Here is a 285284-nt window from a genome sequence, read left to right as displayed (position 1 = left end):
ATGGAAATTCCCTTCTCTTCTCCCTCCCCCCTAGTCCTTCCTAATGAAATGTTTGGTGTCACCGACGCAGGAAAGCGCATTTCTTTTCTCTAGCTGTCCGTGGATTCTGGTATTTAGTTTGGTCTACCTGAACTGTTGTAGTTTGCCAGCCACGAGAAGCTCACAGCCACAGCTCTTGTTTGGCATTAGGGTCTGCAGTACTGTCTAACCCTTGTGAACCACTCCCTGCAAAACTGGGGGGGGAAATCAGCTTTGGAAAGCAAGGGGAAAGACATTTCCATTCTGATCCAGGTAGAGGAGCTCTTTTGGGGCTTTTGGGTTGTTTGCTTATTTTCCTGATTTTTAAGGAGGTGTTTACATCGCATACAAGGGATTTAAGAACGGAAACAGACCCTACCCTGCTTCCTGATGCCAGCTTGGCAAGAAAAATGAGAATTCTCATGAGATTCATGACAATAGGAATCAGCAGGCAAGTGGCATGGGACAGTCCTTTCTTCCCAGGAGAAGCTTCTGGATGGGAAGCTTCAGCTTGAAAATAGCTGAAATAGCACCAGCTTGAAATAGCTGAAAACCCATTCTTCATCACATTTTGAGATGTTTCACAGATGCCTGAAGCCTGTTCATGTTGCCCCAAACCCTTTGGAACTCCCATCCTGATGCCCTGCCGGGGAAGTTCTGAGGCACTTCTGGAAACTTGTCGGGGCAGCTCTGGGAGTGAATTGGTGTTTCAGGATGTGTCACAAACCCTGTTGAAATGGGACTGTGGGACCTGGCTTGGAACACCAAGCACGGTGGGGCCAGCCCTCCAAAGATGTTATTTTAGGCAGAGCTGGAACTAGTTTGTCCTGAGGGCTGTTCTCCCAAGTTGATGTCTGCCCTGCTCAGATTCTGGTGGCTGTTTTTATTTAGTCATTATGGGTTTCTAACAATAATTTGACTTTTGAGTAATAGAGGGTTTTTTCTTTTAATGAAAGGACAACAGTTAGTTATGTCCATGTTGTTAGGATCACTTGCATCTCCCTCAAAGCCCAGAAGCAGAGTTGAAACCCTCCCTTTTTCCACAGCAGTTTTAAAAGTACTAAAGCGAAGTGAAATAATGGTGATATCACCACCAGCAGCATGAGGTGAACTTGGCCACAAACTCTGGTGTTTGAGTGCAATTCCTTTTATTCTCTCCCAGTGAATATGGCAAACCACATTGAGTTGTGTTTGATTTTAGGCAGGCCTGGTTTAAATCCAGAAATAAATGTTGGTGCTGGGTTGAGCTTGGCTTGCTGTGAGGAAGTTGAATACACTGAGCAAGCAAACAGCCATTTATTATGATTATTATGGTGGACTGTGTAATGGGTTGAAATTGAGAGTCACAAAGGGCTGAGCTAAGCCAGGAGCATCCAGAAGGAAAATATTTTGGCTCCAAGCTGCAGTTTGTCCTGTTTCCTTCTTACCCCTTCCACCCAGCATTATATGGAGCCAAGGACTGTGGACAGTTCTTTTCTGCTAATCTGGAAGGATTTGCTTTTTGTTTTTTTTTCTTTCTTCTTCTTTTACAGTTAGTAACCTGATTTTTTGGCTGCACTCTCAGAGATGAGAGAATCTCTCACTTTCACTTGTTTTTCAGCCCTGCCCAGAAGTTCCCATTGGCCTCCTGTTTTACTTTCCAGCTTCTGGGGAAGAACTTGAGTCTTCTCCCTGTCTGTGTTCTCACTTTCTTCTTCCTTCCCTTCCACCCTCTGGGTAGCCCAGCTCTCCTGGCCAGCAAGATGTTCCTTGGTTTCTGATGTATTTATTTTAACTTGGCTGTTTCTATGGCCCAGCAATAGTGTCACTTCTCCTGTGGGACTTTCACAACTCTTTCTCTTCTATGAGTGGGAATCCAGCCCAGAGAGAGGCCCAGAATAAGGCAGAAGGGCTGTTTCTCACTTATTCAAACCCCTTGTGGAAGATGAGTTCTAGCAAGAAGTTTTAGAAGAGCAGGCTGGAGTTACATTCTGTGTCAATCTGTCAGCTCATATTTAGTCTGAAGTCAGGGCTCCTTAAAGGTGTGATCCTTGTAGGTGGAGCTTTGCCAAGGGAGAGTTTTGGTTCTATATAGGCATAGGTTTTGTTAAGATTTTTCAGCTCCCAAGTCACTTCCATTGAAAATCCCCAACTAGAGTCAGGCTGAGAAATGGAACTACCTTGGTCCTATGTCTCATTTCTTAACTGTTTTTGGTGTGGCTACGTTACATCCTAGTTGTGCTTTGATTAATTTTCAGTTGAAAGCTGAACCTCATGGCAAAGGACTTCTTATATTGATTCAGAGAACTTCTGCTCTGCCATTAATCCCTTGAATTAATTCCTTACTTTCAACTGTTGATTACAGTGGGTTAGACTTTTTTTTTTCCTGGCACTCAAAACTGATAATAGTCTGTATATATTTTTTGATTTTGTTCTGTGTTCTGGTTTTGGGGTTTCTTTGCATCTTGGGCTGGCTTGGAGTTCGTATTTTCAGTCAGTCCATGAAATCTAACAGATTTGGAGCTGATGTTTTTCCAACAGCCATCATGTACTTCATTTACTTTTCTGACAACATTTATGGAGTTTGCAGTGTCCTCGTTCTTGAGATGACGAATTATTCTAGTAAAAGTAACTATACGTGGTTTTCACTGACCATTTCACATAACTCCTTCTGCCATCTCTCCTGACACAGCCACACCAGAGGAGTTTCTCGTGCAAATGGATGTTTTATCACTGATAGGATTTAGCCATGACGTCTGTATGGTTGGCTGAGCTGGAGATGCTGCAACAGGTTTTCCACTGGGACATCACAAGTGAAAACAAGTCAGTTTGCTCAAATCGAGGAGCCGTGCTCATATTCCAGGAATCCATTTCACTACTTCCAAGCGTTTACACACTGATTTAAAGCTTCAAAGTGTTTTGCAGGAAAGCTGGTGATTCAGACACATCTCTTCTCGTGCAGAACTCTCCTCTCAAGGCCAGCCAGCACCTTTGACTGCTGGTCAAAGGGTAGTTTAATCTACCCTTGCTTGGCTATACCTCTCCTTTAATGACACAGGAGCAGTGGCCAGGCAGGCACTTAGGAATGTAATGGATGGAAAGCTAAATCCCTTACCTTACAATAAGGTGATTGCAGTCCAGCCTGTTGAACTGAACAATAAAATTCACATTTTTCTTAAATGGAGCAGGATTTAGGCCTGTTAGCAGGTTGATCTAAGGTAATGATTAGCATTTCCATAGACATGGAAACAGAGGGGGAAAAAAGCCTCTTTCAAAGGAAAAAAAAAAGCCTAAATAGTTTGACACAATCTGGAGAGGAAAGTTTCTCATTATGTTTTCCAGGATAGCTTCTGGTAACACCAAAAAAGCTGAGCATCATTTTTAAGTGAAGTAGGAAGTTTTTCAAAGCTGCGTCATATCTTGTGGTCATATGCTAAAAACAAATATCCCAAAGCTCTTGATGATGCATCTGGTGTTTGTACTGATTGAATATGTCCCAAGCCAGCTCTATTTATTGGAGGCACATTTTTACTTAGCCGGGTCATGCAGAGATTGAAGTAAACATTACCTAAATATGTCTCATCAAATCAGGGCATTAATCTGGCTACACTAGTACAAACCCACTTTCTGTCCATTACACATCTGAAAGATTTATAGGTGAAGGTAGAAGCTTCAGAGTCTGGAGATATACGTTGCTTCTGCATTTGATTATACTCTCCAGATTTATACACAATGCTGGAAGAGATCACAACTAACTTTCCAGGAACAGCATTCACATTTTCCATAGAGTGCATTAATGTAAAGTGAAGATTACATGCACGTAAAATGAAGGGAAAGTTTTTGACAGTAGGTTGCTTCAATAACCTTATAATCAGAAATTTCATATGTAATATTGAAAATAAGTGTTACACATGGCATTTATCTCCTGACAGACAGTTCCTTCTCCCTGTTTTCCAGCTCTATTTCAGTGGTGCACAGGGACATGGAAATGGAAGGCTGCAAAGGGCCTGTATAAATCTCATGTCTTTAGGGAATATTTGCCTGAAATATAACTTTTAAAAATTATTCTTTTTCCCCTCTATCAAATAAAGTAGCCTGACACATTTCTCATATGGAAAATAAATGGGGAAGAGAGAGACATATCTTTGATAGGCCTTTTTTATAGAAGATAGATAATCTGTGCATGGGAAAGAAATATTTAAGACAAGAGAATTCTAAGGGTCCCAGGAAAATCAGTACTATTTTCCCAATGTTGTAAGATGGCTCTGTAGTCAAGCTTTGGGCTCTAGAGCATCAGTGTTTAAGCCCCTCTGAAGTGCCTGGCGCTCAGACTGGCCTAAGAACATCTACCTCCCTGCGTTTGAGACCTAAGATTGTTTGACAGGCCAGGTCCAAGAGACGTGAGAGCCTGAGCCTTGTTGAAAGACAGCACAATTTAAGTTTCTTAGTGCCTGAGTCCATATGGCCGTGTCATTCAGGCCCCTGACTCCTGCAGGAACACAGAAACATTGGCAAGGAGATAGATCAGCTGGGGGAAGCAGTGCTAGGCAGGAGGCCACTCAGTGTCCTGAATTCCCTGCTGCTGTTGGCTCCTGGGAGGTTTTGCAGCTGAAAGGCTCAGATGCTGACCCTGCAAAGCCTAATTGAAGTGTGCAGCTTTACCTGCCGCAGTAATTCTGCTGTTTGATTTCCCTTGGCTGCCATCCCAACAAAGGTGGGCGTGTGCTCGGTCCCTCCACTGTGAGCAGCTTTTAGATACCTCGGTATCCTCAGCATCCACACCGGGAAAGTGTGGAGGAATAAGCTGCATGACAGGGCCATAAATTACATGGAGAGGAGAGGAAATCTTGGCAGTAGATCATAGCTGCTGGAGAGATGAGAGCTATGGCAGACACATGAGGAGAAAAGGAAAGGAAGACTAATATTTGAGAGGAAGGCAGAAATTTTACTACTAGACTTTGTTCCGCTGAAATGAGACCATTTCTGACCTTGGTTTCTTTGGGAGCAGGCTCGGTCTCCTAATTTCTGTGTAATTTTTTTCTCTTTTGTCTACCCTCTCGGGGAAGGATCGATACTTTAAGACCATTAGAAACCTGCCTCCTTTACAGAAAAGCCAAAATCCATAAAGTGCAACTGATTTTTAAGCAGGCTGGAGCAATCCCACAAGAGCATTCCTATTGTGTGTGCCTATCTCCAAATCCACGGACTGCAGCTATATCCTTAAATTTGTGTGTCAGCCTTCACAGCATATGAGCCTAAATATTCTTTCCACACCTAGTGTCCATCACAAAGCTTACATTTGCTGTGTAAAATGCATTTTTTTTCCTTTGAAGTTTCATAACCCTTTAACATCCTTATAAATGTGTTTAAAAACTGTGTGACTTTAAGACATGCTTGGAAAACCTTCAAACAATTGCAAATATGCACACCAAAAAATCTGTGCCTGGATGAGGTAATCCACAAGAGGGTTTCCAGTTGGCCTTTTGAAAACCAACTATTTTATATATAAATGTCAATGTTAATTAAAAATCAACACAGAACAGGAAACAAAAACCCATAATGCTTATTGGTTATGATCTGAATACACTGATTAGGTATTTCTAAGAGTTTATTCCTGCTCTTGGAAGCAGTCAAGTTTTTTAAAAGAAGCAAACAGATACACCCCCACTGGAGGATGCAGCCCATCAGATGATTTCATACCGAAACCAACACGTGGAGAACAATTTTCAAAGACATTGTGGGTCCTTAATAACGAAAATGGAGCATCCTAATCCTTCTGGCATCTGTAAAAATCCCTCCCATGATTTCAGCATATTGGCCAGAGCCCCCTCCCTGGAGAGCTGCTGTTGTCTGCGTAGGTTTATACCATGAATCAGTGAAACCTCGGGAGTTAATATTTGTGTGCTCATGCTCTTAGTTGGCTTTTATGAGTGGTACTAAATGGCTTTTTAGATCCAATTCTCAGATACACAAATTGTGCCTTCCAACACTGCTGATAAAATCCAAGCTGCAGGAGGGAACAGGAAATGGCCCGAGCTTAATCCATCCTCAGGACAATCTTAAACTGATTAATTTGTGGTTGTCCTCGAGTGCCACCCAGCAGGTTTCAGTGCTGTTCCAGAAATCTGTTTATTTATTGCTGCTACATAAATGACTGTATTTTTTTAGGGATGGAAGAATATGCCAGAGCATCCCAGGCATACTTTACTACCTTTGCCGTGAAAAAGTTACCAAATCATAACACTTTAAATTAGGGATCATATACAGATCAAATCAATTTTAAAACCATGCCCCATGGTGTGTCCAGTGCTATACACACCATTTCTTTTTATGAATGCACAGGGCCACTCCGAACATGTCACTGCTTACCTCTTTAAGTCCTTTTAGGTCAAACTCTCTCCTAAATGGTAACACATAAATGAAATGGTGAACGCTGCTCACCTCCAGGGAAGGTAACACATTAGATATCACTCCCTGATTTGTTTTGCCTTATTGAAAGATGAGACTTCCTTTGCAAAACTGCTTTTTGATGTTGATTTTAAATCCAAGCACAGCTTTGGGGTGTTTTCATCTGGGACTTCAAAATTTAGATTCATATTCAAATTTGCATTCGTGTGTCTACTAAATATATATTCAGTATAAATGAACAAATTACATAATGTTTATTAGGTGAGAACCAGAAGACATGACCTTGTTAAGCTGGTGGCAGAAGAACCAGCAGCAAGGACACCATCGAAAACATCACCTGTGAGTGATGGTTTCCCAAAAGTAAAGGGTTTTTTGTAGGGAAAAGGCTCAGCAAATGCCCATCACTGCCTGGAAATGCCTAGAAATCAGTCTTCAGTCTTTTCTGCTGCAAAGGAATCTGAATGAGGCTGCAAGCAACTGCTGAATCCTGCAAAGGAGAAAGGAAACTTTTCACCTGTCACCATTTACAAGTCACCAGAGGCACTGAAAGTATAAATACAATAACTCCCTGCAGTAGCTATAGCTTTGCAGTGAACTGAACTGGCACCCCAAACCCCTGGGTTAGATTATATGCTGTGCATGATGAATGCTTCTGGTTTAAAATATTCCAGAGAGGACATTTTTTATCTCTCCCCTCTTCCTGACTTTTACCAACATCTAATGAAATCCAGATGCTTCTTGAAATAAAATTGTTGCTACACTGGACCACAGAATTTCTTTTAAAATTAAGGTTGTGGCATTTTTAGCAAATGCTCCCTTTCACTGCAGTGGATTCAAGAGCAGGAGGCAGTAGATTTTATGACAGTGAAACACAGACAGAAGGTGTTTATTTGATCTGCTAACTGTGGTATTATTGCTCCATGGTGCTCTGGTGGACAGTTTCTAATATGGCTTGGATCCAATATTCATAGACAGGTAGATCTTGGAAAAACTTCCCTGAGAACCAGTCGGATTTCTCCCAACCTGGTGTACAGTTACCTGTATGCAGTGACGTGGCCTGAGGAACTAAAACAACAGCATGCACATGGAAATTTGGAGGCATACTTTCCAAGGAAGACATTTTGGATGCTGTCTCAGGGAACGCTACGAGGCATCGTTGTGATGGTTTGTGACAAATTTCTGGCAGACAGCCAAGCCAGACAAAAAGTGAATTTATTATGACTATTATGACTACAGTAATAACCATCTTTTATGCTGGTAGGACAGCCTGTTTTCATTTGGTTTAAAAGAGCAAAGGCTTTTTTGTGCAAACCTTGGCTTGCATATCTCTGTCTTAATCATCTCCCCTACCACTATAGTAAAATACCTTGACTCCCTGTGTATTTTGTATTGTCAGCCATCCCTGGGCACAAATCCCTCTTCCAGGAATCCTCCCTTAACCACACCTCCATTATGTGCATATTGTCCCTTACCCAACTGGCAGTATTAAGAAATGGGTTTCCTTTTTTTAAAGAACTGAAATACTCAGATTGCAAGAACTGTTCTCCCTATGTCCAACAGGAATTCATGTGTGGCCCAGCTGCTTCTGAAAGCCTGTTGCCCTTTCTGAAGCAAATGCATCTCAGATAATCACAGACTGCTTTTCCTGGGGTCAGATGCTACACAGAACAACATGATGATAACTACGTGCTTTTCAAGTTCTGAAATTCTTTTCAAATTCAGTTTCGAATTCTTTTCAAGTCAGAAAAATCTGGGAGCCCTCCCCTTTGAAAACCTGAAAGTTAACAGGGAGAAAATCAGTTTTCAAGGTCATCTTTGTAATTTGAGCAAACTAAATATATCATTTATGCAAAGGAAAAAAGTTAAATAAATGTTTCAACTTCAATGTCATGGCAAATTCTAATAATAAATGGAAAAATAAACCAGCTTGATATCCATTAAAATTTCTAGATATCCTGATACTGACTTGAAAAACAATACTGAGGGAACTCAGGGAGGAAAGATGTTACTGCAAGGATTGTTTCCTGAAAAGTATACTAAGAGGCCATAAAACCAGCTATTTGGGGATGTCGTACTGGAAATGACATAAAGTACAATAACTGAAAGAAAAGATGGAGATCCTGATGTCAACCACTTAGGCTGCAGATGGGTCTGTGTGTATGAAACACATTAGTTTGTTTTGAAGGTATTGCTGTGCAGAAGATAAGGAACATTCAGTGTCTCTAGTGTATTTAGACTGATAAAAATCTTACCCTGAGAACAAATACAGAAGACAACTTGAGTCAACAAAATAGTCCACTGCATTAAAAAACCCAACTATTTTTGAGGATCTGTCATTTCTGTCTCCAGTTTAACGTGTGCCTGGCCTCACTGGTAAAAGGCAGGTGTGCACAGGTGGGTGGGTCACAGCTTGGATTTCAGACCAGCCATGCATGTGGCAAACTGAATCTGAGAAGTGCAGGATGGACGTGAGTCCTTTGCAAGGCTGCAACAGAGAAAAGCCCTCAAAATTCACTGTTTGTTGACAATCACCTTCCCAGTAAACATGTTGGGACTCAAAGTCTGACATCTAGGCAACTTTCAAACCCATGGCAGAACTCCAGCAGCTCTAAGAAGTTCAAGACTTCAGCTATTAATCATCTTGCCTGCAGAGAGGAATTGGATGTAGACTTGGTTACTGCAGGTGCTTGTACTCATTGCAAAATAAGGGTACAGGACTCCAAAAATCACCTGCTCCAATCCTGGGCTTGGATATGCCAGAGGTGTAGAGCATTTCAGAAGGCATTGGTCTGACCTTGGCTTGGGCCCCTCCTGTGAAGGAGATTGCTTCAATAACCCTTCTCAGGAATGCACTTTCCTAGTGCAGAAAGGTTTTCCTAAACCACCAGAGCTAAAAACTGTGCTAAATTATTCTCCTTGTTGATGTTCCCCAGCAGCCTCCAAGAGTGACTGACTTCCTTCCTTCCTCCCTTCCTCCCTTTTTCTCTCTCTTTCTTCCTCCCTTTCTCTCTCTCTCTCCCTTTTTTTCTCTCTCTCCCTTTTTCTCTCTCTCTCCCTTCCTTCCTCCCTTTCTCCCTTTCTTTTTCTTTCTTTCTTTCTTTCTTTCCCTTTCTTTCTCTTTCCTTCTTTCTTTTCCTTTCCTTCTTTCTTTTCCTTTCCTTCTTTCCTTCCTCTTTTCCCCGAAGAAGGCTCCCTTCATGTCTGACCACCTTTTACAGCTTTCCTATGGCTCCCTCCTAGACTCTTTACAATTTGTCCCTAAACAACGTGTTGAAAGGCTTCCGAATAACAGGATTGGCATCACAGCTGATCAGGCAGAGGATGGGAATCATCCTCTGAGTCTTGCCTATACTATTCAACTGTTTTTCTCCCTTCCTACGGCCCGAAATGAGAATTATAACTTTTGGCAACAGCATCTCACTGATTTTTTTACAGTCTTAGGTTTTTCTTATCCCTTAATTCTTTGCCTGACTTCTGCTGCTGAACCACATAAGCTCCCTTTATCACTGAGCAATCTGCATTTGTCTCTATCAGATGGCAAGTTATTGATTTCAGACGTGATGTCAAGGTCATTTTGGATTCCGACATTTTCACTGAATTTTTTTAAGTTTTAGTGGCTTTTGGCCCCACACAAATGCCCTAGTTATGTTCTATTTCCTGTACCAGGGAACCATGTTTTAATTGGAATAATTTGAATTTTTAGCTTAGCGTCAGTCCCTGAAAAAAGAACATTCAGGACTGAAAAATTCTAAACATTATCATATTTAATGCAATCCTTATCCTACCTTATCTCTTCTTTCTTTTGATTTTTGAGAGAGATCAAAGAAGTGATTTATTGATAGTCTTTATAAGTGAGTGCCAGCAGTTGAGTTCAATGTGCTAATAATGTGCAGCAGCAAAGGAGGATGGAGACTGGGTTATGTGCAAGTGTCTCTCTTTTTTTCCCATGCATTCTGATTACTTGCTGTGGACGTAGCATCCCAAGAAATATAAGAAGTTTACATGCAGAGTGACAGACAGAGCAAGTTTCAACAAGAATTCCTTTCTTTCTGGCTGAACTGCACAAACCCAGCAACTCAGCTCCCAGCGCTGCAGTTTACGTGCCTCCTGTACACGTGTTTGTGTACGTGGGCCTTCTGAAAACAAACTGGGCTGAATCACACTGGGAGAGCTTCACAGGCTCGTGGTGGTGGCCCAGCCTGGAATGGCAGACTCCCAGAAATCCATCGCCGGCAGGCAGGTAGGGGTGGGAATTGTTTTCTCACTTGCATGAGTCAGGAGTGTTTTTTCCCTTCACTTTGTATTCCCATATGGTGGTGCTTTTTCTGATGAGCGCGTTCAGCCTCTAGAAACGCCACGGCATCTTCATGGAAACTGCCTGCAGGGGCGCAGCCTCCGTCCTCTGACCTGCCCCAGCCGCCTGCGAGCACGAGACCCTGCTCACTGCTCTTCCCTTCTGGAGCCACACTCATCCTGCCTGTCCTGTCACCCCACACTTCCTCCCGATTTTGTGTCCTGACTTTCAATCCTGGTGGATGTGCCGGAGTTTATGCTGAGCTCTGAGAGACAGGGGACGTCCGTCTCACTCCTCCAGTTGGCTGAAGGATTTGCCAAAGCTTAAGCTGACTGGCAGCCCTTTGAGCTGCACAGAGGTGTCAGTGGAGGGATTACAGAGTGTAAAACGATGCACAATTAAACACCCATGGTATTTATTCGATCTAATCTTACAGCAGATGATTGTCCTCTACATTTTTTTCTTTTTTTTTTACTAAACCATTAGGTGCTGGCCTAAACCCAATCTCTGGAGGAGCAGATTAGCAGGACTATTATGCCATCTTGCCTAATACCCCTCAAGATTTATTCCCTCTGGGAGCTATAAAATATCTTGTGTAATCTCCTCCAGGTTACAGACACATTGGCAGTCACACCTCCCTGATATCAGGATTGCCAGTGACTTCAGGGCTGATGGATGATACTGTCAGAACAGAGATAAACTTGGCCCTTGGTGCATCATGAGTCCGATTTCAAAAGCAGCAATTTTTTTGCATAGAGATTCAATGTATAAGCTTGCAGTTTTAGGAGACATTTGTTCAGGGATTCCATGCTCTGGCTGTCTTGAGCATGTGAAACCCCTCAAGAGAGGCTGCACAGCCAGACTGCTGCTGCCCTAATTAATCCTCTTGCACATTGGCATTTACAAGCAATAATTTGACTCTCTCTGTTTTATTAAAACACATATTGTAAAGTGCTCAGCTGAGGAGGAAATTAAAATTTCCTTTCACACCCAAGACTTTCCTGGTAATGCAAATACCTTGACATTACAACAGCCAGCATGTTGTGTGGACAAAGCAGGGCAAAGCAGTGCAAGATGTACCTCCTAGAGGGCCTGATCAAGGGTGTTTGTGGAGGCATGAAACTCCTCTTGCTGCAGAGCTGGGGAGAGAGAGGGGAATGAGAATAACCCAAGTAGATCTTTAGCTGGTGCAGTTGGGAGTAATCTAATTGATTCCAGAGGAGCCACCCTCCCTGACACAATGTGGGTGGAAACCCTCAGAAAGGCTCGTGTTGAGGACCTCAATATTCATAAGTGTCTCTTAGAGAGCTTTGTTCTTACCACAGGCAGCTCTGAAAGAGCCTGGAGATGAAAGGGTCAGGAGAGAGGCCAAGGGTACAGCTATTCCAGCTGTTCCGCAGTTGGGATGGGAGATGTGCTCCACAGCTCCATCCTGTAAGATCCTGAAATGCTTTTACTTATTCACTAAGAATAATTATTCAGTGGAAACACTTAGTCAAGGGAAATAACTACTCAGGAGAAAGTAGCCACGATCAGGAGGAATGCACAGCAGCATTTACAGGAACAAGAGGGGAACAGCAACTTTTTCTGGTTGAAACCACAAGTGAAATTGTGGCGAAACCCCAGCTGAAAGTGAGCCAGGGCTGTGGGCTTTCACTCCTACGCTCGTGACAAGTGCGACGGGGTTTTTAACAACGAGATACAGTCAATGATGCAGAGCGATGCCTCCTGTGAGGAGCAGGAGGATCCCCTTCCACTGACATCTCCTACTTCCTCAGTGGGCTTTGTCCTGTAGCCTTGCCATTAGGTGGCATCAAAAGGGCTGGGCGACGTCTTGGATGCCCCTTAGGAAGCCGTATCTTTGTTTTCTGTTTAATTTAATAGCTATTACTTCTAATTCATACCCGACCCAAGTGCACCTGGGTGTTGAGTGTACTCCTGGGGGAGAATCTGTGGGACTCAAATGCCCCCATGGAACATTGTTCTGGTGGAAGGTACTGTATCCTCAAAGTCAGAACTTTGGAATTGTAAGCAAAATGTCTACGAGATTCATAGACAATCAGATCCAGCATTTTAGTAATATCAAATCCCCCCAAAACTGCAGAAAAAATCTGGTAATTTCAAAATGTAAAGAAAATTTTCTTTAAAAACCTGGTATGAAAGTCAGATTGCTTCTGTTTTGATCAGAATCTTGAAAAGGAATATTCCTGTTTAATTTGGAATGAAAATAAATGTTGAAAACGCAGGGCTTTTGACATGCCTTGGACGCAAGTCTGCTCTGATGAGAAAGTCAGATTGCTGGTTTATTACCTCGAACACAGCTCTGTGCTAAACCTCAGTGACACACAAGAAATTCTGATGAGTTAGGGCTCACTTCACCTTTCTGCACAGGTATGTCCCCGAATCTCTTAAATGCTGCTTCTGTGTTACAGTCTTGGGAAGGCCATCAAATAAGAACAACGGTCTCTATTTTTTCAGTATCTTTAGAGTGGCAGAAACATGAGCCTCTCCAGCATTTTTTGCCCTGCTGTATTAATTAGGAGTGGTAACGTGTGGGATGGAGCTGCTTCCCTTGAAACCCCTACCTGTGTGGGGTTCATCAGCTCCTGATGCATTTCCTGCGTGGTTGGACTTCTGTCCCACTCGCAGAACCCGCTGTATTCCCTGCTTAGGGAAGCAGCTGGCAGTTCAGGAGTGGGCTGACTTGAAAAATAAGGATGGAATGTGCTCTGAGCTGGGGTGGTGGGAATAGTGGTTTGGATCGAAGGGAGAGCAACTTTACCTTCTTAATCATCCCATGTTTGCTTAATTATCCCAAAGTATGTTTTTCATTCCCCTATCCCGTCAGAGAATGTGAGCAGGGCTTGTTGTGAGCATCAGGAAGTATGAAAGGTGAGTTTCCCTGTAATCTCACGTATTTCCGAGTTGCCCACTCTCCCCTCAGAACAGCTGCTTTGACTGCTGCTTTTTGTTTGCTTTTCTTCCAGCAGTCCTGCCTTTCTTTGGCCTATTTTTCCATCTTCTCCTCCTCCTCTTCTGAGTCATATGTTGACACAGTTCAGTGTTGGCCCTGCTTGTTAGAGGGGGGCATTGTTGCTGCATGTAGGTACAAAGAGGGGTTATTTTCCTGCTTGTCATGTGAGTATCAAAATTCCTGCAATTTCTATTTCTGCAAAGTCAGGTGTTCAGTGTCCAGATGTTCAGCTGATGCCAGTTCCTTGTCACAAATCTGTTCTGGTGGGCACCAGCTGGAGCTGATGAAGACCAAAAGACTTTTTTCCAAAATGTCCTCTCTCTCTTCCACAGCCCTGTTTCCAAGTGTTTCCAGCAACATGCAGGTATGGAAAGCTCTGCCCCGTTGTCAGGTTGTAACTGGTGATGAAAGACAGCTGAGAGCTGTGACTGTGTTGTGGCATGACCAAGGCGTGACACTGATTCCCATCTTAGGATATCCCAGCTGGCAATCTTGTCCTGATCCATGGACCTGCTCATTTTGGAGACCTTATTACCTGTGGACCCAGGAATACAGCTTTATCAGGCCACTCCTGTACCTTGGGATAGCCTCTCCTCACTTCTTCCCTGATGCCTTTCTTACTGTCCTTATTGATACAAAGGCATCACTGGTGGGAGACTGGACTGAAGTGCTGTTACAAAACAGCACTTCAGATTTTGAATTAAGAATAGTTTTTAATTAAAACCACTTATTAAATGACAGACATCCACTCTTCTTGTGGGAAAATAATAGACTAGGGAGTTGTTGCCCTGAACATTTAACTGGTGTCAGGGAAATCAGTGCTGTTCGTGTTCCCTCTGCTACAATTCTTCAGGGCCTGGATTTTCTTTGCCTCTTGCCTTCCACACTGAAGCAGTGAATGCTTCAAGGAAGGAGTGCCTCAGTTTGTTTTACAAAACATCTGCATTAACGTTCTCACTCATCATTTTAGGCCTCGTGGTGCTAACTTAAGATAAGAGGGGACGTTGCTGTCTCAGATAGTACAGAATGTATGTTTAATAGAAATTTTTTCTCCTCTAATGGTGTGCTTTGTTTTCAGAAGGATTTCTGGTCTTTCTATTCTAGTGTTATTCTTTTCTCTGTACTCTCCCTTCTCTAGGTGATGGCTCGTTGCTCTTCACCCTGCTCAGAAGACGGTACAGCGAACATGGGTTGTGCTCACTGACATAAAGACAGATCGATCTGTATTTATTTTGTAAGAGAAACTGGGAGCCATTTCTCCAGCTTAAAACAGGCTGATTTTGCTTTGATGGGCTGTGTGACCCCTTCCCTTTGTTTTCTGCAAACGTCTCCCCGACCATTTTTATTTACAACAGTATATTCATAGAAAAGAGCATGCCTCAAATATGGAAAGGAAAAAGTGTGACACCCTCTGAAAGCATTTGCTCAGCTGTTTTGGAAGTTCTCTGTGGGTGTTGGAGTGTTTTAATCATTCAGTAAAAACAATGCCATGTAATTTAGCAGTTCAGAGGCCATTTAAACAGCCTACTCAGTATTCTAGGGTTGGAATACATTCAGCTGCTCTTGACCACCAGAGATCTACTTAATGCCTCAAAAACTGACTTTATGAAGTTGGGTGGTTTCGTTAACATGATTTCTAAATGGAGCCCTTGCTGACAAGCAACTTGCACTCAGAAACACTGTCATACAACAGCTTTTCCCCTTTGGGTCTTTTAAAGAGAATGTTGTAAAATGCTTTACCATCAGTTCTTATACAGCCCAATTTAAAAATAGAGTTTATTGTAGAGGAAGTGATTCAATAACAGGAGAAAGAATCCTGAAGAGATGGACCCACACAAATGAAACAACAATCCTCCACTGGGGTGAATTAGGCAGAGCAGAAAGACAAATGAAAGTAATAAGATGAGTCTCTGGTGGACCAAGATAAGATGAGATCAGAGCAGTAGGATGAGGGAGATCTTCAAAATCCAGGGAGTGATTCTTAATTATATTAAATGCTGGATAAATGGTTAGAGGTATAAAGCCAGCCAATCCCCCCAGAAAATGGGGGATATTTACTCCATTTCTTGCAACAAGAGATTGTTCTGTTCAGGGATTTGGGAGCCTTACAAGTTTCTGAGAACAAGGATTTGGGAATCTGTCTTTTACATTGCAAAAATAATTGCAAAAGGTGGGGTCAAGATAAGGACAAAAGTTAAATACTTTCCACAGAGGAAGGGAATAAAACCAGGCAATAATATCTTGCTTTCCAACCACAGGACATTAAAGACAGTGCTTAATTAGATAGCTAGTGATTAATAGAAGCAAATAGGGTTTTATTGGAAAGAGAGTAAAGTGATCAGAGAAAAGACTGGTTTTCTCATTCTTTGTAGAGAAACATCATTCAGACACGAAGGGCAGAATTGGTAGCAGAGACAAAAAGGGGGAGAGATCTGTAGGGAATTTTGTTGAGACAAATGGGTGGTGAGCCCAACACTCAAACAAGTATTGTTTAAAACATGACACACCAGCTAGAATTAGATGGCTGCTTGTGAAACGCTACTTCCTTGGAAACCTCATCACAAGTGTCTCTTGAGCAACAGGAAACCAGTATATAAATCATTGCAATATTTATTTTTTAATTCAGTAATACATGGGGTGATCTGCTTTTAAAGCATGCCTGTATTTAATGTGTTAAATCAGTGGTTGATGTTTTCCATCCCTTTCACTCCCTAGGATAAAACATTACACTATCTGTCTATACACCTATACAATAATGCTGAAACATAACACATTTCACATTTGAGCCTCCTTGTGATAAATTCTGCTCTCGGCTTCAGCCTTGCTTTGAGTCTTTCCACGTTGCAAGCACAGGCATGTGAAGAGGGAGTCACATCCCTAGAAAAGACCAGGTTGGATTACAAACTGTGAGGTGGTTTTAGCTGCACTGCCTACGCTTTGTTTCCTTACAGGAGCACCCTCCTCTCCCCTCCCTTCTGAACCCGCTGACTGATGTCAACCAACTTCACCAGAAGGGCAGAAATGTCAAAGATAATTTTGTCGCTGTAAGTGTCGGCAATAAATTGTTGAGTAGGAGAGAGAGAGAGATCTTGTGACTGAAAGGAAGGATTGAAGTGTGAGCTCAGGCATGAGTAGGGCTGAATGTGCCCAGGAGAGATGTTATGAAAGCTCCACTAATGGGGAGATGATTGAGAATCCACATATCCGATGTGGCTCGGTAGCAAACCAGCTTTCACTGCATGTTGAACCAGGGAAATTAATTGGGGGAGCTTTTGACTTGTGGCCTTTGAATTTCTAAGGTTCTCTGTTCTGCTTTCCTCTACAATCTAGCAGGGATATTTTTCCTATGAAAGTCAACATTGTTCTACAGCTCTATGTCTTTAGGAGCTGAGCTGTTAAGAAAATGCCAAATAAATTGAGATTAACGGTAAAATTAAAGGTGTTGACAGCATAGCAGGTCTTTGGAGAATCTTGGATTATAGCAGTATGGAGATCCAGAGGTGATGTGCCACAGGAACTCAATGAATCCATAAACCCTCTGGAAACAATTTCATGGTCATTATTCTGGAGAGAGTTGATAGGAAAAAATATACTTCTTATATACAATTCAATCCGTTTCCCTATACTTTTCCATTAACTCTGCTGCCTCCCTGGATTAACTCTGAGATGTCTTTGTGCTTCCTGAAATAGCTGAAGTGGCTTTAGAGATATTAAACCTTCCCTAGGCAAGGCCTTGAAGTGTCTGATCAGAGCAGTCCCTCCTCTGAAGAGAAGCCATGTTGCACCAGATGATTCCCAGAAGTCCCCTCTGATCCATATCAACCTGTGAGTCTGATAATACTCTTGTGACATTGCTGGCTCAGGAAATCCTACGTCTTTAAAGATGTCAGATTAGACTCAAACTTTATTATGTATCTTAACAACAGGAACAGGAATTTAACAACAGGGCCAGTATTTTACCATGTTATGCAGAAGCTGGGCTGTTTAGGAAAGTAACCAAATGTTGAAAGACCCATTAAAATAGCAAGAAACGGTAACTTTTTTTGATAGGCATTTCATTCTGTGTTTTATGGGCAAGGATGTCTGTGAGAAATGTGACAAATTGGGTTCCAGAGTGTCTCTTTGCCTGACCAGGGCCCCTGAGGTTTTGATTATAATTGAGAGGAAATGCCTGTTTCCAAGATAAACTTTCCCTCTCTTCCATGGGGTGGTGGGGAGTGTTACTAAAGTCATATACCCTCCAACCAAGCTGAGGGGGACAGGGCAATGAGGACGTACACCAAGGTCTTTGTGAGGAAAAATGGTGATGGGCAAAACTTGTCTGTGCAACTTCATTAGACACGAAGCACCAACTTCTGCAAATCAGCACAACTGAATTGACAGTGAAGTGGTGGGCGAGGCCATGCCCTGTCAGCGGTGGGACTCGATGATCTTAAAGCTCCTTTGCAGCCCAAATGGTCTGTGACTGTGAAGCTGTCATTTTGCCTTGCACCAGATGAGTCACTGGCCTCAGCCCTCCCTCTGGTGAGCATTTCCTACGTTCTTCTGGCAACAATCATCACTGCAGGAGACGTTTTTCTCCCAAAGCGCTTTTCCTCGTGCAGGCGCGGGATGGGCCCTGTGTGCGACCTTCCTTTGGCCATTCTTGGACCACATTTGGTAGAGCATTATTTTTGCCTGCAGAGTAATAACAAAAATCCCTCTCTATAGCTTCCATGATCTATTGACCCTGGTAAGTTTGCAGCTACTTAGGCTGCACACTTTCTTACCTGAAAAAAGATGATGCTATAGCTGCTGATGGAGGAGAGAGTGGTCCTTGGAGTTCTTGAGCTCAGAGGGTCTGCTGCCATCCCCTGCCCTGCCTGGGAGCTGTCTCCCTGTAGAATGTGCCTGCCTTGGAGCAGGAGGCTGCCACCCCCACATCTGGACACATCTGTGTAGCAGATGATGTGGGATGCTCCTGGACCAGTAACCTGGAAATATCATCTGTGGTTCCCTTCCCTTCTGTGAGATCAACCGCTGCTCCACTGAAATATGGGCAATTCTGCCCTTCACCTCCCTGGAAGTGGGACATGCTGCTTAAAGAGTGATGGTTCCAAGCGTGCAGGAGAACTAATAAAACTCTTTGTCATACATTTGGATTTGTTGGATTTCTCCTTTCCAGGTTTTTTTAGTGGGGGGATAGTGAAAAAGCTGTCTGTACAGCTGCTTTGCTTTGTAAATGAGGGTTGTCAGTTCACAAATTACAATTTAATTTGGCCACGCCCTTCCTGTACATGAGTGATAATTAAAATCAAATAGACTGTAAATAGTAATAAGAGGAACTGATAGTTCTAAAGGGTGGGTTTAGAAATAAATGGATAAATAGAATTAAAAATAAATAGGATGGTTTGGTAAATGTAATTTTTGAATTGGATGGGGAGTGGGATTTGAAGCTGAAAGCTCTTTCTTGTTACAGTTGTTTGCCACTAATATTTTCAGGGTAAAGGAAAACTGCTTGGAAATTTCTGGTCAAATCAGAGTTTTCATGGAAAATGTTGATTTTTCTCAAGCCCACATGGATGATTTAGGTGGACAAACAGCAGTGAGGAAGGGCTCTTTGCATGGCAGGGGGCTTAGAGAGTGCAGTCAAAGGGAGTGCAGTGCAAGAGGGACTGAATCCTTTCTTCTGAAATACTTAATTTTAGCACGTACTGAATAAAATTTGAACCAAATTAAGCTTTTAATTTACTGGGTCTTTTCAGTTGTTCGAAAAGGAAGGGAGAAATAACACAGCCTCAGCTCCTGTCAGCCGGGCGTTGGTGACCAGCTGCAAGAGAAAGCTGATGCTCGTTAGCTCATTAGCAACTCATTACCGGGACAGAAATTGGACGGGAGGGAAGACTCCAGGTGGATTCCAGATATGCAGCACGTGATTGGTGTTTGAACCCTTTCAATGGAGCAGAAGGTCTATGAGTGGTACTTTAAAAGGAGGAGTCTCTCCTACCTGTTGTTCCTGCAGGTGCAAAGCTTGTTAGGGGTGCTGGCTTGGAGAAGGTATTCCTGGGTTATGCTGTGTTGTCCCTTCTTGGTTTTCTATTGCTTGACCTAACTTTGCATGAGACTTCCTTCAAACTCAAAAATGTAAAGATTTGTTATGTTGTGCTTATTTTTTTCCTGAAAAAGTAATCTTCTATGGGAAGAATCTGCTGTGTCTGTGTGTGCAGGGGGGCTTTTAGGTGCTGACTGTTTTGCTCCATTCTAATTATGCCCCACTATCCATAAAAACTAAAAAGTTTTACAGAGAGCTGAACTGACTTCAAAATCTCTCTCGTGCCCAGGAGGATGTTTCAAACGAGGAATATTCAACCTCTTGCTGCTTGTGCTTTCTGCTCCTACTAATCATTGGTGACTGGAATAAACCTTTGTGTTCCCTTTGCTCCCCCTTGCTTTGAGTAGCTCTGAAGTGTGAGACTGGCTAGAAAAACCCATGAAAGTCCAGACACGAAGGTGACTGACTTAGAGTGAGTTTTTTTGTGTTCTCTCTTTCAGCTTTATTCTCCCCAGTTCAAAAAAAAGCTTACATTTGATATCAGCAAGTGGTTGGCTCCAGCCTCAGTGTCTTCAGCAGGTAATGCCTTTCATTCATCCAGTTTTGGGTATTCTTTGTGGGTTTTGTTTTTCAGCATGGTTCAGTTTTACAGATAAGACAACTATTCTTGGTGCTGCTGTGCAAATGAGTGAAAAAGTTGTATAAATACAGGTATTCAGAAAAAAAAAAATATACATAGTCCATGTTGCCATGTGGAGAAATTGGGGCCATTCATGGCACAGAAGCCTGAAGACTGTGTGTCCTCCTGTGTGGGAAATGAGCAAATGGATGGGGAATGATTTGACCATGGAGATTCTGAGTCACCAGAGACATTGCCCATGATGTTCTTGAGAAACAGCATCACAAATACTGTTTTTTCTTGCTTTTTTCCCTGGTAAAGGCAATGGAGTCACTCTGTAGACTTCAGGCAGTGTTTGAAAACTTCCTATTAGCAAAAGGAAGAAAAGTAAGATTTATTTTTTGTGCTAAAAAGACAGATTTTTTTTTCTTCGTTTTGTGGCCTTTATGACAAAGAAATGAATTTATTTGCAAAAAACGTGTAGAGTGTAAATAGGAGCTGTTTTGTCAATTATCCCAATTCTAGTGGTTTTTTTTTAATTGTAAAACCACTTCTTTGTTCCCATATGCAAATAGTAAAAGTCTTGTTTTCTTATTTGGGGAAGTGTTAATATTTCTGCAGCAAGCATTGAAAGTGCTTTTGTAAGGAGGTCTAGACAGAGTGATATTTCCCTTTTTGAGCAAAGCACAGAAAACCAGCCCCAGACAAAGGCTGGCTTGTTTATGGCTGTGGCACAGATAGCAGCTGCAAGCAGTTAAGGGTTGGAGGAATCCTTTCGTGGCCTCTGTCTTCCCCACACGGACCCACCCACTTCTCTTGCTCCTGGTCCTGGGGGAACAGGTCCTAATGCAAACAACTGTTTCTTCTTATTCTTGTTGTTAACTATTTTGGGAACTGTGTATGGTAAAATTAAATAGATAATGGTTTGGGATGGGCAGTACTTGTGAGTGCTCCTAAATTCCCCCCAAACCCTTAAGTTCCTATCCTTGTTTGGGTAGTTTAACAACCAAGGTAAGTAGGAAGGTTTTCTGGTGCTCTTGTTCCTTGCAAAATGCATTTTCTTCTGTGTGCCCATTATTAAAAGCCAGGTACTACTTTGGTCTTGAGTGCTTGGATTTCTGTCAGCTAAATTGTTGATGCCTTTGAAACAAATGCTGATTGGCCAAATGTCAGAAACAGCCATTCTCCTTTACAAAGAAAGGCAATGTATCAATGTATTCTTATGCATCTGGTGCTTCCACCTCTTGTTCTGGTGAAAGAGCAGCATTGCTCCTCCAAGGTCTGTTGTCAGCCTACAAGGCATGTTTTGAGTGAGGGATGAACTGGGTAATCTCCATCTGGACTAGGGTGAACAAGGAGCTGTGGTGTGAAGTCTTGTCCAACTCAGTGACTGTTTTCTGGTGCTACATTAGCCTGTGCTTGTGGTCATACAAGCTGATGGGAAGTTTTGTCCCAGAATTGATGGATTTTGGGCAAGTGCTAAACTAAATCACCAACTCTGGTACCTCCTGTTTATCACAAAGGTGTAGGATCCCTCCTGGAGACTTGTGGCCTCCCCCTGTTTTGCTCCTGACTTGTACAGCTCTGGCAAGGCTGTTGAGGGCTCAGACTGAAATGTCCTCTTGGTACTTTGATCACAGCACAGCCAATTCCAAACTCTGGCTGTGCAGCTGGCTTCACCCTGCAGTTCTCCCCTGGGGTAAAATGAATCTTCCCTGCTGCCTAGGGTGTTGCTGTGAGTTATCAGCTCTATGCTATTGAAAGCTGTGTTTAGCTCCCAGGTTGGGGAGGTTACAAGTTTGATAGAAGTAATTATTAGTCCTTTTTTTTAACTAGCTGAAAGCGCAGTATGTGCTGAGAGTCAGTTTGGGGTACGAGGAGTGCGGACAGTAGTTGACTAAAATAACCCAACTGGAGCTTGTGCTATTTCTGCAGTGATGGCAAACTGTAAAACCCCCCTGCTGGTAGGTAATTAGGAGATTGGGCCATAGTCATCCACCACATTATCCCTGCTCCCTACTGCTGCCTCCGGCAGTGGATTTCTCGTTTTCCAGACAGCGGCCGAAATGCTTTGTCCTCACACCACATCAACAGCGCAAGCAGAAAAGGCTGGAGTCTGTGGCCCAATATTCCTCATTTTCCTTCCACTTTTTGAGTCATCCCAATCTTAATATTGCTGCCCCTAAATCTGTGTATTTCTTTTCTCTTGCCAAGTCCTTTAGTTTTTTGCTTTCTTCTTTCTGGCTTATTTGCTGATTATGCAAGTAGAATGTCAAGACTACTTTTTCTGCACTGGATTGCTCCTTTGGAACCAACATAAATTGCACTCACTGGAAATTTATCAGTGCAATTAATTCCTTTTCATGTGTTTGAGATTTACCTCTTGGAAGAATTTAATGATAAATATAAGATTAAAACACAGGTATCTGCCGTCACTTCTTTGAACACAGTTATGTGAATGACTGTCCCAGGGGGTGGGTTTTGTTCCTGCTCCCTGGCAAATATATTTTACCACAGATTCCCTGGTTCTGCATGGAACAGCATCAGTTACAGGAGCTGTTACTATCCATGAGCATAGTGCCAACAGTTTGCTGAGTGGGAACTGCTTATGTGAGTGAACCTTTAGCTGGTTCTAGTCCTAACAAACAAATCCAAAACTCTTATGGTAAAATGCTGGCATTGGTGTAGCTCTGTCATATAAGCATGAAGGAAGATGAAGGATTTCCTTTCAGAATATTTCACTGGAAATGTGTTGAGTTTACAGTATTATCAAGCTTCAAAACATTGTTTGAGCAAGTCTTCTCGATTTTATTGAAGTAGGATGATTTTTTGACTCCAGCAGGCATTCTCCTGAGATGGTAACTTAATTGTTGAAACAGGAAACTTCTCTAATTTGGAAAACTAACTTGGAGGTTTCCAGTAAAATCGAGATCTCTAACTGGGAGTTCTACCTATGTTTAACATATGGAAGGAAACTTTGAATGGTGGAGTAGGGGAAATGCCAAAGCTTGTTTGGAATATGTGCTTCCAAGAATATGACTTCCATGAATTAATTCCTGTGATCCATGACTATATACTGTGATGCTGGGAGTAGTTCACAGAATCTCATTAGAAGCTGGTGGTGGTGGAGGAGCAATGGGAGTCTGCTCCTTTTGGAGAGCCTCAGGTCCACACCTGATACAGTGATGTACTGATTAGAGTCTTTAAAGCTTGTTCTAACTTATTTAGCTGACTTCAGGCTATGCTTCCAAACTGCAGTGGAGCACTCCTGTTAGGAATGCCACTAGCTGAAGCTGTTACTACTTCCTTCTCCAGCTGTAGGGTGAAAGTACAGGCAATTTCCTCATCCCAGAGCAGCTGACTCTGACTCTGCTCTGGAGTGGGGACAGCAAAGCAGAAACATCTCAACTGTGTTGACTAAAAAAACAGATTGCTGTCTCATCACCAAAGCATGGAAGGAGGGATGGGAGCCCTCTAAGTATTGCCAGTCAGCACTAAGGAGTTAATTCCCTTGCATACCACAGAATATTTTAAGTATCTTTCTCCTTGGCCACCTGTCTGCCTGGTCTCTGCTTGCCTGGAGTGAAAGTCTTCTTCCCCTTTGGACAGCTTTCTCCAAGGGGTCAGCCATAGGGTTTCATAGTTAGGGGAACGAGGGCCTTTGCTGTTGCCCAGATCATGACTATTTGCTTTGAGGGAATCAAGCCTATTTAGATAGGATGCTTTTTGCAGCCTGGATCTTAGAACTACCCCAGACAAGGAACAGTTGCTTAAGAGTAGTGACAGAAAAATGTGAACAGATTGGAAAAAGTAAAGGCAGAAGAGATTTTGGTTGGTTGGTTGGTTGGTTTTTATTGTTGAATAAAAGTGTCTCTGCCCTCTGGGTTATGATGTCCTTAAGTCAGACTGATCACAGAAGAGGGGGTAGCAGATGAGGCAGTTCAGTTTCTAGAATGAATCAAAGGAGTTCTGGGGCTGTTCTTGCTCTTCACAATAGTCCCCAGAAAGCCAAGTGAATATCAGAGCTCTGTGATGCACGGGGAATGGCACATATTGAGGGAAGTATTCATTACCTGGGGAGTTATCACCTAGAGCAGGAGGTGGGTATCGCTTTCCTAATGATGTTGGGCTTTGCAGACAAATCTGGAAAGCAACACTAATACATCTCACTGATGTTGGTCACAGTGTGGGAGGAACCCCAGACCTCTGGGTCATATGAATAAACCATGAGCTGGATCCTTCCTTCCCTGTCCTCGGCCTCTCTGAAGGAGCTTGAAATGGATAAGAAATCTTTTGAGGCAGAGGGAGAACAGATAATTTGACCTGGATCATAGGGTAGGTGATGGACCAGGAACAGACCTCAGGTCTTGCTTTGCAAGTCAGTGTCCTGCCTGTATGTTATAGAGCTTTGTGCTGGGTTTGGGCTGAGAAAACAAGGTCTGGGTGCACTCCCAGTGACATGTGCCTGTAAACAGTTTACTACCTCCTTTTGCCCTGGCTATGCCCTGTACTCTGAGCAAAGAGGGTGGAGTAGGTGCTGATGCCAGGCCTGCAATAAAACGTTTCCCTACATCCAGAGTAATGACACTTGGCTGGCTCTGGGTGTTTAGGTCACCAAAACAAACCAGTGCTGCTGGGACCACTCTTGCAGGGCTAGATGGAAATGTTCGAGTGTCAGTAAACAGCCAAGTTTGTTAGTGTTTGGATCAGGCCTTAAATGGTCACATCAGCCACAATCCACTTCATGCCAGGATCATAAAAACATGCTAAATCTCTGTCTGCCAGCTCTTGATAAAAGAGCAAAACTGTCATGAAAATTCCCTCCAATAAAGCTGTGTTTAAGCACTTCCACTCTATAATTTAATGCCTTTTTTTAAACTGCTCAAAAATGATGACTGTGCAACGGGCAACTTCAGTAGATAAATATTATTTTAAAGTGGTGTAATGGTGGTTTGTTATGGTAATGTTCAGACAAGTCATACTGGTTCAATAGCTAAAACAGTAGAAAGTAATTTCTTCCAAATTTCTTTCAACTCTGAAGCTTTCAGGTTTGTATTTTCAAGCATGTGTGGAGCTGGTTACTGAGAACGTACAATAACTCATTGTGCAAAAAACAACTGCACAATGATTGAGGATGGACCTTTTCAGAAAATTTGGAGTTTGTTCCTGCTTTGAGGAGAGCTAATACTCATCCTGGTTTTCACAGCCTCTACAGACTATTGCTGTAACCTTCTGGAAACAAATATTCCTTGAGTGAAGGTGCTTTTTGCTTCTGTCCTCTCTTAGAAAAGTGTCAAGTAGGAACTTTCTCACACTCCCCAAGCCAAAAGTAATCTTGCCTATTCCAAACAGGCAAATGGGGAAAACATTCCAATTCAGTGCTGTTTGAATCTCCAAATGGTTTGGCTCATGTTCTACTCTAGACGTGGCTAATATTTGAGGTGAGGAGTTATCTGAGGACTGTCACAGGAGTGTGGCTCCTTGTCACTGCAGTAATTGTATTGAGTTGTCTTCTCTGAATCATTTCTGGAGGGAAAAATACCTGTTGCTATTGTACTTGTAAATGTAAGGACTTGTAAATTCTTACCTCTGAGTCTAGAGCAGTTAATTCTGGGTTTGAACATGCAGTGAGCCACAAGACCTGGCTCATGCTTGACAGTGGAAATGTAGGTATAATCCTAGGCAGAAATGTGAAAAAGGGGTTAAAGAGCACTAGGGAGTGTCTGATGGGATGAATGGAAAAAGCTTCAATGGCATTCCAGGAGGATCTCGGAGAACAGATGTCACATCAAGCATAAATTTTTTAATGCAAAATAAAGAGTAATCCAAAGGAGCTGGATGATTTAGTTGATATAGAACTGGTGTGTTTTGCATCAGACTCTAAAAGCAGCTGATCCTGTATGGTTTTGATGTGAGTTTCTCACAAACCCCACAGGATTAAAATCACTTGAAGTCTGATGTTGACTTTTGAAGCTTTGTTTTCAGTTTGGAGTTCTTAATGGCTTTTAAGTTGCTGTAATTAGCTCAAGTCTGAGTTTTCCTGTGTAGCCTACACCAAGATATGTCACACAGGAAATCCAACATAAACCCAGAGTACTGATTTTATTTTTCTTGTGAGGACACTGCTTGGAATAAGGTGCCTCACTGTGTAGTACTGGGGTTTTGTCCAATAGCCATCAGACTGGGGCTTCTGAGGCTGGATCTGAAATTCAGGCTTGAAAACACACTAAAATGTGTGATCAGAAGTGGAGGGAGAGACTGGAGAGACTTCCTCTTAGGGTGGAGTGTTTGCTTTGCTCTGTGAAGTGTTTTTACAGTGTTCTTTGTTTCTTCAAAGCTCTCTATGCAATCATTTCAGAAACCAAAATGTTGTCAGCCTTGTTAACGGCAACTCCTGGAAGTGTTTTTCAAACCACCTCACTGATCCATCCTGCCAGTTCTCTTTCAGATATCTAATATATATGTAAACAGTTTATTTTTCAAGTTCCATGTTTCATGCTCAAAAGGCTGCTCCTGCACGTACTTACAGCTTCCATTTCTGTGATGGAGAGGTTTAATCAGCAGCTGTAGGGTTACACTGGTGCTCTGTCAGTCTGTCCAAGCATAATACTTTCTGCTCAGGACTTTTCCTTGAACTGCTTTTGGATTTACCATGTGAGGAGCTGAGACTGTAACTAATTTAAGGACTAACTCAGCTATATTCTTGTTGACTCTGTACATACAGTCCTGCTGCAGGCAAAGCTTGCAATGGCAGGAGCCCGAGCACCCATGGGGCAGTCTTGTATCACTCTCCATTGTATCAGGTGATGATGCTTTCATAGGGCATTCAGGATTTCCATCACATTCCCTCTGTTCCGTAGGTCGCAAAACTGACCCCAAAGAGATTGTGGCTGAAGTTACAGACCCTGTTCTCATGCTGCCACCTCTTTGCCTCTGACTTGAATTCTTCCTTGATGGGATCATTTCCAGGCTGCATTAGAGGGGAGGAGATAGATGTGGTTTCCAGAAGCACTATAACCAGCTGCTCCAAGTGTGTGCCACAGGCAGCAGGACAGAACAGGGATCGAGTTATTTTATATAAACAATAAAGGTGCAGTCAGGTTGTTGATCAAAAACTCTCCAGTAAATGGTTTGAACTGGATTGGCTGATCCTGTCTGCTGATGTCCCCTCGACCTTCACAGGTACCACTGACTCCTTTGGGCTTGCCCAAGCAGTGTGAGTGTAGTTTAGGTCACAGGAGCTGGTGAGACTTGGTTTCAAGCTCCTCTGGATGTGGCAGGGCTGCAGGGAGCATAGTTATTCCCCAAGCTTGGAGCCATGCCAGTCATTCAGAGCCTGCCACTTCCAATAAGTGTGTACAGCTCAAATCTACATACAGTTTGTGTTAAAATGAAAATCCAGAATGAAAGCAGCTAATTCCACTCTGAAATTGGACAAGAAACATTGAGTGTGCTAAAAGGAAACACCTTGCTATGGTAATCACTCCACCAAGAGTGCTGGTGTAGTTCAGAACTGCTTGAACAAAGCTGCCATGTGCTGTGGGAGGAAGTTAGTGTTCCACAAATCCCATGAAAAGGTGCCTTTTTGAGAAGATGCTGCCCAGGAGCAGTGTTTGCATCTTTGTGCACCCCAAGTTCACTTTTGCGGTGGCTCTGATGGGAATGCCAAGTGGTGAGCCATAACTGTGCCTTCAGAGAGTGTGCAGTGGGTTTGTGGGGAGTCCTGGGGAAGACTTATGGGGTGTCAGATGCAGTTGTAGCTTGCTGAGTATCAAAAGCTGCAGGGTTATTAGCTTGAGCTTAGCACTAAGCTCCCAGAGGCTCTGGGATCAGCCCAGACAAGCGGTTGTCAGGTGAGCAGGACTTGGTGTGCACAGTTAGTTAACCACAAGGCTACCAATCCTGGGACAGCACAGATGCACCTGCTGCTCTCTGCCTTTCCGGCTCTACAAACTGCCCCTGCAGGTTTCCTTTCAAATGCTGGAGGACTTGCCTTGGGCAGTTTAATGGCAGGTGTGCAGAACTTGCAGCCTGAAGTGTTGATCAGTCAAGGTATTTAAGAGCAACCCAATCCTGGTGATACTGCAAGGCTCTAAGAACCTGCTGAAGTTTGGTGCTGCCCACTCTGCCTGGTGGTGTAGAGAAAAAGGGGGAGGGATGGCACCATCCCTGCTGTCACCTCAATCACTCAATGATTAATCCTGCTAAAGCCATTCTGACCCTCCAAACCACTGCAGCAAAACCCACCTGCTTCCCCCATCTTGTTTCAAGATCATAATCTTTTCCCCTTTTGTTCTCCTCACTGCAGGGGGGGCTTGGCTTTTACCTGTGGGTGATATTCAGGCTTAGATTAGCATGGAGATGGAGGAAAGGAAACCTGAGGGAGGCTTAAGCAATGCCCAGCTCTTGTTCTGACTCTTGATTTCCCCCACCTGATAAGAGCTTCCTCCTCCCCCAGAAAGCTCACAAACAGCAGCTGGTTACACAGTAATGGAGATTAAGAAAAAGGAATTTGCTGAAGACCTCAATGCTCTGGGAATTCTCTTGTTTAAACCCTGCTTTGCACTTTGCTATCATATTTTACTTGAGTTATTCCAAACCCAAGGAAGGAGAAGGTGTGCTGCCAGCTCCTGGGTCATTAATTTCCAAACCATGCTGAAAGATGGAAAGCTGTGTATGTTTTTCTTAGTGGTTTACTGACAACAAATATTTGTTTGGAATATTTTTGTGTAGAGCAGAGACCAGGACTGGCTTGGAGCTGCTCATCACACCAGTCTGTGGTGAGGTATTTGAGAGACCTTAAGCTGTGTGAGACATGCCTAACAGGCCATGGCAGTCATTCCTAGCCTGAGATCCACAGGATGATAACAGGTTCTGAGGGTTGTTTTGGGTTTTTTTTGTCAGCTGTATGCTAATGCTTTTCCTTTAGTAAAACTTACCCTGCCAGTTACTAGGAAATTCTGCAGCCCCCAGGCTGTAGAACTTGGAGCATGTTCCCCTCCAAGCTTTGCAATATCTCATCTCTTGCAGGTGATGCTCATGGCAGCAAATTGGTGGCTCTCTCCTCTGGGGTTTGCTAAATTAAGATAAACCATCTCTGTCACAGGCTAGATTTTTTCAGGAGACGCAGAGGCAAAGTTTTGACTCGTGAATATATTGCTAAATACCTTGTGGTGTGCTTTTTGTTTAGAGAAATAATGCAGAGTCTAATCCTGATAAAGTTTTAACTTAGCCTCGTCTGTTCTGCATTTGTCTCTTCCCTGAACCTGATGGCTTTATTTCTTGCTGCCATCTGTGGTGCAGTGCTGATGAACAGCTTTGTCTTGCTGCAGAGGTGTCTGTATTTCAGTGGTATAGAAGAAATCTTTCATGCAGACTCAATTCTGCAAATATATAAACTGATGACTAATTTTAAACAAATGAATAATCTCACTGAGTTGGGGATGAATAAAAGTCCTCAGGGGTTTTCTGGGATTTGAATGGATTCCACATGTAAAGTTCCTTGGGAAGAAGGTTTTTGTATAAAAGACAATTCTAAATATTTGTATTTACACAACTGCATTCCTTCAAAGATAAAAGAATACCTTCAATTTGTAACTTAAACAGTGTGTTATAGGTAGTTTCAAATCCTATTTTCTATGTCAATTTTTATAGTCTTACAATTACAGTTTCTTACAGTTAAAAGGCTGTTTTTCTCCCTGTTGCTAAGAGAAAAACACACAAACAGCAAAGCAAACTAAATACAGTCAGTTTAACTATTCATAAGAAAGCGACATTAAGACCAAATAAAACCCTTTCTCTTGACTTTTCCATTTGCAATACACACATTTCACAAAGCAAGAGTAACATTCTTTGGACAGAGCATAATTAAGACTATGCACTTTATGGCAGTGATAAATTGGGTTTGTAGAGCTTTAATACATGCCTCAGAAAATAGCGTGGCTGTGGAGCTGGGTGGCTTTAAATCAACTCTGTGTGTTCAAAACCATAAATTCCATAGATTTATTATTTGATCTTGGATGCTGTTTTAGCTACGACAGTGCAGTATTTATACACATCCCCAATGCTGGTCTGATCAATGTCATTATAAATAAACATAAGCAAAAGTTTTTTTTATTGTGCATTTCAGATTTAAAATAAATGTCACCCATCCCAATGGCTTTGGTTACATTACTGGCTGCAGTTTTTCAACCCTACATTTGTAAGGCCTTGGGGGGAATGTGGTGTTATCCGTGGTTTTTCCTTGGTTCTGTGTGCTTCAGTGTTGGATGCTGGTAGTCAACAGTGAGGGCTTTTCATGTGGAAATACCTGCTGCTTTGAAATTCCTACACTTCTTAAAACCAAAAGCGTGGAAAAGATGAAACCCCGAAAACTGAAGAAAATATACAAAGGATAAAAGGAAAAATGTCAGTTTAACGGAGTGCAGATGAGAGCAATGCATGTGCTGCTCCCACGTGCGTGCCCGAAAGTGGGAACAACTTTTGAGGTGTGCTCACAGGAAGGGTGGCTGTGCATCTCTGTGTGCACGGGGGACCTGGCTGAGTCTGGCAGCGTGAGCTTTCAGCTCTGGAATGTACAGGTATCCTCAGGAGCCAGAGGAGGCTCCCTGGGGAGGCAGAGGAGCATGTGTGTTGAATTTTACTAGTAAGGTGCTTGAATTTAGAGAGTGAGAATCTTCTTCTCCACCTCTCCCCATCCACACCAAGAGGCACAGAGTTAATGCTGGGGTACTGCTGCATCCAAAATGCAGGCCGTGTTTTAAGGCACGTTATCTGTGTAACTTAGTTTACCAAGGGGCATTAAACAGATGCAACTGTGATGGATGGTGACATGTTATGATGGAGAATGTATGGAGTGTCTAAGTGTAGCTAACAAATGAAACAGTAGTATATTTTTTCCCCCAAATGTGCTGTGATGGACACTGTGGATTTATGCCAATGTGTTCCAAATCAGGAATTTTAGTTCACCTGAATTTTGTTCGGATCATGTAGGATACAGTTTCGTAACTAAAATAAAGTATTTCTTCAGCTTCTTACCTCTGAAACTCCATCTGAAAAATCATCAGTTTCCTGCCAGGAAAGAACTCTTTGGAAAAGCAGAAATCCAAAATAACTGTTGTGACTTGCAGCACAATGTGTTCCAAGACACAGCAAACATAACCAGCCAGGTCAGAGCCATTCTTGCTACTTCTATGTGTGTCAGATATTCATAATTTCCTACTTTCAACTGATGATTTAAAACAGAAAAGGCGGCATCTCTATTTGTGTGACCTGGAAGATAATCTGATTGCTTGGATTAGATGATTTCTGCTGTCCACAGAAATATTTTTTAGCTCCTGGGTGACCATCATTGTGGAGACTATTTTTTTCAGTATGATAATCTGTATTATTGGAGCAAAGCCTCCCCAGCACAGAACTTCACTATAAACATCCCTATTTTGAAAAGTTTATCCCAAACCACCTGAGCTAAGGTTGTGCTTTAGAAGCTCGTAACATCTGTATCAGCACTGACCATCCTGCAGGTGAGTCCAGCCTGTTGGGCACAGCAAAGCAGAGCAGGGATGTGAGTGAAGAGTTCAAGTATCCCTGGATGCTTTATCCACTAAACTAAAGCAAACAAAAATGCTTATTATTGTCTTTTTGGCAAAACAGTCCTTAGGTCCTTGCTGCTTCTTTCTGCCAAAACTTCTCATCTGGGTTTAGTCACCACTTATGACTGTAAGACTAACAAATGTTTATCTAAACACTTATGTCAAGGCTTTCACTATTGCTTTGGTATAAAGAAAAGTACATAAATTCTGTCTCTTTCTAACAAAATGTGATCCTCATAAAGGACTAGAGACACTTAATAGGAGAAACCCAACGTTTATATTTTTCCCCTGCAGCTGTGAGAAAGTTGCTGATGTCATGCAAGCCCCCTCACCCCCTGTAACCTCTCCTAGACCTGCCTTTTCAAATCCAGCCAGCTCCTGCCACCTTCCTGTGCTTCCAGGCTTACACCTCGACCTGGCCACCTCTCCTGAGATCTTCCCTTTTATCCTGTTTTATGAGCCTTTGAGTGACCTTGTGTGAGTCCTTGTGCTGTTGCTGCATTTCACATGGATGCTGCTCTGCATTTTGCGTGTCAGGGTGTTCATTCCATAACTTGTCATTGAACATGATTCCAGCTGTTTCAGACATTTCTGTGGCTCCAAACACTTGTGGAATAGTCTGTTTTCAATGAGTAGTCCAGAAAAACAGTGGGTCCAGTCTTTCTAATGTTATTGCATAAGGAGCAACATAGAAAAACATCAAGAATGGACTTGTCTTGCTTTTTAGACCATGTTCCTGAGGATTTTGATTTCCAGCCAGCTATGGTCAAGTAATCCCTTGTTCTTACAGATGAGCAGTGAATTTCCAGTAGGGAGTCTCCACTCTTAGGACACTGGTAAATCCACATGTAGTTTCATCTCTTCCAGGCATTTCTCCTTGCTTCCTGCCAGCCAGTTTCTCTTGAACACTTTGATTTTATGTAGAAAGCCCTCCTTGTCTCATTTCTAAGCTTCTTGTTTTTCTTCCCCGCTTTGCACATGTTTCTCTTTAGACATTTTACACTGTCTCCTTTATCAGGTGCTTAAATCATAAAAGAAATAAGTTCTAAAACGCTCTGTAAAATTGTCCAGTAATCAAGTTGCTGATATCTGATCACTCTTACTTTAAATCTGAGTTTTGAATATTACTCAACATACGTAGAGCAACTTAACTATGAACTGTAACCTCCTACTCAGAGGATACTTCGGACTTCCCCACTGAGGAGAGCTTTTGGTAAATGGTCCAAGCTGAGGAAAAGTTGCAGTTGAAGCTGAAGATTAGATTTTTAGATTTATAAGGTGTTCAGGTGTGAGAAGGCTTCTGTGCACACCTGGGGGCAGTTGAAGTTGTTCATGCTCAGTGCCAGTCTGCCTTCAATATTTCTGAATGCTCGTGGAAACACTTGGTTTACTCTTCTAAATATGAGGCTCAATTCCATACTGTGGTCACTAGTATGGGTATGTCCAAATGAGCATCCACCTAATACAGAAGTAACCAGGGAGGGACAGATCAGACTTCAGAAGGATGGTTGGATGGTTCTATACCCCTGGAGTGCCTACTGGGTTATTTCCCTGTGCTAAAAGCAGGTGCTGCTGCACTCCTAGTGCCACTGGTAGCTGTGCTGCCTCCTCAGTCATCCTCTTCTGCACTTCTCATATTAATCTTTGTGTTGTATTTAACCAATATATTACAGGTAGGCCTCCTTTTTCTGTAGCACTTATGGTAGACAAATGATGCCATATTTGAAGGCTGTAGCCTTTATTTGTGGCAGTTCTACACCAATAAATCCGCTTGATGCTTAACTCTGGATTAAGAAGGCAATCAGCATTCCTCTTCAGTAAATGCTGTCAGAGTGACTGCTGAGCTGTACTTCATGCAGGGAAAGCTGTGGCAGGGGGTGGGTGGGCTGAACAGCTCAGTCCTGCTCCACTGCCTGGGACAGGGAAAAGGAGCAGTGCTGGTTTTGTCCCCTCCCACACCATCCTGGCACAGGCAGCTGAGGGTTTGAAAGCAAGTTGAATTAGAGCTTTGAAACGGGGATAAGGATGGCAGAAACTTGGTACCATCCTGACAGCTCTGCCTTGGGTGTCTGTAAATGCACTGACAGTCAGAGCTTTCTTTTTGGTTTTGGATTAAGCTGTTCTTAAATGTTTGGATTTGCAGGGATACCATCCAGCCGTTACATACCCCCTTGTCTTGTCTTTCCTCACCATGTCCTTTTTCAACAAGATATCAGTGGTCTGAGTGCAAGCAAAGAGGAGATGTTCCAGATTCCTGCAATTCTTGGAACTGTTGGGATAGATTCTGAATGCACCCCATGTTATGTAAGTGTCCTATGTATAGGGTATTGTCTGAATCTGGGAGGGTGAGACCTCACACATGATACAGGATGATCTCATCTGGCTGTCAGGAACATGTTTCTCTCTGGACCATCTGCTTGCAAAATCCTCAGATAAGAATTATCAAAAAATACCAAACCCCAGAGTGCCCAGGATGTGATCCTGCTTCATGTCTGAGAGACAAAGCCATCAATAGGAAACAATATTTTGGAGTGCCAGTGCTAGAGTCCCTGAAGCCACATCAACTTTCTTGGGACAAATTTCCAGACTGGCATCAGCTCTCAATAGTTGATTTGAGTTGAGATCAGATGTGGCCAAGAGGTCAGAGTTCAGCTTGGCAGTTCTTAGGAGTGTCAAATGCCACATCCACTGACTGCAGTACCAGCCTGAAGATGAAGCTTGGGGGGTTTCAGTTGTTGAGGTGAATTCTTCTTCTAGGGAAAAAGTGTATGAACAGCTAAAACCTGCAGACTTCTGCCCGTACTTCACACAGAAGGTTGTTCCTCGGGAGTAAAAGATGCTGTAGCAGATGAAAGTGGTTTTCTCGTGTGGTAGAGGAAACAGGGAATATTTTGACTCTGAACAAATACATGATAGTTTCATCAAAAGGGCTTAACTCTGAATCAAGGAATTAATCCCATCCTGCTTAGCCTCTGTACTGAGTACTCCCAATTTTGCAATGGAAAAAGAAGCTCTTGTGTTGTACTGGATACATTGCAGAGGTGGGTCTTGTGGGGCAAGAGGCTTCCTCAAGAAATCCAGAGGTGGAGCAAAACCAGATTTGGGGGTGGGGTCTTAGTTTGAATTCTTCCTCTTTTTTGGCTTCTATTGCTGGAAATTTACTGTTTGCTAGAAGAGGCAAGTTGTTTTCCACAAATGGGATGAGAGCAAACATACTTAGCAGTAAAAATCTTAACCCATTAGAATATTTTGGTTTATTTTAATACCTCTTTCCTCCATCTAAGGTACAAATCAAGCCACTCTTGCTTCATAATTCCAGCAGAACAGATTGCCCTACTTGCCCTTCTCAAGTATGTCTTGATGGAAAAACAAGAAACTAGGAATAATTTTCAAGAGAAAGTATATGAACTGCTTGCATGGTTAATATTTGACAAATTAATCAAATCTCTAATTCTAATTACCTCTAAGGTTTATAATGAAACCTCACATAACACTTAACAAATGCAAGGACTGACAAGTGGATATTTTTCCATGTTAAACTTCCTTCCTGCCTCACAGGATCTGCTGAATAAAGTGAGGGACAGCCCATGTGTCTCAGTATGAGCTGCCTGAGTTACAAATGCTCATTAAATCAGAAGGTGGAGGATAATACAATGAGAAGTGGGTGTTGGGAACTGTCTGAATCATCATTTATACATAAACTTGATAACCACTGTAGACTGTTCTGATTATTTCCTATGGCAGCAATTCTGTGCAAAAAGGGAGGAAAGGGAGATCTGTCCCAGCAAATACAGAGGAGGAAGCAAGAGTTGCTTTGTGGTGCTTGGAGCCACAGAAAGGCAAATGTCCCTCTCTTTTGCAGTGCTGAGATACCACCATAGCTGATGAAACCCACATTTTCTGGAGGTCTACCTTCTTTTCAGCAACCACTTTACAGTTTCTCAAAGGAAGGGGGATTTTTAGAGCTCTAGTATCTCAACTGGAACTGAATTTAGATACTGAAACAAACTGCTAGTAAAAAAAACCCCTTCAGTACCAAGAACTTAGGTCAGTATTGCAAAAGCTTTGAAAGGCACCAAAGGATTCAGAACTGAGATTGAAATTAGCTCAAATCTTTTGGCTGGGGTAATCCCAGCCTACATCTCTTCCCTGGGATGATGTTCTGTTTCCAGTTCCATCTGTGTCTGGAGCTCTTTCCTTTGAAAGAGGTCACTCATTTGAAGAATGAGGTGTCACAATCCACGGATCTTCCAGCAAAACCTGGAGGCTGCAGCCAGAAGCCTGTGCAGCTTGGAAACTGAGATACCTCAGCACACCTAAAGCTTCAGATAAAATAGAGATACCTGTTAAATGTCTCCCAAAGTGTGGGGGTGATGCTGTTTAAGTGGGAGCAATGCACAGTTTGAGCCCATCTGGTGGATTGCACCATGGGAGAGAATATTCTGGATGCTGGTGAGACAGCAAACATAAGAATTAACAGCCCCAGTGTATCTCAGACTTACTAAAACATCTTAATTCTTGCTGCTATTGGCATCTCTCAGCAGTGTGCCAAAGGCAAGGTATAACTTCTTTAATGTTGTCAGTGTTGGATGTTTTGTGGACACAGGTTTGGGAGTGGACAAGCCCCATGTGGACATAGAAGGGAGATGGTGCTGGAATACTTCCTGTTCTCATCCCTACGTTTTCATTAGGGAAGTGGCAGGTTGGCTTCTACTAAATGCTGTGAACATCTGCTCCAGTTGACTTTTATGGTATGTGAGTAGTTCACAGGTCTTGAAAATTTGACCTCACTGACTATTATGTGCTTTCTCCTTGGAGGTAAATCGTGACTTAATTACAGAAGTGTAGTTTAGCTGCAGAATTGGTGCTATCAGTCACTTGAGCCATGAGCCAACTACTGGAAATGCTTATGGTGGTGCCAGGAATGTCCTGCTTCCCTGCCTGGGAATGACACCACCTTCTCTGCTAGAGCAGGGGGGATGAATTGATGCCTCTCTTTTTGATGGTATCAGAAATGATTAGCAGGACTTGATGGGATTATTTGCTGCACTTTGACTGAAAGATTGTGGTGCTCTAATTGGCAGCACTACTTTAAACTACTTTAAATTTTGTGTCTTGAAGTCCAGTCATGCCAATTTGAGGGTGTTCAGCAATTCTTTTAATGGAACTTTATTGCTTTTAATTTTTTTTTTTTTTTTAAATCTGGTGTATTTGCCTAAGCTGAATGAAGCAATAATCACTTTAGTCTTCTAAATATTAGCTTTGAAGAAAACAATAAATTGTTTTCCCCTTAACAGCACCTCCCTTTGATTTCTGTTTGTTTTAATTTCCTAGTTCCTCTGAAGTCCAGAGGTTTTGTAGTGTCAAATGACGGTTGTTTGGGAAACTCTTGATATATATAAAGAGATAGGAGTTGAACTTTTCTATCTCTGATTAAAGAAATTTCTCTAATTTCTCCTTAATGAGAATATTTCTTGTTTGTTTTTTTTGTTCCCATCTGGGGAGATTTTTGAGCGGTGACGCTCTAAGAATGTATGGCTGAATTATCTGCTGCTGCTTTGATTTCAGTGGAGCTGGGCCAATGAAGACTTTGGCCCACTGTTTGTCCACGTTTCTCAGAAATGCTTTTCTGAGCAGATTTGCATTGTTTCCCAGAGGAGAGCTAACTCCATGTATTAATCCAGGCAAGTTTGTAGAGGCCAAGTGTATATATGGGACTGAAGGCTGCCTTGTCCAATTCCCTTAACAAGTTTTACAGTGTATGAAAGTCAGTAGTAACCTTCAATCTTCATAGAATCCACATATAAGAATCATAAGTCGTTTGTCACCTGAATGTCTCTTCTCCCCCTGCAACCTTTGAGCGTATAAACCAACTTTGTACAGATCCCAGGACGAAATCAAGCAGCTGGAGGTTTCCCATTTAGGTTTAGTGAGGTTAAACCTGGTCTGGGAGCTGAAGAAACAAGTGGGTGCTTGTTGTGGAATAGCTTTAGCTCAGCTATGATATACTTATATAATAAAGATCCCATCGTGGAACGAGTAGGGTGAAGTCTGATGCCTACTGCCCTGTGGTTTTTTCCTACTGGTATAAGTGATTTCAGGAGACTGATGCATCTTGTTGGAAATCTGTCAATCTGCTATGGACAATTTGGAGGGATCTTTGTCTAAATCTTCCCCAAAAAAGGTCAGCTGGAGGGGGCTTGCATGATGTCTTGCTGCTGTTGGACACTTGCAAAGCAGAGAAGCTCTGCCATGCTTGCAGCTTCAACCCCCAGTGCTGGGATGTCTGTGGGATATAAACATTTGTGGTCCTTCACTGTAGCTCACCAAGCTCTGAGCACTCAGCTGTGTGAGATCAGCCAAACTGTGGTGCCAGGCCCATCTTACTGCGCTTTCCTTGGGCTCAAAATTTGGATGTTGAGATCAACCAAAAATATGTTGCAATGGAAAAGTGGGGACAGAGTCCTTCATTAGTGCAGCTTGCAGACTTTGTTGCAAGTACCAGGCCGGCTGAGCGCGTGTCTTCCTGAGAACAGGGGGAGTTGCTGGCCTGTTCTAGTGTCCCTTTTTGCACAGCTGGCAGCGTGTCTCTGCTTGCTTATTGGATGTGGAGCAGTTGTGGCATCTCTCCCCGCTTTGGACAGAGGCACAACATGGATTTGTATCCCTGTACAAAAGGCCACAGCCTTACTGACTGTGCGCCATCATATGAGTCACTTCAGAATAATAATATTCCAAACAGTCTGAGGAACTGTGAGAAAGATCCTGGTAGGAACAGTTTTCTGAGTGTTAACCCAACACTGCATCCATCCCTTCCTGCTGTTTCTCAGTGTCTGCTGTTGCAGGCAGATTTAGGAGCAGCTGACTGAAGAGCTAAAGGGATCTTTCTTAAGCACTCCTAAAAGAGAGACCACCCAAAATTCCTGCCCAAAGATAGGAATAGTAATTAGGGATGAGAAGGAAGATTATGGCCTACTGCTGCTTAGAATAACCTTATTTCTCTTTTTTTTTTTTTTTTTTTTAGAAACTTTTCATGGTTATGTTGGAGAGGGTACTTGTGTTGGAGACTAGAATATGTAACCAAATACTGGAGCAGATGTGTCTGCAAGTTGTTCTTCCAAAAGGGGAGCTGGATATTTTGTGACTGAGCAGCTCAGAAGTTCTGGAAGGTGTGGGGGTGAACTCACCACCCCAATATCTCTTTAGGAGTTTTCAGTAAGAGATGTGACTCTCCATTCCCCAAAGATGGGGACAGTGTTATGCTCTGGTGTATCTGAGCACTAAAGGTCTATTCTCAAGCAGACTGGATGGAAAAATCCCTTCTCCTTCCACAGGGCCTGAGCAGACAAGGTACGAGCTATTCCTCTTTCACCTGTACTAGCTCAAGAACAGGAGTAAGTCTGGTCTGCCAGGTCTGTTTGTCCCCAGGACACCGTAACCGTTTACCATAAAACACCAGCCAGTGAAGCTTCCCTGAAATGCACTCTGGATAAATATTTTTTTCTCCTTCGTCTATTTCTGTAAAAAGGGTCTTTTGATGAAAACATCATGAGTATGTTTGAAAAAACCATCCCCTGAGTAGTTATTTACCGAGTCCTTAAATACACAGGCTGAATAGTTGATCCTGTGGAAGCGCTGCCGCTGCAGACGAGGCAGAAATGCCCCATTCTCAGCCCAGAGGCTCCAGGCATTTCCTCCCTGTGCTGCAGACAGGGATGTGGCTCTTCGTGTGGAGGTCCAAGGAGGGAACCTCTGCCACCACTCCCTGGCTAACCTGGTGTGTAGGGGACAGTTGGGGTCTCAGCCTTGAAGGACCGGGGACACTGAAATCTGCAGAAGATGTCAAGGGGCCTTGGGAGTTTTCAAGACATTATTTTTCTGATGAGGTGTAGGGCTGGAGTCAGTGTTGTCCTTCGGTATTGTCTAACTAGAGCTTTAGTAGAATTTAAGGAGTCTCAGCGCTGGTTTTGTACCTTTCATGTCTCTGCCCAGACATTCTAAAAGCCTCAGGCAGTGAAGCACAAGGGTCACCATCTACAATCAGGATGAGTGTCCCCTCACTGAGAGCCTGTTTGAAGCAAACAGTAGTATGAGAACTGCAGCTTGGGTGGAATTCTGTGTAATGATTGACTTGGCAAAAACTGCTTCAGAATGCACCTTTTACTAAGCATGACCTATTTTTGCTGCAAGCCAAACATACAGACATATGTAATATATATAAAAATAGTTGTGGAGGTGAGAGGCTGATGAAAGGTTAACCCATAAGCAGTTGATAAATCCTTGACCTGTTTCACATCTCACTGAGCTTTTTATGGACTAAGGAGTGTAAAATATCTGGGAATCCTGATGACCAGCAACACTGGAGATGAATAACCGGCTCATACTGAAGAATGAAATAGGAGCCAGTAAATGAAAATGGTCTTGGTTTTCTTTGGCTTTTACACATGTTATTTCCACTCATGGTCTGTATCTGCTATAACACTCTAGGAGTGCTGGGGGGTATTGGTTGTGACCAGCTGAAAGGTCTCATTAGCCAGCAGTTGATCATTTTTTGTGATCTCGTGTTAGTCCTGATTTAGAAGAGGAGGCAACACCATACTTATTCTAAGTTTTTAGCTACAATTACGCCTCTTGTTCCCTGAAGCTTAAATTAGGTCAAATGGGGAATTCAAAAATCATATTTGGAGGAAAGCAGGAAATGCTAATGAGCTGAATCAGCTAAACTAAGTGTTCTGTTCTTTATGCATGTAAGACCCAGACTAAAATACATTGAAGGTACTATGAATCACTCAATCAACTAAGTCACTTGAAGAAAAATAAAAAAGTTGCCTTTTCTTAATCAGTGTCAGCCTAGATCTTGAAGTGCCTGGAGCAGCTCCTAGCTTGGTCCTGTGCCACAGGACCTTTAAGGTGTTTAGGGGTCTGCCACTGACTTTTAGTGTGTAAAAAAGTGAGACTTAGGGCCCAAAATCAAACGATGCTTTCTCAAATAAAACCTTTTAGCCAGATGCTGTAGTAGAAATCATAGCTGTCCAACTGCTTACCTCCAGAAGTTTATTATTTTTTTGTCAAGGATAAATAACTGATTCATTTGGAAGCAGATCAGTTTTGTAGTTGATTTGATTGCCTGTCTAATCATTCACTTGTGATTGCTTTTTCTGTTAATTACAGTATTTTTTAATTATTCAGCAAGGCTTGGTATTTTTTATTATAATCTTGGCAAAGAATTTAGTAGTGTGTTTTGGCTGTTTTCTCCACTAATGAAGAGGTGCTATGTTCACACTTCTGCAGTGCCAGAGCAGCACAAAGGCACTAGAACCTACCAGTGAGCCTTGCTCTGCCTATCCAAACACAGTATAGATAAAAATATTGGCTATGGCTGTGCTGTTGGAAAGGTGGGGGGAATATTTTGTAATCTGTAGTCACTTCTACGGTGTATTTTTGTGGGGCATTGAAATCCTTGGTGAAAGTGTGAATTTATCAATATATTACTCTCATGCACATGTTGAAACCAAGAACCTTTTGAGGTTTAATGATGTGTTAAGTCTTTCTGTATGACTTTGGGAAAGATTACTGAACAGTTATCCCTTTTATGCTACCAGTGCCCTGCAAAGTGCTGTTAGTCTAAGATGACATTCAGTTCTTCACCTTTAGCTTGGCAAGGGAGTGGTTCAACCAAACCTCTTTGTATAAATAGTATCTTGCTTCCCCAACAGCCTCACAATCCACTTAGATACGCACCCTAAGTTAAGAGTGGACTGAATGAAAGCCTCCAACTTCCCCTGTCCCAAATCACTGAACTCAGAGGTAGATTTGTGTGGGTAGGAACTGCCTATTTTAAACAAGTATTTTGAAATGTGCAGTTTAAGGGCTGGAAATTGTACATCTCTTCTAGGCATTCTTTTATTTTCCGCAGTTCTCATGCTAGTCTCAATAAAATAACGTTAATCGTGCTTATACCCAGTGTTAAGGGGAGGATGGTTTTCTGTTCTCCCCTGCCCAGCTTATCTACAGGCCACAGTGGTGGACCAGCAATGGCAGCACAGTAATATTGATCTCTAATGCTGGTTTTGAACACTTCAGTGCCCTGTTTTAAAATATCTCACATTCATCCATGCTGTCATGCAGACAGCACTTAGTCACTTACTTATTTGTGTGACAACCTGTTCTGTTGCTGTTCCCATGGGAAAAGCAGATGCTTGTTTCTGCTACTTAAAAAAACCTCGGTGTGCTCAACAGCCCAGAAGAGCTCTGTGTCCCATTCCCAGTGTGGGCCCTTTTAACTCTTTTAAGTTAGCTTGAAAATGTCTCTTTTGTACTCTTATAGCTCTTGTCCCAAAGTAACAAAGCTCAAAGTCACAGGAGAGAACACGTAAGGTGTTTAAAGCAGCAAAACCATCTCTATGTGTTTCTGAGGGTGGAATATCAGTCATCCCTCAATGTCAGTGTCACATGAATATGTTGCTAAATTAAGTTTAGTAGTTTAGCAACTAAACTACTGCTTGGGAATCCACTGGAACTGCCAAAAATCAAACCAGAGACTACCTGCTATGATGTTTACTGAGTAAACCTACTACTCTGGGTAAGGAATAAACTGCTTTTCGTATTGCCAACTGCTTTTTGAAGAGGATCTCCCAAAAGGAGGCTGCATGAGAATGTGTATATTGGGGACAATAAGAAGAAACAGTGTTAGATGTAGCAGTGCTTCTTGAGAAAATGCAACCATTTGAGCATCATACTCAATGGTCAAAATGACTTAATCTGGGAAGACAACAGGAGGGGCCTAAGGGCCCCTCATCACTCCATTAGCCTTGGGAGCTGCTGGCTGTGATGGGAATGCCAGCTGAGTGTTGATGCCACTGTCTAGCCAGCATGAGTATGGTATGGCTTAGGATCCTTGTCATGGTTTGAGAGCCCCAAAATCCAATTCCCTAGTCCAAACCCCCTCCCACATCTCAACCCAGTGAGAGATGGTTTTTTCCAGACATCACATGAGACTCAAAATGGGGGAAAGGGAATATACATTACAATGACTGTACAAAATAAATACTACAATACATTATATACAATCTTAGCTATCTCTGCCATGACATAAAAGTATTTACAATGGATCAAATCTCTTCTCCCCTCCAAATAAAAGTCCAGGAGGGAAGAAGGAAAAAGATCCCTTTCCACTCTCAGAGCAGCAGTTTCTCTAGGGCAGCAATCTCTGTTTCGCTCTTCTCATGCAGCAACTGTAGCTGGATCTCTGCCAGTACACACAAGGGGGTCTTCTTTCACCCCTCCCGTCCTTCGACTCCAAGCGAAGGTCTCACCCGTGGTCTGCCAGCAGGGACAAAACTCACTTCACCACGGGCATATCACGAAGTGCAGGGGCATCTTTGTGAAAGTCCCTTTCTCAGGGGATTTACCTCTGAGTCAGAACGTCTTGGGCAGCTTTCAGTTGAAAGTCTTTGCCTCAAGAGTTCTACCAGAGCTCCTGTGCTCTGTCTCAAGCAGCGGGGGGGGCAAGGTCATCCTCTCTGCATTCCTTTGGCTGTCCTGGTCCAGCTTTCCAGGACGCTTTGAGCTTCTCAGCTCTTCTCTGCAGTGTATGTTGCACTCTACGACTCCTCTCAAGCCAGAGTCCATCTCCCTCCTCCTAAGAGGGGTCTCAAAGGGGTGTGGGGTTTTATTTCAGTTCTTACCCCAACTTCCTCTCTCTCTGCTGCTGCATGTTGCATTTTAGGACTTCCATCCAGTAGGAGTCCACCACTCCAACTTAAGAGGGGTCTCAAAAGGGTTTTGGGGGGTCTGGTTCAGTTCTTACCCCCAAAACTCTGTGTAGAGCTTAGTCCTGCTCTCTCTCTCTCTTCATTAGACATCTCTGTGTCTTCTTGCCTGGCTGCAAGCTGCCTCTGCTGCTTTCTTATCTTTTGGCTTTCAGCCACAGTCTCTCTGGTCAGTGCTGGTCTGCCGCTGCTTTCAGTATCTCTTGCTGCGGCTCACAGTGGAGAAACATCCCTCAGCTCATAGCTACAGATACATAGTCCAGCTTAACACTGTTCCAAATCTCTGCAGCCCCCCTGCCAGGGGCTGGGCCCAGCCCCCAGTGGGGGCTCCTGCTGTTTCTCCTGGTGGCTTCACAACATGGCTACTTCTTCTACAACAACTACAACCAACCTTCTCTTCCGTTCTGCTTGTGATATGTTTATATTTTGCAGAAGCGCTCATTGGGTAAAACCTCAAAACTTCAAGGGTCACCACCCCCTGGGGTTTTACCATTTTATAACTGCAGGGGGAAAACTGTTTCCCTCCACCACAATCCTTCACATCTAACTTTCTCCTTGCACTGGCACAGGTTGCCCAGAGAAGTTCCTGCCCCATCCCTGGGGCCAGGTTGGACAGGGCTTGGAGCAACCTGGTCTAGAGGAAGGTGTCTCTGCCTGTGGCAGGGTTGGAATGAGATGAGCTTTAAGGTCCCTTCCAACCCAAACCATTCTGTGATTCGAATTGGTGTATAAATGTACATTTTGAGCTGTCACTTATCAGTGTAGACAAAACTAAGCTGGGCTGAATATTATATTTAAAGCAGAGAAGATAGTAGTACTAGGGAAACACATGACAAATCCAAGCCAATTATTTTTCCAGATTTTGTGCCAGAGTTGAGTTTGCATAGGTGGCAGTATTGGAAACTCTCCAGAGAAAGCTTTTTGTCTGACCACTCATTTCTACTTGCTCTTCTTGTCTTGAATCCCACTTTGGCTGAGCCTAAACCTACCATAGCTGACACAGCTGACCCCTCTACTATCCAAAAACTCCCCAGTTTCAAACCTGCCACAGATCAAGACAAGTGAGTCTCAGAGACTGAGCTGGGCTTTTCCATTTCCTCTGCTCATCAGAGCCCAAAGCCCTCTTGTAATGAGCTGAACTCATCCAAAGGAGCTAAAAGGAGAATGGGGATTATTGGCTGATTGCTTTCTGCACAAATGTGTAGTTTTTCACCACTGACATGGGCAAGTAAAGTATCCCATGGTGTGTTGAAACTCACCCACAGGTGAGTTGGGAAATGTGTGTTTGCTTGGGGGCTGTTCTTGCTTCTCTCCAGGTAGTGTGGAGGTGAGAGGGGGAGGGAGCTGTAACTCCTTCCCTCTACTATCAGGAGCTGTGTCTGCACTCTGGCTGAGTGACTGACACCTCTGAGTCGAGCACTGAGCACTTAGGAAGGAGCCCTGGGACAAGTTCTCAGACATTCTGTTGTTGAGAAACATTGGGAAATTGGGCTGTTGTCCAATATCTGAAGATACACAATAGTCAGGTTCCACAAATAATAAAAGTTCTGAAACTCTTATGTAGGTACTCTTCTAAACTACACAAATACTCATATGGAAAAAAAAAGCCCCAGTGGTCTTACTCTTTGAGCAGTTCTACCAAGAGGCCACCCACCCTGGTCCCTTTCTGGAAACCAAAGCTCTTGGAAGCTGAATCCTTTTCACCTGGGAAGCTCTTTTAGCAGTCCTAGAAACATGGCAACCTCCTTTCAGAGCAGTGAGTCCTGTCTGTGCCTGCAGGGAGCCAACATGGATGGGGCACAAGTGGGGTCACCTCTGAAACTCAGGGGTATGAATGGGGTGATCGATGGGTGAATCCACAAGCAATGCCCCACAGGTTGAAACCTCTTGTACATTGTGTGCCTTGAGAGCAGAGGTTAAGGCTAAGCTCTCCTAAAATTCCTGAAGCCTGAAAGCTTGAACAGCCTCTGTAAACCTTTGCTGATTGATCTCTTATATTGGAAAGCAAAGAAAGAATCAAAATCTTATGGCTGTGATAATATACTGAGCTCAAGCCTTTCGAAGGCTGAGGTTCTTCTCTCCTCCAGAGAATATTAATTTTGTGCTGAGATTTGAAAAATCAGACAATTTACATCCAAAAAGAAGAGCAACTAATAGTACTGGGTGAACTGGCTGATCTCAGGTGTGCAGAATCTGTTCCTATGGGATTCCCACTGGAGAGGGTTCCTGACTGCAGCAGTAAACAGTCGGAGGCATTTGTTGACTATCTAAAACTCTGGTTTTCTTTACGAATTAAAACCCATCACATCTCTTACATTCGTTTGGCTCCTGGCACTGGCTCAGTTGTCACTCTGTTATACTTTAATGGTTGCAGTAGTCACACTGAAAGCCCCAAAGAATTTGAAGCGGTGGAGCAGGAACAGCCCAGCTGTTGTACAGTCCTGATACAGTGCGGCCGCCTCTGACAGAATTCACTCTCTTGCCTTGTCTTTTGAAATCTGGCTTTTACATTAGAACATAGTGAAGGTACTAAAATAGTGTGTGACAGAAGTCAGTGGATTTTTTTTTTTTTTTTAATTGGGAAGACCTGAGTTCAGTTGACAATACTCACTCAGCTGGGACCTTTGATCACCACTTATTCAAAGCAGCTGAATTTGACTCTTAAGACCAGTCTCATCAGTTTACTCATCTTGTGAGCTCACCAGTGACTTCTACCACCAGAGCTCCCTGCCACTGATCTTTTCACTTATAGATGGGAGCTAAAGGGTAACTATTTGTAAGTGTCCTTCCTAGTTCCATCTTAGACTTGCAGTTAAAGCCTTTAAATGCACACTTGGGTTTATGCCCTGTTGGTTTTGCTGAGATGACTCGTGTGTTGGGCATATGGTCGGGTAACTCACCAGAGTGGATTTTAACTATGTAAAAAAAGTTTTCTCTGTTCTCTGGTCAAGGAGAAACAGGAGCTGTGCAAAGCTGGAAGGCATTGCCAGCTGGAAGCAAAGGGACCCCTCTTATTAGAGGCCTCATGAGCCTGGGGTTAGAAAATTAAGCTGAAGCATAATAGGAGTATCAGCATAAGGTAGAACTTGCCAGTGAGAAATGAAATGCTGACTGAAACAAATATCCTTCCAAACCCGTGCAGCTGGATTGATTGGCAGGCTTGATTACTCATCCTTTCCTGTCTAGACAGAGCTAGTTTTGAGATTTCATATAAAAAAGTTAATACTTATCATGTTTGATTGCTGTCTTGGTGCTGGGGTGAGGTTTCATGAATTATGGTCAATTTGATTGGAAATGGAGGTTGAGAAAGTATTAGTAAAATGGCCTTAACCTTTTGCTGTATCTTAGTGGAAGAAACATGTTCTTTTCCATGGGGGCAGATAAGAGGGAACCTTTTCTGCCCTCTTTTCAGAGTTCGATTACATCAAATGCACTTGGCCTATTCTGAGCTGGCATATTTGGGGAAATCACGGTCAATTTGTCTATAAATAAGAAATATTGCACCATATGAGGTCTTCATATAAACCTGAACAAAAGCAAAGCTGTCAAAGGTATCAGATGTATGGAGAAGGGAAGCAGATTAATTTGTACCTGGAAGACTTTTGTATCTTGGGGATAACATGGCTTGTTTAGAAGTATAAAGGGATGAGGAACCCCAGGGCTGGCTGTGTGCTGGGCAGTCTTTAAAGGGGGCTGTTTGTCTGTCCAGATAGTTGTAGGTGGAGCATCAGAGCTGGAGACCCTGATTTGAACAAGTCCAATGTGTTTTGGTAGACTCCAATAGATCCAAGGCAAAAAACAGGAGAAATGGATTTCACCTTGTCAAGAAATGGAATTTTGTTGGAGAAAGGGGGTTCACTCAAGCTTTAACAGGTATTTGAGCCATTCTTTCATCTTTTATGAAGAGCATTACACTAAGTGCTCGCTGGCTGCTGTTCCAGGAAGCTGGCACAGGCAAAATGGTGAGGAGCTCATTTAAATAGAGCTGGCCTCATTAGCATTCCAGATGCTGAAAATGTGCACAGCTGGATCACTGCCCAAGAGCAGGCCTCCTCAGCTGTGGCTTTCTGCTGGCCTAAAAATAAAGTTCAAACTGACTTTATTAAAAATCTCTCTATATATACCTATATAAACACACATCATGGCCAAGCTGATGTTTGCCTGTTGCCTGCCTAAAGGATGAAGTGCTGCTCTGTCCTTTGCTGGTGGATGGTGTCACATTGTGAGACCTACATCCACACCCAGGTGTTGAGGTGACGTGTTAGGTTTGCCTCACAGTGGTGCTGGGATGTTCTGCTGGTTCCTGAGCTCAGAGAGCTGTCACTGCAGAGTACCATATCACCCTGATTAATGTGGCTGTACCCCCTCTGTGACCAGGCTGGAATTCCATCATCCATGTGCAACTCTAACTTCTGGTGAGTAGGGATGTTTTGAAACCCAGCTCTTTCAGCAAAAGCTGTAATAGGTGATTGTATGAAAATAGCAACTCAGATAAGGTGAAAAGCAGATCAAATGATGTTAAGAACTACCAGGACAGGAAAAAGAATAAACCAGACTTGTGGCAACATAGGGGTCCTCAGCACATCCTTCCTGTAAGGACCACTTGTGGTATTTGATACTCAAAAATAATAGAATAAAGTATACAGAGAAGGGCAAAAATAGATGAATGGTGCAGAATGGCTTTTGTACAAGAGGTGACTGAAAGTGTTATTTGTTTTAGCGTGGAACAGATGAACAAGACAGAACTCTCTTTTATCTGCATGACCTGCAGGGAGAAGGTCAGTGGGGAAGGTGTAGTCACTCATGGTTTAAAAATCAGAGGCATCAAATTCAATTGCTATCTAGATTCCTCAAAATGAACGAGAAGAGATACTTTGTCACAGGACACATGGATCAGGTGTGCAAGTTGTTGCCAAGTGGCTACTGAATTTAAAAAAAAAACCAAACTTTGGAGAAATCACCATGAGGAAGATTTATTGGGGATTACTAAACACAAAGGTCTGTTTAAGCATGTGGACTCTGGCTCAAGAAGCCTGATTTGCACGTGGCCAGAAGGAGAGAACGGTGGGAGGTGTTGCTAAAGGCCTGTCCTCACATGCTTCCCCCAGAGCTGCCTGCAGCTCTTCAAATGGGCTTGGGCAGCCCCATGGGCTGATCCGAGCCCTCCCAGACAGGTAAAAACTTCTGGGTTCAGTAGGCTGAAGTTGAAAGGCTGGCTGCAGCAGGGTTGCAGAACTCACTGAAGAGATATATCTCATGAGCCACCATTTGAATTGCTTTCCTTGGAGGAACTGGTGTTCTGGGCTGGACTTCTCAAAAGGTGATGGGGGCTGGGTTGCTCAAGATGCTTGTTTGCATTTTACTCCTATTGTTTTAAGGAGAAATATGTGTCCTTATGGATATTTCCAAAAACCACTCACATATATTAGATAGCCCTGTGTGTCTAGTTCTTTATGCTCTGTGTTGTTGGCAGGAAGGAGCAGCTTTCTCCAGCTACTTGGTGAAGGTCTCTTTCTTCACTGCACTCTGCCCATTCCTGGGTTTCTAGACATGAGGGTTTCTACTTGGGATCTTAAAAATGTCTAGTCTATCTATCCAAGCAAGTCACTCAGTGACACAAAGCAAATGAGAAGCTTCATAAATCACAAATGTGAACAGGCTTGCTTTTAGGGGAAAGGGAAGAATGAGAAAAAGCTTACAAATGTAATGCAGACAGAGGCTGTGGGAGAACAGCATCAGTGAGTGTTGCCCCAGGCAGAGGAGTGATGGCTGCAGAGGGTCAGCAGTGTGCTGTCAAATCACAGCTGTGCTCAGACAGGAGTTAGGCTCCCTTCTGAAGGGTGATTCCAGTTTCCTGCAGTAATGCTGCACCTTCCAAGGGTGTCTGAGATGGGAAATATCTGTCTACCGTTTGTTTACCTATACATGGTGGCTCAGGGAGTGTGTTTGCAAATTATCCCTGTTCCCAGTAAGATGGTGGTATAACCACTATTTTCCAGTCAAAGCCCAGTTCAAAGTTGGTCTTGTGGGTTTATGGTTGTCTAGTTCCCTCTCAATTCTGGTACATGGGCTCACTTTTAATTAAACATCCATCATTTGAGGAACTAAAAACAGTCCAAAAAAGTTTTGTTGACCAAAGTCTGAAAATATGAAATGTTCTTTGGGGGGTTTTGGGTGTGGATTATGAGGCACATTTTAATAATATTTAGTATGTCATCTTCAAGCAATGTTTTTAAACCTCAAAACTCCAGGGAAGTTCTGTAGGCTTTAGCAAACAGATGTTAGCAGTCAGGAAAGAATTATGATTCCTGCCCAAAAATATTCCCTCCTGCCTATCAAGACATCCTGACATGTAACACTTTTGAGATATGCCTCCTATGGAAGGGACATAATGTTTCTGCAGGTCTGTGAATCAACCCGTGAAAAAAGAGGTTTTAAGTCCCTCCTTATCCATCATCAAGACAATGTATCATTTGGGATGTCCTGATTAACAGAGCATGTGTGCACTGATAGATACACTTTGTCTCTACTAGTAGCTGCCTAAAGTTGTTTGACTGCTGCTGCTTGTAGTTAACAGTCTTGTAACTTAAATATGTGCACCAAGATCCTGTATCCCGAGTTCTGCAATCTGCTTCAGGAACGAGTAGGAATTATTAACTGTGAATCCAGACCCCTGCTGCTGTGAAAACTGAGGAAGGTTTGGCCCTAGAGGGCTTGATGAGGGGAAAAGACAATATCTGTTTGACAGGAATGGTTTAGCTTCACCTCTAAGGATTTACATCAGCTTTCTGCCCTTTTTTTATTTAAAGCTCAGAGGTAAAGGTATACAGAGGTTCCTGAGACAGCAGGAAACTGTGGCTCACTGATCCAAAAGGACTGGGAGCTCCTGCTGTTTAACCAACGGTATTGAAAATATCTTCATGAAACTACCAAGCAACATGGGATAGTTGAGTAGATGCCTGCAAATGAGTTGATGTTGTGCTGACAGAGTGAGAAACCAAGGAGTGTCTCTGCCCTCCCATGCAGAGGCACCACATGATGGCACAGCTTCACTGGCTTGGGTTGGTGCAGCTCCAGCTGCATCCTTCCCATGGGACAGCACCAAGGATCTGACCCCTCCCTCTTCAGAGCTGGAATGCCTTCAGATTTGATGGAGGCATCTGAAACCCTGCCATTGCTTTCTCTACAGCAGCCCCCCAGAGTGAGCAGTATGAAAACCTGGAGACAACTTGCCTTTGAATCCAGGTGGCTTCCCAGTTTTGCTGTGTTTCCACCCTTTCCTGGGCTATAAGGAAAGGGAGGGATGATGGCTCTGTGAAGGGAATCGTTACCTTTGTTGGCTGTGGTGTACCCTGCTAGCTCAGATGTTACCTTCAGCTGTTCTACTGCCAGTACAAGTGTATGTTTTGCCATATCTTTGTTTCCACGCTGCGTTCCTCTTCCAGAAAGTTACCTTTCAGTGTGAGTTCCAGCCTGACAACTTCTTTCAACTGCCTTTTGAGCGTTCAGCTTCTGCTCTTTAGGTCTAGAGACAAAGGCAGGCAGGCAATTCCAAAGGTTTTAGGTTTTCTTTTATTTTTTTGTCAGTGGGAAGCACAGAATGCTCCTTGGTGTCTCCTTTTCTGTTGCTCGCAAAACATATGGACTGATTTTTTTTATTTTTTTTAATTTCTCTGGTAACCCAGTGTCCACTCTTAGTCTGAATTGATGTATCATTTTGCTTCTTCTATCTAACCAGTGGATCCAGTTGTATCTCCCCTTTTATCCATCTGCCTGCTTACACTTGCATGATTGTTCTTTCAGCGAACGTGAGAGCCCCAACTTCAGTGTGTTTGAAGTGCTGATTTTTGAACTTACGGTAGGATTTATTAATAATTTAAAATTGAGAAAAATCCCTCATTGAAATAGCTCCACTTAATGTAAATGCTAAATTTAGGAAGATGTTCCACCAATATTTACTTTGATAGTCATGGCCACTCTTCACATGAAGTTTGCCAGGCTTTTGTGTGACAGTAAGGTGAAATTGGCTGCCTGTGAAAAGTAAATATATCTGACTGATACACACTAATTTTATCTGTGTGGTATTTTATATGACCTCTCCATTCATCTTCAAAAAAATCTTCCTGTGTCTGTACGATATTGTACGATATTGTCTCGTTTTACAAATGATTCATCCTCTGTGGTGGTGGGGAAAGGACGTAGGGAATTCCTAGGAAAAGGTTGCATTAACCTAACCATAGCTTCAGTTTATTTTTCTCCTGTGGAAATACATAATATTGTGGATCATCTCTTTGGAGACCAGCCCAAACTCACTTGGGTGCTTGAAACGAAGTTCCCCTTGATTTGGGATCTGTGGGGGAACTATTACCTTGAGAGGTGTTAATTAAGGTGAGGAGGATTGTGATGTCTTAATTATGTCCATGCAATCCCCAGTAGTTTAGAAGGAAGCTGTCAGAGAGGCAGTGATGAACTTCAATTAGAGAACTGTCAGTGGCATAGGCCAAATAAATGTTCCTCTGGGACTGATGAGAAGGAAAAGAGATGTTCCAAAGCAATGTTAGTGGTAGTATTTTTGCCTAACTCAATCCATAAAGCCTTTGGAAAGGTTCCTTTTAATACCTGACCTGGCTTAGGACATGTTCCCAGGGTCCACAGAAATACATCGGCATGGTTCTTTGAACATGAAGCCAGCCATGTGCTGGCAGATTTGCTGTTTTAAGGTGAAATTCCTTAAAAATGGCTCTGTCAACCTCACAAAAATCAGAACTGCAACATCTCAGTTCAGAGTACTGCAGCATAATGGTGGTTATAACCTCCTGCTGTCTGAGCCACTTAAAAATGAATGACATGCTGAAGAAAGGTAGAATTTGCAGATTTATTTATTTATTGCCTTCACTTCTTTAGCAGCTGGATGTAAAGATACGTTAAAGAATTGCAAATCCAAGAAAGGCGCTCCCTGGAATGTTTTTGAAAGCTTCCAGAAATAGACTCTGACGAGCTTGGATTGAAAAGTGCAAAATTCCAAGCACAGGAGCTCACAGGTTTTGTTAGAGGCAAAGAAAGCTCATGTTTATAGCTGGTTTAGGCCTGATCCAACTCTTGCTGGTGTCAAAGGAAAGGCCTTTGCTTGAGTTCATCAGCAAAGTTCCCAGCCCTGAGAGAAGCAGGATTTATGGAGAAAGCTGTAAATGGGCAGTTTACACCTTTCTCCCCGTTTAGCAGGAGGAGCTGCAGAAGATGAATATGCAGCAGTTTCATTGCTGGAGGCATTTGAAGCATGAGAAGAAGCAACGGTGCTGGAAATGAGTGCTCAGATGCTGCCCTTGCACTTCCAAGGTTTGAAGAGAGTAAGCAGTGACTGCCCAAGTGGTGGACTTGGAAAACAGTGTCTGGCTTGGTATGTTAGGAAAAGCATCAAGTGTTCCTTTTTTTCCAGAAGACAGGATAAAGTGTGACAGCAGCACCATTGGAGCACTGGAGACAGGCCAGACATACATATTTGGCTAGAGAGGAAAAACAACCATCTCTCTAGAAAAGGATGTAAACATTAAGTTGTAGCTTTCTGTCTTATCCACTCCTGTGACAGAAAGGAAGCCCTGTCTGAACTATTCTGCTACTCTGCTAAAAGCTACTGTAATGCAGACTGTGTTGAAAAGGAGCAATTTAAGACAGAATTTTTCTTTTACTGTATTTTTCCGAAGGATGACTTTTTCACATAGGTCCCTTCTGACTCAAGAAGGGAGAAATCATTTAGAAGGAAATAAATCTCTACTGATGGCTACTCAGAAAAGCAGCCAGTGACCATGGGTGATCTAATATTAATAAATGCCAAGGATGATGCACTGAGTAACTTCGCAGTTGTTTTTGTTACGCCATTAAGAAGTTCAACTTCAGGCTTCCAAGAACCACAGGCACACTTATTTTTTGGGGTGTGTGCATTGCAGTGGAAGTTAGTCTGAAGTATCAGTACAAGGAGGGAAGAAGACTCCAGCAGCATGTTGTAATTATGGTACCCTCAGTTTGTAATAGGTGAGCTGTAAGGCTGGGAACCTATGGAATGCAGAGGACCTTGCACCCCTTCAGCAGTGCAGGATTTGGCCTTGGAGTGGCTGCTGGCCAGGGGTCTGCTGGCTTTGGAAGTCAGGGGGACTCCTGTTCAAAGAGTGACTGACCTGCTGTCTAAAATGATTTACTGCTGCACAGTCATGTCAGACCAGAATGGACTTGGTCCATTCCTTTTGTGAAGTCTTCGTGGCTCATCATCCTCAGCCTGGTAGCTGAGGGCAGTGGATCTGTTCCAGTTTGAACTGGGTGCAAGCAATTTTCACACACTCAGGACCCCTTTGTGCTGTGACTGATCCCCCACCTTGTGCCTTCTATTTCTACCTCCAATCCAGCATCTTCACCTCAGGCCCTTTTCTCGTATCTTGTTAAAGCTGTTGAATACAAAACTGTTTCTGTTCAATCCTCAACTGCAGTCAGCAGTTGGAAGGCCAATCTAAATCTTAAATCACAAGTTTCCAAACAGTGTTGCCAGAAGACTTTTATTATGGACTTTTAAATTGTCACTATTTCATTCTGTTGTATATACAAGGTATGTAAATATCAATTAGCCATAATTGATATTATAAATCTGATTAAACAATTAGTAGAGGAAAAGTGCTTCCCAATATAACATTGCAGCTTTGAGTTAAAGAAAAGACAAATAATGAAACTATCTCATTCTCGCTGTTGGACTTGAGTCTGCAGGGACTGAAGAACACTGGATGTGATTTTGTGAGTTATTCTGTGCTATGAAACAGAATGAACATGGAAAAATACAGGAGAGGTTTGACTTCTGATCATCAAACTAAACTGTGAGGAGATGGCAGAGAGGGAATTGGGGAATGTGTCCCAGGCTGCTTATGCAGTGCTGGGATATCGGTAGGGAAATGTGTGCTGGGAATATAAACACTCCAGGTCCAGATCCAAGGCTACCAAAGGCAATGAACAGGCTCCCACTGCCTCTGTGCCTTGGTGTTAGACCAGACTGCTTCCTCCACCCTCCGAGCCCGGGGCTGGAGTGCGTTTGTCCGGTTGAGTCATCCGGCCTCTCGGAATAGGAGCCTCACGTTAACGCATCTGGAACAGCGAGAGCCTGGCCAAGGGCCTGTTCTGGTTTGGTGAAATATTCTTGGCAGCCACCAAGCATTTTTAAACCAGTCCTTCATTACATACAGTTTTATGTGCCAAAGTATGCCAGCTTCACTTTATGTGCAAACTGTCTGAAGGGGAGTTCTGTGCAGATTGATATCTGTGATAACAGCAGGAGCTGCTCTGCCAGGCAGGCTGGGATAGCGGTCCCAGGGGATGGGAAGGGCCATTTGCTGTGTCAGGCAATGTCATTTCTGTCACCTTTCATCCACCCCATTTATGTAAGCCCAGATCAGGGCACAACATCTCAGTCAGGTGGGCTCCCACTGACTTCTGTGGGGGTCTTCTGGCACAGAGGGGCTTCTCCAAAATGAGTTCCATGCCCTGAGGCCTTGCAAGGCACTGGCTGCTCTGTTCCGTGTGTGTCCCAGCTGGTGGCTCCTGCAGAGTTGTAGAGCAAGTGATGGTGATGCTGTTGGTGGCTTTTTCTGCCTTTAGGGGAGGGGATAAATGCCAGTTTTAGAAAGCTAATTTTAATGAGTCAAAATCGCTTACCAGATCATTACGATGCTGGTGGCCAAGACAGAAGTAGCAAGTTTTGCTTTCCAGATGTGTTTGGCAATACCGTATGATCGGGACCACCGCCCCCTTTGGCATAGCACTGTTGGACTTGCTGAATTTGGCCTTCTAGGGTCTAATATTTTGCTGTTTAGCATTTGCATGGCTTGTTTGTGCCTTTCTCTTTCCACGAACGTCAGGGAATCGATAGAAGTCTCTTTTGCAAACCCTTCCTGGGAAGGAGAGGAGGAGCCAAATGCAACTCCAGTCAAGAACCAACTTTGCAGCTTTTGCCTGCAGTGAGGAGTCAGTGTGTGAATGGAGCAGTTTTAGTAGCCCAAGAGCAGTCCTAGATGAGAGGAGGGTGATAGGTATGTTCCTTTGCACCCCCTCATCCCAGCTCTTTGTTCTGGAAGAAAAGGGCAGGAGCCACTGACAGCAGCAGCTGTTGGTTTCCCAAGGGAAAGTAAGTTTACCTGCAGCCAGGAACTTCCTTGGCCCTGGAGCAGCTTCTACATATGCTGACTCCTCCCAGTGAGTGAAAGAGCTGCAATTCCCCCGTGCCCTCAGCTGGGGTGGGGGAATCGGCATGTGTCTGCTATAGTGGAAATGTGGAAGTAGCTGTGGTTCTTACAGGTGGGAATAAAATGTGTTTGAGCAGTTTTCACACCCTCATGTCAATGCATAAATATATTGCCTTTCTGAAAAGAGATCCCTAGCTCTGTTTGCCTGTGCCCTCCCCCAAAAGGGGATATGTACTCCAGTTCCAGGAGTGACTTCTTCCAGGACCATTGCTTTTATATGGATGTCTTATCCTCCGTGTAAATGTGGCACCTGAGCAAAGCAGGCACTTTCTTATGCCTGCCTGCCTTGTCCATGCTGTGATAGTCCCTTTGTGCCTTCTGGAGGGGGCTGTGTATTTGCAGTGTTCATTTGCAAGCCCCTGAAATGAAGCTCTTTCATTTCGGTTGCATATATTTCTGTAGTGTGCAGAGGGAAGTGTCACTGCCTGAAAATTCACTTTTAAGATAATATTTTATCTTCTGCCTTCTGGAAATGCAGTGTTTCGTTTGACCCCAGATGGGGGACAGATCACCTCTATTTCTTGATGCACTCAGAATTTTTAAATCATTTTGGATGGATCTGTAACAGAACGTGTTTTCAAGTTCAGCCAGGGAACCAAAGTGTAATTATTTGCACAGCTGTAATCACAGTTCAAAGGAGATATGACTCCTCTTGGAGCCCCAGGTGCAGAGCCCTCATGAACTCTGCATCCATGGAAATGCAGGACTGACCATGGCCCTACTATTTTGTTGAGGGCTGCAGCATCCTGACTGACAGGTTGCATTTTACATTAAGAAACTCAAGGTATGGCTACACTATTTTGGCAGCCAATACAGGTCCTCCTTTGCTGTGCTGGATTAGTGTGGCACTGACCTCCCTATAATTCCATCAAGGGAATCTTCTTCCCTGTTAAAAATCTGACTGGCATCAGGATGCAGTTGGACAAGGCTGTATAGAGCTAAGGCAAGAGAGAGGCTGCACTTACATGTGTGCACCTGCACGGGCCCCAAAACTTCTGCCTCCAAATTCCTGTTTATAAATAAATAGGAGCAGCTTTCATCCCGTTAGCAGCAGTCCAAAAAACTGTGAAAATCAATGGGCTTTTTAAAAACAAAATTTTCCACAGGAAGGTTGTGGAAAAGTATGAAAGTATTTTTTATTACAACATTTTTTTAAATGTTATTAAACTTCCAGCAAAATTGTTTTTCAAAACATTTTTCATTTCTGGTAGTCAGAATGTACTCTTGATATTTGCATTAAAGATTTGAGGAACCTTCTTAAAAACCTTGGTAAGGTTTGAAAAAACAATGTCTGCTTTAAGTGCTTTCAGAACAAAAATGTTTTACAAATCTGTTTATTTTGATACTAGCTAAATAAGTTTATGTAATTTAACCAGCTTGTCCCCTTGGCTTCCTCATGCCTCCAGTTGGAGCCAGTGTTCCAAGGAATGTGGGCAGGAAGCAGCCTCAGGAGAACACTGCCCATGTTGCAGGGTGGAAGTTTCTTCTGCTCTATCTGGACCCGATCATCTTTATTTAAAAACAGAATTCTCAAGTGCAGGCTGTATTTTAGTTCTTATGTGTAGAGATGTGCTTGATATGAGTGCAGAAACATGGGGGTTTTTTAGGCATTTTTCTTGTTTGCAGTCTGTCACGTTGTGCTCTGCCCAAGTGCTGGGATGGATGGCACCTGTTTTATCCAGGCTGTGTGTAAGGACTGTTTTGTGTTCCTTTCAGATGAAAATGTGACAGGAGAGTGCTGGGAAACGATGTGAAAAGGGGACCGAGATTGAAGGTCCAGATAATTTGGCAAAAAGCCACATGATTTTATATCATTGGAGAGTTTGACGTGTCCAGTTTTTCTGCAACTGGGTTTTAGTGGAGATGGGGGAATTTCTGAAAGGATTGCAGAGAGCACAGCACAGCCAGGCAGCTCTGTGGGGCCTGGGAACGTGAAAGAGAAAGTTTACCAAATTAAACCTGTTGCCTTTGCTTTTTTCTTTAATACTGAGTTCTATATCTGGTTTCAATGGGTGTTTATTCCCAGCTTGCTTTATAGAGTGGTTATTAGAAAAACAGCCTCTTAAAAAATTATTAAAAATGATGTTTCCATTGGCAGGGGAACATTTTCCCAAACAGGGTATGTAATTACTTTTTTAACTAGCGAGGGACCTGCCATTTCCTTCAGTCACTGACAGTGTTGCCTCTTTTTAATGACTGGGTGCAGAGATTTTGTTATTAAAGCTGTTGGGAGACTCTAGCTTTAGCTTGGAGACTTCCTTCTGGGGCATGCACTTCTGCAGCAAGGCTGTTTGAACAACCCCACGGTCTGGGCAGATGTCCAGCTGGATGTATTGATAGTTTGCTGGAAGGATCCAGGAAAGTCTTGTTGCTAAGTTGTATCTTGACTGGTGAATCCTGCTCAGCGGTGGTTTGAAATATGCCCAGCCTGAGATTTTAGCATTGCTTGGGATCATCTGTCCCACTTAATTCTGGGGCAAGGACGGACAGGTGCTCTTGTGTTGCAGCCTAATTGCTACCTTTTTTCTCTCTCTATGATTGATGACCCTCAAATTCACAAATTACACAAAGAGAGACCCTCAGATCCTGGGAGAAATCCAATGCTTCCCTGCCCCATGGGAGTTTGGGGGAGTTGAACAACCAACTTGCTGCGTCCTGGCTACCTGTGTCTATTGTTCCACTTCAGTTCCCAAAGAGACAGAGGCGAATCTCCAACAAAGGGCTGAGGCTCCAGTTTGTGAGAATTAAGTATCTGTAGGTTTTCCTTCAAGGAAACAAGTTATAATTTCAAAGGAAATGTTTAAAAGTTATGTTTATTGTCAGATAATCTTCTCTGCTCAAATCCATTTGTTCTGGTGTGCCCATGTTTGTGATGCTGCACTCCCAAGCATGACAGCAAATACCAAACCTCATAGAGGCTTCTGACAGGAAGACCAGGGAGGACATGTGCCAGATAAATCCCTGTCAGGCTGTCTGGGGCTGGTTAGACGAGCAGGAAGCCGGGACATCTGCTCTGCTGTCGAACACCGCTCACTCCAGCCTCCTGCTGCCACCCACAGCCTCATACGTGTGTCCCGTCCACCTGCCCTGTCCTGACATGTGCTCTGTATGTCTAGACAGGAGTCTGTGCCTCTGCCTGACAGCTCAATCAAAGTCATCCTCCTGGGTTGTCTGGATGCCCTGGAAATGCTTGCTCTGAGACACAAACATTTGTGGCTTACCTAGAGCTGTGTTGTAGCATTAAACCACAAATATTGCGTGTCCTGGCATTAACCTTGCATTTACAAGCGTGTTGGCTAAAACAGCCACGGGGACCTAACCCAGAGCCCTCTGTGCTACCCCAGCTACAGGGATGAGAGATCCCCTTTTCTGACACTTCTACCCAGATGGTGTTTCTACACTGCTTGCTCCTGCAGTACGTGCAATTCCCATCTCTGATGGCTGTTAATTAAATGGCAGGCTCAGTGCCCTCAAGCACTGGATTGTGAGACAAGGAGGTAACAGGCTCTGTGTTTGTGGCCCTTAGCAACATGTGTTCTGTTTCAAGCAACTCATCAACAGCATGATACTGGCAAATTAGTGGGATTTTAGGGAAAAGCGCATCTAGAAGACTGGCAGAGTGGCATTGTCACAGGGAAGATTTAAATGTTAATTGTGAGTAACTTAACTGAACAACACTAAAGAGTGTCTGTCTGCTGATGATTCCTTAGTTCAAAATGCCAGGATTGCCCCAGAAGAGACTGAGAGCAACTGAGTCCGGGAAGGGATCCCCATATCCTCAGCAGCTGCTGCCCAATCCCACAGGGAGACCCACTGCCCCTTCTTTCCTCAGGAGCAATAGTGGCCTTAAGTGTCTCTGTGTCCCCTCTCTTTACCTGCTTGTTTCTGACCCAGGGCCTAACACACGTTTGGTAAACCAGTGTGGTAAATTGGACCAGTGAACTGCTCCAGGTTATAAAATAATCCTTGATGCAAAGTCTAACCTGCTCTGTTCACTAGTGCTGTGTGCTGGGAAGCCCTGAGATCAACTGGGCTGGCAAAGCAGAGGGGATGATTGATGGAGGACAGGCAAAGGTGGGAGCTGTTTAAGCTGGCACAGCTGCTGAGACTAACCTGGGCTGCCTTCGCCAACCACCCCAAATCTTGCTCACGATGCTGCATGCCTGTGGTCTGGACAGCCAGGCATTGCAGTCCTTGCTTAATCCTTTGTCCATAAACTCCCTGTACTCTGGTCTGCCTTAGCCACAGGGTTCAAACCAGTATACCTTCCCAGAGCTCAAAGAGCATAGCTTAGGGCAGCATTTGCCCCTGCCCAAGAAATCATGGTTATAGCACGCCCAGAGGGTGAGCTGTGCTGGCCAGGTCTCCTCAGGGTGAGTCAAACCCAACACATCTTTTTTTCCAGGCTAGTAGGTAAAATGTTGATGGTGGGGTGGATGGTCCTACTTACAAGTGTCTAATTCTTTGCAAACTCAGGGTCCTGCACTCAAACCCTCTCTGTTTCCAAGCTGCTGCCCAAAATACTAAGCAACAGAGTGGTGCTTATTCTCAGCTCACTTGTCCTTGCCTAATGGCTATGGTATGGTGGAAAGAGAGGGAATGAGAGCACTGCCCTCCCAAAAACCTGGGTGCTGGGGTCACTCCTGCAGAGCAGGATCCGCAGGTTTAAGTTCCTACAGACATGAGTTGAATACCTTTGTGATTACCACAAAGCACTGAACTGCCAGATGAAGAAGGGGAACATACAATTGCTCCTTTCTTTTCCAAAAATAAAGCTTTGGGGCTTGGAATCACAAGTGGAAGGAACTGCTCTCAGGTTATGGTTGTGAGAAGATTGGATTCAGGGACTACTCTGGTGCAGTTCCCAATGCAGAGCAATTCCTGTTCAGTGGCAGTAAATCTGCCCAAACACTTCACAGTCCATCTAAGTTGGCTGTTTGAGCTTCAGTAGGTGAAACTGCTCTCCAACTCTTCATTCTGGGTTAGTGAGGGGTGATTATATCCTCAAATATATGCCATTAATTACAGGAAATACCAGCCTTCAGCTATGCTCAGCATTGTTGACCTGTCATTGATCCTTCTTGCTCCAGAAAGGTCTCTTTGACACTGCACCATTTTTACACCTTCTTGAAATTTGCTGTGGAAAACCACTTTGTGTGAATCATACCTGGCTTGTAGCAAACAGTGGTGGCCTTACCTATGGCCTGGGAGGAAAAATGAGAGGGAACCCAAGGGCTTTCTCATGAAAGGCATTTAAAGGATTCTAATGACTTCATATATTCAGAATCAATCCTTAACTCCAGCGGCGAACAGGAGCAGCCAATGAGAAAGGCTAAAAGCTGGATTTTACTCATACTGGCACCTCTGCAGCCAGTCCCAGCAGGGACAACTCTGAACTGTCTTTTTGTTTTAGTCATGATATCTGTTATTGTTATATCCAGCATTCAAAACACCCCAGCCATCAGACCAGGCTTTTTCAATGTTGGTTTTATGTCAAACAAAACACAAAAATGCTGGTTTGCTTTGCAGTTCTGTAAACAGGCAAGTGGATTGGATAGAGTAGCTTTGTTTGGGGCCTGTGGACTCTGAGGCTCTTTGAAGATGCCTTAAATAAACATCACTTGCTGGTAGCTCGTTATCTAGTCAAACAAGGAGATTTTATGGTTTGAGGCTGTAGAAAGGAAGGAATCAGCAAATGTAAATAACAGTGAATGGTTGAAGGAAGAAGTAATGATTTTTATATTCGTGCTTGTCAGAAAATGAAGTTGGGAATTGCAGAGTATCTGTAAAATCTTTAGCACAGGCATAAGTGTAGCCTGTGGAGCAGTGGATCTACCCCTTTACTGAGAAGTTAAATTCTGTTTAAGTGTTTCACTGGAAAAGGACCAGGGTATGAGTTTCTTGAAACCCTAATGGCCTTACTTCATAAATATTTAATAACAGCATCACTATCTTAGGCCTACTTATGCATCCAGAATACCTTAAAGTGAGGGCTGGAATAAGACTTAAAGAAACCCAATAAATGGACAAAAGGAGCACTCAGAGCCAAGTTCCTGCTTGGCAAAGTTCCTCCAGTGTTGGAGCATTTGGCGGACAATATTTAATAAAGCACTTGCATCCACACTTAAAGCCTTACACCATTAATGTTCCTGCCTCTCTCATCCCTATTGTTTTCCCTCAGATGCTGTTGGAATTACAGAGATGACCATTGTAGCTCTCAAGGTACTTGTGTCAGTAGAAAGCAGAGGTGTTGGGTAGTGTTTGTATCTGCTGTTGTTTTGGATGGGCTGGTTCTTTGCTGTGCAAAGATGAACTCTGAAGAACAGCAAAGGATGGAGTTAAGACAGGGAATCTTTTCTCCTTTTCACCTAGGGATTAAAAAAAAAAATCAGCATTTGCTTTTTCTTATTCACAGAAACTAAGAGATTATGACTACACATAATTTTTTGAGGTAATGTTTTTCACAGGATAAAAAGGATTTTTTTTTTTTCTTTTGAACTTTGGAGTTAGAGGGGGGATGCTGAGGATTGTGAGGGGAGTCAGTGGGGTGTATAGGAGATAACTTGTGCTAATTTTTTGCCCCATCTTCTGTTGCAGAGTGTAGCCAGAGCTATTGCCTGTGCTGCTGCATGGCCTGGTGTCCCCAGGCGAACAGCACTGAGTAACCCCCTCCTTGCTCATTCAGGACCTGTGTTCTGAGGGGAAATCCCTTCAGCCAAGAGCAGAGCACTCATAACTCTGCTTTACATGTTGAGAAATTTAACTGCTATCTGTAGAGTGCTTTGAATGCACATTAAATGTTGTTTCTAGCTCTGCTGAGAGCCTGAGCAACTGGAAGATGGCAGGGAAATGGTTAGCCAGCCGTTGGGAAGCCTCCCCAGCTCCACTCAAATGATGGCAACAGGCCACTTCCCCTGTCCTCAAAACTGAAACACTTCACAGATGTCCATAAAGGAATTGATTCAGGCTGCTTTATCCTGTGTAGCTAAACAGGGTTAGGAAGCTGTGCTTTCTTATTAGGAATTGTTTTGCCAGGGGGTAGTTTGTGGACAAAACAATTACTGTAGTGTAACATAGGAGGTTGTTTCCAGGTTTAAGGTGACTTTCTCACTCCTGATGTAGGAACAGCCAAGGCCAGGGAGTGGTGAAGCACAGGTCCTATGTGGGAAAGTCAGCCAGGCTGTGAGGCTGATCCATGATAACTGTGGGGGTCAGAGTGATGTTTTCCTTGGAGAGAAAAGTGCCTGCACTGAGCTGGCTTAGGAATGGGAGGATGTGCTGAATAACAGGACCCTGTGTGGCTGCCCAGCTGATGTACAAAATTGGTAGTGACACCAACATTTCAAGAGATGTCTTAAAACACAAAAAACTTGAGGATGCAAGCTCCCAAGCTCCTATCCTTCACCTGGATTTGAACACTATTTTTACAATTAGCCACACATGGATGTGAATCCCTTTGTTATTTTAATGCAGCCCTTAGCAATTCACTCCTGCTCATCAGGCTTGGAAAAAGGACACATTGACCAGAGAGTACCTGAGGCAGGTATTTTCCTGGACAAATGGTTTCCAGTTACATGGGGCTGGAAAACTCATAGACTTTCTGTAGTCTGTTGGTGCATGTTCTTCCCTCTAGGCTTGTTTTAAGCTCTGCAATATTCAGGAGCTCTACCCTGATGTAGACCTGTACTGTGCCTAGCACACCAGGTTTGATTTTGGTAAGGGATGAATCAGAAGAAAAAAGAAGGAAGGCAAGAAATAACAAAGTAGAGCTCAAAAATAATTGGGTTTAAAGCATTATGGTTGCTCAGAGCCGAGGAATTCAATTTATCCCATTGAAAGAAATTGGATGTTGTACTACTCTTTCCAAGTATCTCATCCTCTTTTCCATCCCTCACTGTTATTCATTTGCACTTTATTCCTCTTGTTCCCTCATATCTGGGTGATAGGGAAGTTTTCTTTTTTATTTTTCAGATGGGAGGAATATAAGGCATCTAAAGACTTGCACAGGGTCAGATCAAGGGCTCTGTCTGAACCACACTTTACTGTGTTATTTGTCAAAACAGGTCCTGCACTTGTGCCCATATTTCATATTTTATTTTTTTTTTAATCCAGTGGTTGCATCTGGCTTTTTTTGAACTCAGAGTCATCTGTGGGTGATAAAAATGCCTCCCTGTGTCTTTAGTTTGAAATTAAAGGTAGCAAAAATTCATCTTTCTGTACGTAACTTCTCCCTCTCCTTCTTCCCCAGACTGCAAAGTCCCTTCCCTGGCTGCTCAGCCTAATGAGGCTGGAAAGGCCACTCTGGCTTGGTGCCTCACTCCTCACCTGCCTGGGTGTTTTTTCCCCTCCTGGACATGCTGTAGCCTGTGTCCAGCACCAGAACTGGCCTCTGGAGACAGAAGCACTCTAAGACTGCTCATCTTCCCTCTGCAGCCGCCCTGGTAGCGACGGCAGTAACTGCGGTTCCTGACCACAGCAAGCTGTCCAAAACAAACAGCTTTTGTGTGAAATCCCCAACAGAAATTCAAGTTGGGATGCTGGCTGCATGGTGAGGGGTGAGAATCGAGGACATGGTTCTCCAGGGGGCTCACCAGGCTGCAGAGCAGGTGTTTGATTTCTCTTCATTCCCAGCAAACTGACCCTGTTTAGCCCAGCCACCCTCTCCCCTTCCCTCCTGGGCTGAGCACTCAGTTGCCCTCGAGTGCTGCTCTGTGATGGGTGTGGATTTATTGGAAATCCAGCAAGTCAAACCTTTGAGATGTTTTTCCAGGAGCTGTGCCCTACCTGCTCCACCCTGCAAGCATCTCGTGGCAGGCTCAGTGCCCCAGGGCAGAGCTGCCAAGGGAAGATGGGAACAAAGGGGGGGAACACTGAGGGGCCTGGGGTCTGACAGCCTCGACAGCAAAGGACATGCCTGAGGCTGTGCAGCCCCTTTTTCTTTATAATCTGCAAGGGGAGGTAGCAATGGGAGTTGTTTTTCTGATTTCTTTTAAAAAGAACTAGGAGCAGTTTGACTGAAGACATTTTGTTTGGATTTCTCCTGATAATCTGGAAAGGGAGGACTGGTGGAGGTTTTGTCAACAGAGGAACCATGTAGATAAAGCTGCTGAGTCAAGGGAGAAGAAGGTTTTCACCCAAACAATTTGTGCTGTGGGCAGACCCACGCTGCCTTAGGAAGGCTGTGATATGAATCCCACCTGGGAGGTCTCCAGCACCAGGAAAGGGGAATCACTTGAGCTGAGGAGACTGTTTCCTCCTCCTTGCACTGCTCTCAGTTGGAGACAGAACAGGACCTGGTTAAGTGGGTCTCTTGCTGGTTCTTTAGCAGAGAGGCTGGGGCAGAGAGAATGCATTTGCAGTCGTAGGTTGACCCTGCTAAGGGCACAGAGCCCTCACAGAGATGCTCATGTCTCACTGGGAGCCCTCCAGCATTGCCTGCTGTGACATACATGGTCACACTGGTAGGTACAAGTGCTTGCTGACAGCAAACCTTGCCATGGAGGGGTGCTTTTAGGAGAGGGAAAGCAAAACACCAGGTTTGCTGGATGAAACAGGAGTAAGAAAGCCAAGCAGCCAAAGCTTTTTGCTGCCCTCCAGCCAAAATGTCTGTGCCTCGTCCCATGTTCTTCCTTTGAGGACTGTTTTTGTGTTCCTTTGCTCAAGGGCAAATCTTGGGGCTCTACCAGAGATATTCCTTTTCCCCATTCCTCTTGGCCCTTGATTCCCCCTTCCCTGGGAGGGGATGGAAGTGGAGGGCTCTGCATGGCACATCTCCCTGCCAGAAGTTTTGCTTCCTTGGCAGAATCCTCTGTTAAAGACAGGAAGTGTTCTCCAGGCTGGAGGTGGCTCTAGGTCTGCTTGCCTCAGGCTTTCTAGTGACTCATCTGTCTGCAGCTGATACGATGTGGTCTGATGGATTTTTTTGAAGTGCAGACAGTGTTATGTGTTGAGATATTGAAAGGCTGATTTCTGTTTTGACTGTTGTCATGTTGGCTTGCGCAGCACAAGGTACGTGTCACTTTTTGGGCTTAACCATTCTCATTCAGTGATTTTATTAATAGCTTCTACACTCATGAATGAAAAAAAAAAAAAGGGGGGGCAACTTGTTGAAATTGGAAGGAGTAGGAGGGAACTTCTCATTTTTTCCGGTCTGCTGTGAATTTCAAAGGCTTTCCCCAGAAAGAGAGACTCGAGGAGGCTGAGTTTCCTTCTTCCTGAGTGGAGCCTGGGCTAATTGCAGCAGATCTGAGTGGCTGTGTTATGCTACAGCACATTTTGAGACTTATGAATGAAACCTGTTACACATTAACATGTTAAATATACACCCACGATGTCTGGAGCTGTGTGGTAATAGCAGCTTCAAGGCTTAGAATTTAGAATAAAAAAAAAATAGGCCAGTAGGTTGCCTTTAAGCTCATAAAAGAGATAAAGGTAACATACAAATTAAAGCACAAAAGAAATCAGTTTAAAAGGATTGTCTGAGACAATCTGAAAGCATTTCTCCTGCCACTGATGATTAACCCCAGAAGTAAATGATAACAAACATGCCATTTCTTTTAGAGGCATCTGCTTCTTTTGCTTTAAACTGTAGTTACGTGCCTTGACCCTTCTGTGATTCCTCAGTTTTCTGAATAAAATGAACCTGTTAAATAGCTTGGGTGGCATTTACAAAAAGCCCCCCAGGTTCAGGAACTGTGCAGTTTGCAGATGAATGTTTTATCATGCCTTTCAAGGGCAGCCACATCTCATGTCCTTTACTGCTGATTTTCCACCAAGCAGAGCATCTCTTCAGAAATTATGAGCTTGGGAGGGAGAGGATTTGATCAGGACTATCTTTTGTTGCCTGAGTAACCCCAAAGCTACAGCTGAAGGGAACATGTACTAACGGTGAAGAGGCTGGGAGGAGGATTAAAGCTTCAGCTCTGTTCACAGTTCCTGGTCCTGATCCCACCCAGTGTGAGCATCCAATCCAGTGGGCTGCAAATGACACCTGTAATCCCTGGTCCCCAAGTGCCTCACCAGGATATTAATAATTCTCTATGTCAGAGGGACAGAGGAGATGAATTGATTGAGGTGCTCAGATTGCTCATTAACAGAGCTGCAGGAACAGGTGGACAGGACTGCCCGAGCCACTCACTTAACAACAGATACTGGAGGGTAAACAAAGCATGGGAAAACTGGGAAACAGCTGAAATGTTGGAGGAACCCCCTGGAGATCCTCACAGTTCCAGTGAGATGGTGTTGCATTCCTTCCTCAAAACAGCAGCCCCTGAGACTAAAGTAACAGGAGAAAGCAGAGTCTTGCTCTGGAAGAATTAGGCAAAAAGGTGGAGGGGCCGGGTTATCCCTCTGGAATTTTTATCGTCTCCAGCTGCTTTCCTCCAGGCTGATTCACCTCTGTCTCTAAGGAAACACGGGGAAGGGATGACATTTCAAGCAATCTGGAGGGACTCACAATGTGCCTCCAGGGCTCTGGGTGTATAAGGAGAAGAATGTGAGATCAATTACCTGTGCAGTTTAGGTTGGCTTTTCCCTCCCCTTCCTTTGCTGACCTGCAACAGAACTTGTATTAGGTGATTCATCCCCCAAATTCTCTTGGTTACCATGGAAGACTTTGCAAACAGTGTTCACATGTGGCATAACCAAGTCACGTGTACGTGCACTGAGAATGTTATCAAGGAGTTGGTCGTGGGCCTCTATGAGGGTTTCTTGATTGTGTTTTCATTCATACTGGTGAATTTGCAGTAATTGAGAGGATAAACATTGACAAGTTACAGAAAGTGTATTCTGTGCAGTGATTCATGATGGCATTGAGGAATCAATCATAGAAGGGTTTGGGTTGGAAGGGACCTTGAGAGGTCATCTAGTCCAACCACCCTGCCATGAGCAGGGAAGCATGAAGGAGATAAACCCATACAATCAAAGCTGCTGAATATAGAGATTAGAAAAGAGTTTTTCTCCATGGGACTTTTAAAATACATCTCAGTCAGGTGCTATTAACAGATACAATGAAAGCACATGGTCTCTTCACAGATACCACTTCTAACAATATATGTTTTAACATTAATATTAAAGACTAGAAATTCTGATGAATCAGTGTTGCTCTGTTCATGTCAACAGAGATTTTGGTTTAAACAAGCTGTGTTTTTCTGGACCAAAAGAAGTGGCCAAAAATGAGAACGCAGGGGTGGTGTTATGGGGTGTTAAGTAACACTCCTGAACAAAGCTGGACCTGGGCAAAAGGAAGGTCCAAGAGAGCACTGAGAAGGCTTTGCAGGCACACAGAGCCCTGGAACTGCACTCACTGCTGGGGTTTGCCCCTGTGCAGGGTTTGGAGGAGTGGGTGGGAAGAGGAGTTGTTTGTCTGTACACTGAGCTCCTGTTAATGGTTATCTGAAAGCAAACTTATGCCTGCTCAGTGGGACATTGTCCTGTCATCCATTCGGAGGGGAGAGCAGGTGACCTTTCATGCATGGGCACTGGAGGCAACTGCTCTACTGATAAATGCAGGTGCAAACCCCCTTGGAATTTCTCAGCTCCTACTGTGTTGACTGGATCCTCTAGGAGGCCCTAAGGCTAAGGGAATTTCCATCCCATAAAACTGATTTTCCACACTTACAGAAGTCCCTGTCCTTGCAGAGTATGTGGATGCACTTGCAAGGTTAGTGGGGGGGAGCAGGTGGGCAGGGAGAGGTGAATAAGGACCCTGCTGCTCCTCACTTGTGCCCACACCACAGGCTGCTGCTTTGCAAACCACAGCTCAGGTCGTGGCCCACAGTCTGGACATCGTTGGCCGCCAGCTCTAGGGAGCTAAACTTAGTCTCTGCCTGTCCCAGCACTTCTGTCAGAGCAGGGCTGCACAGTCTTATGCTATGCCATGCCATGCTGGCTTTCCATGAGTTATGTTTTCTTACATTAGAAACATTATCTGTAAAAGCAGAAGAAAAACCCCATCCAGAAAATAGCCCCACTTAAACAAACATGTCAATTTATGGTAAGGCCTATGGACTACTGAGAAATGTCTACTAAGGCCCATAAATGTACTGGCTTTCAGTCTTAATTACCCCGTGTGCTGCTTTGCTGTGTGCCTCCAACATGTGCAAAGAAAGTGCATCAGAGCTTGATTTAACTGCTCATGTGCTGCTAAAATTCACACTTTGGAAATATAGATCTCTTTGATGACTGTGAACAATCTGGCCTGCGTTGACAGCTGGCTTTCATTTCTTTGGTAGGATCCTGTAAATCTTTCAGATCAAATCTGAGACCAAGCAAAGTGTGAGCACTTCTGGAGATGTGAATTTGTGAGGAAGACTGCAACGCCACTAATTTCTGATTAATCCTGACTCCTGCTTAAATGCAAGCTCTTTATTGCAGGGTAGGAAGTAAAACTCGTTCACCATAAGCCTCAAAGGAAATCTGAAAGCTTAATAATTTTTTAGGAAAGTGTGTACTTTAAAGTCTGGAGTTTAATTTCCTTTCCTTTTATTTCTTTTTTTTTTCCCCCCTTTGATTCTTATCTTTGGGAAATATCTACTTTTCTGTTTTTATTGCACTTTCTCATAACTATCCCTCTGGAGATTTAAGAATTTGAGACATTTATAAGCTCAAATACTCTGATCTTGTTGGTCCTCCAAGGGCTCCATGTATGGCTCAACCTTGCAGCCAGCTGATGTTCTTCTCCATGGTTTAAACAAGGCTGTTAAAGAAACAAAACCTCTGAGGACAAAATCCCCCAAAGGTCATTTATCAGACTCTTGGCAGACTAAGTAGCAGCTCTGATAATGCTTCTGATGGGCTGAATGAAAGATCTATAATCCTTTTCTATAGTAAATGCAGGCAAATCTGGATCTATTCGTCCTAGCAACCAATAATTAGACATAAATTACACAGCAACTGCTTAGCAGTGCTTGGAGAGTGGTGTTGGGTTTTTTTCTTTGCCCTCAAGATGAACTTCATTTTCAGCAGGGCTGCCAAATCCATTTCATTGTAAAGAAATTTGCTTTCTAAACTGGATACCCCCAGGGATGGAGATTGTGTGGAAACTAAGCCAAATCCAATTGCTTGGCTATCTGTACGTTAGCAAACAGTATCGTTCTTTGCATCTTACATTTGCTAAGCCCTTTATTTACTGGCTCCAGGCTGCATTCCTGGAAGCCTGTCAAGCTGTTAAAACACGTGGAGAGCTGTGGGGGGGCTCCCACCTCCCACCTTAACACGGCTGAGGAGCAGACGTGGTTTTTTGCAGGGACCTGTCCCTTAACCCCTTGGGAATTTCTCTTTGCAGGCTGGTGCAGGGAGATTTCCATCTGCTGTTGCTCCTCCCAGCTGTTCTGGGTGGGCCCTTGAGCCCTCACGTGCCTCTTGTGATCTGGTCCTAAGGCTTTGTTGGCTGACAGGGTGACTTGCAATTGTTTTTGCTCTTGCTCACGTGCCAGTTCAGATATCTGATGGAAATCACAGCCTATCCCTAAGGAGATCTCAGAGCAACAGGAAAATGTGTCAAAGCTGTAGCACTAGACAACATTGACCTTCCTTGTAGAGATATTGTTATGGACTAAAGCTTCCTATTTTCACAACAGCAATTAAAGATGCTGTTTCACTTGCAGGGGAGGAGGATGGGTTTGCTGCTGGCTTTGAACCCATGGGATCCAAACTCCAAGGAGTCTGTAGGTGCCACTCTAGTATAAATAAGCCCTTTGCTCTATTGAGTGCTGCTTGTCACCACACTTTGGCTTTAGGTCGCAGCAGCAGGGGGTGTGATGATCTTTCTGCCTTTGAAAATCCTCCCTCTCCAGCCTCTCTGCTATCGCTATCAACTTCCAGTCTAACCACACAAGAAAGGGTAAGTATAGGGCTCAAAATCCCCCAAAAATACAGTCCAAAAGGGGAAAAATATGTTCTTTCAGCCAATCAGAGCATGGACTAAAGCATGAGTCATGTCTGATGTATTTAAAAATATATGGCCTATTCCTGTAACGTAAAACATGGCTCCGGCTCACTGTTCTAACACAGTGGGAATTCCATATTTGTTTCCCATGAAGCCTGTCTGTTATGTTATCCCATTGAGTTACTTAGGAACAGCAGTCGCTCCAGTGTTTTAACAGGGGACTGTAACCAAACTTTCCTTTGTGAGTTCAGTGTAGGCTTGTCTTGACAATCCACGAGGATGATGTAACCAGCAAACAGCCTATTAATCTCATCCGAAGGCTTGAATTCCAAGGTGCAATAAATCACGTTTAAATGAGTTTCCACTGAACAAAAGTAAAGGGGCTTTATGAAAAAACTTATACTTTCAGTGAGGATTTCTTTCACTACATATTATTATATAATTCTTCAAGCAGCAGCCAGTTATGCTAAAGGGGGAGCCTTCTAAGATATTTTGTTTGAGATGCAGAAAATGCTGAAACATAAAAAACGGGGGGAGGGCTGAATTCAGTGTCATACTCTTACGGGAAAATAGGCAGAATTTATTTCTTTATGGCCTATGTACAAGGCTGATTCTATGTTGAAGCAATGCAGAATTACCAGAATCAGCTGGAGATGTCTGAATGCTCAGTTGGGTAGGAGTCTGTCAGCTCATTTTCACATTCTGGCACCTCTAAAGCACTAGAAACACAGAATTAGTTGAGTTTGGAGGCTCTGTTTTTTGAAGCAATCTCCAGCACTGAGTCTTGCCCTTGTCATTTAGCACATGAAATTTGCTGGTGATGTGAGTACCTGAAAGGATATAGAGGTGTGTGAAAATGTAGCTTTGTTGGACATAGATGTTGGAGAATGTCATATGTACAAATACATGAGCCTATGTCTGGCTGTGTACAGACACAGTTACACTGAGCAAGCACTTGCAGTTAAGGCTGGCTCTCATTTGGTGACTCTACAGAAGTTTTTGGCTGTGTCTGTGTTCCCCAAACTGCCTTCTTGTTCTCCCAGCTCCCCCAGCTCGTGCCACGGGTGGCTCTGCAGAGACAGCTGTGAGCTGGAAGAGGAGGGAAGGGCTGAGAAGCTGGGGCTCTGCAGAAAAACAGTGCTCTGGCTTTTAGCAAAGCTTCCTTACAACGGCTCCGTACCTGCCAGCTCCTGCCTGCTGTAGGATGTGGAGGCTCTAGGATTACTAATGCCTGCTCCAGACCTGTCAGGCTCTGCAAAGCCTCCAGTCAAAGTCACATCAGCCACTTGAGGCTTTGCAAAAGAAACAGGAGGCCCTGTGAGGGGAAGCAAAGAGGGGAGAAAAAAGTGCTTTTATGTCCTTATTGTGCTGTCTTTGAGTTTGTTTTTTGTTTTTTTTTTAGTGGAACATTTGTAAGCACAAATGGTGTGGAAGCAGGGCTTGGCTGCTTGACCCAGCACTTCCCAAGGATGACTGGAGCAGGTCTCTAGGCTTCAGTGGGCCCTGAATTCTTAAGACAATTTTAAGAAACCCCCCAAACTGTGTTCAGAAGCCAGAACCACATTCGAGTGTTTCAGTTCCTTTTTCTCGTGAAGTCCATTCTCAGAATGATGGCTGGGGCAGGGTGGGGAAGAGAAGAATTCAGTAAAGTCAAGCCAGGGTCATTTTGTCTGGAGCTGTTGGGAAATAACACAGTTCTCCTGCTGGTGTGCCCTTGGATGGGTGGCAAAGGGCTGGAGCCTTTCCCCCCAGGTCAGCTCCAGCTGGAGCAGCACGCTCCCAGTGAGAGAGGAAGGAAGATCTGCGTAAGTGGTTTGTCTGGGATGCACAAAGCTACTTGGTGACCTTTCAGGGACTGTGCAAAGTGCAGACAATGGTGTTTTCTCACCTTGCAGAGCTGAGGAGAATAAATCAACAGTTTGAGAGCTGCCCAGACACTATTACCACCCAGGGAAGTGCTTTTGGAACCGCTGCCCAGCCCAGGAGTCCTGTTATGGGACATGGCTCTGGTATATGTGGCACAGGGATGCTACTGGCCCCAGGGAGACCCTGGTTTAGCCAGGAACACACAAGGATTAAGGGAAGCTGCCTTTGTTATTTGGGCACGTTTCCCTTCTACAACAGTGAGGATCTGTGGGTACAGCTGTGAGCGTCTGAGGGCTCCCCTTACCTGTGTCACTGATTTCCAGCAGTGATTTTGTATTTCCATGAGTAACTTTATACCTACTTGGCTTCCACGTATTTGTGTTTTACGCAAAGGAATAAAAAGTAGGAGAATCTGTTTATTTTCCTTTTGAATATATAATGCCTGGAAGCATAGCAGGCATGAGATTATAGGGAGAGCTCTTTATGTGTGACAGGGAGGGAAGAGCTCCTGTGCTATGGAGGCCACTGGATGCCTCCCTATCCCTCCAGCTCTCCCAGAAGGTTTAGCTCCAAGGGCCTGGGGAGCTGCAGAAGCTGTGTGCTCTGCTGGCAGCAGTGGAGCTGCCAAGGCCCCTTCCTCAAGAACAGAGCTCTGCTTCCTACCTTCAGGTGGCTGTTCTTGTTTAGGAGGATCCACCCCAGTGCTCACCAAGGCCTGCGGCAGCTGGGCTCTCCTCTCCTTCCCACTCTCCAGGATTTCTGTGGAGCCTGGTCAAGTAACAGGACCGTTTTCAGGAGTTTATGACCAAGGAAAACCAAACAAGCACCTAAGTCTAATAAGTGTCTTGGGTCGCTTTCCACTGGGTGCAGCAAACAGAGGGCATTTTCCTTTCTGTCAGGTTGCTGTAGCTGAGCAGGCACTGAGTGTAAGGGAAAACCCATAAACCAGCCAAGCTGATACTGGGATACGGAAGTCTTCCTCTGCAGAAAATCCAGGTGAAATCAGTGGAGTTTGTTACCAGTTTAGCAGGAATCTGAGTCTGAATGCTATGTAAATTTTGCAGAGTGACAACAGGGAAGAGGAATCATGTTAGCACATTTTTTCTGCACTCATGAGGTTAAATACACATTTGAAGGAGACATTGGAGTCTCCTTCCCTGGCGATATGCAAAAGCTGTTTGGACTCAATTTGAGTGTTGTGTTCCAGGGAACCCTACTTGAGCAGGGAGGGTGGACTAGATGACCTCCCTTACAATGTTGCCCATTCTGTGAAGTACCAGTTTGTTGGAAATTATGGCATCATGAAATTCCTTTGCTCTTAATACTGTGAGACAGAGCAGAAGGGCTGTGGAAGTACTTAAGTCCTCCCTAAGTTCAAGAAGGAGTTCTTGAAAAATACTTCCCAAGTCAGTCACAAGCTATTGAGCCTGTTGGTGGTGCCTTAGGTAGAAAGGAAAGGTATTTCCCACCCACAGAGAAGTTCCAACAGAGGCTCACTGTCCTGGAGATGGAAGAGGTGAAGTCGTACGAGCAAATGGCTCCTTTCTGGCCTTTGGAAGTTATTTGAATTCACAAATTTCCTTTGGCTTAAGCACAGCTCTTGCTGAGCTGAGGGAGAGCTGAAGCACAAAAGCTGGCTGCTGTACATTTTGCAATAAGTAGATGCAGTAAGAAATAGCATGAAAGGGAAATGGTTTCCTGATTAAACATGGCCCAGGCTTGGAGAGCTCTCCAGCACGGGAACAGTTCAGCTGGCCAGATCAGGTTTGCTGTCTACCTTGCCAGGTGATCTCTTTAATTAAAGCCACATCAGTGAACTTCTACTCCCTTCCAAAATGTATTTTTAGACAGCTTGAGAAACAATAGTTTTGCTCTAGTGTGGGTTTTCTTAAGCTGACTAAAGTCATATGCAAAAGCACACCTTTCTTAACAAAATCTATAGTGACAGCAGAGAAATCCTCTCAGGAAGTCTAGAATTCCACAGGTCTAGAATTCCTTTTTCGAGCTTTAGGACAATTGTCCTTTGTCATTCCTTTGTCACTGCTGGCACTGTTGCTTTTCCCTTAACTGCTATAGTGTTTTCCAAAAGCAAGCACCTAGGATAGGTCAACAGATTCAAAACCATTGTGTTTGCTTTTCTTTTGAGTCCTTCTCAAGCCGGGAACTCTTCTATTAAGATGCTTTCATATTCAATTTTCGTTTTCCTTCTCCTGAATCCTTCCCTGCTTTATTCCTTATTACTCATGTGTGAGTATTCCACACTGCCCACTTTGTAGTGCTGACTGCCAGTTCATGTTCTCTGTTGGGCACTGTGCAGATCAGACACAACTTCTGATCTTGATCCCTTTATGCTTCATTCCTGAATTTAGAACTCCTAGGAACTGCTTCTTCTGTATTTCTCTGAAAGCCAGGCCTTCCCTAGCTATGTGCAGATGAGGACATCTCCCTCCATCCCCACTCTTGCAGCCAGAAGAGGATAAACAGGAAATTTTATTAAACTGTAGTGGAAAGAACCTTCCCCAGAGAAAGCACAGATCTGTGTCTGAGCTCCCTACAAGGCTCTAGGTGGAGGAGGTCTTGCTTTTGGTCTTGTGCAGTGCTCCAGGCAAGGTGGCAGGTTGGATGCAGAGCTCTTGCTGTACCAGAACCAGCTGGTGAATGTTGCTGGGACAGGCAAAGGCTCTGAGGGAAATCAGAAATAGTAGAAAGGGTGGTTTTGTTACTCTCCCTCTGCATTTTCTCTGTTTTCCTTCTTCCTCTCAGTAACCTTGGAGAAGCTCTAGAGGTCAGCCAGGGGGGCCAGTCTCCCACGTGAGACTCCTGGTGAGTGTGCCCACTTTGGCAGGGCTCAGCAGAGCTGCTGCAAAGCCCCAGCTCCTTGAAGGGGAGGTTGGTGGTGGGATGTGAGGCCTTTGGCGTGTCATAATCCAGGTAAACTGACTGGGGCACTGTCTGTCTTGCTCCAGTGAGAAAAATCCACGGATGTCTGGTATAGTGGAAAATTACAGAGGGTAAACAAAAATGTCAAGAGGGACAGAGACCTCTTCTGATGTATGGCCAGGAAACCTCAAGGTTTGCAGGAAGCTGTGCTGGTGATTCAGGGTGTGGTATTCTTCCCTTTGAGTCAGTCCTGAATCCACGCCTGGCTATGACCACATCTGAAATACTGCTCCTCTACAGCAGTGCCCACGGACACTGTGCTGGAGGCCTGGCTTGTTGCTGGATTTTTCTTGGAAAACTCCCATCCAGGAGGAGTTCAGCCTTGACCAATGTAGCCGATTAAAGCTGGCAGAGTCACAGCACAGGCTTTGTAGCTTTGCTTGAGCAAGCAGAGGAATTCAGAGGTATTAGATCAGATCCTCTGTTAGTAAAACTCAGGGTGACACTGGCTGAATTGCAACTGCAAACATTTGGTTGGATACCACCACTGGCACAGCTCTGCCCATGGAATGGGAGGAGAGGGGCAGACCTGCTTACCTGCAGTAACTACACGAAGGTTGCTGTTAGTTCTATAACCAGGTAAAAGCACTGTGAACAGCAAGGGGAAGGGGAGCAGAGCACTGATAACAGTCACTGCTCGAGCACGTTCCAGCCCTGTGTCCTGCCAAGGCTCAAACACTTTGCTTCATGCAAAGGGAAGTTCATTGGCTGTGGATCACCATTCCTGCTGGAGCCAGTGATCCTACAACAGCCTGTTCAGACATCTGTGCAAAGTAGGCTGGTTTGCTGCAATGCTGTGGACAGGATTTAGGAAGGCAAATCACTTCATTTGGCACAATGCGCTCCCTGGCTGGAAGGAGCACACAGGAATGACTGGCTTGGAGGCTGGAATACCCTCATACCCAGATCTAGATGCAGTCTTGATGACTGGAATGTGTACAGAGCTCTGTGCTGCTGCTCCTCTGCAGCAGTAGCTGCTCTGCTGGGGTATTTCTGTCTGTGGACCAGTGCACCGTGTTGTAGGGAGCACAGGATCCATTAGCTGCAGAACTTCCATGCTCGGGAAGAACAAATGACTGAGACCTTTCGTGCAGTGAGGCTTTAATTTTTCCTTACGAAAGAAGAACCCTCTAAAAAAGGCAGCTGATCTGAGAATGTGTGAGAGTGATAACACCTAAGGAAACACATTTAATAACATTCCTTCACTTGATACTGGAATGGTAAAATGGCAAACAGCTGAGAAGTTATTTTCCATAAAAGTGAATACACCAAAAATATTGGAGCTTTCTACTGATTAATGCTTTATAAAGTGGTGTGTTGATACAGATGTAGTCCAATGGATGTCAGTGGTGTGGAAGATAAATTTTGTTTAAGTGTTTTGATTAAGTTGAGACTGTAGAACCCATAAGAAATTCTGGAGCCGTAATAGCACTTAAACCTGTCTTATTCCATGTTAGCTAGAGATTTGTTAGGCTCTGCAATTGTCAGGACAGCTGTGGCTCCAGTAATACCCTTGAACTCAGTAACATTACCTTTGGGTGACACTTGACTTTGGTCAGATACTCATGTATGTGTGGATTTGCATAGAAATGAGGAAAAGGAAGGAGAAGGGGAGATAGGGGAATTAGCACCACCCCTGGATTATAATTTTTCTGTTGTTCTGTCTCTCTTGTAGAGAAATCTGAGGTTTCTCTTTCCAGAGACATTACAATATGTGTCTGCCCCATGCTCTGGGATTTGGGGAGCTCCCTGAACAGGGAGGGGACTCTCTCCTGCACAGCTAAAGCCCCTTGGCCACACCTGAGCAGAGCCTACAGCCTACAATGTTAGTTTGCACTGGGCCACTCTGGAAACCCCTCACAGAGCTGGTGATCCTTGGCTGAGGAGCGCGTGCATCTTCTGTGCAGTCCCACTGGGAATCCAGAGGGGATGTTCCACCGCTGAAGGGCACTGAAGCAGCTTCACAGATTCATTCAGCCACTTAATTTCCAAAGCCAGAGTGACAGATGTGCTGCTGCTCAGAGCGGGTTCAGCCATACAAGTGTTGGGACAGGCTGAAGTGGAGCCTTTCTCTGCTGACAGCTTTTGACAGAAACCATTTCTCTGATTCCCAGATCCACCCGTGAATGTTATGAGCTCAGAAACAAGGCCTGCAGCCAAACCATTCTCAGTATTGGTTTTGCTAAAGCAAACAAGAAGCAAGGGATGAGGTCTGTCCGTCTGTTTTTAACCCGTTTCTAATTATGTCTGTTTTCTCAATACAATCAGTTCCTCCTGTTGCCCTGGTGGGATCACTTAGGTGGTCATCAGGAGCTCATAGTTCTGGCTGAGCCAAAATCCAAGGAACCTGCATTTCTCAATACATTCCAAAGCAGTGTTTGCAGGGCAGGATGGTTTCCAGCTGCCCTCTGTACAGTAGCAGAGGGATCAGGTGCTAAAACTCCTTCCTTAGTCCCCATTGCTGTGTTGGTACCTTTGCTAACCTGGGAAGAATCACGGAATGGTTTCGGCTGGAAGGGACTTCAAAGCCCATCTGGTTCTAACCCTTCTGCCATGGGCAGGGACACCTTCCACTAGACCAGGTTGCTCCAAGCCCCATCCAACCTGGTCTTAAACACTTCTAGGGATGGGAAATCCAGAACTTCTCTGAGCAACCTGTGCCAGGGCCTCACCACCCTCATAGGGAAGAATTTCTTCCCAATATCCCATCTAACCCTACACTTTTTCTGTTTGAAGCCATTCCCCCTTGTCCTCTCACTCGATGCTCTTGTAAATAATCCCTCTCCATCTTCCTTGTCATCTCCCTTCAGGTGCCTTAGGGAAGTACCTTGAGATGCTTTAGGAAAGGGACTCAGTACTGCAGGGGAGGGAGAAGGAGCCTTGCTAGAGGACTGGATGGAGGAATAAGGGCACTCCCAAGCACAAGGAGAGCAGTGGGACAAGGCAGCTCACCTGGCAGGTACAGCATGTTGGGGTCATTGTGCTGCACCAGCATTGTGTCATGTGCAGCAGTGGGAATGTTATGGACAGATGGAAAGTACTGTCTGCAAGCTACTGTCCACAGCTTCCCTGTGAGTCAGCGCAGAGGCAGCTGGATAATCCGAGTTAGGGTATTTTGGGAAGCTGGGCTAATTATGGTGGGAATACTTTAAGTGTAGGACGGGAAAATGCAGTTGAGCAGAGAAAATGAAAGTTTTAAAGAGCTTGCTGATGGTGATTTTTGTTAATAATTATCTACAGTTCCATATATTTTTATTAAATCTAGTCAAAACATCAGAAAAAGGAAAAAAAATATTTCAAATAGTTTCATGGATTGTATGAAGCCTTTTTGGCTAAAAGTTTTAGATTTCCTAGTATTGACTGAAAGTTAAAAGCAAGCTTGAGCTCAAGCATCCCTTTGAGTTTTCCTTTAATGTCACACAAAGGAAAAAGACACTGTGGGAACAATCTTTGGCCATGTCTATTCTCACGCCAGTGCCCTCTGCAGAGGCCAGCAGCTCTTTCTGTTCTCACCCTTAAGGTAAAATCAAAATTTTGGGCAGGATCCTGCCCTCGTGGACATAGACAACATGATCCCTGTAACTTGTTTGAGCAGAACAGCCAATTCCACCATAAATAATTTGCAGAAGTGTGTGTAGCTTGTTTGGGTTCTGTGGAGTATTTTTGTGTTCGGGTTGTATTTTTTTTGCTGAAAACATCCTTTTTTTTCCCCTTGGTAATTATGTTATAAGCATTTAACTGGGTAAGCAGTGCCAATGAAAACCCTTCTAAAATATCACTTTTCATGGTCATCCTGCCGGCAGGACTTAAACTTAATGACTCATGTGAATCTCTGCTCCTCTCTCCCAGCGGGAGCTCATAAATCCTCACGGAGTAGCTGCCACTTTATAGCTCTAGGAAGGATGGAGGAAATGAGCTCCCTTGGGACTCTTGGTGGATGGAGAACACAAAAGTCAGAAGGCTGAAGGAAGCTCCCTTCCAGTAACTTATTTCAGTGTTTGAGGGGTTTGGTCTTTCCTGCCAAAGATCCACCTAAAGGTCGTGGCGAGTGCAGGGTGGATGTGCTATGGATTTTAACTGGGCTAAACACCTCTGGTGTGCTTCTCTGGGATTTGTGGGGAGTGATCTCAGTGCCCCAGCCAGTCTCTCATCCAGTGGAGATAAGTGACATCCATATCCCATTCCCAAAGCACTGTCAGGGAGTGATTTATTGAGTGCAGCTTCTCTCACGAATGATGACATTTGCACAAAGTATCAGCGAGAAGCTGAAACGGGAGATTGGGGTCCCAGTTTTGCGGAGCGTAGGAATTCTTTGTGCAAGGAGATGGCTTATGTTGTCAGTGTGTTACAGGGGGTAGCAGATGAACCCAGCCAGACACAGAAGCCCAAATAACAGTGGGAGCATGACTAACGTGTCTGCGATCAGCAGGCCATCATTTATCCCTGTCCCAGCTGAGGCAGCTGCACAGATGAAGGAGTTATGTCATCCCTCACATCCTTATCCCACTGGGGAGCTGGGAAGGATCCCCGGTGAGGCAGAGGTCCTCACAGCATCCAAGTGCTCAGGTCACTTTTAGTTATAAGACAGCCAAAGGAGCTTATGAAAGTTATTTTCATAAAATGTTTTCAGGTTCTGTGGTGATCAGCTTTGCTGTTCAGGGTTATCTTCTTTTCTATCAATGACATGCCTGGCCTCTGCCCACCATTTATCCACTGTGTGTCAATTTAACTCTCATTTCAAAAAGAGCGAACTCTTTCTCCCTTCCTTCCCCAAATATGTCCCCAAAGAGAAGTTAAGTGACTCTTCCTTTAATGTCAGACATCTGGTCTCTGAGGTCTACAGCAAAATCAAAGAAAGCATGAAAAACTTTGGGTGAAAAAACATCCCAGCTTTTATTATCATGTCCCACAGAAATGCCTCCCACAGAGCTGCATGAGAAAAGTGAGACTAGAGCTGGTAAACAGCCCACAGACCAGCAATTCATTCCCTTCACTTCCCTTTGCCTTACAGTATTCCTTGCACCTCCCCAAACCATCCTTTTCTTAGCTGAGGTGGATCCTCAGTTTTCGTCCCCTGCTAAGGATCCTTCAGTGGTAACTCAGATAACTTTGTACCTTGTGGAGTTGGCCAGAAATGCTCTGGCCTATCAGCTTTTTTTTTTTTGCGAAGGAATCAGACTTTTAAAAAAAAGTCTGAACTATGTGAACTATTGAAAAACAGCCATGGAAAACTTTTACCTTTAAGATGAGCACTCAAGAAATCTGGAAGTGCTTCTGATTTGCAACCCAAACCACTTATTTTTTTTTGATCTGGAAAGGATGCCGTGCTAATCTTGTGGGAGCTCTAGCACACATGGCCTCTAGCACCAAGCTGGGCCACAATTCCCAGGATGCCTTCCCGTCACATCTTTTCTTGTGGTAGGGCACTGATGTGCCATGGGAGGCACTTGGCTCCCAGAACATAACGGGAAATGATGGTCACTCTCCAAACCAGAGGGTCTGCGCTGCAGCAGCTTCCCTGAGTGCAATGATTTTAGTTTTGGCTGAAGCAGCCTGGTTCACAGATTTCTACTCCAGGTTTTAGATTGTCCCCAGGCCTGTTGCCGAAGCTGCAGGTGAGCAAGGAGGCATGTCATGAGATGTTTTCACTTTCTGCTGGCTTCCTGTGGCAGTCATTCCATAGCCTGTATCTGCAGCAGTGCACTCATCATTAGAAGAATAATGGAGAGAATTTGACTCTCAGTCACTATTTGAATGTCTGCATCGTGAGTTGGCTTGGCATTCATCCTGACTCTTCCCATAAATTAGAGCAGCCTGAGCCTTGGTTTAAATTTGTACCAAAGATGACCAGGGGCTGACTCCAGGACTTAAACCAGATTCAAATCAGGTGTGATGCCACAAGTGTTACAAAAACTTTTTCCTGTTCTAGCAGAGAAATGCACCCAACCTTCCTAGGTGGGAATTACTGTCCCTGAAACCAAGCCTGGCTTCAGCTGGGTGTCAAAGTACAGGGTGCTGAGTTTGTTTTGGAAAGGCTGTTTCATATCTCAGTGTTTGAAAGGGTGTGAGCTGGTCCACTGACCTCGCTGTGAGAGGTGGATGGTTGAAAATTCTCATCTTGGGCTCCTTCTGGAAACTCTGAGGGTTAAATAAGATCTGAAGTTAAATATAGTAGAGTCAAGTCTGAGTAGAGGTCTGAGCTTCAGGACCCAGTAAATGAGGATGAGAACAGATCTGCATGGCTTAGATCACTGATGGGTAGGAAAGGAATAACACAGGAATGCCTCCTTTATTAATTTTAGGAGGTAGAGGATGGATATTCAAGCATGAGATGAGCAAAAATAGGAGCATTTCTGGTGCAGGGATCCTCTGCTGGACTCTGTGGATGATGATAAGCCTCTGAGGGCCAGCACTTGCTGGAGCAGCCTGGCAATCTGAGCAGTCAGAGCACTGGCAGCACAGCAGTGAAACACAATTGAATGTCAGGGTGAGAGACAAGTTATTACCAGAATCAGAAGCTGTGGAAGGGTTGTTTTTGTGCCATATTATTATAATTTCTAACATGCCTTGCAAAAAGCAGTGGTTATGATCCGGACCTCTAGCTCTTTCCAGGAGTTACCATGGCTCAGAGGCTGAGCTAGGCTGTGGAGAAAGGAAGGATAACCCTACTGAGTTTTTGGGTGGAGTCATGTGGGTTTGTGACACTGTTATTAATACTTTCCACGTGCACAGTGGTTCCAAATATTCTTTGAAGCTTGCTGGCTGTCTGCTCGGCCATGTAGAGTGACTTTCAAGACACCATCCTTCCCCTGCACATGTTAAAAAGTGATCCATGTTCATACAGGGAGGGGCTCCTTCCTCAGAAACGTTTGGGATCCACTCAGCAGTACCACAGGCAAAGAGCAGACACCAAGGGGGATACGCTTGCCCTCAGTTTAGGATGCAGGACTGGGAAGGGTGGTGAGGAATGTTGTAGAAACTCAGGGGTAGTCCTGTTCACTCGGGGCTCACTCATTTCTGGACAATCACTCTGAATTTCAGACTTCTCACAGAGTCGGGATATCTGACATGTGGATCAGAAGTAACTTGGGGCCATTGGTGGATCTTCATCAGCTATAATGCAATTCTTGGTCTTGAATACCAGAAGGGAGAGAACTTTGCTCATTTAGGGCCAAACCCTGAAACTAAAACCCTTGCCAGCCTGCAGGGATGCCACGCTTCACTGTGCATCCGGGAGAGGGCAGAGACAAGCATGGAAGCTTCCAGAGCTCCTTTGGCCATGGCTGTCACCACCTGCAAGCTGGTGCTTCTTCCCTGCTGGTTGGTGCAGACCCGTGGCTTCCATCAGGTGGGACTGGGGCTCTCAGAACCTCCTGTGCAGGGCAGGCCTGTGGATCACTCCTTCATACTGGGGAGGTGTTCTTTGGGGTTCAGAAGTGAAAAGGGACTGTGATTCACTGTAGCTTGAAGTCCTGAGGGACTTTCCACTGATTTCAGCACCCAAAGCAGGAGGCAGGGCACACCCTGCTCGAGGAGGTCCTGCAGGGCACACACAGGGCAGTGTGGCCACTCACTCCCTCTCCACGTTGCTCTGGAAGTATAATCTTTGCACCCTCTTAGAAATCTCTTGAGCAGCTGCTTTTGTGTGATGAGAATTCCTCTCCTAAGCCAACTGCCCGACCCCATAGGATAGCAAAGATTGGAGGAAACAATGGGGGTTTTCCCCTGTGGAGTTTTTGGAAAGTTTTTATTTTTTCTCCCACACTTCCAGTACAGATATTAGTGTGGACCTGAGCCAAACTTCCTTTTCTCCTGCCTTTTAACCACCGCCTTCCCAGGAACTGCCATAGGCAGGAACCTCTCAGACATCAGTGACTCATCTTATGGGTCCTACTCTGATTACAAATGTTATTTGCAGTTATGCCTGGATTGCTGCAATGGAAAGATTTGGACGTGACCAGTGCAGTGCTCTTCATACAAGAGCATGTAATATTTCCACACACTAGTTGGTGTCTTTTCACTTAAATGGGAAAGACAGAAAGAAGGGGGACCAGGATTGTGGCAACAAGGAAATGCCCAAAGCAAAAGGTTTCTGGTAAGTCTGACTCACAAGAGTCAAAATACTTCTTCTTAACCACTGGCCAGCTGGGCAAGAAGAGGAAAAGAAGATAAACAGGACAGGACAACACAACAGCATCTCTGCAAAGTTTCCAGTCCTTCTGCCCAGTCTCTGAACACTAGTTTCCAAATGTCTTTCCCTCTTTTACAGCTTATTGGCAAGGACAGCAGGTGCTTCAATAGGATCCTTTCATATTATATTTTCCAAGAAGGTATATTTTATTGGATTCTTCAGGATTAAAGTAAAATCCAAATAAAACTGAGAATAGTAACAGCTTAACTTGACTATGACTCTGGTAATGATATCCTGATTGCCTGTAAGTCTTCAGAAGCATCTGTCCTTCGTTTTCTCTCCTAAACTACACACACACACACACATGTAAATGCACCTGAAACTTTTAATAACCAGGGTTTGCAAGCCCAGATTAGACCGACAGTTCACGGAGCTGGTTTCTTGTTTACCAGAGTGTGTTGTTGTTGTTGCTCAGAGCATCAGAGGAATGTGTAGAAAGCCCTTTATGAACCACTTCTCAAGACATCCTGCTTCAGAAAAATATTTCAGCCTGCAGTAAAGGTCAGCTTCAACCTGAATTATGTATTATAACTTTTCCAAGTGCCTCTGATTGATTTAGATAACTCTGGATATAGTTGTCATCCATAATTTCTTCATGTCCCTGCTAAGCTGTCAGGTTCCTGTTCTCCGGTGGCAGGGACGAGCCGTGCCCTGCATGGAAAAAATGAGGTGAGGGCAGTTTCTTCCCATCAGTGGCGATTAGCTGCTGGAAATGAGTCTGGAGTATCTTCTGTGCTTGCAGGCAAGCTGTGAGCAGTTCACTGATGCTGGCAGGGGGAGGTTCTTGGTGCAGAGATGCCTGCACAGGAAGATGAAGCTCATCCTACCTGTAGCTGTATCAGGATGCTTTGTGGAAAGCTTCCTTCGAGGCCAGAGAAAGCAGTCAGTGCTATGGTGGAGCAAAACACTATCTCTGCCCCTCCCTACAACAGAGAACTGTATTTGCTCTGAAAAAATGCAGCCAAATATTTTTCTACCATCAGAAAAATTTATTTTCTTTTTGGTCTCCAGTACTGGCACTATAGAAACAGTCTTCTTCTTTTCTTTTTTTTCCTGGGGTAGCTTATGACATCTTAGAAATGTGGGCGCCAAAAATGTAAAGCTTTTTGAACTGTTTCTTGACACAGGGAAGTTTCCACTGCACTTTTAGCCTGAGTTTGAACCCTGACTTCAGCCTCCCCGAGCAGCAAAGCCTCCCTGGGGGTGGTTTGAGCCAAAGTGAATTCAGCAGGGGGTAGAGATAAGGAAAGGATGTTTCACTCGAGTTCAAATCACCCACTCACAAGTACCAGTTGTTCTCTGCTTCCTTCCCACACATGGTTCTCCATGAGTGTGTTACACATTTGGAAGTTCACCTATACCAGGGTAAAAGGCATAAAAATAGTTATTTTATTTTTATTTTCCTTTATAGTTAAGAAAATCAGAACACAAGGAAACAGGATATAGGGCAGAAAGTGTTTTTACTCAAAGTTCAAGTCAAATGGCAAATCATACTGACAGATGAATCATAGTGGTGATCCTACTGAGAGATGTCATCATACTCATGACATTTACTGGTGTCTAAAATTCAATGTAGAAATTAAAACTATAACTGGATAGAAGTTAGGAAAAAAATTATAATTTTGGTTGTGGATTACCTTGATACTTCTTTTAGTTGGGAAACTTGGAACTTGGTTTTTAAGAAGAAAGAGTTATCTTGTAGGGATCTGCCTGATCGTAAGTGAATTTGGAAAGTTCATAATCCGATATTAATTCCTACATCGTGCTTGCAAGGAAAAGCGATGCTGAACAAATGCAGTGCCAGAGTAGGTCTCATTCTCTTGTTGCAGCTTGGAGCAGAGACAGATGCAGCCCAGCACAACACTAGGAATTGGAAGGTACTCTCTTCTGTAGTGCTTCTGAGGGGCCCTGCAGACACACAACGAGGGAGCAGAAATGTTGGCGGTGCTCATTTTCATGGCTTTTCATCACAAAGCAGCAGCCCATGTCCTGTACCTGATAGCACAGGAACAATTAATTAATTAGTTAGCATAGCCTGAGATTTTCTAAGCTCTCTGATGTTAAGCTCCAAAACTCTGTCAGTCTCCTGCTGCTGCTACCCCAGGAAACTTCTTTATCTTATTCCTCTTCCTACCACATAGGATCAAGTGAATTCTGCTGCAAGCCAGGTCTCCCTGAATACAGACTGGGAATAGATTAATGCAGCAGGATGCCTGAAGCATGGCCAGGGAAAATCAGTGCAGGTGGGTCTGACGCCTGACATCATAGTCTGCGGATTTGAAGTGAGTCGAGTTCGGGTGGGATTTAGTCGTTGTCAGCTCACTGTAACAGGGCACTGCAGTGCCCAGCTGCACCGTGCCTGAAATTAATCCCAGCTTGGATTGGGGCCTATAAAAAAAAAAAGGCATATGAATAATGATTCAGCTCTAGAAGCTGAATCTAGAAGCTAATAGGGGCCAGAGTTCTCTCTGTGGTTCTCGCCTTGGACATAAGCAGGATGGTTTTGCCTCTTTATAGTTTCCCCCCACCTCCATGAAATTCTAGTCACGTGGTACACTGCTAGTAAAACTTGTAAATAAACAGTAATTCTTCCTGGAAACGTTTATAATGCTCAGTGCATTCAAGGAATCATGAAAGGATACATGAAAATAAACATTTTCTTTGTAGCTAGTGGAACTTAAGCTATCACTGTATTGACAATATCTCAGCCATAATTTCCTTCTGAAGGAATATTTTTACACATCCCATGGAGTGCAATGAGTTTCAAATATTTCAATATCTTTGAGGAACTGCAAAGATTAAAATACACAGTTGTTGCTCATTGCCTTGTGGCGATAGGAAAGGTTTAAAATCATGGCAAAAGCAAAATGTGCTAAATTAATCCTGAACACCACAGCCCTGAAAATGTTGAAACCACCCTTTGCTGCAGCCTGTGATGCTGTGGTTTGATCCACCAGAAAGCAGTTGTTTGCAACCTCAGCAGTTTATATTTTATATTTCTCTTTCACAAAAGCAAGAAATTGTGTTGTCTCATCCCTGCCTCTCATCTGCTGCTCTGAACTTGCATTGCTCAAACTCCAGGCCTGTTTGCTTCAGCCGTGAAAGTTGCACAGAGGAAGCAATAGCAGGAACAATGCAACTCAGTGACAGCTAAAAAAAATAAATTGGGAGATAAAAAAAAGGCAAAGTGAGGGGAAAGAGACTTGGGAGAGGGCTCAGATCAACTCTGTGGCACTGAAAGTAAGAAAGCAGAAATTATAATGTTCCCCGTGGAGAAATGAAATTTATAAAGAAAATTCTTTCTGCGGTTCAAGAAGATTATAGGAGACTCCAGCAGTGTCTGTAGGAGATAGCTCTGGTATCATCAGGGGATTTACAGGACTTAATTGCATTTAAGCAAGTTACTGGTCATGGAAGTTACAGGGATCATCACTCGTTCTTGGAAGACTTTCCCACCATAAGTCTTGAGTATGCTTAGTATGCATTTCTCTGCTGATAGTCAGGTGTTTCTAGGTGGACTAAGCCTAGATTAAGCCTCTGCTGCAATCCTAGTGCTTCAGCACTAAGGTTTAAAAGGGACTGGCTTTAAACTCTGAGCTGAAGAATTGATATGTCCCCACCAGTGCAGCGCTGAGCTCCTGTCCTGGACAAAAACAGACTCGAGGGCAGATGTACTTTAGAAATGAATCTGCTGTAGTTCAGAATTTCAATGGGAAGCTGATGTCTTATGACAAAATGGCATTTTCCAAGTGGTTAGAAGTAGGAGCAGGCACATTATAGTCTCTCTGAGGTTTGTTTTCTCCTTTGAAGCTGGAAATTCAGCCTGACATGCGTCTGAGCTCATGGTCTTTGAGGTGACGTGAATGAATCTGTGGCACCTGCAGGCAAAGAGAAATGTCCCAGTCAAAAATTTAGCTTGGGGAGAAAATTGATAAGTTCTGGAACAGTAGTCAGAAAGGTGAGCTCAGTACAGCTGCCATTTAGGATGTCGTGAGTGTCCATACTGGGCACCATAGGGAAAGTCAGAAGCTTTTGTGCACTGAAATGCATCAAGCAGACAGGCTGCTGGAAACATCTGGAATCCAGGTGGAGAAAACACTGGGCAGTTCAGTTACAAATGTAACCCTGGGCATGGAATGTGACTGTGTAGAGCCACAGGGGGCTGCTTGACGTGAGCCAAGAGTGTGCAGCCTGGAGACTGGTCACACCAAAACCTTTCCGTATATCTTCCTAGTAATCTGACCTTGGAGTCAGGATGTGCTGAGTAGTGTTAAAAGATGGTGACAGGGGTTGCTTTAGATTTTGCCCTTATCACATGCAGAGCAGGAAGCAGAGCTTGGCTGCCCAGGAGTTGACAACTTACGGAGCAGGTCAGTAATCTGACTCTTCCCAAGCTGCTTCTGTGTCTCTGACATCATGTTTTCCATGTTGAAAAGGCAGCACTCTTGCTGCTAGCAGAGATGCATAAACTGCTTTCTCCCTACTGTGCAGTCTCCTTGATGTAAAAAGGAATAACAAGGACTAGGATCAGGTTTTCTTGCCATGCAGAGCAGAGAGAGAGAGCTTACATCCCACTGTACAGTTAGCAGCAAAACTGGGCTTTGGGGGCTTTTTTCCCTTTCAGGAACTGCTGATTTGGTGGACAGTCCAGTGTGTCTGATAACATGAAACAGCATGTAACCCCATCTCTAGCCTTGGCCAGGAAAAAAAAATACTCAGTGAACTGTGGTACCCTGACTTTGTCCCAGCTCTTGCTGTTGGTACAGAACACCAATTTGCTGCCCTTAAAAAAAAGCCTGTCTTGCAAAAAGGAGACACCAAGTGTTTCAGTTGCATCTGAATGATGAAGTGTTAGAATGCTTTCCCAAAGCAAGGCTTCAAAGGCTTTAGCTGATCAGATAAACATTTCACAAACATTTCTGCTGGGGCTGCAAAATCCTTCCTCTCCAGCAAGTCTCAACCCAGGAGAACGAATAAGGAGAGCAGATGATGCTGAAGAGATGTCTGCTGCATTTCCTGGTTGTGGCAGACAAAACACACACAAGGGTTCCCCCCTTTCTTCTTTTGAAATTAATGCTGATCTGACACTCCTTCCCCCATTCCCTGCTATGGCCTCCTGAAATACAGCCCAAAGTTGGAGTAGTCTATAAAAGCAGGATCTTTACGGTTCTCCAGCCTCCATCATCTACCAGTGACTGTGGCTCTGTACACAGGGTAGTCAAAGCTTCCTTTGAGAGAAAATTTAGGATAAAAAGAAGAAAAATAATAACAAAAAAGTCTTTTATGTTTAAGAAAAAAAAAAAAGGAGGTAAATAACAATATTTTTCACTTGTAAAATCACTGCCATCACAGCAATAGTCCAAGAAAAAGAGCCTGTTGCCTTTTGTAACAGCATGTTCACAGCTATGTATCTAGCAGAAGTCTTGCCCTGAAGTTCCTTCAGAAGCTGGCACATCACAGTAGGAGGGCATCACGTGGTGGGACAGTATAGCTGCTCCCTGCAGAAATGTGATACGTAGTAAGTGATGCTAGTAGTAAGTGGTTGAAGGGCCAAACCTTGTAGACATGCTGTGTTCAGATGGAATCATGAGAAAACACCTTTAAGATCACCAAGTCCAACCATTAACTCAGCCTCCAGCCTTCCTACCCTCCAGCAGATCAACACTCCTGCCCAACTTGGTGCCATCTGCAGCTTCCTGAGGATACACTCAATTGCCTTGTCCAGCTTGTCAGCAAAGGTATTAAACAGAACTGGCCCTGGGGATACCACTGGTGAGTGGTCACCAACTGGGTGTAACTCCATCCACCACCACTCCCTGCCTTGGCCATCCAGCCAGTTTTGACTCAGAGAACAGTGTGCCCATCCAAACCAGGAGTAGTCATCCCACAGGGAAAGAGCCCCTTTGGATATGAGCGTGATTTATAAGCAAGTTGGTTCTCCAGGGGCCTGTTCTGATCCCTGTCATGTCTGCAGAGCTGCCTGGGAAACATCAGCAAATGGTGTGTACAGCAGATCTCCTTGTAAACACGTGAAGCTGACTTTGTAGCTCCCAAACTCTGGTTGCTGCCCCAGGAAAAAAACAGGAATCCCTTCAGTTCTCCATTCTCTTGATGGGTTTGTCAGTATTGCACTGTGAGTCTGGGAAGTGCCTGCTAAAATTCCCTCTAATCTAAAGAGATTAGATTCTGGCATGAAGCTGTGTGTGCTGGTCATTGTGTTGATCTGTGTGCTGAGGTTTAAGCCAAACTGAAAGTCCAGGCTGCCATTTTCCAAGCTAAAAGCTAAGGAACCATAGCTTTTACTTGGCACAAAGAGTGTTGCTGGGAGTACTTGCTGGAGGGGGAAAAGGAGGGTTCATATCCTGAGGTTCAGAGATTTGGTTCCTATTCCACATTTGGGCAGCAGCAACTCTGTTGGTGAGCTCAGGAGCTCAAAGAATGAGCAGGAGAGAGAGGAGCTGTAGCAGAGAGCAGGTTGATGCAACATGGAGCCCATGAGCAGTGGAGATATTTTGCATCTGGTGCATCAGCAAGGAGAAAGGAGCGGGCCAAGTAACGAGCATGAAGGTAATGAGACGGGTATTTAATTTTCTCTAGAAACAAAAGGCCCGTGCAGCAGTTTGGTTTTCTCTCTCCTTTTTCCTTAAGCAGCCAGTTTTTCCTTAGGCATCCAAGGTTTTACCATGGATGAACTTTAGAGCTGGCCAAGTCTGCAAATTCTCATCCTGCGAAGTGCCGGTGTTTTTGCGTCTCTGCATGTTTTCAGCTTCCAACGCTGTTTGCAAAACATCCCCATCCTAGACCAGCCTGGGATTTCAGTTGTGCAGTAGATACCAATTGCTCTGACAAGTAAAGCTGCTTGGGATAGGCTGTGGGATAAGACCTTGGCACTGTAAGCATCTTGAAACACAGACTTTTCCCTTGGAATTTCGGTAATGCCCCAGGATTGACACTCATAAACAACATGATATCTGGGATAGACGTTGGTCTCTAGATTATGGTCCTACATCTGCAAATATTTGCACCAGTGTTTATCCCTGAGCACATGGCTGGGCCCATCAGTCTCAAGCTGTTTAACTTGCAAAGGCAGAGGGAGAGGAGTGGTCAAAGGGGTGCGTTTCCTTCAGCCTCACTGCCATCGTGGCAGGAGAGAGAGCTCCAGGCTGCATCAAAGCATCAGCTGAAGGGGATAGAAAGCCTAAACTGTGGGCTGGCCAGGCCTTGTCCCAGAGCATCTGACAGGCCTGAGTAGCTGTGCTGCACAGAACCTGTCTGTGTCTAACCCTGCTGGGAGCAGCTCCTGCCTCAGCGTGCACTGTGTTCCAAAGTGTGCCCTTTCCTGAGGGTGTTGCTGGAATCCTGCCATTTCGGCTGATTCCCTCGGTCAAGGGAACCTCCCAAGGGTATGAGAGCTTATGAACCAGACACTGAACTGATTTTCAGCAGCTTTATAAGTTACCGCTCATCAGCCAAGGTGCAGATACTGGCAGGGTGTGCTTACAGCCTTCCCACCTGGGAGGGCAAGGAACTGGGCCAAAATCTCCAGGAATGGGACTGTAAATTGCTGTGGCTCAGTAGACAACCCTCGTGACGTGTTACACTGGCACACACAACCCCAAGTCTCATCCCAAAGCCTGCAAAGGCACAATGGTGTATGTGAAGGGGGTTCAAGTTCCATTTCACTTCTAGATAGATGAAAGATGATGCTCACGAGGGATTTCTGCAGGAATGTGGGATGTAGCCTGTAGCCAAGTCACCAGGGCCTTCTAACCACTAATTTCTTTTGGCCAGGGTTTTACCCACTGGCCTCACTTCAGGGAAGCAGTGAAGCCAACTCTTACTTGGCCCACAGGTTCTCATGACAAACAAGGACAATATTAATAATAACTTATTAAGGAGTACTTATTACAAGTTTAAATAATTGCTGCATGTCTTTTCTGTCTGTGTGTCATTACAATTACTTATTTCTGTTAAATATATCAGAATATCCCAGATACCTATTTAATTTTAATAGCAGTAATAGAAATAGGGAATGATGCAAACCTCTCCAAATAACAGGAATGTTATTTCTCCTCAATTTGGCTATTCTGTGTATTCAGCAGTCAGTACAATGCAAAGAAGCACATACTACTTGTAAATAAAACTGCTTGCCTCTGAATCTCGGAGGAGGATGCCTGTTGGAAATGTGTGATTGCAATAGAAGCAACAGGAAACAGATGTACCCTGTATCACAACCCTCTGTGGTTTGGAATGGGGAGGTGGGAAGGGTATGATAGCTCAGGTCAGGGATACACTGCAAGGGAAAGGACAATTAACTCAAGATTAGTAAGTGACACTTGTCGCTCGCTGCCATGCTTTTCTCTGGGGGCCTCAGTGTGCTTTGCAGGCAGCAGCTCATAGCCATTGATCCCTCTGCCTCCAGTTTGTGATGGGGATATGAAAACTGATTTGGGATACGGTAAATCCAGCTCTCACGTTCCATCATGGTAAAATGTGATGCAAAACAAGATGATCCTGTGTAAAGTCATTTTTCTACCTCAAAAATGTTCTAAAAAAAAAAAAATGCAGCTGGGTGAACTCCACACTGGCAAATGTTCCGCTGTGATAGGAAGTGTCTGGTTTCTGACATACCTAAAAGCATGAAGTCAGGCTAAATTCCATCTCGTGCACTCTGGGTAATTCAACAGCAATGCGATTGTGTGAGCTGCTGTGAGGAGGGTTACGTCCACCATGCAACAACAAAGATCTGGTTCCAGTTACCACGGAACAGAGGTCTGCAGGACCTGGACCTGGAAAATAGAGGTGATGATGTGCAGTCCCTGCTCCCTACAACTGGGCTCATAAAAGTAGTTTTCAGCCACCCAAGGACAGCTGCTGGGCTGCTCTTGCTTCAAAATTGCTTCTGGGTGGCCTTGGGCTCGGCTTTCTCTGTGTTTTTAGGGTTAGCTGATCTAATTGCACTTGCAGGGCCTCCTGCTGCGGACAAAACTTACCCTGGCAAAAGATCTGCAGCTGAAATCCATGCTCAGGTGCACTGCTCAGTCCAGCAGAGCTGCAGGGCTTAGCAGATCCGTGGCAGCTGCCCTTGCTGCTCCAAGCCCCACCAGATTGCAAAGGGACACAGTGTTGTTTCACCTATAATGAAAAGGGATGAAATGAAGGCGTTTTGCCTCAAACTGGAGCTGACTACAGCTATACCTACCTGGCTGCTGGGCTCCTGGATCACAGCTTCCTTGGAATTCAGAGCACAGCAGGGGCTCTGAGAGCTGGCCATTCTCCCAAGATGCTGTGTCTGCAGCATCGGGGGTCTCCCAGCTCCCTCTGAGGTGATCCAGGAACCCAGGCTCATCTTCAGGGCCAGATACATTGCTGAGCTGTGTCTTGCAGCTGCAAGAGGCAGGGGCACCTAAATCCATGCCCTTTTTGACAATGGTGGTATAACTATGTGAACAGCAGAATCAGAAGTGGGGGAAGCGATGCCATTCCATACTGGTCCTCCAGGAACACAACCCTCTGCTTCTCACAGTGTGGCCACCATTTCTGCTGTCAGCTCTGTTCCCACTTATATCCCAGCTCCATGGGAAAGCAGGGATGCAAGTGGATATGAAACTTAGTTCAGGCTAAATTTCTGACAGACTGGCACCTTTCTTTTCCCAGCAGCTCACTGTACTTTTTTTAAATTCCCTGATTTTTTTCAAATTATTGAGTCTGCTCTGGAGAGTAAAGCCATGATCCCAAAACCTGGGGACTGGCATGTGTGAGATGATGGGAAGAGTAAACAGAGCTCTGCGGGGAAGAGATTTTACCTGGGCTTTGGTCTCTTTTCTGTGTCCAACAAGAAAGGACATAAGAACTTGACCCGACTTTGACTTCTCCATCATCCGGCTCAGAGGGCGCGTTGGGAAAGCGAGGTCAGGCAGAGCTGAGTGGGCAGAGGTGGGCAGCACCGGGGCACAGACAGGGAAATTGGCACATCAAGTTTATTTGCGTCTGTTGTGCCAAGCGAGAGAAACTGGGGAGTAGGTCGTTGCAATGTAGGCAAGCGGAAACAGATGCACTCTCTGCTCTGCCACGACCAGCCGTGCCGTCGGCCACGGCTTGGGAAGGGAGGGAGCTGGGAGATGCCCGAGCACCAGAGCAGGGCAGCTGAGGTCACCGGGGTGGATTTCAGAGCGAGGGCTGGCTTGTGTTGAAACACTATGTGGTGTTGCTGTGAGAATATGAAATAAAGCCATAGTTGGAGCATTTGTTGGGCTGTTGCTAGGCAAATGTTTCAAAAACAATCGTATTTTGCAAACTGATTCCTTCTTGTCTTTTTCTTCTTTTTTCTTTTTTTTTTTCTCCTTTTCTGAGGCCCTTGATATATTCTCCAGGGCAGACCATGATTTTTATCATCATATCTATTCTTTGCCGTTGCTGTGACTGAGCACTTATCAAGTTCTCAACTTCTTGAATCACCCATGAGTTAATTTTCAAAATGTTCATCCAGGTATTTGATGCACTACAATTCAATATATGGCCAAGCTGGTTCCTAAGGCATAGGAATTGTTTTTTCTGCATGAGAACAGGCTCAAGGAAATCACCTTTCACAGCTGTATTGCTGTTATGAACTTTTCTCTTTGTGGGGATTGGAAACCCTTATTTCTTAGATATTATTAAAGAAAGTGCATCTTGTTCCTCACTTAGTTTTAGGCATCTACCTGACACGTTTCTCAGTTGCCCTGAACTACTTCTCCAGTGTTACAGCCATGAAACAGTCTCTGGAGCTGCAAACCCTGCACACTGACACACGAGCGGTGACGCACTGTGCTGTACCCAGGAGCCTCGTGGCATGTCACCAGCCCTCTCTGTCCAGTTTGTCCATCCCAGGAAAGATCAGAAGCACCTAAGCCTGGTTTCCTATGAGCTAGAGGTGAGATCGTCCCTGGCACCAGCACAGAGCAGAGATCATAGAATCACAGAATAGTTTGGATTGGAAGGGACCTTTAAAGGTCATCCAGTTCGAATCCTTTGCCATGGGCAGGGACATTTTCAACTAGATCAGGTTGCTCAGAGCCTCATCCAGCCTGTCCTTGAACACTTCCAGAGCTGGGGCATCTGCTGCCTCTCTGGGTAACCTGAGCCTCACCACCCTCATTGTTAAAAACTTCTTCCTTACATCTAATCTAAATTTACCCTTTTTTAGCTCAAAACCATCACCCCTTGTCCTCTACAACAGGTCCTGCTAAAATGTCTGTCCCCAATTTTCTTGTAGGTCCCCTTTAAGTGCTGAAAGGCTGCAGCGAGGTCCCCCTGGAGCCTTCTCCTTTCCAGGCTGAACAATCCCAGTTCCCTCAGCCTTTTCTCATAGGAGAGTTGCTCCAGCCCTCTGTTCATCTTCATGGTCTCCTCTGGACTCGCTCCAACAGGTCCATGTCTTTCCTGTGCTGGGGACCCCGGATCTGTGCTCCTGGAGGGGTCTCACAAGAGATCTCCTGCCTTTCTCTAACCATGTACAAGGCAAAGGATGCCCATCGCTTCCTGGGCTTCCCTGTGTAGCACTGGCCATCCCTGCCAGAGCAGCCTCGAGGGCAGCCGTGCTGGTTACCCACAAAGATTAGCAGCCCTTCCTCAGCATTGAGCACAGCTGTGGGTTTCATTTGATCAGTATCAGCAGAGGATTTCAGCTCAGATTTACATCTGTCATTCATTATTCCCATTCTGTGTCTAGCATCTTGTCTCCCACCATGCCAAGATGACAATCAGCTTATCCCCAAAGAGGACACAGGGTATACTTGATAGCACTTCACTTTGCTCTCCTTACAGAGCACAGATTGCTTCCTCTGTCCAAGCGTTTGCTCCCAGTTTTCCCACAGCCCTTTGGGTGCATTTTATCTCCTCAGGGGCCAGAGAGGAATCCACACTGTCACACACACGCGCACACACAAGTGGTCTTGAATGAATTAGTCTTTGTATCTCAGCTGGAAAATTATAATTTGAACCATTCCACTGAAGCAGTGAAATAATATATGCAAAGTGCCTGAGAGGAGCCCAGCTTGGAGACTTCTAGTGGAAAAAGAAAGTTCAGATAGAAAAAAAAAAACCTGGCATGAAGGAGAATGTCATGAGATCAGCTCATAGAATATGCTGAGGGAGACAGAAAATGACTGAACAAATCTAAGTAATTTGGGTAGCAGTTTGCATTTATTAAGTTCTGGCTCATCAGATGTACCAAATTAGGCAAGTGCACAAGTGCCGTGTTTATCATACCCGGCTCCTAACGAGCATCCTCTGTCTTAAGGAGCTGCATTTAAACAAACAGAGGCAGCCAGGGGGTGACTGGGAGGTAATGAGGTGGTGAGAGGAATGTGTGTTGAATTCAGCACTTCCCTGGCTGACTATCAAGCCATTAGTCCCACCAGAAATTCCCAAACATCGTGCACAGAAGATAGGCTCTCCTACACCATGTTGTCCAAGTGGCCTCAACTACATGCTGTCTGCTGCCAGGAGAGCCCAGACACAAGCCCAGCTCCTGCTTCCATGAGAAGCTTGGAGAAATCCATGATTCATGGGGGTGCGGGATTTGCTGGTGATGGGAACCAGGCCTGTCTTTGCCTTCTTCCACACAGACTTGCTTCCTGCATTAGACTTCTGTTCTTCAAATGCTTTGACTGGTCTAATCAGGCTGCTCGACTGAAGGGGAGTGCTCTCATATTTAGCCGGAAAATCCCAAATGGCATTTTTATCAGTTCCTTCTCATTGCACGCTCCGACTGGAACCTACAGCCGTGAGCAGCGAACTCATTTGAAATCACCCCAGGAAAGAAAAAGATAAACAAGGTGGGAGTAGCTCTCATATGCAGACATATGAAATTTCTCCTTAAATCCGGCTTCTCTCCATATCCCACAAATAGTAAATTCACAGATGCCCTCTTAAAACCTAGGGAATAGGTAAACAGGCGCATATCCTGACTAGAGACATTTTAGATACCAGAGGGCGGATACTTGTCTTCAGTACTTTGATGAGTGTGTCTCTGCACTGTGGTTGTTGCCATTTCCCAGAAGGGTTAGTTGACTTGTCCCACATTCTAAGTCTTGTACCAGGTTTGTGAAATTCTGAGCTTTCGATTTTATTTTTTTTTTATGTTATTCTGAACAAACACGTAGTTCCTAGTAGGAGCTTGCAAATGCTTTTAGAGTAGTGGTATCACGACTCTCAAAGGGTAATTTTGTGTTCTCTTAAGAGTTTTCTGAATTTAACTATTTCAATGTGTCTTAAAACCATATGCGCTCATCTCTTAATCATTTCTATTTTTCTTGCCTGAGTTTTTTTCTGTTTTCCATTTCAGTTTGGCATCACCAGTAATTTCCCTGTAATCTCAGTAGTGATCCCTTTGCCAGGGATGCTCCCTCTCTAATGCACACAGCAGTTATGTGCACTTTATTATAGCCATCTTGCCGTACTGTTTTATAAATCCATGTCTCAGAGGAAAACCTTCACCCTGATCTCTACTTTCAAATTGTTTTCCTTCCACTGAATATCTGCATTTTGGATCACTCTCCCTCCCTGGCATTCCCTATCCTAAACTGAGTCTTGTTTCACTGTTTCCTCCTCATATGTCTAAGTGCTCGGTGCAACACGGATGTTGGCTGCATGTCTCAAAGTCATTTCAGATGTGAATGTACTCACTCCTTTTTATTCTCAGGGAATTAATGAGTTTGTTAAATAAAACCAGACACCAGCTTTAATCTTTTTACCACTCCCCTCTCTATCTCTGCTGCTCATAATGAAACAGCTACTACTTCTCCTTGTTCCGTGGATCTCCCATCAGTGTGCTCCCTGGATGAAGGGTTTCCCGTCCTCCCCACTCTAAATGTCTCTTGAGGGATCGTGCTAAAAGTTTGATTCCTGTCTCTGTCACATCACCCTCCATTCATCCAGGACTATTTGTCCATGTCTAAACCAGGGCTGTGGTTTATTTGGTGTAATGAGTTCTCTTCCTGTGTACGTGTGAATATGCAAAGGAGGCTAAAAATGACCATACAGTCTTAGCACCCCTGCTGTTTCTTGCTCCTAGTACTGTTTGTCTCCTGAACTATAATTTGCCCTCAAGGATACAGCTAATGTGGGTTCCTCCTTCCCACATAATCTCCTCTCTGTTTACGGATACAGCAGGAGACAGGGGCTGACCTGTTGGGTTGTGTCGCTCATCCATGGAGAACAGGGAAGGTTGATCTTGGCAGTGTTTTCCAGGACTTTGCTCAGACCACCTTGCAATGACTCAAGCTCAGACTGTTCCCTTCAAGAGCTGATGCCACCATCTAGCAGATTTTGCTGCCAGCATTCATTTCTGGCCCCTGGCTGCTCCTTTGTTCATTTCATCCCCTTCATCCAGTTGCCACATCCTATTTCCTCACCTTTCAGTTTGACTGATGCCTCCAGCACCTCTGGGACAAGCTGTCTGCGGTTACAAGCTTCACAATTCCTCAGAAAATACCTATATTTAAAAAATACCGTGCACTCGGCATCTTCTCTAAGGGCCAGTGAAAGCTGCTGAGTGCTTGGCACGTGTGAATCATGGTCCCGTCTGGAAACTTAGACACGGACTTTAAGCCCTGACCTCTAGTTCTGAAAGTTTAGGCTGAAATGTAGGACTGCAAAAGGATTCACTAAAGGAGCTGTCATTGTGCACACAGAGAATCATGGAACCATGAAATGGTTTGGGTGGGAAGGGACCTTAAAGCTCATCTCATTGCACCCCTCTGCCATGGGCAGGGACACCTTCCACTAGACCAGGTTTCTCTAAGCCTTATCCATCCCTTGAACACTTCCAGGGATGGGGCAGCCACAGCCTCTCTGGGCAACCTCTGCCAGGGCCTCCCTGCCCTCACAGGGAATAATTTCTTCCTAATATCCAATCTAAACCTGCTCCCTGCCAGTTTGATCATCTGTTTGTAATTTATGTATCATCCCTAGTTCGACCCAAAGCAGCATCTTCTCTTTATCTCCACTTTCTGTGGCAGGTTTGAACACACACCTATTTCCCCTGCATGTTCATTTCTTCTGCAGGCAGCAAAGTCAGAACAGCTTTGGAGGATACATTTATTCTGCAGTTGTTAAAGCCCAGGCGCTTTTTTATGTAGAGCAATATTGCACTGGCACTTTGCAGGTGGCATCTCTGCCTTTGACTCAGTAACCAAAGTGCTGGTGACACTACCTGGGTTGTTTTGCTGCCCCAGTCGATGTTTCTGAGATCTCTTAATAAGAAGGGCTGTGGTATCTGTGGGCTGTGGCCGTGAAAATGTATCACATCATAGAGTGATTTCTTTTAAATGCGAATGGACGCTACCTAATTCTCACAACATTTTAAAATGCAGCATAATTCTGTTTGAATGGAAGTTCTTTGGGGTCAAAATCCTATTTCCATGAAAGCAAATGGGAATTTTTCTTCTGGCTTTCATGGAATCCAGATCTGACAAGCCATGAATGCAGATCTGTCACATTTCCTTCTCTTTCTTCATTAGGTTACAGCGATTTTTTTTTCCTGGGAATCAGATTAGTGAATTCTCATTTGACCAAATACCTCTCCGAGGTACCTCAGCGAGGCTGGAACATTTCCTGTGGCTATCGTATCCGCTTCAATATCCTTCAAAGTGAGCGTCACAGCCCTTAACCATTGAAACAGGCTTTTCTTTCACAGCAGCAGAACAGCAAACCAGCCTGGATAAGATGAGAGGGACACCATAAATATTACATAGGGTCTGAGGCATTTGCTGTAAATTCAGCAGGAACTATTCCAGCTTCCCACTGGGAGAGATTTCTTGGGAATAGAAAGCTCTCTGGAGTTTGTAATAACTTCTTGAGAGATATTGAGATTTTTAACATTCCATATTACACAACAGGAAGCAGAATCTTAATGGAAACACTGCACACAGTTGCCTTTAATAGGAAACAGTCTACACAGCAGTGGAGGAGTATTTAAAATAATATTTCCCTTTCTTTTCTTTTTTAATTTCTTTTTAAATTACCACTTATTTTAGATAATTTTTAATTTGCTGAACTCTTTATACTGCTTGAAAAAACCATGCAATGTGAGGCATGACAGTCACTCTGCATGACAGTGTACTCTGCAGGCTGACTGGGTCCTCACTCCAGTTCTCTCGAGCTGCTGGGAGAACGGGCTGTCTCACGAGTGCCATCAGGCTTCAGCTTTGGGTTTGCAGGTGTTGTTTATAGACAGGACTTCGAGCTGGATCTAGATCCAGGTGTTTTCCAGTGGCAGCAGGACCTGCTAACCTTTAGGTTGAAGCAAGCTGAGCTTCCTGGTGAGTCCCTTGCAGAACTGGGGAGTTTGAAGCTTCAAACTTCCAAGTTGGCAATGTCTGCTTTTGTTTCTCTAGAATATGAATGTAGGATGCAACAGCCTGGCTGGGAATTGCAAGCACACGTGAAGGGAATGGGGTGTAATTCACTGAGGCCTGACTTGGCCTTGTGCTGCTGCAGAGGGGTTGTGTGGTTGTCTGAGGCTGAGCACGTGGCTGGGGTGGTTTGCTCTCCATACAGACAACAACCAACAGTGAGGGAGGGTTCCCCTGCTCCTCACCCCAGAGAACTGTCTTTGTGCTCTGGCTTTCAAGAAATACCCAGTCCATTCAACAACCAGAAATGTTTTTCCTGACTTTCAGCTGAGAGAAATTCCTTCCAACTGATGCTGGTTTTTCATACAAACCACAGGGTACATGATCTTGAATCAAACCCAACCCTTTCACTTGAAGGTGATTTGTGGCTGTTTCTTGGGCCTGAGCAAAGAATGGGGCTTGAACTTCTCCTTCCCCACTGGCAAGTGGCTGGTGAGTAACCCTTGTGAGTAAGCCTGGTCAGATGTCTGTGCTAAGGAATCTTTCCCCCACCCAGTCTGAAACACAGACAAAGCAATCCAAAGAAAGTAGGGCTCTCCCATGAGAGCCGGCAGGCAGGAGGGCTCGAGCAAGCCTTGGCATCAGAGCTCACCTCCGGCTGCAGGGAAGCTCTGACCGGAATCTGGACTCCTTGCCTCACCCTTGTTCCACTTCCAAATTTAAATGTGGGATAATGTTTATAGTAAATACAGGTCACCTCCATGTCTGGGAAGGAATTTCATCTCCATGCACTTCTGTGCTTTCAAGAGAGTTGAGTTTTATAGCAAGTCTTTTTTTCCCAAGCGGCTGGAAAGGGGGTTGTGTTTTAATAAACGAGTAATCAATGGGTAGCACCCACAGCTTGCTGTTAGTAGCATATAATTTTCCTACCTGTAACGTGCTCAAGGAGCTCTATTGACCATTTATGAACTCTGTGCATCACTGAGGAATCCGACTGTGCTGTGAAGTGCACCCGACTGCTGCAGAGACTGCAGGGAAGGCAAATGTACGAGGCCACGAATTAAAGGAAATCTCATGCCTGGGATTTGCACCAGGTCCTGGTTTTTTTGGGATCACACTGTTGGACCACAGTGAGAAAAGGGCTCCTGTGCTGTTTCAGCCTCTCCCAGAAGAAGCAGGACAGACAGCAATTTCATCATGGAAGTTTGCTTACATGGTCATCCCCACAGTGTGGTACTTTTCGATTGTGTTTGTAGAAATTTCCAGGCAGTGCTGTTGTGAATAATAACCAAACTGGGACAGAGATCTGGTTGTGAGCTACTGAAGAAAGCTTTTTCCTTCTGTGACAGAGGTTTTTATGCCCAGTTCAGATACAGAGTCCTCTGGACCAAATTTGGAAGGACAGAGCTATAGCAGGGGAAGGGTGTTCCCAGCTAACACCTTGATTAGAAAAATGATGCGATGATGGGAATCAGCTCTGGCTGATGTAGTGGTTGCTGGGAATGGGGCCATGCAGCTCCTTATGCGCTATTTTCCCTTTAAAGTGAAACTGCCTCCGTGCCTGGAGGTGCAGGAGTCTTTCTTCACCTGCTGCCCCCTGCACCTGAGCTCTGGAGCAATGGCCAGCACAGCTGGGCCATTGGCTCTGCAGGCTGATGAAAGAGGACAACAGCCCAGCCACGACTGGGAGTGGTGGGAAGGACTGGGAAACTCTCCTATCATCTGCTTTTTGCTGCTCAGTGCTGGGGAGCGGGAGGGAAAGCCGATGACAGGTCAGGCCTTTTACCTCGCTCCAGCTCCCGCTCCTTCCTGCAGACCATGTGTAACCTCAGCTTCTGCTTTTGTGTGCCCTTGGGAGAGGCACATTTCCTTCTCAGGCTCTCCTGGCTGCTGTGACTGTAAGAAGTCATTCCACAGCTGCCCACCTCGGTTTCCCCCATACAGAGAATTCTGCAGGATTAGTTAGCTCGTGCTTATCTCTCACCCCTCCCTAAAGGATGCTGAGCCTGAGGTCTATCCAGGGACTTCATTACCTGTAAAAGAGATCAAAAAAGGGCCTGGTTACAAAATTAGATTCCTGGTTAGTGGCTTCTGGTCTTTCCCATTTCTGGGACTGCAGTTTATTTCTGTTTGTGATTTCGAGCAAGTCTGGAGAATTTTGGCAGGTTTGGTGTCAGGAATTTCTAGTCTGAAGTCGTCTGCAAGAAAAGAGGATCTGAGTGTATTTTTGCCTTTTCATGACTGAAAGCTGCTGTAAGTCCCAGAAAGGTTTTTCCAACATTAAATAACATTTTGTGGCTTCTATTCTGAGGCATACTTAAAAGGCTTGGTTTTCCTAAGGTGCATAATAAGGTGAAAATTGTCTCCTATTACGATTTCTCAAGTTTAGCCTTCCTCCCAGTTAGTACCAGAACTGTCCCCCCTGCTCCTGAGCATTAAATTCAACTGCTTAGACTTATTAAAAACTCCAGGTTTAGCTTCCTCCTTCAACTGTAATTTTAGATCCTTGGTGGGTATAAACAGACACAAATACACAATGCAATTCTGCTGCCTGCCATTCCCTGGGAATAAGGCCCAAACATTTATTCCTTCTCTTCACCTCTGGAGCCTGCATTTCAGGTGCAGACACACACACTTGTGCAGACAAGGCACTGGGAGGGTTTTTGGAACTGCAAAACCTATAGCTTTCCTTCTACTGAGAAAATTGATCTGTAGTTCTATTGGTTAAATCTAGATATGAAATAAAATGCCCTTAACAGGAACTTTGCACAGACCTTGGATGGCATTTTTACGTGACAATTTGCAAGAATACAAAAGTCTGCAAATTAATGTCGTGACCCACCAGAAATGCTGGAAGTTTATCATTCCTTCTCCATGACTTTATGTATACAATGTTTGGAGGAGGAGGCTTTTTCTGAGTGGGTTGGGTTGTTTTTCTGTTTGTTTGGATTTTTTTTTTCTTATTTAAGAGAAGAATAATTATAACACCAAATGCTTCTGGAGTTAAAGGGGAAATCATCTCTGATAAGCCTGTCTAGAATGACTCAGCTCTGTGCTGGGGATTTGTGGTGCAAAAACATGGATATAAATGCGGTTTTCAGCCATTTCTCTAGGGATAGCTGCTTCCCACATGGCCCTGCAGGTCCTTACTCACAGCTGGCATCCCTCCACCCTGGCTGAGGGCCATGCTCAGCCCTCGGGGATGGGTGGGAGAAGCAGGAGGCTGTAGGAGCTGTGGACATGCTCACGTGTCAGTGCACATGGACGGACCCGCTTCAGCACAGCAGGTCTGTTTCTCTCACACAGCAAGCGAAGGATGTAGGATCTGGGATCAGCCATCACAGAATCAGCAAGGCACAGTGGCCCCATGTTCATGGGGCACCACCCCAAAAGCTGATTCCCCAGCTTGGCTCCTGCAGCTGGAGTTGCTGGCCACAAGAAGGCTGCAGTCAGTGGGCACTGCCCACCTCACATTACCATGGAATCATGGAATCACAGAACAGTTTGGGTTGGAAGGGACCTTAAAGCTCATTGCATTCCACCCCCCTGCCATGGGCAGGGACACCTTCCACTAGCCCAGGTTGCTCTAAGCCCCGTCCAACCTGACCCTGAACACTTCTAGGGATGGGGCAGCGACAGCTTCTCTGGGCAACCTGGGCCAGAGCCTCACAACCCTGACAGGGAAAAATTTCTTCCCAATATCCAGTCTAATCTACTCTCTGTCAGTTTTAAGTCATTCCCCCTTGTCCTGTGACTCGATGCTCTTGTAAATTGTCTCTCTCCATCTTTCTTTTAGCTCCCTCTGTACTGAGGGCTGCGATTAGCTTCTCTCCTCCAGGCTGAACAATCCAAATTCTCTCAGTCTTTCCTCACAGCAGAGCTGCTGCATCCCTCTGATCATCTTGGTGACCTCCTCTGGACTCACTCCAACAGGGTCATGTCCTTCCTGTGCTGGGGACCCCCAAGCTTTACCTTCTTCCCCTTGAGCTCTTGTTTAGCAGCTCTGCAGCCCCCAGTCCTTGCAGCCATACATGCACAAAGCAGCTGCTCAGAAATGTTTGGTCAAGGCTTTCTTTTCTCCTCCAGCATGAAAACTGGCTTTTAAACAAACTACTTCCCATGGAGAAATTTCCTTTTGCATGGATGTTCCCGGAGGAGGAGGGGATGCCCAAAAAGCTGAATTGCCTCTGGAGGATGGAAACATCTGATGATGTTTAAACAGAGGAAAATGACCCCAAACACATCCATTTTCACTGGATTTGAGTGCTTGAGTGTGTTTTCTCATGGCAATACTGTATGATTAATCTTAAGTGGTTTCCATGATTGGTAAGTCCTTTTCTTAAGGCCTCCTCCACACTGATTGCTCAGGGTGTGAATTCCCAATGTTATCATCCCTGCCCCTTCCCAACCCTTAAATCCCTCTTGGACAGGAGTCTGGGGGGATTGTCCACATCAGGCTGAATTTATAGGAAGCAGGCAAGAAAGGAGGGGGAATATTTTCACATTCCTTTGAAACGTACGTTTGGAAACTTTCCCTAGGAAGAAAAGTGCTTACGCAGCTTTAGTTGCTGTACATGTGCTTTGGATTGTGTGAAACCCTATCTGCTTTTCCTCAGCAGAGTCCAGATCCCCACAGGGGAGAGGCAGCCAGACCGGCAGACCTGGCATGGTGACTTGCTGCAGAACTCCTTCCACATTCCATAGGCAAGGAATGCCCCCACCGGCTGCATTTGTACGCCCAGGTGGGTGGGAGGAAGAGGAGGAGATGTTCCTTCTTGGGCTCAGGCCCAAAGAACCTGTGAAAACAAAATATTCAGGATATAAAGGCTTTGCTAGGAGAGGTGGAGGTAGATTCAAAATGCCTCAGACTTTTTGTCAGGAGATGATTCTTAAGGGTTAGAAGGTTCTGGATGCTGCTGGTGCAGCTGGATAGTCCCTGCCTGTGGCAGAGCATGCTTGGGATGAAAAACCCAGGGCAAAGCCCGCAGCAGCTCACAGGTACAGGAGGGCAGCACAGGACTGATCAAACACTCAGAGCTTGGTCTGATTCATCTCAGGTCTCCAGTTCAGCTCTGTCTATGTGTCGAAGGTCTCACCTCCTGTCCAGAAGTTTTTGGGGCTAAGTGCTCAGACAGCTTCCCTTGCTTTTCTTGGAATTGAGGGGATTCCCTCTTCTTCTGTGCACGTGTGTCTCCAAAGATTGCAGGCATGTGTGTGGCAGCCACACTGCCACTGTAGACACACTGTAGCAAAAAGGACACTTTTTTGTTGCTCCTGACAGGATCCCAGGGTGAAGCACCCTGGGTGAGAGGACAAAAAACCACTCCTGCTGGAATGGAAGTGTGGTGCTGGAGAGAGCAAGAGGCACAGCTTCCAGAAGATGACTGGGATAACACTATGGTTTCCACTGCTGCTGCCCGTGGAAATGTGTGTCCCCACAGGGGCTCGGCATGTGAGGAGGAGGAGACAGCTCCCTGAGAGGGGCTAAAGCAGGGGAAGCATTGAGAATGTGAACACCACAAAAACAAATCTGTTAATAATTACAGCCCAGCAGAGCTGCTGGCAGCCACTGCTTTTCAGGCTGGACCCTCACCCTAAACAGATATCCTGGGCACCTCTGGATTAGGGGTGAAAACTAGGCAGGGTCTGGTAAAACAGCAACTTGGGGGCAGCTTCCAGTCTCCTGAATCAGCATTTTGAACGCCAGACATGCTGAGTTACCCGCCTTCCTATCCCCCCCAGGCATGTGTGCGTATAGACAGCTATAAATACACATATAGCTCTGTGTTAGTACACACACTCCTGCCTCTGTGAAATGTCAGCCAAAAAATTATTCAAAGGTTGCTCAGCCTGGTTCAAATGCTGTTAGGCTTCAGAAATTACACCCCCCTCCAGGAATGGGCAAGAGCTGACACAAAGCAGCAATAACCAAAAATTTCCCAGCTGTTGTGTCTGGCCTTTTGAAAACAGGAATTTCTTGGTATGGAGCCCGAAACCTTACTCTTTCCATTCGGCATTGCCTGAGGGTGCTGGCATTAAAAGGATGTATGAGAAAGGATTTATTGTCAGCAAGGTGCTTGTAACAACAACATGGGTTTTTTTTTAAAGACCTGAGTATGGATGGACATCAGGAGGATAAGGGGGGTAACCATTGCTGGGTCTGTTTTTCCTCCCAAGGCTGTCTGCACAGAGATCCTCTTGCAAGGAAGCAATGCTCCAGAGCCCAATGGCCCTACAATACGAGGAGAGACAGCTCATAGCTCTTCGTGGTTTAGTCAAGTTGGCTGCAGTCAGGGATAGAGAAACAGATGCAGAACAGGATGATCTCAGGAGATCCCCAGGGAATGACAAGGTCTGATGTTCTGCTTGGCCTGTTTTACCTGAGTTTTCTCTGGGGACATTGATTCTCAAAGGCTGCTGGAACAAACCCTGGAGATGAATGCAGGAATAGTCTGCGATTCCCGTAGCTGCTGTCACAGTATGTGTAGATTATTCCTAGAAACTCATGACTGGCATGGGAATCAGGTTCACCAAGACCTGAATCTAGAGTGGAAGCTGTTCTCTTTCAGCTTCCTGGTGCGCAGGACCTGAGGAATTGCCATGAAAGTATCCCTGGCCAGGGCCACAGGAGCTGTCTGGAGCAGGGTGTTGGGACTAGATGCCCTTTAAGGTCACTTCCAACTCAAACCATTCTGGGTTTCTGTGAAGGAGCTTAAAATGCTCCACCGAGCCCCGGTCTGCCTTCCATAGGTCTTTGGTACATGACTTGATGAACTGAAGCTTCAAGTAAAACACTCAAAAGCCCAGGATGCTCCTGCAGGGGTTGATTCCATGGTATATCTCACCTTCAAAACACAGGGGCCCACAGCTTTCAAACCAACATGTTTCCTCCAGCTTATAACATTCCTGCAGCTATTCCTGGGGCAGTCGTAACCTTTTGACCTGGAAATGTTCTGTCCATGGCCTGTGACATTGTCCCTAGCTCCAAAGCTTGTGGGCAGTGTGTCTTCAGTGGCATGCTGCACAGATTTATGCTAAACCTCATGCTTGCTCTGAGAAAAGCAAATCTGTGGGAGCTCAGAGCTTTCCTCCTGTCAGCGTCCCCCAGACCATCCACATCTTCCCTCCATCTGACAACACAAACTACTTCAGTGCAGGCTTCTATTGTTCACAGAGCGCTTTGATGGTAGAAACCAAACTTTGTACTTGGAGTGCTAATTGGGTGCTATGCAAACTCTGATTTATAGCCATATTCTACTTTTTATTAATGCTGTGTGCGTAATCACGCCACTACAGTCAGATCCTTTCAGTTAGAACTCCACACATCAGGCTGAATGTTGGGATCTGTGCATTGTGATAACATTTTGAATAATCGGAATCTCAAACAGTCACACTGTCATTTCTTCTACCAAGTGTTACTTTGAAAGGTTTCTTTCAATATATATATGCACAAAGAAAGATCTGGTGCAAAACGCTTAGACTTGGTGAACATGTTAGTATAAGTGTGAAAAATGGCCCGGATGGAAATTTGGAAAAGACAAGCCATGAATTGCCTCATGGCTTTAACAAGGATCAGTTTGATTTTTTGGTAACAAATGCTGCAAACACTAAATCCTGGAAAAGACAGTTAAGAAGTGCCCAGTGCTTATTTTGGCTCTAAGAAACATGGGTGTTTTGAGGTGCAGAGCACCTGCAGCTCCTGTTGATCTCAGAAGGACACTACCTCCAGGATTTGGACAACAGACGATGGAAACAGTTAAACACGAATCATTCATCACATAAGCCAGCACTAAGCAAATGATCTCATATTTATTTATGTCCCCAGCCAAATTTGTACTCATTTCCTCTGTGAAAGGCAATAAATTGCCTCAGCAAGAGTCTTCAGCATCCAGTTTTGAGCAACACGACACCCACAGTCCCCAGGGCATTCCTTGTAGTCTGGAGAGGTCATAACTCCTGCAGCACAGTGGGCAGGGGGGGCTAACGTGGTGGCCTCTGCATCCCACCTTTTCCATTCCACCTTTTCCAAAGAACTAGTGGAGGCTCAGAACCACCAGCCTCTGCCTCCTTACGTGTCTCGAGACCATATTTGCCCGTGCCAAGTCTCTCAGATATCAAAGCCTGCGATATCTCCCTGGCCAGCCCTTTAACTTTGCTCTTACAGTAGGGGACCTGAAGGCCTGGGGTCATCGTTACCTCAGTGAAGTTGATCCATAAGTGAAATATAAAGATCTAATTCATAAATAGCAGTAAAAATTTTATCATTTGGCACAAGGTGTTAGCAAATCCGCTGAATGAATATAGAGCCTGTAATCAAGGCTTAAAATCATCTCCATCTCACCACAGTTCTGTTTCTGACCATTAGTAATTTGTACCTATGGCATGTGTGCAGTGCCCAATACTCACTTCTTTTTTAGCCATCCAAGAATTCATCTTGGACCTGGAAAGATTCACTAGTATATCCAATTCTAAGAGCAGTTGTTTTGTATTTTCAAGTTGATCAGTATTTCCTGTAACTGGTAGGGCTGTGTAAGAGGAGACACGCTTGGTAACATGATAATTATAGTTATATTCCATGATGTTTTATTTAAATTAACTTTTTTCCTTCTCCAGTCTAAGCAACATTACTGTGTAATTTTTATGATGTAGTCCTGTGGTTTCTAAATGAAGGGCCACAAAACCCTGCAGGCTGACTGTCCCAGGGCTGGTCCATGGGTTGCATCAGGCTGCTGATTCAAAGACAGCTCCCCACGAGCTGATATGAAGCCTTACATCCCACTGCCACAGGGCTTTACACAGTAGATGTGTACCCTGGGATGTGATGGGCCCTGTTGCTGTTTAATAGTTCCACACACACAAAAATTAAAGCAGATTTGGCAACAGTTTACCCACTACATTTTGTCCTCAAAGGGATACGGCTTTGTCAGTGTTTTGCAAGGAATTAACCCTAAGGCATGGCCCTGGAGAAAGAAGTACTTAATTGGTTCAGAAAGAGCTAAAACCTGCTCCCATAGCAATCAAAGGAGGTTTTGCCATTGTTTTATGAAGCTGGAAGGGATTCAGAGCATCCCGTGATGGCTGCTTTGGGTTATGGGACTTATGATTATGGTTTCTATTGCTGTTCTTTGAGTCGTGGTTTGTTCCAGGTGCTTAACATTCAGAATGTTGTGGGTTTGGTGTATGAAATAGAGACAAGCTGGGAAAATGGAGGGAAATGGGATGGGATGGGGACTCCAGGTGCACTTTCAGCCCGTGGGGTGCAAGGGATGTGTGGTACCTTTTATTTCCCCCGCTATGGAGCTAATCTGAAATTCTGAAGAGATCTTCCCTCTATAAAATGGCTTGTACTTAATACAGAAAGACTTTATAGTGGTACCAGGGATGGTTATGCTGGTGTCAACCCAACAGAGAGCCCTGAGACAAACATTCTTCCCTCTGGAGCTGCAGGTGTGGCAGAAGAGCATATGGTAACAACAGTCCTTTCTTGTAGGCAAGGAGTTGTCACAGTGCTTTCAGGAGCAGAGCCTGTCCATGCTTATCTCAGGAAAGCTACAGCACCCATCTGTGCAAATCCCTTTTGTACACCTTTTAGACAGGTGTCCACACATTTCACTAGAAATGTTCAGGTAACACTTTCCAACAACATGAGAGTCCAAAGGATGTTGTTAAAAACCACCCTGGCTGGAACTGGCTGATCTGGGAAATCTGGCACTGTGAAATTTGTGAGATTATTCCCACTGCCTACACATGTTAGAGTTGTCTGTATGTAAAGTGAATATTAATGTGCAAAACCCCCCATGTACTCACAATTTAAGGAGTCCAGGGGAGAATCATTGTCATTAACCAATTCATGAAACAAAGGACAGCAGGAACAATCTGCAGCAATTTGCCCCATCCCTGGAAGTGCTCAAGACCATGTTGGATGGAGCTCTAAGCGACCTGGTCTAGTGGAAGGTGGAACTGCCCATGGCAGGGAATTGGAATGAGATGAGCTTTAAGGTCCTTTCCAACCCAGACCATTCTCTGATTCTGTGGTGAATGAAAAGCAGGAATTCTCCCTAAATCTGCAGCACTGTCAAAACCTGCCTGTGAGGTTCAGTGTGGAAACAGCAGGAGAAGGTATCTTATCTCCAGATGTGTGGGGAGCTTATTGTAAGAACTGGACCTGGGTCTCCCAAGCTCCAGGCTCTGACTCAAATCACCACACAACTCCTGCCCTCTTCCTCCACTGCCATTGATCCGGAAAAAAGCTGTGGCCATAATCTGGTACTAAATCTCCTCAGATCAAATAGCTTTGCTCTCAACAAAATAATCCCATAGAATGACTTGGCTCTCAGCTGGGAGCAGGAGGAAGATCTGGGCACTGTATTACAGTCAGGGCACGGCACCAGGAAATTAAGCTTTATTGTGTGTGCTCTGGCAGCGGAAAGGATGTTTATGGCATGTGCCCCACCATCCCGCCTCTTAATTCCTAATCTTTTGCCCATCACAGTATGGCTGGGGAGCTTTATCTAATTTCTAGTCTTACTGTTGAGGGGAAAAAAAAAATTCTGGCTGTGAAATGTTCCTCCTTTCTGTTTTCAGGCTACCAGACGAGCTCTGCCCTGGAGTGAACGTGTCGGGTGGGGCACAAGCCAGAGGTACCAAAGGTAGGTTCATCACCAAAAGGGCTCCATCCTGAAACCCACTTTCCCCTGCTGCTGACAGTCACGAGGCCAAGACCACCACCATACCTCCTGTTTGGATCTCAGGGCAGGTTTGTGCATCACTGCTGCTGCCCAAACCCACACAGTAAGGGACAACAGAGTCGCCTTGAGACCAGCTTGTTTGCCACAGGCATGTTAATAAGACTATGGATTAGCAATGTGACCTTTAAAAGATGCATTATTGTATTTTTTTCCCTCGTAGTGGTAATGGAAGTCTGAAGCTGTGGCTTTGGTTCCTTTCAAATTTAAAGATTAGATACCAGATGAGAAGTCAAGAGATTTGGTGGCTGGTCTTTAACTGTACTGTAAATCTTTTTCCATTTCCTTTGGCCAAATCTGGGAGAAAAAAGCTGGAGTCGTGACCCAAAGCAAAATTCCCAACCACTGTCGAGTTGCTGACATACTTCTTTGCATCCGGGAAATCCTATTGCAGCGGTGAATTCCCAGATTTTATTTTAGGGTATTGTAATCCTGATAGGACCTGTCCTTAAGGACCTGTTCCCCAGAAATATTTGTGATTTTCAGATGTCAACAGTAGTGCTTACAGAACCTTCTGTTTTATTGCATCTGTGTTTGGGATGTATTTTGCTGAGCACGGCCTAAAGGAGGTGCAAAAATGTCAGACTGGTAATTTACAGCAAAAAATTATTCCTGAGAGGCTGTTCAGGAGAAAATGAGGAAAGGCTTTGAATATGTGAAGGTCCCAGCCAGCTAGAGACATCCACATTTTGGACACAGTGCAGATATCTAATAAAGCAAAATACAAGTCTCCATAACTCTAGAGCTTCAAGTGACACATTTTAATCGGAGCCCCAGGAACGAGGAGTTTGTGGTTCATTCCCACTCATTTAACACTTCTCAGCCTCTGTGTGAGCTTGAACTTGCAGTTCATTCAACATATTAACACTAAACATTGTTGAAGCCACCAGGTCTCTCTCCAATGTATTTCCTATCAAAACTATTTATTTTACAGGATCTCTCTGTTCCCAAACACATAGTTGTTTAAAATTTCCGGAAAACATTTGGTTGGGCGTGTTCAGAACTGGACCTTTGCTCACTGACAAGGTTCATGAACCTTCACAACTCTCTAGGTGAACTCAGCCTGACTTTCCCATGTATAACCAAATCCCAGTCCGGGTCAGTCTCTTTTGGTTTCATGTTTCACTACCGATGTTTTTTTACAGCTCAGGTTTTAAAGACCCAAGCCTGGGACGGATGCAGGGCTCCCATAAACACACAGAACAGCCATGGTTATAGTTGTGCATCTCATTTGTCGTGTCTGATGCTGGAATGTATTTTCCTGTAGCAAAATCCTGAAGTAACTGTGATGTGAATTAGTAGCAAAGCAGGAATAGAAGGGGAGTGTTTACTGTTCATATGTTAAAATAATTCCACCAAAGTTTGATTTATTCCAAACCTCTGTTTGGTTTAAGGCATTGAAAGTTTGCAAAAATACAAAATGGTGAGGGAGGCAGCTTGGTTTGTTCTGGAATGACCACAAAAGGGCAAAGACATTGTCTAGAAATATACACTATAATGCACAGTATGTCAAGCCTGCCAAAAAGTCTGAATTAGAGAATTCTCTCATGCTGTTTCCTTGGAAGAGCCCAAAGAGGCGGTGCTTTCTGTCACCGAGCGTGAGTCAACCCTCAGAGGAGGATGCTCAGATGGAAAACAGATCGAAGGAGAGCTCTGCGGGCTGTGCTGCTGCAGGTCCTGTCCCTTGAAGTGAAAAGCAGAGGAAGGGAGGAAAAGTGAGATTGGTAACAGATGATGTGATGGCAGTGTCAATCACGGTGGAATTCCATCCTGGCCCTGTGTTACAGCAGAGATGAGAGCGCTGCTCCACCGAAGGCTGCGTCAGCACTTTGTTTAGCTTATACACAGGTTCATTATCAGCCCTTTGGGCTGGGGCTGACTCTTCTAGGAGTTACCATGGCAGCAGTTCTTTCAGCTTGTGTATAGTTCAAGAGTTGTTTAACCTCTCACCCCTGCAGCCTCAGTCCCAGCTTATCCCGTCACAGTACAGTTTTCTTGGGGGGACTGGGGTTGTAAGTCTGAAATCCAGGCTCTACAGTAAAGACAGGGGGTTGTGAAGAGCTCCCCCATCCTTGGAAAACACCTGTGCCCTGAGTTGGTCCTTAGGCTGAAAGTCCCTTGGTGGCTGAGAGAGTTGGGACTGTTCAGCTTGGAGAAGAGAAGCTCTGGGGTGACCTTAAGGGTGCCAGTGCCTAAAGGGCCTTCAAGAGAGATGGAGACAGACTTTGGACAAGGGCATGGAGTGGCAGGACAAGGGGGAATGGTTTCCCACTGCCAGAGGACAGGGTTGGATTGAATATTGGAAAGAAATTCCTCCCTGTGAGGGTGGGGAGGCCCTGGCACAGGTTGCCCAGAGAAGCTGTGGCTGCCCCACCCCTGGAAGTGTTCAAGGCCAGGTTGGACGGGGCTTGGAGCAACCTGGGCTAGTGGAAGGTGTCCCTGCCCGTGACAAGGGAGTAGAACGAGGTGGGCTTTAAAGTTCCTTTGAACTCAACCATTCTGTGATTCCCTAATATTTTGGGACAGTTCCCAGCTAGTTGGAATATGAACACCCCGTGTACCAAGGACAGTGATTTACAATTGTAAGCAGAGGAATTGTCCTACCTAATCAGTTACTGCCTGTCAGAAAAGCTGGAATAAATATGTCTTCTTATCCAATTCTGCTGTGAAGTAAAATGCAATGGCTTAAACCCCCCTATCTTTGTCACAGGGCGTGGCTGCAGCCACCTTACCTGAAGGGTGATGGCACATTAACCCTTGATAACTCCATCAGACCAAGCTGAGAGAACGAGCAGCAATAACTTGTCAGAATGAGCTGCTGTTCTCCCAGAAGCTCTGGTGTTCCTTAGGTAGGAAAGTTCAGCACCACCGGCTGTGGTGTGAAGCCTCTTGCTTAAATCAGTCTGTATTCCTGGAGTTTGGATAGTGGTAAATATGTGACCAGTTCCTAAAACGTCTCCTGGGACTCATATACCAGGAAGCCTGACTTCTCTGTCAGACAGACTGGCAGAAATGTTAGAATTAGTAGGCACTTGGATGAAACTGATAGACTGGGGAGGAGTTACTCTGGCATTTGTAGGGAGAAATCACGCCTCTCAAATCTATTACAACTATTTGAAGTGTCACACAACCCTTTACTAAGGCTGACAGTGAGAAGGCTTTTAACAAGACCCCTCCCCAGGAGGGAAAGACTCTTCATCAATTACAAACTTGTAATAATAGCAAACAAAGGACACGAGGAAATACTTGGATTTTACAGAAGAGTGTTTTATGAACACTCAGGGAAAGTGATCATGTTTGCTAATAATACTTAATTATTTAGAGCTAAAGCTGACTGCAGAGAGATGTAGAAGGATCTCCTGGTGCCGGGGGGATAGTGAGGAAAATGGCAGATGAGATTGGATTTAGCCAAATGTAAGGTAAAGCACACAGGAGAAAGGGACCCCAGCCACAAGCACATCCAGTTATCACAGCTGCACAGAGTTTACTATGGATCAGCCTCTACAAACATCAGCTTAGTGTTCACTAGAGACCAAAAGGTAGGACTTATCACAGACAAATAACAAACAGCACAGAAAACACTCTCTGTGATTATATAAATCCCTGGGGTAGGGATTCTGTGTGCAGTCCTATTCATCTTTCTCATGAAGGACATAGGGGAAAGCTGTGGAGGAGGAAAACAAGCAAAGGAATAACTGCCCTGAAGGGATATGAGAGAGGGCTTTCAATCACGCAAGGCATGGAGAATACAACATCAAAAGTCCTTGTCAGGGACTGAAAGAGGAAGAGGATTCAAGTTGGCCAAAGGGACATTGTGCATGGAATCAGCAAACAACCTCTGCTAAAAGGCAGGTGGTGAAAAGCTAAGGGCACTGCTGCCTTTTTGTGCACAGCTGCAGGATGGAAGAGACTGCCCAGGAGCAGGTGTGTGAACCTGGGCTGGTTTATAAATCTATCCACATCTTGGTGGGAATCTGCCATTCTGGTAAAGGAGCTTTGGGTTTCAGTACTTACTTTTGATTTACAAAACAAAAACCAGGTAAGGTTATCTACCCTTGTTCTCAGTGCAACAGTTTAAACTCTCAGCTGAGATCCTAGTGGGAAACTTGTCCTGAGAAGTCCTAAAATCTGGTGATGCCACAAACTGAGAAGGGTTGTTCATAGAATAGTAAGTGAAACATCTCTAGTGACCAGTCTCACTATGAAAGTCCAACAAGGCAAGCAGTAGATCTTGGAAGGAGATCTGGCCAGATAGAAGAGTACTTGATGATAAGGGAGAGGCTTTGGGATGTAGTGGGGTGGAAGTACTAATGAAACACAGAACCAGAGGAAAGGGCTGTCTTTCTGCTAGGATTTGAGCTATTTTTGTGCTGCGTCACCCACACCAATGTTCACAGCAGCTCAGCTGTGTCCTTGTACATCTCCAAAGTCTGTCACATAGGTACTGTTTTACAGAGATTTTCTAGATTAATGGAGGAGTTTAGCTTTTCCAAAGAAAAACGTACACAATTTCACCACAAATGTCCAAAGCCCTGAAATCTAAGGTTGAATGACCAGGAGTGAGGGGCTTTGTTTCCAGTGAGCAGGTGCTGCAAAGGAAAGACACCCAAATGATGAGCTAAGCTGGAGCACTGGAACTGCAGCAGGAAGGTGTCCAGTGATTGTTGGAGAACGGCTTGTCTTGGTCACTGCCCAGGATGATTGCATGTTAAAGCTATTGCTCTTACCAGATATCCAGCACGCACTGCGAGTCCGTGGCCAAAATCAATTAGGAGCGATCACATCACACCACAGAAGGCAAAGACACTGTCAGTCTTTCATTGAGCAACAGAACTGCTCATGAGCTCACTGAGGATGTAACAGGAACAGCAACGGGTGAAGAGTTCAGGGCAGATTATTTGTGCGTCGGGTTTCCTCCCGTTCAGTCTGTTTGCAAATGGACCTTGACTTTCCCCAATACATCCATAACTCACAACTGCTTGGGAACTAATTTTGGTGGCACACCTCATTTGAGAAGGCTCCGTTTCAGCCTTCTGATACCTGAAAAATGGGCTGGTTTTTAATGACTCTTAACTGAGGGGGTTCCAAGGGGGCCTGTATTGTGATGGAGATGTTTTGTGTAATCAGTGTGGTGGGATGCAGAGGGACCCATCAGCCAAGTGCCATGAGCAGGACCTCTCCACTGCTTTCTTTTAAGCTCAGTGCTTTTGCCCCTGACTTTGGCCCCCACAACCACGTGCAAAGCCCGATGCCACTCCCAGAGTGCCTTGTCATTGACTCCTGTAGGTTTTTGTTAGTGCCAGACCTCCTCACTCCTGTCTGTGATATCACAGCTGGCTTTCATATAAATGGATACTGAGGTCACATGTTCAGGCCCCAGGTCTGAAAGCACTGAGGTCAAAACCTGTTTCAGTCAGGAGAAATAGAGCAGAAAGTAATTTGGCCCTACTCAGAGACAAGGGAGAGGAGGGGATGAGCTGGGCAAGAGCCCACATGTGCTTGAGCAGAGAGCTCTGATGTTTCACAGACGTGGGGAGGAATGCTCCGGGAGATGGAAGGCGCAGCCCAGGCTGCAGGAGCTGTTACAGTTCTCACTTCAGAATAAAAGCTCACCACATGCTCATGCAGAAGCCCTTTCTCCCAAAGCCTGCCCCAGTTATCCCACAGGATAGCACTCTCCTTGGCCCATGTAGCTGGGACCCACAATGCTGAGAGGTAACACCTGGGACAAACAAAGCCAGAGGCTCCTGGCACAGGCAGTGCTGGCAGCTTCTGCTGGTGCTCCAGGGAAATTACAGAGTAGTCACAGCCACCTTTGCACTTTCCAGTGTGTCACAGCTTGGGGTCATTTTTGGTGATAGTCTGGTTACATTTGAAGAGGTCTAATTATCCCTTCCTGTGATGTGAAGGACCAGCAGACTGTGGGCAGGCTATAGAGAGTTCAGGGTCACCCTGACCCAAGGCCTGAGTCAGACTGCCCAGAAAGTGTCCATCTCCGTGGGCAATGGGTTTGTGATTGCCCTGGCCCAGCCCTGGAGGCAAGTAGGGCCTGGAGAGGCAGATGGCCAAACACAACACACCTGAGACACTTTTTGAGGCAGCCTGGAAGAGCAGGAATGTGTCTGAGGACACCTGCCCTGGCTGCTAACTGGGGAGTTGATTGAGCTGTGTCAGGTCCAGTTCTCCCCAACATCTCTGCTCCACCATCCACTTAGGCAGCTCTTGTTAAAGGGTGAGAGCTGCACTCTGATCCTTGGATCTGGCCTGTCCCCAGGAGCAGAGGGAAGAAATAGCTGTCCCCAGTGACACAGCCATGAGCAACAGTACAGGTGTTACTGGGATGTTCTAGGAAGCTGCAAAATATAGCAGGTATTTATTGTTTGACAGTGCTGGTTTTCCTTCTGTTGATATACAGGTATTGCAGCTTTTCTGCCATCCTGCTTGCAGGGGTCTGCCAGCCAGGGTCTTTAGTCTGACACAGAATTGTTGGTAACCAAGGGACAGATGTCCTAGTTGGGCACTGGGGTGGTATAATGAGGTGTAACAAAGGACTGGAAATCATAATTTTACTGTGAGTAAAAAAAAAAAAAGCTATTTTGGTAGGTTGCACAAGAGCTCAGAGGTGTTTGGTAGACTAAGATGTCTTGGAGCAGCTGAACCTGACCCCAAAGAAAGTTTGAATGGTGAGACTGAAGCATGCAGACAGGTATGGCTGCTTTAGGGGGTCTGTCTGTGCCTCTTTTAGCCTGTACAGTGAGACAAAGTTGGTGTGTGACTGTGCATGGTGCAGCTTTCCCATGTCCTCTGTGCAGAGGTGCAGAGTTGGCCCAATGTAGGTGAGGTATAAGTGCCAAGGAAGTGGAGTAAACACCAGTGAAAAGGTCTGGCTGCTGTGGCAGATGTTAATGACTGCCAGCCACTGGGAGATGGGAATGTTTTCTGAAAGGGAAAGTCCTCAGCGAGATTTAATAGCAAATAAAAGGAGCCCTTGAGAACTCCCAAATCCTGCAGAGCTGTAAGGTCAGGGTGAGAGAAAAGCAAGTTCTTGTATATTGGGGTGACAAATCAGATATAAGGATGTGGAAGAAGTTGCTCATACTGGCAAACCCTTCAAGGGCATGTAGATTGCTCAAGCTCTCTTTAAAAAAAATAAGTTCTGGGGGTTTTGTGTGGATTTTTTTTTTTTAAAGCATCCCAGCTGTTTTTGCAGGGAGTTTCTCTGTCAGGAAGTAATGAGATCTTGCTGCCTGATTGATAAAACATGCACAGTCAGGAGGTTTCATCTGTTGTGGTCTTCAGAACATCACTGTGCTCTGTAATATATATATTTTTTTAAAAATTACTCTGCTGACTCATGCTCTGCTCTCTGGAAGCTGCAGCCTTCTTGGCAACCCCCTTCCTTCCCACCTTCCACCCCTGGCATTTTTTTTTTCTTGACAGTTATTTTTCAAGTTTTTGGGTTTTTTTTTAAAATCAAAATACATCCAAAAGAGTAGAGGTTGCTGAAGGCAGTGTTTTGTCTCCTCTAATCCTATTGGGAACAGATGGGAGACTACAGAAAATCATGCCAGCATGCCTGGAAAAAATGCTCCAATATCTATAGCTGCCCGTGTTCTGTTGTACTGCACACACATCTAACCATGTGCAAGGCAGACCTGAAGGTTATTTTCCCAAATTACTCTTGTAAAGTGGCTTGAAAAGAGTTAGGGTGAGAGTTGTGAACGTTTCAAAACTACGTTTATTTCAAAGCTTTCTGGAAAACAATAAAACTTAAAACATTTAATTGCTGTTTTTCCTAAACAATAGTATTTCGGAGTGGTTTTACCTATCGGACTGATGTTTTTACTTGGGATGTATTTAAAAAGATGTAGGCTAATCTGTTTTAATAGTTGCTAAATCAAGACTTCTGATATTTTTTTGCTTTGAAAGGGGTTTTTTCCCTCTTTCTTGTGGTCTCAGTGCGAGCTAATGTGGAAAGTGCTTTGAGCATCCATGGAACGTGGTTTGCTCAGAGGAGAGAAGAGTTTCAGAACCGAGTTGTGTTTCCAGTGTCCTCATATCCATCATCTCTTTTCAGCCTGGTCTTCCCTATCTGTTCTAGTCATTGACTGCTGTTTCCAAACCAGCAAATTCCTTGGTGGTCAGGAATTCCTGGTCTGACTTAGTGGCTTTGGGCCTCTCAGCTGAGAAGCAGCAGGGTGGGTAAGGGGCAGGGGACCACACGTGACTCTTAATCCACCAAACATTAATAATGTGACATGTTCATTTTTAAAAAGCATCTAAAATCCTGAGAAAACCACAGTAATACCTAACTTACCCTTGTAAGAAGTGTGGCCAGCAGGGCAGGTTGAGGGAGGGGATTCTCCCCCTCTGCTGCACTCAGGTGAGACCCCACCTACAGTGCTGCCTCAGGCTCTGGGGCTCCCAACATAACAGGGACGTGGAGCTGCTGGAGTGAGTCCAGAGGAGGCCAGGGAGATGCTCCAGGTGCTGGAGCCCCTCTGCTCTGGAAACAGGCTGGGAGAGCTGGGGGTGTTCACCTGGAGAAAAGAAGGCTCCAGGGAGACTTTGGACCCCCTTCTAGGGCCTAAAGGGGCTCCAAGAGAGCTGGAGAGGGACTTTGGGCAAGGGCCTGGAGTGACAGGACAAGGGGGAATGGCTTCCCACTGCCAGAGGGCAGGGTTGGATTGGATATTGGAAAGGAGTTCTTGGCTGTGGGAGTGGTGAGGCCCTGGCACAGGTTGCCCAGAGAAGTTCTTGCCCCATCCCTGGAAGTGTTCAAGGCCAGGTTGGATGGGGCTTGGAGCAACCTGGGCTAGTGGAAGGTGTCCCTGCCCATGGCAGGGGGGGAAAACTGGATGATCTTTAAGGTCTCTTCCAACCAAAACCAGTCTATGATTCCATGATTTTACCAGGATTACTTTACCCTTTTTGGGATTTTTCTTATGCTCCTCACCTAGTTGCTCCTTAGTATCCAATACTTGATGACAGTTTCAAGCTGATCTCCCCACCTTTACAATTCCTTTTTCAGTTCATTGCTGTTGTCACTGTGATTATTGTTGTTATAACAGCAATTGTTATTTTCATAATCAGAATGACAAACCATCTGGGTATATTTTGGCTTTTGTGACTGTAGTTCAGAAGGCTGAGTTAAAAGCATAACATGTATTGGGAATTGGAGGAGGATGATGATATAATCCTATGTTTTTCCCAGGAGTAGCAAGTCAAATGTGAGTAAGTGTTGGCTGCTCTCCTACTGTTACTAAGCTTTTCTGTATCTGTTGCATACCTGGCCATACTTTTAAGTTTCCCCTTCTCTTTGCCATCTCAGTAATGGAACTAGTTGAGATTGAGGAGCTTTTCTTTTAACAGGAAAGTTTGTCCTCAGTGTTGCAGGGAAAGCCATTAAAAATACAAATGCAAATTAGTCATACTTATTTGTGTGATTAGACTGACTAATCAATGTCTATAAAGCCTGGCGTTGCCAATAAAAGTCCTTCAGACTTTTTTCCTTCTAATAATGGCTGGAGACTCTGTTAATCCAGTAAAATCTGTTCAACTCAAACTTCTTCTTGCTCACTTGACTCTTGTGGGTTTGTTCTGTTACAAGTGTGAGGAGCCCACGAATTTGGCTGGAAAGAAGAAAGTGATGCTCTCCACAGCATTTTGGGGAGTCAAGTACCAGCCTGTCTATTGATGAGCCTGTTGCAGGTGTTCACACCTGCTCTTTGGTGCTGTAATTTGCCTCTGTTCAGTTCTTGAAATTCTCCCTTACTTAGGACCTGAGAATTACAGGATATGGAGGGAGTGGTTGTATTTCTTGTAGGATGCTCAGTGTAGATCAATTTGTCTCTTAGTGCAACTAAAGTAATGAGGGCAGGGTGAGTTTAGAGGGTTTTTGGGGGAAGCTTCTTGGAAGTGTTTTGTATTTTTTTATTCTTTTTCTGTAGTAGTTGAGATTTGTGGTGTTATATAGACCTATTTGGCTGTTGTCCCCACCTCCTTCTGCTTGGGTTGTTGACAAAATTCCCATCCTAACAGAAAGAAGGAGAATTGACAAGAAGTGACTGACTGAAGCTGTATCTCCTGCCTTGTCTCAGGGGGGCTTCTTGTGAGAAACTGGGAAGCAAAAGAAAGTGAGCCAGAACTGCAGTTTACCACCTGATCATCTGTAAACTAATCAGCTGTATTTTTCCAGTTAAAAAAGGGTTGGATAGCTGAGATTCTGGCCCTGGATCTCTCGTGTCTAGAGCAGCAACAACCAACCCCCTCCAGCACTGGCTTGCCCGGGAAATGGCACACTTGTTTAGTTTCAGGCTTTTCCAGCCAAGGAGCAGCCATGAGCTTGGGCTCTCTCTGTACCAAACAGGTGGCTGCTTACACCATTTGTAAGGAACTGGATTTGTGGGACACTGAAATGCACCGAGAGAGAGCAGAAACACCTCTAAACGTCTGTCCTCCCTTCAGAGACTGTGCCTTTTCAGGTCTTTACTGGAGACAGAAGCACAGGAGGACTGCAAGATCTCTGTCCATTTCCCCAAAATTCAGGTGCACCAAGCCCACGTGTTGGGACTCTGATGCTCTGCAGTCACAGCCTCTCGGGAAAGTCCCCACTTTTCCAGGACCTGGAGCACTTGCCTTGTGCCTGCTTGCTGGGACGTGAGTGTTTGAGGGCAGACACCATATTGTTTTGTTCTGCTTCGTACAATACTTGGCAAAGAGGAAAGAGAAGGGCGTCTTGGCTCTCTACCAGGTCTCCAAAGTGCTAAAATATTACTAACCTGGTAATAAATCTCAAATTTTTGTTATTGTCTGACACTCCACAGCTTATTTTGGCTCTGGGAATCTGCAAATTTGGACCAAAAAAGTGTAAAAACTTGTCAAAGTGGAGCAAATGAGAGCACCCAGCTCCAGCCTGTTTAGCAAGACACAACTATGAATCACTGCTCCTTGGTGAGAAGAACACAGGATTTCCTGGAACCAAATTCAAGCCCTGATGGAGCTGTTTGATCTTCAATTGATGTTTTGTTTTTGTTTTCTACACAGTAATAACATCATTTTAAGCTATAAATGGACCCTTTTCCCTTGCCCTTGAAGTGACATTAACATTAATTAGTTAATAACATGAATTAATTAGTGCCTACGCATAATTAAAGGGGCCATAATTGTTTTATTTGCTGTGCTCTTTCTAGTCCTATGTTCGTGTTAATAGTCTCTCAATATCCAGTTCTCCTTGTTTCCCCTCAGGATCAGCTCTCCTTAAAGCCTGGTACAACACCTGTGCCTGGGATGGAATGAAATACAACCCTGGAGCTCACCTGGGATGAGATATGCAAAATAATTACTCTTGGATGACAAAGAGGAGCCCTGAGGGCTGTGTTCACAAAAGGATGCCTTGTTTCTCTTGAAGATTGGATCCCTGCCTGCCCTGCTCCCCACTGTTATCCTGGGCTGGGAATTTCAGAGCTGAGTTTATGGCCTGAAACTTGTGACAATTGCTTTGTCAGATTTGGTGGCCAAATAAATGGTTTGTCCAATTAATTACTGAGATCGCGCTGATGGGGCTGTGGACAGTTCGTGGTGAAAAGTTTATGTGCACATTTTGAGCTGCTAAAAGAGGACATTTCAGATGTCCTCAAATAAAAAAGAACGTATTCTTTGAGGGAGAGTCTCCTGGTAGACAAGCAGGGAAGAAACAAAAGCCAAGCTTGCCCAGGAGTGCCTGTCCTCTTTCTGGGAAGACAGTTTAATGCTTAGCGTGGGATCCTTGTGCCTGGCTCTTGCCTCTTCCCTCTGTGGCCTGTGGCCTGTTGACACATGTCTCAAGTCAGATGCCATTGTTTGTCCTTTGAACTGAGTTTCAGTACCTGGGAGTAGCAATGAATGAGATGTGCTGCACAAACAAGTGAAGTAACAGCCAGGAGTATCTCCCTCTGCCACATCCCTTTACCAGACTTGTAATAGAGAAGAGCAGTGCTGAAGCAGAGTGAATATAAAAACCTACTCCATGTGTTACAGCATCTCTTAGTACCTTACCCAACACGTAAAATTCTTCCCCCCAGACTGAATAGAAACCTGACAAATTCAAGGGAGGAAAAATAATCTGTTGGTTTCCTTTATTGAGATGGTAAAAGTGCCTTGGTGGTTCCATATTGCTCTGTGTGTTCTGGGGACAAAGGCTTGTCATTCCTGTGACACTCTTGGCCAGTCTGGGCCACTCCTGGCATGTATCACGTGTGCAGTCTGACCAGGGTGACTGGGCAGCCTAGGAATGTTCAGATATATTTTTAAAAATGTGACTCCATCAGGTTTTCATCAGATCCCTGTTCTTTCTTCACTGTGTGCTTGCCCCCTTAATGTGGGCCTGATTTAATTTCCACCAAAGCCTTCCAAAGTTCCTTCCAGCAGGTGGTCCAGGTCAGGATCCTGGCTGTGTCCAGGTAGCATGGGAAAACACTGACTAGGACTGATAAACTGCACATAGATGAGGCTGATTCCAAAAACCTCCATCTGGCTCCTCCTTTGAAGCAAAAGATCTGTAACCTGTTCAAATGCTGTGTAAGACTGCTGGGTGCCCTCACTTAATAGCAGCATGTGGCTGAGATCTCGTGAGTGCCTGACTGCAGGTGATTCTGAAAAGGATTTCTGGTATTCAAGGGTGATGTGTTGGGTCTTGTTTGTGGTTTTGTTTGTGTCAGCCCTTGTCAACTTCTTCGTATAACACAAGAAGAACTATTTACCTTAAATAAGTCCAGGCTGAAAAATATAAATTAAAATTTTCATTTCCTTTCTCTGAATTACCATCTCTTCTTTCTTTCTCCTGCTGTCCCTGCAGTGGAACTACTTGAGGTTCTTTCCTGGCTGTAGCCTCTATTTTCAGACTTACAGAAAAATGTGGATGGTTTTGCTTTGTGATGTGCATTTGGGGTGTATATTTTGGGATCGTTCTCCTTTTCTGTGTTCAAGTGTGATCTGATTCTAGTGCTGTGAGTGATGGGCTAAACCAGAGCTCCCTTCTCCCTTGCTGCCAGTCTCCAAAGGATTTGTTACACCCAAGTGAACTGCATGTCAGACCAATCCGAGCAGTGCAAACAGGAACAACTCCTTCCTTCCCATTTCTAGTATGTCTCCCCTGGTCCTTTATAATCCCAGATCTTTGGAAGCTTTGTTAAATGCAGTGCACACCCCCCACCGGCAGCTGGCCGAGACAAACATCTGGACTGAGCTTGCACAGCTGTCCACTGGGTCTTTTTTGTTGTTGCTTTCTTGGAGTAGGTTGTGGTTTTTTTGTATATGCTCTAAGAATTGACAGGCTGAAAGAAGTGAAACGTGGCTGGCTGTCACCGTGGGTGATTTGTGTGGTCCTTGGTGGGACTGCAGGGAGCCCAAGGAGTGAAGTCCTTCCTCCCACTGAAAGATCCAGCCACTGCTCCAGGGCATGCAGCCCTCCAGGGCTGTTTGGGTGGGATTGGTGAGGGGGCTGCACTGGGACAGCGCCCGGCGGGGCTGTGCGGGGGAGCACTGAGAGGTTCCTGGGACCAGAGGAAGTCTGGGATAGCGAGGAGGCAGCAGGGCAGCAGTCCAAGCAGCTTTGAGACTCTGCCAACTCCTAGCAATGGAAGTCTTGCTGATAGGTGGCTATCAGCCCATCCTGCCCGGGGTCAGCTTCCCGTAGGCAGGAGTCCTCCTTCCTGCTCATGGCCTCAAGCACACCCTGCTCCCAGGAGAGCTGATTGCAGCTTGGCCCTTGAGTAGAGATTACTCCAACATCAGCTGGAGTCATGATCTCATTCCCAAATACTTTTCCACAACCTTGAGATGCTTTTAGCAGGTAAGGGAGAGCTGGCAACTGTCATGATTTGCAAAACAAAAAGACTCCTCTGTCCTGTTTAGCTACTTCCAGTTTGTTTGACTTGGAGCTCCCTGTGGGCTTCACAAACCATGTCAGCATCTCTGAGTCTTCATCCTGGCTTTGAACCCACCCTGTGAAATGCTGATGCTGGCTTTGCTACCTGAGTGTGGGATCAGGACAACCAGAAGGGTCAATGCACTGAAGGCGTTCTGGACAGCTTCCACAGCCCCAGAGGTCCAAAGGCCACTGACTCACCTCTGTGTGTGGGATGGAAGAGCCTTGGAGGGGATTGAAGAGCTGTCTGTTTGGGGTGGATTTTCTGCTCCTGTCTCACAGATCTGTCGGAAGATGTACTGAGTCTCTTGAGCAGGGGTTGTGACCTCTGTCCTCTGTAAAAGGTGTCTGTGTTGCCAGGAGTCAATGTGGACTTGACCTCTGATTGTGAGCCCTTGAATGCAGAAGTCCTGGGAGCTGCACAGCAGATACCAATACCTGTTCTTAGCTGCTGTTCTTCCTCCTCCCCCTCACGCCCTCTCTGCTCTAGAGAAACCAGCCTGAGGCCATGAGCCAGCTGTGAATATTAACAGAAGCCCATCAGCAGGAGGTGCATTCCCTGCTGTGCACAAGGCTGGATGACCGGAGTGGTTTGGTCCCAGCCACAGGCTCTGCAGTGGTCTATGCATGATGCTTTGTATCAGGTGAGACAGTGCTACTGTTTGGCCTGGTGAGAGCAGATCCCCTATTCCTCAGCCAAGAGGGCATGGAAAATCACATCCTCACCTATCCCCTGGTGTCTAATGAAAGCTTCCCAGTAGCTCACGTGGGCTGTGAGGAGTTTTACAGGAGCCCCAGGTGACGCTCAGTGCTTCGTGTGTGTCCCTGGTGGGCAGCGCTGACCCAGCCAGCTGTGACCCCTCCACTGTGTGTGAGGGGTGTCTGCTACAGGGACCTGGGGGGGCTGTTCCAGCCTCTGGCTGGGAAGAACCTCTCCTGTTCATCACTGCGGAAAATATGAGCTTTGCTTCCTGAAAGCAATATTTTGCTGCTCTCTGGGGAGAGCTGAACGTGAAGGGCTGCTGACAAGTATGAGTGGTGATATTACCGCCCTCCTCCTCCTGTGGCTGTGGACAGGGCTCGAGTTTGGACAAAAGAAAGGAGGATGGGCCTTATCCTCACGTTTTCTGAACTGGCCCACTGTGAGGCTGGGGAGATGTGGCTGCTCCCCCTTTGTCCAACCCAGTTGTCAAATATTATTACCTCAGGTCGCCTTCAAAAGCAGCACATCATTCCTGTGGAGCTCACTGGCCTTAGCCAAGCACAGCTGAAAGTGCCTGAGCTACCACTGGGCTGAGGGTGCATCTGTTCCTAACAATGTTGTCTTAGAGAGCCCCCTTCCAAGTGACTCTGGACCAAGCTAAAGGTACAACCATCTCTGCTGCCTTCCCTGGAGGCACTTGTAACCACAGAGGCACTGGAGACAAGGGACTTCCATTTCCATCCACAGCCACTATTAGGTGAGACCTTGTGCAAGAGCACATGAAGAAATAGCTCATGAAATCCTTCTTACACTCTTGTTTTAATGTGGACCCGGCCTCATGTGGTATTTGTAGGCTTTACCCGTGGTTTAGGAACAGCAGGAAATGGGGAGATTGCCCTGAATTTTTCTACTTTACAACAGATTTCCTTGGTAAACCTGCTCAATTTTGCTTCCCCTGTAGAATATGAGGAAGGATAAATGCTTTCTATTCCTGTAGAGACTGTAAGGGTCCACACCAGTAGATGCTACTGGCAATGAGAGGCTGTGACAATCAGCTGCTTCATGTGGTGACAGGTCCCTAATTAAAGCAGCTTGTTCCACCCTGACCCGAGTGGAAGCAGGAATGACATTGACCTGGGAAGCAGGGCATGACTGGCTGCCACACTTGAGGGCCTTTGGACTTGGTGTGAGGTGCATCTGACAAAATTCACACAAGGAATGGGCTTGACAGCTCCTAGAAAGCTCTTAAAATGAGGAGGTAAAACAGGGACAAACAACCTTTGTGGGTGAGGGAGGTTAGATTAAAACCAACCACTTAGTTCAACCACTGGTTCAACATGAGTCTGACACAGGGCTCTTTGAGCATCTTGTATCTTATAAAGTCCAGGTACTTTCTTCTTCCCCACCTTTGGTTCTTAGTTCTGATGAGGGAGTCACCAAGAACTCCAGTGTGAATCAATAAGCTGTTAACATCCATTTCATAGTGACTTGTTGGGCTTCATGGAGATTGGACATGCACATGGAAGTGCCATGAGAATCACAAATCCGAGGCTGAAAATGCTCTGTCACAGAACAGTGTTTCTATTGTGAGTGCAACCACAACACAACAAGAAACTCATCTCCTGATGATTAGCTGTGTGGGTGTTCTTGTTTTTAAACAGATTTCCATATGCAAGAGATGTGGGCAGTTCCCACTTCATTTATCTTTGCTATTGAGTTCATGTACAAACAATGCAAATTCCAGATATGTTATTTCATGGTGATAAAGTGAATGGGATCCCAAAGTACAGAGCTCCTTAAAGCAAGGTTAAATGACCCTAAAGCTTTGAGGGGCACGTTCTGAACTGATGCAAACTGAAGTTAATGTGACTGTTCCTGACTCTGGCTGTCTGTATGTTGATTTAACCATGGCAATTTCAACAGAGCGCTGCCTGTTTCTAGAGTATCTTGTTGTTCCCTCTTTTTCATTCAGATTCCTTAAAGAAAGTAAATCTCCTGTATATCTAGAGGAGAACAATGAAGAATACCTCTGGTTTCTGGAGAGAGAACATGTTATGACATCATTTAATGTATCAGGTGGCGGGTGGAATACACAACAAAAAGCAAAAGAGATGGAGGACAGGCTGTGAATTATGATCTTTGTGTCTAATGATCTCATTCAGTCTTGTGAGATGTTCCAGGGCATGTCTGGGTGAGGGAAGTTGGAAGAAGTGATGTAGCAACTCCTGCCTTGCCAACACACCTTGAGATAGTGGTGGCTGATAGTGTTTGCTCTATTTTTGCCTTTTGGGAACCAAGCTGACAACAGTAGGTTACCCTATCAAGGATGCTGGAAGCTTTCCACAGGGCACATGGACCTACAGTCAGGATTTTCACTGCTCTTTGCAAAACTAAGGGATTTTATAGGAGGGAAACCATATAAGGTCTCCTTTTCTGCCATGCTTTCCAAACACTTGGGTAAGACATCTGAAGGGAAAAGTTTTATCATGAATTACTGTTCTTGGCTGATTCTTATGTTCTGTTTCCAGCATGTAACTCTTGCTTTGTGTGTTTTCTCCTGTATCTGTGCTATGCAGCTGACATTATCTGAGATTAAATGAGAGAATAAAAGGAAAAACTTAGTCGGCTGAGAAGGAAATCGTGTGTCTCCCCCTCAGTGCCAGGCAGGTCCTAGAGAGCTTTTGGATCAAGTTATTTCATGATCCTCAAGGCTGAAACTGGCTTCCAGCAATACCCACTCTTACTGTTACTCCAGTGATGACTAATTTAGGGATGGATGTAGTGGGGAAAATTGGCTGAAGAGCTGCTCCAGAACACCTCAGGTGTTCACCCTGTGGGTATAGGAGTTGCCAGCGTGGCCCAAAGGCAAAAAGCATCTCTCCAGCTATGTATTCTCTTCCCTGGCAGCTTTCTCTGAAACAGGAGAACCCTGAATTAGATCACTGATTTAAAGGCGTCTCTTCCAAAGCAATGTGGAAAGGCAGAGGGGTATGTGGGGGAGGAAAGGAAGGTCCTGGTTGTGCTGAACCTGAAGGGGAAACCCAAAGCTTCAGGGTGCCAAATTTCATGTCACAAAAGGCTGCTGGCAGGAGGTCTGCTTTCCCCAGAGGAGATTCCCTGCCCTTCTCTGAATATGGAGGCTGCTCCTCTGGCTCTTTCTGCCAACTTCTCCATCCCATCTAATTTTATACATCAGCCTTCTGCATATCCACCCCTGGCTCTGATGACTCTGCTGCTCATATCACTCCTGGAAAGGATTAATTCTTACTGTCTTCATTCTTTTTACAGCATTGGTGCCCAAGGCAGGACAATTTCAAATAGGCTGAGAGGGAGCAGAGCTTGCAACTAGGCCTGCCCTGAACTGAAGAGTTCAGGTGTCCAGCTGCCCTGCCAGGTAGTTCAGCTGAACAGTGAATAGGGTTAAAAGGGCAGCAAGGAGACCTGTGAAGTAGTTCCCTGCCATTTTAGAGCCAGACATAATAATAATGGCCAGTCTTCGCGAGCGAAGATTTGGGAAAGGTCATTAACCCTTCCAGCCTGCGCAGTGGATTTTTAGGTGAGACACAGCGTGCGCTGAACTGAGCCCACCCTTTAGTCCTGAGGTTCATCTGCGGGGGCCGAGCAAAGCTTGGACAGTGGCAGTGAGGTCCCCAGGATGTAGGTTTGTTTAGAGTGACCTTCTCTTAGGTGGATTGCCTTCCACGGCTGACGAGTGGTCTAGTGGTTAGAGTGTCTGACTCTCACCGCTGCGACCCGGGTTCGATTCCCGGCCCCCTGGGCAGAGCCAGACATAGTACAGAGTGAAAGGACTGGTTCTCAAGGCCTTTGGAGTAATAAGGGGGACCTCCACTGACTGGATGCAGCTCTCCTTGCATTCAGGCAACAGCCACAAGTCATGGGCAGAACGGATCTTTCCTCCCTAGCAAAGGCTTAAGAGAAACAAAATGCAAGAGTGAGAGACTTAAGGCTCTTTTCCTTCTTTCAAAACTAAAACTAAGCCAAGTGATGCATATTTTCCACTGTATTTTTTTAAATGGATCTTTTTCTCATAGCTCCGTTTCCTGAAATTATTCCATTCTTGAAGGTCATCCTCAGGCTGCAGATCCTCGTGGTATCACTCTTCCAGCAGCCTCCCTGGCCCTGTGGGCCTGCATCTGAAATTTGTGAGGGGAACTAAGCAGCAGTGATAGCTTGTCCCTGTGCCAAGCTGTGCTTTCCTTGTTGCTGCCAGTATCTCCAGATATCCCCTTCTGTGCTTTGGGGCTTGCAGGCCAGCATGTTGCTTCTGATTGTCAACTGAAGATGGAAATTTGCCCTCATGTTTCAGGGTTCAGAAGTTCATCCTGAGAGACCATAACTGTATTTGATACCTCAGGCTCTGTGGAGCACCTGGCATTCTTGCCCTGACTGGAGACTCGGGTAACTTTAGCCACTGTGTAGTTTCTGTCACTTATTTAAGAGGCTTGAGGTGCCCTTTGCAAGTGCCAACCTCCACTCAGAGCACCAGAAATTGGTGTGACAGCCTTAGAGAACTGTAGGCTAAATTAGTCCTTCACTGTACAGAGGAGCTGAATGGTTCCTTTGTGCTCAGATGACTGGTTAACTCTATTCTAGGTTCACTTTTATTTCTTACTGACCCTCTTCTCCCCATTATTCTCCCTTGTTCTCCAAATGAGTCCAAACCAAAGGCTAACACCAGGAACTGCAGCAGGGGTGAGAGCTGAGAGCCTGGGTCTGCCTGTCGTGGGAGAAATCAATTGGCCTTTGTACTCAGGAGATAAATAGCACGGGGGGATAAGGCTTTGTAGCTGAAGATTGTAAGTTCACAAATGTTATCTGCTTTGAGAAAAGCAAATATTTGATCAATCACACTGGATGGAAACTTGGGGGGGTATGTACACAGTCTTGAATTTGTGCTGTCATTGTTCAGATGTGGTCAAGGCTGTCTCTGGCTTGAACGGGTGTGTGAAGGGCCCAGTGCGCAGGATGTGAACCTCCTCTGATAGAGAAGGGGTAAGAAGTTCAGCATCAAAAAAGGCAAACAATCCCCACTTTCCCCAAAGGAGGAGTCTTTAGCTTCTACTTCCTCAGAGAACTTCTGGAGGTAGTTAGATATCAGTGTGTATGTGTATCAGGGAGAGGTAGGGAAGTTCACAGGGTAAATCCTGCTTGCTGCAACACTTCCATGGGCTGGGAAGCACTCGTGGTCAATCCCAAGGACAGCTTGCAGTGGGAGAAGGATTTTGAAAGATGCATAGAATTGCAAAGCAAGGGAATTTTTTGTTTTGTTTTTGTTCCATGTTTTTGCTGCCAGAAAACAAGATGAGGCTCCTCCTTGCACTTTATTTCCTAAAGTCATTTCTGTAATGCTTACTTTATTAGAAAGGAAACATGAAAATTTTCAGGAAGGGAATAAAAGCTCAGCCTAATCATCATTGTTTACCAAATGTGGGGACATCTCCAAGTGGCTCAGAGCAAAGAGTCATTTTTCCCAGCATCCTTTCTCCACAAGTGACCATTGTTGGGTGCAGTGGGGAAGCATCCAAGGACTTACCCACCCAACATCAGCCAGCTCAGCCTGGGAATCCCCAAAGCCCAAAGGCTGTGTCTACATTTTTGGTCCAGTCTACTCTCTTGTGTGTTCTGAGATGACTACCAGGCTCCAAATTTTAGTGTGTTCCTTTTCTACTTAACAGCATTTTACGTTCCAAAAATTCTTTCAGTGGCCTCCTTTTATGAGGCTAAACATACTTAGACATTAATGACACTGAAATGAGTTCATTGTCAGTTTATTTTCTCTGCAAGTTACTAGCAAGAAATGCACACTTTTGTTATTGCACTAGATCTTAGAGGGCAGATCACTCGTGGTTTTCAATCAGGGTGTTTCCATTCAGAATGATGAATTGTACCTTGCTTTTGTCAGCAAACCAGCCGAGAACTGGCTCATACAAATAACCAACAAACCCACACATGTGGGTGTAAACCCAGACAGAATAAAAATAGCCTCTTGCACCTCTTGGTGTGTGATTTCCCTGCCCTCCTTCAGCCCCTGGTGAGAACCAAAATTTGACCAAATACTGCCTTACCTACCACAAAGAGATGCCCTCTGAGCCACAGTAATTCTGGAGTCTGCAAATATGTCAGAGAAACAGCGAGAAGAACAAAGTTAGGGTAGGGTTGGTAAGACCTCCAGTGTCCACAGAGGGTCTTAAATTCAAGGTGCATTCTGCAGAGGGGTGGAAGCAGTGACAGGGAATCACAGTCATCTTCCTTCTGTGAAGCTGAAAGGGGAGTCCAGGAAGCCTCTCTGAAGTGTGGAGATAAACCACATCCAGGGAATACTGCAGCAAGGGAATATTGCAACACATGTCTGGGGCATAGGCCTGCACTGCTTGAGGTGGATGCGAGAAACTCCTCTGTCTCTCATTCTTGCAGTAGGGTGAAAGTGGCTCCTGAGCTGATTCCAACCGGGCAAACAGACGTGCTTTGGACTCCATTGCTTCTTCAGGACTGTGCATATGTGTCCCCAAGACATGTAGATGTATTTGAGGTGGTTTTCTACCAGGTGTTTTCCTTGACACGTTCTCCATGCCAGGTCTCTTCAGTGCCAGATCTCACCCTGGCTGGTTGGCCCAGGTTATCCCAAATCCAGTGAGAACCTAGGCCATATGCTGTGGCTCCCTGCTATCACTCCCTATGGAAACACACCGCTCCAGGCAGCAGCTTCACATTTCAGACTCTGCCCCACAGCACATGAACTGCTGTCCCCAGGAGAGCTTGATGTACCAGATATCTGCTCATGGATAATGGCAGGCAAGGTTTCTTCTCCAACACCTGCAATAAGCCTGATTTCAAAGGTGTTTGCCTGCCAAATGGGAACTCTCTCCTACTGAAAAGCAGTGCCAGATCAAATCTCTCCAGTCTGAGGTCTAAGAAAAAAAAAAAAAGTTTTTGTCTTTTAGCTCACACATCAGACTGATGTATTTCATAGTGCCTGCTATAGGACACCAAAGGGTTAAACTGTTGATTTGGCTAAAACCTCTCCAGGAAAAATGCAATAAATTTAATTCTGCTGTCTCTGGACTCTGTGATGGGTCCAATGGCAGGAGGTATCAGGCTGTGCAGCCATTCTGTGTTCAGCCAGACTGATGGCTGCCTTACTTTGTGAATTATTTGAAGTAAGTACAAACATGTGCAGTGCATTTTCTTACATCTTATTCTAACATTTGTATGATTTTTTTTTAATAGGCTTCCCCCTTTTCTTCCCCCTCCTGCCATCCTAGGAATCTGGTGCTCTTCTCTTTCTGGCACAGCTATGCTTTTTAGAACTGCAAAGCTCTTCCTCTGTATCATCAAGGTCTTCTGCAGCCCCCCAGGTCTGCTCCTGCTTCATCTCATACCCTGCAGCAGGCAGAGGCAAGAGTTTTCTCATAAAACGAGTGGGATTCAGACTGGAAGATGCTCCATTTCTTTGAATTCCTGTCCCTTTGCAATTCCCAGAGCAGAGGCCAGCAGGATGAGAAGTTTGCTCTCTGACAGTGTCACCAGCTCATGCAACTTGTCGCGCTTGAGGACCTGGAGATAAACTGCAGAGGGGAAAAAAGTTAATCCCCTAGCTACCATAACTGTGGATTTAAATCCTAAAAGTCTCACTCTACTGCCTGACAAACTGAGATCAAAAGACTCCAAGTGTTACTTTTTGGTAAGACATCTGCCTCCTCTCCCAGGTTTCGCTTCAGGATTACTTGAAGTGCTTTTGCAGCTGCCAAAGGAGAGGAGAGGGAAGCAGCAAGTCCTGGTGTTGTGCTTCAGGTGTGTGACCATCTCCTGAGCCAAGCTGTGAACCTGGGGGACAGAGAGGGCTGTTCTCTAAATGGAAAGAGTTTGTGTTAGTGAGTGGCTGAGGAGAGATTTCCTCCTTAACTCTAAGTGTGGATTGTCCACCAAGATTGTCAGTTAAGATACTTGTTCATCTGTTTCTCTGCTCTCTTGTACCCCAAAAATCTTACGGTGGTGAACATAAGATGAAGGGGCCAGTACTGTTGGAGATGGAGGTGCCTGTTCAGAGCATAAAACCCACTTGAGCAGAGCAGGGGAGGCTTGGAGAAGAGCTTACTGGGAGGGTGGTGAGGTCCTGGCACAGGTTGCCCAGAGAAGCTGTGGATGACCCATCCCTGGAAGTGTTCAAGGCCAGGTTGGACGGGGCTCGGAGCAACTTGGGCTAGTGGAAGGTGTGGCGGGGGGGTTGGAACGAGATGGTCTTTAAGGTCCCTTCTAACCCAAACCATCCTGTGATTCCATGATTCTATGATCCAGGCAAGCATGTACCAGCATCCGTGTGTGGATAGGGACAGGGACTACTGCTTGCCTTTGTTTTATTTATTTTTTTTATTTGAATTTTTAATTCAAATAAACATTGTAGTCCTAGTCTTTGATGGGCTGAAGGACACGGGAGCCTCTTTTTCCCAGACACTTTTTCTGGGAATCTACGCTCTCTACCCAGAGCACAGAATAAACAAACTAGAAATTTTGGGTTTTAAAATCAAAATAAATAACTATTGTTCTGCCCTCCCAACTGCCTCCTTCCCTTCCCACCATCTCCCCAGCTGCCTTTCTTCAAAGAGAGCATCCCCTGGGAATTCCTCTGTCCCAGATGTGCTGGCAGTCCTGAGATAACTCATCTCCTGCTGAGGTGGGAGGGCAGTGCTTGCTGTGTCCTTTCCTCCATGTCCAGGGCTTTAGAAACCAGTCCCAAATCAGCGAAATGCTGGTTTATGGCTTCCAGGGCCTCTGCAGCCCACAAATAACCACTGTGGTGGTCTGAGATGGGACTGCAGCCTGGTTTAGATCTGCTGGCTTCTAGTGCAGGTGGATGATTCTCCTCTTGAGTCTCAGGAGAGTTTGTGGACTTTAAAACCCCAATGTTAGAAGGAATACAGTCACCAGCGCTGGGATCTGGGTTGAAGCAACTCACAGAGGTTACAAGGTCACTTACAGAGTTGATGCTTTGAGCTGGTCCATTCCTGAGTGTTACCAGCACCTGAGCCAAAGAGAGGGAGTTGATCCTAACTTAGGGATCAGATGCCATCAGGATAATGGGTTTAGCTGTTGGTGTGCTGTATGGAGGCAAACAAGCTCTTTGGGTGCCACTGGGGAATACTGGATGTTGAACTCCTCTATTTTACACTTAAATAGGATCCTATGAGCTTACCCTGCAAAAGCTTTGTCTTTTCAGAGTATCACATCAGTAGCTATTTTTATAGTGCCTGGTATAGCAGATCTCTTTCCAGACCTGGGAGACTTGGGCAGGATTTGTATTCTTGAACTGTTGTGACCAGTGCTTAAAATGGGAGGAGCAGCAAATGTGGGTGTCTGGAGTGGCAGGGAGGGGGAGAAATCCATTTGTCAGAAGAAAAAACTGTCCCAAAACCGCTCCACCTCACCTTCTTGGAGAGGAGGAAGAGGTGACAGGGTCCTTAGAGTCCCAGGAAATGCTAGTATGGGGTGTCGATGTGATCGTAAATTGATATGTAAGGGGGGTGACAGCTTTTTACCAAACATTTCAATTATAAAAAAGACCTCCCATAGGGCCCTTAGCTGACCATAATCACTTGAGGCAATTTTGGAGGTGTTGCTTGGTGTGGGTCTTCCCTAATTCATTGTAGTGCAGCTCAGATCCCCTTGGCTCTTGCTGGGTACCAAAGGCATCCATCGGACTTTGGTGGCTGATTAAACACGTCGGCAAAGCGAAGGCACGGGGCAGCAACTGGAACAATTTGCTGGAAGCGTGTGCCAATGGCAGTCTAATTACAGCTGCTAACGAGCTTCATCCCACAAGCTGCCTGAGAGGTGGAGACAGGGCATCCTCACTGAGACCCTTCTATCCAGAATAAAACAATCAGTGGAGCATGTCCCAGCCTGTGGGCTGTGGCCACGGGCTGTGGGAGAGGAACCAGCAACTGGGAAATAGGTGCTTGTCTCCCTAATTGCCACAACACCACAGGTCCCCAAGGCTGTGGGCATGAGTGGCTGGAAGGAGCCATTAGTTTCTCCCCCGCTTCCCATCCCGCAGGTGTCCCCAGGCACAGTGAGCAATGCCAGCAAGCATGGCTCTGAATCCCTGCATGGCTCTGGGAATTTGCAGTGAGTAAATGGGATGATGCTCCTGCCTCATCCTGGAAAGACTGAACTGCTGCCAGCAACTGTTGGTAGTTTGGCTTTTCTTGAAAGTGTAAAGAGCTGTGAGAGGCTTCAAGGACAAGGAGGGCAACGGGATGATGAAGGCAGATGATCCCAAAATAAAGTAGAAAAATGCTGGGAATACCCAAGTAAAAGTACCACTGTTTGGATCCCTCCTGAAGCTCTGCAGGAGCCCAGGGAGATGTTCACGTTCCCGTAGTGTGAGGAATGGTGCTTGAGCCCTTATCTCAGCTGCGGCTTTGTGCTGTGTCTCTGGAAGAGGCACCACAGCATCTCCTCTGAGGCATCTGGGAATCTGGGGCTTTTTGTCTTTTCATAAAACCCTCTTTTTTTGCCCCAAGATAATAATGAGTTCTGATCCCTGAACTCCTTTCCACATGGAGACTCTTTCCATAACCACAAGCAGATTGGTGAGATTTGCATGGGTTTATTAAAAACAAAACAAAAACGTAAAAAGGAGAGACTCAGGCTCCTGCAAGGTGGAAATCAACCAATAAATTAATCTTGTGCTTAAAAGTCCAGGGAGGAAAACTCCATAGGCAAGCTTGGAGAGCGAGCGTAGGAAAATATGAAAGTATTTGTTAATATGTAACCAAAGTCATCCTTGATGCAACTTAAGCTTGTTACTACTTCTACTATCCACAACAACCGCTGGGAAAAGATGTATCCGCTCCTCTGTCCTGAATGTATTTGAAGGTCATAATCATCCATCTTCTAGACTAAACAACCTTCATTCTTTCACTCTTTCCTCATAAATCGTGTCTTCTCACTCTTCTCGCTGTTCCCTTTTGGGCTCTCTCCAGTTAATTCCCATCTCGGTGCCTGGGACGGGTCAGCACGTTCCCGGCTTCCTCTTTGATGTGAAGTGGCAGCCTGTGGAGCTGCGGGTGAAAGTGAAGCTCTGGGGTTACCCGAGGCGAGTGTGGGGACAGCGGGATGTAAATCTGCCTCTTGGAAAATGAAAGTATCGGGGAAGGGCGCGCGAGCCATTGCTCCCACATTATTCCTGTGCTGACCAGCGCTGGGTCTGGGTGTGCTGGTTGCTGATGCAGAGAGCAGAGCTCCCAGGAAGGAGGTGCTATCTGAATGCCAGCCTGGGAGAAGTGTGTCCCATAGCAATACAAACTGGCCTTTGGTCACATAATATGTGCTGACATTCCTCTTACCAACACACCATTCCTGCCTCGTAACACCTTGCACCCACCACGTGTATTCTTTTGAGATCAACCTGGTTTATTGCACGACTAATAAAATCATAGCACTGTTTTGTCCAGCTCCTGGTATTTAGTGGCATGTTCCTTTTTCCTTCCCCCTCCTTATTTGTCCATTTTTATCTGGGAGGTAGGTATGTGTTAAAGAAAGACTTGTTGTTTCACTGGTTCATGGTTCTAAACCCTGGATCACACAGGCGCTTGAACGTGGGCTCAATTGCTGCACTTGCACATAGAGACCAGGCTTGCCTGTGCATGAGAAAACAGCATGATCCAGAGATGCTGGGGGATACCAGGCACTGAGACATTTGCCTGATGCTGATCTGCATCTGTATTAACTGTGCCAGGAGCTGAGCAGTGGTGGAAAACGCCACCGTGGGCAGTTGTCCCACTGTCTTTGCCCTGGGAGCAGCTGCCCTGGGGCAGCTCTGTGACACCAACAGCTCTTGCCTCTTGCAGCATAAGGTGTGCTTTAAGGAAAAAAGTACCAAGATAAAGAGTAAGCCCTTTTCCCCATTGCTGGGTTAATAGTTTAGGTTACTCTTCTAGAAACATCAATTTTTAAATGTTCTCTTGTTTCTGCTTATGATGAGAAGGATGAAGAATAGAAGGGGGGGGGTGGTTTTGGTGACCTTTTGTTTTTTATTTTTGCACTTAGTGCTGGTTCAGCGGAGACTGAAAAAACACCATTTTAGATCAGGGAACACCTCCCTGCCTTTGGGAGTTGGGTATAACAGCCCCCCTCAGCACTGTCAACCCCATTAAAAGATGAGACAGTGGCCAGATTTGTGTTTCCCAAACATAGACAGTCATACTCACACACATGCTCACACATTCAGGGCTTGGTTCATTTGTCCACCCACTTTCTGGGCAGGGCAGTGGCCAAGCAGCTGCTCCCGAGGACAGCCCTGTACCCCAGGGGAGCACTCAGGGTGGGTGTCAGGGTCCTGCCCCCATTCACCAGCCCCACACAGCACCTCAGTTTGGCAGAGTACCAGCAAACAGCACCCTCGGCCCATGGGACACACAGCATTTTATCCCAGGCTTTTCCCACTGCAGCATCCTCCACGTGTGGCCAAAGCCCAGCTTTTGTGCCCAGGGTGGCCAGGCCCTGTTTATAATTGACTCTCCTTGTCAATAATCAAGGAAAAGTGCCAACAGGACTTGTTTATTCTCTGTGGATATCCCTACCTGGCTGTTATGCAAAGTCCCCAAGAGAAAACAGAGGAGAAATAGGCTGTATTTGGGACTGCTGGAATAAAAGCAGGATGGCCACAAAGTGTGTGGAGCCAAATGCTTTGCATAGTTGTGCTGTCAGCAAACACAGGGAGCCAGAGCAGGGAACCAGACGCTAGCACAGCTTCTTTCTTAGCTCCCATTTGCCTTTGCATTTGTTATCTTGGACATAAAGAGGTCTGCAAGCCAGGGATTTGGGCAGTTAACCTCAAATAAACCCTAAAAGACCTACTTCAGTGAACTGTAACAGAGTCTGTTGAACTTAATGGAGCTGGGCTTGCTCTCACCGAGCTGAGAACTCTGAAAGCTTACTGTTTCCTGGAAGCCAATGGCATTTGGGGGCATCTTTTGCTTTGTGTGCAATTTTGATTACTGCTATTTCACCCTGGCTTTATGTCTGGCCCCTCTGAGTGACCAGGTGTGTGTATGTGTGTGTGAGAGAACCGCCAGCAGTTAAAGGATGCACCACTGTAAAGATGTTTGGTTTCACTGGGAAATATCCTTTACACTCAGACAGAGAGCAAATATTTGACACTGAGCTAGAAAATCAGGGATGCTGTTTGACAGAGCAGATCGCTGCAGAGAGGGGTGTTGTGACTCACCAGCAGATCATTTTATGGCCTCATCCAGCCCCATTGCTTAAAAATACTGTTTGGGATCCAAGTATCATGCAGGCAGTTGGGTTTGTTTCTTTAAACGAAACCAAATCATGCTTTATAAGGTCATCTAGCTCCCAGAGAGCAACTTGGTGAGATGAAATGAAACTGTTTGGAGAAGCCACCAGCAGCTGCCACTGTCCACAGGGAGAGCTGGTGCAGGAGCTCTGCTCTCACAGGTTGGGAATTCACTGGTGGGTAAAAGAGGCTCATAGGGATCAGAAGTGCTGGTCTCACTCTTGGCAGACAGGGTGGCAGAGATCATTTCCAGCTCTAATGCTGATTTCTTGAGGACTTTTGGATGTTAAGGTATAGGCTGGAAAATGGACTGTTGGAAAGGGAGATAGGAATTGAGTTTAAATATAGGCTTTGACCAACCAAAAGTTGTCCAAATGGATCTGTTCTCCTGCTCTATGTAATCACCAGCAATTGAGAGATCATTGAAATAAAACACAAATCCAGCAATTTGAAAGCTCTGGAAGATAAAAGGCTGACTGCATCTGCTGCATCTCCTGAAAGCACCAAGCTGTTTGATACAGCTTCCAGGACTTGTGATGTGACCTGACCGAGAGCAGCAAAGCAGAAACAAAGCATCCCCTACTTTGAGTTGCCTCTGGACAAAGATCGAAGTGGTCCCATCTCCTATTGGAAAAGATTTGCCAGAGGCAGACAGAAATAGAAAGAATTAAACTCCTTTTGAAACCCTGTTTTTAGTAGGATCAAGTCCCCCCGTTTGGGAATTCAGAAGCCCATGTCCCATTCTCCGGTTGTCCTTGATGTCAAGCAGGATTTCTTACTATTTTTCCTTATAAAGATGAAACTCTGTATGTTTACAGCTCTCCTGGTGACTTCAATAAACCTGACTGACATCTCTGTAGGATCACAGTGGAATCTGGCATATCTCAGCTCTAGTCTGGGGTGTTGTTCTGCTTTGCACTCCTCAACACACGTAATCTATTCTGAGCCCTGCTGGCTTTGTGCTAACCCCGACTTGTTATTGCTTGGTGCACAGGGAAGGAAGAGGTGCTGGTGGCTGTTCTTATTGGGGAAGTCTGAGAGCTCTGATTTAACCAGGACAGAGCACACAGGGCAGAGTGGTTTCTCCTTCCCTCCCTGCCAGGGAGAGGGCAGGATGTTTATGTGCTCCTCAGCTAAAGGCATCCACAGCCTGCAAGTCTCTTACTCAGTTTTGCCTGGTAGTTGGGATTTCTCATTGGCATGTCCGGTATCAGTGGATCCAGCTGAAACCTGATGTCCCTAAACAAACCCTTCCTTCAAAGCCCAACTTGCAACATCCTCTGAGAGGTTTTTGGCTTGGCAGAAAGAGCTTCTTTCAAACACTCCCTTGTCAGCCGGGGAACGGGGAACATCACTTGGGTGCACGTTCACAGCCCCCAGTGCTGCCCGGGGGCCAAGCAGAGAGGGGATTTATGAGATGTAGAGAGCAGAGCCCAGAGGAAAATATTGGTAATCGGAGAAGTGGCCTCGAGGAGCCAGTTGAGCTGTTTATCTCCCCCTCAGCCTCCCCTGGGAAGGCAGCTGTACCATGTCACCTCTGACGCACAAATCCCTGCCCAGCCTCATTCATAAAATCCCACAAGAGCCTGTGTTTGTGAAGGGAGCCCTGCCCAGGTCAGACTGGGATTCAGCAGGCTGGCTTATCGGGGAGGCTGCACCCAGAGCGGGAGCATAGGGAGCTCCTTCATCCCTCCGTGCCGGATTCGGGCAGCTCAGCCGGGTTGCCTTTGCCTCCTCTCAGTGTGTGTGGGATTTGGCAGCAGCAGGGTCAGACCTGCCATAAATGCTGCCTGCAGGAGGCGAGCACCGGTGGGTGGGACAGAATTCCCCACTCCCCACATCTTGAGGAAGGAAGGAGCAAGGAAATAGTGTTGGAAGCTGCCTGCTCTGCACCAGCTCTCTGTGAGATGGAGGAGGGAGAGCCGAGAAGATATTTCTTTGGTGTGGTGCTTTTGGAATGCCATCACACAGGGGTCTGGGGGTCGTTCCTGCCCTGCAGGAGCAGCACAGCTGCAGGTCAGACCCTGTGTAAATCGGTGTGTCCCACTGTGTGGGTGCTCGGTTCAGACTGGAAGTGTGGTCACCACCTGCGTGCTGTGTTACCTGGATTAGCCATTTACAGCCAGTCGCTCTTTTATGGATTCTGTGTCTGGTTTTCCAACATAATTCTTCCTTTCCCTGTCCCAGACTCTGTTGAGTCTGGCCCCTCGCTCTCTGTAATTGAAATATAAGCATTGCTGTGCATCAGACAGACCCGGGCTTTCTTTCTGGGTTTCTTCCTTCTTTTTTTTTTTTTTTTGTTCTATTTCTTTCATGGTAACCCATGGGATTATGGCTGTAACTTTAAATACCTTCCAGCACCACCAGCTGAAATGAGGTTGGGGAACAGGGAGAATTAAAATATGCTTCAAAGGAGTACACAGGAGGAATACAAATAGGAACAGATAGCTTGAATTTAATCTTTTATAGGTTATTTCATAGAGAATAATGTCAGCTCAGGTGGGGCTAGTGCCTGTAAGGGTAGAAGGGTCTGCTACCTCCTCTTCTTCCCGAAATCTTTTATGGATAGGCTGCTGTGCTCCAGGGTGGGCAAATAGGGGTTTTTTTCAGCTCTCCCATCAAACTGTGTTGCCTGAACACCCACTTCTGTCTGGCAAGGAATCCTTCTTTCCTCTCAGTGCAGGCTTGTGGTCCTAAAGAAGACTAAAACTAAATAAAAGCCTCAGCTGAAATTATTATACCCAGTGATGTTCTCCAGCTGAGCAAGGGGCTGACCTGTGCAATGCAAAGCAAGCAAAAAGTACATGCAGCCTGTGAAAACATCACATCTGCCTTTTCCTGGGGTGGAAAATCATTCAAAAAAAGCTCTAATGAGTGCTGTAAGTTCAAACGGGAAAGCTAATAGTGAGGAAAATGTGTATTTGCTTCTGTCCCCTTGTTTACTGGAGACTTATACCCGAGAGTGGGAGCAAATGCCCTTCGCTCCTCACTGTCATAGATCAGGGACCAACCCAGGCAACAGGTCACCGGCTCTTGGAGGGAGCCACTGCCCTGCCTCGGGATGGAATCAGTTCTGCACCTTCAAAAGACACAAATCATCCCAAGACAGTCGGAGACGGAAGAAATTCTACAAACACAGTGTTTGGGGCCAGGTCTGAGACACCTGGACTCGGCAGAGCTGCAGTGATTTATGTGAGGAACCCCAGGGCACGGACCCTTCCACTTGTGCATCGGCAGGAGAGTTGATCTCACCCAGGAGGGCTTGACAAAGCCATTGAGCCACGTCCGTCTTCACTGCAGGATAGGAAGGAATGGGATGGGGTGGGATGGCTCTCTGGGAACCCTGTCACTTGAAGGTTTGGGTATCCTCACACCCTGCTGCTGCTCACCAACCTTTGGAGCTACAAGAGCACCTCGAGGGTGTGCCTGCCATGAGTGACTGTGCTCTGTTGGCCTGGGGGATGCAGGCTGACATCCCACTGAACCAGGAAGGTGTCGGAGAAAGGAATCCAAGTGAAAAATAGTGTTTGGTGCACTTTGAGCAAGAAGATAAACTGCTTCAATCAGATGTGTTTACAACTTAGACATCCATGCTGACCTCTTCCTTACCCACAACTATCTGCTCCCCGCATGTAAAACCCCCTTTCCGTGCAAGATGGAAAGATTAAATGGATGTATTATGTCCCTTTTGTGTATTTGGAGCGGATTGCCCTGCAGGACTTGTTCTCAGAGTTGTAGCTTAACAAGGGAAAACCCAATGTTGAAATGTTCAGGGCATCAGGATTGCGGCCATCCCTCTCCAGCTTGCTCATCTTCATTTTCCCTTCCTTGAAGGCTACCTTTTTATCCAGTGCAATTAATCTCCAATGTAAAAGAAATGGAAAAAATGAAGAATAGCATCTCAAAAAAAGAAGCTGCAAACACAGGAATGAAAAGCTGGGTGGAGTGGACCACTCACCCCCTCTGGATGATCCTTCCTCAGTGTTGAGAAATGTGTTTATTTTTACCTAGAAACTACCAGCCTTCCTAGATTTAAGCCTCAAGCTCTCTCCTCTGAAGTCAATGGCTGTACTTGCGTGAATCACTAAAAAAGGGAAGAGTTTTGCTGTCTCTAGCAAGTCTTTCTGCTTAGTGTGATGGGTGGGAGACTCGGTCGCAGGCTGGTGGTTACGTCTGTGCCACATATTTCACAGTATAGCTGCAGGTTTTCTGACTGTCAGCTCACATGGTTTCATGGTTACATCTTACCCTAAATATAGGAAAAGCCTGGTAATCACTGACGTCGTGCAGTCCTGTTCCCAGTCAGCCCCTACCACCTCATGAGCCTTTAAAACCTGCAGGTTTGCAAAATTATAGACTAGAAAATAGGGAGGTGGGAGGGGGAAGGCTCAAAGGTAGGAAACATGTGAAGACAAGCATAACATGAAATAAGAATAATAAAAGGTAAGGAAAGACTCCAAAGAAAGGTGATGGGTTGAAAAACGAGAAAACCAGCAATGTAGTTGTCACTGTTAAGACCTGACTTCAGCTTCAGCAGCATCTGATGTGCCCATCAGCAGGTATCTCGAAGTATCTCAGCGTGGTGGTGTGGCCATCCAGTGTGGCCCCTTGGGTATTTAGGCACCTGTTGGGCTTTCTGAACCCTCCACCAGCATTCTCAGCACATCTGCATGTAATCCAGGGAAGCTCCTTCTCATCTGCAAAGCGGAATTCTAGCATAAGCCACTTTGTGCATCCTGTAATTCCCCTCTTTTGCTACAGACTTTGGAGAAGTGACATAAACTGCAAACTACATGATTACCCAAACTTGGGTAATTTCTGTGCTGCATCTTGTCCAAGGAGTAGGAAGGAAAACTGAAAATATCCATGCAGTTGGGCAAGTTGAAGCCAAACACCACCGTACGAATGTGTCTGATTAGTTCAGGACCAGTTGCTGTGTGTGAGCTGCCTCCCTGTTAGCAGATCTGCCAGTTCATAAATGTCCATGGAAGTAAAAGGCTGCATCTGCCTTTAATTGGGACAGATAAACTGCAGGCAAGCCAAATTCCGAGGCATGCCTGCACATGCCTTTGCAGAGCTATAGTCTCTCTTAGTGATCTCATTTAAACAAAGTCAAAATGATGAAAAGATGCCCTTCCCTTTTGTTTTGAAATGTGATTTTTCTCTTGAAAAATAATTGGGATGCTACTGACAGCCATGCAGCACACTGTGTTAGTGTATCCCCAAGCAGATCACAAAAAGAGTTAATTATTAGGCAGGGGTAGGACTTAAAGCTAAACTAACTGATTTTCTGCCTGGAAATGCTGATTTATCAGAATTGAAACTATTTGGTGGAATAGGTATTCCCCTGAATTTAGAAAGAACCCAACTGGTTTAGCACTGCTATGATCTAAATTTGAAACTTCATTTTCTGGATAGAAACAATGCTTTATTTGGCTTATACTGAAAAGCTGGAGAGCATTATAAGAAAAAAAAAAGTCAAAAATCGAAGCAAAACATCTTGAAATTGTTATAGCAGAGTCTTTTGGATAATAGCATTGTGAACATTTTAGAGATACAGAGTTTTGCTTGAAGACATATGCAGAAAGATCAAGACCTTGACAATACCTCTAGCACATGAAGACCATTTTGCCACCAGTTCTAGTAGGCATGACCTCCCAGTCCTGTTGCTGGATGACCTGAAGGGCAGAGGGAGATGGCGCAGGTCTGGGAATGGAAGCTGAGTTTCCAAATCGTAGGCCAAGTCCCTATCACCAACCATCCCTTCCCTTCCTCCCGCTCCATCCCCAAACAGCTCAAGGAGAACTGCTGACTCCTCAGGTGCCACTGGATCCCTGACAACCAGATCACCCCACAGGGCATGTCCCAGGCCCGGTGGATGGCTACAGGTTCCCAATCACTCCTCTCTCCAGCTCCTTCACCTAAAAGGAGAATGGAAGTGACAGTTTAAACCTAGCACTGATCACACGAGTTAGGAATATTTCATGAAGGGATTAATTTATTCCAAACCTGCCCTCCAGATGAGTTTTGCTAATCTTCTAATTCAATTTTTAAAATTAAAACAAAAGAGAAATTTATTTCCTTTGTACCAACCAGCACTACTTTGGCTGTGTATGCCAGCAATGTTTTCCATACAAGTTGCTCATGCCATTTTCAGAAGGGGAGAGATTATTTCAAGCAAGAAGGAGGTTGGCTGAGAGGACCTCATGAGCTCTCCTCCAAACTGGATTTTCCTTGTGATCCCTTGGCCATGAGAAATGGTTTGGGGGTTTATTTTCTTCTTTCAGACAAGTACAGGTAGATCCTCTCATCGTTTGTAAAAAGTCTTCTCAGGAACCACTGCTGTTATTTTTGAGACTTTGGTGCACAAGAGGAGTAGATGGGCAGCTGGCAGAAGGTTTGTTTATGACTCCAGTGGTGTCTGGACTTGCTCTGGTGTTTGTGTCTCCAAAGTCTGACTCAAACCCAGTTCAAGCCAGTGGAAAGAATCCCAGCAGCTTAGCAGATATAAAGCTGCCACTCTTGGAAGGATAAACTTCTGGTAACACATGGTTTCATAAATCTCTTCTTTCTGATCCGCTGGTGGCTGTCATCAGGCAGAGATTTTAGCGATGGTTACTCGGGCATGTACGAGCACATTTCATCCTGCTGGTGTTGCCCACATGACACACCATCATGATGGGGTTTGGCACAATGCTGCACCCCTTGTACACAACCTTCTCCGCACCCCAAGCACTCTTTCCTGCCCTTAGGCAGTGGCTGGGCCTATCTGCCTCCGTTTGCTGCCCTCTTGTCTTTGCTTTGATATCATAGAATGGTTTAGGGTGGAAGAGACCTCGAAGACCATCCAGTTCCACCCCCCTGCCACGGGCAGGGGCACCTTCCACCAGACCGGGTGTCTCCATCTAGCCATTTGGCTCTTTGCTTGACTGCTTCAATCTGTTTATTTTAATGCTGCAGAGATCCTGCAAATGATGCCCACCATCTCCACGGTGTCTCCCTTTCCTAACCCAAGTAAGACAAAGTAGTCACCTAAATGTATTATCCCTTTGAAAAATGACCGTTCTCTGTAAGAGCAAAGATAAGGTTTATGGGGAGAGGTGGCATTAGACCAAACAAGATGGACAAAAACAGACAAGCTTTTGGCCATGCAAGTCCTGTCGTAGTGCCTTTTTTAAAAAAGATTTCTCCATGGCCTCCCTTGTGCAAGGACGGCTTCTCTATGGATGTGTCCTCAAGGTCTGTGATTTGTAAGGCAAAGAAATGTTTTTGATAATCCATAACTTGCTTAACAAGAACTCCCCATACAAAAATGGCTGCTTGTCTTCAAAGGAAGGCTTTTGGAGAGCAATTTTGTGGAAAGTCACTCAACATTACTGATCCTCATTAGATTAGAAAAGTACATGCTTTCCCTCCAGGAAGAGTATGTAAGTGTTGGAATTTCTGACATTAGAAATGATTGAAACTGAGCAGTTTGAAATGGTAATTTTTCCTATAGCTGAAATTTAAAAGATGACAGTTTTCTTTCCCATGTCCATTCTCATTATTTATCAGAACTTAAGGTGTGATTTACATCCATAACAAGTAAAATGGATGAGCCGGGCTCCTTCCAGGCCACTGCATCCCATCTCCTTTGCCTGCTGCTGCTCCAGCCTTTACCAAACACCTGCACTGCCACCTTCTGCCTGTCTTACAGCTCACAGCTGAATTTCCACCACGATTCTTTTCTTTTTTTCTTCATCCTGCCAAATTCATGATGTATGTCCTAGGAAAACTTGTAATACAAAGGAGAATCTATGTGTGCACATGCACAGTCAAGACAGCCTGTAAATTGATTCTTTTTCTAGCTGGTCTCTATTACTGATGGTGACTGTACTATACATAATTTCTAGCTGTAATTTAGAGGAAGGGAACTCTCCAGTGTTGCTCACCAGGACCCAAAAGACTTAAATACTTTGCTCAGGCACTGTTAAGATGATATACTGGCCAACTATTAAGCACAAGTGTCTTTCCAGGTTTGCTCAACAGCAAAATAACCAAATGGGTGCTGGTGGAAGATAAAGCTTAGACCATGGGTTGGTATAAATCAGGATTTCTCACTGTAAACAAGCTCCCCTGATTCATACCAGGGGTTTTCTGTTTCAGGTTATCCCGTGAATTGTGCTAATTATGTCCGCTTTGCCTATGGCTTAAGGAAAACTGAAACACGTCTGGTTTAGATTGGATATTGGGAAGAAATTCTTCCCTTTGAGGGTGGGGAGGCCCTGGCACAGGTTGCCCAGAGAAGCTGTGGCTGCCCCATCCCTGGAAGTGTTCAAGGCCAGGCTGGATGGGGCCTGGAGCAACCTGTGCTAGTGGAAGGTGTCCCTGCCCGTGGCAGGGAGTGGAGCAAGATGATCTTTAAGGTCCCTTCCCACCCAAACCATTCTGTGATTCTCTGAAAGGAAACCGAGTGGAGCACATCTGTGGCTTATGGATGGAAAAAAAAGTTCCTTTCTTCTTTCTTTTGCAATTAAATATTAGTTAAATACAATGTCAAGGTGAGGGGAAAAAAGGTATCTGAAAGCCAAGTGAACCGAAATGTACTTTAAACCATCTCACATTGCTCATTTTAAAGAATCCTTGGTATTATTCCCTTTCTGGCAACGGAAGGGATGCCAAAGTCACCCTCTACTTAGAAAAATAAATGTTCTTGGTGAACATGCTAATTCCTGCAGCAGCCAGCCTCAGGCCAAGTGGCACTTCCAAGCAAGAGCAGAGGCCCTGGCCCCAGCCCTGTGGACCTTTGAAAGAGAGACGGGCTCACCACTACCTTCTGGAAAGCGGCAGAGTAATTATTTAATGTCTAAACCCCAACCTTTAACAGAAAGCCAGTTCTTGCAGGCTTGAGAGACTCGATGCATGCAGGAAAAGGTTGGGAAAATTTCCCCTGCATTGTACCTCAGCACTCTGGAGCACGGCTGAGGGAACAGTGGCATCTGGTGTTCGCTGGGCTCTCCTACAGCCGCCGCTTCCCAGGCGCTGCTGGCACGTTCCCTGGGCGTGAGCAGCATTTGCCTCCCCACATGCAGGTGTGCAGTGGCACCTGGGACCTGTAGGATGCCCCAGACGCCTCTACAAGTGTCCAGGCGTGACAGAGGTCATGTGGGAAGCTCAAGAGGCCTCGGGGGTGCCCAGAAACCCAAACTTACCTTGAAAAAGATAATTACTGTGTTGGGAAATGAATCCCAGGACCCAGGACCGTGGCGGTGATGCAGCATTACCAGGGAGCCTCTGACGGGCAGCCCAGTACCAGTGGGCAACTGGGTAGTGCCTGAACCTTATGGTGAGCATGTGCTGTCCCTGGGTGGAGGGTCCTCTCCTGCTGGTCCTCGAGACAGAGCCAAATCTGAGCAAAACGAAAGTTTAAGTCGTGCATCTCCCTAGTAATTTCTATGTAGTTTAGAAAAGGCAAATTACTCTCTGCACTTTGCTAACTGAAATATGGTTTATTGGTCTCCTACACCAAGTGCACGAAATACAAGGCATTTCTTCTAAGATGGACAGAATGACAAACTTGAGCTGGAACCTATATGGAACAATTTCTGCTGGTTTCTGGAGTTTTTCAAGTTGCAGATTTTCAGTAGCTCTGCATCCTTCTATTTAACCAAAGGCTGGTTTGCAGTGGTTTCAGGATACCCTACGCCAGTTTTATCTGAGTGCTGGGACTGACAGACCTTTTCTGTTCCTGTTGTGATCAGTACACAAACCGGTGCACAAGTTCCTGAGCCTGGTTACTCCACCCTGAGAGCGGCTCCGCTCCGATCCGATGTTGCTGCGAATTCCTACTCCTCCCTGTGGCCGCGCTCAGAAACTCTTATTTCGGTAGCTAAACTCATTCAGAGATACTGATTATTGTCCCTTTGGGGCAGTTTGTCCTATTAAGCTTCAACAAAATGAATTTTGTTGACATCAGAACCGGTCTTACGGCTACAAGTGACAGCGAGGGGTGGCTCTGCAAAGGCGCTGTGTGGTGTCGACCTCCGTCACCAAAACAAGCAGCTCAGTAACAGGATCTCTCTTCTTCCCCTGAGATTTTGGAACTCATCAGGTGGTTTTAAATAACACACAGTACTGTAAAGTGATAACATGCCAAGGGCTGACTTTTGGGTGGCATCACATCCTTTGGCTCAGTGTTCCTTAGACTGCTCAGTTCTGCAACAATTTGTTTCAAGTCAAACCCTGGATTTGTTGTGCACCGGAGTTTATTTTCTATAAAAACATGGGAGGTTTTCCAAAGCGCAGCTGAACTTCTGTTAGAAGAAAAAGAAATCAGTAGGAAATGCCAAATCCCACTGAAATTAAATTTGATCCCCATCATCTCCTACAAAGACTTTGGTCTTAGGCTGGCAAACAACCCAATTCTTATAAGTCAACAGGCAATTTAAATTGTGTGGAGAACAGGTTGCAGAGGCTCTGCAAATACCCCAACCCTTTTGCTATCAGCAGTCAAGATAAATTTGTTACCTGTATAGGGTTACAGAGAGAGTAAGAAAGGCTGGTTTTGTAATGTTTTGTTTATTAAAATCAGTTTTCACTGGCGTTCTGAGTTGACAAAAATGTTCCCCAGGAAGACTGACAAACAGAAACAATTAATAAATATATATTTATATCTTTTGAACACTGTAGGTATAAACAAATAAAAGCTCTGGTTTGCTGCTTTGGGAGGTCCTGTGTAACCAGCATTTTCAACTGATCAATTAGCAGCATGTGTGTTAATCAACGAAGGACTTGTTTTTAAATTACCACTTGTTTTTAAATTACCAAATCCAATGTTTTAAAATTATTGCTTGTTATCAGATAAAGCCCCAAGATATAAAGGATGTTCATTATATCATCCCTGCTGATAATGAGGATTTTTATACTGACAATACATGCAGCTTTGTGGTGGGACTTTTTCAGGCAATTAAGACCAAAACTTTCAGAAATTAATTGAGATGCTGGACAGCTAACCTGAGGATATTACAGGAGCCAAATTCTCAGCAGCTCTGACCTTGGCACCTTCCTAAACTCTACCTTCTTTTAAGATGTCAGGCTGAGCACCCTGACACAAAGGCCCCCAAAGCACTAATGGCTGGGGATAGCACCCAACTGTGACATTGCTCCAAGGCTTTGCTGCCTGGCATTTACTCCTCTCTCGGCTACGCACTGCTCCTGCCTCTTTCCCAAATCCTCTGGGACCTGCCTGGGGAGACTGCCATGGGCTGGGGATGAGGAAGAGGACAGAGTTGCAGATGACTGAGGAATTTTTCCTCTCTCCCTGGTCCTCCTGGCTAGAAGGGTAGAGGGAGGGGCAGCGGCAGGTCCCAGTGGAAGGTGGAAAAGCGGATCTCCTTGCAGCGCTTGGAACTAGAGGCATCCCAACTTTTGCAGTTATAGTAGCAAGGCCATGTGTGGCAGATTCCCCCCATGCCTATCACATACACTACTTGGCTACTCTCCCACTGGGGCTACTCTACAGCAGTTCATGTTCCCATCTGCTTGGGAGGACCTTGGGGCCAGCACCCGCCTTTCCGTGCCCTCCCGGTGGGGCACAGCTCGCTGCCCTCCGTGCTCGGCTCCAGCCGCCCCGCTTGCTTCTGCGCAGGAGAACAAGGAGCGGCACTGCTCGTGCTGACCCCTCGGCAGAGGGGCCCGGTCCCGCTGTCCATCTCACGCCGGTGAGGCACGTCCCTCAGGGCACCACCACAGAGATGCACTGCGGGGCCTTCTGGCTCTCGTCCGCCCTGTCCCCGCCAGGTCTCTTGGGATACACCGTGCTGGCCATCTTGAAGAACTCATCTGCAGCATCCAGAGCTATGAGCCGGTCCTGCCAAAGGAAAGGGGGGTTATGGTCACTATGGGCTGTTTCAGGCAGCTCCCTGATCGGGGTCACAGGATATGCTGAGCTAGAGGGGACCCACAAGGATCATTGAGTCCAACCCTTAGCCCTGCACAGGACCATCCCCAAGAGTCATATCATGTCCCTGAGAGTATCATCCAAATGCTTCTTGAGCTCTGTCAGGTTCGGTGCTGTGACCACTGCCCTGGGGAGCCTGTTCCAGTGCACAACCACCTTCTGGAGAAAGAACCTTTTTCTAATATCCAACCTAAACCTGCCCTGACATAACTTCAGGCCCTTCCCTCACGTCCTGTCCCTGGTCCCCACAGAGAAGAGATCAGTGCCTGCCCTTCCTCTTCCCCTCCTGAGGAAGTTGTAGAGTGTGATGAGGTCTTCCCTCAGTCTCCTCTTCTCCAGGCTGAACAGATGAAGTGCCCTCAGCTGCTCCTCATACGGCTTCCCCTCAAGGCCCTCCACCATCTCCGTTGACCTCCTTTGGACCCTCTCTAATGGCTTAGCATCTCCTCTCTCCACAGCCACTCTCAGGTTAAGCAAGGCATTAGGTCTAATCTTTTCCCACCTTGTTAACAGGATGCAAGAGCATCCAGTTGCACAGGATTAAAGGAACTTACAGGCAGGTGTGAAATTCATGGTGCTACAACACTGACATTTCCAAGGAAGCTGAACCACGAAGCTACAAGTGCCTCGTCAGCCAGGATCACCCCAGATGCCACCACGTATCTGAGCATCCTCTGGTGCATTTCACCTACTTGCTTCCCTTCATGTGAGCTCACTGGCAGAGCTGGGGATGATGGGGAGGAAAGGCATCCTCACAGTACTCACCACCACGAAGAGGTAGCGCTCGGAAAGCTCCCAGCTGGTCGGGAAGATGTTTGTCTCTTCTGAGAGCTTTAACAAGATGTCCCGGGCTTTGCTCATGTTCTGAGAGTCGCTGATGATGCTGAGTTTGGTCACTGACAAGAGGGAGTCCGCTTCCTTCTGGAAACCTGGAGAGAGATGTGTTACAGAAACAAGTCAAACATGCGAGCAGGGTCATCCCAGAGCCCCCCAGGCTCTTGCAAGGTTCCTTATTCCCCCTCTATCTTGGATGGCTGTATTCCCTACTTCCTGAAACAAACTAGTGTTTCTCCCTGGCAGGCTCTGTGTCTGCACTTGGGGCAGATATGTACTTGCTAGTGGGGAGTTAAAAATCACAAAAGCATTCAGAGAGAGAGTTCGCTACTAGTTTTCCAAGAAAAAGTGTACAGACATGCACACCAAGGGTGTTGATTCAGCTCTTCCACGTTCCTGATGCTGCCAGAGCTTTCAGGGCTGGTGGGGCTTCCTGAGCATCCCAGTGACTGCACCTATATGTAGTTGGGTAACAGTGATAAAACCTGTGGCAGTAATGAATGCACAGCTAATTGTTCCTGTAGCAGTCAGCATCGATTATAGGAAGGGTATCCAGGAAAGGAAAGGGGAGGAGAATGAATACAGGGATTTTTAAATGTAATGGCTGCCACCAACTCCTTGTTCACCTCCAGGGGGCTGGTGGTGATGCATCTCACATGAAAACACATATGGGGTCATTGCGATGTCTTATGATTAAAGCAGAGGTCTAGATAACAAAAGATAGCAGGTTTCACATCTGGTTACATGTTTGGCTTTGCTATGCCCAAATGATCCCTGGCCTTGAGCTTCCTCACCCTTTGCAAAACAGCTCCAGAGCCTTGGCAGACGTCAGGGAGATGTGGGAGAGCCTTTGTCAATGTGCAGTGACAGATGGAAGGATGTCAAGTGATCCCTCCCATGTCTGGCCTGTACAGGCCATGTGAGCACCGGGGTGAGGATGAACCCTGATGCCTAGTTATGGATTTATAATGTTCCTCCCACCCAGATGCCAGAATGGCAGGTAGTGCGGGAGCAGCCAAGATACCCATCTCTGGCTCCCAGGGATGATGTCCTTGAACAGAGTCACACATCCTCCTCTCATCAGCCACCAACCACCTCCACAGCATGATGCAAGTCACCAGCTGCTGTGCCTGCATGGCACATCCCAGGTGTCACATGTGTGCCAGGCACTTGGGAAAATCCCAGTGTCACAACCACCACTGCCTTCTCCACAGGACCACTGGAGGAAGCTCACTGTGAGCTTGGATACAGCAGGAGTAGGAGGGCCTCTGTGGAGCTATTCCATTTGCTGAAAGAATATTTCAAATTCACTTGGGAGCAAACAAAGTGAGTGGTTTAGCTCTGATCAGCTGCCACAGGCTAAGGAAGCAAAATAGATGTATCTGTGTTCCTATCTGAAAGGAATATTCATTCCTTCCTGCCTATCTTGTTTAGAAAAACCCAGGGTGAACTCCCACTGCAAAGTTTCCACAAGGAAGCATGAAATGGATGACTGTGCATCTACTATGGGCTTGGAAGGTGATCGTGGTTCATGGGCTCTTTGACGTGCCTGCAGACACGGTGTTCCCATCTCCTCCCAGCCCTGCCTGAGCCCTGGGGAGCCTCCCACAGGCTCATAGATGTCATGTGGGATATCTGATGGCATTGCACACCAACCTCCTTTTATTTTCCTCCATTTCTCCTCTACCAGCCTCATTTTGTGGAGCTGTTCCCATCCTCAACCACGGTGGGACCCCTCGTTTGGTACCACAGAAATTACATCCTTTTGTCCCATAGCTTACCTAAATCCTCCAAAATGTGTTTCCACCTGCTCCTCACTTCTTTTCGGGTCTGCCGTAAGGTATAAATATCATAGTTGAGCTTTTGCCATTCCTGCAAAGCAAAGGGATAAGAGACACTCAGTTGTTTCAGTCTGATGCTTTTCAAGGAATTTGAGCTTTTAGGAATGGAGCCAGAATTGCACTGTTAATGTAGGCACTGAGGTATGAAAGTCAACAACCAGGCTCTTGTTGCCCCTGGAAAAAATTACACTGACCAGCACAGAATATTTAGCTTGATATTTGGCACCACATCTCTGTTCAACGCAGCTTCCAGTCACCCTGAAATGACAGAATTTAGCTTAGGTGTTGCTGGCAATCAAAGTGGTCTCCTCAGTCAGACATGGAGAATGCAATTCTAGCTCTGTGCTGGAAATTGGAATGCTCTCCTAGTCTGGGGAACAACATGAATTTCCAAATGGGAGACTTGAGTCTCTGGTCCAAAGCCCTTTACCCTAAACTTTGACACCCCAGCTAATATCAAAACCTGAGCCTGTGAAAATACCTTATTTGGCCTTTACTGCTTGAGAAGGCACAATCAGGTGTTAATAAAAACTTTCCATAAACCATTGAAACACCTTATTTTCATATTCTTGCAGTTAAACTGGCACAACACATTTTCTTACAGCCATGGGAAAGAGAAGTTTGGAAAAAAGTTACTTCTCTCGGTATGGTCACCCATACAGGGGCTTCTGCAAACTGCTCAGCCCTCTGCTTGGCATTGAACTGCGTAGGCAGGTGTTTGAAAGTACTAGAGAACAAGAAAATAGAGTTTTTTAAAATATTGGGATACCTTTTTTTAAAGAGAACAGAGGTGCACGCGGATGGTTGAGGGCTGAACTAGAGTCATCTGACATAATAAGCCTTAGTGGCTGCCAGTTGCTGCAGTTAATACCTCACTTCACTGTACAGCTGAAATCCTTGCACTGGCCCTCCAGCTTAATGGGACACTGCCCAAGAGGGAGGAGTTTGAGGTTATTTATTAAAGTCACACCAGCACATTTAAACACATCTGCACAAGGTTAGTGGTGGGCTTTGCAGTGCTGGGTTAATGGTTGGAATTGATGATCTTAGATGGCTTTTCCAACCTAAATGATTCCATGGTTCCATGATTCTATCAGCAAGCATTCCTTTGGAAATGCATGCATTCTGCAAGAAAACCAGGAGCACTTTTCATAGCTGAGTTTAATCAGTGCACATTCTGCAAAGGGTGCATTTTTAGAAGCAGTCCCACAATGGGTCACAGCATCATCCTGGTAATTTCCTTGCACTAACAACCTTAATTAATCTCATTTCTCAGCAACAGATTACCTAGACAGACTCTTGTAGAATAAACAGGTGTTAATCTGTGCCATCACCCTGAGATTTTCCTACACAACACTCTGGGTTCAGAGTGGATAAACAATTTCCACAGAGGTCAGCTGTGGGTTAGAAATCCCACTGTTTTCTGATACCTGGTGCCTCAAAGAATTGACTTGATTCCATAAAGAGTTGAAAATTCCCTAGTGTTTTTTTCCTGACACACCACAACTGCAGCGAATTAAAAACAAAGCTTGTTTTCCTGATGATCAGCCATAGCTGCAGGAAGCCCTTGGAGATTACACTTTGGAAAAAGCAGCCAGCAGGGTTAACACACTGGTGACTTCAGGTCAGGAGAGCAGGGGAAACCAGCTCTGCCTGCAGCCACTCACTCCCAGAGAGCAAAATCCCCTTCAGCTTTAGCTTTGTGCTGCTGCTCCCCATGAGCCAGAGGCACATTTCCCTCTGGGCTGCAGTGGCACTTGAAAAAAGCTTTCCTGTTTGCACAGGAGGGCACCTGGCTGCCAGCACAAGGCACCAGGATGGCTCCTCAGCCCTTCACCAGAGACATGAGGCAGGGGCAAGACTCTCCTCTCCCAGCTCGTAGCTAGGAACTGAGCTCCTCTCAGTGGGAAAGAAAAGAGGGGGTTTATTGTGTTAAAGCTTTGTGGGAAGTTTATTGAAAACTCGCAAGATTTTAGAAAGGGACTAAAAAGCTGCATGATGCCTTGGTCCCCGCTGGCAGGGATTCCTTGGAAACGTCTCAGCCCTCCATGACCCCTCGGTACCAGCAGAAAGGAGAGCGAGCCAGTCTGGGCATGCTGGTGGGGAAATAAGCTGCGTGTCTCTGCCCTCCCACGGAGATAAACAAGTGCTTTAATGCAGACAATCGATCCAGACAGCCACTGTGATCCCAGTCGTGCTCACACTGTGGAATTAGTGAGCTGGGGGGAGCTGGGAAGGATGCTCCTCTCCCCAGAACGCAGCCTGCTGGCAGCAGCTCTCAGGGCTGCAGGGATTTACCCCCACGGTAGCGAGCCAGACTCCTCACCAAGCACAGCAGCAGTGCTTAGCATGCAGGGAAGCTGCTCCTGATTTTCTCTGGATTAACTGCAGTGTGTTTTCCCTTGTCTATTTTTGTTTTAAGGGAATCTAGGTTATGGCTTTCTTGTACGCCGCAGTCACTGCGTTGTGTTATGGAAGTGAATACAATGCATATTCAGTCGCAGGGGAGCTCTAACAGTGTCCTGTTGATGAAGAATTTGGGAAGTGTGCAAAGGAACAGCTTCAGTACAGAAAATGATGCTTAATGGTGGTGCCTGGGAGGGACCCCTTGTTCCAGTGGGATTTCTTTTGCCTGAGTATGGAGCTGAATGTATTTGTATTTCTACAGAGAAAGCTGGGAGGAGGATGCTGGCTTTTCCCAGGCAATTCCTTGTAGCAGAGACACCCTGACTGCTGTGGACTGTCCTTTGTGTGGCTTTAATGAGGAAATAAACTTAAGACCATCATTCCCTTCCTGAAATTATCCTAAAAAGCATCTCCCTTGAACTACACAGAGGAAGAGCAGAGCTCGTCCATCCATGCATAGGCATGGGCAACATCAGAGGCTTTGTGGAGGGTGTTCCCCACACACATCCCGTGAGTCACCAGGATGTGATTGTGGAGGGAGCATTTTGGAGGGGCCAGGCGGCATCACGAGGCTGAGGCTGCTCAGCACCACAGGGCAGGCTGGGGCTCCACACCAAACTCCTCTCCCACAGCTCCTTGGAAAGGTTAGTGTAATTTCTGGAGTGGTGAGGAGGCTTCTCACACACAGGACTGGGAGAGCAGAGCAGGAGACTGGTCTGCACCAAACCTCCTGGGGTTTCTACAGGTCTGGGCCAGCCCAGCGATGCATTCAAAAGCAGCCCTTTAAGAAAATCACCCTTTTGCCAAAATCTGAATTAACCACAGGAGACCAACGCAGATTGCAGTTTCCAGCCCTGGTTTTTGCAACCAGTTTTGCCCTTTTAAACCCACAGAGCTGGGCACAACATATACAAGTGGGGGCTTGAGAAAACCCTGTGTGCATGAGTCAAGAATATCCCAGGAGCAGCAGGGAAACCCCACTGCCTCTCTTCCCTAAGTGCTCAGCCCTTCAAATGTTTACCTGGAAAATTTCCCCAGACTCTCTAGTGTGAAACACTAAATCTGCAAATGCCAAATGGCATGAAATGAGCCAGGCTGGTACATAACTCAGAGCTCTGGAAAAAAATGTGCCAAGAGAACAGGCAGGACTGTCCAACTTTTCATCCCTGATCACATGAAAATTTACTAATTAGGAGGGAGCTTTCTTCACGTTGCCAAAGCAATCCTCTACTGAAGCCGTTCCCTTTATTCCCTTAAAAGCAATTGGGGTTCTGTTCAAGAGTTATTTTGGAAATGAGGTCAAAACAGAGTTATCAGGGGAAGACTGCAAAATACCAGTCCAGGCAGGTAGCACACCACATCCAGGGATGCTCCTGCTCTGGTTCCACTGGAAATAGCTGAGCAAATACAAACTGCAGATCCATCGACCAACATCTCAGATTAGCATAAGGTTAAATTGGATTCATTTTAAGAGAGGCATGCAGGCATTAAGGGGGTCGGTTCTGGGCTCCCCAGCCAGCATCCCCAGCCCTGGATAAATCCCATCACCTCTCTATGCCCCAGCTACAGCTTGTCACAATACTGACCTTCTCTGCAACCTGTTTAAAAAAGAATAATCCTGTCAGAGAGCAGGAGGAAGAAGAAAAATAGGCCTTGTCAGCTCATTAATGGGCTTTTCAGGAGGATCATGCCAGTGTCGCTCTGCTAGCCAGGCCCCTGGCAGGGCTACAGGCTGAGGAATTGCCTTTGCTGGTGGGGTTTATGATCCCACCTTCCTCGAGGGAATAAGCCAAAAGAAGAGAGAAACACTGCATTTATAGCAAGCTGTAAGAACAGGGGTTTTTTCTCAGTCATAATGCCAGATCCCACATTTAGCTTCTGCTCATAGACCTGTGGCACAGCTGTTCTGACCGTGGCTCCTTCTCTGAAGCCTCTCTGCCCAGGTAACTCCACATACTCCACCAGAGGACATGGAGGCACCAGGGCCACCACAAACTGGCCCTCAGTGGGAGGGCTATTTGCCCCATCACACACATAAGCCCATCAATGACCCCAGTGCAGCTCTTGCTGCTCATTTCACCTCCAGATTTAGGATTTACTTTATACCACAACAGGTTCAACAATGCTGCAGAGCAGGAAGAGGAAAAAAATCCCATTTTTCCTGTATTTGAAACACTGACCCCAGCCTTCAAAAGCTTTGATGACAGCTCTGGTCTCCAAAGTCACACTGTGTTTGGGCTGGAGCTGCCAAAATTTCCCGGAGCAGGACTGTCAAAAGGGACAGGGGGAAGAAACAGCTCTGCACAGATGGGGTGTGGGTCCATCCTGAAGGAGGACACCAGTGCTGCCAGGGTGGTGCCATGCAGATAAAGCACACACAATGTAGGGCGACCTGCTCTTTGGGATCCTTCCAAAGTCCTGTGCTAGGAAATCCCTGAGATAAAGGTGGGGAATGGCAAAGCATACAGTGAGTGCACTGCACACCAAAACTTCTCTGCTAAATGAAAAAGCAGAAATACAGGGAGTAGTTCTCCTTTCAGTCAATTATAACCACAGGAAAAAAGGACCTATGGTTTCGTAACACTTGTGCACTGCACAAAGAAACGGTTCCTCCGTCCTCTGTCCTGCAGCATCCACGTACTCCCCCTGGGGACTTTGGGAACAGAGTAGCCCCCAAAGCAGATTATGGCTTTTGCAGCCCAGAGCTGTTCTGCAATTAGACTTTTTTTCTCTCTCAGGGCTGAAGTCTCATTAGGAGGGGAGGGCACTGCAATCTGGCCTAGTTTTAAAATGCTTGCTGGAGTAAGGAGAGATTTTGGCACCCAGGGCTGAACACAGGAATGTTGGCTTTGCCAGCCAAGTCCCTCCCTGTCCTGCCACCCAGAAAGAACTGCAGCTGGAATCTGCAACAGCTTGCTGGGCTTCTGTGTGGTGCCTCAGTTTCCCCAGCTGTAAAAGGAAGCAGCAGACCAGCAACAACCCTGAGCTGCAAAGGACACGGTGCCATAACTCAAATCAAGCATATTGTGAGTTGGCTTTCCTCAAAGGTGACCTGATGTTGCACTCCTCAGGCTTTTTATTCATTGCACTGCATAAAAATACAGGGTATGTGATTCTACGTTTGTTGTGGAGAGGAAGCCCCGTGTGTTTTGGGCTTTCTTTTTTCACTGGATGCTCAGAGCCACTGAAAACCCTATGGGTACACTGAAGACGGGGAGAAAGGGTTGGATTTAGGATAGGCAGGCACATTGGGTTTAGCACAGGCAAGCACAATGGGTTTAGGACAGGCAGGCACAGGAACAATCTCCTGCTCACCCATAACTGATGCTCTCCTCTGCAACCAGAACAAGGCTGACACACATGCCCAAGGAGACAGCTTTTTAGCAGTCTGGCCACTTATGGTACTCTTTTATAGATAATAGTTTTTAGGAGGCCTGCCTCATCATGAGCCCTAAACCAAGCTGAAAAGCTGTTTGAATGGGGATTCTGGCCAACTGTATACAAAGATTGCATTATCTCATTTAACTTTTCAAAATTGTAATTTTGATCTCTCTGGAGTCTAAAGCTTCCTGTGAAAGCTGAACTAGCTTTTGGTTCAAGGGGACTATCACAGGAGGAAGAGTTACACCCTTGCAGACTCTTGGATTAAGTGGGATCATGCTGAAATTAAATGTGAAGCCTCCAGGCTTTCCTGCAAACATTCTGGAGTCAGAGCAGAGAGGGGAAAAATGTGTCACTGTTCACCACAGCCTGCTCCTAATCAGGCCACTGAAATCTCCTTTGAGCTGAAGGGCCTTAGCGAAGGAAATCAGGGCTGCAAAACAGCCTTTATGTAACAGCGATGATTTCTCCCTTCCACAGTAAGAGCTGTGCCAGTTCCCTGCTTCCCGATAATTGCCATACAACCCACTGGAGAAGGATTGAACTTGACACGCTGCCGGAGCGACAGCTCAGCTACGGGCGCTGCCACTGCTGGGCAAATGCCACTGCAGGCAGGGGTAATGCCAGCCTGGCCATGGAAAGGACAAACCGAGGGGATATCGGACAAAACAAGCAGCCTGGGAAACTGGGAAATTGGGCTGGGGGTCCCAGCGCTTCCAGAACACTTTTGGTGGTGGGGGGAGTTTGAGGTCCTTGCAGAGCATCATTCCCGTGCATGTGCATGTTCTAGCAACAACGAATGCCTGGGAAACCTCCCTGATCTCCCTGCTTTCTGAGACATGTGCAACAAATGATTCCTGTCCACTGTAAAACATCTTCCTCATGTTCTTCCCACTCCCTCCCACTATCTTTTCCTTTTTGTCTCTTCTATTCCTCCTCCCAGTTTCCTTCCCCAAGAAGTCCCTTTGTCCTTGATCTTCATCTCAAGCCTACCTTGTGTCCTTTCCCACATCCCTGGATGTAGCCAGCCCACCACTGGCTTTAAGACTTCCTTGGTTTTCAAGTGTCAACTGCTGTGTTTCCTTACTCCTTCATGGAAGGCATATAATCCTTGGTTTTGGTTGGTCAAAGATGTACAGAAATAGATATCTAGTGAAGGGGATCTGGAGTGGGGGGACAAAAGATTCTGGAGGCAATATACGCTCAATGGGATAATGCCCTGGGAGAGCACTGAAAGTAGCCGAGACAAGGAGAACACAGAGATTCTCAAAACAGAGGGAGATGAACCTCGGGGTTCCATGGAGGTGAGAAGAGCATCACAGCTCAAGGTGGCTCTTCCTGGCTCAGCTGCCAGAGACACGCCCAAGCTTCCCAGGGATGAGATGGCCACAGATCCATCCACACCAGGACAAAATCTAGAGGGTGCATCCTCTAGATGCGAGGACCTGATACCTACATGACCCACACTAGGGGACTTTGGGGTCTTTACAGCAGCTTAATTGAAGGAAGGACATTGACCTGTTGGAACGAGTCCAGAGGAGGCCATCAAGTTGATCAGAGGGATGGAGCACCTCTGCTAGGAGGAAAGGCTGAGAGAATTGGGATTGTTCAGCCTGGAGGAGAGAAGGCTCTGAGGCGACCTAATTGTGGTCTCCCAGTACCTGAAAGGAGCCCACAGGAAAGATGGAGAGAGACTATGTACAACAGCCTGGAGTGACAGGACAAGGGGGAATGGATTCAAGCTAAAGCAAGTAGGTTTAGATTAGATATTAGCAAGAAATTCTTCCTGGTGAGGGTGGTGAGGCCCTGGCACAGGTTGCCCAGAGAAGCTGTGGCTGCCCCATTCCTGGAAGTGTCAAGGCCAGGTTGGACAGAGCTTGGAGCAGCCTGGTCCAGTGGAAGGTGTCACTGCCCATGGCAGGGGGTGGAACGAGATGGGCTTTAAGGTCCCTTCCAACCCAAACCATTCTATGATTCTGTGATTAGTGGGTGCTTAAACAGAGGCACTGCTAAAGGGTGTGGTGGAAGCACCGAGCCCAAAGGGTGATGGAAGCTCCGAGGCCGGTCCACAGTGAGACTGGGCGCTCAGACCGGCGCTGCCTCACCTCCGAGTCCTTGTCCAGCTGGTTCCTGACCACGATCATGTTGTACAGCACCCGGTCGTCGTCCGCCTCCGTGTGGGTCACGTCGTGGGGGGTGCTCCACAGGTTCTGCTCCTCATCCCGTGCCAGCGTGGCTCCAAAGGATGCGTAGGGGTTGTTGTTGCTGCAGAGAGGGGCAGAGGCCAGGCAGCATTAGCACCATGCTGCCTCCTTGTACCCTCCCAGGGAAAAGTGCCCAGAGTCCTGCCTGGGAGACGGGAGGAGGAAGAGCAGTGGGGAATGGGAAGACAGGCAGAGTTTTTTACCTTAGCAAACATCCTGACCACACAAGCCACAGTTTATACCAGGCAGTGCTGCCGTGAGAGACATGAGACACATGAATTTGCTAAAGACACTGGATATTATTTGAGCAGTTAGGCTGGAAGAACTGGGAGCATCCATCTGCTAGGATGAAAGGTGGCATCTTCCCGTTGCTCCCATAGCCTCCTGCCTTCCCACCTTGTGGGTGGCATCCCTGCCCACGGCAGAGGGTTGGAACTGGATGATCTTTAAGGTCCCCCCAACCCAAATCACTCTGTGATGATGAACCTGCTCCAGCTGACCCTGTTTGAGCAGGGATGGGACTGAATTCTCTCCAGAGGTCCCACATCCACGACCACATTTCTGTGGGACCCTGCAGCTCTACTTTCTCCCCAGCAGCACAAACCCTACCAAACCAAGCAGGCAATCCCTGCAGGTGGCCCCCACCCCAGCAGCTCCTGCCTCAGAGGTACAGTGACATGCTGAGCTGCACAAGGGCAGCCAAGGCACAGAAAGGGCATTTAGCTCCATCTTTATTTGAGGATGGAAACATCCTCAGCCTGTTTGTGTGTGAGCCTAATTTGCTTAGCAGTCAGCAAAGCAGTGTTATCTTCTGGGAAGGTTGTTCCTTGGGAAGGCAGGGAGCTTTTCTCTGCACGGAGGGCAGTTCTGTGTTTTATAGATTAATGTTGCTACTGGGATGTGCATTTTTTTAACAGGGATACTAACTTCTGCCAGGAGAACTTTTAGCAGGAGATTTCCATAAAGTGTCTAATCAGGACATCCAGGCACTTGAGCGGGACAATATAAGTGGAGAACTATTTTTGGCCTTACCCAACAGTCTCCTCAGCCACCCTGTGGCAATCTCTGCTCACTTCTTGTTAGAACAACCCACTGTTTATTTTGTTTGCTACCCAAATCCCATTCCTTTCGCAAGGAACCCATCCAATGAAACCTCAGATAACTCTGTGAGCGCTGTGGCACCAAGCCATAGAAAGATGCTAAAAGGAGCTCCAGCACATAGATGAAATAGAAAAAAATAATTCCCATCAGCATTCCTGAAGCAGGAAGGTTAATTAGACTTTCAACAAACCAAAAACCTGAGCAACAGGTAATAAGGGTAAAGATAATCTCTTATAATCTCTCATTAAAGACAAGCAAACAAAGGTAACTTGGAGGGTGGGGGTGGCACAACTCAGCCGTTCCTACACCGGAGCCAGCACGGCTTCGCTCAAACCGCTTCTCAGTTGTGGAGCAGGCAGGATCCCAGCCTGGAAGGGATCACTCAGGAGCCAGCTGTGCCATGAGCATGAGTTCAGCCCCATCTTGCCTTCAACAGGCTTCTTCCCACTCAGGGATTTACCAGTACTTTTAACATATGAATTACTTAAAGCACCAGTATTTGGAAATAACACTCCCACACCTGAGCTTCTCTGAGCCACTCCCTCCCTCAGTGCATCTTGATTTCCAAATCACAGCATGGAGCATCCAACAGTCTGTAAGGAATGCAGGCAGTGCCCAGGAGTCAGCAAGTCCATACAGGCATGGAGAGCTCTGCCAACAGTTCTTCCAAACCACATTGAAAAGGAAGAAATGGGAGGAGAAAAAAGGAACACATGAACAGCAGCTGCTTTGCAGGTTACAGGAATTTCTGTGGGACCACAAGGGACTGAGACCATTTCACAGTCTGGATTTTATCCAGAAAATGGTGAGCACTAATGCTTCATCAGATTCTTCTGATTTCCTCTCCAATTTCTTCTCCAAGGGACTTTCAGTCCACATTCGATTTGTTTTGGGATTCAGAGCCCAAATATTTAGTTTATTTTCATCCTGAGTACACCATCCAAGCCAGACCCCACCTTTGCACATTGAGAGACAGCCAAGCAGCCTGGATGCTTTGCAACACCCACGACACCAGGTCCCAAAACCTAAAACTCAGCTAAAAGATCTGAAATCTCAAGCAAGTCATTCATTTTAAACAAAGTTGAAGTAAAAATAAAAATAGAGCCAGGAAGCTATTGCAAGATGCCTGCTATGAAATAAAACCCAAAAGCCTCCCAAGGAAGGACAAGCCAGTGATTAGGCTGTTAGATTAATTATGCCAGCACACTTGTACAGGTGCAGGTGCCTTTAGAATTCCCAGAATTTATAGAGGCTTTCCTACTTATAGCCAGCATTAATTGGATCGCCAGTGGAAGGTGTGTTACTAAAGAAAGGAGCCAGGTGAGGGACAGCCACTGTGGCCCCAGGAAGGAGCTTCTCCACACGTGTGCTCAGCTCCCGGTAGCTTAATGCCAATTTCCTGGGCTGGAGACCTCATGCTCGGGATTATCTGGTTATTATTTAGGTAACTGCTTTAACAGCGCGAAATCAGGACGTTTCAAGCCCTGTCACCAGCTCTGCTGTTACCTGATACCTTATGTAGGGCACACCGGGAGCATCCCACGCTCCCCTTGAAGTGCTTCTGTCGCACCGATGACGCAGGGAGGGCACGGTCCCTGCCCCCTCCCGGGGCTGGGATACCCACTGGTGGTGCTGAGACCACGGCTGGACGCTGGGCAGGGAGGGAGAGGTGCCACAAACCTACTGCATGGGTTTTTTTGCAACATGCAGACTCTCCTCACATTCTTCCTCAGCTCACGGCTCTTCTCCACGACTCGGGGCTTTATCTTTTCACACAACCCCCCAACGTCGCGTCTCTGTGCACAAAGCAGATGCGACTGACAGCGGGAGAGAAAGATCTGCTCCCTGGAGATCAGCACGGGCAGCTCTCACATACAGCCGGCTCCGGCTCTGCATCCTCATCTCCTCTCCAGCATCCCTGGATGGAGACAGGCTGAGAGCTGGGCTTGTTCAACCTGGAGAAGAAAAAGCTCCAGGGAGACTTTGGAGCCCCTTCCACTTCTTAAAGGGGCTTGTAAAAAAGAGGGAGAGCGACAGTTTACACGGGCAGATAGTGATAGGACAAGGGGGAACGGTTTTAAAGTAAAAGAGGAGAGATTTAGCTCAGATGCTTGGAAGAAACTCCTCCCTGTGAGGGTGGTGAGGCCCTGGCACAGGTTGCCCAGAAAAGCTGTGGCTGCCCTGTCCCTGGAAGTGTCCAAGGCCAGGCTGAACAGGGCTTGGAGCAACCTGAGATAGTGGGGGGTGGCACAGGGATGGAACAAGATCATCTTCTAGGTCCCTTCGAACTTAAATCATTCTGTGATTCTAAGATCCCGACCCGGGAACTGAGCTCTGCAAAGCACAGAGCTGCCTAACGATGAGACCTGATCCCTTTTTGTTCAGTGTCTCATCCTCCTCTATTGAAATCCCACCATGGAAAGACAAGCGCTGGACCGTCCCTGTGGACGGGCATCACGGGGAATACCGAAGAGATGCCGCTCTCGATTCACTCCCTAAACCTTTCCCGTAGAACACCTCTCGCCAGGTGCCTCAGCATCCCGGGGGGCATCGCGCCGTGGGCTGGGAGGAGGAACTCAGCCCCTGCGGCAGCCAACCCAGGCGGAAAGGGCACGGGAAGCTGCTCGTTCCCGCCGGGGGAAGATCCCTCCGGCGCCCTGAGCGTTCCGGCAGGGGATGTCCAGCCCCACTGACAGCGCTGGAAGCGGGGCTGGGCACAGCGGGGCTCACGCCAGGCTGGGGAGCGGGGGACCGGGGTGGGCGCATCCCCCGCCGCGGGGCCGGGCCGGGGTCTCACCTTAGCAGGGGCTCCTTCTCGGGCGGCGCCGCCTCCCCGCCGCAGCAGCCGCAGCAGCCGCCGAGCGATCGCAGCCAGGCCCGCAGCCCCATCGGCGCCGCCGGAGAGCCGGGCAGGGCGGGCCGGCCCGGGCGGGCCCTCCCCCGCAGCGGGGCCGGGCCGGGCTCCGCACCGCCCCCGCCGCCCTGCCCGCACGGCCCGGCCCCCGCCGGCGGCTCAGGGACGGGCTGCTGCGCCCTCCTGCATCCTTCTGGAGCCGCCCTCCTGCATCTTTGTCCTGCATCCTGCTGCACCCTCCTGCACCTTCCTCCTGCATCTTCTCGCACCCCTCTGCAAACCCCTGCACCATCCTGCATCTTCCTGCACCCTTCACATCCTCTTTGAACCATCCACCTTCACCTTCCTCCTGCATCTTCCTCCTGCGTGTTCCTGCACCCTCCTGTATCCTACTGCACATTTCTCCTATATTCTCCTGCACGCCCCTGCATTCTCCCCTGCAGCACCCTTCTGCATCCTGAAGCACCTTCCTGTACCTTTCTGTTCTCTGCTGCATCTTCCTGTACCCTCTTACATCCCCACGTGCCCTCCTCCATCCCACTTCATCCTCATGCACACCCTGCACCTCCCCACATCCTCTCACACCCTCCAAGAGGGTCCTCATGCACCCTGTTGCATCCTCCCACACCCTTCTCCATGCTCCCTCACCTTCCTGCATCCTCACACATCCTCACACACCCTGCTGCACCTTCTTGCACCCTTCTGTGCCCTCCTGCACCCTCCCTGATGCCACATTGCACAGCATTTGCAGCCTCCAGCCCTCACACTACCACTGACACAGACCATCCCTGGCCAGCACGGCATGGCCAGAATCAAAAATTCCCCCTTTCCAACCCCCTGAACCACTACACTTCCAGGTTTGTTCCCACTTGGCTTTTGGGACACAGGGCTGTGATCCTGGGAACTGCAATGGGAAATGTGCAGGGGATGATGGACCCAGCTGTCTCTTGGTGCAGGGACTTTTGGAGGAAGAAGAGAAGAGCCTAAAATATTGCTCTCTTCCCCTTTATTTCTCCCTGTCTTACAATGAATGTTCCTATCACATGCTTACCTGGGATCCCAAGAAGAAAAAGCTTAAACTCTGAATTAAGATGGTCCTGGATCTCATTTAATCGCCACAGATTTGTTTGCATTTCAGAACAGCCCATCAGGCATCAGCCGGACCCAAGTCTGGTTTGACCACATACATCCCCAAGAGTTATTTAATTTTACTACAGCAGTTTCCCGACACCACTGGATTTTTTTCCCTTATGTCAGCAGATATAATAATATCATCTACTATATCATCATATATTCTCCAGTCTGTGCACACAAGGAAAGGTGAAATAAGATCAATCTGTGCTCACGTTTCTCTTCCTCTTTTTAATTCCAGAAATTTCAATCGATCAGCAGGGGATCATGTTCTCTTGGACACCCAGGAGCGCTGGATAATGAAGTGCTGGGCTAAAGGAGGCACAACCTTTCTGTCACAGCACTGCAAAATGCCCCGCAAACATCACCCACAAACCCAGGTAGCATCAGTGGTGGTTTCCTTCCATGGACTCACCTTCCCTCTCTGACTCTGTACCCACCAGAGGAGACAGGAGGTAGGAGACTCCTGAGAACCCGAAATGCAGGGGCTGAAGCTGAAGGTTGAAGTGTGTGGAGGTGCTCAGCTATTGCAGGATGGTCTGAGGTGTTTGACCTCAGTCTGCACATCTGATGCTCTCCAAAAAGCACTGAAGACTGAGCCCTCTGTCCCTCTCGGAGACCTTCTTTGCTCTCAAGTGCCCAAAAATACACATTTCTGGTAAGGAGAAAAGAAACACCCCTGGCCCTCTCTCCAAGTTGCTCCATTGGGATGGTGACAGATTTCAACAGTAAAAGCCAAGAGCAGAGCAAATCTGACAGGACTAGCAGCATCCCATCGGGAACCAGCTGTGCCCAAAACACCAAAATCATCATCTCATGCTTTTGTACAGGCATCTGGGGAACCCCCTCGGACAAGAGGCGGCAGTGCTGTGTGGTGCCACCAGGGCAAGTTGAGGTGTTCAGGCTGTTTAAGGCCATCAGGCAATGAGAGATCAATGGCTGTGCAGTTACAGATGGACAGGAGACAGTGATATGCTGGTGGTGTTGCTTTGTCAGCAAGTAAAGAGGGAAGATGAGCCAGGAAGCAATGGAGGAGCCTCTGGACGCTGCATGGGGAATGGGAGATCTCAGGGTCCTCTGCCACGGATTCTCAGGTGACTTCTAAATTTCAATTAATTCATCGACCCCAAAATCCATCTTCCTAAGTTAAAAGGTGACATTATGTGAGAAGGACTTGTTTTTATTGTTTCTGGAAGATCCCAGTGCTGGGGCTTTACTCTCAGCCTGGGCTCCCAGCTCCCACACGCACTGCACATCAGTCATTCCATCAGGAAGGATTTATGGCCGGATGAGCTAAGGGGCGAGGCAGGATTTCAAAGTCAAGGGCGCTCTCCTCTGCAGGCTTCCTCCCCTGCCCTTGAGCATGCCCCTGCCTGCCCTTATTTCTCCCCCAGCCTTTTGTGTGCTTGAGCATGACAATAACCAGCCAACATGCCGGCTACAATTGCAAGGATCCGGCAATTGCACGGGCGCGGACGCAGTTACCCGAAAATAGTCACAGCTGCAGAGATTTCCATCTCCCTCTCTGGTTGATCCTCTGGGGGTCTCATTCATCTGGGCTCTTTTTTCACATAAGCACTGATTTTTCCAGAGCTGCCAGGGAGCAGGTACGGATAGCCCCAGCCCCAGCCCCAGCCAAGACCTTGAGGCACAGCTCTAACACACAGCTGTGCAATCAGCTGAGACATCCTTAATTTGTGGCTAACCCCCTTCCCTACAAGGAGATTTTATCTATGCCTTGCTGCTTGTAAGCCAAGAGAATTATGTTCTTCATTAATGTAAGGTCTGGGTTCTCTAGGTTTAAAAAAGATCCTCATAGAAATACCAAATATTTTCCTATTCCTTTATTCCTCATTGTGATAATAAATCTTGTTCCTTTTCCATAAGAGAACAAATAAACAGGGGAAAATCTCCCAAGAGCTGAAGCCTTATTAGGATCTTGAAAGCAAATCAAGTTTTTCACAAGGTAAGAGAAGTACTACCGGCTTCTTCTCAGGATCCTGGGGATGGGGAGGTTGACCCCAGCCTGTCCAGCCCTTTGGGTATCCTCCCTCCAGTGTGGCCTGGCATGGAGCTGCCGAGTGAATCAAAGCTGAAATTAAATTTAAAACAATTAAATTTGTGAATTTAATGGAGGAGGGTAATAAACAATAATACAGGACAATTTGCCTGCTCTTCCTTTAGCTCCACGCTGCACACAATGCATCGGCAGGGTTTGGTGCCACAAGGCCAGTGAGGCACAGGAGGGGGCTCAGCACCTCCCACAGGTCCTGCTGGGGAGTCAGAGCAGAGTTGGGTGAAATAAGGCCCCAGACATCACCAGGGCTCCCATCGGGGTGGGCACAGCACATTCCTTCCTGCACACACTGGGTCTGGATTTCTTTCCCCAGGATAATGTCCTGCAGCTCACCACATGCAGCCATGGTGGTTCCAGTGTGTGTGTGCTGGAACCCTGCTTATCCCAGATGTTGCCTGGCGTTCAGATTGTCTAAAAACAGGGATACATATTTCATGGCACAGCACTGCTCTGCCCAGACATGAAGGTCATCGTGTCCCCTCCTTCACCCTCCTCCCACAGGCAGGGGCAGGACACAGGGCAGGGGCCGAGTCACAAGCCCTCAGCCGCGGGCTACAGAATTGCTGCCACTTTAAGGTCTATGTTTAAAGGCCTGGCCAAAGGGGCAGCTCTGATGCAGTTGGTCAGAGCTGAGGGTTTTTCTGAAATTCCTCCAGACAGGTGTGGGAAGGTGAGACCTGGAGTGTTTTCCAGGTAGGGGATTATCCACAGAGAAGGGGGAGAATTGAACCCACTGAGCAAGACTTTGTATAATTGTTTTAGTTCTCAGATCCTCTAAAATTGGGAGACCCTCTTAGAAATGCAGCGTGGTGTGTCTGGCAGTGTTTGAGCCAGGAAATAAATGAGAATTAGTATTCCATTTGAGCAATAGACATAATTAATTAGAAGCTGTTTATGAGGCTTGTGACGTGTTTTGTAGCTGCAGGAAAAGAAGCCAGCTAAGTGTTGTCCAGGTGAAATTAGGGAAGATGTTTCTGCCAGAAACTTATTGCTGGGGACAGCATGAACACAATTACAGAGCCAGGCTTGGGCTGAGAGGGACATCTGTACTCTGGATAAAACAGAGCAGCTCTTCCTCACAAGGTAGGAGGGGAAAGGGAATCTTCAGCAATATCAAAGCATCTGGCTGAGGGGATGTCAGCTGTTTTGTTTTCAGGAGGCAGCGCTCTTTCCCTAGGATGAAAAGAATTCAATATAATATTAGTGATGTGTGGTGAAACGAACCACGGGAATACAAACAAAGTGGCTTTATCCATATCAAGATGTGACATTTCAGTGCTGTGGAAACCATGGTGCTGTTGGTGAAAAATATCAACAAGTGACACAGGCAAACTGACAGGAGTCTCCTTTGAGCTTTTTTCCCTAAAATAGATTGGGTTTTTTGTTTGTTTTTGTTTTTTTTTTTAATAAATTTCAGAGTGAGATGCATTGCCAGTGAAAAAAACCCAAACATCTCCCTGGAAATTGTCCCAGAGGCTGCAGTGAAACCCCAGTGGCTGAGTGAGGAGGATGGCCACGCACCTGGAGTGCTGAGCAAGGTGAGGATGCGGCATGGGCAGGGAATGCTGGCAGCGGAGGAGCACAGGGAGGCATCAGAAGCACTCAAGTGCTATATCCCAAGAACAGGAATTGCCTCCTGGCCATTGATAAGGTTAGGGCTTGGCTTGGTGATCCTGTTTGGAAAAGCAAAGCTCTGGGAGCTGTTTTGCCACTGCATTCTGCAGAGGCACAAAGGTGGGGAGGGGGTAGAGCCAATAGGCACAAGACTTCAGGAGAGCAGGTGTGGAGGGATGAAGGATCTTAAATGCTCCTTTTCTGCATTAAGGTCAGAGTTTGGAGTTAACCCAGGACCCTGCTATATAATTCAAATCCACATGGCCTGTAGGTTTGGGGAACAAGTTGGGAAGACCCCAGGGCACTTTGACATTCCTAAAGTCTGTGAATTTAACAAGTGGGCTGGTAGGGACGATGGACAGTGTCTGATTCTCTGTGCCTGGTGTTTAAACTCATGTTTGGACTAAGGCTCAGCAACCCAAAGGTCGAGAAGACCACCAATTTATTTCTGTATGGTGCAGGGCCATTGGAGATTCACTGTCACTTGGGGAATACAAGAGAGTTGGGATAGGGAGTCAAAGGCAGCTGAATCCAGTGTGCCAAAGGTTGGGAGAGCTAGCAAAGCACTGATGCCATTTGCAGCCTCTGCACTGCAGGTGTTTGGTCTCAGTAGCTAGAGGATAATCAGTTAAATACCACCTGTGTATTGCCCAGGAGAGCAGCCCATGCTATGGGGACCTCCGAGCTCAGAAGAGGGCAGGTGACTGAAGCCCAGGACATCAGCCCTTCCTGTCTGCAGTCATTCTCTCAGCAAATACAGGCAAACTTAGGGTATCTAAACCCTCAAAATGCTGGGTTATAAAACCACAGGGACCTTTGGTGCTTGTGTGGTATTTTCTCTCGGTCCAGGTACCACCCCTGGCAGGATTAAGCAGCAGGTGACCCAAATAAAGCACTCCGGACGCAAACCCAGTAACTCCAACCCATGCTTTGATTCAGCAAACTGCTTCAAGGTGGTGCCTAGGTAAGTTCCTCTGATTTCTCTTAAAGTTAGGAGGGGCTTTAAGGCTGTGCTAATTAGCATAGACCCACGACTGCTGTGCAGAGTACAAACTGAGTGCTTCCCGTGAACCATGACTCGCTAGCTTCAGCTGCATGGAATTAGTATTACTCTTAGCAAAGGGGTAAAATCCTGCCCCAAATCAGGGCAGATTGCCTACTCCTGAGATACCATGCTCTGTGCTCTTCAAGATGATGCAGGGGACTCTGTTTCTACATGTTCTCTTTCCGCTGGACGACAGGAGAAGCTTTCAGTGCAGACAGAGCGCTGTAGGTATGGCTTTGGCTGCCCGCAGCTTTGCATCCTGTTCTCCTGCTACCCTGTGAGCATCTTCTGGGCTCTGAATCCGCTTCCCGAGATGTGAGGGCTGCTGAGGGACCCCCGGGATCCGTGGGCATTTTGAAAGCTCTCTGTAATTAGTAACTACGGAGCTGTGTAAAGCCTAAGGCTCTGGGGTTCCAGCATCTCGGCGGGATGAGCCTCTGGAAGCTGCCCTATGGATTTTACCCCCTGGCTCCGCTCCGGCCGGGCAGGGAGGAGCTGCGGGGAGGGCGGTAGGTACCGGGGGCGGCGCCGGGCATCGCCCGCTTTTCTTCCTCTTTGTCCTGCCCGGAGCTCCGCACGGGGAGGCAGCGGGAGCTGCGGGAGCTGCCGGCGGTAAGGGCGGGGGGGGGCGCGGGGGGCTGGGGGAAGGAGGCTCCTCTGAGCGCTTAGAAAGCAGCTGGAGGATCCCTCCAGAAAGGGCTTTGGAAGCGCTGCTGCTCCCTGCTGGGAGCTCCAGCCCTGCGCTGGTTGAGCATCTCTTCCTGCACCCAAGGCAGAATAACCCTTGATTGTCCGATGTGTTTGTGCGTCTCTGGATAAACTCGCAGCTCTCGCGTCGCTCTGCCCACCCCGCTCGCTGTGGGCACAGGGAGGGTGTTGGGCCCGTCAGACGGCGCAGGGAGCCCTTCTGGCAGGTTCTCGGGGTCTGTCCCCAGCCCAGGGAGCTGTCGCTGTCCCGCACGGCGCCTGCTCGGGCACCGAGACAAACAGGATACGGCCGAGAGCCTTCCGGTGCGGCGGGACGGGCTCGGGCAGCGCGCTTGGCTGCCGGGACCGCCCGGGGCGTGCGGGGACTGGGGCGGCCGGAGCATCACAGGGGGGACACAGGGGTGGGCGAGCCAGGGAACGCCCTGGGCCGTGTCCGTGAGACGCAAAAAAATACCAGGTGGTTGAGAAAGCGCAGAGTCGAGTTGTCGTGATTGTGTTGTCAATTCTAAAACATGGGTTTACTTAAAACAAAACAAAACAAAAAAAACTCCAAAGAAACCTCCCACAAAAAACAAGTGTTCTACTGTAGTGGTGATTTATTTCAGAAAACACCCGGGGAGGGAGGGAAAGCAAAGGAGTAAGGAGTGCTTAAAAACCTGGAAAGCTTTTCCACATCCGACGCTGCTGGTTTCCTCCTGGGATTAGCTCACAGCCGTGGGAGGGATTCTCAGAGAGCAGGTTCACACTCCCCTGCCCGGAGCCTCATGGGCAAAGTCCTCCCGGGGCCCCCGCCAGGAACTGGAGGCTTTAGTGCCTGTGGTCACAGACTAAGTAGGCAGCAAGAATTTGATCCCATGGTGACAAACTCGGCTTCCTGCCTCTTCCCAGGTGCCAGGTTATCCAAGGATGACCACCCAGATGTTCGAGGGCAGAGGCCATGCGGCCGTCTACCAGAAATACAGGTTTGCACCGGGCAAAGAGCTGCAGCAAACCATCCTTGCCTACCTGCAGGAAAAGGTGAGTGGGGTATGGCCAGGTTGGAGGATGTCTTTATTTGTGGGTGGTTCACCTTGCTGGGAGTGTTACCTTGATTGGTACCACGGGGAATGATAAATCAGCAGGGCTTAAGGCAAGATGGGGGCACAGGAGAGGCCTTCCACAGGTTCTGCCATGCCAAGGCTGTTCCTGAGTGGATGCTGTGGGAAGCAATGGGGTAAAAGCACAGAAACTGGGTGGCTGCCCACTGAGACACATCCCCTCCTCCCCACAGAAGGCAATCCCTGCTGAGCTGGTAGTGGATGTTGGCTGTGGGTCCGGACAAGGCACCCGCTTCCTTGCGGAGCACTTCAAGAAGGTGGTGGGGACGGACATCAGTGAAGCACAGATCCAGGAGGCCAAGGACACCTCCTCCATTCCCAATGTCTCCTACCTGTGAGTGTCAGGGAAGTGAGCTCAGCCAAAGGCAAAATTGGGGTCCTTACATGGAAGCGGTGTTTTGTGAGTATGGTTATCTTAAGACCCAGCTGGCACCAAAGAAAGTCCTATTTGATGGAATTCCTGAGGTGAACGGGCATTATCCTACACTTCCAGTAGCCATGGTCTTCCCACACTGTCCTCATGGCCTCCAGAAAATACCCACTGGCTTCGTGTCCTACCCTCTGATTCCCGTATCACAGATGTCTTTTTTTCCTTCCCGCTCCCAGCGTGTGCCCTGCAGAGGAGCTGCCGTTCCAGGACGCCTCTGTGGACGTCCTGGCCTCGTTCACGGCCGCGCACTGGTTTGACATCGAGAAGTTCATGAGGGAAGCGCAGCGGGTGGTGAGGCCGGGCGGCTGCGTGGCCATCAGCACCTACACTGTGGACATGAGCCTGCGCTACGGAGATTGCTCCGAAAAGCTCACCAAAATCTTCAGGGAGGTGAGGAGATGGAACCCAAACCTCAGGGCTTCCCCTCCTGCTCTAGGCGCAGGAAAATGTGTATTACTTGGATACAGAGAGGAATCCTAGTGCAGGATGGGGCAGAAGAGGGATGGTTACGTGCAGGGACAAGGCTGAGATGGGATTTAGAGGCTCCAAAGCAGTGCTAAATCTGGCTGGATGAGGAGAAAAGGGATGCTAGCATTGATGGGGCAGGCTCTGGTAGGGTGAGAAGGGTGCCAGAGCATATCTGGGGGCTGGTATTGTCAAAGATACTTCTCCTGCTGTTGATCACAGAGAAAAGAATGGGGAGTATAAACTGTTTGGGAAAAGTCCTTTTTTAGTAATCTTTCTTGACAAAGGGTGTTTTCATAACTGGATAAAAGGAGCCTTTCCACAATCAGTAAAAGCAGTGTAGGGAGAAAGACAGAACCCTTATCTCTATGCTAAAATGTCATCCTTAAATTCTGGGCACTAAGCAAGATTTTTGGTGTATTTTAATGCAATTTTGGTGTATTGAAAAAAAAAAAAAAAAAACAAAACACGTGTGAATGCATCAGGTTTGGGCCTGAACCTGAGGTAAGTGGAAATTGAGAACTTCAAGTGGTTTTGTGCTTTTTTTTTTTTTTTTTTAATACACTGTCTTTACAGTGCTGGGACCAGATTTTAAAATACGCACATAATAGACTAAAATTCGTCTTGGAAAACTACAAAGAGATCTTCGAGGCCTTGCCGTTCCCAGACAAGAAAAGGTGAGCAGAACCCCCTCAGTGCAGCGCCAGGAGTGGATAAAGGGGGTGTCTCCTCCTCTGGGGGGCTGCTCTGCCTCCAGCCCAGCGAGGACACAAGGGAGCGGGGTTTGCCAGAAGCTCAGCCCAGCTGCTGGGGTTCAGCAAACCCCTGTGCATCAAGGCAGAGCTGTGTGGCTGCATTCCCGCTGTTCCTGGCTTTTATGTGGCTCTGCACTGAGCCATCAAGTGTGGTCTGAGGGCTGTGAGGACCCTTCCTGCTCAAGGCAGCCTTGGGTTGGATTTTCAGTTGATGGTCTAGCACAATTGGAGGTTTCTGGGCAGGTCACTTCATGGGTGAAAGGAAAAATAGAGTGAGGCAGAAACATGCCCCAGACCTCTGGGGAGCCAGTGCCTGCCTTCCCACTGAGGCACGGGGCAGGGGCTGACTCTGTAGGCAAAAAGGATGTGGTGGTAGTGGTGGTGTGAAGGTGTTGGTGTCCTGGATGCTGGAGGGGATGGGGGTCTGCAGATAAGCCTGTACCAAAAGGGCTGATCAAGTCACAGACTGTATGAGATGGTCCCTGGAACCATCTTTGCACATCAGTCAGAGCTCTTGAGCCACCACATGCCACAATTGGATGTTGTTTCCATCTGCTGGACCTTTGGTGTCAGATACTTTATTCACCACCATGCCAATCTGTTATCTGTGTTCCCCTGCCTTTGAAATTTAACTTGTCAATACTCCTTTCTTCCCCATCTCTCTTGTAGAATCACTGATATCTATGACAAAATTCCCATGACTGTCGAGGGTGTGGTTGGTTACCTGGAGTCTGCCTCTCCATATCAAACCTTTATGAAGAACGACCCTGAAGCTGCAAAATCCCTCCTCCAAGAGACTGAAAAGAGGTGAGAAAACTGCTTGGGAAAACAAGCAGGACGTGGAGGACTTGTTTTCTACAGCACACAAAGAGTGAGGTTGTAGAGACCCCTCTGAAGCTAGAAGTGAGCTGTGCAGGGGTGCACTCCCTCCTTCCCCCAGGTGTGGGTGGGTGTCTGTCAAGGGTTAAACAGCAGATCCTTAAATGTTAAGTCCATGAAGCTCTATGGTGTGCTTGCACTGATATATCCATGGAAGTCTTGTGTCAGAGGTATCTTGAGTTTCTTTGTCTCATTCTTGATTAGCAGAGGGCACGAAAAATATTGGTGGTTGCATCTTCACCAACCTGTTTTGGCCTCTAGCAAGGGCCTTCTGGGAAGGAGAGACATCCCTGTGCCTGCTAATTTATTCACTGACCAGAACAACCCTTGTGCAGCAGCTGGAAGCATCTGCCATCCAGGCCTTTGTGCTATGGGTGGAAGAGATGTGTCTCTGGTTGTGGGTGTTGGGTTGGGAGCTGGCTGGACAGGGGTGAGACCTTTCCTCTGCTTCTCGTTGCAGGATGCTGGAGACGATGGGAGTTTCTTCCCCTGAAACCCCAGTGGAGTTCTGGGTGAGGCACGTCTGTGTGCTGGGGTGCAAGGGACGGTGAAAGAGGAAACCCTCCTGATCTGGTGCTAAAAGAGAAGGAAAACGTGGGTTGTCTCCTAATACCCCACTTACAGCTGCTCTTATTCTTTGGGAAGATTGATGCTGATTTCGGTGATTAAAATTTTGGTCTTCTGTGGAAAGCAGAGGGGGTTTTATGCCTCTGGGGTTCCTGCCCACCTTGGTCCTGCAGTGTGCCCAGTGCTGCCCCCTCAGCACTGGAAGGGTCCCGTTTTGGGCTGGTGGTGGTTGGATTACACATGGGGAAGAGAATCACAGTAATAGCTGAGAAACTTGCTGCATTTCTTACACAATTAATAATAATTAAAAAAAAAAGTTGATAAAAAGTTGCCAGTGGTTCCTCTTTTTAAGAGAGGCTGTGAAGCACCTGCTGGGTGGGAATAACTGTGCTACATAGACATTGTATGTCCTGAGTGGCCTTCTGCTCTGTGGGGGAGATGAGTTTTGGATAGGAAGGGCCATTTGCCCCTTTCCCTGCCCAGGCTGAGGAGGTGTGTGCTATCTTTGAAGGCTGGCTTGCAAAGGGGCTGTTCTCAGCCAGAAGGTGCCCCCATCCCTGGTGCTTAGCTGGCTGGTGCAGGTGTAACAGCAGCTTACCTGGCCAGGAGTGCTTTGGCTCAAGTGAGTCCCTTGCCCTCAGCACAGCTCGGGAGCCTTTCTGGGATCGCAGCCACAGGGGAGCAGGTTTCTGCCCATTATTACCCACCCACACTGCAAAGGGAAGATTAGAGGCTGCATTTTGGGGAGGGGCAGGTGGAGACGTGAGGGCTCAGAGCCGGGCACAGCCCAGCACAGGTCCCCTCCTGTTTGCTTTCTGCATATTTCAAGTTAAGGCACAGCCTCTGTGAGGACTGTTCCCTTTCCTGTAATTTCTGCCCATGGCAAGAAGGCCGCCCTGGCACTATGGGGAGGGCAGTGCCCTCACTCTGTTCTGCCTTTCTTAACAATGCACCAAAGTAAAAGTGGCACATCTGCTCCCTGCCCCAGAGAGCACACCTGGAGAGGGGCTTAGAGGGCCTGGAGGTGCTTCCACTGTGGTCTTGCGCTCTCAAGTGTGGTCCTGACTGAGCACCCTCAACTTGGCAGAGGTGCTGGACCCTGGGCATGTTTCCCCTGGGGTCACTGAGCCCTGGCTCAGCTTGCCCAGGGTGGGGAGCAGAAGTTTGGCCCCCAGGAGGGTGGTGGGGCCCTGGGAGGCCAGCTATGGGGTGGGAAGCCCATCATGGATATGAGGTTGGTCTCTGTGTCCATGGCCATGTGCTGCATGGATCCAGCCCTGCTGCTGTCACCAGGGGAGAGGCTGCACAGGTGCAGGATGGGTTTGGGTGAGCAGCAGCCATCAGGCCTCCCTTGCCAGGTGAGGACGGGGGCTGGTGGCTTGTCATCTCCTGAGGGTGCACAAGAGGTCTCTCTTCCCAGGGTGACACTGCTACTGGGGTGCCAGTGGCCTGACTGGCTGCCTGGGCCAGGGCAGCCCCAGCTCTGCTGGCAGGGCTTGTTCTGGAGAGGGGCATCCCCACAGCCAAGGCAGGGAGGGAAGCCCCAGGAGGGAACACCCTGCGTCCCTACAGTGCTGGAGCAAAGGTTCTGGTGAAAAAGTGTTTGGGCTTTTTCCTCATTTTAAATTTAAAACAAGTTCGTATTAAGTCTGCTCAATAATTAACTCAGTAATTCCCAGCCCTTCCCTCTGTGCATCCCCAGGGTCATGCAGCAGGTGCCAGGCTGTGCTGTGACACCAGGGGTTGCATCACCACCGTGTTCGGGCGTGGTGTCGGCACCGGAGCGGCGCAAACCATCACGGCGGTGACAGCTCGTGTGCGGAGAGGTGCTGAAGGGTTCTGGGGCATGCAGCTGGGCAAGGGGCACTTTGGTGGCACCGACACCCTGGGCTGGCAGGGACAGGTCGGGCAACGGCTGCCAAGTGGAGCCCACCTGATGTCCCCTGTCCCAGCACCATCAGGCCCTGGGCAGGTGTCCCACACATTTATTTTTAAAGCTGGCTTTTTTGGGGCACACTTTTTGTCCCTTCTACCTTCTTTTCCCAGACCAGTGACTTTAGCAGGAGCCAATTCCTCCCAGACAAGCCTGCTGGCTACAAAAGGGGTCAGGAAGGAGCCTTACTGGGCTCATCCTTACCCACTCCAGTGACATTGCCTGTGGCCAAGACTTTCCCATGTTGTGCCACGTAGCGGCTGATGAGTCACCATGGAGCAATCACCTCACCTATGCTGACGCCAGCCCTGTCCTCAGCCATGTTTCACTTTCCTTCTTGCACATGGAACTTCCGAACTTCCCACCCACCTGGGATTTCTTGCTCCAAGCAAGTTCGAGTGGCTCCAGCCTGCTGGGCCATGTGAATCCAAGGGGGTTCCACCATCACCCTCTGTGCCGCTCTCCTGGCACAGCGCTGTCTGCAGCCGGGGCTGGAGCGATGGCTGTGGTGGGTCCCCAGTGTCCTGCAGACCCTGCTAGGCACTGTGTGGTGTCCCCAGCCCATGCTGGCCTTGGAGGACCCTCCTCTGCCATGGCAGGAGCTGCCAGTGGCATGGTTTGGAGGAGCTGTGGTGAATTCAGCCAGGCCTTGCTGGCTGGACTGTGATATGGTGGAGCATGGCATCACCATCACCATGTGAGACGCATGCCAAGGCCCAGGATGGAAAAATCCCTTGATTCTGTTCAGCCAGGCACCTGGGGGTTTGGCTATGGCTGCAGGTGAGCGTGGCACAACTACCTGAGCAAGGCACCCAGGGGGGATCCTCACCCCACCCTGAGGGCCAAGGGCCATGCTCACGGCCTGGCTTCAGCCTCCAGCTTTCACTTTTCTTCGGTGCCTCTGAATTTCCTTTTGCGTGTGTGAGGACACGAGGTTTCGCTTTACTTCTCCAAACAGAAATGACACCTGGGACATAAAAGCCACAGTGATGGGAAACAGGAGCCAAAGCTGGGTCCCACGGGGCTGTGATGCTGCTGTGACCAGATGGGTGACCCAAGAGTGTCTCGGCAGGGATCTGTGGTGGGGGACAGTGGTTCATGGTAGATCACCCCTCTTTCATTGGGGGACACTTTTCTTTTTCACAACTGCTGGGATTTTCTGCTGAGGTGCTACCTATTCCAGCTGAGCTGTGCCTCGCTTGAGCAACATACATGGCATTATTTATGCTGCTTTGGGCTTTTATTTCAAAGCTGTATCAATCATGGACTTTGTTGCATTGAATAAAAATTATTCTTCTAAGTCTGTGGTTTTCTTTAATGGGAGAGAAAGGAAACAGAGCTGTTGTCCTGTTTAGTGAGAGGGCAGGCAAAGGAGCCAAGCCCAGGGCTCAGGCTTTTAATTACTGACCTTACCCACCCTGCTACCGGGGGGAGGCTGGCACGGGAGCCTGGTCCTGTGGCCATATCTGTGGCTGGAAAACCTGTGCCCACCACGCTTTTACCAGTCTTTTGCTGTCCTGGCTCTTCTCCAAGCTGTATCTGCATCCAGCTTGGTCAAGGTGGAAATAGTCGCTGTCCCATCCATGCTGCCCTCTCCTCCTCCTTATTTCCATCATGGTTTTCCAGGAAAGACCTGAGTAATCTGAGATACTGCTGGAGCAGAAGAAGGGCTCAAGAAGGGCTGGATGGATCTGGTGAGTCAACAGCTGGTCCTGCTCTGCCTCTTCAGAAATTATCTGGACAATGAGGCAGAGGGTACTCTGGGGGTACCAAGTTTTGTGGTAACACCAAACTGGGAGAAGTGGATGACACAGCAGGGACTCACGCTGCTGTCCACAGGGACCTTGACAAGCTGGAGAAATGGGCTGATGGAACCTCCTGAAGTTCAACCAGGGAAAGGGCTAAGCCCTGCACCTGAGGAGGAACAGCCCCAGGCAGCAGGACGTGCTGGGGGCTGCCCAGATAGAAACCAGCGTGGCAGAAAAGGACCTGGGGTCCTGGTGGGCATCAGGTTGAACATGAGCCAGAAACATGTCCTTGTGGCAAAGAACTGAATGGTATCTGGGACTGCACTGGGAGCAGTGTTTCCAGCAGGGTGAGGGATGTGATCCTTCTCTTCTACTCAGCACTAGTGAGGCCACCCCTGGAGTGCTGGGTCCAGGTTTGGGCTCCCCAGGGGGAGAGAGTCATGGTACACACTGGATAGAGTCAAATCAATGTCATGAAGATGATGGACAGGAACATCTCTCCTATAAGGAAAGGCTGAGAAAGGAGGCTTAGGGACTCTTGGTGGTGCCTACTGACAGCATAGCAGAGAAAAGCTACAATCTGAAACATGAAAATGCATCTGAACACAAAAGAACACTCACAGAGAGACTGTGGAGTTGCCACTCCATCCTTTGAGATATTTAAAACTGGACACAGTCCTGGGGAACCCATGCTGGCTGACCCTGCCAGAGCAAGGATTGCACTGGATGATGTCTAGAGATCCCAGTCCACCTCCATGACCACGTCCATGCCACTCTGCCCACTCATAGGTGTATCTTTCCATGGGCTTGCTCAAGAACTTTTTTTTTCTCTTCGCCTCTTTGAAATCACCAGTTTATTTCCAAATGCAAACACTAAAAGTCAAGTCCTTCTGGAGCAGTGTTTTCCTGTGTATGGCCACCATGGGAGACACTGCATTTATGCCTGTTGCTGCCTTACTGTCTTGGCTTTTTAGATCCAGGTATTGCCCTAATTTTCTGTATTTAATGCTTGATGAACACATGAAACTAAAAGCCCAGCAGCAATTGCAGGAGGTTACCTCGAGAGAAGGACAATTGGCTGAACGGGGGCACCATTCCCGCTGTCACTGGAGGGATGTCAACACACCACATTTGTGTTTCCAGGCTGAACAGGGAGGGAAACCCAGCTAATCCCAGCGGCCTGTAGGGTGGTAGCCCTGCTCATTTCCGGCAGCCTCCCTTCACAGCTCTGTGTCCCACCTGGAAAACGTTAGGTGGAAGTGCTTCTGCTTTCACCCTTTTCCCTGCTTTGGTGGCGAGCCTGGTCCCCCAGGATAACACAGACATAGAGCTCATGCCTGCTGCCTGTGCCGTGCAGTGCCTGCTCCCTGCTGCTGCTTTCCCCCCCTCCCTGCCATGGCCCTTTCTATAGGGACACCGAGGCACGGACTCCTGCTGCCACTCGGGAGGCACTGTAACCCTCCCGGCCACCCCGAGTCTGCTGTCCCCGTGGGGCTGCGTGCCTGGGCTCTCCCGCAGCTCTCAGCGTGGGGCGGGGCTGGGTCGTGCCCGGTGTCCCCGCACTTGCCAGCACTCGGCGTGGCAGCGGCGTCCCCCCACTCAGCCCCCTCGGGGGCGTGTGCTGGAGGCAGCCCGAGCATCCCTCATCGCCGGTGCGCTCGCCCTGTCGAGGCGGAGCAGGCGGCAGGGCTGGAGGCAGCAGCGCAAGTAACGGAGGCGGAATTCCCGCCGCAGCTTTCGCTTTCCTGTTTCCAGAGCTGTCAGGTCGTGGATTTCCCTGCCAACGTGAAAGCAGTCACACCGGGCAGGTGGAATAAAAAGCCGGAGAGATGGGGCAGCAAGGCATCCACAGCCAGCAGAGCAGAGCAAGGAAAGAAGCTCCTCAGGACAGCCCAGCATCTCCACAGCTGAGAGAGCCACCTGTGGCACCTGTCAGGCACCTCTGCATCAGGAGTTTAGCAAGTCCTGCCCGGAGTCCTCTGATTCATCCTCTTTGGCATCTTGCACCGCAGCCTCCTTACCCCATCGTAACCCACTGCTCACCATCGAGCTTTCATCAACAAAATGCTGTGTCTCCACCTCACCTCACTGCTTGTGCTGGTGCTGGGGGTCAGCCTGGGGGCTGCCTTTCCCCACAACACCCTGAGGAAGGGCTGCAGCCTGTTCAAGTACAAGCAAGTCACGTTCGATGAGAAGAAGGCTGTGAAGAAGATGCAGAAGGAGTTTGTGAGTATCGCTGGCAATGGGGGCTGTGGGCTGGGGAGGGGGGGCAAGGCAGAGGAGATGCTGAATTTGAGACCTGAGTGACAAACTGGATGTTTTCTGCAGCAGTCTGGGGAGGAGGAAGATGTTTTTCATGGGAGTTTGGGGACATGAAGGATGCTGGGCCAAATTTTGTCCTGGTTTGAAACCACATGGCTGGCAGGGTTGCACAACATCGCCAGAAGTCACAATGACAGTTGTTCAGTCTCTCTCTTGGTTTGTGCCTGCAGCGCAGCATCAGGCAGCCGGGCCGCAACTGCGACACCGGGCTCTTGGATCGGAAGTGGATGTCGGCACACCTGTCGGTAAGAGCAAGGTGATGCTGTGACAAGGGGGCACAGCTCTCCTCTCAGCCAGTCCCACCCTCACCTGCACCCCAGGCAGGTCTTTGAGACTGCCCTCCTCCAGCCCTGGCTCTTTGGGTCCCTAACCACACACTCCTGCCGCAGGTGCCCGACCGAGTGGTGCTGGTGGAAGCCGAGCTGAACTTCACCATCACGATGCTGCAGCTCTCCACCCACCCCGGCTTCACCAAGATGCGCCAGCGGCCCCTGGCCTTCCTCGCCCAAGCCCGTGAGGATCTGCGGGGCTGTGTGAGTGCCCCCCGAGCCCCCCACCCCGTGCCAGCTCCGTGGCCCTGGCATTGTCGGCAGCACTGCGGGGCATCGCTGGTCCTTACCCTGCCATTTCCCTTGCAGGTGGCCCCCTCGCATCAGCCCTCTGGGGAACTGAGCCGGTGGCTGCAGAACCTGCAGGTGGCCATGAATATGGTAAGTTGGGTCAGCGGGGCCAGGGGGTCTCGGGGTGTCAGTGACCGCACGGCTGCACCCTGACCCCGTTGCTAACGCAGGCGCTGTCCCCGCCGCACGAGAACACCGGCTGCCTGCAGGACTACGCCGTCCGCCACGTCTTTGAAGTGCTGGAGGACCTGAACTGCGCTGCCCTCCAGGAGCAATGCTCTTAGCCCCCGCCACCGGCCCCAAAGGACACCCGAGGACCGGGAAAAACAACTGCTATTGCATTGCTGTACTGTACTTAAGCCTTTTTCTTACTCATGTGAGCTCAGGGAACAATTTTTTTTCACAGTCTTTTAAATTATTGGGGTTTATTGTGTGCTTATAAATGGCTCAGGAGGAGCTGAAGAAATGCCCCTCCTGAAAGAATGGCAATGCACGTATTTATTGGATATCTTTATTTTGCTAGTTTTCAAAATGTTTTTAAGGAAATGTATTTTTTCACCTGCTATTTATTACAGAGTATATTTTGCATATTTTCCTGTATAAATTATTTTCTTGTATGCCATTTAATAAAATAGATACCATAAGCAGACAAGCTGCCATCACATTTTTTACTATGCTTTGCTGTAATACAACAGCAGAGGTATCACACACACATCCTTGCAAGGACATTGTCCAAATGAAACCTCATTCCATTTAATTTGGGGACAGGGAGGGAGAAAGGCCTGGATGTTGGGCTCTTTGGGGAGCTTTAGTAGATTTTATCTCCTGGCCATGCCCCATCTGCTGCCACCTGATGACAGGAGCAGCACCTGAGGCAATGAAAACCCATCAGGAGGGAAATGCCCTTGGGCCAACACTACAGACAGGCAGGGAAAGCCCCAGAGGTGTGTCTGGAATTGCACATGGACTCCTGGATTTGGTTACAGCGAGGCACAGCTAATCTCTCAAAAACAGCTGCACCAATGCTTTGCCTGTGTGGCCACAGATTCCCAGGAACAGGCAGATGCCATCAGTGCCTGTTTGGGATCCAATCCCCTGACCCTGCTCGCTATTTGACCCCTCGGTTTTGAAGTCTTGCAAGAAATCCCTTTCTCTGGAGCCTATGTATAGTCAACATCTGGCAGGGGAGGTTGTTTCTAGAACATTTCTGGACTAAAGTGCTGTGCTGTGATAGCCAAACAATACATGCATCTGGAGAGAAAAGCCTAAGGAGGCAAGATGGTGTTTATTCATCCTCCAAAACAGATGTATTTAGGTTGTCCTGCTCTCACTGAGGTATCTATCAAGGCATTGTTCCTTCTGCCAGGCAAAGGCTGTAGGCTGTAGTGATGGGGCAGCCAGGCTCCTCAGGAGCTGGGAGCAGGAGTGGTGAGGACAGCTGGGAAGTGCAGCTGGCCAGCGTTAGCCTAATGCCCCTGCCAGCTTTTTGTAGCTCAGGGTAAGTCCTCTGTTTTTCCTGGAGGGTGACTGGAGGTGGGCAAGAAGCACTTTAGCTTTCCCTGCACACTCACAGAAGGAGTGCCAGGAGGGAAATACTGGGGAGTCAGAGCCTAAGCCAATTTAAGGCCTCTGAGTACGGGTTCTGTGCTGGTTTAACTAGATTTCAGTCAGCAAAATTCCAATTTCTTTTTTGGGAGGAGGTGGTGGTATCATTCCAGTGAAGGTTTAGGACACAGTGAGTATTTCAGCAGCTGTCAGCCAAACGTTCCTTGTGTTCGGTCTCCAGCTTTGCCTTATCACACTTTCTAACCTGGATGCTGCTTTCATGCCTGGTTCCCTTATTTAATGGAAGCCACCAAATGGAAGAATTTAACTTTATGCACCTATTTTACAGGTGGAGGGGGCTGATCTAACACAATTGTTTAAGTTTCTAAAGATTTTGGTCGGTCTATTTATGATACCCAGGTAATTCACTCTCAATTACTAAATACGCTCTTATGATCCTTTTTTTACAGAGATTTCATCTGATTCAGTGTTGCTCCCATTTGATTCACTATTGCCTCCACTAATCTGCTGCTGGAATGCACAAATAGTCTATTAATTTAAGCGGGCACTAAGGCAATGGTTGCAGCAAGCCTGGTTATGTTCCACTTGTGAAACCACCCTGACAATTGTTGTTTTTTTCCCTTCTTGCTGTGTTGCTATTTGCCACAGACTCAGTGTAATTTATATTGTAACTGAATCACCCCCTTTTCCACAGCTCTATGAGGGGACTGTAAAATAATGGAATGTATTGGAATGGGCTGCCCAGGGAGGTGGCGGAGTCACCATTCCCTGGAGGTTTTTAAGGAAAGACTGGACGTCTAGGTGACACGGTGGTGTTGGGTCCTAGGTTGGACTCGATCATCTCACAGGTTTGGGTTTTTTTTTTCCAACCTATTTGATTCTGTGATCCCAAATCCCAAATCTTCATTCGCGAAGCCTAGCCATGATGATGATGATTCTGTGATTCTGCCTACAAAAGGTGAGAAAATTGAGCCTGGGGCCACATAACTCAGCCGGAAGACCTCAACTCCCCTCGGGCACTGGGAGACACCGCTCCCGCTGCCACTGAGGGGGCGACCCAACATGGCGCCGCCCTCCCGGCGGCCAGCGGCCGCCCCTCGCCGCCGCCACCGCCGCCAAATCTCGCGAGAATCCCGCGGGCGCACTGCCCGGCCCTACCCTCGCTCTCGCGAGATCTCCGCTGGAGGAGGGAGGGAGGAGGAGGAGGAGGGGAGGGAGAAGAAGGAGAGAAGGAGGAGGAGGAAGAGGAAGAAAGAGTCCGAAGGAGCTGCCGCTCCTGCCCGGGCCGGCGCCGGGGATGGTGTTGGCCGCGGCAGCCGGGCCCTGACGCCGCGCTCAGGTACGTGCGAGCCGTCCCCCTTCCCTCAGCCCTCCCTACCCGGGCCTGGCCCCTCCCGGCGCCCCCACAACTCCCGGGGCGGTCCCGGCCCGCCGGGCCTCGGGGCACACTTGTGTCCCCCGGCCCTCGGAATCCAGCGATCCCCCTGCCTCTGCGGAGGGGCTCCCGGGCCGCCGCTGCCTCCGCTCCCGGCGGAGCTGGGGAACTCCCGGGGCCCTTGCGCCCTTCCCTATAAATAAGCACAGTCTCCCCTCCCTGGCCTGTTTCTCCGGGGTCTGCAGCGGGGAAGCTTTGCTTGAACTGTTGGGGGCTTCCTTGCCGTGCTCCGCTGGAATTTGGGGTATAGTTGAAGCGAATGATTTCTTTTTCACAGTGATCACGCTTCTCTTGGGTTTCCCGGTTTTCCGGGACAAGCTATAAAGATATTTGGACATTTAATGCCTATCAGAATTGATTTAATTTGGAATTGACACCTAAACGATGGGGGGTTTTTGGAGTGGAGGGGTTGCCTGCAATTTACAGATTTATTTCTTTTCATGTAGAACACCGTTCAGTACTTCCCAGACTCCCCTACTTCCCCCCCCCCCTTTTTTTTTTTTTAAGCAGCTGTTGGTTTTCCCTCCTCCAAAGAAAAAAAGATCTGTGTTCTCTGCTTATTCTTCCTTTCTCTGGGGTAGCAGGATGAAAAAACTTACTGTATGTTTCAGTTGAGCCAGCTGGATTTTACATTTACACCCTAACGTTACTTTTGTTTTTAAATATATTTTGTAGCTGACACACACATTTGTCAGCTCCAGAGAACCTGACCTCCTTGTAGATCTCACCAGAGTTTCATACTGTTAGGGACTATTGTGAAATATATGTTTCCCTTTTTTTAAGGCTTTTTGCTCAGTTATCTATAATGTCTTTCTCAACCCCCAGGTAAGGATTATACCGTGACTTTTTGCAATTTTTCCCCTTTATTTGGTTGAATTAATTAATATGATTTAAAGGATAAACGTTTCTCCTACCATTTTAGTGGTGGTGGGGCCTGAAGGGTTTTGATCTTGTCAGCATTATGTTGGTTTTGCCAAACTTAAGAAGAATGAGTTGCCTTCAACTAAGAATAGTTACAAAATGTATTAAGCCATGACAGACTGGATGCTTTGGTTTAATGACTTTGGCATTCTGTCCACCTTTTATTGTAATTATTTATCAGTGCAGTTATCTTCTGGAGTGGCTGGGTAACACAGCAAAACTCTATCTTCATTTCAGTTATTGAGTCTCACACCTTTTTGCACTGTGGAGAGTTCCTGTTGTGCAGCTGCGTGGATCATTGCACTGTTTGCAGCTTAAGTCTTTTTTCTGTGTCCTGGGAGCTGCCTCAGAGCTCACTTCCCAGGGTTAGAGAACAGTTCCAGTGATCCCTCCCCTTTCTCTTTGTTATTTCTTATATTTTGGCCAGCTGAAAAGCAGCTCTGAACACTGTCCTGGGAGGTGTGGATGAGGAGGCTGTAGCAGACTGTCTGGCAGGGGTATTCCCACAGCAGTTCTTAGGAAGGAGCAGTGTCAAGCAGTGAAATTGCATTGTAAACACTGATGTAAGCCTGACCTTTCTCCTGCAAAACTGACCTTCCCCTTGGCCTAACAAACTGTAGCTCTTTCAGTATTCACAGCCCAAACAAAATCTTTCTCTGAGCCATCCTCATCTTTAATCACAGTTGTGTGAGCTGTGTGCAGCGTATTCTGTGTTTGGCTGCTGAGAGTGTGATGGAAGTTCGTTCCTTATTCAACAGCTGTGAGTTGTTTTCATACTGCGCCTCCAGTGCTTCGTTTCTGGTGATGGGCTTTGCTCTCCCTCTGTGTTCCAGGTGGAAGCAGCAGGAATGCTAACACTGGCAAGCAAGCTGAAGCGGGATGATGGTGTCAGAGGACCCCGTGCGTCCAACCCGGCGTCGGACTCTACTCGGAGGGTGTCTGTGCGAGATAAATTACTTGTTAAAGGTGAAAGGGACTTGTATGGAAATATTTTGGGGGTTACGGTTTGCGGGTGTGGTGCCAGTAAACAACACTAAATTGCATAGGAATTTCCAGAGGTGTTTTTGAAATGGCTTGTGACTTACCTCAGGATTGCTGCTGTAGGGTGTACACTGACATACATCTCATCTCCAGCAGCTCTTTGCCTGTAGGACACTTGTTTTCATTGAATAGTGAAAACCAGAACAAGTGTCCTCCTTACTCTGCTGAAAAATTAACCCATTATAAGGAACTCTGTCATTAATTAAATCATGATAAAAATTGCCACATGAGTATCTAAACATATAGGAGGAGAATATCAACAATAGTATATTTGTCTTGATAGGAAGGTGTTTTTTTGAGCAAAAACATAACTGCCTGTGACAGGAAAAAACATCCTAAGGGTAACAACAGTGTTCCAGAGGTCTTTAATGGTACAGGTCATAGGCAGCAAAGTTTAAAAAGATTAAAGAAAGCAAGGCAGGGAGATATTTTTGTAGGCCTGGAGTCTCTAGAAGTTGAGGATGAAGCTGTGAGTTAAAAAACCCAGTGCTCGTTTTTGTATTGCAAAAGGGTTTGTTCTAGGAGGGCTGCTGTAGGTTGTTACTGGTGGGGAAAAAAGCCCCTGACTTTCACTTTGTGGCAGTTCTGGATAAATGGGGTAGTTTGTGCAGCAATAATTAAAGTGTTTTATAGTGAAATCAGGGGCAGCTCTTTTTTGTACCTAATTTTTTTTTCCTGTAACGTAGATAATATTAAAAATCCGTAGGTGCTGACACTTTGCAGTTACTGTGGGCTTAAACTCAGATTTACTCCCTCTGGTAATAGTTGAGTGTTTTAATGCTCGAGCCGTGCAATGCTCTAGTGGCAAGGAGTATATTGTTTAGGTGGATGTTTCTGCTAAAAATGATCAATAGCAAATATACTGCTGTTGATGTGTAAGCTGCCACTGTTAGGGTTTGTGCCAGTCAGAGGAAACTCACATTTCCTGGTCTTGTGTTAGAATTATTTGAGACTGACAAGGGTGTATTTGCCTGACTGGTATTACCTAACTAGCATTGCCTATGGTTTTTTTTCAAATCAGGGTAAATTCTGTCATGTAACTTTGCTGGAGCAAGGTGTCACTGCAAATGCTGCTGCCTCAGCGCCCTGGGAAGTGCCACAGGTAGACTATAGCAATGGTATATTCACAATTTTCTCTCTATACAGTTCTAAGGACAGAGACTTTTAATAACTCTGATGTGATCATTCTTGAAAAGAACTTGCTTTAGACTTCCAGTTTGGAAATCCTTAGTTAACTCCAGTTCTGAGGGAGGAAGATTCAGGTAGGAGAAATAAGCTCTTTAACCAGGCTAAGCTACAAAGCCAAATGACTAAATAATCTGAGATTTTTGCTAAACCTACAGGTATAGACTCGAGAGGAAGAGAGCAGTGCAATATAAATGCACTTCCACTGCAATGATTGGTATAGTGTGAGGTACCATAAGACATTTTACTGTACCCTCAGAGCAGTCATGTTTTTCATTTTTAGGGCTAAAACCTTACCAAAGTCTGCAGGGAGGAAGAGAACATGAGCTATAGAAAATTAGTATTGACACTGTAATTGCTATGGCTGCATTAGCAAACCAGCACAGACTTGAGTATTGAACGAGCTGAGTCCCAAACTGACAAATGGTGAAAGCAGGTCACTGCTCATGTGCCTCTGACAAGTGCTGGGTGCTGGATCCTCATCTGATTGTGCATGGAAGTTGTATCCCTGCTGTGGAATGTGTGGTTTATACCACTTAAAGAGTCACCGTCAAAGGTACAGTGAAAACGTCCTTAAATATAAATTTGCAGAAGAAGTTTGGGAAGGTTTCTGCTGCTTCTTACTGCTTGGATAATGCATATAAAGGGAAATCAAGTTAGAATCAATTAAGAGTTATTTCTACAGAGGCTGGAATGGAAAGAGTGAAGGGGGCAAGGAGACCCTTAGTTGAGTCAGTTGAGTCATGAGATTCAGAGCGAACCCCCTTTCAGTCTGGACTCCTTTTCAGGGATGAGTCTCAGTGTGGCTGGGTCCAGTATTAGGGTTGGACTCAGTCAACAGTTTGTCTAAATAATTTAGCAGCACTTAATCATAAAAGCACTTAAATATTGGACTAATCACTAACCAGCTGTAAACATAACAATATTCTAGATTCAAGATAACAACATGTATACTATGTTATGGGGTGTTCAAGTCAATACACAGATACACAAAGATATATAGAGAGGGACAAATGTGTAAAGGTAACACACACACATATGGATATGTGTGCCTACAAGTATATTCCTACTGAAAAATTCCCCTCCAGAATCAGTGAAATACTCATGTTTAATGCCTTTTTGGGAACTACTGGAATTGTCTGTCGTTCGAGTGAGGATGATACCATTTCACTTGGACTATAATTCAGATAAGGAATGTTCCGAAGCTGGGGATGACTGATTACTCCTCCTCTCATCTCCCACCTTGTTGAGGCAGCAGGAGTTCCTGGTATGGTCAATGCTGCTGAAGAGTTAAGGAATGCTTCACCACTGAGCTCTTGTGCAAAGGCCAAGGCCTGACAAGAGTTACTGAAACTGTAGAGCAGGCCAGAGGTAGGGCGGGGAGGGGAGGGTCTCCCAATCCTGATACTCTCCCAGAAGAATTGTAGGAGCAACTGTCAGTGTGTTAGAATGGTTTCTGGACTCAAATGGGAACTGACAGTAGAAGCAGATCATCTTAGTACAACTCCACTGAAAGTGAGAGGGAAATTCAGTAGCTAGTGTGAAAGATTTATTGGGGATATTCTCTTTTAAGCTGCTTTTTAAGCTAAACGTAGACCATTTGTCTACAAAGTTTCTAGAATTTGCTCCAGCACTTTAAGATAGACCAACTGCAGCAGCATCTACGATGTTGAGAGGCTGAGGGAAGGTGAACTTGTGATGTTGACAGTGTTTTTAGGCCACATAAAGATCTGCAGGAATGAGTTTGGTAGGGAGGGCAGAGCTGTCTGCTCAAGGTGTGCATACAGCAGTGATGCTCTGCATCTAGACTAGCACCAGTGCCTTTTATTGCCTGATTGTCTGGAACTATAGTAGCCCAGCTGAACTTCAGGCTGCTGTTTTGCATCAACAAAGTTGTAGGAGCCTGGAAGAGTAGCTGTAAGTACAAGTTGTTACTGGTGGGTGTTTAGACTGGAGTTACCAAACAAACAGATGACAGTTGCAGAATGGGTGAAAGTCTCAATCAGTCTCCTGGCAATGGTGAATTAAAAAATAATCTGTTCTACATAAAAGAAGAGAAATCTTGGCTATCAGCAAGGGAAGAGGAGGAGATGAGAAGAGGCCCAAAGTGTTCTGTCAGCAGTGAAGCACCACTGTCCTATTCTTGATCCACAGTAAACTGGTGATAGTCTCATAAATTCTGCAGGCAGATGCCTGCCAGCTTTGCTCAGGGTATTGTCCAGACACAGACAGTGACTGGTTTTTCTCTGGAGTTAAGTTAAAGACAACCTTGTTTGTGTTGATAGAGTCCAGTCCAGGAGGGCAGTCTGGGATCTCTTTGGAGGATGTGCTGTCACGCTGACAACCTTGCAGTGCTCAAATGTGTTGTCTGCAGAGACTGGTAAATAGATCAATGCCATTTGATGAAGGGTAGATGGCCATGACCCAGCCCCTGTTAGTGTTGATGATGCTTGCAAACCTTCAAAAATCTGGCACAGACCAACTCACAGACCAACTTATTCTTCTGCCTTAAGGTAGGAAGAATAAGTAATAATTTAGGTATGATGTTGGCTGTTTGTACCATATGGATGTGAAGAAAATCTCAGTCAGCATGTGAAATAGTGTTGCCCGGTGCTGTCCTTGACTTTAGTGACGGCCTCAAGTTAAACAGGCTTTTTTACACTTCTGTGAAAAAGCTACTCTTAAAATACTGGTGCCCTTTGTTAGTTTTTCTAAGCCAGTCCTTTGATTTTTGTCCAGTGTTGTGTTATATTCAATTATCAATCACGGCTCAGGGCATTTGCTTTGCTGAGTTATTTAATGGACATACTATGAATGGAAATATCTCTATTCTTAAAATTTTGTTTAGGGAAGTAATTCTGAGGCAGCTGATTATTCTCTTCCAGCTGTTTTTCCTCTGGAGTGTTAAAATCGGGGCTGCTAAACAGGATTTGGCAGCAGCCTGTCCCCTGCAGGCTAACAGAGCACGTTTGGGAGTAGAGCAGGGCACACATGTCTGTAGTGTGGAGTGTGCTGCTGGTTCTGATCTGAAACCTTGGGAAGGCACAGGAAAACATCCGCCAGTTGGGAATCACTGAGGGCACAGGTTTCTGAGGGCGTGGGGGGGCAAGGACTGCTAATTCAAGCTGCCAGGTCATGGAGAGAGGCTTTGTGGCCCAGGGTGGAGGGATCTGGAGAGAGACCAAGCAGTGGCTAACATGTTTCAAGACAAGTCCAGTGGAGGACATGCAAACAACTGCAGAAGACGGAAAGCAAATGCTGATGAGAGGAAGAGGAGCAGACAGAAATGGTGCTTGAAGGGGCTCTGCTGCCTCTCTCACCTGGGAGAGAGGCTCTAACAAGGCACACCTTTGTTAAAAGTTCAGCGTGACTTATCTGTACGTCTCTTTTCACTGGGTTTTCCATATGGGCTCTGTGGGAGAGTAAGGCCTTAATTCTATAGACCTAGTGCCCAAGTGAAAAGAGAGCAAGCAGTACACTTGCTTTAGCACCTTTCATTTTGTTCTGTGCTGCAGAGACAATTTTTGATGTTCTATTCATCTCTAAGGGGCACTTCATTAAGTTGAGAACAGGGGCCACATGACTGCTCCTCCAGGATGCTGAGAATGCAGTGCTGAACTTGAAAGGCAGATCCTTTCTGGAAATTTGAAAGAGACTGAGGACAAGCCAAAGTGGTATTTAAAATTAATATTGTGTAATGAAGGTGACTACGAAATTGAATTCAAGATAGAGAGTGTGCCAGGGTGGCAGGAGTAGTAATGCATGTGTGCTTATGGATCACAAAGGTTGTCCCTTAAACTGTGGTTTTTGTAGTGCACCTGAACATCATCATTCAGTTTTAAATTATCAGTACTGTTTTGATTGTGACAGTTGGAAATAACTTAATATATAAGAAAATGAGTTAACGTGTTTTACTCCTCAATTGTTTTCAACATCTGTGGCTTTTCCAGCAGATTTCTGTAATTGGAAAATGTTTTGGGTGTGCCTTCATATATAAGCCTGAGAGAATGGAAGTGGGAAGCTGATTATGAAAGCGAGTTTCATGTGCATTGAAACTAAAAATGAGGAGAATCCATGTATTTGCTTTCTTCAAGCTATGAAAATTGAAACTAATTTGAGAAGTTATTACTGAGACATTTTTCCAGGGCTTTGCTGACAAAGGGAGGTGCAAGGCATTGCTTCACTTATGCCTCAGATTTTCAGCACACCTGAAATATGAAGTGATATATTGCAGACTTGGAGATTTCCAACCACAGTGGCTTTTGGTAGTTTTTGATGTCAGGATAATAAACTTTGTTATAGCGTATAGAAGCTGAAGGTGTGATTTGATAGTGTCTTGTTTAAAATAAACATTTGGAAGCAGAAGGAGAATATACATCTTTTGCTCTATTGAAAAACTGGTGATATTAGTTGGCTTGTTTGACTTCTAATACTGGTCTGTGCAGTTCAGAGGAGCTAAGTAAGGAAAGCTATAAAGAGAGATGAGAATTAGGAGGCATAGACCTGTATACAGGGCAGGAGTGTGTCCTATTTCTGTCTTGAGAACTGTCAGGGGTAGGGAGAGTTATTGTTTGTAAAGTCATTTATAAATAGCTCTGGTTGCTTGTGTTAGGCTTAGCTTTTCTCTCTTCTGTAAAGTTCCTAGGCTGCTTCTGAGGCATAATCAGTTTGCATTCAACTCTTCCAAAGTTTGTGGTAGGTTTAACTTTAAGCCTTGCTTCTTTATCCTTTTTATGGTTTAAAATAGCATTTGGAACTGTTCAAGCAAGGGCATAGTGGGGCAAGAGCAGGACTCTGCAAGGATACCTGCCACTGAGGTGTGCTTCTGCACCAGATCACAGGAGGTTTTAAGAACACCAGACTGGCTGTTTGGGAGCTAATGGTATTTCCTGAGACTCGGATTTTCTGGTTGGTTGTCTCATCTTAATGGTGTGAATTGAGACACAGATACTGATTCTCCACAAAATGACTGTGAAACGTAGTCAAGTTGAATTTTCTTTTCTATTTATCTGTAGTGACAGTCATTTTTTGAAAGAGGAGGTCAGAAAAATTGTGATCTTAAGTTTATTCTTTAATTTAGTGAGGCTTTTTGAGCTCTTGGAAGTTCAGTGCATTGGCGCTCTAATTGTCACTTCCATACTTTGCTTATTTACAGATCTGTTTAATAACTTGGCAGCCTGCACAGGGGGAGATTTCTTACAGAGAATGCTCTTGCCAAGGGTGTTGCTTTATGTAGAAAATGCATGACTTAAAACATCAGAATCTTAATGGGGCTTGAATGATGTGGCCAAAATATTTGCTTTTTGAGCAGTGACATACAAAAACGGTTTCAATGTCATGACTGTCACTATCAAAGAGTCATAGAATTTGGAAAACTCACAAACACTGTAGCTTTGGCCCATTAAATGTGCATCTTAATTGGTTAATTACCAATGCTTATGTATATTTATATGGCACAGTTAATAGTAACATCTGTTGCCTTACTTGATACTACTCTAAACATTCAGGTTATTGAAGCAGGTCTTTACCTGCATTTCTATCTTTATAAAGTTGTTGCATTCTTAGTTTGTGGTTTGTTGCAGAGGGGGTTAGAAACCTTGATTTTGGAGGACTTGCTTTTGTGTGGATTAATTAGCATAGCATTCCCACCTGTTTACACTCCTGCAAAGAAAGAGGGAGCTGTTCCCTTCTCCCGGGTGTAAGCATTTTGTTTTCATGTTTCCAGAAGAAAACCCAGTCATTCTTGTACCAGGACAGAGGGAAACACAGAAGTGTGAACACATTACAGGAAACTTCCACACTTCAAAGGAACTATGGTGACAGTAAACTCTCTGAACCTCGCAGGAGGCAGAAGTGAGGCCTTGGCTCAGCAGAGCTGCTGCAGCTCAGCCACTGCTGGGACTCAATCTGCTCTGTCCTTGGGTGTCTCCCTTTTTTCACCATCGAAGCAAAGGGCAGGCAGGATTCATTAAGCTGAACAACACACAAGCAGAGAAAGCAATAGGGAAAGCAGTCAACACCTTCAAATAAGAGCCAGGTCCTAACCTTTAGCCTGTAGTGAAGATTGGTAGTGCCTCTCACTATGACAGGCTGGTGAATTTAAAGAGAAAGAAAGGTTTGTATAACTGCAGCCTTCAGTTGTTGGTTGTCATGTCTTCTTTTATCAGCCAGGAAGGAAAAGTAAAGATAAAGCCCTTGATTATAGCTGAAATTAGATTTACTTTTTTTTTATATTGTGAAGACAGTACTCTTTCAAAACTTTTATCAAAAGTATGGCCCCAGCACTGTGTGTCTTTCGGTGCACAGCTTTGTTAAATCAGCTCTGGCTGCTCCAGTGTGGGATTTTAAAGAGCACAGTTGTGAACTTTTTAGGTAAGTGTGAAACACAGTGCTTCTCTTTTGGTGGTTTTTTTCTCTTGGTGTTGTATGCTGCAGGGACACCAGGGCTGTGCCAGGCAAAAGAGAGGTGGAAGTCAAATAACTATCATGCCCACTGCAAAGACCAGCCAGGTTCGGTAAGCATGGATGCAGAAAAAGTTCTGGAGAGTTATTGTCATGAGCAGTTTGGATTCAGTGCCAAAAAATCTGAATTACAGTTTTCTTTACATGTATGTTTTTGAGAGTTAGTACTGAAATCCCTTACACGTTGTTAGCCCAAATAAATGGTCTGTCTCTCTGCAGGCCAGAAAGCAAAGTTAGAAGTGGAAAAAAAAGACTACAGGAAGTGCAAAAAATAGATTTGATGAGATTTTCTAGAACTCTAGAAGTGAAAGGGGGAGGTATCTTCATGCATCTCATTCATACTTCTGTGAAATACAGGTAGTTGAGATTAAGACTTCAATAAAATACACAAAAGAGAGACAAAGCAGGGGCTCTTCCAGAGAAGGTAACTTGACAGGGAAAGGTCTTAGGGGCTATGCAACTGAATCAGGTTGCTTCCTTTCTTTTAATAATTACTTTTAAGCTTTATGCTTGGGAAATAAATAAAAAGAAATTTTAATTGAGCAGGAGTGTGTATGTATAGCAGACTGTGCTTTGGAAATGCCAGTGCTCTGTGTGTGAGCAGCCCTGGCAGAGCTGAAGTCCCCATCACAGTAGGGTGTGTTTGCAGCATCTGTGGGGCAGGTTTCTAGTAACGAATTGAGTGGCTTAAAGAGAAATTTCAAGGTAAACTTCCACTGCAGCTTAATTGTATTTTTAGGTAAAATTGGATTTACAGGGCGGTTTCAATTAGATCTGCCAATCTGGACTTCAAGAATGGCTTTATGCTTCTATAAATAATGTGTTGTTGTGTTTGTTTTTTTTTCTTTCAACAGAGGTTGCAGAGCTTGAAGCTAATTTACCTTGTAAGTATAGTATTTAATGGTATGCATTTTAAGGGGAAAAGGACCGTTGAACTGAATGTTTTTACTGAAGTATGAATGCTAATGATATTTGTTAACTTTAGGGAAACCTGTGCAAAACTCCACCATTTGACCTTGAACAGGTTTTCTTTGTTGCTCCCTCTTAAGGGGTTGTAGAGAGGTGGACCCTCCTTATTGTCCTTTGGAAGGAGAATTGATAATTCGCCTCCAGAATTTGATTGTTGGGGAGTGGAAGCTTAACTTCCATAAAACACCCAAAAGGTTTGTGGGACTGAAGGGTGCATTTGTTGCCTCACACCTGTTTTTCCTCCATTCTCTCCTTTCCAAAACAGGAGTTTCTGATTTAGGGGCAAAGAAAAATAGCTCAGTTCTCAGGAAACATATTAAGTTAACCTGCTGTTTCTCTGCATCACATGCAAGATGTAACCTGATATGTTTGTTAATAGTGAACATACTAAAGAAAATTAGTTTTGCAAAAGTGATCCATATTCCTTAAAACAAAAAAGGCAAATTAATGTGGTTTTAGCTCTGGAGTCTTACTTATGATATAAGCAATAAACAGCTGAAAATATTAATGGCTACTTTAAAATAGGCTTTAAGTGGGTAAGTGGCTTGTGGCTTCTAAAGCTTAGAAAGCCTAGTTCTGCGAAGGGCAGCAAAACACAAAGCACTTTTACAAGAGGAGTAGAGTTCCTACTGCTCTGTATTTGTTGCTCAGGGTGGGTGTTGGCAGCAAAGCCAAGTTGTCGCTGAGCTCTTTGCTTCAGGCATTGGCCAGAACAGCATCATTCTGCCATGAGCTCTTAGAACACAGGCAAGCACAGCACGTTACTGCCTGGTGAGCTCAGAGGGACGTTCAGAGCTCATCACTGGCCCTGCATAGCTTCCTGTGGTGCACATTCCTCTCTGTCATCTCAGACGTTTTGCTGCAGGGAAAGAGGTGTGAGTTGTGTGCAGTGGGCTGAGAGTGTATGTGCAGGTGGTTCCTGTGCATCCATACTGACTTGTCCATATGCTTATCCTGCAAAGAAAGGCAGTGAATGTTCTCTAGGATTATGTTTGAAGCTTTGACTATATTTTTTCTCTCCAGGTTAAATTTCTGAGTGCTGGTTGTGATGAGCATCTTCTATTTGCTGATGATTCTAAATCCAGATAAATGCTCAGATTTAAAAAGTCAGGCTTTTCAGTATACAGACTGCTTGATGGGAGAGAAAAAATGCAGAACAGAAACAGGAAAAAGGGAGGACAGGAAGAGGCATTATTTTAACTCTTCCTTTCTGTATGCTCTTCTTTCTTAAAGGTGATTACAGAGAATTTACACAGTAATTTTTATTTTGGGTAAACTTTTTTCTGTAGATTCTTCTATAGGATGACAAGCACATGAGAAATGTGTATTTTTAGTTACTACAATGTGAGTGCATTACTAGGGTTTGTGTACAGTTCTAGTTGATTTTTTTTCAGGCAAATAAGGTTTATGTCTCTGATACTGTTTAGCTCCTTGCCTACAGGAAAAGAACAACCAGCTTGATGGGTTAAGAAGCCAAGGACTACACAGGGTGGATAGCAACATATCTGTGGATATACATATCTTCTCGTGCCAGGTTGACAGCTTGTCTCTGCCACAGTCATGAAAGGCCAGTTTTGTGCATGGGAAAGCAACTTGGTCTCATAGAATCAGCTGGGTTGGAAGGGACCTCTGAGATCATCAAATCCAACCCTTGATCCACTACTGCCGTGGTTACTTGTTTGTGTCATCAAATGCAAACAAAGGGCTGTTATGCTGTGAACTGAAACTATTTTTCCCCACACTTGTTCTTCATTCTCACTATTCTCATTAAATTCATCTCTTCTGAGAATAAACCCATCGTGTTTGGTTTATGCTGCCCCATAACCTTTGCTGTTAAAGCACATAGTTGGTTATGCAGCAGGAACTTGTACAATGTGGCAGCTGAACAGAGACTTGCTGGCATTTGGATGAGGCTTTCAGGAAAGCTTGTATCTCATTGTACCTTAAAGGTGTTAATAATCCCCTGTCACCACGTCTCCCTGTGGTGACTTCATGCAGGTCACAGTGTGTGATCAAATGTTAATACACAGATTATTATTAATCATGTTACAGAAGCTTGGAAGGCAGAGATGCTCCTCTGTATGCTGTCACCTTCACATGTAGCTACTATGCAGGAGAGCAAATCCTTTGGATTTTTAAGGCCTTTGAGACAGTATGGTTTGCTGAAAGGGAATGACCTTCTTCCTTACAGCTGAAAGAAGTAGAATTTCCAGGTGACTCATAACTGTATAGAGTGGAGATGCTCAAAGTGTAGGAGGAAATCACTTGACTGAAAGGTAGGGATTAATGAGGGAGGGAATTTGAAGAGTATAAAGGATGATACACTTGCTTTCCCAGGAGTGGAGAACTAATTGTCTGATGTAAATTATTCTTTTGCTTCACAGGTACATGTAAAGTGAATTTTCCTGACCCAAACAAGCTTCATTACTTTCAGCTGACTGTAACCCCAGGTAATTTTTTAAAGCACATTATTTTTCTTTCTGCGTGTTGGTGTTTAGGAAACTAATTCCAAGAGTTTGCTTGGACGCCAGTAAAGTTTCTACTCAAAGATTGGCTATAATACAGTGATTATTTTGTTAGTGGGATGGAGAAACTGGGCTGGATTTTGACAATCAGATTCCAATAAAAAGGCCATTAAAATTGAGAATGTTTAGGAAATATTCAAATCTTGTTTGCTTACTTTGATTGAAAGCTTTTTTTTTTCTCTCAGCCAGTTTCAAACCATCTTGTTTTATTTGCTGAGAAAAATCTTGGTCTGTGCCTGGACCAGCCCTGTATTACAGCCCTGTTATGTGCATGTGTAGTGTGTTCTACTAATTGCTTGATTCTGCAGAGGTGAAGAGATAGGTGACACATCACCGGTGGAAATGTTCAAATCTGTGCATGAGTGAAGATGCTTAATGAGTAGGGGTTAGTCTTTGAATATTCAAGTATGAGAAAGATCTTTTACTATTAGTACAGTTATGCTGTGAAGCTCCTGCTGGCACGCTGGTCGATAGAAACGTTTTCAGAATTTATAATTTCCACCGAAGTTTCTTAATAGCCACCTGACATTACAGAGTTTGCTCAGGTAGCTGTCCATTTTAGAATAAAAAGTTGTGTTTTATGGATGAATTTGCATTTGGAAGATTATTTAAATTTCACGTGCACTTCTTGGTTATGTTTGAGACTGTGCAAGTGCTTAACTGAGGACATTGCCACGTGCAGTACACTGAGCTGTTTGAGTTAGATGTGCTGGGATTGGTGTCTCCCTGCCAGCTGATCCTCCTAGATGCACGTTTTCTGTAGATGCTTATTGACAACAGCACTTGGGTGAGCTGTCAGTCATGCAGATGTATTACCTGGAGAAACAGTGGTTTGCACTGAACAGTGTGGTAGGAGCGACTCTGCTAATCCCGGATTTTGAAGTCAGGGAGGCACTAGATGTCACTGTTGCTGCTTATTAGCCAAAATCGACTGGCCCTTCCTTGAACTAGAAAATCTTGGGTGGTCCTTGTTAACATGTCCATTCATGTGACTCCTTTTTGTGATGGAAAAGTGAGTGTAATTAAAAATAAATGCAAGTGCTATTCTAGAACTTTTAACCTCTCATTCTGTGAAGATGTGCTCATGTTTACTCAGTGGGTGTTAGTCTGCTTGCACCAAATGTCCTTCAGTTTATATGATACTGCTTTATTATGTTTTGGAAATGAGTTGACTTTACAAGAGCATCATTGTGTGAGTTAGGAATGTCTTGAATGTGAAGCAGTGGTAGCTTCTTCGTACTGATTCCAAGATGTCTAAATCACAGTACTGTTTTTGTCTGTTCCCTGCTGTGCAGCAAGGTGCTGCGGGCAGAGCGTGGTTTTTGTGCTGGCTTCGTTGCTGAAATGATCTTGAAAATGAGATGATCTTAATTAACATTTTGTTACTCTAAATATAGCTGCACAGCTGAAGTTTCTGCAGTTGCAGTCTGACCCCAAGTAAACATCTATTTTCAGCTGTGCATAATTCAGGTATAGAATCTTGTGATCAGCTGCAGCTCAGCACAGCTCTCTAAAGGCAGAACATAACACAGACCAAGAAAATCTTTGTAGTTTTCTGATTCCCTTCAAGACTGAGGTTTTCTTTACGGTGTGCTAAATCTTAGTTTCCTCTGGGATAGCAAAGAGGCAGCTAAGTGGTTGTCAGAGAATTTTTATGGCTCAAGTGGGCTCGAGCCAACTATTCTTGTAGTGTCTAAACATTATTGAGTGAAACTTGACTGGAGGAAGAACCAGTTTTCCTTCTCCTGCCTAGAACTGTCTCTTGCATTTGGAGCTGAGTTACTTCTAGAAATCCTGCTTGTGCTTTTGGCTTTGCAAATCTCCCTGCAGCTTTTTTTGTGGAGCAAGGGCTGGGCTCAGCCAGGAAATATCCAGCACTGCCTTGCGGTTCGCCCTGTTAGGACTGATGAGGTGCATAAACAGGAGTGGGAGCCTGCACAGCAAAGGGCTTCATGGGCTCACTTCTTAAGGCTCTCAGTTTAAGTTCTCTTATTTTCTAACATTAGAGCTTTAAATTCTGCAGTGCACCATCAGTGGATATATAGTAGTGCCTGCTAGAAAATGGGTAAGCCTTAGATTTTACTGCCGCAGTGGACAAAACTCTGTGTTCCCAAGGCACACACTGCTGGCTTTCTGTGCTGTCTGAAGCTTCTTTTTCCTTTTGTCATCTGAAACAATTGTTCTGTCATTGAAAAATGCCCTTGTGCCACACTTGTCTCTGTTATTTTTCACCAGTACCACATTGGATTAAAATCTAGGGAAAATAAGGAGATATATGCTTGTAACACAGGCAGAGTCCTGCCTGCTGCACTGATATTTGGAGCACAAAATTGGAAGCTGAGAGTAAAACATGGTAATGACCTGGAAAAAAGTAAAGGAGGTGAGTTTAGGTGGCTTACACATGAAGAACACTAGAAGAGTGTGTGTGGTTAATGCAATTTTCCTGCAGTTCCCAGGCAGCTGGAGCAGTCTAGGGTTAGTGTAGTTATTTTAGAGTCCCATTCTGGGGGGATTAATAAAGAGCCTGTTTTCTGGTTTGCATGCCGTAGAATGAGAAATGTCTGTGAGCATGGCTGAGCATTTCAATGCTGCTGGTTCAAGGAGCAGCTATCCCAAGTGCATTCTTTGTGGCCTGTCCTAATTATCTTGCATTTTCTTTTAATGTGGTGAAATAATTTGGTTTAGTATCTTCCACAGCACTTTCAGGCATCAAAACACCTTACAAACTAAGATTAGAGTCCGGTTGTTGGTAATGAACATTGAGACTGAAGTGTGTGGGATGCTTGCTCCGCTAATGCAGCTTGAAGACAAAAATTTAAGCAGTAGGAGGAAGACTGCAACTCAGATATATTCCCTTTTAGCAAAAGACTCTCAGTGGCTAACTTCCTAAGTTATGTGCTAAAGCTGTTTTAGTTGATGGTTTTATTTATAGCGCTTTCCTCATCGGTAACTCTGCCAGAACTTCGGTTTTTCCCACCACTTCTCTCTGCCTAAGAAAGCTGAGGGTCTTTGTCCCAGTCTGAGAATTTATTTCCTTGCTTGAGATGCCATAAGATGACTTTATCATGAAAGCTTATCCTGTTAATGCAGTGCAAGATTTCTGGCTGAGTACTGAGGCCCTCCAAGGTATGAATTGTTGATACACATTTGAGTGATTGGTAGTGAGTAGCTTTATTGGTGCTTTAGTGAAAAGATCACTAACATAAAGGGAGAATTGTAAAAGGAGGGAGGAGAGATACTTTACTCTCCCAATTGGGTAGATATGTCCTTGCTTATTTTACAACAAGACCAGTAATGTGACCGGTATAATTTTTGGTTAGTGCTAGCATGGATTGATGTCCAGGTAAAACCAAAACAGAAAATGAGTTGTAAGGCAAGGCACTGATGAGTATTGTATGGTCTTTGAGGGAGACTTGATCTGAAAGGATGTAGAAGTGGCCTGCAGCGTGAGGCACACACAACATGTAAGGTGCTCCAGCTCTTCCAGAGATTTCTCAGCCTTACAGAGAACACAGGCAAACAAATACAAGAAAGCTGAGTTAATAGATGAGGTATCTCTTAGAGCCTGTGGAGGTGTAAATATACAGTTTTTAAAGTGCTTGACCTCACCTAAAATATGTTTTTAAGGAAAACAGGTGTTCTTTCACCATCTGGTCCTGCTGCTTCTATTCTGCTGACACCAGTTACATCCTGCACATGGACACGGGGAGTTTCTCCTGTGACTGGGTGGTATTGGAGCTATCCTGAGCTAGGTCTGCGTGGTGGAGAAGGGCAGAGAAAATGAAAACCAACTGTTCAGCTTTTTTCCCCACCCCATGTGTCTCTTGAACAGTGTCAGGCTGATCTTGTTGTCTGTGCTCGGAGCCAAGGATGTACCTTGCTGTTCCTGCACTCTGCAGTGGCTGTGGGCCTGGTGTCTCCAGTGTGCAGACCCACGTGGAGCGTGGCTTTGCTTTTGCTGCTTGACTGGCAGGAATCTGACAGTCTTTTGGCCAGCTCTCCTCCCTTGGAGCTGTTCTTGGATGTTTCTTTTGGACAGCTGAGGATTCATTAAACCGGAGTATTTACTTTGACATAAGGCACATGTCGATACATCCCTCAGCAGGCATCTATTCCATTTTAGCAGGGATGCAATGTGAAGACCTGCAGCACACTTTGCTCCAGGCCCACAAGATCAAGGAACTAGTAAAATTAAGCCAAGGAAAATAACTTTTGTACTAGGAAATAGTTAGAATTCCTGACAGTTGGTTAAAATGCTATTATAGTGCTGTTATAATGTGCTAGACAGTGGATAAAGTGCAGTTAGCTGTGTTCTGTGGGATAAATGGTGGTGTTTGAGCTCCTAGGGGATATTAACTCACCTTTCACTTCTCATTCTTCTGTAATGGCTTTCTTTACTGATTTTTATCTCAGTATATATGAAAACAAAAGATACATAAAATCACAGAATCAGCCGAGTTGGAAAAGACCTCTGAGATCATCAAGTCCAACCCTTGATCCACTACCACCACATACTTTTATCTTGTTTTTTTTCCTGTAAAAATCAGTGCATGTCCATTGATTTTTCTGGTAAAGCATAACGTGCCTGAGAAGGCTGATCAATAAATCCACCACACTTCAAAATTGAATTGGAGTGGAAATGCAGAATGGATTTGAAAAGTGTGTGTTCTGGACAGGTTATTCCAGGGAGATTTGCAGAGGCTGAGGGCTGCAGCTCTGCTGTGCAGCTCAGCGTGGAGGCAGCTGCCAGCAGTGCTGGGTGGGGTGGGGAAACCAACCATCTTCTTTTTCCATACTCTGAACCTGTCCCAGAGGCTCCGGGGAGAAGCTGGGCCGTGATGGACTTCCCAGCTTCAGGCACAGTCTTTTGGAGGGGCACACTGGACATAGTGTGCAAGTTGGGGTGATCTCTGGCAGCATCAGCTTTTACTGGCTCGCCCCTCTCCAGCTGAGGGTTTGCCTTATTGAACAGGCTGATGTCCTCTCCTTCTCTGTTGGTCAGCTGCTAAAAAATGGCAAAGAGCAGGAGGGTAGGACCTGACTGTTCTCCTGTGATTATTGCAGTGTGGAGGCTACAGGCTGAAACCAGAGCATGTGGTTGTGGTGCATGGGTTGGGAGGAGAAGACAGAAGATCTGTGTAGGAATGGGGGAGGCAGCAAGTCCAGGAGACAGCATCTGGAAAGAAGATTTTGACCTACAGTAGAGAAGCTAATTTTTTGTAGTTTGGAACAAGCTAGATAGATTAAAAAGCGTTCCCTTAATTTCTGGAAACTATGGGTTGCTTCACAGAACATTCCTTTGCAATGTTGGTTTAAAAAATATAATTCATACAATGCTAACCAGCCCTCCTGACCTTCAGGCCTGCACTGTGGCTGGACCATGTGGTAGAGAGAGCGAGAGTACTCAAAGTGGTTTGAGCCTGAGCATTCCTGACATGTCCCAGACCCCCAGAGCTGGATGTGGGCTAGGTACCTGTTTCCCTTTTTTTAATGAAAAGTAGTGGCAATGCCAGGCAGACATTTCAGATCACTTTGCAAGCATTTCAGCTTCGAAGCACAGCTGTCTCAAGAGTTGCAGACTGACTGTTACCCGATTATATTATTTCTGGTTCAATGTAACTAGATATTTTAAGATGTCATATTATAAAATGTAGCCATTTTAATAATTCAGTATTGAGTCTGAGATTGACAGGGAGGCAGACATATTTTCCTAGCTGATGTATCATCCTAAGATAATTACAATAAAAGAACCTGCTTGCTCCTTTATTGTAGTGCACTGAAACATGCTCTTGCACACATTATTCATACAGCTCACGATACATGATTGCTAGCATAAGTTTGGGAAGATGTGCAAAGTCCTGGAGCAGGATTTAGCATGCACTAGCAAGTGAAGTATTTCTCCAGCTCATTCCAAGGGTTGGTAAGGTGGTGCTGTGTGCCACATGGCAGGATTTTCTTCATACAGATATGAGAAGCTCAATCCAAGGTTCCTCTAACTTGGTATCGCCTGTTACTCTGCTCAGGATGGTGGATTTTTATGGGACTGTAGACACAGACTTCAAATTTCTGCTGTAAAAATGTTGGGAGTGGAGGAAAACACTGCTCACATGCTGTTTAGATTAGGTGGCAGCTGGTGGTGTGGTGTAACTAGGTTAAGTGTTTGATAACCCTGCGCCATTATTTTAATCTTTGTAGTTTTTTCTTATTTAACTATTTTCCTTGTTTTTCCTTTTCTAGATGAGGGCTATTACCAAGGTGGAAAGTTTCAGTTTGAAACTGAAGTTCCTGATGCCTACAATATGGTGGTGAGTATTTGTCATTAGTCTAATGGTTGTCAGTTTAGATTTTCTTTCCAGGTGATGGGACTTCAGAGAGAACTTGGCACTGAGACTGAGAAAGGATCTTGTGTCTGTTACTAAAGTACCATGGGTTTATAGAAAAATCTTTGTTGGCTGGAGGTCATCTGAACTCCTGCTCAAATTTGGGCTAGTGTTTAAAGTTGGGTTTGGTGGCTCAAGGCCTGGGCCAGTTGGCATTTCAAAATCTCCTAGGATGGAGATCTCACTGCTTCTCTGGGCCTCTGTTCCAGTGCTTAATTACCTTTGTTGTGATTTTTTCTTTTTTCCTATGTCAGGTCAGAATTTTCCTTTTTGTCTGTGGGCCTCTTTTATCACTGTGCACCTCTAAGAAGAGCCTGACTCAGTCTCCTCTTGACCCTCCCATCAGGTAGCTGCAGACAGCAGTAGGGTCCCTTCAGCCTTCTCTTCTCCAGGCTGAACAAATCCCTGTCCTTGACTCCTTGCCCTGTGTGTGTTAATCCCTCTGGGACCATACAGTGAGGATGTGGAATGCACAGATACAGTGACAAGTGGCAACTCCAACAGTTTTACTCTCCCAGGCTGTTAAGTATCTTTAAAAAATAACAATTTCAATGGTTATTAAGCAAACAGCTTTTCGGGGGACCAGGAAATAATTGCGATATCTTCTTGTAGGTAGATGGAAAGCTCCAGACAGCTTGGCCTTTTCAAGTCTGAGACTCGATATTTCCTGATTGTACTTTACTGAAATTGCAGAACCTTGCAAGGGAGGAGAGATGCAATTACAATAAAAATAACTTCAGTCATTGTTTTCAGAGTTTAGCTATCAAAAGAACAAGATTGTCCCCAAAAATGGAAAACAATTAAGGCACATCTTCGATTCTCAGGAATTACAGCTGCTGTTATGTATTCTGATAGCTTGATACATAAGGAAACTAGACTCATTTGAGCAACTGAGTTGCAATATTTGCAAGTTAGGTATATGAATTTCAGGAGGAAGGAAGTGTCGTTTTCTTTTAGTGTGAATGCTTTTGATAATTTTGTAATTTTTTTCCCCCATCCTTCTGCTTTGTTTCCTTACTTTTGGTGTTGATAGTTCAGACCCCTTTTGCTTTCAGAGAGGCTGAAGAATGTATAGGCGAGGATCCTAGGGAAATGTTTTTGGGAAGACCTTTGGCTCATGTTCAGCTGCACCAGGCCTAAATTCAGCGTTATGTACGTGTAAGAGTTGCAGCCACAGCATTGTTTGTGTAAAAGTATGAAGGAGGTGTGGTGGTCTGGAAGGTAGTAGCTTGAGTTCCCAGACTGAGCTTGGAGAACAGTGCATTAACACTGCTAGTAGAGTAGAAAGGTTATGTTTCTGAAAGCATGGTTGGCATTCCAGAAGATGCCTTCAAGTTCCTGATATTCCTTTATAATCTATGGATAAATGGGATGTATACTGTATCTTATGTGAAGTTCATGCTTGCAGAGGACTATAGCATTTCTGAAACAGCTTTGAATTGTTCCTTTCATTATTTTGATAGCTTTTCTCTCCTTTTGTAATAGTATTGGTCAAGAATTATCTGCTCAAGCTGTTTTGTTTTCAAAGTGTTTAGGATCGTGTCTGTATTGATACACTTCTGCTAGCATGTGTAGGTGCTTTAGGTAGTGTTTGCAGTGGGATGGTTTTGGTTGTGGGATGTTTTAAGTCCCCCTTACCCTCACCAAAGACTTTCAGACTATGATACAGGCCACCCTTAGTAGCTTGTGTGTGGTTATGCTCATATAATAAACACAAAGGTGGTCATTTAAGGTTCACTGCATCCTTGTTCTAACTTGAATAAATAGTGTCATGGCCAACATGGCCTTCAAATAAAGGGGGAAACCTCCTCAGGTTCTCTGCTGTCTAATTTTTTAGTCATCTTCAATAATAACAGTTTAACCCCCTGTGGTAATTTTAGGCACAGGGGAACACACACAATATATACTAGTTTTATTTTCTTAAATTACTGTATTTCGGTTGTTCACCTGAAAAACACTGCTTTAGAAAAGTATTTGCTATATGTAACTGGAGAGCCAAATCTTAATTCTGGTCTGACTATTTTGATTCTTAAATTCCAGAATTAAAAAGTCTCTGGTTTGTGATGGTTTCCTGCTCAATACTGGCAGAAAAATCTACAGCAACTGTTAATTAGATATTTTACAATTCTAGCACCTCTCATCCAGTACAAAAGAATGCTTTGGGACTAGCTGGTGTTTAGAGAAAATATTCCAAATAACATAGATTCCAAATTTCTCTTAGGAACCACATCCTTTCTCTAGGGAAAAGATTGTGAATTGAAGAACTGGAGTTACAGGACAGATACCTCTAAGTACACGTGTCCTTTTTAGAGTGCCAAATTATCAGGATCTGAAACTGCTAATTAAGTTCATTCATTGATTAGCAGTTTATAATCAGTCTGTCATCTGGGGAGAACAGTGGAAGGGAGAGATTATTTATTACTTTCATTTTTCAAGAAATGAGACAAACTTAAACTGAAGCTTGCTCTGCAAAGCTTCCACCAAAACTGAAGTTGGAATATGCAGAATTCTCAAACACTTGCAGAGCTTTCTTGTACCTTCAGCATGTGTTCATGGGTATGTTGAAGTGGCCCAAGGATGGATGGGAAAGGCAGACAGTTTCCACTGCCAAAACTAAAGAGAGATCCCAAAACATTGGGCTGCTTGGAAATGGAGGAGGGAACAGATGCAGTCACTGCTGTGCCCCCCATTTGAGATTGGATCTACCTGTGCACTTCTGGTGTCTGAGGTGAAGGAAGAGTTTGAGCAGTGAAATAAATGGATTTTGTGAGTTTTGTTGTGCAAAGTGTCACATGTATGACCTGGAGATGGTTGGAGGTGTTGAAGTGAAACATCATCTTGAGGAAATCTTTGTTGGGCTAAGGAGACTTGGAACAAGCTCAAAGGAGAAGTTTTGTCTGAAGATGTATTTTATGACAGTGCTCCACATTGTCCTGTCTGTCTAACAGGGGAAAAAGGAGAAGGGAGAGAGAAAACCTTTGTCTTACTGTCAAAAGTGGGTTTTTCTAATTTTCAGCAATGAAAAACGCTTTGAAAGGATAAAGGAATTCTTTTGTTTTTATGATACAAAAAAATGAGACACCAGTTAATTCACTCTGACTGTGAGGATTTGGGGATTTCATTTTTTTTTTTTAAAGAGTTTCTGTAAAGCTTTTTTCCTACTCATCAACACACTCCCTGTTTGAAGGTACATATGGTAGAAATTTACTCTTTTATCTTGATCTACTGGCATGGGATAAATACTGCTGCTTTCCTTTGCTTGAGAACTAGGCATAATCTTTCAAAACAATGTGAAGGTGTAGCTAATATAAAACTATGCTGTTAGAAAACTTCTAAAACCAGCATTTGTTTTGAAAGGAAAGAGTTTGAGGCTGTTTTCAGTCAAAATCTGTTACAACTTGCAGATGAGTTGTGGTGATGGGTGTTTCTTCTTTTAGAAGATATTTTTTGGATGTATTTTTGGTGTCTCAGTGCCATGTGTATTTTCTTACCTCTTTTTCCAAGGAGTCTTAATTAAAAAAATATTTAATTAAAAAGATAATTGGAAAATTGAGAACAAAATGGTGACACAAAACACATCATGCTGCAAATATAACTGTTTGGCTGTTTTGTCTCTTGACTGAAGACTTTATGGGGCACAGTGGAGGAAAATAGCTCCACATCTATAATATGTGATTTAATTGAAATTATGCAAGGTGCTGGTCTGTGCTGATGTACTCCAGTGCACTTCCTATAAGGAATAATCTGCCTGATGGAAAGCTGCAAATCCTAATGGGGAGAGCATGGATGGAGCAACGTGCTGTTGCTAAGCTACTGAAATTTTTATGACCCACTCTTTATTTACTTCACAAAACTAGAGCAAATGAGACTGTATTTTAAGAATCTGTGTTTCAAAACCCACTATGTAATTCACAAATTTGGTGATCTTGCCTGAAAATAAGTTTGGTAGCTTTTTCTTTTAGTGTCTTAAATTCGAATATGACCAACTGTGAACAGGAAGGTCTCTGTTCAGAAGAAGTTGTTCTTTTCATGTAGTTATCATCATTGCATTCTCTGCTGGTTTAACAAACCCCTGACCTGGATATGCCATCCAGGAAAACACTTTATAGTTTCTTGGTTTAAATTTTTGTCTTACTGGTTGAGTGTTAAGAATGTTGAGTGTTAAGAATGACTTAGAATGTTTTCTTTCCACTGACGGAGTTAGGAGAAGAGAGTAAATTTTCTTGGCTTTCTTTAAAGTTATGTTTTTCTGAGGAAAAGCCTAATAATGCCAGCCTAGCTTTTGTAAAGAGTTGAGAGAAGCTGAAAGGGGAGAGAAATCTAGTTTGACTCCTGTAGGTTATGTATCAGTGCCTTTAACATCCAAACTTTGGCTGTGAGTATCAAATATATTTGCCTTTCTCAGTTGTGTGAGTTGTAACAGTGATACGGTTTTATTTCAAGGGATAACATGGTCATTTGTTTTCTCTCCTGGCAGCCTCCAAAGGTAAAGTGTTTGACAAGGATCTGGCATCCCAACATTACAGAGACGGGAGAAATCTGCCTAAGGTAGCACCAGCATTCTGGTTTGGGTTTTTTTAACCTTGGAGGTTTATCTGCTTGATAAAATATTGTATGGAATTGTCATGATGGTATTGTTTTCCACAGATTCTGCAAATCAGTGGCATGTATAGGAATGTAGCAATCTGCTGAAGGGATCATTCTTGCTGTGCATTAGAGGCCTTGTAGAGCCAGGTTCAGACTTAATGCTTTGTTTTACTTGGGGTAAAAGTGTAAACTACAATCTAAACAAAATTTTGTTTTGTTTTTTTTTTCTCCCTTATAACTGAATATCCTCAGGCCCTCATGGGACTCGAGGCTTTACTGTTTAATGCCCGAGTGTGTAAAGTGCTTGGAAAGCCTTCATATTTCACAAATGTTCCTTAAACTTTGACAGTAGCTCTTCTATACTTGTCATTTGATTATTTTAACATTTAATGTCCACTAAGACGACACATGTACCAGTTATAACAAAGAAGATTTGGGGTCAAGATAAGTCTGAAAGCTTTACTTTACCAAAATGAGAGGCTTCTGTTGCTGGGTAGTTTTCCTTGATAGTAGATGTTTCCTCTCAAAAATCAGTTTCTGAAACTTTGATTTCAGTGTTTCATCACCAGTACCTGATGGTGAAAGTGGCCAGGAGCCAACCATAAACAGAAGTGAGAAACATAACTGTCATTTTTCAAGTTAGTGGCTCGTAAAGGAAAATGTAGATGAAGCAGATGCAATGACAATGTGAGATTGAAAGCTGTTCTGAAGATCCAGAATGGTTGTTGACATGTGTAGCAAATTAGCACTTAAAAAAAAAAAAAGCTGTATTTTTCCTGTAGATTTAAAATCATTTTAGTGCTGTGTTCAAGATCCTGGTGAAAGTGAAGTTTTCAGAGGGCAATCTCTCACACTTTTTAGGCAGGTCAGGCTCGTCAGCCTTAAGAGAACTTAGATTCTTTGAGTCAGGTAGTGCAAGTAAGGGAACAAACAAGTGAGCTTTGTGGAACTAGAAATACTAGACACTAAGCAATAGCTAAAGTTGAAGTTCCGCTACAAAATCTTCCGATTAAATAAAGTATCACATCCACATAATCCCAGAATGGTTTGGGTTGGAAAGGACCTTAAAGCCCATCTCGTTCCAACCCCCTGCCATGTGTAGGGACACCTTCCACTATCCCAGGTTGCTCCAAGCCCTGTCCAGCCTGGCCTTGGGCACTTCAGGGATGAGGCAGCCACAGCTTCTCTGAACACACTCTTCTGGATATTTCACTGTTTCCTGCCTTTAAATGGTTCTAATTATGAGAGATGAATGTAGTGTTGGAACACTGTAGTTCTAATGAAGTGAAACAGTTTTTTCAGCATCTGCACTGAAACATCATCTGTATTTGATTGTTAGGTACCTTAACATATCAAACCATTTAGATGGAAAAACTAAAATAACTTAGATTGATTTATGCCTGTTATAATGGAGAATGCATTCTATATATAGTACCTGCAATCAGCTTACACTGGAGTCTTTACATTAAAATAGCTTCAGTTATTTTTAAAAGCAGGAAAAAAATCTTCATCAGTGTTTTTCCCAACTGCCTTTTGCTAAACATACATCATGTGTTGCTTTGATAATCATCCCTGGATTAAAACATACCAAATGGTTAAGATTGGGGTCAAGTGTAATAGTTTTGGGTAGGAAAAGTGTTGCTTCTCTGTGCTTTATGGAATGCAGCTACTCTGGACCATATTATTAATAGATCATATTAATTAGGTCTGGACCACACTTGTGGATATTGCATCCACTGCACATGTGGATAGAAAAAGTCAAGGTTTCTCCAGGACTGATCTCCTCCCCATTGCAGGAATTTTTAGTCACTTAAGCTGTAAGTCAAGTCATGTCAGCTGGAGTTTCAGAAGGTTTTAAACTTACTGGAATATTGCAGTTCCCAGGTCAGTAGATGTTTTTGCAAGATCTCTTTAGGGTGCTCTGTATTTAACATGAAAAAATTCTTTAAAGCCTTCTTGCATGCAGGAATTACAAAATGAGAAATACTTGATGGGGTGAAAGCTGAGCAGCTGACTGGTCATATCAGTGATGATTTTTGCTACCGTAGCTTCAAAATGGTGATTTTGCAATCTTCCCACAGGAACCCAAATATAAGGATTTGAAATTGTGTTCTGGGAGGTCTCTGTAGATACAAACCCCACGTGGTGAGGCGTGGTTATCAGTGCCAGTCCCCCGTGACTGAGGTCACACTGGTCTTTTCTTAGCTCCTTCTGCAGCTGAAGACAAAGCAAACTAGATGATCTTTAAGGTCCCTTCCAACCCAAACTATTCTGATTCAAATGGAAGTGCTGTTTTATTGTTCTTCCCTGTTCCTGGTGAAGTCCCCCCCTGACAAACTCACCCTCCTGTCAGCCCAGCTCCCCTGTGGCAGCAGGATCCATGGATGGCAGGTCTTTGAACAGGAGCTACATGCAGATGCTTGTTCATTCAGCAGACTAATTCGTGGGTTTTGTGTGTTTCTGCTCATTTAGGTGTTCATTCTGTGTGTGTGATGCTGAGAGAGCCTCTCACTATTCAGACCTGCTTGGCTGGCTCTTATATCTGGGTCATCCCTGTGGAGAGCATGGGATGCAGCTTCTCTAGTCACAAGGTTGTGGGAAAAGGTTCTGATTAGGGGCTTAATGAGCATTGCCAATCTGTAGGAAGAAAGAGGATACTGCTCTATAAATTATTTATATCAGCAAATGAGGAATGAATATTAAGCCGAGGGACACTGACCTGTCTTCACTGCTTTCCTGCCAGAGCTCTAGGAGTGGTATGAGTGTCTCCTCAAGTCCTGGCTGCAGGTGTCCCCCACTGGAGAGAGAGCTCTGAGGGCTTGGCAAGCTGCAGAGCTGTTAATGAGGCTTAACTGTTATGCTCAGGCACTCTGAGCTCTGTCAGTGAATATTTTTATGATTTTTTTGTGTGTGTTAGCCTACTCCTCGCTTTTGAGTTCCCAGTGAGTTATATGAAGAGATAAAGGGGAGTAACAGTCTTCTTCACTTTCACTTTTGTTATATGAACAAAAATTTCAGCCACAAGATGTTGTTTTTAGTGTTCTTGAAATGAGTTTTGAGCTGCGCTGGTGGCAATGGCATATTTTACCTTTTTAAAAGCACAGAAATGAGATTAGCAGCACGGTGAAGATGGAATGGTCTTGTCCGGTGTGATCATCCTGTTCCTAGCCTCTCTAGGAGGACAAGGAGTCAGTGGACAAGGAGTATATTTCCTTGGATTAAAAACTCTATGCATTCAATAAAAACTACCTGGATAGCCTGTATGGTCTAGTGGTCTGCTGTGATTTTTAAATTACTTAATACATGTCACCCTGAAAATTGGTAAAACCTAATGGTTTAGGACTAGTGGGTTTCACTTTAATCCTATCATTTCAGTAGCAGAAGCTGCTGCTGGTGGTGAATTTTTGTGCTTTGTCACTTTGCTGTGTTGAGATTTCAGTTTTATATTGCTTCTTACAAAGGAAGGTATGGTTGTGGAATCCAGACTTTCTCATTCATATTATTACTTTTGTGAGCAAGACTTCAACTTATTTCTCCACTATTCCCTGGTCTCCAGTAGTTTTCCTTCTCATAACTGCTGAGGTTTGGACTGGAAAGGTCCAGAAATACCTGAAGAGCTGAACACACCTCTATGATTTCAACTTGTAAATAGGTCAGCAGCTTCACTGACTTAATATGCAGCATAATATGCTGGTCATATAAATTTCCATGCTGGATATCTGCGTATAGGGAAGTCTGTATCTTATTTTTTGTATTCATGTGTGTTTATACTAGAATTCAAGAGCATGTATTACAGTTAATAAGGAATTTTTTCCTCCTGAGCAGACAGACTAAAACTATTTCACTTTCCTATCCCTGCCTCTAGGAAGCTAAAGTCTTCTCAGAGAAGAGAGGATGATAATCCTCTTTTTGCTAATTAGATATCCCTCCCAAAATACCCTTTTCTGGATTGGATTGTGCTAGTTTTGGTGAGAGATGCATTGTTCTGCAAGTTTGTCTCTCCACCAAAGATTACCATGTTCTAAAATGTATCTGTGTGCTCAGTGGATAAAAAAATGTTCAACGTAGAGACTGTCACAAGGATTTCTGTCACACTTACTCTGCTTGAGGAAAATTTATTCAGGTGTTTTGACAAAGGTTTTGCTCAGGTCGGGAGTTCTGTTATGACAGTGTATGGAATGTAATTTTAGGAAGACATGCCAGCTCCTGTGGTTTAAAATTCCACTATATATAGTGAAAGAAGTAGATCTTCTTTTGCAATTACTTCCTAAGTTCCTAATGTTTTCTGAGAAGATTTCTGACAAAGTTTAACTAGAAGTTGCACTGTATAATATGTGTGTCTTTTTTTTTCCCCAGTTTATTGAGAGAGCATTCAATCGATGGCACTGGCTGGGCTCCAACTAGAACATTAAAGGTATTGTTTCATTTTAGATGCGTCCATCGAACTAGATATAGTTTAGAAATCCTTTTATGGACTTGGAAAGAGACAGATAATGTGGTTTGCTCTGGAAACAACTGAGATTTTTGTCTTTTAACAAGTGCTGGTGGCAATACTAGAACAAGTACAGTACTGACTGATCAAAGAAACATTTGCCAGTTTTAGTGTAGCTGCACAAATCCTGCTGTGACTGCTAAAAGGGTTTGTAGCTTGGTGGGACTGCAGATGACCCTGAGACCCCATGGTTGGTAAGGGGGTCTGTTGTTTTTTTACCCAGGCAGCAGTTGCCAAGAGCAAGAGCATGATGTGAGCAAGACCAGCAGTAATGTCTGCTAATTTCCATTGATATTCCTGACAAATCAGTGCAGAGCACTGAGCTCTTCCTGTTGCTGGAATTGTGCTGTTTATGGACAGTATGACCACACAGTCCAGTTACTTGTCAGTGCATTAAAGATTGTGGTGGGTGTGAGTTCACTACAAGCACAGAATTACATGGAATGGGGAGTGACCGACAGCAAACGAGAGCCATGAACTGGGACCCAGGTTACTTTTGTCTCTTTGTACCAGTTGCCCCCACTAATCCAACCTTCCTGAATCCTTTGTTTCCAACACCCTGGATGGGGCTTTGAGCAGGAGCCTGGTTTAGTGGAAGGTGTTTCTTCCCATGGCAGCAGGGTGGGACTAGATGAGCTTTAAGGTCCCATTGAACCCAGACCTCTATGAACATTTGGAAACCGTGGCTTGGAGCACCTGCTCATCTCCATAATACTGTGTGAGTTTGCACAGTAGCACTGTGCATGGCATCCATTCTTGGCCAGTGATGGACTTGCAAATTAGTATTTCGTATTCCTCTCATCAGTAATATGAAGGCAGACTGGTTTTCTGGAGGAATAGTACCCAAATTTGTCCGATAAACACTCTGAACCACTGCTAAGATATTGAATTTGAGAATGGGCATGTACTGTACTTCTGCAACAAAAATTCCCAGGAATTACTAATGCAGCCATTTCCATGGTTAGTAAAACCATTCCAATTAGATAACACACATCAAAAGCCACATGCACAAACCAGCTCTGCTTTATGCTGCTGCGTGCATGGAGCTTGTGTGCTTAAACCTTTAGAAGGCTGAAGTTTCAGATTGTGTCTCATCCTCTGAATCCTTGTGGTGGCAGCAGAGCTCTTACATGAAAAATCCTTCAAAATAAACTGCTGTGACCTTTTTGGTAATTGGTTTCAGTATCAAATGGGTAGAAACTTGAAGAAGCTTTTTGAAATAAAAGCAAAACTCTGTTAAATAATCTGTAGAAATTATCTGATAAAATGTATTTTAACAGTGTAGAGAATTCTTAATTGTTACCTGGTTATGAGTTAGCAACAGGAGCTTATTTACCTTTCAGTCTCCATTCTGTTATGTCCTGCATCATTTTATTGTATACTTTCCTCTCTAAAACAGATAATTCTTATGAATTAAAGCTGAAGACTGCTGCGTTATTTTGAGCCTCTGCTCAGAGTGTCTGAACTTGCTTTTCTCCTGCTTTTAGGTGTGATGATCAAAATGGAAGTTTTCCAGACAGAAAGCAAATAATGGCTTTAATTCCATTCTGTTCTCAGATTTTATGTCACTGGAAATACCAGCTTTTAAATAGCTCATATGAATTAACACAGTTGCTGTTACACTGATACCCTGCTTCTTCCCCTTCCGTAATCCCAATTTCACACTCAAAAGTGCTTTAGTAGCTTCTGTTATTCCTCAACATTCACTTCTTTGTATCCTGTTTGCCATGACTATGACCTGCCTAGTTAAGATACTCCTTGGTATTCTCCAGCTTTCTCCTAAATGCTCCTTTTCACTTTGCCGTAAAAATATCTGGAGTGATTGATTTTAAAAACGGAAGAAGTGGATCTGTGTATTGTGATTGCAGAATTGGTTCTAAAAGTTAAGCTGTTCCTTCTGCAATGACCTCTAACCAACTACAGCTGGAAATAGGTCCATAAATAAGTGACTGTTGCTGCTGTCAGGAGACACCGGAGCAGGAATGGGAAGTGTCAAGGTGGTCTTAGACTACAGATCTGCAGACAGCTTTTCATACCCACCTGTAGGAAAGCGCTGTTTTTTTCAGGAATTTGTCTCCCATAACTTCAGATACAAGGTTAATAAGTATCTTTCTGTGCTATTAGATTATCTAATCTAAAAGGAATTAACTCATTTTCAATAAACTATTGCTGTTTGGAGTTTATCCTTAAGAGGCTTGCTTATTTAATTAGTGTTTAATACTAAATGGGAAAATTTTGCCCTCTTTGTTGCAGTAGTTCTGCTGTTGTCTTCAGGCAGTAAAATTACTTTATTTGAAATCATGCAAATGCCAAACTAATCTCTTGGAGAAATAAATCAGAGGGTTGTGACTTAACTTTTCCAGTTAACTTTACCTCCATGTTTAAGCATCAACCTGAGTAGTTTTGAAAGTACAAAACTTTGATCCATCATCTTAAGGAAAATAGGTGGTCTGCTGTCAAAACCATATGTAATCAGTGCAGAGGAGTATTTTAAACAGACAATAACTGTCACTGTCTTCAGGATGAAGGGAAAAAAGAAAACCTGTATGTTCTGTGTCATTCACGTTAATTCTTGTTGCTCATTTTTTCTCAGTGTTATGGTGCCATTGTACAGCTATTGATTTATTCAAGTTCTGTTTTGGAATGGGTCTCTTTGTCTTTCTTCTCCACCTCTAAAAATTGAATAAGCCCCAGACAAAAAAACTTCAGACCTACTGTTTTGTGAAGAGAAGATGTAAGCCACTAAAGACAATCTTCTGTGTAGATCTGACATTCTGTTTTCTCTGAAAATAAGCTTCAGGAAATTTTTTCTGCAGCGTTCTACTGTGTTGTATTTTGATTTATAAATTGGCTTTATCAGTTCTGTAAGAAGTGATTTATTTCTTTCTCCTCTGTACCTGCCCAGGCTGGTGAAAACACACAACTCAACGTCTTATCGTAGCCTTTGCTTCATAAAACATTTGCAAAAGTTTTCATTTTCTCTCTTTTATATCTTTCTCTCTTTAGTATCTTCTGGTAAAACCAAATCTTTGGTTTTAGGTATAGTAGCTGTTATTGCTGGCATGTGAGTCAGGAGAGCAGGGCAGTACATTAGTAAGTCTGATTAAACCGTGGTTGTTTTCACCAAATTGTTGATTTCTGAATATGCAATTTGTGTCAACTTTAATCAGTTGAGTAGACTGGTCTCCTGAGGGCATGGCTTTAGTGTTCCTAATCACTGCAGTGCAGTTCATTAGGGAGCTATCACAGAATTCCCCAGGGAACAATTTATACAAGACTATCTGCCTGCCCTGAAGTACCCTCGAGGACAAATGTCAAGGAGGCAGTGACAAAAGTGAGGGATTTTACAGGAGTGCTCCTGCATACTTGGCAATTCGCAGCTGGCTTGGTCTGGGGAGAGGAACAGACTGGAATTGTTCCTGTTTTCTTCCCTCTCATATATTTAAGCACAGAAGAAGTCGTTTTCCAGCCTTCCTCCTTTTTTTGTGTTTGCTAACTGGAGCAGTTCATGCCATTTAAGTTCCCCCGAGCCCTCTGTAAGCTGCTGCTGTGCTTGGGTGGGAAGCATGGGCTGGGATGGCAGGCACATGAGAATTGAGATGCCCTTTGTGGGTGACTTATTCCAGGTGGAAATAGTGTTTTTCCTCCTGCAGGAATTCTCCGAGATGGGAGAGGAAACACAAAACAGAATTTTATTTGGGAGAAGACTGTTTTGGAGGGAAGAGTTTTTTTCACAAGCTAAAAAGTACCTACATCTCTGGAAAGAAAACTTTTTTTTTTTTTTTTTAATCTCAGGATCAGTGATAAATTTTGTGTACTCAGGTACATTTTAGGGGTTGCAGAGAGGTGGTTACTCCATGGGGGGAAATTCCAGGTGTTTGAGGAGGAGAAGCGTGACAGAGCCTGGTGAAGGTGGGGCTTGGTGGAATGAAGAGTGCTTGGCTTTCTAGGCTGCAGTGAAGGGAGGAGGAAACTGGGCTTGTTTTCAAGATATGATGGAAGAAGGTGAATGGAAGAGGAAAATCACTTGGAGCTGGTGCATAGGCAGACAGGATAGCAGAGAGCTGCTCCAGGACGCTTGTTTTATCAGAGTTGTTGCTTCAGTTTATAAAGCAAACCAGAAAAATTTGCTTCAGACATCTTGTATAAATGACTGCTGCTCCTTTCGTTCATCTGAGTGGCTTAAATTGTTTGTTTATAAAAAGTGGTTTAGCAACGAGCTTTGATTTAATCAATCTATTAGATCTGAAATGCTCCTTGGATCTCTAAAGGAGTTTCTTTAATTGGAAGTTCATTAGCTGCTTTTGTCTGGCTTTCTCTCTGCTTAAATTAATGTATTAAATATAGTTTGCCTGTTAAAGGAAAATCTTGCAATTTACATGTCTGCTTTCTCTTGAAAAGAAGTGCTGTGGTTGTGTTTTTGAAACCCTTGTTTGTGTCACGGTTTCAGTGGCATTGCTTTTGTGAAGTGGTTGTGAGAACTGTCACTTGGGAAGGGCTGGTGACTAACTGAATTAGGACCTCCTGCAAATGCAAAGCTTTGAGACTCTCTGGCCTCAGGAGAGGCGACTTCAAAAGCTGTATTGAGGATTTTGATTCATTGCTTTTGAACTTTAAACACTGCTGCAGTGGCAGGTCTTTTTCTCCTCATTTGGCATGCTGTAAATAAATCTGTGGGCAGGGGTTTGATGTAACTTTTCACTCAAGTGCAACACAAAAATACTCCAGAACGAAAAGGGACCATTATAAAGGGTTATTTACAATTGTCTGATCTTCTGACTTGCTTGTGTTGACTTCCCCACTCTCGACCTCAAACTGGTGATATTGCCATGGAGCAGAGTGTGTTTCCCTCTATTCCCTCTTCCACTTGCTGTGGATTTAGCCAGGTAGTGCTCTGCTTGGGAACCCTGGTTATTTAGCTCAAGTATCTTAAATCCTCTGAACAAAGTAGATGTTAATTAAACTCACTTGCATTCCCGAGACCTGCTGTTGACTCCCAAAAACATCTAACCCCATGGGTGTCATCTGTGCTTATGCAAAGCCTCTGGGACACTGGACAGAGAATAGGGACCAGGGCTGCCTGGGCAAGGCTGGAGCTGGAGCCAGGTAAAGCAGCTCAGGCAAGGCTGGAGCTGGAGCCAGGTAAAGTAGCTCAGGCAATTCAGCAGCTTTGCCTGCAGGGTCCAGCCTGGGCAGACCTGGGTGCTTCAGTCCAAAAAGCACAGGAGGTTCTCAGCTGTGCTCTGAAGTGACCCCTCAGCAGTGGGTGCACTTGTACTCTCACTTGGATGTCAAGCACGGAGAAGAAAGTTGATAAAAAGCAGCTTTGTAAAGGAAAAAGCCTTGTCAGGTGTTACCTTGTCAGGTAGAGATGTCTGATGCTCCTCTTACAAGGGAGTTCTCACTGAGGTGCAGCAGCATCAAGGTGTGCACTATTAGCATTTTAGTTGCCATCTGTCCTGCTCCTGCCTGTGGAGATAACCTTTAAAAGTTCTTGTACTATGCCCAACTTTCAGTTTTCAGAGTATTTGAGCAGAAGTTTGGTAAATGTTTGAAACCAAGGCTGATGCCTTATTACACTGAAAGAAAATAGAAGTTTTTGAACTGTTAAATCTGACAGGATCTTTGGTGGCTCGTGCATCCTTTAGTTCCATCGGAAAATGCATTCAGGCCAGTGCTTATCTGCATGCAGCAGGCAGCTCTGGAGTCAGTAATGCAAGGGCATTCTTTCTGCAATGCAACAGTGTCAAGTTTCTCAAATACAAAGTATTTGTTTCGCTCTTGTTCCATCCCATTTCCTTCTCAATATCCTAGATTTAAACCCAAGCTAGTCTCAAACTCATTACAAAAAGTGTTACCCTCTGGTAGGAATTTAGCATTATTTTTTTATGGAGCCATGCAAGGATATAAAATGAATCCAGGAAGTCATAAAAGTTGAATAGGTGGAAACATCAAAAATTATATTAAGAATTTCACACAGAAGTTATTCAGTAGTAATAATAATAATCCCGTTATGCGTTTTGGTGTCTAGAATGGCAGTGAAAATGTACAGCATTCTGACAACTTGTGACCTTACAAAGTTTTGCTGGGTTTTTTTCTTTTTGTGTTTGTCATTTTTTTTTTTTAATGAATCTCTGTACAGTCTGAATGAGTCAAGCATCCCAAAGCCCTAAAACCAGGGCTCAGCAAATAAGAATTTGGGAACAATTTATTATGTAATGGGAAAACAATTTGGTATCACATTTCTATTACCACCACCCCCAAAACATCCCTAGAGGGCAGTAAAGCCTCTGAGGGCAGCAGTGGAAGGGGCTCCCCGTAATTCAGTGTCTGGGTCATTCCTTTCATGCAGTTTGTGTCTGTGCTGCCACTGAAGGTCATGAGTACCTTTAAAAGTTGCTGGTTTTGCCACACATGTCAAGGTGCTGACACTGGAAACACAATATCAGCTGTGCTGGGCAGATTCACGGTTTTAAAGCAAATAAACTTAATAGGGTTATTTGTGCAAGATCAAAGGGAAATTGGATTGTGAGAGGCTGTTTTCCACATAATGCTGACATCATGTCTTTTTCATTAAGATGTAATTGTACAGTGTCCTTAAGGGATATGGATTTCTGTGATCCACCACTCAGCAGAGGGCCCAGAACAGGAAACAAGCTGAAATGCACTCAGTTATTGAAGTTCTTTGCCATGGATAGGAAGTTTTAACTTTCAGGCTTTATCTTTATTGTAAAAGGCGTATTTTAGCCATGAAATTATTAATGGGCAGCCTTTGTCCCACGGGTGGAAATGAGGCAGTGTGGTTTTCATGGGCAGGCAGTCCAGTGCTCGCAGGCTGTCACGAGATCAGCCCTGATCTTTACTGAATTATCTGGTAGGTGTGAGCTCCAATGCCCAGACTGCAGTGGAATTTTGCAGTAGGGAGCTTGGTTATGTTGCTCCTAAAAGAAATAATATTTTCTGTAGGTAGAAAAGTGTAACCTCTGAGTTGGTGGTAGATGATTCTTTTAGATCTCTTTCTGTAATGTTTGGATGTTGTGTGTTTTCTTTCTCTTTGAAGGTTGTCAATGGACTCTGAGGTCAGTGCTAACAGAACCCCAAAACAGGCTGCTTAGTAACACTATTTGGAGGCAGGTTCCCCTGAAACTTCCTGTTTGCAGAAATTGCAAACCCTCTCTATTCAGTGTGTTTAAATAGGTACTTAAAGGTAATAGAATTATCTGAGACATATTCTTATGTAAGAACAGTGTTTTTTCATACTCATACTACACCTAACTCTCTTTTCTCTGATATTTTGACAGTTTCAAGTATTTGTCTGACACCATTTTAATTTTTTCATTTTAAGAATGCATTGCTGAATTAAGTTTTATAGCCACCCTTTAAACTAAGGAATGTGGTTTTCAGTTGGTGACATATACTAAGGTGTTATTTCTCTCCTTGAGTGGAGAAGCAACAGGAGTAAGGCTCCTGTACACACAGATCTGAACTTTGATTTGAATATGCAGTATTTGGTTTTTGCTGACTCCTAAATATCAAGTGTCCATGAAATGGGAAAGCTTTTTCAATATTTTGATGTAAATTAGTTAAACATCACCCTTAATCTAGATTTAATTTCCAGTAATTTAGTGATTAATATAAAAATTAAGTATGTGAATGTGTTCAAAACACCTGAAATACACATCTAACTGACTGTGTTTTTCCTTTGCAGGATGTTGTCTGGGGATTAAACTCCTTATTTACTGTAAGTAAAGGAATATTTTGCATATCCACTTTTCTTTTTCCTGCCTGGTTTAGCTTGAGCATCTGCTAACATGAACCCTGTGTGTTGCCTCTAAAAGTTTAGGTCATTATTTCCCTCGACTTCAGTGGAGGTTGTACAAGTATGAAATAAGTTTGTGCTTTTTTTTTTGTGTGTAACTGCAAGACTAGTACAGATGGTCTGAAGTGTCAGCTTTTTTTACTGTTGGTTAGAAATATTGTGGGACATTTTGATAACATGTTACTTGATATCTTCCATGCAGTATGAAATTCCTTCCTTGAAAATGGAGGAGAGGGCAGGAAGCTGTAAGAGGCAGGCAGGATGCAACAGTTGCTTTTGTCCTAAAAGTGGAGAGGCTAAGTCTTCACTTTAAAAAAATTGCCTCTTTTAGGGATTCCAGGGTTATGGTCCCTTTCCACAGCCATTGCTGCTGGGTAGGAAGGTCAGGAGAAAGCAAAGAGCGGCACTACCTTGGGGGCCACATTTGTCATGCCCTCTGGAGAGAGCTACCCCAGCCACTCCAGGATGTAGAAAGGAGACTGTGAAAAACTTTGGATGAGGAGCATTGCTGTGGACTTCCCTTGTCTCAGCCTGTTTTTGGAGAGAGGAATTCCTTCCACCACTGCCTGCAGGGACAGAGGGGTGGCTGTGCTTCCAGTGCTGTTGCTGGGATCGTGGAGAGTTTCTGAAACCTCCAGCATAGCCCAGACCAGTGACTGACTACAATTTGCTGGGATTTCCTGGCACCCCAAGGCTTGATTTGTTTCAACAACTTCTCTGGTAAATTGATTTTAGGAGATTGGAGAGCATTTGCCTTTTTAATAAAAGGTAATTGCATTTCACAGTCAGTCTCCCACTGCATGATGAGTAACTGGAAGGGAGTAAAATCCACTGAAAGTACAAAGGAATACCTTTATGTGCAGAACTGCACATAAAAATAATCTGTAGGGCAAACAGCTGCAGAGAGTGATGGTTGTGTGTCGGAGACCACAGGGATTTGTCGTGACCAGTAAGAGCCGTGCTTCCCAGCTTCCCTCTTGGATTTCCCCCACAGCCACCTTCTTATAAATAAGTAGGCTTCGGAAAGCTGGCACTGGGATCACACGGGTCTTGCAGGTTCTTTTGGCACTTTCTGGAAGAAAGAGAGGGGAAAATGAGGTGGATAGGTGTGGTGCCTTGGTTGCTGCCTGAAAATGAGTGGGAGACTGACAGGAGCCTTTCACACTTGTGGAACAGCAGTATTCCACTCCGTCATAGACTGAACTAAACTGGGGAAAGGATCTGGGCTGCAGGCAGAATACGGATTTGTGGTTCAGTATTATTTTTAATGACGATTCCCTTTCCAGCAGCATCGTGTTCTCCATTGTTTTTAACCCTAGACCCTCTCTCTTTCCAAAGTTAGTATTTGAGATTAAACTGAGAAATAGGAGGTTTATTTTGACTTTCTGCTCCCTGACCCCACATGCCTTTAGTTCCTGGGCTCTTTGCAGTTCTTTTCCTCTTGTTTTTCTCATACTGCTAAAACATCCCTATTTCTTATGCTCTAGGTTACATAGTTTCTTCCACAGGAGGGAATTAAATTGCTTTTCTATGGAGATGGCATTAAGGAAACTTCTACCTTATCACCATGATGTTTGCAGAGTTTTTTTAAGGGTTTACTTTGCCTTTGAGCAGAAATCAACAAGAATTGTGCCTCCTGAAAATTTGAATGTTCCTTCAATATTGGGCTTAAAACTGTCTCAGTTTTCAAATAGAAATGCATCACTGCCAGGGAGGAGTGTCACAGGGCCATGTGTGGCCTGCCACCAGAAGGGCTCAAATGCCTTGCTGCTGTTGTCCTTTAATTGTCTTATGATTTGGTTTGCAGTCATCGAACTCATTTGTGTTTTCCTTTCGCAGGGACACCACCAAGGTAGTGAGAAAATGACACTGGGCTTGCTGGTCCTCTTTGCTTTGTTTTGTTCCGTTCTTCACTGGGAATTTGGGTTCTGCATGTGATGCAGTGAGTGGGAAACCTGTCACGTTCTCTGGTTTTTTTCCCAGGATCTTTTGAATTTTGACGATCCCTTGAATATTGAGGCTGCAGAGCATCATCTGCGTGACAAGGTGAGTCAGTGGTTTATTTAAAGCCTGTTGTTCCTAAACAAATACACGTTCTGTACTCGGATTCCCAGTCAGTCCTTTTAAAGTGCTCGCGCTGGTACTTCAGGCAGTTGAGTGACTCATTGTATCAGCAACCAGTTACTCAAACAAAAAGTGCTTTCTCTGGGAAAGTAAACTCCACACAGTAGTGTTAGTCACCATATGCTGGAATTGTTGACCATAATGTAGTCATGTCCCCAAAATAGATGATCTTTTCCTTCTCGTTTCTGAGATTGTTTCCCTGAAGTTGTACATGTTCTGTGCAGCAAGTGACAGTGAGTTGGTTTGTCGCAGTGACGTGAGTAGCCTTTACCTTAAAACACCTGGGAAAAGATCTCTTTTTCTATCTCTTTCCAAAGGCAACTTTTTTCTTCACAATTCTTACATCTGTCATGCTTTTATAAAGCCAGGAAAAACCTGGGCGTATTTAAAGGCCAGGAGAGGAGTGGAAGCTTTATTTTCTTGTTACTGGTCCTAATTTTAACGTGTGCATTACGGACTGGGTCAAAACACGTTCTTGCTTAGTGGCCTGATGAAAATGTACTGCTCAGCTTGTGAGGGTGTCTGGAGGTAGAGGTGACCAAAAGTGCTAATTTCTTCCTTGTATCAATGTCCAGAATGGCGTCACATTTTATTATATAGATTAATTCCTCAAGCACACAGAACTTACACTTGGCATGCTCAAGATCTCTTGTTTTAATTAAATCCTTCTGATACTTTTGTGGGGGTTAACCTCTAAGATGGAAGAAAGCTTCCAGGTAAGCGTTGATTTGAAGAGTTCATTGAAAATGCAGTCAGGCAGAGCACCTAATTTATCTCATTTTTTCAAGAGGAAATATCAGGATTGCAAGTTCATCTTTCCAGCTGTTTTTTGATTAATGAGATGTTGTAGCTATTCTGGTATTTATCAGTGTTTGTAGGGCTGGGATGAGACTGTAAACATATATTGAGAAAAAATTTCTAGAAACCTACCCTGGAAGAGAGGGTTTTTTGTGGCTTTGTTTTATCATAGAATTGTTTGGGTTGGAAGGGGCTTTAAAGACCATCTTGTTCCAACTTCCCTGCCATGGGCAGGGATACCTCCCACTAGACCAGGTTGCTCCAAGCTCACGAGAGCAGAGTAGAGGGGGAGAATCACCTCCCAGGACCCCTTCCAAACCATATAACACTGAACTGGTCACTGAGGGGGTACAACATGGGAAACAAAACCAGTGTAGGGAAGGCTGAATAATTTTCTTTGGTTGCATTGTTAGCCTGAATTATTCTCCAATCTCTTGCTGGGAAAATTTGTAGCTTGTCAGTGCTTTGAGTAAATTGTTACACCTCAGAGTAGCCAGACTACTTCCCAAAGTGTCCACTCCCCAGAGGGTGATGAAATGCTATGAAATTGCTGTCTTGCACCTCTCAGCCTTGCGCAGATGTTGGAAATTTTGGGAATCCACAGGAAGGAATAATGTTACCTGATTTGTAAAACACACCTCCCTCAAAAACAGAGGTGAGCGCTCAAAATAGGTCCTGCTACACTGATAGCATGAGAATTGTTTGGCTTTTTCAGGTAACAGCAGCTGCGGAAGAAGTGAAAAGGAAATTGAGTGGGCTTTTGACACTCTTCTGAATTACAAATATTTTTGGAACGAGCACTTCTTATTTAGTAAACTCTAAGGGTTCTCCTCCCAGGCATCTGTAAAATTCATATTCTGCCACGTTGACTCTTTTTAGGAGCTTATTTGAATTTAGTGGAGGTGTTTCATTGGTAGTGACAGCACCAGGTAGTGCTGGATTTTCCGTAGTACGTCTTACAGCAACATCAATAAAAACCAGTGATGCCTGTGTGGAGAGAATAAATTATGCAAGGGAGAGAAAAGGCCACTCAGAGGATGCAATTGCAGCCTGAGTTAGCATGTTGTCTTTCTCTGGTATAGATGTCATGTAGCATATAAACACTTTGTTGTAGAGTCAGTCTGCAGTGGTCCCATCCTGGCTCTTAAGAAAATACTTGAAGTGCTCCATATGATTAATATGGGAATGCTAATTAATTTTCTTTTCCCTGAGGTGTTTTTACATGTGTAATCCGTGACAGAAATAGTGTATATGTAATGCATGTGCTCACATGCACAGTGTCTATGCAAAGAGATGTGCAAATGTATCTATATACAAATAGTTTTGTACAGGGACATCTGTGTCTGACAGATCCTGCAGGAGAACCTTGACAGCACGGGAGTGTGTGGCATGGAACAGCCAAACCACGTGTACCTCAAGCTGTCTCCTGTGTTTCTCCCAGAGGAGATGACTCAGTATTTCACTGAAGTCATTTCAGATTTGAAATCGTGGAGTCCCTCTGCTGACATTCCAGGCTAAATGTGGCTGCCCGAGAGGTTAACAGTTAATCCAAGGCCTTGCCTCTGGCTGTTGAAAATGCTGGGTTTTGTTCAGTTACACAGGCTGGTTTTAAGTCATCACAAATGACTCCTGCCTTGCAGATGCTGGAAGAAGTCACATCAGAAATATCAAATCCTTATTACTGATTCTTAGAAAACAGCTGTGCTGGGAATGTTTGTGTTAGATCAGGCTAGAAGGGACAGTTGTGATCCCTTCCTGTGTAAGGGACCTCTTCATTTTTCCATTAAATCTGTGGCTTATAACTGAGCTCACAGTTGTGACTTTTGGGAGAGCAGCCTTGTTCTAAGATGTAAAAATGATGCAAAATTCAGAGCTTGAGTTTTATAATGCATTAACCTCTCTTACCTGAGATCTGAGTACACCTTCAGCTTCCAGCCCTCCAGGATCAACTTCAGCTCCAGTTACTGAACTTGGTCCCTTCCAGCTTCCTTCAGCCAGGGAGCATCAAGTCTTTTATACAAATTATTTTTTAAAGTACATATGATTTATGTACTTTAGTCATAAATTTCATAATTTATGAAATATGAAATAGTCATAAACAGTTTCCCAGTTTATGTAGCTTTAGTCATAAACTTTTTTGCCAGGTGCCAGTGACTTTTTGGAAGGCTGTACAACAAATTTGGGCAGAGTCATCAACATTTGTTTTCACAAATGTTGGACAAAGAGGTTATCTCAACATTCAGACTTCCTAGCCCTCTGTATCCAAAAAAACTACCTTCTTATCAGAAGTGTTCTAGAGACATATGTTGTAACTGGTTATTTTTGTCAAAAAGCCTTTTTGGTGACAGCTGGTGTTATCTGCCATTTTGTGTGGCAGAGTTTTGCAGAGGTAGGACTCTGCAGTTGTCTGCATTCAGTGGGACTGGTCAGGTGATTTCCTCATCATTGAGATCCAGTTTGTAAGTTTTGCCCATTGTGAGCTTATTTTATGGTTGTCATCGAGGAATATTGGTGTTCCAGAGTTTAGGGACCCTCATGGTAATATTTCTCCATGTAGGCAGTGACATGTCCCCCCTTCCAGCTTATGAACTCCATCTCATGTTCTCTTGTCATCTTCTTATGTCTCTTGGTAACTGTCTCATCACTACTGGGGGGCTGTTTTTCAGGTCCCCCCCAGGCCTTCTCCTCTTTACCACCAAGCCCTGTTGCTTCAGCCTCTCCTAGTGCCAAGGACAGAGCCTTCCTTAATCTTTGTTCGCGAAACCTAACCAAGAAAGTGCCAAGGGCTTCCCAGCAGTGCTGTTCCCAGCCCAAGCATGTGGGACTGTCCCCATGCAGGCTCTGGGTGTGTCCCAGCAGTGGGCCTTTATCTTTGGCCTTGCTGAGCCTCCTGTGGTGGCTGTTGGCCTTTCTTCCAGCCCATGCAGGCCCCTCCGGAGAGTGGATTTGCCCTCTGACATGTTGACTGCATCCTCTTTAGCAGATCTGTATTTCTGCAGATCTGCTGCCAATTTCCACACTCAACCAGTTTTTAAGCTGAAATCTTCTTGCAAGCTCGTTCACTGTGACTTTTGGCATTTAATAAAGCATTCAGATAAAATTGTAGGTTCCCCTTGTTTGTTTTTTTTCCCCCCTCTGCCTTCATTTAACTCATAATTGTTTCCAGCTTAGGGGAAGTTTGCATTGTTCATTTTTGCAGCACTACTTTTTAGAACATTCCTGGTACCCACATTGCTCTGCAGTTAGGTCACAATCGCTGGAAGATGATCAATCATCCTCTCTTGGTTTAGAGCTCAGTAAATTGAAATAAAGGATGACCGATGTCTCTGTGTAAACTAATCAAGGTGTTTCCCAGTGTTCAGTCTTCTCACACTGATACAATCTCAGCAGTTTGGTGGTATGAGTGTTTTTGTTGAATTTAAAGAAGCTGTTACTAGTTAATGAGCTGAGACTGCTTTGGATTTAGCAGAGACATCAGCCTATCAGTAATTAGATGGATGACCAGAGCCATTAATTGTCAATCGAATCAATTCCACGAATTCCAAAGCAATGAGCAAGTGTTGAAGTTTTAGTGACTACTCATTTAAAAACAATGAGCTAAAAATTGTAGGATTTGCAGTTTTATACAGTGAACAAATAGAACTTTATTGACTTGCTCTCTGTGGCAGCCGGGTAGGCTGAATACTGAAGGAAGAGGGATATAACTTGGTCAATCAAGTGAGCTTAGTAGTTCAGGACTTGTGTATTCCTGAGCTAGAGGTGCTGTGGGTGCAGTGTCTGTGATTTGTTAGCTGAAATCTAGAGAATACTTTCCATATGTCCATCTGTCATGGTTGTTTTGAGATACTACCTCAGGACGTTGCAATTCTCTGGGGCCCTTGAAAACCCTTACATTTCCTAGTAGTGTTTACTTTGGCCAAAAAACATTTCAGAGCCATATGTACAACACACAACAGGAAGATTCATTGCATTCCTCGTGTGGCTTAAAGTAGAAATGTGTTTTCAAGTACTCTTTAGCTTTCTTTTTCGCCTAGACCTGCCATATGAGGAATGCTAATGCTGTGTCCTGTTTTACTTGTATTTACCTTGTATTTGGTGCAGTTTAAAAGGCTAAAGCACGTTTGGTCATGCTGCAGATGAGCAAATACTGATTTACTTGTTCATCCATGGGATCTGGAGTTGTTTCAGTAGGAGAAGCTGAGTAGTATCACCCTGTGTTGTTTCCCTGCATGACCTTCCCATCTTCTCGGTGAAACTCATCTGACAGCATTCAGTGCCTAGAAACACTTCATGCCATGTCCTTGGGAATGAGTAAGGTAGATTGCACTCCAGGAGGAGGTTTTTTTTTACCCTTGAGAAAATCCAGCTTGTTGTATTTACCTGCAGCTCTGAAGTGCCAAAGCTGAGAAGTCTAATGGGAATAAGTGTGTGCTTGCCAAGAATCCATCTTAAACTTTTTACTTAGTTCAGTGAGTCCTGATTTTATTTGCATGCTCCTTGGAAAGCAGTGACATAAATTTCCAGTTTTAAAGTTCGGGAATGCACTAAAGGGTAGGTGTTCATTGCTGCCTCCAGGGCTCTGGTGATCATTAGATCAAAGAAGGTCATTAACGCCTCACTTTTGTGGCCATCCCTTTGCTCATCCCAGCCAGAGGAGTGGGAGCTGCTGTGAGACTCATCATTAACTGGCTCTGGAAACATCGAGTTGCTCTTGGATGTGGAGGGGTCATTTTGCTGCTTCCAGCATGCAGTCCAGACGCCAGCTGTCCTGATCTGTACCTGCTTTGATGCATTTCCCAGTTTCTGCCTGGTTTTAAAAAACATGTGGCACACCAACCCTGTGCAAAAAAGGGGTCTTGGTTTTGCCTTTCCCCCCTCTGTCTTCTGCTCGTGTCAGGAAAGGGAGTATTAATTGCTTCCCTGCCTTTTTCATAGCTACTTTAGTAGCCAAGCTTGGAGCTGTTGTTTTGATACTTTAACACTGAATTATTTTGCATAGATTTGTGTGGAGGAGTTTGATTCTGGATTGACTTTTGTGATTTTTTATTTTTTTTACTTTTTTTTTTTTAATTAAAGGTTTCTCTTGGTAATAAAGAAAATAAGGGGTTTTTTTCAGGGTTATTTCTGTGGAGATGAATTTATAATGTTCATGGTATTATGAAATCTGAAGCTGCCTCTTAAGGTTTCCTCTTAGGATTTTAATTGCCCTGTATAGCCTCAGTTCCTTAGGAAACTAGGCTTAAAAAAAAAAATCTCCTTTCAATTGCTTGCAGTCTTTGGAGGTTGTTTTAATGAATCTTCTGGGATGAACGTTTTCCTTGAATTACTTGAGGAGTGTCGCCTTGTCTTTACTAATGAGAGCACTAGTCTAATTCCATTAGAAATTCCATTCATAATTAGGAACAGTTACTGTCTACGTATTTCATATTTCACTGAAGAGCTTTTATAACCTTTCATAATTGTGTGCAGTTTTTTTAGAGTCCTTAAACAGCACATGGTTCAGGATTTTTATAGAACAATCTTAATTTCTCAAACATTTGCCCTGTGACTGCCCCATCCCTGGAAATGTTCAAGGCCAGGTTGGACAGAGCTTGGAGCAACCTGGTGTAGTGGAAGGTGTTCCTGCCTGTGGCAGGGGGGTGGGAGAGATGAACTTTACGGTTCCTTCCAACCCAAACCATTCTGTGAAACCCTTCCTTGGGCAACTGGGCAAGAACCAGCAGTGACAATATGCAGTGCCTGGACCAGATACCTTCTGAAAACAAGTGAGTCATTGAAGGAGAAGGTTGTCAGCAACAGGTCTGTAAGTAAGTAATGAGCATAAATAAGGAACAAATACAAATGTGCCTGTAGAAGATCTTTAGGCATCCCTTTGGAAGTACAGTGAGCTGAATTGCCCCCAGAATTGTCCCTCTGCAACTGTCATTTCCCAGGATAGCCTCTTTAGTTCTGGAGCCACCAAAACCCAGCAACAACTTGGAATGGTAAAACTTCTTTTGCACCAAGAATGATCTCATCCCTGCTGAGTTTTTTTTTTTTTTTTCTTTTGCTTGTGGGTTTGGTCTTTTTCCATCAGAAGCTAAGTCTACTAAGAGCCTACTAAGTTTGCTAAGTCTGGCCTGGGAAGCACATTCTCAAAGTGGAAGGGGATTTCTGTCCTTGTGTCTCACTGCAGGTTTTATCTAACACTATAAACCAATCTGCCACACAGACTGGGAGCCCTGTGCTTTCCTTTCCAAGCTATCCCACGAGGTGCTAAATACAGGAGCTGGCAGATTTGGGATCTTTTATCTCTGAGTAATTTTGTCCTCAGACTGATTATTCCTTCAGACAGTTAAAAAGTACCAGAGCTCACCGCCTGTGTATGATTTCAGATCTGCTCCTTCTAAAAGCTCTTCCAGAATAATGTCATGCCCAGCTGTACTTTTATCCTCCTGGCTTTTTATTTCTGTGCTTGTACATAATAAGGGCATAATTACATTTAGATTTAAGTCTTCCTTGAAAATCCATTTTTCTAGGTAGCTCAAGAAATGCATTTGAAACTAAATAATGTCTTCAAATTTGGATTCTTCTTTATCTCTTGTCATTGGTCACTTTGAAGTTAGTCATCTTCTATTAATGTAGTTTCATATCTCAGAAGATCAGTCTGTTTGAAATGCTCTTTGATGCATCTGAATGGAAAGCACAATATAAATGCTGGGGTATCAGAGGTGTGTTGGATCCTCTAAGCAGACAAACAGTAACACAAAATAAAATTAAACTCAGAAGTTTGGAGAAAAAAAATATTCGCTGTCTGTGTTTCTTCACCAGGTCTTCTGGTTTAAAGTAATTCATTTAAGTGACCTTACAGTAACTTTTCTGTTTCTCTGTCATACTAACTCTTTGCTATCATTTTTACATCAAAGGCATTCAGGTAGGCATTTGAGTACTTAGCTTCTGCAGAGATTCTTTCTATTCAGAAGAGAGCAGGTCTTTTCCCTTGCCACTTCTCCAGAGCCATCCCAAACTTAACAGAAATAGAAGGAGCAGCTGGCAGTGGCTGTTACAGGTCTTCAATGTAGACCCTTGATGATTGAAACAACCCAGTACTGTGAACTGCTGCCCTTCGCTTGAGACACCAGCTCAATATTTGTGTTGGAAAGGAATGAAGCATCCGCAGGAGGATTCTTATTTATAACTTGCTTATTTTCTTCCTTACCTCCAAACTGCTTAGACTCTGCTTTTCTGGGGGTTTTATCTTTGACTTAGTGTAAAACTCAGGGCCGGTGTGGTTTAATTCCTTTAGGCTGCAGAGCCTGAGGGCAGAGGTACCGTGACCACTGTAGGGAGGGCATCACTTAGTGAGTTAACTTCCCTTGCTTTAAGCATTTGGGTTGGTTCACCTCTTCATAAATGGAGACTGAGTGACCTGCAAGAACATTTCTTCAGCTTTAAATTAATTGGGTTTGTGTAGCTGGAAGCAAAGTCTTTCCTGCAGATGTTCTTCATGGGTTTTCTGCTTGCTGGATCTGTTAGCAGTTAAATGTCTTGAAGTAAATCTGTCTGGGAATTAGAAATATTAACCACTGATCTGTAGTGATCATTGGCCAATTTGGGTGCAAAACAGTTTGTTTGGATAGTACTCACCAAAATTATCCAAGATTCTGTAAAAGGCACTTCAATGTAAGACGCAGTATATAAAATATAATGAATAAAATTTCATGGTCCATGGATGCTGCATCTTGTCACTGTACATTTCAGAGGAGATAATATTTGTGGTAAAAAGCACTGGAAATAACTCTAAACAAGCACTTTATTTTTCAGATAATTATGAATTATGTGAAGTTATGTGTTCCTGTGATGGGCAGTGTTCCTTAAACTGAGAACGGTTGAAATGGTTTTATTTTGCAGAGTAGGAAAAGCATGTGGGTGGGTCAGAAGTCAAATACCAGCTCTCTATTACCCAAGTTTTTAACATGTTTCCATCGTAATGCTTGTCTCTTTATTGGATTGGGTCCAGGGAATGCACTCCAAAGGTTTTTAGTGGCAAACTGTTTTCTTTAATGCCTTCCCTGAGGAATTTTTAAAAAATAATGCTCATTTAATTCATTCATGCATTGTTTAGCCCAGTTCTCTTTGTCAGGCTTTTCGCCCTTGCAAATAGTTTCACAGCTAGCTGGAAATTTTTCCAGTTTCCAGACATATCCCTATAAAATTCTGTATTCAAACAGTGACAATGATATATGGAGAATTCTGATCGTTACTTTTATTATTATTAAGTTCAAACACTAAGGGTTTAGTGATGACTCAAGACAGCTGGAAAATTTGCCTTGGAACAGAGAAACTATTTCAAAAGCATTTACTTGAATTTATTTTAAGGTGCTCTTTAAAAAATTTATTTAATTATTAATGTGTTTGAGCTGGTGCTGGAGGAGCAGTGGTGTCAGTTGTGCCAGGTGCTCGTAAGTGATGAGCAGATTTTACTGAAGAGCCTTCTGACTAAATTATCTTTCACACTTGACAGTTCCATTGGCTGAAAGTATTTTTGATTAGAGTGTAAATTTTTGAGTTTGCAGGTTGGCTACAGAGGCTTCTTGGTAGCTCTTCTATCCTGTGTCGTGCTCGCTGCTTCTTCACCAAGTGGTGTTTCCTGCACACATGGTCCAAGTGAAGCCCACTCTGGGTTGTGGGAACATCTGGCTGAGTACTCGTGTTTAGAAGGGAGCCTTTGCAGTGACCCTGTGTCCGATCTGGAAACCATCACTGCAGCACGTGTTTGCAAGTGCAGAGCTCTGTGAGTTCAGAGTCCACAACTATTGTCTCTTTTAGTTCTGTGCAGGCTTTATCCTACTCATGGGACACAAATGGGGATTTAAAAGGTCAGTACTGTTTTGTGATCCTCCCCTCAGCTTTACAAGCTTAATGTACTTTGACCTGTGTAGCTGAAGTCCATCTCCCAAGACGTGTCACTTAGCTGAATGCCAGTTCTGCCCTCTAGTCCCTCACTGAATACACCCAACTGTTAGATGCTTTGAGGTTGTACTCAGTTATTTTTAAGGGCTTAAAAAATGGGCCCTTGTATCAAAGTTTGTTCCCTAAAGCCTGGCTGGTAACATAATAAGAAACTGAAAGCTGAAAATGTTTTAGTAGTAAACCCCTGCTTTCATCTGTCAAGCCAACCAAATGAAGAATGTAGGTGATCAAAGCATTATTTGACAGCCTCTTCAGGATATTGAGAAAGCATCTTTATCAATTATTGGCAGAGCAGAAGGATCAGGTTGGAGTGGAACACTTAGTGGTAGCTTGGAAAACACAAGTAAAATCTTACAGTGCATCTAAATATGCAAAGTTCTGGGTACCCTGGGCTTCTCCTTCAGCTGAAAAAGAATTGAGACCACTCAGAGTTTCTCAGGATGGATCTTTAGTTTTGCACTGATCTTTCAGCAGCTGTTCCAGAAAACAGCATTAGCTATTGCCCTTCCTCCCTGTCATCGTGGCACATGGAAATGTATTTACTGTTCCTGCAGGCCCCCGGGGTGTAATGAGGTGCGAATACAGATTGTCTGCTGCTCACAGGAACAAAGGCTGACCGAGGGTTGCAGAGGGATGGCAGCTGTTCGAGACTGCTGGGTTAACTGCACCCTAATGTAATCCTGCATAAATGAGTGGAGATAAAACAAACTGGACCTTGCTGCTACTGGAGGGATGTAATATAATATCGAGCTCCAATGTGAGCCTGGTATTTTGCTAATTGTGCAGAGTTCTGGGATCTGGTGTGTCACGTTGCCGGCCTGGTGGCTGCTGCGTGATCGTCAGTAACCTCCAATCCATGACTGACAGCTCTGTGCTGCTTGCTTGAATCTCTGCTTTCATCTGATTTGTTTTGTAATTTATTGAGACAGAGTAGCTTCCTGCTCTAGAACAGCTCAGAGGGACGCATGCGGGCACACCTGTCACGCAAAAGCTGCACACTAGAATTTTGGTATGAACACATCAAAAACTGGAGTCAAGAAACATCTTCCACCTTGTGTGGAGTACCTGGTGGTGCTGGCTGTTCCTTGATTAAAGGCAGGGATTTTGTGGCACTTGGTCACACTATTCTGCAGCCAGAGCAAAAGCCCCTGCTAGTGTTTTTGGGTCTGCTGGCTCTCTTAGCACAATGTGAAGTCTGACAGCATCCTGCTTGTTTGTGTTCTTAGCCACAAAAGCCAGTTTGCACACATATCAGTCAAGCACACTGAACTTGTGTCAAAAGAGTGGAGTTTCATTTGATGATCTCTTGAATCTGGCGTAAGGGAGTGGCAGATCAGCAATATACAGAATTTTCTGGAATTTCTTTCCAGCACCATGCTGGTGCTTGACTTCAAATATTACCTTGGTTAGCCCTGCATTCATTTTGGCAAAGTAAATGGAGAAAAGGGGATTAGTTACAGCTGCCAAATGAAGTGTTGTCAGGGAGTGGGTCTTTTCTATGGATTCTAGCCCTGTGTTGGCAGACTTTAGAGGAAACTTCAACTTGAAAGACTTGAAAAATCTTGGACTGCCTGCCTTGTCAGTAGTGTGAATAATTCAGTAACAAAATCTACAAAGCCAGAATATTTTTTCCTGCTGTCTTGAAAGATCTTTATTTCTGTAGTAAAATATTTACCATGTAACTTCCAAATTACTTTCCATGTAATACCTCAGAATGGTTTGGGCTGGAAGAGGACCTTCAAGACCATCTTCTTTCACCCCCCTGCCACAGGCAGGGAGACCTTCCACTAGACCAGGTTGCTCTGAGCCCTGTCCAGCCTGGCCTTGAACACTTCCAGGGATGGGGCAGCCATGTTAATTTTAGCACTGTTTTAGCACTGGAAGAAAATCAGGCTTTCTGTGAGTTCTCTAGGAACAATTCAACAGCCATGTCTATTCAGAGCCCCCTATTCAAGCATCCCACTGGATTTCCTCATGTGGGGATATCGTAAGGATGCTGGTTATTACATGACTACTTCTCTGATTAGATGGTGCTCTCCACAATGTCAGGCACTCTAAGTGGTACTTGGATTACAGACACTTGTCCTGGAGCATTGGACAATTGTTTTTACTGTGTTTTATTTGGCTGCATCAACAGAAGCAACTTTTAATGGTTCTGCTGGCCAGAAGAGCCTGTTGGGGGCTGTACTCCCCAGCAGTGAAATGTGAGCTGGAGGGAGCTGGGTTTCTTGCATTACTGCACCCATCTGACACTGCTTGAGGTATTGCCATATCCCTCAAGTCAAAATAAGTCCTTTATAACTTCCACAGCACTTACAGTGCTTGTTGGAGAAAACAACAGCTGCTTTTGATTCTTCAGTATCATTGAGCATATGAACCCCTGAGCTGAAATCCCTCTAGAAAAAGAAATAGGGATTACATTTCATAGGGGGACGAGTAAACCAGGTTTGGACATGTTTTTGGATATTCTCTTTATTGCTGAAAATTCACAGATGTTTGTCAAACGTTAGTTTAAATAGGTAGATAACCCTGAAAGACGTAACAAGTGACAACAAAGATGATCCTTTGGTTTCAGGCTCTTATTTACTTCATCAGGAATGACAATGAACATTTCACCACTGCAAATTTGGGGGTTTTCTCCATTGGCTGCACTCAAGCCAAGCTTTTCACCTTGTATTGATTTTCCTTATAATGATTTCAGTCATTGTAAATAGTTTCATTTTGATATCTTTAAACTGAAAAATGGGTTTAAAGAAAAATAGGTTCTTTTTTTTTTAATCCAGTATCATTAAGTGGTTAATGTTGGTTTACAATAGAATTTGTAGATATGTTTGACACTTATGTTTGTGTGAATAGAATGGGGTCTGGTGTCTACAAATCTAGTTTGGCCAGGCAACATTGCAATTTTGAGCATAGTTTCTTGTGGAGGGGACTTAGTTATCCAAATTGCTGGAGCCTTGAAGCAGATGAGGACATTATCACCTCTCTCTGCTCAGGTAGCAAGGGCCAGAGATTTTTGGGTATTCTCAGTTCACTCTAAATCAATTTGAGTCAATTAACTGTAAATTAAGTTTGAAATCTAATGCCTAGCTCTTATTTAGGGCATTTCATCAGTGGAAACAAGCATGCTGATGGAGAGCTCATTGTGGTTTTTGGTACTCTGCTGTTGAGAATTGCAGTGATCTAGAGAAGAAAATGATTCTCTCTGGGTAGGACAATAGAGCAGTGGGGGACTGGGCATTCATTTGGATCCTCTTAGTCCTGCATTAATACCCTGACATTTAAATAACATTCTGTTCCTTATCCTTTCCTTAATTTTGACGTGAATGTCTCAGTCTTTCTGTAATGTTCCTACACAGATAACCTTTCTCACCTGTTTTATCTCTGCTCTGACAAGTTCATTTTGAAGGAGTAAAGACAGACTGCTTTTCTCTGCTGTGCTGCCCTTTGTACTTGTAGGTGCCAAAGGTTCCCGTTACACAGATAAGCTAAAATGCACAAGGGAAGAAGCAGCCAATTTTTTAATTTAAGTTTGACATTCTGCCTTTTTTTATTTGCCTGCAAAATAAATTCTTTTTCTGATTTTCAGGACTGAGCTTGGCCTGTGGCTTAAATCAGCATTGGACTGCACTGACTGCAGTCACAGCTGAGACTTATCCTGGCTCTTTTCTCTCTTATGCCTTACAAACTCCAACCCTGCAGGCAGCCCGTGGTTGTGATAAACAGAGTGAAGAACATTTGGCGAGGAAATCAGTGCAAGACTTAAGTCTGAGTCCCTGGCAGTAATTCCTGTGGCTGAAGGAGTCAGATACCCTCCCTGGAGGAGCCTCTGGCACTGCCTCACGCTGACAAAAAGAGGCTCTGCCAGGGTGTTTGAAACCATTTCCCCTGTGCTGCTGAGGGGAGAGTTGCTCTGAGTGGCTTGGCAGTGGCTTATGATGAGTGGCCACTCATCCATGATGTATTGACTCTATTCTGCAGGCAGTCTCAGCTATAATTCCTTGGCTGAAAGGAAATTTTTTTCTTGTGTGTGATTAAATGCCCATCTTTTTAAAAATAAAAACAAAGATTGCCATCAGGAGGGTAATTTCCTGAACAAGGCAGTACACTACAGATAGCTACTAAAATAGGTGAAAAGGGAAAGGAAGCTTTTGCCTTATCCTTAAAAGCAATCAATTTAATGTGAACAAGGTAAGTTACTGTAAGTGGGGAGAGATTCAGAACTGCGAGGCGCGTCGGGTTTAAAGTAATTTTTCGATTAAAGTTTCCTAGATTGTAAAACTGTAATTGGGTAGAGGAAAGAGGGGAATCCATTCGTATATTTTAAACTGAACAGTCTGGTGTTTTACATATTGGAATATGAGATAATAGTAATTAGGTGTAGAACAAAAGAGTTTCTGTGGAGCTGAGTGTAAAGGAATTACTGAGTTGACAAGCCTGAAGGTTTCCTCCTCCATTCCCCAAGATTAAAAATTATACTTTTTAACAAAATGTTCCTATGTTTGGTGTGTCACCGTGGTATGGATAGATGTGTCAACCTCAGTGCCACTCTTGTTTTTGAAGGATTTCTGTTTTCTATCCTTTCACTTCTCTGATAAAAGTTGAATATCATTTTCGAGTCTGTCAGTTTGATATTCTAATAACAGCAGCAGAATAATTTGAAGAAATATAAAATGATGGATGATGATAAAACTGAGTAAAGAGACTCTGGAAAATTTTGCAAGACAACTCTCAGTCTGCATGAAAATAATCTTGTGTTTTTAAGTAACTGCAAGTTAAAGGTCTTGATGGAAACATTTCTGTGTTCTTTCTTGCTTATGCTCAGTGTAACACTCCATTTGTGTCTCATCAACCTGAGTGGAGTGCAAGGATCACCTCCCTTGACCTGCTGCCACTGCTCAGTGTGGCCCAGGATGGTAGTGGTTGTCTTTGGTGGTTCATGGTCAGCTTGGTGACCATCAGAACCTCAAGGTCCTTCTTTGCAGAGCTGCCTGCCAGTCCCCAGTGTGTGCTGGTGGGTGGCGTTGTTCGTGGGCAAGACTTCGCATTTCCTTTGTTGAACCTCCTGAAGTTCTGCTCTCTCTGGTTCTCTGGCCTGTTGAGGTCCTTCTGGATGGTGTATCAGCCACACCTCCCACTTTTATATCATCAGCAAGCTCTGTCCCTTCATCCAGGTCGTTAATGAAGATATTGAACAGTGCTGGCCCCTTGAGTGCTCTGCTGGGACTCTGTGCTGCTGAGCAGTTCAGCAGGTTCAGTCCCCCTGCTGCCCATTTATCTGACCTGTCCTGAATCAGCTTGTCTTAGAGCTTCCCTCAAGTGAACCTTTAGCAATTGCTTTGCTTTTTAGTCTTTCTTTGGTAAAGGAATAAGGCTTCTGCAGTGATACCATCCATCTATCCCCTCATCCCAGCCTCCCCCTCAATCCCTGTAGCTTTTAAACACACACACCGATTTCCATCAGACTTGACAGAGCAGCAGAGTCTTTACATGCAGTTGCTGTAGCTGTCACAAAAACTGTCAGCAGCAGCAGCAAAGAGAGTGAGCCTCCAGGAAAGCCTCCCATGCCAGCTCTGCCAGGCCCCGATCTGGGTGGGCTCCGCAGGCATATCCAGCTTGGAGCAGACCCTGAGCTTTGCCCTTCGTCAGCTGGTGCCAAGGAGACCTGGGTGAAACCCAAGGGGGCTGGAGGAGGCTGAGGGAACTACAGTTCTTGCTGGGAGGGAGGAGGTGATGAAAGGTATCAAAAGGTGGAGGGGGCAAGGAAGGCAGTAATGATATTTGCAAGTCTGGAAGTGGCCAGATTTTGCTGTCTTTGCTTGCTAAATGTGTGTCTTGTAAAGGCCTTTCTGATTATGCTTGACATTCCCAAGCAGGAGGACTTGCAAACAGACTCTTGCACACTAAGAACTTTATTCTGGTAAAGAGAACTACCCACAAGCCACTCAAACACCACAGGGAGTTCCATTGCTTCCTGCTGATCATGAGATCTGCATAGTTTTACTTGCAGTTGTCTTTTTTCCTCTTCCATATTTAGCCACATTGGAAGTACTTAGGGAGCACACTGCTGAATACATGAATTTTTAGGGGATTTTGTACAACTCTGATTTTTTCATTTTCAGTGCTGCTGGCTCTTACTCCCGACAGTGCTGTTAAAATTGCTAAAGAAGTAATTGAGGTCAAGGCTTTGAAGCTACTGCTTCGTCATCGTCTTGCATTATTAATTCTCAAGGTTTACAGAAAGAGTGGCATTGTAAAACCCATTATAAAATTGTATACAGTGTCATGCTGGCTGCTCTGCTTGCGTGCATTCTGCTCTCCTTTTTGTAACATCTCACTGGATTACCTCTTACCATTTTTAGTTGTTTTCATCTGTAAAGTGGATTTCTCCTTCTCTACTTTCGCCTCTTCCACGTGATCTTGGAATTACTCTGATGTGAAGTTTGTGAGGTCGCAGTCTTTCTTGGCAAGAAATTACAGTGAAAAAGAAAGTTCCCAAGAGTTTACTGTGGGATCCAGGGCTGTGTCAGAGGAACAGTTTGAGGTGATATAGCTATTTCTATACCCTTAGAAACAGTAAAAAGATAATATCTTTAAAACAGTGTAAGAAATGTTTTGCCAAATGTGGTGATTTCTACAGTACTTTAGGAATCCCTTGGTCTTTGCTGGGTTTCCTGATGCTGCATCTGCAGTTGAGGTATGTCAGGAGATTTCAGGACAGCTCTCCAGACAGTGCTTTCCCGTGCATCTTTCCCATGAATCTTTGTAAAATCAGTGCGTTGTAAAAATGCGTGTGTTGCTTAAATTAGCATAGTCTCATCCTTGCTGTGCTGTTTACTTACTCCTGTTTGAGCTTCATTTGGACTTGGACCCATTTCTGTCCATTGTCTAATATGGGGTTTTCCACTTAACCTCATCCCCTTGTTTAAATTGATAGCCCTGCACCAGGCCTTGGCATCTTGAAATCTCTCTTCCCAGTAGGAAATAGCTGCTTCCAGACATTTTCAACAACACTGCTTTTTATTTCTAATGGTACAAAACTGTGATGTGATGAAAGTGTTCTTAACCTTCTTAAGGTAAAATAACTCACACTTATTCCTGGCTACTGAATCAAATATCTATTTCCCGATTTATTTTATAGGGGTTACAAAATGTTGAAGGATTGGTCTAATTAAATGCACCCACAAGGTATATCTGAGGAACTGAAGTATATCTTCATGTTAGGTCAGGCAAACCTGGCAACTCTGGTGTAAGGAAGCTTTTTTTCCCCCCCACATTTGTAATGAATCCCAAAGTACTGGTAACTGAACTTGCAGCCTGGCTTTCCTGCCACTCAGACATCGGCTGCTCCACACACCAACAGGGTTTCAAGCAGAAGGAGCTTCTCAAGGGAAGAACTTGATCTGCTGCCTTAGAGGCAAACCTCAGCTTTCCAAGCTTTTACCGCACTGGAAAAGAATTTAGCCCCAAAAGGCTTTCAGAAGGCTTGATGTGGGTTTTTTGGAAGCTATTTAATATTTGTTGTGGGGTTTTTATTACTCTCTGATTGCAGCTTAATGTCTTATTAAGAACAACAGTTCCATCCCAGTCCAAAAACATCTTTTCATAACAATTCTCCCTGTGAGTCATTACATTTATTTATCTCCGTATTTATCGCAGTAAATCCTTGACTTCCTCTGCACCCCCAACCACCCTGTTTGGTGTTTGTTGTTCTCACTGAAACTGAGGCAGCCACAGTAGAATACATATTTGTTTTTCTGCAATATTCCTGCATTTACAGAACTGCACTGGGGTTTTGCTTGGATTGCCTCCTCATTTTATGTTCCGTGTCCTTGTTACAGCCTTTGAGGCCTCTTCCCAGTGAGCAAAAAGTACATTAAGCAGCGTGTGCAAATGAGCAACAGCACAGCTGCTAATTGTGCTAACAGATGTAAATACGAAAAACATTATTTTTCTAATGCTACAAGTATTCATAGAAACCATTACCCATCTTCCATAACACTTTGATTGTGGATGGAGCCTCTCTCAGGTTCAGCAAAGTTGATTAAGCTTTTGCAGATGGTTTGATTTGCTGAGGTAATGGTAGAAATGTGGGAGAAATGCAGATGTTTTAAAGCTTTTGGTTTAGGTGCTTTAGGCAACTAAGTGGCTTAAAAGGAAAGCTTTTGCTTTGCATCCTTTAGAAACATTCATGACTCTTGAACAGGAACATATGGGAGAGTTGCTGAATGCCAACAAGGAGTCTGAACTCTTGGAGCTGAGTTCCCCCTGTGCCTCACCTGCCTGGTCAGGTTTGTTTGAACATCATTTGCCTTGAGTAGAGTATGACTTGCAAAAACCCTCTGGCCAGACCCAGGCAGCTCCTATTTCCTCTGTGCTTGTAATTTATCCATTAAGATCTCAGATCCCAAGGACATAACGTCTCTTGGGAATGAGTGGCATCCTCCTGTGTGGAAGTGCATTTGCCGCTCAGAGAAGGTTAACGTCAGTGTAATTGGGATAATTCAGGTAATTTTCTTGAAGGGCTTTTCTGTAACTCTTTCCAACTGACAAAGGGGCCAGTGTGCCTGGCACCAGCCTTGGGAGCCTTGGAGGAGACCAGCTCCTGACATCGGGCACTGAGTGACCAAGCAGTCTCTGTGCCCCCTGGCTTAACTCCGGGAAGGTTTTCTTTGTTTTCAGCAACATGGGCAAAATCAGAAATGGTAACAAGGAGTCAGTCAGCCCTGGCAAATCCTGAGCCATTTGGCACCGCGGCCGTAGGACCAGACTACTCACAAAGTCTCCACCATCTGCCTATAGCCAAGCTGCTCCAAAAGCCAAAGGGTGGATTTGGCAGGACTCAGGACCTACGTCAGATTTGATCCAGGGAACAATTTTTCTTTGGGAAGCTGCATTGCCCTCCTCATCTGGCTCCATTCCCTCGCCTTTGCACAAACAGGATTTAGATGTCGTTATCCCTGGCTACCACAGCAGCATTCACACTGTGCCTCCCTTTCCTCTTCCAGTAACTTCAGAGAGTGCTTTTCTTCCTTTATCTTTGCTCCACTGGGAGGCAACTGGAAGTTTGTGGAGGCATGATGGAAGTGGTTCCTATAGGAGATGTGAAATCTCAAACAGCCCTGCTGCTCCATGTTCAGCATGTTAATGCTTTGCTCTGTCCTTGCAGCACATCTTCAGCTTCCCTGTGTCCTGGCAGGCAGGTCACTGCTCTCCACATCAATTCTGTAACCTACCTCTGCGTAAAGGTGTTTTTCAGAAAAAAGGTCCAAAACTTAGTGTTTCTCTTCTTCCCCACAATGCTGCTCTTTTCCAAATTGCTGCAGTGGTGTGATTTGTATTTGCTTGTTGGTTTTTTACCCCTTGGAGTAAAAAGTCACCATTTTTTCCTTTTAGAACTTAGCTGCTAAGAAATCTACTGAAGCATTTTCTCACCATTTTGCAAAACGATAATTGCTTGATGTCTAGAAACAATTATAAAATCTGAAGTAGAGATCACAGGCCATGAAAATTGATGTAGCTTTGATTGCACCTGCTAAGCACAGGAGCTTGTAGGAGAGACCTCTGTATAAGTTTTTCACCCCCCACTCTTCTCTTTCTTCATAGAACTAAAATTTAATTACAGAGCTTGGAAAAGTCTTCAGATCTTGTAGAGACTGAGCTAAATAAAACAATGACAGGGAAATGAGAGCAAGGCAGGAATATGAATTGAAAAAACACCTCACACTTGAGATTTTTGTATTACTCAAAAGTTTTATTCAGCTCCTTTTTAAATGGGAGGGGACGTGTGGGAGCTGATGGGTGTGAATACTGATTTCCCGCAAAGTGGAAAAGAAAGAAAAGGTGGATTTAAATATAATTTATAGGGTTAATTGGTAAATCTAACTGGTTATTATATCTTCCTCCTTAAGCTTTGGCTGAACTGAGTAATGTTGTTTTAGTGGTGCTCAGAAGACCTCTTTCCTAAAAACTTTGAGGAAAACTACAAGGTCCTGGTTGAAGTTGTTTGGAATTTAACCTTGGTGAGAAATGTTGGATTCCAATGGTGTTCTGTTAAAGTAGTGCTTTTTTAATTATTATTGTTTTCTTTAACACAAAAGAGGGAAGGGCAGCAGCAATTGATTATTTTTATGATCTTTTTCTGTTTCCATTTGAATTTTACAGGATTGTAGATCTAAAGGATGTGAAGGTGGATCAGAGAGTTTGTCACAGTGTCTGGGTGGTTGTAGCCACAGCTGAGGGACATGTGGTATGGAGAGACTGCCCAGTGTGGGCTTCAGAGAGACAGAGAGGGGCAGAGTCTCTGCTCTCTAATAAACCGAGGTCAATACTGTTAGTAGGAAGAAGAAAAATTTTGCCAAATACTGCAGTGTGTGAAGTGCCCGTAGTGGGTATATTAAGGATAGTAATGAGCTTAATCTGCTTTAGTTTGGTGTAGAGTTTTTTTATTTTGTTTGTTTGTGGGATTTTTCTTCATTTTCATTTTGTTTTATTTTTATTATTATTACTACTATTTTTGGGTAATTCTTACATATACATTCGTTTTAAATAAATAAAAAAGATTCCCAAGAGAAAGTTTCCATTACAACTTTTCCAAACTTCTCTGGTAGCTGTCACAGAAGTATTGTGTTTGTTTTGGATTACTGAGCAGATCTTCTTTGGATTAGAAATAAAAGCTTAAATAAAACATTAGCAGTTAGTCAGTATAACTTAGTGCAATATAAACAGTTGAAAAGATAAAGGCTTTTCTCTCAGAGCTGCCAAATCAGGTCAAACCCCAGTTTTTGAAACAGCAATTCATTCTTGAGTGTGTGCTTCCATGTGCTTTTAGAAATGGCAGGATGTAATTCTCTTCTGGGATTTAGGGCTCTACAGATCCTCTCCCAAGTGCTCTTCGGTAGAATCACAGAATGATTTGGGTTGGGATGGACCTTAAAGTTCATCTCCTTTCAACCCCCTGCCATGGGCAGGGACACCTTCCACTAGCCCAGGTTGCTCCAAGCCCCATCCAACCTGGCCTTGGACACTTCCAGAGATGGGGCAGCCACAACTGCTCTGGGCAGCCTGTGCCAGGGCCTCCCCACCCTCACAGCCAAGAATTTCTTCCTAATACCTCATCTAACCCTGCTCTCTGTAAGTTTATATATATTTGGTATTTGCTTAAAGGTTATTTACTAAACCTCTTTGTTGAAATACAAAGGACAATTTCTGTGGGATATGTTTTAGCTTTACAGTCTCTGCTGTAGCCAGTTCTCAGCTCAGAAATATGCCATGATTTATATTTCATATTCTTCCTCCACTGATGATTTTTGAGTTTCCCTTTGATTGATTGTCCCCATCTGATTTTCATCAACTGAAGCAAGGATTTGGCCAGCATTACTCATGTAGCAAATACTTCCCACAGAGTATTGATGTACTGCTGTGTTCTCCCTCTCACCTCTCACAGCTCAGGGTGCTGCAGAGCTGCTTTGGGTCTGGTCCAAACCAGACCTGTTTGGAACAGGTCCTGTTCTGTTTCTGTGCTGTCCTGGGGTGGCCATCATTCTGAGGGGTTTGTTTCCCATCCTGCCCACAAGACCAGTGTCTAATTTCTGTCCCCAAATCCCAGGGCTGTGTTGCACAGAGGAGGTCTGGCTCAGGCACAGATCTCTCCACCCCTAAGGCAGTGTGGCAGGTATTGCTCCCAGACAGAAACCCAAGCCTCATTCCTCCTTGGCACATCTCCAGAGAACCCAAGGGCAGCTTTATCTGCCCTTACAGTACAGTGAGATTGATGAAGGGCAAATGCTGGTAGTTTAAAATTAGATTTCCCCTTTGAAAAGCTCCTCCATGTGGTGTTTCCAGGACTCACTGATGGTCTGTGTCAGAGTTTAATGACTGGCTGAGTCATTTCTGGTGAAGTTTCATGTGTTACACCATCAGTGCTTCTGTTCTACAGGGACAGTCAACCCTCTCCCCTTCATCAGTATTTGGCCTGATGGCTCTGATGACATGGGAAACTACTTGGTGTAGAGGCAGGCGGCTGTGCCTCCAGCCAGGCTAGCAGTGGGATGTGATCCAGGTCCAGAGGGATGTGGCAGGAGCCCCACTGGGCACAACAACCACCCCCTCAGCCGTGGTCAGTGAGGGTCAAGAGTCATGTCAGTGACCATTTCTGCTGAGGGTCTGGCAGGAGCAGAAATGGCCACTGACAAGAGCTGCTTTGATGGGGGGGAGTTCCAGCAGCAAACCTCCTGACTCTTCTCCCTCTCAGCATCAGACCACAGGACTTTATGCTTTTCTCATCTGTCTTGGCATCAAAGGATGCTTGGGCTCCAGGGCACTAATGCAGAGCCGGGCTTGGGTACGGTTCCTTAGAGTCTCCCACAGGACACAAGCTCCATTCAAGGGGTAGGCTTTGTTTTTTTAATAAGAGCAGATATTTTGTGCAACCTGCCTTCTAGCCTGTCTTTCTAGTCCTACACTTAGGATCTGCCCTTGAAGGGATGAGTCCTTTTTCTTTCCCTGAGCATTCCTAGCAGGATTTTGTATGCACCTCTTTATAATGCAAGATATGTGCTGCTTTGATTAATTTTTTTTGCATTTGATTATTCAGTGCTGCACATAAACAGATGTGCACAGAGAGAAGTGCTCCCTATTAATCAGGAGCTGCTGAGCCATATGGCACGTGAAGATGGAGTGTCAGCTCTGGGATGAGCACCTTCTGTTCAGCAGCCAGGTTCACATCCAGGGATTACTGTGTTAATATATTCCTGCCAACACTAGATCCTTCATCCCGGGCTGCCTGAGTGACAGTGTGGATTTCTGGAGCCTTCCTACTTCACTGAGGTCTTGTGTTTGTTAAATCACTGCTGAGAGCCCCTCTTCATGTTTACTAACCTCATAAAGGTACAGATGAAAAAGCAGAGGGTGCTGAGCTGTCTGCACTGCTCTCAGATACTGCACACAGAGGAAGGTGCAGTTGGCCCTGTTGCATGTCCAGGGGTATTTCTTATTCTTGTTCCCAGTTTCTTTTAGTGACCCATCTCTTGGAGAGACACAAGAGTAGGAAATAACATACAGTAAGCCCTCAGTTAATTAATTAAGTTTCCACAACACTGGGAATTGTAACTGCAAGTGTTAGAGACCCTGGATGGTTGTAAAACGAGGAAAAAACTACTAGGAAGTGTCACTGTTTTGGTTATTGTAAAAAATCAACGTTATTCCCAAGGTGGATCTTACTGCCTTTATGGCTGGCACTCTGATATTTAGCTCTGTACCCCAGTAATGAATAGATTCACAGAATGGTTTGGATTGGAAAGGACCTTAAAGCTCATCCAGTCCCACCCCCTGCCATGGGCAGGGACACCTTCCACTAGCCCAGGTTGCTCCAAGCCCCGTCCAACCTGACCATGGACACTTCCAGGGATGGGACAGGCACAGCTTCTCTGGGCAACCTGTGCCAGGGAAAGAATTTATTCCTAATATCCAACCTAAATCTACCCTCTTCCAGCTTAAAGCCAGTAAGCCATTGAGGAGTCCAAAAAGTTTCATCTGTCAGGTGCAGTGTTGTGACCAACATGCTCCAATGTTGTGAGTGCCCCAGACCAGGCTGACAGCAGGCACAAATAACCAGTAAATGAGTGTTCCTGCATTGTTTGCCATGATGAGTTAGTTTGTATCTAGGTAGTCCACAATGTATCAGAGCTGAAAACAAATTCAAAAGGTCAATTTTCTTTTTGTTTGGGTGGTATTTTAACAGACTCGAGGTACGTAGAGGTGGTTCTTGCCTGGGGCAGCCAGAGATCTGTGACATTTTAATGTGATACTCAGCTATCATAACTTTCATCTATAGCTTGAAATTGCCTGGTATTAGAAATTTCATTTAAAATGAAGATGGTATTAGCTCTGTAGTGTTAGGTTTTTAACGCACTTAACAGTTGTGCAAGCGTGGAAATATGTGTGCTTGCAGCAGAGTTTAAAAGTCACTACACAGAATATTGCCTTTCGTAGGTGCCATATTGTGCCAAAATAGGTGCTCCTTTCTCCTAAGGAGAGCAGGCAGCCTGTCCCTAAGGAGGAAAGGGATTTCTGCAGCCCTGGCTTCTGTCAGCAGTCAGTGCTTGCAGGGCTGCTCACCACACCTAGAGCTCTTAGTGCCAAGGTGTCAGGCATCTCCAGGTGATTTCTTCTCACTTCTGCTCTCTGCATTTATTTCTGCCAAAGCTCAGATCCATAACTCTCCTGAGAAGAACCTTTAGCAGAGAGTGTTTTTCCCCTAAAGTGCATTTATATTTTTGACCTTAAACTGCATTTTAAACTTCTTTGAGAGTCAGAGCACTTTGCATATAGTTCATGGGAATCTCTGCGATGCACTTTATCAGCTGGCAATTGAAATTGTGAACAGCTTTTCTGGTGGATCATAGTTCTTTGATCCTGTGATTTGGGACTTTAACCATAGGATAAACTATCTTTTCACTGGTAGAAAAACTCAGTGGCAGAAAACCAAACTGCCATAAAGGGAGCTGACGTGTAGGTGTTTGAAGCGTGGTGTTGGAGCCAAGGAAGTATAGATGCATTCCAAGGCTTACTAAGGCAAAAAGGCCATATTACTGCTTTGTCCTGGTGTTATGTGCAGTTCTTTGCTGAGTGATCTGTACCAGAACAGTTTGTGTTCAAAGAGTGTCGTTTTACATGTCAGCAAACCTGGAGCTGAGAAGTGACACTGAAGCAGGACCATGCCTTGTGATTCCACAGGTTGTGGCAATGGGACTTTGTGCCCTTTTTAGTAAAAGCAGAGCCTTGGCTCTGCTCACCAGGCAGCTCCAGCACACCAGGACAGTGTTCAAAGCCTCTTAATCTATTGCATACATTGGTTTTTTAGGGTTTTTTTAAACAGATGTGAGTACATAAATTTCCCAGGTTTTCCTGCTTTATATTCTAGCAACACACAAAATGGGGAGCTGAAAATCAAGCAAAATGCACTTTGCTGTGAAAGCCCCACTTCACTCTGGAGCACGGGTGCCTCAGTGTGTTTGGGTGGAACATACTCAATACCAGGCTGTAGGCACAGAAGGCAAGGTTCAGGCTCGGAATAACATACCAGGAATGTGGCATCGGCCTGACATCCCAGTTTGGACAGGGATCACATCATGCCAGAATTTCTCATGCTTGGCATCTCTGTGCTTTATGAAGTACCAGAACTTTGTGTTTTCCCCTAGATACAGAGGTTATAGAACAGTCAGACTCTGTTTCCATGGGAAACTCTTTGCCCAGTGCATTCCCCAGAGGATCCCTGTCAGAACGTGGACACCTGTTAGCAAGGACTGGACCGTCAGAACCTGGGTGTCTGGGAGAGCAGTGGGCCTTTCCCTTGGTGGCAGTTTCACCCTACCAGTGCCAGTGTGGGAATGCACCCGTGCACAGTCCCACAGGAATCCATCTCTGCTGTGCTCGGGGTAACTGTGCCTGTGCTTCCCTCTAGGAGGACTTTCGGAATAAAGTTGAAGATTACATTAAGCGCTACGCCAGATGATGAAGGGAGAAGGATGGCAGGACCATGGCTTCCACACTAGAGTTGTCCTTAACTTCAACAACAACAATAAACCAGCCCGGATTGTACTAGTCCTGTGTCCATGTTGTACTGAAGAAGAAAAACTAACTTCATAACCTGTCCATGTTCAAAGGAGAGTTCAGCATAAATACAGCAAGAAATTGTGTCTGTTGGTTGAAAAAGTTGTTTGCTTCCTTTTAAAAAATGTTTACTCTTCTGAACTGTACTGTATATCCTGTTGATGAGATATGCTTGAGAAGTTAAAGAAATCACTATTGAAATTGTAACTACACTTTTTTTTTAACTCTTGCCTAGTCTGGAGGGGGGAAGGAAAACAAACCCAAACAGAAAAGGTGGCGTGTTTTTGGAACACTCGGAGTTGGCAATAAATGGTCTCCTGTGAACCAAATCACAAAACTGTTGCCTTCGATGAGCAGAAACAATATGAGCTTTTCCCAAGAGTCACTCAGCTGAGGCTTAGAGCTTGCCAGAATGCAAGTGCAAAATGAGATTCTACTTCTGGTATTGAAATTCTCAATGCTATTTAATGTAAGTATGTTTTTGTCACAGTTTGGAATTTTTACATTATTAATTTCAGCCCCTGTTTGGGCTACAGTATTTTTTTTTGTTTCTATTCATTGTGTGAAGTAGTTAAAAGAAATACAGGCTAATGGGTAACTTAAGTAAATGTTTAGTATTAGTAAAAATTACATATATATTATATATTTCTGTAAAAATTTAATGGAAGGGAGATTTTTTTTTTTAAGAAATCTGCCTTTGGCTTTCTGATCTGGATGTGGTGAGGGAGCATGAGATGCTGTTTGATCTGACAACAGTAAATTCACGCACCATTACCTGGAGAACACCTAATTGTGTTCTCCAGATTCCTGCACTGGAAGGGAATGATGGAGCTGGGACCCATAATACACCACACCCCATCCGTGCATGCTTGGCTTTCTCAGTGACTGGAAAGGATGTTGATGCTGTAATTGCCTCTTCTGTGAGGAGCTGTGTGGCAGACACAGTGTGTGTGTGAGCAGGGAGCCTGCAGGAGAGAGTAGCATGTACCTCAGGAATCACTTCAGTCCATGTGCCAGAGCTCCCTGGGCATCGTCCGGGATTGAGATCACGCAGAGGGAGATGATGGAACTGATTTGAGCTTTTATAAACCATAGAAATAAATGTTTGTGTGGTTTTTTACAGAGCAGGTGTGTGTGTGACACTTGGGCATCGACTGTTGGGTTTTTACCCCTTCATTCTTTCCTGCTGTTCCTCTGCAGATGCTGAAAGAAATCAAAATAATCTCCATCATGAGAGATGGTGGCAGAGCTGGGGTGCAAACTGTAAGCACAGTACAACTTGTCATGTTTTAAGTTTTCCCTGTGCCTTTTCCCTTACACCTTCACAGGCTCCTGTAGCTGTTACTGGAGGTCTGGGAAAGCAGGGAGATGAAATGCAGGGATTGGGATGCAGGAGGAGAGCTTCGCCTGAGGATAATAGTGCCACCGTGTCTGTTCACAGTGAAACATGGATCAGCCTATTATTTTAAGCAGGCAACTGCAGTGAGATCTTTGCTGCCCAAACAGAAATGTCAGGGAAGGTAAGAAGTAAAACACTCACAAAAATAGAAAGGTTGGGAAATACATCCAGAAATACATCAGAAGAATTCTCTTGGTTTTGAGCTGAAAACTCTGAACCAGTTTTCTGTAATGAAGATGAGTAATCCTTGCTGTAGTGGCACCCTGGCAGTGTTATCACCTTCCATCTTTCAGGAAAAGGGGTCAAACTCCCCATTTCTTGGGCTGTCATCCATGCCTAGCTCCCAACTTGTCCCGGGAAGCCGCTGCAGATGCACCAGGGCAGAGCAACTCCAGGGTGCTGCTCCAGGAGCCAGGAAAGCTGTGTCAGGGTGGGCAGCAGGTTTGGGGTATCAGAGAATAGAGCTAGAGCTGCAGCTCTCAAAGCCCATCCCCACCTCCAGAACAATCCTGCTGTTAAAATCCTTCCCTGTGTTTTTGCTTGCCTGGAGGAGATGAGCAGAATAATAAAGTTTGGATACTGTTAAATACTATTAGAGTAAGGTGTTTTGTGCATTGTGCCTTCTAGCCTGTCGTTCTAGTGGTCCTACACTTAGAATCTTTTCTTTGAAGGGATGTTAAGAGTCCTCCTTTCCCTGAGCAGGAAGGCCTGAGCATTGGTTTGTGCCTATCCAGGATGCACAAGGCCAAGAAAATGTTACACCTCATCCTCATCCTACAAGAGCCCATCACCTCATCATCCAGGAAAATAAACTGAATTAATTTTTCCTGAACACAATGAGCTGGGGGGGGGGTTATAAATTTATAAATATATGTGTATTTATATGTATTTCTGTGTATATTGGTAGAATCATAGACTGGTTTGGGTTAGAAGGCTGGGTGGGTTAGGCAGAGGGCTGTGTGTCCCACTGCCTGGCTTGTCCATTCAGGAGGGCTTTTTGGGAAATGTGAGAGCCAGTGGTAAATAGCAGTTGGATCTCCCCAGGGAACCCTGAGCCTGCAACGTACTGAAGGGGTCTGGAGTGGTCTAGACCTGTTGGGGATGGCGGAGACCAGTGGTAGGGTTGGGGGTCCCACCCCATCCCAGGTGCTGCCCAGTCTCCCACTAAGGTATGTGACCCCACTCCTGGATGCTGCCAAAGGGGTGGACACCTGACCTGCCCACCAACACCCAGGAACCCCCCTCTAGGGATCCCCAGGGACCCTGCTGGCTCAGGGGCAGCCCTTCCATCCCCCTCCCTGGGACCCCCTGTGCTACCCAGTGCCCACAGGGTGGGATCAACACTTGGGGTGGCCTCTGGGCATTAACGGGGGGCCTTTGACTTCAGCCTTCACAGAAGGGGTGAGAGCTGAGGACTTGCACCAGAGACAGGCACCTGGTTTATGTAGGTATTTATTTATTTAGATAGGAAAAGCACCTTATTCCCATTCCTCATTAGCCCCCCAGGGCATTGCCACGGTCACCACCAGTGCCACCAGCTCCCAGCGCCAACTTTCACCCACTGCTGCCTGTCATCCAGGCAAAACCCACCCTGTGCAGGCCTTGTCCTTGGGCTGGGGACGGGGGGAAAAGATGCCTTTCCAAGTGTGCTGAACAAAAAATAAAAGGGACAAAAAGAGGGAGCCGTGGAGGTTTCTCTGCGCCCAGACCTGCCGGCCTTGTGGTTACACGTCGATGCTGCGCCGGCACTGTGGGAACAGTAGGATTTCAACTCCCCACACCCCCTTTCCTTGTACGTTTTTTTTTTCCCTTTAAAAATTCTTCTCTCTTGGCACACAATGCTGGGGGTTGCCAGGGAGGAAGCAGTTGGGAAAGGCGGAGCAGAGCAGTGCTGATGCCTGGGGTGAGCGGTGCTCCCCGGTATCCCAGGAGAACTCCCAGCTGCCTGGGCAGTCCATGACAGCCTCACTGGCCCCCAGAATCCCATTTTGCCCAACAACCCTGTCTTAAATGATGCATTCATTGGGAAACGGCCGGGGGTGTGGCACAGAGGGTACTGGTGAAGAGGAGCAGTGGCGATGCTGTCTCTGCTTCCAGAACTTGGTACCCTCCGTGATGCTCCTCTGCCAGGGTCTTCCCAAAAAAACCAGGCACGTTCCAGGGGAGATCCCCCCGTCCCTCCCCTGGGCTGGCCGCGGGGCGTTCCCTACACGATGCCCTCGCTGCGTTTGCTCCTCCACACCACCAGCGCGGTCATGAGCAGGGTGACGAGCACGGGCAGCAGGATGAAGGGGCACAGGACGGCGTTGGGGGGGTCGTGCAGCGCCCGCCCGGACGGGGAGCAGTTCCTGAAGTACTGTCTGTGCACGGCCACGAAGAACTCGTCCACCTGCCGGTTGGGCCAGTAGCAGTCGAGCCTCTCGGCGATCAGCACCGTGCAGTTGGTCAGCTCCCCGTACGTGCTGCAACACAGGCAAGGGCACCGGCTGGCACCGGGGGGGGCACCGGGGACCAGCACCCGGACACAGGCACACCACCTCCCCCCACACAGCAAAAAATACTGTATACATCATATATAATATTATATAACTAAATATATCATTTACAGATAATATACAGTACATAATATATATTATCTATTATCCATTATATAATGTTTATATTATTATATAATAATAATCTTATTAATATTCAATAATATATTACTGTTATAGTATAATATACATAATATATAATATTCATATTATCATCGTTATATTTCGTGTTATTATATTTTATTTATATTATATATTATATAACATATATGCTATTATACATTATATATTATATGCTATATATATGTTATATAATAATGAATTATTATAATAATTACATATACAGACAATATATTTCATTATTTACATTACATATAATGTATATTATAAAACTATGCAATACATAATATACACTATATAATTTGAATATAAAATATGTAATAAAAAGTATATACTATTTAATTTATAATACGTAACATATAAAAGCCATATAATATATAATATATATGATATATAAAATATATCCTTGTGCAACATATTATACACTTTCTATGACAAAGGTGTGATATTTGAGACTGTATTTGAGTTATTACTTATTAAATTTTTTAGCTATTTTTTTTGAGGTTGTAGCTAGATAGATATATCTGGCCCTATAAAAATATGTAGGTTTTTTTTTTAAATTTATATAACCTGTATAAAACTATATGGGGGGTTTTTTATTTTTTTTTTTAGCTAGAGTGGTATAAAGATATATAGGGGTTTTTTTACATTCTAGTCAGATTTTGCTACTTTGGTGGCACTTCTGAGTGCCCACCCACAGCCAAAAGCAGAAGTGGTTTTCATTTACAGAAAGACATGAAAACAGAAATAATATTTACAGAAATAACAGGTTTGGGGTGTTTTTGTTTGGTTTGTGGTAATTTCTATGGGATTTCATGGCTGAACCAGTGCTATTAGAAAATACAGGATGGACCCAGATTTTAAGCAAAGACCTTCAGGAAACCCATGCCAGTTTGTCTGGCTGCTGGCCTTTGGAGCACCATCCTCCAGCATGTGCAGATTCAACCAAAGGGGACAGAAGTAATTACATCAAATCTACTTAAAATTCTCCTTCTAATTGCCTAAAAATTAGGAGATTGCATAGGAACCAGCTGCCTGCTTTGAAGCTGTGCAGGACCACAACCCATCCCACCTCTATGGCCAGCAAGTCCTTTTTTCCTTTTTTTTTTTCCTTTTAAACATTTAGAAAACCAGGAGCAGCCTTGAACCAGAGGCACTGTCCCTGTGCTGGGCCATCCAGCCATCCTCTGGAAGGACAGGTATTACAGTGCCTTTCAAACCCTCCCTGCTTTAAAACTGGCTATGCATAAAAATACTTAATTTTTTCCCCCATCCCAATTAGTCACATCTAATCCGAGAGAAGCAAAGCAAACCAAACCCCAGCTCGCCAATTAAAAACCCGCCTGGGGGAAGAAATATTTTATAAGCAGCTTCCCAGCCAGTCTCCACAGCTGCTGTGCAGCTCCTCAGCCCGGTTTCGGGGCAGGCTGTGCCAACGGGCACACGGCAACACCACTGGGAGCCCCTGCCGAGCCCGGTGATTTAATTAATGGGGTGCCTGCAGCTGCTAAAAGCAGATTCTGCTCAGCATCCCAATGTGCAAAATTACCATTTCCCGTTCATCAGCATCCTTAGGAGATCTCGGGAGCCGAAGCATCTTCAGGAACCAGAGGGACAGTGTTAACAGAGGCAAATAAAAGCTATTTTTAAAGCTGAAGGGCCATACAGCAGCTTCCGTGGAGATAAATAGTTGCTCCCATCATTAGACGTGAAGACATTCAAGGAACCAAAGCCAAATGGTGCCAGCAATGAAAGGACAAATTGTAATTGCCCTTTGCACAGAGGCAGCAGCCGAATTGCAGCGCTCAGCCGGCTCCGTATGCGAGGATGGAGCTGAGGAGAAGAGCTGAGCAGCTCCAGCCCCACAAGCAGTGCTGGGAGGGGGCTGTGGGGCTACAAGTGCTTGTCCTGGAGCGGAAGGAAGTCCCCCCATCCCGATGGGGTGCCTTACGTTACCCTATGTCTTTTGTCCCTTTCATTTTTGCTTAGTTAAAGCCCTCCTGCTCTGGATGGGATGGCATCCCCAGCACCATAGAGGGATCCCAAAGGGATCCATTCGCTGGGATTGGATAAACCAGACCAGCTGGATCCAGGTTGCTTGCAATGCCTTGTCAGACAGGATCAAGATCCCCCTGGAGAGCAGCAGTGTTGATGCCCGGGGCTGAGCGCGCTCTTCCCTGCCACGGCCATGGCAAACATTTATCCCATTGCATCTCCAAATCGGCATCTGCTTCTCTCTCCCCACGAGCAGAGCCACATTATTGTATTAGCACCATGCCAGCATCATCCCACTGGGAATTCATCCCAGGCTGATGGTGAAATATCTTGTTTTCCTGCCCAGCTCTGCTCTCCCTCCCCTTGCCACAATCCAGCCGAGGAGAGCGAGGTCCCCTGCCATACCAGGCAAAGCTGAGCTGAGCTCCAGGAGCTGCAAGGATGATCATGGTATTCCTGGTGTCCAGAGAGAGTTGTAACCCTCAGTCACAGAGTTAACACTCTCTTTGGAGAGAAAGTTGTAGCAGGATTCTCTGCCTAAGTGGGGGTAAAGCAGCTTGAACTGTACTCTATTTGCAAAAGTTACCAGGGATGGATGGAGAAGGGCGAGGGTGGTTCAGGATTTACCCACGGCCATTGCTATGGGTGAGTAACATCAATCTCTACTTAATAATTATTTTGCTTGCTTTAATAGCATTGCTTCAATATTGCTTCAGTAAATAGGGCACCGTATTCATAGTTATAATTATCTGTATTGTGTAGTAAATAATTCTGAGTAAGGTCTTTTAGTCTAATAGTTACCATCATTAATAAAATAACTCATTTATTCATAAAATATACTTGGTTTGCCAAGACAAAGTCACACATTCAATTCCACATATATACTCCTTTAAACATAAACTGCTGCCAAAGTCTGGGGCTAAGACTGGATGCAGCCACACCCTGACTCCTTTTCATTCCATTAGCCAAACTTCTGACAGCATCCACATAGAGAGATCAAAAAGTGAACCCAAAAAGTGAATAAAACGTCAGGTTTGATATATTTAAAAAGAAAGGCTGCATTTCTTTTTAAGCCAGTTGACAGTAAACGCCCACAATATAAACCCGGCAGCACAGCATGAACTGATACAGTAACGTGGCTGCTTCACACCCGTCTGGGATGGACACCAGTGCCCCATGCTCGGTACTGCACTGCATTTACTCCTTGTGTGCCTGCAGAGGAACAAGGGTTTGGGAAGAAATTCATTGCATTGTGATGCTCCGTGTTTGTTACAGTAAATAAAACACTGTTCTGGTGTCACCTTGGGGGGTTCACACGGGCTCTTGGGGGGTTCACACCTTGCGGTGCCTCTGTCGGGGCGTCCCGGGGCCGCTTTGGGGGGGTGGGGGCAAACCCGGACTGGATTTCCACTGGAAAACGGAATGGGGGAAAATACGGGTGGGATTTTTCCAGAGTACTGAATGGATAAAAAGGTTGGACTTGATGATCTCAGAGGCCCTTTCCAACCCGGCTGATTCCATGATTCTATGGTTCTATGACTTGCCTGTCTATCTGTCTAACTTTTTCCAGCTGGATAATCCCAACTGCTATTAAAGTTGACAAAAGACAATGATATTATTAATGAAAGCAGCTACACCATGTTAGACTGTTCATTACAGGCTCCTAGCCAACTTCAATTAATTGCATGGCTGCTATGCCTAAAAAGACTGCCCACAGAAAGAAGGCTTGGGGGGGAAGGAGGTATTTTTAACTTTTTGCTGTGAGGTGCTCAATCCATCGTTTTCCTCCTCAGTTGTAAATAAAATATTGCTTAAGAAAATCCCCTTTTAGATTAGCTGTGTGTTTTCTTCTAAGCACAACCTATATTAAATTACACATCTGTATTTGCCTTTTCAGACAGCTTCTGATACAATGAAGGTTTATATCCTGTCTTCAACAATACTGTGTTTGGTTAACAGATTTAATTTTACACAAAGCATTTCTGAACAGAACACAGAAACAGCAATGCCATCACAACCCACTGCTTAGGCACCCTTCTCCTGCCCTGCTGTTTCCAGGCTGCTGTCCCTCCTACCCCCAAACCTGCAGAACCAGCCTGTGCAGTTGAGTTAAATGTCTCCAAGGACTCTCAAGGAATTGACTCCCTCCTGGCTTTCTGACCACTTTCTCTTCATCTGAAACTGCAACAACCTCTCCTGTTTGACTGAGCTGTTCCTAAACTATTAATAATTCACACTTTAAGTCCTTTTTCTCACCCAGGATATCTCCCTATGAATGCTTTCCATACACTGAGCTTTGTGCTCCCTGTGAACATCTACCTTTGCAATTCATACAGGCATGTAAATGGAATGAATTGTAGCACTTCATTAGAGACTCTTCATTACTGACACATCCAAACACAACTGCACTTTAAAACTCCTGGCCTTCTGTCCCAGCTTTGAGATTTAGCAACAGATCCCCAAGAGAAACCACAGCTTTGCCCGACACAACAGCGACACGCCTTTTTATAGCAGTTCCTGACATCTAATATCTTGCTCTCTTTCAGCCCAAATTTAGGTAAAGGCTGAAGAAACTCAAGTTGTTCTATCCTATTCCTACCAACATTAAACCCAATAGTCTATCAAGTACAGCAAAGCAGGGAAGCTTGAGTTGTTCCCAAGAGCCCTATTCCTTCCTTCACTTCACCTCACTTGTAGGTTTTTGCTAACTCAGAAAACTCCAGCTGAATTTTGCTTTTTCTGCCAGTATGGTCTCATGCCTCATGATCTTGCCGTGACCTCAGACCATCCTCTGTGTTGTACTGTTACATGGTTTTTACATTGGTGTTACCTTTGACTGAGTGTTTCAGGCCCTGAACAATTTATTGACAGAGCTACAGCTTCTGTCCCAAACAACTTGTGTGAGCAAGTCACGAATTCTGGCTTTCTTTCTCTATATCTTCTAACATTCATCCCACTTGGAGAAGGCCTTTTCTCCGTTGTTGTGATTACTGAGCTCCCACCACTGCAGGGAGACAGGCAGCTGGCCCTGAAAAGTACAGCCTAGCTTACTTCTCAATATTTTTCCTTACCCAATATGAACTGCAATTAAAACTGTTTTCCTTGTCATCTTGGAAAAGGTTTAGGTTTAAAGGACGCTGTGGGGATGGGGATGAATGGGGATAGGGCCAGGCTGCTGGTGGGAAGCAGTCAAGGACTGATTAAGGGTTTGATGGCATCCAAATGCTTACACTGCTATAAATCCCAAGGAATTCCTCTGTGTTTTTACCGCTGCAAACAAGACTAGAACTGGATCTGACATTTATTCCTTGACCACACCTGGATGCGGGCGGTGTTACACTGTGGTTGGGGTTCACAGGACTGACAGCTCTCTCTTCTGCCACAAGTATGAAGATATTTCCTATCCTACCCAAATTCCATGCTTCGGAAGAGAAAAACACCACAGGGTTTTCCTTTTGCTTTGTAAATTAAAAGAAAACACTGATTTCCTCCTCTGCGGTGCAAGCTCGGAGACAGGATGAAGGGGTATCCAGTGGGACCTGGCAAGCTGAAGATAAATAAGTAGATAATGAGATAATAAGGGAACGGATCAATCTGTTTTGTGTAAATCATGGACAAATAACGTGAAGGCACAGCGTGAGCGTGCTGGCAGCTGCGGGAGCAGCCCCCAGCCAGGGCCGGGTACCAGGCGAGCCGGGAGCAGGCAGCTCCACCCCTGGCTGCAGCTGTCAGACCAGCACGCTCCCGCCGGGGAGCTCCTTCCCCGCAGGATGCCCGCGGCGAGGGGAAAGCATTCCCTGGAGATATTTAGGCATGCCGCGGGGTGGATATATTTGGGATGAGGATGCCTTGCTTGGCTGGAGTGACACCCGCAGCTGCGTCCCCCCGTCCTGCTGCGCCGACGCCGTGCACGGACCGTCAGGCAAATCCATTCCCTGGCCACGGCCAGAGCCGAGCAGGAAAAATAGCTGCAAGTCACCAGCTCCTGCTGACGCATTCGCGGGTGGGCGGCCGGCACCCGACCCCTCCAGCAGCCCCAGCTCTGCCAGCAGCGCTCCACATCCCCAAAATAGCTACCCCCAGGGAGACCTCAGCTAATCCCCCGGCTCAATCACCATGCCGATGAATTTGGACCTGGAATCAAAACAGCCAAGTTGGTCTTTGGGAGAATTCATCCTGCACAGCTGAGCTCCTGGCTAAAGCAGCTCGGCCACCACCATGGAGTGGAGGAGCCCATGGCATGGAGGAGCCCCTGCTGCAGCTCCAGTCTGGCTTTTAAATCCCAGGGCAGCCGCAAGCCCTGGAAAACAAAACACCAGAATGCTGAGGATCCAAGGAGCACCCGAGGCCATGCTGGAATGCTCGGCCTTTGGGGAGGAGGACAGGGAGGAAAACCAGATGACCCAAGGGAAAACACCTCTCAGTGTGGAAGGACACTCCAGTCCTTCTCCCTTCCCAGGAGACACTGTTCATGGCCAGTGTCATTCTGGAATGAATTATTAAATTAAAAACCACCTGGCATCCCATTCCCAAAGTGTGTAGCAGCTCACACGAGTTCCCCTGGTCCATAATAAAGACTTGCATATCCAGAAACATCGACTTTCCCTAAATAAGCATGGCTGAGGAAGCCAGCAGAGCTCAATGGTGTTGGACAAACCTTCCCAGAGAGCTGGTGCTTGTCCACATGGTCCAAGCCCAACCTGACCAAACACTCCTGGTGCCGAGAGACCCCTCGGTTGCATCGGAATGCTGCAGCATCAGTGAGGCCAGAGCTCAGGTAATGCCTCTGAGGGTAAGATGGGAGCAGCATCTGCAGCCTATAAACAGGACCAACGAACCACAATTACAAACTCTGCTGAGACAATTCATTTATCCAGATGTTCCCATCGTGTCACCCTCAATTGAGCAGGAAATGATGGGCCTTACAGGCTCTTTCCTGCTAAATGCTGCTGTACAGGAAATCACAGCTCCAAACCTGAAGCTGTACAGGCCCTGGCAGAGGCAAAACCTCACAGCATTTCTCCTTGCTTCAGACAGGTTTCAAGCATCAAAATTCCTTGGTTTGGGGGAAGATACGGAAAGAACAGGCTCCAGGCAAAAGGTGGGTTATTTCCATTTCTTCATCTCACACCTGGAGGAAGTCAAATCCTTCCCCTTAAGCCAGAGGGGTGACCACCCACCTATGCCACCCCCTACCCACTCCTGCTTATTGTCCGAAAGGGGTTGGTGATTCCCACACACACTCAGGGAGCAAAGGCTGCTGAGCAAGGCGGACGACCAAACCCCATATCCTTGCAGCTTATTTACTGCAGTAGCTGAGCTATTTCTGCCTGATTTTTCCCAGTGTCCTGAGGGCACAAGAGGATCAGAGGAATGTCATCTCTTAAGTGACCCCAAGCCATGTGTTCACAGGGAGCAAATGGACTCAGGCAATCAAATTAAACACTGCAAGCTTATCAACATTTCCTCCACGAGCCTCAAGGATAACGAGTTTAGTTGAAGCTATTTAGGAGAAAAACAGGATGTTAGAGATAACAAGCTCTTCTAAACACCTCTGCTCCCTGGGCAGTGGCTTTGCTGGGGGAGAAGATGGATTGAGCTCATCAAGCCTGCAGACAGCACTGAACCAGGACCAAAATCAAAGTCCTGCCCCTGGGGGACACTCAGCACACCCAGTATGTACGTTTAGAATCACAGAATAGAACATAGAACTATTAAAGTTGGAAAAGACCTCTAAGATCATTGAGTCCAACCTCTGACCGAAAAATACATAAACACAGGTGTGTGTAGTTTTTAATCTGGCACAGAAGAAAGGGCCATGAAGCAGGAAATCAACCAAAATCTTGCAAAACCTCTAATTTTTGGGCAAAACAGCTCATAGCACACAGCACCACCTGCTCGCTGTTTCCAGCTGACCTCCATCCCCACTGGTGTCCCAAGAGCTCATTTTTGTCCTTTGTTTCATTTTCCCAGGGAAAGGCATCCCAATGATGCTGTACAATATGGAAAGTCAGCTGAGGGTGGAAAAAGGGGGTTTATTTTCTCTTTTCAAGCCCTCATGATGACACGTGGCCACCCCTGACTGGTCTTCACAACTTCAGTCAAAAGCCTCTCATCAGGAGAATGATTTACTCCATGGTAGTACGGAGAAAACTCTGCTGATCCTAAATGGGAAAGAGCTAATCCAAGGAAAGTGCTGTTTGGGTGGTTTGCAATAAAAATAAACTGAAAGAAATTCCCCCAAAATCAAAAACACTTCCCATAAACAACATCCCTGCTCTCCCTGATGGGGCTGCACTGAGCAGGGTTCCCTTATCACCCTCATTATCCCCCAAGGATGCTCCACTAGGGAAGCTGCATCTCTGCTTCTCCCAAGTCATAAATCACCACTGACTCCCTGACACTGATTACAAACAGGAGGCTTAGCAGAGGACTGCCATGCCATACCATTCCAGCCTCTCCCCCTAGTTGCTTAGAAAAATCAACACACAACTCCTGGAAGCAGGGGGTGAGCCAGCAGGTCCAGTGGGACGGCCTGGGATTTTCTCACAGAAAGGGTCTGAGGGCCTCTCAGTTGGTTATGGGGTTTTCAAGCTGAGTTTTGGACTGACTGGAGAACCAGAGTGCTGAGAAAAAAATTAAAAATCTCATGGAAAATATGTCCATCAAGCTGTGAGTCACCAGAAGCTGTGACAGGGATCCCAATCTGCTGCTTTATTAACCCACTGATTCCCAGACAGTTGTAGTCTTCTCGACTGAAGCTCCATTGCTGAGCCACGTGGTTGAGCACAGCCACCATCCTGACTTCCAGACACTGCTCAGGTTCGGCTCCCTGAAAGCCTCTTTAACCATGGAATGGCTGAGCTTGGAGACAACCTCTGGAGACCCATCTCCCCTTGTCCAAACCCCCCTGCTCAAGCAGGGCCACCTACAGCTGGTTGCTCATGACAATGTCCAGCTGCTTTTTTAGTATCTCCAAGGATGGAGATTCCACATTCTCCCTGGGCGATCAGTGCCACTGCTTGGCCACCCTCACAGTGGAATAGCATTTCTTGGTGTTCAGAGGGAACCTCCCATGCCTCAGTTTGTGCCCATTCCCTTCTTTGCCACAAGGACACGTTTCTGGCTCATGCTCAGCCTGGTGCCCGCCAGGACCCCCAAGTCCTTTTCTGCCACGCTGGTTTCTATCTGGGCAGCCCCCAGCACGTCCTGGTGCCTGGGACTGTTCCTCCTCAGGTGCAGGACTTTGCCTTTCCCCTGGTTGAACTGCAGGAGGTTCCATCAGCCCATTCCTCCATTCTTTTAGATTTGTTGCCTCTGGATGGCAACACAACCCCCAGTGTGTCACCCACCCCTCCCAGTTTGGTGTCATCTGAAGGTTTGCTGGGATTACACTTGGTACCATCACCCACATCATTAATGGAGAGGTTAAGCAGGGCAGTGTTGACCCCTGGGACACACCACTAGTTGCTGGCCTCCAACTGGTGTTTGTCCAACAACTGACACCCCTGGGTCTGGCTGTTCAGGCAGTTTCCAACCCACCTCGCTGTTTGCCCATGCAGCCCACACCTATTTGTGGGGATCTTACAGGAGATGGTGCCAAAAGCCTCACTGAAGTCCGGGCAGACAATGTCCAGTGCTCTCCCTCCAAGCTCACCTTGTGGCCCCACAGGATGGAGAAGCCCCAGCAGGGGCTGGGCCCAGCAGGGGTGGAGCCAGGGTAGCCCCAGCAGCAGAGTGAAACAGCACCTTGTTCATCCCCCGCCAGGAAATAAAACCCCAAACCCAAAGACAGGTGCAGGTGGTCTCAGGGTGCCAGGACTAGAGGGACGAGCAGAGAGGCCTCACTTACCCCACAGTCTCATCCCAGTCGCACCAGAGCCGCTGCCCAATGCCCTCCATGCTGAGCTGGAACTGCTTCAGGCAGTAGTGCCGGATCATCCAGCCGTAGTCCGGCTCCTGGCACGCCGTCGCCGCGATGAAGTGCTGGGCTGGAAGACAGGCCAGGGGCAGGTGGGGTCAGGGTCTGCTGTGGTGGGTCATGGCACAATCATGGCCCCCAGCCCCCCGCAGAGGGCACCCACCACAGCAGAGCTGAGACCAAAGCAACCCTGCTCTCAACCAGCTTCTCCAAAACCGCCTTGAGGTTGATTTCCCTCCTCACACCCTGGGACCCTGCAGCACCAGCCTCCAGTCCCCTCCCCAGTGCCTGATGCTGATAAATCCATTATTCAAGACGTGCCAGGTAAGTCAGAAGCAAGGACACGGATTCATTCTCTGCTGATCGCTCAGCACACGCCTTTGGACTTTAAATGCCCAGGTTTTTGGTTTACAAAACAAGTAAGGGCGTTGGGGAAAGTGGGGAATAACCCCATGGCTCCCAGTCAGATCCCTGCTGGAGCAAAGCACCTGCACAGGGCCACGTTTGGGAACAAACGTCCACCTGCGATGGAGCACAAGGCCTGGCACAGGGAAATTCATCCCTGGTGCACGGCATTGATTTAATCCCCCTCTGGGAACGTGTCCCTGCCACATGGTGCCTTCTGGTTTGGGAGCAGGGAAGGAAGGGATGCTGCCTACAGGCTCGAGCACAATCAGTGCCATTTTGCTAGTGGGTGGAAAGGGAAAGGGACAGTGATGCTACAAAAGGAAGGGGAAACAAACCTTCGAAAGAATGATTTACTGAGCCTGGCTATAAATAATACCTTTCCCTTGGTTCCAGAGAGCCAGCTCACACCTTTTCAGCTCCTGGAGTACACTACAGGCAGGCATCACATACCAGCTCTATTTTTTGCCATGTGTGAATAACTCTGTGCTTTATTTTTATCTTATTTTTTTAACACAACAGAATTTAGCTGCTTTTATTTAGCAGCCAAGGGACATCACCACGGGACATCATCCCTCTGCAGCCTCTGAAATCCTCGGAGCACAAAGGTACCAGCATCCTATGGCAACGGGTGGGAACTCAGGGAATTTGGGTGATGTTTCTGGTTGGCTGCAGGGCTCCCACACTGCCTCCCACCACCAACTGTGAGTAAATGAGCCAAGAGAAGTTAAGGAGTGTTAAACCCTCACTGTTGCAATAATAAAAAATTGAGTTTATCAAAATCTAAAGCTCTCCCCAGCTGATACCAGCCAGGGGCTCACCTAACAGCACCTCAGCCAGAGATAAGCCCTGTTCAGAAATGGGAGGGTTTGAGATGCTGAAGCAAAGCATGGAGGGAGGAGGAGAAGGTGGAGGAGGAACGGTACAATAATTTTATGTGAGGCCTGGACTGCAAATCTCAGTCTGGGCAGGCTCGAGGATGATTGATGGCTGGGAGGCTTCTCCCCCCTTCCCATCCCTCGGTTGAGCGAGCACCAGCATTCAAGGGAGGCTCAGGTGCCACCCCAAGGGGTCACCCCTCAGTGAGGTCTGTGCACTGGACTGTAAAGGACAAGGGCCCTGTAAATATTATGCCCATCACACGTCTGGACAAGCAGCTGCAGAGAAAATGCCTCCAGGGATCACGTCAAGTGCAGAGCAGGAGAGCAAGAGGGAGGAAGGGAGAGCAGGGGAGAACAGACCAAAAGGCAGATGGATGAGGGGCCGAGGGGGTTGAGGAGCGAAGGAGGAAACAGAGCCAGGAAGAAATGAGTGAGACATGCAAAGCACAGGGAGAAATTGAGGAAGACAAAGCCACTTTAGGGAATTCAACAGTGATGCGGCACAGGGAGAAAGAAAAGTAGGAGTTAACCGAGCACAGCCAGGCTGCACTTCACCTGGCTTTGCTCCTCCCCACTCTCAGCATGGGAGAGCCTAGAGACAAGTCCTTTGCACCACAACTATCCTTTGGGATGCCCAAATGTTTCCTGACAACCACACAGCTGCTTGGAGGAAAACACCTTAAGAGGCAGCTCCGCCTTGGGTGGAGAGAGGAGAAACACTGAATAAACCATGGGGATGAAGCAATTGAGAACCATAAAGTGGCTGCAAGGAGCTGCAAGCCACATACAGCTGGTAGTCAGCAGGAAAACCAGACCCATCAGCCAGTGACCAAGACCCTTCACATGGACATTTGGTTTTTAACATAGTGAAGGGCTCTTTTGTCTTACACATCAGAAGCAAACACAATCCAAGAGGAGCGAGGCCCAACAGAGCCCATTGTGTAAGTGCTGCCAGGATGGAGCCGGACACAGCAAGGCAAAAAAGCCCTTTTGTTTTCAGCTGACTGGGGAGAACCGACTTGAGCTGTAATTACACATTTTAAGGTCGAAGTGAGGAGAAGCTCCTGCCATGTTTCCACATGGTCCCTACCTAAACCCTCAGATCCCTGCTGCTTTACAGATTTCCCCCAAACCCGTGTCAGGCTGGGATGGGCTCAGGGTTTGTAACAGCAGGGGAAAAAAAAAGCAGGGAGAGTGTTTTTTTATCTCCTGGCTCTCATTCCAGAAGGCTTTCCTTCTGCCCTCAGCCCTGCTGATGGAGATGGGGTAAGTCAGCTGCAGTGAGCTGTAAATAACCGAGCTCCGGAGCGGTCACGTCTCTGTACTTAGCAGCATCCATTTGTGAAGGCCACAAGGAGCTGCTGAATAAATGAGCTCCAAAACACAACTATACCAAGGCTGAGCCTCCAAAGAGCTCCCCTCTCACAGGCCCCTGTCACTCCCATTCCCTCAGGAAAAATAGCATTGGGAGCTGTGGGAACACAGTGGTCCTCTGGGAGCATCCCACTGGAGCCATGCAGTACCTCCAAAGCTCTGCTTGGTCTTTAGGTGCCACCTCAACATGGAGAATCACAGAATCCCAAAATAGTTTGAGTTGGAAGGGACCTTAAAGCTCATCTCATTCCACTCCCCTGCCATGGGCAGGGACACCTTCCACTAGCCCAGGTTGCTCCAAGCCCTGTCCAAACTGGCCTTAAACACTGCCAGGGATGGGCCACAGCTTCTCTGGGCAACCTGTGCCAGGGCCTCCCCACCCTCACAGCCAAGAATTTCTTCCTAATATCCAATCTAACCCTGCCCTCTGTCAGTGTGAAACCCTTCTCCCTTCTCATATCACCGGAACTGTTGATGAACAACCTTCCCTGCGGAGAGAATCCCTGATTGCCTGCTAAAAGATGTAAGCTTAAGGATCCTTCATTTGCCTCCTCACAGGAAACATCTGGAGAGCAGCAGTGGGGAGGTGATTGGAGGGACAGCTTTTGCAGGCATCCCAGATCCTCCTGATTGCCCTGGGATTGATGACCTGGAGAGTTCCAGCAAGCATCTACCAGGATTCTTGAGAGTTAGCTGCAAAAAACCTGCCACACATTTATTTCTGCAGAGAAGTAGTGTTGGTCCTGAATTGTTACCAAAATTTCAGGAAAACAACTAGACTTTCTGGGTCGCCCCTCCAGAAACAGCTCAGTGGGTACCACCCACTCCTCCTGCCACCACTGTGAGCCCACACACTTGTCACAGTGACGGTTCGCCAGCAGAAATCTCTGAGCTTTCTCCACAAGGAAAGTTTTGCATTTTACATGTGTCCCCTCTGCACAATTCCTTGGTCTCTGGCCACATTCTCCTCAGTTTTCCGGGAATTCTTGGTCTTGTCTTGCTGGGATGTGTAACTAACCCCATGGGGAAGCAGACGCAGGGAGGACCACGGAGCCCAAGAACAGATTTGAGCATTTCAAACTGGTATAGCACGGGATGTTCCCAGTTCCCAGGCATTTTTGCAAGCCTTGCCACTCCAGTTCTCTGCCATTTGACCTCTGGATGCTGCCCAAGGCGTGTGTGCACTGGGAGACTCTGGGGCAGCAAGTCTCAAGTAAAGCAGTTTAATTTTTGGGGAGATCCCACCAAGGTGGACTCAAAACCACTCCTACTCTCACCTCTCACGAGGGGCTGTATAAAATTAACTCAGGGAATGAACTGGGTGGGACTCCACCACCTCCAAGAAGCCCAGAGCACTGAATGGATCCAGTTGCTGGATCCACAGTGGTGACTATCTTATTCTGGGGGGAAACTGCTTTGCTTCATAGCAAAGAGAAGGAACTAGCCATGTATTCATCAAAGAGCTTGGAAGTCTCAGTAAACCCCAAAGATGGCAGAGAACTGCAAAGTGACACTCACAGGAGGGCTGGCAATGAAAAAGGCACATGTAGCACCAGCAAAGCTCTGGGCTCTAAGAACAAACACCCCAGTATCTTCCTCTGGGCTTCTCCCAGATGCTGTAACCCCCACTGTGAAATGATTAGTGCCCTCAACACACCCGAGACGAAAACAGTCTGTTTTCCCCTCCCTTTCGGGGTGGTGGCTTTGCTGTTTGATTGAAAACAACCCTTGTGGTTTGGACTCAGTTGCAGAATAAAACCCAGCAAGAGCTGGGTATCTGGTGTTTGTTCACTGAGCGTGATCCGAGCCCCACACTCAGCACAGCCCCATCCAGTGGGATGAATCCTGCCTCAGCAGGTACAAACCTGTGAGATTAAGCCAGGTACAGCCTAACCAGACAGACGTACTCCATGCTGCCAACCTGTCTACTCACCAGCTGGGAAGGAGGTGGTCTCTTGGGGCTAACCCCAAACCTGATTTTGTCCCCCTTTCTCGTGGCCAACAACCCCCAGACTCACAGCTGTCCCTTCCAGGCCGCTCATCCTGGTGACAAAAACCTCCAGTGGGGATCACAGCTCCATGTCCCTGCTGGAGGTACCACATGGCTCTAGTAGAGCAGGTTTTCAGCAGGGGGATTTTGCAGGCACAGCCCTGAGAAACCCTGAAAGCACATGTTCATTCCCTCAGGCCGCCTCATTTTCCTTTCCAACTCTTCCCTTGGTGTTGGGACCCCCATTTACTCACAGACCAGCTGGGCTGGTCCTCAGCAAGTGCATTTCTCAGCATCTTCCCTTTCACTCAGCAGAACCAAAAAAAAAAATGGAAAAATTGGCCCTTCCAGTATCTGCAGACCCTTGGGAAGGGTCTGATTCCCTCTGCTTAAAAATACACCTCCCTCCAGGGCTGCGTCGGGCAGCCGCCAGCTCAGCAGAGCCTTCGGAGCTTGCAAACACTCCCTTGGTTCACCAGGAAAAACTAAGCTGGTGCTTAGCAAAGCTGTGTCCCACTTTGGCTGGAGCTGGGGGACAGAAAACTGCAGATGTTGGGAGTTGGGAAGGGCAGGGTGTCTGGCTCAAGGCCGTGTGTTCCTCTTTGAGAAAGGAGGGAGCCATCTGCTCACACCTCCGCTTGCTGACAGCCCAGGACGTGCCCCCACAGTCAAATGAAACCTCTGAGCCCTGACAAGGCTATTTCTGTCCTGGTTTTACATGAGGAATGTATTTTTAAAGCCTCTCCTCCCTGGCTGAGTCAGACTGGGGGCACTGGCCCCCACCCCGAGCTGCTGGGATCTGGCAGTGACTCTGGGGGCTGTCAGGGCTGTGCAGCAGCTTGGGAATGGAGATGGATGGAGGGGCCCAAACCCTGTAGGTGTTCGTGGGGGAGGGAGAGACTTGCACAGAATCATCCCATCCCAAACCTGCTCATGGATGCTTCTGAAGTATCCTAAGGTGCCAAAACCAGGCAGACTCTGCCTCCCCTGCCCACTTCACTCTTGTTCACTGAGTGAACAAGACAGTTGTGGCACAGTCCCTTAATCCTCAGGATTTTCTCTCCCAGTATAACCACTCAGGACATAAACCAAGAGCGAATTCATGGGATTTTTGGGTTTTCATGTGCTGAAAGGGAGTGGGGATTTTTCAACACGCTGCTGAGTCACGGCACAGTGAGGATTTCAGTGGCAGAGCAGATGCTGGGAGGTGGGGGGAGATCTGCCTGTCTCCCAGGACCTGGGAAGGCCGATCCCAGGATGTCTCGGACACGCTGCCACTGCCCTCTTCGGAGAAGAGAAGGAGCAGTCCCCTCTCCCTGCCTGCCCTCTGCTCCAGGGGGTGCAGATGGAGCAGCAGAAGGAAACTACTCAGCTACTTCTTAAACAAAGCAGTCCGTAAGCACGGCCTGGACACAGTTACAAAGCCCAGCTGGAGCTCCCCCCTGAGCTCTGCAGATGGAGGGTTCACCCCAAATTCTGCCTGTCCAACAGCCTCACTGCCATGAAGCCATACAAAAGCTTTCAGAGCACTCAAGGACTCGGGAAACTTGGATGGGGGAGAAGTCACTCAGGCTCAGAGGGGGGAAAAAAGCCTCATAGCAGGGAAAAACTGCCAAATGAAAAGGCAGGGCTAGGAAAGCTCAATGGTAGGAAAACGGATATTCCCCCTGGAAAACACACATGGGGCTGTGGCTTTGCTTGTGCTGCTCTGGGGAGCAAGCTGCAGACACTGCAGCCCCAGGGAAGAGCATGGTCATGGGCCTCTCCCCAGCTCCAAAGGACACAGGATCATAGAATGTTTCAGCTGGAAAGGCCCTGTAAGACCAGCAAGTCCCACCCTGAACCCAGCACTGCCAAGCCCACCATTAAACCATGACCCCAAGCACTACATTCACATGGCTTTTAAGTGCCTCCAGGGATGGGGATGCCACCACTGCCCTGGGCAGCCCTTCGGGTAAAGAAATTTTTCCTAATATCCAATTTAAATCTCCTCTGACAAGACTTGATGATGCTTCCTCTTGTTCTATGGCTTGTTCCCTGGGAGAGGAGCCTGACCCCCACCTGCCAAGGAGTTGCAGAGAGTGAAGAAGGTGCCCCCTGAGCCTCCTTTGCTCCAGGCTGAGCCTCCCCAGATCCCTCAGCTGCTCCCAGTGCTCCAGACCCTTCCTCAGCTCCATTCCCTTCTCTGGACACACTCCAGCTCCTCGATGCCTTTCTTGTCCTAAGGGGCCCAAAGCTGAACCCAGAATTTGAGACGTGGCCTCAGCAGTGCCCAGCACAGGGGGACAATCGCTTCCCTAGTCCTAGTCCTGCTGGCCACACTATTCCTGATACAGGCCAAGTGCCATTGGCTTTCTGCCCCCCTGGGCACACTGATGGCTCATGTTCAGTTGCTGTCACTCAGCACCCCCAGATCCTTTTCCTCTGCGCCACTTTCCAGCCACTCTGCCCCAACCCTGGAGCTGCCGGGGGTTGTTGTGACCAAGTACAACCCAAAGTCTCTGTGCTGCATCTCTCTCCATCTGGGCCTGCTCACAAAACAGCCTCCCCTGACACCAAATAAACACTTGCTGACCAATCCCATTAAATCCCAGCAAAATGAGATCTCTGTGCCAAATACAGACCGTGGCAGGAGGTGCCATGGTTTAAGTGCTGTGCCAGGGGTGTAAGGAGGGGTGAGGGGCAGTGTAAAACCCTGCTGGCCTGGGAGACAGCGGACACCTGAATGCAGAATTGGCACAGAAAGTCACTTCCCGGTCAGTCAGGCTGGGGACAGTCCCCTGCCAGGGACCTGGCCATGTGGAAAGCTCGGGCTGCAGATGCCCTCCAAAGGGGCCAAAGGCTTCCACATCCTAGGGAATGGAGCACAAGACGTGGTGGGTCAGAGGAGCATGCTGGGGCCCATCCCCAGAAGTCCCATTTCTGATGGACACGGCTTAGACGAGCGCAGGAGCAGAGCCAGCAAGGGCTGTGCTTCACCAAAGCCAGGCTGGACGCTCCAGAAACACTCTGGGGGATAAACATCCCCGGGCATGAAGACTTACTTACAGTAAAAGGCAGTAACGAGAGAAGGTCAAGCGGAAACAAGCGGATCCCAAACAGCCGTCAGCTCCGGCTCAGCCGCACACCGGCTTCCAGACACGGCTCCCAGCACAGGCGCCAGCACAGGGACCTTTGACTTCACCCCTATTTTTTTGGCAGCCTAATGATCTTTTGATAACACACCCGAGCCTGTGACCTGCTCTGAAGCAATACAAGGCACCAGGTTTCACCACAGCATGTCCCATCTGAGCGCTGCGATTGCTCTCCCCCACCGTGGTGAGGGGCAATGGGAGCAGCTCCAGTCCCTCTCCCTGGACCTGGCACTTGGACCCTGACACCCATCCCAGCTCTGTGGCCCCACAGGGTGACAGCTCTTCAGGGAGGCAAACAATCTGGGAGACTGAAATGAAAACCACCCTGGCCTTCATCCTGCCCACATAGGGTTTCACCTCTGCTGATGGCAACTGCCCAGCTCCTGCCTTATCCCCAGTATCCATGGGTGACCCATGCACCCTGTCCCCTGAACTCACAGCCCGACCCAAGCGGGAAGCCCAATCCCTAGTTAACAAAAATATCATCAAATCCACTGGTTGCAAGGGTCTCATCAGCTTAACATGGCACTTGCTTACAAAAATTATAAAATTAGGAGAAACGCCCTCAAACAGGCATTGCTTCCAGGCAGCTGGCTCCTACCTCAACTTCAACTAAAAATTCCCTGGCAATTATTTTTAGGGAGTTTATTGTGTGCCCTCTTGGAATAGCTATAAAATGACAGCAAAACCTCAAACACCCCCATCCTGGCAAAAAGTAAATGCCTATAGATCATCAAAGTATCATCTCGATGGATAAATCACTTCCTTCCTTCACAGGCTCAACAGGATGCCAAATTGAAAACCTCTGAGATCCTTTTGGGTTTCATGATTATGTTCAGCTGTATGCAAAATACCTCGTTAGTGCTGGCTGGGAAAAAAAAAAAAAGCTACCTCTTTATCTTGCTTTGTGTAATAAAATGAAACGAATCAGAATTCCAGGAGCAGGGATGAAGTTCTCCTTTCCTACACCGAGTTAAAAAATCAGATTAAAGGCCTTTAGGTTCTGAGTATTCACCTGTATTAGCATGAGTTACAGAATGTCCTTGTTATCCATTAGAGGCTGCCAAGCACCTTTCCAGAAACACATCCCTAGACTTGATTCTGCAGAGGGCAGAATGGCAAATACTTTTATTCCCCCCCCCCCAATTCATTCAGTAAGCAAAATAAAATCAAAACTAGCCGAAAAGGGAGGAAAGAGAAATGAATTCCAAACCCTGCCACGCTGAAATCCAATTGCTGCCTGATTGAAAACCAGGGGAGGGAAAAATCTGCCATGAGCTGTTAGTTACAAAGATAATTATATCCTTAATGAATAGCGGGGTCTTTTGGAAAATAATTCTCCCTGACTGAATTAATGGAGGAAAAACACAGGTTTTAGACACGCGCTGGCAATGTGTGCACAGCCCTGACTTCACTGGCTTCACCCACTCCGAGTTCAAACCATCTCTGCCTGTGACCACCACCAAAACCTGCTCCCAGAAGGAGGGTGAAAGAAACCAGGGATCCCTGTGGAATTCTGTGCATCCCTCTTTTGCAAACAGCCCACAAGGTTGGCAGCAGCAGCCAGGGGCTGAAGGATGCCAGCCCTGAGAACAAGCCACCTCTCTCCTGCCTACCAGGGGAGGACTGTGGTTTCCAGCTTTGCTATCCCCAACACCTTAACCCAGCGTTAGACCCGGGCTTTACAGCTATTTTTAGAACATCAACAAAGCTCGGGACGCCACAGGAGGCCAGATGTCAGTCAGCTCTGCCTCAAACCCAGGCTGGTCTGGCTGCAGAAAGCCAGGGAAAAACCAGCAGCCACCACACTCAAGATTTCAGGAATGTGCTAAAGGCAAATGCACTCTCCTTCCACCCCCGAGAGTATTTTTTCCTTCAGCTATTTCAGTTGACTGAGGCTAAAATAAGAACAGGGAATGTAACTCCAAGGTTAAAAGTGCTTGGCTGTGGTTTGTAGACAACACTCTGATTCTGCTGGCTCAGGTTTCAAGGGGTTTGAATGTATTAAACATGGACTATTCTGCTACATGGGACCATTTACCATTTGACTGAATTACCTCCGAGATTAAAAAAACTGCTGACAGATCACCTATAAGGAAGCACGTAGTGAGTAAATACAAAAAATTTGTTAGGGAGAACACCAAAATAAATAGTCTCACTGTCTTGTTGGTGCATTCACCACAGGCTGCACAGAACAGCAGCTTGACTAAACACTTTCAATGCAGAGTTTCCAGACTAAAACCTGTTGCTGAGCCATGTGAGCAGCCCAGAAGTAATTTATTTTCCCTTTTAACGGAGATTTCTCGATGCAGTTTTCTTTCTTTCCAGCTGAACAGCACACAGACATTGCACCTCTCTGCAACTCACACACACAGAGCGCTGCCCCTTTCCCAACATTACCTAAAGGACAGAGGGAAGCCCAGAGGGATTGCATCCTGCCCTCGGCCAAAATCTGGAGGTTTTCAACCAGGCTGCTGCCCACGTCCCCGCTGGGATGCTTTCCTGAAGCGCCAGGATGTGCTTTTAAATCCTCAGAAGCTCACGTTGTAGAAGCACAGAGACAAAGGACTGAGACCATTAAGCAGGTTCATTACTGGGTTTGATGATTAAAAGCAGCCAGCTCGCAGGCAGCACCCACAGCAGCACAACAGCAGACAGGGACAAGGATTCTCTGGTATTCACCCACCCACAGCGGGAATTAGCCTGGCAAACCCTAGCCACAGATATATTTTAGAAGAGAAAAAGGCATTTAGCTATTTGACCAAGCTAAAACATGCTCTGTTTCCCCTATAAGGGGTTTTCAATGCTATTCTCCCTCCAAGCCAGTGGTGGTTTTGGTCCTCTCCTGGTGCAGGGTCTGTGCCGGGAAGGGCTGTCACCACAACCATCGCTGCAGGGCCCAAACCTCCCCCAAACACCCACTAGCACTGACAGAGCCAGACTTCACAGATGGCCAGAGAAGCAGAATCAACCTGCCAGTGCAGAGCAATAACTCCAGAACCCCACCTGCAGCTTTCCAAGACCTCCCTTAACTCTGCAGTGATCTGATATTGATTCCCAGCCCCGTGAAAACATAAAGGATGCCAACCCCATTTTTAGCCATTATGAGGTCTCTAATTTCATTCCAACCAGGTCACAGCATTTATATTTTCATTATCCACAACCTCCCAGGTCATCACAAATAGGAGATCACGGCGCCGGTGCTTGATGGCTCTTTAATTCAAGAGCATTTCAGAGTTAATAAATGCAATTCAATTTCTCAAATCCAAGTGGCTTCCTGACCAGATAACACAGCCTCCATCCACCCTACCAAATCCATAGGCCATTGGTTTCTGCAGGAATAGAACTGGCATGTATGGGAGCATGAAATTACAGGGTGGAGGCAATTTGTTCTTCCCTACCCACATACTTTCAATGTTTAGGAAGTTTCAAGTCCTCTCCATCTCCAGAAACGCTCTGAAAAGGAGGAGGACATTTTAGTTTATTGTTGGGGATTTCTAACATGGCAAGCTCTAAACACTGAGGAGGACTTCTCCAGAGATGCAATAGCCTTCAATTAGATTTTAAAGGAAGTCTTAGCACTTTTATAAAAGAAGCACTCAAATCACTGGCAGGCATTACTGAGTATGCTTTGTGCTGAGAGAAAACATAAATATACCCCCAAAATTTAGCAGTAACGGTGCAGCTGCCTGACTCGCAAAGCTGCTCCTGCAGAGGTTTCCTTTTCTCATTATTTTACTGCTCATCATTTCTTATTCTTATTATTATTTTTGAGTCCAGCAAATTCAAGTGATGAGATGTCCACAGCCTGCAAAGCTCCAAGCTTTGGTATCAAGGTGTAAGGGACAACAGTTTAAGGATGGTTACAGGGCAAGAGGAATACAGAATCATAGAATGGTTTGGGTTGGAAGTGACCTCAAAGACCATCTCATTCCAACCCTCTGCCATGGGCTTCCACTAGCCCGGGTTGCTCAGAGCTCCACCCAACCTGGCCTTGAACACTTCCAGGGATGGGGCAGCCACAGCTTCTCTGGGCAAACCTGTGCCAGGGCCTCACCACCCTCACAAAGAAGAATTTCTTCCTAATATGCAATCCAACCTTACCCTTTGTCAGTGTGAAGCCATTCCCCCTTCTCCCATACGTGCTCTCATAAAAAGTTCCTCTGTATCCTTCTCATATGCTCACAGGCACTCAAGCATGTGCAGAAAAGCCAAAGCATCTCCTCTCATTGCCATATCTTTTCCCAGAGGCATCATGGACCACAGATCAAAGTCATGTTGTTCATACACACAGTTAAGACAATTAAAGACACTCTGAAGAACTTCAAAGGTTTCTACCTTTTCTCCTGACTCCAAGGGTGCCAGCAGCTGAAGAGAGGATACAAATGGACTTAGAATTTCCTGTTTTCTAGGAGAGGCCATAAACAGTGTCAAAACCTTTTGTTTTTAAGAAAGCGTCATTTTCTGCAGAATATGCAAACACAGTGCTGTACAGCATAGGCAGAGGATGGAGGGAATCAATGATATATTAATGTTTTACCAGCCTTATTTGCAATGCAGCTTTCTAAATCCAAAAGAAATCCGAGTAGCACAGCCCAGCACTGCCTTTAAACACTGAAATACAGTGCAGAGATGATGTGGTGCCAATCATTACTGCCCCAGTAACAACGAGCAAGACCATGGCTCATCCCCTCCTGAGAAGCCTCTGTAGGGAGCTGTAGCCAAAAAACCGAAAAAGCCTAATCTTACCTTAATGGAAGTGGTTACCTTGGGATACAGCTGGATCTCAGGCCTGCTGAATGAGACCAAGGTTATTTTTAGGATGGTCGATTCCCTGACCATCGCTGCTTTTGAAAGACCCTACAGCAAGGTGGGAAGTTACCTAAAGCTTCAAGAGAAAGGCTTTTCTGGCACAGGAGGAATGCTTGGCCAATCCTGCCAGGATTTGGACTGTGGCTTTGGTACAGCCAGGGGTTTATGGTGACAGGGAGAGGGCCTGTGTCATCCCATCCTCTCATGGCCCGCACCACATGCAAAATTCAGTACTGCTCGCCCAGCTTTAGGCCAGGGACTTGTTCCCCACCTCCAAGGAGCCCTGTAGAGGCTGTGGTCACAGAGCACAGAGGATGTTCCCACACCCAGTGTTCATAAAACTCTCTACAGTTTACAAGGGAAGGTGTGTTAGTGACAGAAGCCTCCAAGAGCGTGTCCTAAGGCAGCAGCCGGGCCCACAAGCTGGCAGTGAAAACACCAACACAGAGCCATAAAACTCACCTCACCCTCCCTCCCTGCTGCTGGCCCAAAGAGGCCCTGAAACGGAGCGTGGCAAGATTTACAGGCACAGAGACGATGCTCTCCACACAAGTGTCAGACCTGGTGTCAAGCAGAGGCACTCCAAGTCTGCCAGCAGGATCATTAGCAGAATCCCGGCAAATATAGTAGCAGAGCTTTTTCCACACCTTTTGTATCCTCCCCTTTTCAAAATATTCTTTTCATTTTAAAACACCTGCTTCCTCAGAAGCATCAGTGACCTCAAAATCCATGACTCTACCACGATGTCTGGGCACTCAGTTGTCACTTGCAATTTTTGTGCAGCCCTGTCTGTGTGCAGGGCTGTGAAGCAGAAAGGCACAAAAAGGTTGTTTTTTTGTTAAACAGCACAGAGTGTGCTCAAAAATAAAAATAAATAATCCCACAGGAAGGATGTAGATAAAGACAAACACATCCACAGCATCATGATTAGCTGCCATCAGGCAGAGGCAGCGTCCTGCTGCTTCCAAGCCCACTGTAGGTGGAAAGGAGCAGCCTGGAGTACCAGCAACTCCTGCTTGCTTCGCTTTCAGCAGTTACAGTGCCCAAACCAAGAGAAGGAAGGGTCAGGAAAATGAGACTGACTGGGAAAAGAAAGCAGAGACAAATCCTAACCAGCAGGAGTTAGTGCTCGCTGGCGGCAAAACCAGGCACAGGTTTCTGCACTGACCACTCACTCCTCAGCCAGGGACACGCAGCCTTTCCCTGCAACCCGGCACGGAGAACGTGCCTCGTCCAAGGGCACAGCTTTCTCCCGCCCCTGCAGAGCTGAGGAGAGGTAAATAGTTAATCAGGGGGTACAGGTAAGCCCATTACCTGCAGCATAGCTCAGTGCATTATTCACCAGGGTTTGGAGGGGAAAACCAGCACAGGAGAAAGAAGGGAAAGAAGGAGAAATCTGTGCATCCTCAAGGAGCACTTTGATTTCATGGAAGATCAGCGTTAGGACGAGGATGCATGGTTTAAGTACCTTAAATAAACACACTTCTAGAGAGCACATGTACGTGATCTCGGAGCTTTCTGCTGCGGGTACACAGGTGACAAGCACGGCACAAATCTCTACCTGTTGCAGCTGAAATGTCAGGAGCACCCAAGAACCAGGGCACGCTGCACCCAAGAAAACAACTGGGCAACAAGAACTTTCAACCCGATCGCCGGTAAAACCCGAAACATCTGACCTCACCTGAGAGAAGCCTGTTTGAACGAGCACTTCTGGCTGCCTGCTCTCCCTGCGGCTCAGGAACGGGAAGAGAGACTCCTAAAGCAGTAATTAAAAATGTGCAGCAAAAGGCAAGGACGGCTGCCAGCGGAGCACGGCTCAGTACATCTCATCTACCAAGCGGGGAATCCCACACAAAGCAGGCTGTGTCCAACAGCATCATCACCTCAGACTCCCAGGCCAAGCGCGATGTGTCCCGGCGTTCTGGGATAATTTCTCCTTTGGATTCCCACCCGCCGTCTGTGTCGCCAGCGACGCCAGGCTGGTGCCTCCCCGGGTTTCAGGGAAGAAGGGTGTGAGCGGTGAAGCCCGGGAGGAGGCGGCAGGGGCTGCACGCCCGTTCCCAACGCAGAGGGGCTTCCAGGGAGCCTCTCCCGCCGCCCCACCGGCCCCGGGGGAGTTGTGTCCCGGCGCCCGCACTTACCCAGGACGAAGCAGAGGAAGCGCCGCGGGAGCAGGGCCATGGCCCCGCGGCAGGAGCGGCTCCGCTCCGGGGCCGGGCGGGCTCCGCGCCCGCGGCGCTGAGCGCAGGGGCGGACCCGGGGCGGCCGCGGGCCCCGCCCGCTCCACGGGGCTCGCTCGTCCGCAACACCCCCTTCTCCCCAGAGACCGGGGGGAACCTCTCCCGAGGCGCCTGCAGGATGTAGCCGAGGCTCTCGTTACCTCCGACTCCGCAGCCGTAGCCCGGAGCCGCGGGAAAGGGAGCGAACAGTTCAGAAGGAAAGCGTCGAGGAGTCCTTCTTCCCCACGCGGTTTCCTTAGCCCTGCTTCGATCTCCACCGAAGGAATTTCTCCCTAGCCTGAGGGTGAAAATCTAGCCTTCCCCCTTTTATGTGTTGGATATGAACACAGAGGATGCAGTGCAACCTTAGGGAGAAGGTAAATGTTTTGGGTTTTTTTTAACCGAGTGGAACATCACTACTGAGCTCTCGTTACCTCCGACTCCGCAGCCGTAGCCCGGAGCCGCGGGAAAGGGAGCGAACAGTTCAGAAGGAAAGCGTCGAGGAGTCCTTCTTCCCCACGCGGTTTCCTTAGCCCTGCTTCGATCTCCACCGAAGGAATTTCTCCCTAGCCTGAGGGTGAAAATCTAGCCTTCCCCCTTTTATGTGTTGGATATGAACACAGAGGATGCAGTGCAACCTTAGGGAGAAGGTAAATGTTTTGGGTTTTTTTTAACCGAGTGGAACATCACTACTGAGCTCCTACAGCTCCACCTGCAGCTCATTACCGAATCATGTCTGAACAGCAGTGCCTGCCTGGGCTCCTCAGGATAAGCCATTAGGAGCAGGTGAGGGCTCCAGCTGCAGCGAGGTCACTGGCCGGCAGATCGCTTCTCTCACATTTTAAGTCAGCTCTCCCTTTCAAAGGGAGAACAATAAACAAGGAAACCTGGTGGAATGCCGCAGTGCACTCATTTGAGTGTTTCACACTGCAGACACTTCTGCTTTCCCAACAGAAACAAAACAGCCTGCACGCCAGAGCCAGTTCTTCCTAAACTATTAACACCTGCCTAATTACAGAGTCAAGTTCAGGGAACAGAAACAGCAAACAGCTGCTATTAATAATGTGGCACAGTAAAGCCTAGGCCTCCTTTCATCTTTACAGGACCAGGACAAAAACCAAAACCTCACCTGCAGCAGCAGGACCAAGGAAGGGTACAGTACAAAGCTGGGCTTTGACAGCGTTACCGACAGCAGTTCTGCTACGAGGAGAGGGAGTGGATGAGATCTGAAAACAACACTGGCACAACTTTTTGAAGAACAGATTTTAACCTTTATTGACCACAGATCAGTTCTCTCACATTTTAAGTCAGCTCTGCCTTTCAAAGGGAGAACAGTGAACAATGAAACCTGAAGGAACGCCACAGTGCATTTGAGTGTTTCACTTTTATAGACACTGCTGCTTTCCCAACAGAAACAAAATGGCCTGCATGCCAGAGAGACAGTTCTTCCTGCACCATTAACACCTGCCTAATGAGAGTCAAGTTCAGGGGGGGACAGAAACAGCAACAGCTGCTACTAATAATCTGAAAACAGCACAACACTGGCACAACTTTTTGAAGAACAAATTTTAACCTTTATTAGTAACCAGGGCTGCTCTTTCCAGTAGCAATTACAGCAGGATCTAGAACAAAGTACAACAGGGAGTGAGTTAGGATAGATGAGCTTTGAGCCCAATCACCTTTTCTTAAATGCATTACTTACTTTTTTTCTTACTATGGAAAGATGGGAATTATTTTTCTCTCTTATTTACTAATGACTTGGCTATTTCACACCTCCCTCATGATCAAAATAAAAATTATGTCATTACCTCTTTTGCAAAGCAACACAAAAAAATACAGTAATAGGAACAATTATGACTGCAAAGCCCACACACCATTTAAAAAATAAATAATCACTTGACAAGGAAAGCAGAACACGTTTTGAGGCTGTTAAAACTTACTACTGACTGACAACGCTCTCAAGTGTAAAATTTTATATTTTAGGCATGAGTTCGTGTCAGTCCGGTGGAATTCAGTCAGTAGACTAACACTTTTTGCAGGAAATCTGGTAGTGGCACTGCTAGCAGGTTCCTAAAGGCATCCAAGGTACTCAAAGCAAACAGGGTACCAAGCTTAGTAGGAGACTAAAACAAGGACGTCTCCTACAGGAGAACAGATACACACATCCCGGGAATTCCGGGCTGTGGTTACAGCATGTTCAGCTCGCTGCAGCTTCCTGCAGTGCTGTATCATCGTGCAAAGTGCTTAACATGAGAAAACTACAAGACATATAATCTGGTTCTCTCAGATTTCTACTCCAGAGCTGAACTTCAGCCACCAGAGAGAAGTCACCATTTTTTCTGAACCAAAACTGATCCCGTGCTGGGATTTCTTTATGAAAGGCTACGCAAGGGCCGGCCATTAGATGTCACCTTTGTGCAGAGTATGTGTGACAACACCCTCCACAAAGTTAATCGGTAAAGCAGTTTAGTAGTTAACCCCCAGTACACCAAGTTCTACAGGTGTGCTGTGAGACAGCTCCCAATGCTTAGAAACCAGTGTTTCAGTGGATTCACTTCGGTACTTCTTGTAGAGCTGATAATCTAGTCAGGCTGTAGAGCTATGCAAATTCAAGTGGTTTTATTTTGATGTATTTCTGCAGGCTGGAATACTCACTGTTTTTCACTGCTTTTCCTGCCCACAATTGGGCATTGATTTCCTCAGAATGGCAGAGGTCCTTTCCTCAATAGTACTGATGGCCAAGCCACATAGCATACCTTTGTTGTTTTTCCTCACCTGCTGAATAGCCTCCACAATTTGGTCTCTATGGAAATGAAAGAAATAACTGTTTACACATCACATTTTGTGCAATACATTTAGCACTTAGTTACCATGGATATTGGCTCCATTACAAGCCAGAGCAGAAAGGAAACCCCAGAACTCTCACCTGCTAGCCTCTGGATGGGTTGCTTGAAGTCTCTTAATCAGCTTGGTAAAGCTACTCAAGTTCAGTGCATAAGGAGAATTAAAGATATCACCTGGTTCAATGCTGTAAGAATAAGATGTTTTCTGCAGGGAATTTTCTCCAGTATCCTAGAATTGCATCAAAATAAGGAAAAAGTGAATGGGTTAAGTATTGTACAGGTCATACAACAAATCTTTCCTACAAATAAACATAAAGTCATAGAACCACAGAAGGATTCAGGTTGGAAGGGACATTATAGAGTCCATCCAGTTCCACTCCCCTGCCATGGGCAGGGAACACCTTCCACTAGACCAGGTTGCTCAGAGCCCCATCCAACGTGGCCTTGGACACTTCCAAGGATGGGGCAGCCACAGCTTCTCTGGGCAACCTGTGCCAGGGCCTCACCACCCTCACAGGGAAGGATTTCTTTCTAATATCTAACCTAAACCTGCTCTCTTTCAGTTTGATACCAGTTTGAATAAGAAAAAACCCAAATGATACAGACTCAGATCAGTTATTCCAATACAACCACTCGTGTTATCCAATCTGTAAATTAGAAATAAAACCACTACATGCATTTATGAGTAACTTACATTCCTGCTACTTTAAATTAGATCCAATTACCATTTCCCAAAGGACTAGCATGTTTAAAGAGAAATCCCCAAAGACAGCAAATCTATGCAGTTTATGAGAGCAATACCAGCAAGTACTAATTTGGCGTTTACCGTCCAAGGGCCAAGCTGAGCCAAGACAAAATCCTGTATTTGTACAGATATTTCTTAGATTTCTACTAAAAAATCCTACAATTTCTTTCCAATCCAGTACCCCAAAATCTTTCCTGTATAAAATCTCAGGACATTCACATTAAAAAAAGGTATTACTCAAAAGGGGAGAAAAACAAGATGAAAAATCTAGTGCAAATGGGTAAGTTCCCAACTGTCTTAAGAAAAGTCACAATTTGATGCAGCAATAGAGCTCTCACTCTTCTGTCACATGCCAGAAATTTACTACCAATATGTAACACATTTTCCTATCCTAACATCATTCTCTACATATTAAATGTAACATTTGATGAGACAAGAAGTTTTAAGGCTCTTAGACTGCCACAGAGAGGAGCTTTGGTAATAATTATTTACCTTTTGATTATCTCCAAGCAAAGAATGTACCAACTCTTCAGTAGGTGATTTCATATCAGGGAACTTGACAGCAAATGTATGGATGAACTCATTAAAGAGGCAAGACATTACTACTACAACATAACTAAGAACAGACATACCTCCAGCACTGAAGAACCTGGGCCACCAACATGAACAGCAGAATGTTCATTCCCACTCTGCACTGTCTTAGCTTCTAATAATAAATGTAAGAAAGCAAACAGTTACAATTATTCTTGTTTCAGTTCTAGCTGACATATTCTCTGTAAATTTTGGAATGCCTAGAGAGAAAACCTTTGAAAAAAACCTAAGAGAATGAAGAGGATCTTCTAACAGAAAATGAGTCTCCTGAGCAGCACAACAGTTCAGTTTGTGAAATATCTTTTCCCTGAGTGTTTCCTGAGGTTTGAAAAGGCAAAAGAGGCAGAGAAAACACTGCTCTGAACTAAAGGTACCACTGCTGAAGGCTGGGCAGGGGAGCCCCCAAGCTCTCAACACACAGGGACTTCTCACCATGCCAGTCACTGTGACCCAAGTGTCCAAACACAAACCATTCTCAGCTAACTCTTAGTAATCCAGCATGGGAAGGAAGGGAAGGAGGAGAAAAAAAATAAAGATTTCTACCTATGTGATTGGTTGGACATTTACTAATTTGAGTTTAACCACTGTAGGTAAAGTTTTCAAGGAAAAATACGGATGAAAACAGCTGAGTTATCTACAAGGATTCACCGTAAGTTAATGAAATAATAAGTCTAAAAACCCAGCTGGCATTTTTTCCAGGTTTACTTATGCTTGTAGAAGGAACAGACTACTCAAATAATAAAAAACCACCATTATTAGGAATGTCAGCTTAAAGCACACGACTCTTAAATCACCTGTGCCTTGCTTTTCTTGTTGCTTTTTCGTTTCTTCAGGTATTACTGGAAAATCTGACATTGTCAGCTCTTCTTTAGCATCAAACCAATATTCAGTCCCTTCCTCAGTTTTCATACGGCCTTGACAATTGAAATAAAATTCAGGGTGTTAAAATTCAAACCATGTTATGTCATATGAACATCAAATTTCTATACTTAAGAGGATTCCAGCTACCTACATGACTTAGTACTACATTTAAGAGGTGACACAGACTAGTTTTCACTTCTAATTTAAGTAGCAATTTTTTTTTCAAGATGTAAATAATAATATAGAGCTCTACACTATTACCACTCATATAAATTATTATTAAAAATAAATTATGACAGCTGATATATAAGCATTCCATCACAGAAAGAACAGCTGAGCATCCATGTATATGTTTTACACAGGGTTTGTTTTTTTCCCCAACAACTTAACTCACAAATAACGTGGTATTTTCACTAGATGCAGACTGCTTACCATGTTTCAGATCCCGGCCTTTATGCTGTCCTTCCCGTGCCTCGGGGGAAGCAGAGTCCCTTGGCTGACCACCTTCAGTCTGTGACTTGTCCTACAAACATGTTTCAGTTTACATCACAGCACTTGCACCTGATTATACATTATTTTTCTAAGCTTCAGAATGTAAGTTGATTAAACAGGTAAATTTTATGAAGTTATCCTACGGATTGTCTTCAAGAATCCCCAACTTATTTTGAATGGGCAGTCAAAAGTGTGGACACAGCAGCTGCATTTGTGATTAGTGGCAGAGGATCTCAGGCTGAGCCCTGAAAACTGTGATTGTATTTGCAGGTAAAAGGAGACCCTGCTCCACAACATTAACACCTATGAAACTCAGCAGTGAAGAAGTCCCTACCCTACTGACAGAAGTCTGCTCTTGCATTTCTGGTGCTTCAACATCAGCCTTTTCTTCACCTGAAAGACCACTAAAACAGATCCAAGAATTTCATACAAAATATGCCACAACAATTTTAAATTCTACAATTACTTCTACAAGTACTCTGACACATTAATTTAAATATTTCCAAAAGCTCACAGTAAAATAAACTTACTTAGTAAATCTTAGCTTTTTTTGATTATATCTAAACGGCTTTCTGGGGGATGTTTTGATGTATGTCCTTATAATTCAAAATATCTCTACAATTTTTACTAATTAATTATAAAACAACTAAAACTAACTGCCCTTTTTTTTCTTCAATTGATTTTACTTATGCTTAAAAAGAAATTTCAAAAAGGTCTCCAGCTGTTTACCTAATTCAGTAAAACTTATTGCCAAATTTGGTTTTTTATCTCCACTTAAAGTCACTGGGCATGGTTCCTGACTATGCAATACCATGTATCTGAAATATGAAGTTATTTTTCTATCATTCTTCATAACTGAATGACAATCTTAGCAGAACAGATGTTTATATACTCAATATTTATCTCTGTTGGCAGCAAAGTCCTTTTGGGTTTTTATGGCTGCTTGGTTTTTAAGATAGATCCCATCATGACTGGAGACAAAGATTTTTAGTAGTGGAAGTAGGGAACCAGGAAAATGACCTGTAAATTGAAAACTTTTGAAGTTTTTTAAGATAGTGAAGATATAACTCCCTTGTTTGCATAGCAGAACACTGCAGACTAAAAATGCCCTTAAAATAAAATCATTGTACCCAAAGGGCAATGCTGGCCTTTCAGCTAAACAGTCTGAAACAACAAGATACATTCTGAAATCAAGAAATTTTAAGTTTAACATCTTATAAACTCATTCCTCATTTATTTTTAGGAAGTACAACAAGAAATGAAACTACTTACTCAGAGCCAAGAGACTTTCTGA

General features: G+C 45.5%; 6 protein-coding genes and 1 long non-coding RNA gene across 8 annotated transcripts; 3 read left to right on the top strand and 4 right to left on the bottom strand.

Moving 5' to 3' along the window:
• Nucleotides 1–101086: 101086 nt before the first annotated feature.
• On the bottom strand, nt 101087–103485 carry LOC120323260. Its single transcript, XR_005563567.1, has 3 exons — nt 103452–103485; nt 101968–102214; nt 101087–101209 (listed from the first exon to the last, which is right to left on the bottom strand). It is a non-coding gene; the product is annotated as an uncharacterized LOC120323260 (long non-coding RNA).
• A 45909-nt stretch (nt 103486–149394) lies between these two features.
• On the bottom strand, nt 149395–165461 carry MREG (melanoregulin). The gene is made up of 5 exons (XM_027735678.2): nt 165359–165461; nt 161362–161521; nt 153410–153500; nt 151560–151723; nt 149395–150704 (listed from the first exon to the last, which is right to left on the bottom strand). Exons 1-5 carry the CDS (start codon nt 165448–165450, stop codon nt 150570–150572), a joined length of 642 nt encoding a protein of 213 aa, XP_027591479.1. The 5' UTR covers nt 165451–165461; the 3' UTR covers nt 149395–150569.
• Nucleotides 165462–171582: 6121 nt separating this feature from the next.
• LOC113995522 (putative methyltransferase DDB_G0268948) lies at nt 171583–176510 on the top strand. The gene is given in 8 exon segments (XM_027735677.2): nt 171583–171839; nt 171842–171894; nt 172879–173007; nt 173261–173421; nt 173694–173907; nt 174559–174659; nt 175407–175544; nt 176077–176510. Coding segments are annotated over 8 exon segments (993 nt in total). The 5' UTR covers nt 171583–171733; the 3' UTR covers nt 176168–176510.
• Nucleotides 176511–181928: 5418 nt separating this feature from the next.
• Nucleotides 181929–183090, top strand: LOC113995502 (interferon lambda-3-like). The gene is made up of 5 exons (XM_027735645.1): nt 181929–182090; nt 182357–182431; nt 182576–182719; nt 182825–182896; nt 182977–183090. The coding sequence occupies exons 1-5, from the start codon at nt 181929–181931 to the stop codon at nt 183088–183090; spliced, it is 567 nt and encodes a 188-aa protein (XP_027591446.1).
• A 2507-nt stretch (nt 183091–185597) lies between these two features.
• UBE2F (ubiquitin conjugating enzyme E2 F (putative)) lies at nt 185598–251665 on the top strand. Its single transcript, XM_027735660.2, has 10 exons — nt 185598–185711; nt 187562–187694; nt 196271–196300; nt 198770–198835; nt 205148–205215; nt 209768–209838; nt 214234–214291; nt 222078–222110; nt 224172–224234; nt 249526–251665. The coding sequence occupies exons 2-10, from the start codon at nt 187577–187579 to the stop codon at nt 249574–249576; spliced, it is 558 nt and encodes a 185-aa protein (XP_027591461.1). The 5' UTR covers nt 185598–185711; nt 187562–187576; the 3' UTR covers nt 249577–251665.
• Nucleotides 251666–252507: 842 nt separating this feature from the next.
• RAMP1 (receptor activity modifying protein 1) lies at nt 252508–279074 on the bottom strand. 2 transcript variants are annotated; one of them, XM_039381355.1, is made up of 5 exons: nt 278893–279074; nt 278381–278619; nt 277921–277995; nt 263575–263713; nt 252508–253535 (listed from the first exon to the last, which is right to left on the bottom strand). In XM_039381355.1, exons 2-5 carry the CDS (start codon nt 278418–278420, stop codon nt 253280–253282), a joined length of 510 nt encoding a protein of 169 aa, XP_039237289.1. In that variant the 5' UTR covers nt 278421–278619; nt 278893–279074; the 3' UTR covers nt 252508–253279. The 2 variants fall into 2 exon arrangements, with proteins under 2 accessions (XP_039237289.1, XP_027591470.1); XM_027735669.2 differs by lacking the exons at nt 277921–277995; nt 278893–279074 and having other exon boundaries at nt 278381–278669.
• A 935-nt stretch (nt 279075–280009) lies between these two features.
• On the bottom strand, nt 280010–285278 carry RBM44 (RNA binding motif protein 44). Its single transcript, XM_039381354.1, has 8 exons — nt 285263–285278; nt 284325–284394; nt 283931–284021; nt 283432–283551; nt 282679–282752; nt 281385–281530; nt 281114–281261; nt 280010–280080 (listed from the first exon to the last, which is right to left on the bottom strand). Exons 2-7 carry the CDS (start codon nt 284349–284351, stop codon nt 281120–281122), a joined length of 600 nt encoding a protein of 199 aa, XP_039237288.1. The 5' UTR covers nt 284352–284394; nt 285263–285278; the 3' UTR covers nt 280010–280080; nt 281114–281119.
• Between the last annotated feature and the right edge of the window lie 6 nt (nt 285279–285284).

The sequence above is a fragment of the Pipra filicauda genome, unplaced genomic scaffold (assembly GCF_003945595.2).
Source record: "Pipra filicauda isolate LSUMZ 115617 unplaced genomic scaffold, ASM394559v2 scaffold21_size4447388_pilon, whole genome shotgun sequence".
Classification (NCBI taxonomy): domain Eukaryota; kingdom Metazoa; phylum Chordata; class Aves; order Passeriformes; family Pipridae; genus Pipra; species Pipra filicauda.
Note: the sequence above shows the minus strand (reverse complement) of the source record. Positions and strands in the feature narration are given on the sequence as shown.

Coding starts and splice junctions, on each gene's coding strand:
- MREG (XM_027735678.2), bottom strand. CDS start 165,450: ATGGGGCTGCGGGCCTGGCTGCGATCGCTCGGCGGCTGCTGCGGCTGC. Junction 153,501..161,361: donor AGCTGGACAAGGACTCGGAG/GTGAGGCAGCGC, acceptor TTTGCTTTGCAG/GAATGGCAAAAGCTCAACTA. Junction 151,724..153,409: donor ACACATTTTGGAGGATTTAG/GTAAGCTATGGG, acceptor ATCTCTCTCCAG/GTTTCCAGAAGGAAGCGGAC.
- LOC113995502 (XM_027735645.1), top strand. CDS start 181,929: ATGCTGTGTCTCCACCTCACCTCACTGCTTGTGCTGGTGCTGGGGGTC. Junction 182,720..182,824: donor GTGAGGATCTGCGGGGCTGT/GTGAGTGCCCCC, acceptor TTTCCCTTGCAG/GTGGCCCCCTCGCATCAGCC. Junction 182,897..182,976: donor TGCAGGTGGCCATGAATATG/GTAAGTTGGGTC, acceptor TTGCTAACGCAG/GCGCTGTCCCCGCCGCACGA.
- UBE2F (XM_027735660.2), top strand. CDS start 187,577: ATGCTAACACTGGCAAGCAAGCTGAAGCGGGATGATGGTGTCAGAGGA. Junction 214,292..222,077: donor CTCCAACTAGAACATTAAAG/GTATTGTTTCAT, acceptor TTTCCTTTGCAG/GATGTTGTCTGGGGATTAAA. Junction 222,111..224,171: donor GATTAAACTCCTTATTTACT/GTAAGTAAAGGA, acceptor TTTTTTTCCCAG/GATCTTTTGAATTTTGACGA.
- RAMP1 (XM_039381355.1), bottom strand. CDS start 278,420: ATGGCCCTGCTCCCGCGGCGCTTCCTCTGCTTCGTCCTGG. Junction 277,996..278,380: donor CTTCCTCTGCTTCGTCCTGG/GTAAGTGCGGGC, acceptor TTACTGCTTTAG/GAGTCTCTCTTCCCGTTCCT. Junction 253,536..263,574: donor GACTGGGATGAGACTGTGGG/GTAAGTGAGGCC, acceptor CCTGTGTTGCAG/CACGTACGGGGAGCTGACCA.
- RBM44 (XM_039381354.1), bottom strand. CDS start 284,351: ATGCAAGAGCAGACTTCTGTCAGTAGG. Junction 282,753..283,431: donor ACAAGAAAAGCAAGGCACAG/GTGATTTAAGAG, acceptor ATTTATTATTAG/AAGCTAAGACAGTGCAGAGT. Junction 281,262..281,384: donor ACCCATCCAGAGGCTAGCAG/GTGAGAGTTCTG, acceptor TCATTTCCATAG/AGACCAAATTGTGGAGGCTA.